The sequence below is a fragment of the Bos mutus genome, chromosome 1 (assembly GCF_027580195.1).
Source record: "Bos mutus isolate GX-2022 chromosome 1, NWIPB_WYAK_1.1, whole genome shotgun sequence".
In the NCBI taxonomy this organism is placed as follows: Eukaryota; Metazoa; Chordata; class Mammalia; order Artiodactyla; family Bovidae; genus Bos; species Bos mutus.
Genome location: NC_091617.1, coordinates 37,163,925 through 37,452,282, shown reverse-complemented (window position 1 = coordinate 37,452,282; position 288,358 = coordinate 37,163,925). Strand labels below are relative to the sequence as shown.

The 288,358-nt window shown below is 38.0% G+C and overlaps 4 protein-coding genes and 1 long non-coding RNA gene across 10 annotated transcripts; 3 read left to right on the top strand and 2 right to left on the bottom strand.

Moving 5' to 3' along the window:
• Positions 1-71,524: 71,524 nt before the first annotated feature.
• Positions 71,525-131,794, bottom strand: NSUN3 (NOP2/Sun RNA methyltransferase 3). Its single transcript, XM_005892968.3, has 6 exons — positions 131,570-131,794; positions 130,662-130,771; positions 121,711-122,054; positions 112,565-112,719; positions 111,663-111,784; positions 71,525-73,619 (listed from the first exon to the last, which is right to left on the bottom strand). The coding sequence occupies exons 1-6, from the start codon at positions 131,582-131,584 to the stop codon at positions 73,349-73,351; spliced, it is 1,017 nt and encodes a 338-aa protein (XP_005893030.1). The 5' UTR covers positions 131,585-131,794; the 3' UTR covers positions 71,525-73,348.
• LOC138987248 (uncharacterized) lies at positions 131,674-137,574 on the top strand. 2 transcript variants are annotated; one of them, XR_011463719.1, is made up of 3 exons: positions 131,674-131,801; positions 132,181-132,543; positions 136,286-137,574. It is a non-coding gene; the product is annotated as an uncharacterized lncRNA (long non-coding RNA). The 2 variants fall into 2 exon arrangements; XR_011463717.1 differs by having other exon boundaries at positions 132,181-136,544; positions 136,711-137,541.
• Positions 137,575-137,790: 216 nt separating this feature from the next.
• ARL13B (ARF like GTPase 13B) lies at positions 137,791-214,352 on the bottom strand. 5 transcript variants are annotated; one of them, XM_070367987.1, is made up of 11 exons: positions 213,996-214,352; positions 199,020-199,090; positions 197,425-197,664; positions 185,352-185,601; positions 158,168-158,273; positions 157,081-157,283; positions 154,248-154,362; positions 150,862-151,084; positions 148,064-148,180; positions 147,034-147,102; positions 137,791-139,741 (listed from the first exon to the last, which is right to left on the bottom strand). In XM_070367987.1, the coding sequence occupies exons 1-11, from the start codon at positions 214,052-214,054 to the stop codon at positions 139,665-139,667; spliced, it is 1,530 nt and encodes a 509-aa protein (XP_070224088.1). In that variant the 5' UTR covers positions 214,055-214,352; the 3' UTR covers positions 137,791-139,664. The 5 variants fall into 5 exon arrangements, with proteins under 5 accessions (XP_070224088.1, XP_070224094.1, XP_005893032.2 ...); XM_070367993.1 differs by lacking the exon at positions 197,425-197,664 and having other exon boundaries at positions 137,797-139,741; positions 154,248-154,392; XM_005892970.3 differs by lacking the exon at positions 197,425-197,664 and having other exon boundaries at positions 137,797-139,741; positions 213,996-214,351.
• On the top strand, positions 160,671-173,855 carry STX19 (syntaxin 19). Its single transcript, XM_005892969.3, has 3 exons — positions 160,671-160,838; positions 161,033-161,093; positions 171,843-173,855. The coding sequence occupies exon 3, from the start codon at positions 171,856-171,858 to the stop codon at positions 172,732-172,734; it is 879 nt and encodes a 292-aa protein (XP_005893031.1). The 5' UTR covers positions 160,671-160,838; positions 161,033-161,093; positions 171,843-171,855; the 3' UTR covers positions 172,735-173,855.
• An 8,238-nt stretch (positions 214,353-222,590) lies between the features above and the next one.
• PROS1 (protein S) lies at positions 222,591-286,992 on the top strand. Its single transcript, XM_005892971.2, has 15 exons — positions 222,591-222,812; positions 238,939-239,096; positions 242,207-242,231; positions 247,524-247,610; positions 250,462-250,584; positions 250,703-250,834; positions 258,961-259,086; positions 262,467-262,588; positions 265,465-265,580; positions 269,219-269,408; positions 274,551-274,718; positions 276,170-276,338; positions 278,402-278,550; positions 281,570-281,795; positions 286,511-286,992. The coding sequence occupies exons 1-15, from the start codon at positions 222,737-222,739 to the stop codon at positions 286,669-286,671; spliced, it is 2,028 nt and encodes a 675-aa protein (XP_005893033.1). The 5' UTR covers positions 222,591-222,736; the 3' UTR covers positions 286,672-286,992.
• The last annotated feature ends 1,366 nt before the right edge of the window (positions 286,993-288,358 follow it).

The window sequence follows — 288,358 nt, the reverse complement described above, 5'->3', positions numbered from 1 at the left end:
GAGCCTGGTGTGCAGCAATCCATGGGGTTACAAAGAGTCAGACATGACTTAGCAACTGAATAGCAACAAGATATATCTGAAATTAAAACCTAATTTATAATAAATCTACCTTCATCCCTATCTCCATGAGCTTCAGTTGACAATAGTTTAGTGTTATACATTTAACTGTGAAATGAACTGTTCCAATCTTAGTGGCATAAAGCAACAATATTTTTTATTATGTCTCAAGGTTCTGGAGATTTAATTTAGAATTAACTTTTACTTACAAAACATTGCAAAAATAGCTAAAAAGAGTTTTTATATACCATTCACTGAACATCTAATGTTAATCTCATGTAACCATAATACAAGTAATGACCTCAAAAAAATAAGCACGGATATGCTAATACTATTATTATTAGGTTTCATGTCTCTGGAGGTGATTGAACTGGACTAGATAGTTCTCACACTCAGTCTTTCATGTGGCTCAGATCACACAGTTACAGGAGCTGGAATCACTTGGAGGCTTCAGTTATCCCTCCTCCTACGTTTTAGAAAACTCCAATCTACCTGAACTTTCTTAAACACGTGGGTTCTTCATTACGTCTATTCTCTGCTATAATCACTGTTCTCTCTAACAGTTACACTCTTTTAATGGGTTTTTAAAACATTCATCAGATGGAATATTTGTTTTCTCCTTATTCAGTTCAGTTCAGTTCAGTCGTTCAGTCGTGTCTGACTCTTTGCAACCCCGTGAATCGCAGCACACCAGGCCTCCCTGTCCATCGCCAACTCCCAGAGTTCACTCAGACTCACGTCCATCGAGTCAGTGATGCCATTCAGCCATCTCATCCTCTGTCGTCCCCTTATCCTCCTGCCCCCAATCCCTCCCAGCACAGAGTCTTTTCCAATGAGAAATAATTAAATCAGAAAACTACACCAAAACATTAAATACATTGAATTGAACTAATATTTTTTAAAAGTTATTCACAATTTTAAAAAATTCTTAGATATTAAAAAAGGCAGATATTCATCTAACAACAACAACAAAACCCTGTAACAAACATATAAATTATAAAACTTTAAACATGTTAAAGCCAGGTACAGTGCAACTTGTTCATTGCCGAAAAAATCTTAATGTATGCAAAGAATGCTCAAACTACCACACAATTGCACTCATCTCACACACTAGTAAAGTAATGCTCAAAATTCTCCAAGCCAGGCTTCAGCAACACATGAACCGTGAACTTCCTGATGTTCAAGCTGGTTTTAGAAAAGGCAGAGGAACCAGAGATCAAATTGCCAACATCCGCTGGATCATGGAAAAAGCAAGAGAGTTCCAGAAAAATATCTATTTCTGCTTTATTGACTATGCCAAAGCCTTTGTGTGGATCACAATAAACTGTGGAAAATTCTGAAAGAGATGGGAATACCAGACCACCTGACCTGCCTCTTGAGAAATCTGTATGCAGGTCAGGAAGCAACAGTTAGAACTGGACATGGAACAACAGACTGGTTCCAAATAGGAAAAAGAGTACATCAAGGCTGTATATTGTCACCCTGCTTATTTAACTTATATACAGAGTGCATCATGAGAAACACTGGGCTGGAAGAAGCACAAGCTGGAATCAAGATTGCTGGGAGAAATATCAATAACCTCAGATATGCAGATGACAGAAAGTGGCAGAAAGTGAAGAGGAACTCAAAAGCCTCTTGATGAAAGTCAAAGTGGAGAGTGAAGAAGTTGGCTTAAAGCTCAACATTCAGAAAATGAAGATCATGGCATCCAGTCCCACCACTTCATGGGAAATAGATGAGGAAACAGTGGAAACAGTGTCAGACTTTATTTTTCTGGGCTCCAAAATCACTGCAGATGTGACTGCAGCCATGAAATTAAAAGACGCTTTCTCCTTGGAAGGAAAGTTATGACCAACCTAGATAGCATATTCAAAAGCAGAGACATTACTTTGCCAACAAAGGTCCGTCTAGTCAAGGCTATGGCTTTTCCTGTGGTCATGTATGGATGTGAGAGTTGGACTGAGAAGAAGGCTGAGCGCCAAAGAATTGATGCTTTTAAACTGTGGTGTTGGAGAAGACTCTTGAGAGTCCCTTGGACTGCAAGGAGATCCAACCAGTCCATTCTGAAGGAGATCAGCCCTGGGATTTCTTTGGAAGGAATGATGCTAAAGCTGAAACTCCAGTACTTTGGCCACCTCATGCGAAGAGTCGACTCATTGGAAAAGACTCTGATGCTGGGAGGGATTGGGGGCAGGAGGAGTAGGGGATGACAGAGGCTGAGATGGCTGGATGGCATCGCTGACTCGATGGACATGAGTCTGAGTGAACTCCGGGAGTTGGTGATGGACAGGGAGGCCTGGCATGCTGCGATTCATGGGGTCACAAAGAGTCATACATGACTGAGAGACTGAACTGAACTGAAATGAACTGATGTAACAAAGTAAGAAAAATAAATAAATAAAATAATAGCTAAAAGGAGAGACCTTTCTCCTTGGACACCACATAACAATCAACATACAAAAAGAAACAGCATAAACAGGTAAACTCTTAGAAATTTAAGAAAACTCAATTTTCTGGATATCAGCATAATATATAGAATCAATAGCATTTCATAATTCAAGAATAACAAAACACATTTTTTTAAAATGTTAAAAATCTCATGAAAATCTTAAGTCTCTAGGACTAAATGTAACAAAATAGAAAAGGTCACCATAAAAATAATACAATCTATGACTACAGGCTTTTTACATGACCTAAATAAATGGAAAAATACACCATATTGATGGATATAAACACTCATAATTATGTCAATTATTCTCTAATTTATATTTAAATTAAATACATCATTAAAAATCAACCAATATGTCAAGAGATATAATCTGCCAAAACTCAGAAATAGAAGAAGTAGACAATCAGAACAGACCTGTATCAATTAAAGAAATTGAATCCATACATAATAACCCTTAAATGAGAACACATCTGACTAGATGGGTTCACTGGTGAATTCTATAAAATACTTAAGGAAGGAATTGGTATAATTTATCTACAATCTCTGTCAGAAGATAATGAGGTCAGCATTATCCTAATACTAAAACTAGACAAAGATTTTACAGGAAAAAAAATTTTAGACCAATATCTCTCATGAACTTAGGTATAAAAGTCCTCAATAAAATATTAACAAATCAAATGTAACAATGTATTAAAAAGAATTATGCATTATAACCAAGTAGGATTTATCTGAGGAATGCAAGACTGATTCAACATTTGAAAGTCTAATGTATATCACATCATCAGACTAAAGAAGAAAAAAGTCACACAATTATGTCAATAGATGCAAGAAAAAAGCATTTAACAAAACTAAACATCCATTCATGAAAGAGAGGGGAACTTTCTTGACAAAAACATCTACTCAAAAACCTACAACTAACAATCAAACTTAACACTGAGAAACTCAGTTTTTCAGATAAGATCAGAAACAAGGTGAGGATGTCCTTTGTCAACACTGCTTTTACCATCATTCTGGAAACCATAGATAACGTGATGACAATAAAAGGAAGTAAAAGATACACATATTGAGAGTGAAGAAATGAAACTGTCCTTATTCACAGATGACATGATGGTCTATGTAGAAAATCTAAGAGAAATGAATAAAAATCTTCTGGAACTAACAAGCTATTATAGCAAGGTTTCAGGATACAAGGTTAATATACAAAAGTCAATCACTTTCCTATATACCAGCAATGAACAAGTAGAATTTGAAATTAAAAACACATTACCATTTATTAGCATCCTCTCCCCCAAAATAGAAAAACTTACACATGAATCTTTAAAAAATGTGTACAAAATATTTACAAGGAAAACTACAAAATGAAAGCTATCAGTGAAGAATTACATAGAGAGATGTGTGCATGTGTGCTAAGTCACTTCAGTCCTATCTGACTCTTTGCAAGCCTATGAACCATAGTCCAGCAGGCTCCTCTGTCCATGGGATTCTCCAGGCAAGAATCCTGGAGTGGGTTGCCATACCCTCCTCCAGGAGATCTTCCCGACCCAGGGATCGAACCCATGTCTCTTCTGTCTCCCGCATTGGCAGGCAGATTCTTTACCACCAGAGTCACCTGAGAAGCCCCCAAATGGAGAGAGAATCCATGTTGATTGACAGGAAGACTCAATATTATCAAGAAGTTATTTCTTCCCAGCTTGATCTATAGATTTAACAGAATCAGAATGCCAGTAAGTTATTTTACACATGTCAACAAAACATAAAGTTTATATGGAGTGGCAAAAGGCTCAGAATAGCCAACTCATTATTGAAAAAGAGAAACAAAGTTGGAGGATTTTTACTACTGGCCACCAAGACTTACTATAAAGCTACAGTAATCAACACCATGCAGTATACTTTAAAGCATAAACAAACAGATCAGCAGAAGAGAACAGAGAGCCCAGAAATAAATCAAAATAAATACCATGAACTGAACTTTGTAAAGGAGCAGAGGAAATACAATAGAACAAGCACAGTCTTTTCAACATACAGTGCTGTAGCAACTGGATGTTTATATACCAAAAGAAAATGACCTAGGAACAGACCTTACACCCTTCACAGATATTAGCTCAACCAGATATTATACACTTTAATCATGAAAAGCGTTATATATTAGGGAGGTCTTCTACATAAGTAAGTGAATTTATTTTTAAGTCCTATGTTTGATGTTCTTTCACATTAACCTATATAACAGATACATTTTTGCAATAACAAAATGGATAATATGGCAGAGATAAAGTTACCAACTACTTTTGAGATTTAGTTCAGTTAAGTCGCTCAGTCGTGTCCAACTGTTTGCGATCTCATGAATCGCAGCACACCAGGCCTCCCTGTCCATCACCAACTCCCGGAGTTCACTCAGACTCACGTCCATCGAGTCAGTGATGCCATCCAGCCATCTCAGCCTCTGTCATCCCCTTCTCCTCCTGCCCCCAATCCCTCCCAGCATCAGAGTCTTTTCCAATGAGTCCGCTCTTCGCATGAGGTGGCCAAAGTACTGGAGTTTCAGCTTTAGCATCATTCCTTCCAAAGAACACCCAGGGCTGATCTCCTTTAGAATGGACTGGTTGGATCTCCTTGAGATTATGGGCAGCTAATTTTCCCAACAACATATATTTTTTAGATTTCAGTTACAATCTCAAAACAGAGTGTATCACAAAATTTATGAGACGTTCTTAAGTTCTAAGCAATGAAGCACCAATAGCATGCTGTCTTATGTTGTCAGTTATTTAACAGCTTCTATGGAAAGAGGATAAAAAAGCACTGATGCTTTAAGAACTTGTGTTCTTCCCATTCCCGTCTTGAGTGATAGACTAAGGGGTTATGTTTACTGTCCCCATGCATTCTGCAAGACTATGGTTGTTGGATTCGATTTCTTTTCTTATGCTTAGTGTAGTGCCTGGTATACAGTGGGAACTTCATAAATATTATAGTAACAGTCTCCACATTTCACAGATGTGAAAGCTGAGGTTCAGAGAGGTGGAGGAGCAGCGGGTACCAGAATGGCTGAGTGGTTAAAGTGTTGGACTTAAGATCCCATGGATTTATATCCTTATGGGTTTGAATACTATTTCTAGTACAAGTTAGCCTGATTTTTTTTTTTTTTTTTTTTTAACAAAGTGCTGTGGAGGAGTGTGTGCAAGGTGGAAAAGCAAATCCTACCCCGGGTGACTTTAACAGTCCCCTTGCCATCTCCCATGTTAAGACATGGAGGGATCCTGAGATCACATTCTCCTGTTAGGCAGCTTTCTATGAAGACTACAGATTTCTTATGTTCCTCAAATGAAAGTGGCTCAAAGAGAGTGACACATAATTAATGGGATGATGTGGTAAAATACCATTTACTGACAGTGATAGCATCCTGATCAAAGAAACTAGTGATGAAATTTCTGTTGTCTTACTTCTCAAAACTGCTAAAAAAAAAAAAAAAAAGGTAATTTTCTATTCCTGTGTAATTAAAATCACTTGAGACCCATTTACACTTAATGTAATCTAATAGCAAAAATAAACATTGCTCCCTACTTGTGTGCTTTGAAGAATTTGCTCTTCAGGAGGATTATAAAACAGACATCTTTCAGATGGTTCTGGGTCAATTAACAGAAAGCAACCTTAACTGTAATTATGGATGTTGAAACGAGGTGTGATTTCCTGGCTGCCTCAGCCAAATCTGCTGCAGACCCTTTCTATATAGCACTCCTCGGTTCAGTCTGGTCTAGGTAGACTGGCATACATCGCAGCTTACTGTGGCACAGTGAGATTCCAACAGAATCTCGTTAGTGCAGTTTCATGCAGTGGGTGGGCATGTGTGTTCTGCATATTAGGAAAGGCTCTTCTTTGCCAGTGCAATAGGTTTTTTTATTCTGAATTCATTTAAAGCCTCAAATGAGGCTACAATGGTAAATATCACGGAGGAAAAAGTTAACAAGGACAGTCCCAGTTCTCAGAATATCTTGGCTTTATCCACCAAATCATTTAGGGAGGTAACTCGCTATACTGTGCTCTGTTTCTGCTGCTTGCTCTCATGACAGAAATTTAGATTAGTAAGGGCCTGGTTATTTTTATTAATGGTTAATTTTTAGTGTTTTACTACTGCTTCTGAATTAAATACAGTAGGAGAAGTGGGATTAATTCTCATTTCTTACTTTATGTATTTTATGGTTTTAATTTTCAAATAGCATGTGCTGCCTTAGTAATTTTATATATTTATGAAATATTTTTAAATGATGAATATTATTTCAAATAAGTAAACAAAAGCTATATCTGCTTACTGTTTTTTAAAAATTCAGACAATACCAAAAAACACAAAATAAAAATCTTACCATCTACAGATTGTAATTGAGAATATTAGTATGTACATATTTATTTAATCTAAATTGTAAAAATACTTTTAGCTAATATAGTTTTGTTGTATATTTCCTTCTCTTAATAATACATAATGATCACCTTTCCATATAAATTTATGAATGTCTGCAACATTTTTAATGGCCAGAAAATATTTCATTATGGAGATGCATTAAATATTTTTCACTAATTTCTTAATAATACACAATTTGCTTCCAATTTCTCAACATTATAAACAATGCTACATAATTATTTATATGCTTCTCTGATTAATTCCTTAGGATAAGGAGGTTGAAGAAGATGTAGATTTTAATTGTCTCACTACGTATTGCCAGAGTTTCATTTCAAAGTTTGAATCAGTATGTATTCCTATTCACAATATAGTCAAGTTACCAGTCATTTATATGGTTCTCCAGTTTTCCCATTAAAACAAAAGAAAAAAATTTTAATTAATAATAATAGAAGCTGGAAAAAGCAAGAGTTAGAGTTAGGGTTACTAACATCATAAGCCACCTTGTTCAAATTCTTTCCTTTGAGAGGAAAGAAGGGACTAACTACCATTTGCTGAGTACCTATAACAGATCAGTCACTAAAGTGCTTGACAGAAGGCGTTCCATTCAGTCTGCAATAAAAATCTTAGGAAATAGGCTAATATTATCATCTTCAAGTCATGGAAAAAGCTGAGTTTCATAAAAGTTGAGTATCTTGACCAAGGTTACCTACATAATGAATTTTGACCCTGGAAAGTACAGACAGCTCTCTCTGGCACCATGTCTCTTTTATCATTCAGCTTTGAGGTTCCCCACCAGATTTCCACATGTAAGTGACACATAACCTTGCTAGGGTCCTTATCACGCAAGGTACTATGGAAGAAATACCTGGTTCAAAACTTACTTCTTTTACAGGGAAACACATGGAGCAATTAGCAGGGAAATGAGGACATTGTTTCATGACAGTTTCACGTAATTTTCAGCTCAGAGGCCATTCATACTCCGTAAATCTTCTCAAAGTTTCAGACATAAGCTTTCAAATAAGTTTAAAGAAAAGATATTTTCAGCTACACATTTTGCCTTAAAATTTTAAAAAAAGAAACACAACTTTAACTTGCTAATGAGTATGTACCTGGAGAAATAAACAGTCGAGAAAAATAAAAGGCAAAATAAGAGCTTAAAAAGCAATGCAGTACATTGGGGAATATGCACTTAACAAAAGTGACAGTTTCTAATGCATCACTTGCACCCTACATGCCCATATGAACGACAAAATCTCAAGCAATAGACTTAGCTGTCAATGATAATATCTGTTCTCATACTTAGTGTTAATGAAACTGGAGCAGCAGGAGCAGAATGAACATATTTTTGTTAGAAATAAATGGATAGCTTCATTTGTTCCAACTTTTTAGATTCCTTTTGTTGATTACACTTACAAATTTTTTTCATGTTGGAACTTATTCATAAAGTCATCATTTTTAAAAGAGAATTATCCCCTTGTAACACTCAATGCAGTATCATGCTGAAGTGTACAGATTTAGTTAAGTTTCCTACAAAAATGATTACTCTTTAACCTGACATGTGAATGAAACAGGCAGAGCAACAGAAAAATTTTGCAAGTTTTTTCCAGCTTTTTTCCCCCTACAGTAAGGCAGCATTGACAAATTCCAAATCTTAAATCAACTGATTATGAATCCCCATCTTTCTTTATTTTAACAATATATTTCCCATTTTTCCTCCAACAAAACAATGTGCTCTTCAAATATATGCAGTACCCTAACTCTTAAAGGAAATTCCGGAAACTCGTAGAATGCTGATCAAGTTTTATATTTCATAACTTCAATTTACAAAATGGCACAATTAAAGTCAGAAAAGAAAGAAACTAGAAAAATCCTAGCTGATTTACATATGGGAGACAGAACTTTTTTTTTCTTTTTCTGTTTGCACATATAAGACTAAAGAGAAAAATTTAGGAGGAGAAGTGCTGCTGACATTCTCATCTCATCTGATAGATATTTGAAAAGCAAATCATCGTTCTTATTTATCCATGCTATGGGAAATCGGTTTTAACCAGGCTCTGACAAAAGACATCCTCCAGAATCCTGACACTGATGATGGTTATCTTCTGAGACCAAGTTTAAAGTGTTCCCCTCCCTGTTTCTCCCCACCACACACAGAGGGTCCTTCCCCACCACACAGAGGGTCCCTCTGTACCATTCTCACAGAAGATCTGTAGAATACCCCATGGCATTCATCCTGTGTTATCACAGCACTCATCTTAATTGAAGCACTTCGTGTATAACATCAATTATTTCAACTCTCTTGAAAGAAATCTCCCCAAATAAACAAACACTTGGGGACTTCCCTTGTAGGCCAGTAGTTAAGACTCCATGATTCCAATGCATGGGGCCTAGGTTCATTCCCTGGTCAGGGAACTAGATCCCACATGCCATAACTAACACCCAGTGCAACCAAATAAATAAATAAAATTAATATTTGAAAAAGATACCTGAATAAAATAATACTATTTTTACTGAGGAGCGGGAGTTTTGGATTTAGCAATCTGCAGTATGCTGGTTAAAATGAATGACTTCCCTACAGTTACAAAACATTGGCATTCTTTGTGCATTATTAAAAGAAAAAAAAAATGTATGATCATACTTATCTTATGAATCCCAATTTAAAAAACCACAGATAAGCTCTTTTTAATGTAATTTGTATTGGTCAAACAGCTCCCTTCAATTGTCTTCAACACATTGGGAACATAGTCTTAACCAGCTCGCATATCTGCAGAAGCAGTGTTTCAAAAAGTGAGAATTCTGTAATTCAAAGTACCTGTAAGAAGAAGGATACCTGCTCTCACTGGCAGACAGGGTTCATTAGAAATTTGAGAACCGAGGTCTCTCACTGACTCAATTTAAGCAACTTTTATTTGCGGAGCACTTAGAAAACCCATAAAGAAAGAACAGGTGGCCTTCAGGCTATTCCTAAATTACCCCAGGAGTAACAGGGCTCTTCATTTCTGCTGGGTAGGGAATCCACTTTTCCACTGAGGGGGTCTATTTTTCTCTCTCACTTTTATTCACAGCAGCATGGGTCTTCTCTGACTGAGATTCAGGCCTGAGGGCATTTTCAATTAGAGCAGACAGGAACTTTTTAACATTCTTCCAATTCTTGATCCAAATGCCCTAACCTGGGATAGGACAACACACAGATTGGAAGCTCGTGTTCATACACAATCTATATATTCACTTCACCCTTGCTACAGTTATGAAAATGTTAAGATTGGAACATTGAAAATCATGGAGAGTGTACATTTCAAATAATTTGGTTGCTTTCCAGACCATGAACATACAACCAGAGCTGACATTAACCTTCAGAGTCATTATGTGGTACACCTTAAACTAATATAATATTGTACATCAACTATACTCCAAGAAATGCATTTCTGATCTTGCATGGAGGGTTAGGAGCAGCGGAGGAGGCTCAGGGATTTCCTCATTCTGGAAAAAGGAGATCTAAGGTTGACTCTATTATGAATAGCTGTCACGTCTTGTAAGTAAGAAGTTCTTTGAAATATTTAAAGTTTACATTCAGTGTTTTATATACTTTAGAAAAGATCGTTTCAAAATATCTACACTATATGTGTGCATATATATATACATATACATGTGTATATATATATATATATATATACACACATATATATATATATATACACTCACCTAGAGCCTGACATCCTGGAATGTGAAGTCAAGTGGGCCTTAGGAAGCATCACTACAAACAAAGCTAGTGGAGATGATGGAATTCCAGTTGAGCTATTTCAAATCCTGAAAGATGATGCTGTGAAAGTGCTGCAATCAATATACCAGCAAATCTGGAAAACTCAGCAGTGGCCACAGGACTGGAAAAGGTCCGTTTTCCTTCCAATCCCAAAGAAAGGCAATGCCAAAGAATGCTCAAATTACCACACAATTGCACTCATCTCACATGCTAGTAAAGTAATGCTCAAAATTCTCCAAGCCAGGCTTCAGCAATATGTGAACCGTGAACTTCCAGATGTTCAAGCTGATTTTAGAAAAGGCAGAGGAACCAGAGACCAAATTGCCAACATCCGCTGGATCATCAAAAAAGCAAGAGATTTCCAGAAAAACATCTATTTCTGCTTTATTGACTATGCCAAAGCCTTTGACTGTGTGGGTCACAATAATCTGTGGAAAATTCTGAAAGAGATGGGAGTACCAGACCACCTGACCTGCCTCTTGAGAAACTTGTATGCAGGTCAGGAAGCAACAGTTAGAACTGGACATGGAACAACAGACTGGTTCCAAATAGGAAAAGGAGTACATCAAGGCTGTATATTGTCACCCTGCTTGTTTAACTTATATGCAGAGTACCTCATGAGAAACACTGGGCTGGAGGAAGCACAAGCTGGAATCAAGATTGCCAGGAGACATATCAATAACCTCATATGCAGATATGCAGATGACACCACCCTTATGGCAGAAAGTGAAGAGGAACTAAAGAGCCTTTTGATGAAAGTGAAAGAAGAGAGTGAAAAAATTGGCTTAAAGCTCAACATTCAGAAAACTAAGACCATGGCATCTGGTCCCATCAGTTCAGTTCAGTTCAGTCACTCAGTAGTGTCTGACTCTTTGCGACTCCATGAACCACAGCATGCCAGGCCTCCCTGTCCATCACCAACTCCCGGAGTCCACCCAAATCCAACTGAACTGAACTGAATGTAGATATTTTGAAATATCTGTGCATATATATATAATTTAACAAATATAAAGAGCAAACACATAGGGCTTACACAATCCTAGGCACTAAGTGCTTTACATATATTAAACTCCCTTAATCCTCACAACCCTATAAAGTGGGTACTGTTATCATACTATTGACAGATTGAACTGAGAGGTTAAGTAACTGACCCAAGGTCACACAGCTAGTAAATTAGTGGTAAAACTTGGTCCAGACCCAGGCATTCTTGCTCCAGAGTACATGCTCTTAACCACCATATTATACAACCTCTTTCAGTTTTCAGGAAACAAATTTTTTTTTAAACCTACATACACAGACATTAGCTTCCTTTACTCTCAGTTACACAATCTCTCCCTCCCTCCACCTCCAAGTTCCCTGACAAGGTTTATCCTTAAGGTACATAATTTAAATTTTTATTTTCTCAGAGATGATTTTGCATATAGCATTAAGTTCTTTGAAATTCCCTGATAAATGCACATAAAACTTTGAACCAATATTTGATACACCAGCAAGCTGAGCCAAAGCAGTTTCTATCACTACAAAAGGCAAAGTTTCAATGGCCCAATGATTCTTTGTTTATGTATTTGTTTCATTATTTATTTATAACATATGATCTTTTGAGTTAATCTTAAAGATGAAAAGTCTCATAGAGAGAGGAGAAGCAAACAGATGGCATAATTCCAGGAAAGGCTAGGAATCTTGGTATGCTCTCTGCATAGCAATTTAGAGTAAAATTCACATCAAAACTGAAGCAGGCTCTCTGTTGTCTGGGTTAGAGATTACAGAAAAAGCATAAGGATCACCAATAAGCATATCATCTCTGACTCCAGTGATGTTCCCACACCCTCTAATTGGTGCTATTCTGTACTAATCAATATATTACAAGCACCTAATAGGCACTCCTGCAAATTCTAGGGAAACAAACTCACCCTGCAGAAAGCCCTGAATATTCATACCCAAGTGCAAATGTTAATTCATGCAATGTTTGCGTTAAACCGGTCTAATTATCTACTGAAGGAATCTATTAAAGGCCTGCTGTCAATCCTGCAGATTGGGTTCAGCAAAGTGAAACTGAATTGCGTGTCTTTTCAGCTAATTACAAAACTCTGCCTGACATGCTTTAAGAATGGTCAAAAAAAAAAAAAAGTACACATGGACAGCACACAGCTAGCTCCTCAACATACACAAAGTGTCCCCTTGTCAATCAAGCAAAGATAGGACATGATGACACAGGAAGAGAGGCATAGCCTAAGAGGCCGTATACCTTTCTATTACATCTCTCATGGTCCTAGGAGGAAAGTGGCATGTTACAAATAGCCATTTTAAAAAATCTCAAGCTGCATATAATTGGTTTTTCATTGAATAGTTTGAGACAATAACCAGTAGCTTTTAGATTTTGGGCTTCCCTGGTGGCTCAGTGGTAAAGAACCTCCTGCCAATGCCAGAAATGCAGGAAACGCAGGTTCGATCCTGGATCGGGAAGACCCCCTGGAAGAGGAAATGATAACCCACTCCAGTATTCTTGTCTGGGAAATTCCGTGAACTGAAGAGCCTGGTGGGTTTCAGTCCATGGGGGTTGCAGAGTTGGACACAACTGAATGTGAGCACACACACACACACACTTTAACTTAAGATATTCCTCAACGGTTATGTTGAATATTATTACACATTTAAGCAAAAAATTCTGGTTTTGGAATTCTTTTTATCCTTTTGTCTCTTATATTAACCTAAAAGTCAAGAGGGGAGTAGGACTCTTCCCTTCTGCTCTCTCTACTTTCTCTTCAGCTTAACTCAATATTGTTTTTACTAAAATGGAAAAATTATTTATAGGGATTAGGAAATACATTAATATGTGAAGCACAAAGGTAGATTCATCTAGTTTTTGATGTTGTATGTTCTTTTTCATTTCTCTGAGATCATAATACATCCACAGATATCACATGATATGAGCTGTATGTTTAGCAAAGCTGCCCTGTAGCTCAAGTATTTAATGGTCTAATTTCTGGCAGGGGATGACATGCTGTGAAGTAGTCATAAATTATAGGCTGATTAAAAAATATACACACACATTAAAGTCTGTATGTTGTCTAACACTAAACTTATTAACTTTAGCCTGCATTCCTAAATGTTGATATGAATTGGTGCCAAGAGGGCTTTAAGGATGGAGAAAAAAAGAGCAGGAAGGTAAACAAAGAGGAGAAACAGAGTTAAGAAAATTAAAGCAAAAAGTAGCAACAAAATGACACTGAATCTGTATCAGGGAAGTATATTAGAATCTCTTTAAATTGTAATAAAAAATGCAGGAATGCAAAAGCAAAAGTTAAATAAGGTCATTCATAAGAAAGTATATGTGGCATATTTCCAACCTACTGTGGAAATAAAATTCATGAATAATATTAAAGGTATTTACATGATCCACTGTTCTCCTGAATAGTGTTTGCCTAATGTAATAGGAGATCCAACCAGCCCATTCTGAAGGAAATCAGCCCTGGGATTTCTTTGGAAGGAATGATGCTAAAGCTGAAACTCCAGTACTTTGGCCATCTCATGCAAAGAGTTGACTCGTTGGAAAAGACTCTGATGCTGGGAGGGATTGAGGGCAGGAGGAGAAGGGGACGACAGAGGATGAGATGGCTGGATGGCATCACTGACTCGATGGACGTGAGTCTGAGTGAACTCCAGGAGTTGGTGATGGACAGGGAGGCCTGGCGTGCTGTGATTCATGGGGTCGCAAAGAGTCGGACACGACTGAGCGACTGATCTGATCTGAATATAATAGGATCATCGAAAAAGCAAGAGAGTTCCAGAAAAACATCTATTTCTGTTTTATTGACTATGCCAAAGCATTTGACTGTGTGGATCACAAGAAACTGTGGAAAATTCTGAAAGAGATGGGAATACCAGACCACCTGACCTGCCTCTTGAGAAACCTGTATGCAGGTCAGGAAGCAACAGTTAGAACTGGACATGGAACAACAGACTGGTTCCAAATAGGAAAAGGAGTATGTCAAGGCTGTATATTGTCACCCTGCTTATTTAACGTATATGCAGAGTACATCATGAGAAACTCTGGGCTGGAAGAAGCACATGCTGGAATCAAGATTTCTGGGAGAAATATCAATAACCTCAGATATGCAGATAACACCACCCTTATGGCAGAAAGTGAAGAGGAACTCAAAAGCCTCTTGATGAAAGTGAAAGTAGAGAGTGAAAAAGTTGGCTTAAAGCTCAACATTCAGAAACTAAGATCATGGCATCCAGTCCCATCACTTCATGGCGAATAGATGGGGAAACAGTGGCTGACTTTATTTTTCTGGGCTCCAAAATCACTGCAGATGGTGACTGCACCCATGAAATTAAAAGAGTCTTGCTCCTTGGAAGGAAAGTTATGACCAACCTAGATGGCATATTGAAAAGCAGAGACATTACTTTGCCAACAAAGGTCTGTGTAGTCAAGGCTATGGTTTATCCAGTAGTCATGTATGGATGTGAGAGTTGAACTATAAAGAAAGCTGAGCACCGAAGAATTGATGCTTTTGAACTGTGGTGTTGGAGAAGACTCTTGAGAGTCCCTTGGACTGCAAGGAGATCCAACCAGTCCATTCTGAAGGAGATCAGTCCTGGGTGTTCATTGGAAGGATTGATGTTGAAGCTGAAACTCCAGTAGTTTGGCCACCTGATGCAAAGAGCTGACTCATTTGAAAAGACCCTGATGCTGGGAAAGATTGAGGGCAGGAGGAGAAGGGGACGACAGAGGATGAGATGGCTGGATGGCATCACCGACTCGATAGACATGGGTTTGGGTGGACTCCGGGAATTGGTGATGGACAGGGAGGCCTGGCGTGCTGTGGTTTATGGGGTTGCAAAGAGTCGGACACAACTGAGCAACTGAACTGAACTGAACTGAATGTAATAACATCTGGACTGCTTGAGCAAAACACAAAGTTGCAGTTGTAAGAGCTAAGGCTGACTGCACATGCTATTAAAAAAAGAAAGTGAACTTCTTTGAATACAATTGTATACATCAATATTATCACATTATTCCATTTATGCTATAGAGTATTATGATTAAATTAAAACTGTAGTAATTATACTACCCATGTTAGAGATTCTAACCTCTTTTTTTTTAATATTTCTTGGTGTTTGTTTCATTTAAAACAAAGTCTTAACATTCAAATTTAATTTAAACAATCCATATCTTTCCTTATAAAGCAAAGAGAATATGAGAAAATACACCCTATCCTTAAAAAAGAGAATTTCTTTAATAAACTAAAATCTAACTAAAATTCCTCATCTCTCCAATTTTTCTGAGGTTACTTTTTTAAAACATACATATCTATCTCATTTCCTTCCAACTCTTCAAAGTTGACAGAATTACATTTACAAATGCAAAAAGCAAATACAGCTGAAAAGCTTTCCTCTTTTTTTCTTTTCTGTTTTTCATCTTCTCAGTGAATATATTTAAATAAAATATCCCTGGAAAATATGAGTTTAAAAAAACTCCTTTATTAATATTGGAGTTTTCTAGCAGTAACATTCTCTCAAATTCTATGAGTGCAAATAGCTGGTCTTTATACTTTACCTCTACTTTACCTCTTAATCTGGAGCTTATGTCCAGATAGTTAAGGCCTCCTGAAACGATTTTACATGCTTTTCTGAAAGATTTGTTTCACCCTTTATTAACATGCTTAACTTGGTTCGCCTAAGGCAAGTGTTTGATAGTTTGTTTTTGTTTTTTTTTTTTACCACCCTTTCAATCTTTTCCCCAGCATAGGATTAAATGGGTTAACTGGGCTAGTTTAACTTGACTGGGCATAGGACAGCACCTCTGGCCTCTTCTACTTCCCTTCCTGGTAGATCCGGTTTCATTTGTTTTTCTAAAGCCAGCATTTTAACTATCTGAAAGAAATCAATTCTTATATCTTCTCAGAATCACCAGGTAGCGGTTAGTGAGTCAAGTTTAATGTATTTCAACTCTTTTCTCCATCAAACAGGGAAGTAAATCAGCTATCCAAATAATACAGGGAAAGCACTTTAAGTTACAGCGTATTCATGTTCCTTCTAAGCCAAATAGATGTGAAAGGACATCTCAACATGACACTGCTCTCTGCTCTTTATTGCAGATTCATGTAAACGAATCAGTGAGTAACACTTGACTCAGCAAATAGTTTCTGATAGTCTGTTCTGTACAGTGTGCTGTGCTATGTGCCATGGAGATGAGGCGATGAATTAAGTGTGTGCCTTGTCTTCAAGGAGCTCACAGAAACCTAGACGTTTATCTTTTCATCTTATGCATCACAGTAGTTATGAAATATATACAGAAATAAGATAACTGTGTAAAATAATTGACAAGCAAAAATCTCTGTATAAGCATTCATTCTATCAGATGCTGAATCTGCAGAGATAGAAACAGTGGTAGCTGCTGCTGCTGCTAAGTCACTTCAGTCGTGTCTGACTCTGTGCGACCCCATAGATGGCAGCCCACCAGGCTCCTCTGTCCCTAGGATTCTCCAGGCAAGAATAATGGAGTGGGTTGCTGCTGCTGAAGAAGGTGGACGTGCTGGTGTCTGAGCAGATGGGCACCTGCCTGCTGAAACTTCACTTGGAGGTGTTGGCAGACCAGCCGCGAACAACTAAGTACCATAGCGTTATCCTGCAGAATAAAGAATCCCTTTGACGAGATCACGCAGGAAGCTGGAGAATTTATGATCACGTTCCCATATGGCTACCATGCTGGTTTTAATCATGGTTTCAACTGTGAAGAATCTACAAATTTTGCTACTGTCAGATGGATTGACTATGGGAAAGTCACTAAATTGGTATGCAATACCCCCAGAACATGGAAAACGACTGGAAAGACTAGCTCAAGGTTTTTTCCCAAGCAGTTACAGAATGAACTCCAAGTCTTGGCAACCTTTGAAAAAATCCCATTTGAGAGAGCTTTCAGGAGGCCAAATGCTGACTTCACAACCAACAACATCACAACCCATTACTGGAATGCTGTCAGTCACCGGGCCCCTGCCATCATCTATGACTTCTATCTTCATCTCACAGGAAGGAAGCCCAGACCTAAGTCAACATTGGTCTACCACTGTACATCTGGCAACCTCAATCCCTGTAACTGGGGCAAATGGGTCTCGCTCACCAAAGCTTGGCCTCCCCGTGTCATTCATTCGCCAACGCCATCCCTCCCGAGGGTACCCCTGGATCCTGCTGGGGCTGGACCCTGGCAGGTTGCCACTTCCTTCTCCAGTGCATGAAAGTGAAAAGTGAAAGTGAAGCTATTCAGTTGTGTCCGACTCTTCAAGACCCCATGGACTGTAGCCTACCAGGCTCCTCCATCCATGGGATTCTCCAGGCAAGAACACCAGAGTGGGTCGCCACTGCCTTCTCTGAAATAGTGGTAGATTGATTGCCAAAATGTCCCCAACTCCTCAGCCCCTGTTCATTCCCTGTACAGCATGCCCAGCTCCTCCTTTACAAAGGTAGAACACTTTCTCTACCCCCTGAATCTAGACTGACCTTACAGCTTGTTTTGATCAACAGGAAGAGCCAAAAGAGTCCACACACCAGATGTGAGCTTAGGTTTCAAGACTTTGATCTCTTCTGCTCTCTCCCTTGGAACCTTGCCACCAGCATGTGAACAAGTTTGAATTAGATGGCTAGGTTGTGAGATATATCTGGCTTAGTCACCTCCATCACCTCAACTAGCAAACAGCACACAAACACACACGAATAAGGCCATTCGAGATGAGGAGGCCTCTAGCTGATCTGCCAGGTTTCCACAGATGTGTGAGCCAGTCCAGCTGAGATCAGTTGAGCTTAATACGATCAGCAGAACAATCTAGGTGACTTAGACGCATGAGCAATAAAGTAGTTTATTGTTTTGAGCCACTAAACTTGAGATGGTTTACCCACAGTTATAAGGCATTGCTGCTGCTGCTGCTGCTGCTGCTGCTGCTGCTGCTGCTAAGTCATTTCAGTCGTGTCCAACTCTGTGCGACCCCATAGATGGCAGCCCACCAGGCTCCCCCGTCCCTGGGATTCTCCAGGCAAGAATACTGGAGTGGGTTGCCATTTCCTTCTCCAATGCACGAAAGTGAAAAGTGAAAGTGAAGTTGCTCAGTCATGTCTGACTCTTAGTGACCCCATGGACTGCAGCCTACCAGGCTCCTCTGTCTATGGGATTTTCCAGGCAAGAGTACTGGAGTGGGGCGCCACTGCCTTCTCTGAAGGCATTGCTATGATGATATATAATTGATACCGGATTGTGGGCATAGCATTTGCAAATGCATGGGGAACCATGGCTTTCTCTACTAGGATCATGCTACTGTATCTGTATAACTTGAGCTGTATATATATTTCAGTGTTAAAAATAAATGAAATCTCATGAAAAGAAATGTAAGTTCTATAAGGGTATATACATATATATATATATATTTCTTTTTTTTCTATTTTGTTCACTGATGTAAGCCAAGCATCAGAAACAATGACTCGTACAGAGTAGATAGTTAATTGTTTTGTTGTTGTTGACAAAATAAATGCATTTAACCAAACATTTGTCTGATTATCTCTGGATCCAGAGTTAAAGCCTCAGAAAAGGCATCAAGCTGGATTCCAAGGAAGTGAGTAGAGTCCAGGAGGAAGGCAATGGCACCCCACTCCAGTACTCTTGCCTGGAAAATCCCATGGACGGAGGAGCCTGGTAGGCTGCAGTCCATGGGGTCACTAAGAGTCAGACATGACTGAGCAACTTCACTTTCACTTTTCACTTTCGTGCATTGGAGAAGGAAATGGCAACCCACTCCAGTATTCTTGCCTGGAGAATCCCAGGGACGGGGGACCCTAGTTGGCTGCCATCTATGGGGTCGCACAGAGTCGGACACAACTGAAGCGACTTAGCAGCAGCACCACCAGTGTTACTCCAGATATGCTATGATGAGATCTTAACTGGAATGGTGATAGCAAGAACAGAAGAGGAAGTACAGACCAATATGGTTCCATTAAATGGGCTGGGCTTGCCCCCAGAATGTATTTACTCATGCTCTAGAATCTTTTCATCTATCCATTTCAAAATATCAATAAAACCTGATAGTGTTTCTAACTTCAAGTACTTAAGAAAACATTTCAGCCATCTCCCTCTCGGTATTATGACCCAATTTGACAGTGCTCTGATAAATACAGACAGGGAATGAGAAGATAGCAAAGTGGTAACATGGTGAGGTTTAGAGTTTAGAAAGACTGTCCTAAATATACTGTGGTGGTTAATGGAGAGGAGCAGTAATGAAGTCAAGGAGAGCACTTGGGAGACTACTATACTGGTCTCAGTGAGAAACAAATGTGGGAGTACTGGAGATGTATGTAAATAGATTTGGTATTTTGGAAAGAAAATATGAGGGAGTAAGGAGTAGATAAGTAACATTCTGACTTTGGCAACTTGTGGGTGGAAGTGCCAAGCATAAAGCTAAAAGCTATTGGAAGGGCAGCAGGGTAAGATAGTAACTTCACTCTTTGACGTGCTATGTTTGAGATCATTTGAATCCTGAAATAAAGACGTACAAAGAGAAGCCATCAATTTATTTAGCATTTTGTTTGGTCTTGTGTAATGCCTGGACCACAATAAGTCACTTGTGAATGAATGAACAAAAGAAGCTCAGAACACAGATCTGGACGTAGATCTTGAAAAGTGAATTAATACTATATACCCAGGAGAATATGTGCTGGGAATAAATTAGATCAGTTCTGCTCAAAGTGTGCACTGCACACACAGCTGGTCCTCAAAATGTTATCTGTCCTCAACGGAATAAGTACAGATACTAAAAGTAAGTATTTGGAAAATTTTATAGCAATGTAGGAGTAATTTTGCATCTTTTTTTTAATCAAATATGAGGAAATTAGACTCATTTTATATGCTTTTATTTCTTCTTTTTTTTTTTTTTTTTAAGTTTTTTGGGTTTTGCTTTGATCTTTCACTTTTAGAAAAGTTTGTAGTGGATTGGAAATGTCAAAGCATGCAAACAACCAAACAAAAATCTTAAGCATCAAATTAGACCATTTAAAGACAATGTTTATCGCATTTCCTCTTTGACTCATTCTCATCTCTTACATTCCTTCTTACCTGTTTTGCTAAACCCAACTTTATTCCCTTCCTAGGAATCTCAATAGTAAATTAAATCTTCTTTTGTGTATTTTGTATGTTTATCCAACTTGACAGTAAAATTTTCCTGTAGCATGGATAAAAGCCATTTCTTTTCCTCCCATGAGTACTGTATAAACAGCAACATGGTGAGCAAAATTCTAAGTATCCCTCTGGTGTTATCTCTCTCCTTTGAGTGTGGGTAGGACCTATGATTTGCCTCTAGCCAAAAGAATATGGTAAGAGTGATTGGATGTCACTTTCTTGATTGAGATAGACAGATAATAGATCTCCTATAAAATTCACTTTTATACTGATGCTGAAGAACCCAGCCACCATAAATTCTAAAACTACCAAAAGAAACAGAATTATAGCAATCTGTGAGAACATACAAAGGTAGGTCATTTCTCAGATGAGGCCTCATTCTCAGCCAGGATCTTTACTGCAACCCTATGGGATTTCCAAGCAGAGGACTCAGCTGAGCCAGGCCTGGAGTCCTAACCAAGAGAAGATGTGAAATAACAAATGCATGTTGTTTTAAACTGCTAAATGTATGATCATTTATTTGCAGTATAGAAAACCAGTCCAATTAGACAGGTTATAGTTTCTTGGATACAAACGAAGAGAAACTTGGGTAAATGGAGCACTGGTGGTGCTATTTCTATCACGCAAGACATGAGGAGAAAACTTGTTGAAGAACAAAAATTATTTTTGGATAGAATGAAAAAGTCTTGGAAATGAGGAAAAACTCATTAAAAAAAAAAAAAAAAAAAAAAACAACGAAAAACCAGGCCAGATGCTTAAGACATGTCAAAAAGAAGAACTATGAAAAGTCAAACAATATGGAACTTCAAAATCAGTATTGTTAGGAATTGGAGAGGGGATAAATGGTGCAAAGCTGGGAGATAATGCATACAGATAAATAGAACAATTTTGGAAGTTAAAGACAGAAGAGATATTTTAACAGAAATTGAGTGATACAGAGTGCAGGGTTAAGAAATGTATATTTCCACATGGTAGAAGTAAGGATGAAGGGGAGAGAAAAAGACTAAATAAGGATGCTCTAAGGAAAAGTGGCTTAAAGCTCAACATTCAGAAAACGAAGATCATGGCATCCGGTCCCATCACTTCATGGCAAATGGATGGGGAAACAGTGGAAACAGTGTCAGACTTTATTTTGGGGGGCTCCAAAATCACTGCAGATGGTGACTGCAGCCATGAAATTAAAAGACGCTTACTCCTTGGAAGGAAAGTTATGACCAACCTAGACAGCATATTCAAAAGCAGAGACATTATTTTGCCAACAAAGGTTTGTCTAGTCAAGGCTATGGATTTTCCTGTGGTCATGTATGGATGTGAGAGTTGGACTGTGAAGAAGGCTGAGTGCCGAACAATTGATGCTTTTGAAGTGTGGTGTTGGAGAAGACTCTTGAGAGTCCCTTGGACTGCAAGGAGATCCAACCAGTCCATTCTAAAGGAGATCAGCCCTGGGATTTCTTTGGAAGGAACGATGCTGAAGCTGAAACTCCAGTACTTTGGCCACCTCATGCAAAGAGTTGACTCATTGGAAAAGACTCTGATGCTGGGAGGGATTGGGGGCAGGAGGAGAAGGGGATGACAGAGGCTGAGATGGCTGGATGGCATCACTGACTCGATGGACGTGAGTCTGAGTGAACTCCGGGAGTTGGTGATGGACAGGGAGGCCTGGCGTGCTGCGATTCATGGGGTCGCAAAGAGTCAGACATGACCGAGCGACTGAACTGAACTGAACTGAAGGAGAAGTGATTAAGGCATGACACCTGGGGTTCAAGTGGAAGCATCAGTCCTAAAGAAAAGCACTTTTACACCCAGACTGTTGTTTAAAAAGATAAAGGACATGTAAAGAGGACAAGAGATTTTAAGAAGTTCACAAAGAATTGTCTCTTAACTTCTTGATAAAGAAGGAAAGTTGTCCACTTCAAAACGAGGGGGAATGATTGGACCCTGAATTGGAGCGAGCGAAGGTTTGGAATGCTGTTGTGCAGACGGTGTTAGAGGATCAACAAGAGATTAATGAAAGGATTAAGAAGCAATTAAAGTCAGACAGCGTGAACTGGTGGTAGGCAAGTATGTAGAGTTTTGCTTGAAATCTGTCACTGATGCTGGGTAAGAGCTAGTAGAGGAGTTGGATTGATGGCAACTCAGTGGCTCATAGAAAGCACAGCATACATCACTAATGATGAGACCTGCATACACGACTCGATTCGAAAAGGACAGCCAGAAGATGGAGATTTTAACAACAGATGGCAAATGTACTTTCAGCCAGCTATGACACTGGTAATTTTTAAAAATTCAACCACTAGAAAACAGAAAATACCCTAGAGTGCTTTAACGAAGCTTATTTTAGCACTGTCCTTAGTAGTCCAGCTAACTTCCTTAGACTAGTCCTTCCTAGTCCTCAGTTCCTCATATATTTTATTTTTAAATATGTATAAGGAATTGTCATTTTCTTAAAATGTTTTAAACAGAAGCAGCATGGTCTACTAGGAATTTCTATGTAGAGCTTAGCATCCTGATTCTGTAACTTGACTAGTTGCACTGAGAAAGTGATTTCATCTTTTTGTGCCTTAAGTTACTTATCATAAATTGGGATAATAATCTCTAACTCTCAGTGTAGATGTGATAATTAAATGGGATAATTTATGTATTGATACAGTGGCATGTATAATGGATTTTCAAATAATGTTATTAAAATTTTTTCACAGAAGCAATGAAATTCCATGTATTACTTTTGCTTTCTAAAACAAGCCAATAAAAAATACTAAGAAACATTGGAAAACACAGAAAAGTAGAAAAGAAAAAGTGATCAAAAATCCATCATGCAAGCATTAAAACCTTTATTGTTTTAGTACCAAGTAGAAAATTGTATAACTAAAGAGACCATTGTAGGCCAAAAGGTTCAATCCTTGCATTTTACAGATGAAAAAACTGAGGCCCTGAGCATAGAGCTGGCTTTTCTAAGAGTACAGGGCTTCCCAGGTCATCCAGTGGTAAAGAATCTGCCTGCAATACAGGAGGCTCAAGAGAGGTTCAGTCCCTGGGTTAGGAAGATCCCCTGGAGTAGGAAATGGCAACCTGCTCCAGTATTCTTGCCTGGAAACTTCCATGGGCAGAGTAGCCTGGCAGGCTCCAGTCCATGGCATCGCACAGAGTTGGACATGATTCAGCAAGCATCTGTCTTTTTTTTTTTTTTTCTAAGGGTGCAAAGCTTATTGACTATTGAGCCAAGGCTAGAAATTAGGTCTCCTAACTCCAGTGTCTTTCCACTCACTGTGATGAGGGAGGTGAAAACATTGCATTGTCAACAGCCAGCATTTATTGGGTCCACAAATACTCAGGGCACTCACTACTCTGGGTGTATAATCATTATTTGTTGTAATTTCACACATTAGGAAACCAATCGAAAGTGTACATGTAGATCAGCAAAAAGACAATCTTTCTAAATAACATGGGGAAAAAACCACCTTATACCTATGCCTGCAGCATAATCTGTACAAAATTCATTTCCTCCAGTATCATAGTTTGCAAATAGTCTATTTCTGCAAGAGAAAAACATCAATTTTTCAACTGCCCTTGATATCAAGGAAAGTATGATGGCCATAAGTCATCCACTTTGTAAGCTCTTAAAACTCACTCCCGAGAGCTCTTGTGCCTTATCAACAGGCATAAATGATGTAAATTAGTCCACTGAAAATTCAGAAAAAAATATATTTTCCAGATTGTTAAAGACCTTGAGCCTAGCCTACAGACTTGACATTTAGCCTGCAATGTGGTATGACTCAAATTAGTTTTCTGAGGTGAACAAGGAAAAAGAAATAAAGAAATATGGAGCAACCTCCAAGTGATGTTCCCTGGAGGTCCATGGATGAGTTAATTTGCAGATGATAATTTAGCAAAGAAATAACTTCAGCATATTCTCTTATAATGATTTAGATGTTAGTCCCTCAAATTTTGTTTGCCTAATTTTTAAAAACTATTTATAAAAAGAACACTTCTGTTGGCTTCTTTTTAAACAATAAGAAGTTGAGGATTGCTATTTGGATGGTTTAACAAGTATTACATCTTCCCTGGTGGCTCAGACAGTAAAGAATCTGCCTGCAATGCAGGAGACCTTGGTTCAATCCCTGGATCAGTAAGATCCCCTGGAGAAGGCAATGGCTACCCACTCCAGTATTCTTGTCTATTACCCAAGCCTCTAGCCTAGGAGTATCCCTTCAGCTCAGAGTATGTTTATGGAGTGTGTGCATCATGTGTATGGTGAACTTTGGCCAGTATAAGAGTATTTTCATTTTTTTAAATTATCATCTGCCTACCATGTGCCAGGTCACTTTAGGTACCTGAAGAAACAAACCTAAGCAAATCTCAGGCCCTGCCATCTAATCTCTAATATTCTGAGAAAAGCAGACACATAAAAAGATCATTTCAACATGTTAAATTAGAGATACAATGAGGGTGGTATTTGGAGCACAGACATGAAGGAGGAGTAGGCATTACTTAGCCTCATCTTTGGTTCAGGATTCCTACAAAAGAAAATGACTAATGTACTGGAGAGGATGACTGAATTAGCAAGGCAGTAAATGATGAAAAAGCATCCAGGTATGGACACAGACCTAAGGCATTAGCCAATATAGTACATTCCGAGAACCACAACAGTCACATATAGCTACAATAGTACAGTTCAGAGCAGAGAGTGGGAAGAAATAAGGATTAAGAAGTACTTAAAAGTCAGATATTGGAGAGACTTATGTACTATGCTGAGTAGCTAAAGAGTTTAGTCCTGATTCTGTAGGTCACAAGTAGCTAATCAAAGCAGGAATGTGCAGTAGAAAGTTCACTATGGGTACAGTGGGGTGGTGGGGTGAACTTAAAAGGAACTGTATGAAAAGGATGGGACAAGCTAGAAGGATCCAGATGAAATATCGTAAGATCTGATGCCAGGCAAGGGCAGTGGCCATAAAAGAATTAAATAGGTGAGTCAATGATTAAAGAGAGAAGCTTGGAGGGACTTTTGATGTGTCAGACAAGAAGAGAGAAGAATCCAGAATGAAGCCATGGTTTTGGGCATTTCATGCCTTGATATGACTGCCTATGATTATGAAGACAAGAAAGAATAGGGCAAATAGGAAGAAAATGAGGTCAGTTGGGGACACGTTGAAAGTAAGATGCCTGTGAAACATCCAAAATTAAAAGTTTGGCAGATAGAGGTTATGTGAGACTGATGTTCTGGGGTTTCTCTTGATGGCATCTTCCTCCTGTTTTGATAGCTCATGGCAACTCTCCCACATTACCTGCCCCTGGAAGAACTAACCCAGAGAATCCAAAACAGAAATTTGTCCCCTTTGCAGTTGATACGTTTCCTTCTAGGAAGCATCCTCCACCTTTGATAGAAGCCTGGGCTGTAGACAGGGACCAAGAGAGGACAATAAGATTGTGTTGCAGATAAACTGTGGTGCCTCCCAGGACTACTGTCATACCCAGTTACTTCAGTCTCCCCGTTTCTACTGCATGTGCAAGAGCGTCAGGTATTGAGCCAATGGGGTTGCCGATCATACTCTCAGTCACAGCACATCTTTCGGCTCTCCTGTATTCCTGTCTCCCTAACTCATAACAGAATCCCTTCTGATGGAATCGAATTACTTGAGACCATTCAGGTCGAATTTGCATCTTCCAGAAGCCCAGCTTTCCCTCTCCCCTTGTTTCCCTCTTCTGCCTTGGCCTATCCCACTGCCTCAGATCAGTCAGCTTGTTTGGTCTTCGATTTCACTCACAACATGAAAGATTGTAGATATAGATTCTAATTAGTAACAGATTTAATTTTTCTCCTCCCATTTAAAGACTTTGCAGCCCATTTCATAAACTCAAAGGCAAACTGACACAGTAGACAGACCTGTATTTGACTGCCAGTCATATCACCCACTGGCAAGTCACATAAGCTGATAAATCTTCATTTCCTTATCTGTAAAATGAGGCTAAAACACTTTCTTTCCAAGATTGCTATGAAAAGTAAATGAGAAAGCATATTAAAGGGCCTAGCATGTGGTAGGTGGACAATAAACATTCTTTCCCATCCTGCCATATTTTTTAATTGAAGTAGAGTTGATTTATAATACTGTGTTAGTTTCAGATGTACAACAAAGTGATTCAGTTATATATATATACGTGCTGCTGCTGCTGCTAAGTCGCTTCAGTCGTGTCCGACTCTGTGCAACCCCATAGAAGGCAGCCCACCAGGCTCTGCCGTCCGTGGGATTCTCCAGGCAAGAACACTGGAGTGGGTTGCCATTGCCTTCTCCATTGTGTGAAAGTGAAAAGTGAAAGTGAAGTCGCTCAGTCGCGTCCGACTCGTAGCGACCCCATGGACTGCAGCCTACCACGCTCCTCCATCCATGGGATTTTCTAGGCCAGAATTTATTTTTCAGATTATTTTCCCTTATGGGTTACTATAATATATTGAATGTGCTATACAGTAAATCCTTGCTGCTTATCTATTTTATGTATAGTGGTCTATATCTGTTAATCTCATACTCCTAGTTTATTCCTCGCCCTCCCTTTCCCTTTTGGTAACTATAAATTTTTTTTCTATGTCTGTTAATCTGTTTCTGTTTTGTATATAGATTCATGAATTTTTTAGATTCCACAGATAAGTTACATCATATAATATTTGTCTTTCTCTGTCTGACTTCACTAAGTACAATAATCTCTAGGTCTATCCATGTTGCTACAAATGGCAATATTTCATTCTTTTTATGGCTGAGTAGGCTGTATATCGTCACCCTGCTTATTTAACTCATATGCAGAGTACATCATGAGAAACGCTGGACTGGAAGAAGCACAAGCTGGAATCAAGACTGCCGAGAGAAATATCAATAACCTCAGATATGCAGATGACACCACCCTTATGGCAGAAAGTGAAGAGGAACTAAAAAGCCTCTTGATGAAAGTGAAAGTGGAGAGTGAAAAAGTTGGCTTAAAGCTCAACATTCAGAAAACGAAGATCATGGCATCCAGTCCCACCACTTCATGGCAAATAGATGGGGAAACAGTGTCAGACTTTATTTTGGGGGGCTCCAAAATCACTGCAGATGGTGACTGCAGCCATGAAATTAAAAGACGCTTACTCCTTGGAAGGAAAGTTATGACCAATCTAGATAGCATATTCAAAAGCAGAGACACTACTTTGCCAACAAAGGTCCGTCTAGTCAAGGCTATGGTTTTTCCTGTGGTCATGTATGAATGTGAGAGTTGGACTGTGAAGAAGGCTGAGCGCCAAAGAATTGATGCTTTTGAACTGTGGTGTTGGATAAGACTCTTGTGAGTCCCTTGGATTGCAAGGAGATCCAACCAGTCCATTCTGAAGGAGATCAGCCCTGGGATTTCTTTGGAAGGAATGATGCTAAAGCTGAAACTCCAGTACTTTGGCCACCTCATGGGAAGAGTTGACTCATTGGAAAAGATTCTGATGCTGGGAGGGATGGGGGGCAGGAGGAGAAGGGGACGACAGAAGCTGAGATGGCTGGATGGCATCACTGACTCGATGGACGTTGAGTCTGAGTGAACTCCAGGAGTTTGTGATGGACAGGGAGGCCTGGCGTGCTGCGATTCAAGGGGTCGCAAAGAGTCAGACACTACTGAGCGACTGAACTGAACTGAACTGAATATACCATTGCATGTGTGTGTGTGTGTGTGTGTATGTGTGTGTGTGTGTGCACACGCGCGCGAGTGTGCTGGGTTGTTTCCATGTGTTTGCTATCGTAAATACTGCTGCTACAAATGTTGGGGTGCATGTAACTTTCAAAATTGGAATTTTTGCCTTTTCTGCATGTATACCCAGGAGTGAGTGGGATGGCTAGATTATAGGGTAGCCCTATTTTTAGCTTTTTAAGGAACCTCCATACTGTTCTCCATAGCAACTATACCAATTTATATTCCCACCAACAGTGTAGGAGAGTTCCCTTTTTCTCTCTACCCTCTCCAGCATTAATTTTAAACTTTTTGATGATATTCATTCTGACCAGAGTGAGGTAATATCTCATATCCCATAATATCTCATAATGAATTCTCCAGGCAAGAATACTGGAGCGGGTAGCCATTCCCTTCTCCAGAGGATTTTCCCAAACCAGGGATTGAAACCAGGTCTCCCACACTGCAAGCAGATTCTTTTCTATCTGAACCACCAAGGAAGCCCAAAATGTGAAGCTTGACTCTAACCCAAGACTACTGTGAGTGTGTGTGCTAAGTCGCTTCAGTAGTGTCCAACTCTTTACGACTCTATGGACTGTAGCCTGCCAGGCTTCTCTGTCCATGGGATTCTCCAGGCAAGAATAATGGAGTGGGGTGCCATTTCCTCCCCCAGAGGATCTTCCCAACCAAGGGATTGAACCTGCATCTCTTATTTCTCCTGCATTGGTAGGCAGGTTCTTTATATATTTAGGTGCTCATATATTATGTTAATGACTAACATCCTCTTCTTATATAGACCTCTTTATCATTATACAATGTTCTTATTTTTCTTTAGGACCTTTGTTTTCAATTTTATTTGTCTGATATGAGTAGTGCTAGTCCCACTTTCTTCTCACTTATTTTTGCATGAAGTATCATTTTCCATCCCCTCACTTTCAGTCTGTGTGTTTCTTTCCTCCTGAAGTTTCTTGTAGGCAGCATGTTATAGGTTCTTGTTTTTTTTAATCCAACCTGTCACTCCATCTTTTGGGGCAGTTAGTCCATTGACATTTAAAATGATTGTTCATAGGTATGTATTTATTGTGATTTTAAACCTTGTTTTCCAGTTGTTTTTGCAGTTTTTCTCTGTTCATTGCTTCTGTTTGTCCGTTTGCAGTTTAATGACTTTCTTCTATAATATGCTTGAGCTCCTTTCTCTTTTTTGATTTTTGTGAACCTATTGTATGTTTTTGATCTGTGATTACCGTGGAGTTCAAGTATGTTGTCCCATAACTATATCTACTTGCTATAAACTGATAGTAATACAAGTTCAAACATTCTAAAAGATATGTATTTTTATACTCCCCTTCCCCACATTTTATGATTTTGATGTCTTATTTAACACTTTCATGATGTTTCTTTTCCTGTTAATTGGAGCTATAGTCACTTTTACAAAAAAATTTTTGAGTGTTTTCTAATCTGTTTATTGGCTTATTTTAGTGATCTTCAATCCTTTTACACATCTGCCTTTCCTACTATGATTTTCCCTTATACAGTCTTGCTTCCTTTTCTATTTAGATAAGGCCTTTCAACATTTCTTATAGGGTAGGTTTAACAGTGCTGAATTTTAAATTTTTGTGTCTTAATTTCTTCTTTTATTTGAAATTATAATCTCGCTGGGTAGTCTTAGGTTGCAGGGTTTTCCTTTTCAATTTCTGCAGAGAAATCAGCTGATAGCCTTATTGGGGTGGGGGGCGGTTCCCTTGTTTCCTTTGTTTCTGACTCTTAAGGCTCATTCTCCATCATCTAGGGAGAAGACCCTGCCTCTGACAGCCACAAAGCAAAGAGAAGGCATGATTCCTTTCTTTGAAAAACTGTTTTTCTCTTGCTTCCTTTAGAATCCACTCTTTAACTTTTGCCATTTTAATTATGATATGTCTTGGTGTGCGTCTGTTTGTGTTCAGCGTTTTGGAGGACTCTCTATCCTTTATGTACCTAGATATCTGTTTCCTTCTTTAGGTTTGGGAAGTTTTCAACCATAATTTCTTCAAATATATTTTCAGTCCCCTTTTCTCCCTCTTCTTCTGGAGTCCCTTTTATGTGTAGGTTGGCACACTTTATATTATCCCATAGATCTCTTATGTTCCTTTCTTTTTGTCATTCGTCTTTCTGTTTGCTCCTCTGATTGGGTGATTTCCACTATTCCAGATCACTTATTTGCTCTTCTGTGTCATTTAGTATGCTACTCATTGGTTTTTATCTCAGTAATTGAGTTGTCTAATTTTGATTGGCTCACCTGCATAGTTTCTAGTTCCTTGTTACACTGATGTGCATTTCTATCAAAAATATTTCCTCAATTCTTTAGCATTTTTATAACCTACCTTTTGAACTTGGGGTCTAGCAGACAGGTAAGGTCTGTTTTATTATTTGTGCTTCCAGGGGATTTCTCTTGTTCTTTTAATTGGGAGAAGTTCCTCTGATTTTTCATTTTACTTTTCTCTCTTTCTATGAATTTATAAGTAACATCTACCGTGGTCTTGAAGGTGTGTTTTTATGTGGGAGCATCTCTGTGCAAAATGTGTGTGTCCAATATTTTTGTGGCAAGGACTGTCTTTTGTATGAATGCCATCCACATCTTTCCTCAGAGTCTTCTGGCCATTATCCCCTTGATAGGGGGTGTGATTGGTGTGGTGTCCAAAGCCTGTGTTGTATTAATATTTGAGGTTGGGCCTCCTCTGCTTTGTGGCTGTCAGAGGCAGGGTCTTCTCCTTAGTTGCTGGAGAATGAGCCTTAAGAGTCAGATTTGATCAGGTTCCATTGTCCTTGAGTGGGTGATCTGCCCCTAAAGGCAGTGATTGCTGAAGCAATCACTTAAACCCTTACAGACTGAAACTCTTACAGTCATAGTGAACCTATGGAGGACCTGTGTATATGTTCATGGCAATTCTCAAAAGCAGTCCAAATCACATCCCTCCCTCTTGTGTTCATCCCAGATAACAAGGCTGTGGTATGGAGGAGACTGGAGCTGGGGATCAGGGCACTGTGGCTGCAGGAAACAAGGTGGCTGTGCCTGGCTCTGTGGACCTGTGTGCCTGGCTCTCTCAGGACCTGTCTGCCCCAGATCTGGGGCTAAGCTGTAGTGTGGAATGGGCAGAGCTGAGGCATTCCTGCAGGGAAACAAATCACCATGTGCTCCCGCCCAGGACTTAACTGCCAAGACTCAGCATCTAACCGCTGCATGTTCCTAGGGTGCCCCCTGGTGCACACGCTACATCTGCCGAAGCTGAACTTGCAGCCACCTAACCCACACTGACAATGGGCTCCACAACTCCGCCTGGATCACATTCCAGGCTCTCAGCTGCCCTGTCTCTTTCATTTTCTCTCATCTCTTCTTCATAATGCATGTTATTTTTGTCCTTCTGCTTTCATATTTTCTAGGGTTTTATTTTCCTCATCTAGTTCTCTAGCCTCCCTTCTCTCCCTTTGGTAACACCTCCCTGATTTCATACTCCCAGTGCAGATAGTCCAGCAATGGAGAAAACCCCAGATTTTTAAACATGTACTAGTCATAATATCTTTGTTTCCTTCTCACATCTCTGATTTCTTTTAAAAATAAAGTCTCCATGAACATAAAGTCTCTCTTTTTATTTCTGTGGCAACGTGGCCATCACGTGTGTACTTAGCAGGCTTTTCTAAATCACTGCTGATGTGTATCTCAGTATATTAAATACAAGTGAGATTTCTTTTCTCCACCAATTTCCTATGTTGTTCCTATTGTGCTCATATTGTTAAACAAAGGTACTCTGCTTATTATTACCTGTGTTTCTCACCCCAGTGTCCTGAGATTCCATCTCTGTGACAAAAAGTTGCAGGTTTCTTGCTGTATTTATTAATACCAAGCCTATGGCTATTCAGCTTACCTCACAAATTAAATTACATTGATTCATAAGATCTCAGGTCTCCTACATTGTTATTGTTTCTTTAACCACGCTTGAAATGAAAGGAGATATTCTGTATGTTGTTTAATTAAAGCATTAAGGAAGTGGTAGTCTCCCCCACAGGCAAAACTCTCTGCAAATTCAGAGTATTTGGTTGCATCAAATATACTTTCAGCTTCAATTAACAGGAACTTGACTAAAAGTGGCTTAAAACATTATCTCATATATTTGAAGTCCAGAGGTATAGCTCTGCTGCTGCTGTTAACTCGCTTTAGTCGTGTCTGACTCTGTGCGACCCTATGGACAGCAGCCCACCAGGCTTCTCCATCCACGGGATTCTCCAGGCAAGAATACTGGAGTGGGTTGCCATTACCTTCTCTAAGGTATAGCTCATTTGTGGTTAATTCAACAGGTCAGCCTTGTCATTAAGGACCTAGGTGTTTGACATTACTTTCATCTGTTATCTCTAGCAAGTCCACAATCTATTCCTCATGGTTGCAAATGGTTGTAGCAAGGCTAGGCATCATTTATCAATATGTTTAGAAAAGAAAAGAGGCTTTCCTCCTGTATATTCCTTTTGATTAGGGAGAGTACCATTCCTGGAGCACCTCAGAAGAACTCTGCCAAGTTCCACTCTCCAGGACTGGGTCACATGCCCATGGGAACCAATCATTGGGAAGAGGTGTGGGCAGCATGCTTGCCTTAGATTTATCCTGCCTCACAAAGATAATGACTCACACCCAAGGAGTGGGGTGGACAAGGAAGGGGAGGACAGGGACCCTTTGTGAACACAGAAATCTGTGGAGGCAACTGAACAAAACTTGGTATGTTATGAGCGTGACCAAACGGAGAGAAATGGTTGTTGGGGTTGCAACCAACAGTGTCTTGCCACGCTCATAGCAAATGTCGGTAAGTACTATGGCCTGCATAATGCTGCAAACCAGGGCTGAAACAGGTTTGGGGCACAAAATTTAGAATGGCTTTCACTCTCGGTACCAACATGACCCTGAGAGTAGATGCCTTTTTAATTTTTGTGTCCTAGAAACTTTGCTGGTTTCACCCTAGCCCTGATGCTGTGGACATAGTTGTAAGGTATGTGAGGAAATCTGTTTTGCCTATAAATACCTCAATTGATTCCTGAAATTCCATTACTAACAGTTTATTTCTTTGAGTAAAGCCTTGTCTTCTCTCTGTGGTATATTTTTCTACATTCAAATGCAACTTAAGAGAGAGTTTATTATACTATCACATTCCTTCTATGAAACAGAAGAGATGAGATTTGGAATCAAACCAGTAAGTTATTTGCACTCAATATCTGCATTAGACATGGGATGCTTGAGGCAACTTCTCTACATCTCGGTGAAAAAATGTAATACTGAGAGATGCTAAGCAAAGGCTAGAAAGAAATGTAGTACCTCAGCAGAGTGTTTTCAGAGCACCACGGTAATCTCCACAGAGTTTTGAGGATAGTATCACTGGAAAGGGATGAAGTAGGAAAGTAAATGGTATTGTAAGCAGTTAGTTTTGACTGCAGTACAAACCATCATACAGGGCTTCCCAGGTACCTCAGTAGTAAAGAATCTGCCTGCAATGCAGGAGACCTGGGTTCAATCCCTGGGTTGGGAAGATCCCCTGGAGGAGGGCATGGCAACCCACTCCAGTATTCTTGCCTGGGAAATCCCATGGACAGAGGAGCCTAGTGGGCTACAGTCCACAGGGTCACAAAGAGTCGAACACAACTGAAGCGACAGCATGCACACAAACACACAAACCATCATACAACAAGGAGACTTAAAACAGTAAACATTTATCATACTCCAGAATCTATGCATCAGAGCAGGAGGTTCTGCTGATTTGGGACAGATTCAGCTGGGACAGATTCCTTGGTTCACTCATGTGTGGTTTAGACAGGAGCTGCATGGTCTGGGATGTGTCTTTCATCATCCAACAGCTGAGCCCCCACTTTCTCATTGGGTTTTTCCAGTTTTCTATAAAAACAAGAGAGCAAACTCCCAAGGGCAAGTGCTTTTCGAGGCCCTGCTTGTGTCATTTCGCTCATGTCCCATTGATCAAAGAAAATCACACCGTCAAGCTGAGAAGCAGTGTTGGGGGAGGTGTTGGGTGGTGGGACATAGCTAGAAGGGTATGTGGATGGATCTTTATGGCCATTTTTGCAGTACAACACAGGAGGGGTTCTTGTTTGGAAGCATCTGCAAGGTACTCACTGAAGGATCCCAGAAATTGTTTGGAGGCTTACTAAAGATGTAGATGGACCAGAGAAAATCCATTATATAGAAAGTGTGCCACTAAGAGTAGCTGCTTCTAAAGGAAACAGAAAAGCTTCCATTAGAGCAAATGCTGGCATTTAAGTACTGCCTAGGGGAGAGGTCAGCAAGAAAATGCTTGTCAAGAAAAACCGTCTTGTTGCCTATATCAACACCTGGGGAGATGGAAGTACCAAGCTATTTGAATCATAACTATCCTTGCTCAACTTTCCTGTTCAGAAAGCAAACTCCCTGTGCTTTAACTTCTTACATATTTGGCCCATAGAGAGAACAACACAGTAAAGACAATACGAAGACTTGGTCTGCTGAATACTTATGTAATTCTTTGAATATTACTACATTAGCATTCTGGCTTATATACTTCAGTATCCTGCGAGATTTTAACAGTATCTAAGACTTTATTTCCAAAACAAATCACAGATTTTCTCATATCACATTGTGATATAAAGTATTATTTATAAAATAGCATTTATGTTCATCACTACTTTACTAGATCCTATTATTTACTGAGCTAACAAAAAAAGTATATATTACCATAGCACAAATTATTTATAATTTTATAACTGTATTTTAACATATTTTTTCATTATCAACAATGACTGGATATTGTATTTTATTTTAAGCCTTTAAACAACTATTCTGAAAAAGTGATCCTTAGGTTTCATAAAATTGCAAAGGTGAAAAAGGGCTTTAAAAAAGTTAATATCCTGAGTTAACATGAGCCAGCTTCATCTGGTCTAATAAAATCAAAAGCACTGATAAATGTTATTAGACTTGCAGAACCTAGAAGCAGACCCTAAACCAAGTGAAATCACCAGAGATATGCCACTCTTTGTACTGCACTATGACATATATGTCCTAGCATACTTAATATAAACTAGAAATGCTAAGGATAATTATTAAAGTAAGAGTTCTGGACTAGATAATATCGAAAGACCATTTCAATCAAGCATCCCACAATTACATAACACTCTGTCCCACTCAAGCCCTACACACTCATTCTGTAACTAAATGGAGATGCATATACAGCCTTCTAGAGTGGGATCACAAACAACCATCCGTGGCTCCACTGACTATTTTTGTCCTGCCTGTGAATAAGAATGTTTTCTACATTTTTAGTGGTGGCAACAGTCAAAAACGAAAAGAAGAAGAAAATTTTGTTGCACTTCAGAAGTATAGGAAATTCAAAATTCAATGCCAATACATTATGCTCTAGTGTGGTACAACCACATCCATTCATTTACTTAATGCCTATGGCTACTTTGGGGACCACGCCGGCAAAGCTCAGTAGATGTAACAGAGACCATATGGCTTGCAAAGCCTCAAATATTTACTACTTGGCCCTTTATCAAAAATTATCACCAAATCCCTGTTTTGGAGGAAGAAAATTGAGTATCTGATTCTCTGTTTCTCCATTCCCATTAATGTCTCATACTTTTTCTAAATTTTCCCAGATTAACCATCCCTAAAATACCTTGTTCTCCTCCCCACCTCTACTGCTGTGTGGAGAGGTTTTAGTGTGTGTTCCACTTCACAAGTAGCATGTCAGGTAAATCATGCATATAATTCACATTTTAAATGAGTTAATTATTTAAGTGCTCAATCTTTTAGTCCATCTATCTGCCAGCATTACAAGGAGGAAATGAATAAACATGAGGGCATTTCATACTCCTCCCTCTATCATTCATTAAAAATATTTCAGAGACTCATTAGTCAGGAGCTTAAGCAGCCTCTATAGTAGGCTGATAAGATGCCAGACATTACTCTCCAAACTACATGAGGATCACCTAAATGGAGGGAGTAAAATTCCTATCAGCTCAATAGAAATTAACTGTGACTCAGCCTCTCACTGCCTTTCTCTAGCTCTTCAGGAAAATCTAATTCCATCTCTGTGATTTATTTAAATTGCTGGAAAAAATGGTTAAGCGAATAAAGCACTTGGATGCATAAAATGATGTGTCACTTGCATACCACAGAGTGCTTTCTGTTCTATCGTCAGGAAATGAAAAAGAGTAAGAAAAAACGGGCAGTCTTTAAAAGGATTTTAAATCAGAACACAGCATGCCCCAACTCTCTCATGACTCCTAAAAGCCTGTGGTGCACTCTCTCCCTTTTATGGTGTTAAGATGGCAAAAAGTATTCTTCTGCTTTAAATTCACTTTCCAAAACCTGTTGTCATTTTTAAACAGCCACACTGGCAGTGCCTCTTGAGTAACTTGGACTGAAAGGCACACCGTTATCTGCATCTTATTCTCGTCCGACTGTTGGTTCTCCCACTCATCACATAAGGCACATATTGCAGCAGTGGGCAGTGACTTAAGAAAAGTCCCTTGGGTCCAGAAGATTTTGGTGGCTTTTGATGATAATTAGTGTTCACGACCTCTTGCATTTTTACTGGTCACATTTGTTTGTTGTACTCCTTTGGGGGTTTATTAAAATGAGCACTGTTTTCAACAAAGGAGAAATCACTTGAGAAGGGTAATAAGGAAGGGGTTCATGCTTCCATTTTTTATTTTAACAAAATGCCACAGTCTGGTGAACTTAAATAAGTGCCTTTTGAATGCTTATAGTTTTCGCAGTTACTCTTAATGTTGCGAATCCCTTGAGTTCAGCCTCTGTGTGCCTAGCGCCAGTGTGCCATCTGTTAGCAAAGGCAGAACAGATTAATTTGTAGACTTCTGATAGCTGCTTCAAGTTCCAAGGGTTAAAAATGTATGCCTTGTGGGGAGAAATGTTTGTTTTGGCAGGGAGGGAAAATGATGGCGGATTGGGGCCAATATGAACAGAAAAGCATAACAGAGCCTTGTGCTGCCACTTAAATTGAAGTCTGCCTACCTTCTACAAAATGGTAGCAGTTGGCAGTGAAGTACTTCCAATGAAAAATAATGAGCTCTCTCATTAAAAAGTAATAGTTTGTAAAGCAAAATTTCAAAGCATAATTAATAAGCTTGTGAAAAGTGCCAGGAAAACAGTAGCCTAAATGTCAGTGTTGAGAGTTACACAAGTTTATATATGGCAAGAGATATTAGCTGGCAAGATTTGGAGGCTTACCCAAAACTTCAAGACATTTTTTCTTTTGTGAAAGTATTTTGTTATATACTTTACCACCTACGATTGATCGTGTTCTCCTTGACTTTATATTCTAGCACATTTTAATTAAAGCTTAAAAAAAAAAAAAAACCTAGATTGTCATGTAAGAGAGTTCAAAAAGGTTTCCTTTTGTGAAAGCCAAATCACTGTATGCCTGAGAGTAGAATGATATCTAATTCTCCAATCCAAAACTTTGAACATGGGGTTACTCAGTGGGATAGATTGTTTGAAATCAGGATTGTTCTAGAAAATCCAGGATGTTTGGTTACCATAATGAAAAGTTAAATATAATATTGAATGTTCCTTTATTCTTAGATAGTGTGGTAAACCATGGTAGCTACCATATTTGTCTGCTTAATCTGCAAGCATGCCTTCCTCATTTTCAGTTGATAAATATTGCCTGATTGCCCATCCTCTAACCAAAAGAATGACTCAGGATCAGTCGTGGTGCCCAATACGATTTGGCCTCATGATTCATTCACAGGTAGGTGAATAAGCAAATCCCAACAGAGTCCCTTCCTGGGTTTGCAGCGTGGAAACTGAGGGGAAAGGGTTGGTTCTCCTTTCTTTGAAGATGCTAAACTGGCACCTACAGGTATGAGGATGCCAGCAGAAGAAAACTGCAAAACAACAGGAGAGACTGAGGCTCACACACAGAGAGAGGAAAAGCTGAGAGAGAGACCTGAAAATAACATTTGTGTCCTGGATCTGGTCATACCTGGTTGCCCTTTCCTTTTTATTTCTCTAACTGGTAGTGAATCAATAATGTCCACTGTTTTGCCTGGGTTGGTTTGAGTTGGGTTCTGTCCCTTATAATCAATAGGTAAGATATTCTCTCATAAAGAGTGCAAGATCTAGCTATAATGAGAAAGTTATTGAAATTGTATTTAATCAATTCCACAGCAACTGTATACAGAGAATGGCATAATGTGCACTTTCCTAGTTAAAATAAAAAGGATATTGAGCAGGAAGAAAGGGAAGATTAATGATGGCTATCTTCAGAATAGAAACACCATAGAATAATATTAGATATACAGACAACCTTACAAGTTTACAGAATTCATAGAAGATGAGTTTGAAACTATAAAACAGATAATAACTGATATAATAATTTTTCTGAATTTTCAGAATTTGGGGCTTTTGTAATTCCCTAGTGTTTACCACTGCAGTACCCAATAGACATTTCTCCATATTGATTAAAAGGAAAATCTCTGAGAAGTTCCCTGTCAAAATAGGATATATAAAAACTGAAGATACGTAGTACATGAAAGCAAAGCAATATCTGGGGCTGAGTAGCCAAAACTTAGAGAAAAAAACTTTTAAAATAATGATTTTAAGGTTGTGAAATCTTAAAATTTGTTATATATACATGTTGACAGCACATGCACTTCCTCAGCAGCATAAAGCATAACTGAGCCTAGTTAGCAAGACAAATTAGTCAAAAAAGGGAAGCTGCCAGATGGCGCACATTGTTAATAACGCCCATCTGTGAATTACAAAGCTCATTTGCGGTTGCTTTGGGTGCTTCTTTTCTTGGGTAGCAAAGTTGCTAGTAACAACTTTGTAGAGGTGCCTGGTTTCACAGGTAACTTTAGTTTATTCTCAGCCTGGAATTTCTTTTTTTTTTTTTTAAGAAGCTTCTTCTAGCCCAAAAGAATCTCACACTGCACTGAGGGAGCAAACAGTGCCATCAATACTTGGGGGTTATTGTGAATTTATCCCCTTCTTGAGTAAGTGAGTGAGTGAAAGTCGCTCAGTTGTGTCTGACTCTTTGCGACCCCCATGGACTATACAGTCCATGGCATTCTCCAGGCCAGAAAACTGGAGTGGGTAGCCTTTTCCTTCTCCAGGAGATCTTCCCAACCCAGGAACTGAACCCAGGTCTCCCGCATTGCAGGTGGATTCTTTACCAGCTGAGCCACCAGGGAAGCCCAAGAATACTGGAGTGGGTAGCTTATCCCTTCTCCAGAGGATCTTTCCGACCCAGGAATTGAACCAGGGTCTCCTGCATTGCAGGCGGATTCTTTACCAACTGAACTATCAGGAAATTGGTAAAATAAAAAAAGTCCTTAGACTTTTCACTGTAAGCTGGATGAGGACATAGATATGCAAAGACACTCAAGTGAGCCAATGCTCTAGAGAAAGGGATTTGGATCCAGTCTGGGAGCAAAGATAAAGGAAAGGCACAGGGTTTTCAATTTTGGCCGAACCTAACTGCGCAAAGAGTCGGACACGACTGAGCAACTTCACTTTCACTTTTCACTTTCATGCATTGGAGGAGGAAATGGCAACCCACTCCAGTGTTCTGGCCTGGAGAATCCCAGGGATGGGGGAGCCTGGTGGGCTGCCGTCTATGGGGTTGCACAGAGTCAGACACGACTGAAGTGACTTAGCAGCAGCAGCAGCAACTGTGCAATATGCAAGAAAGGGAGCCTTCAACACATCAATAGATTTCAGGGAATCCTAGTCCAACTGGTAAGGTTGGGTGGAGGTGGTATATGGAGGTTATAAGCAACAGAGTTTCAGTCGCCAGGTAGGTACATAGATAATTCAGGCTACCTTATTCTGATATCATTAGACAGCTTAATTTTTCTGATACCTCACTTATTCTGATTTCATATTCAAAATATAAATTTCCAACTCCAAAGCTGGTCAGGCTATATGGTAGAATTTTCTAATTATTTGAACCTCAAGTATATCTGTGCAGGTGATAGTAATTTCAATACTAATGAGTAGAAAGGTTATTGATTATTATTGTCTTTCCATGTATTACATTAAACATTACAAATGTGCTAATATTTGACTTATTTTGATCTACAAAACAATACTCTCATAGCTTGGCTACATTAAGGAAATGAATTAATAACACATTGTAAGGTTATCTGTCCACATGTTACTTATTTTGCAGGCTAATAAACTGGTACTCTCATGTCTACCCTAGAATCATTTGCCTTTTCTTTAGGATAAGACAGTAAAACTGCATAGAATCATGGAAAGTCAGAAATAGAAGGGACTAGATAAAAAATAATCCAATTCTTTAATTTTACAAAGAAATAAACCAAAACTCCATTTGGAGGTGCAGATTGAACATCAGTTCAATTCAGTCACTCAGTCATGTCCGACTCTTTGCGACCCCATGAATCACAGCACACCAGGCCTCCCTGTCCATCACCAACTCCTGGAGTTCACCCAAACTCATGTCCATCAAGTTGGTGATGCCATCCAGCCATCTCATCCTCTGTTGTCCCCTTCTCCTCCTGCCCCCAATCCCTCCCAGCATCAGAGTCTTTTCCAATGAGTCAACTCTTCGCATGAGGTGGCCAAAGTATTGGAGTTTCAGCCTCAGCATCAGTCCTTCCAATGAATACCCAGGACTTGTCTCCTTTAGGATGGAGTTGGATCTCCTTGCAGTCCAAGGGACTCACAAGAGTCTTCTCCAGCACCACAGCTCAAAGGCATCAATTCTTTAGTGCTCAGCTTTCTTCACAGTCCAACTCTCACATCCATACATGACCACTGGAAAAACCATAGCCTTGACCACATGGACCTTTGTTGGCAAAGTAATGTCTCTGCTTTTGAATATGCTATCTAGGTTGGTCATGACTTTCCCTCCAAGGAGTGTCTTTTAATTTCATGGCTGCAGTCACCATCTGCAATGATTTTGGAGCCCCCCAAAATAAAGTCTGACACTGTTTCCCCATCTATTTCCCATGAAATGATGGGACTGGATGCCATGATCTTAGTTTTCTGAATGTTGAGCTTTAAGCCAACTTTTTCACTCTCCACTTTCACTTTCGTCAAGAGGCTTTTTAGTTCCTCTTCACTTTCTGCCATAAGGGTGGTGTCATCTGCATATCTGAGGTTATTGAGATTTCTCCCGGCAATCTTGATTCCAGCATGTGCTTCTTCCAGCCCAGAGTTTCTCATGATGTACTCTGCATATACGTTACATAAGCAGGGTGACAATATACAGCCTTGATGTACTCCTTTTCCTATTTGGAACCAGTCTGTTGTTCCATGTCCAGTTCTAACTGTTGCTTCCTGACCTGCATATAGGTTTCTCAAGAGGCAAGTCAGGTGGTCTGGTATTACCATCTCTTTTTAGAATTTTCCACAGTTTATTGTGATCCACACAGCCAAAGGCTTTGGCATAGTCAATAAAGCAGAAATACATGTTTTTCCATGCTGAATATACTCTGTATCAGAAAAACTGATCCTAAAATAAGGGAGACCAAAGTCTTGGTCTAGTTCTTTCTTCAAGCTTTAACTATTTATGCTTTTATTATTTTAAGTACAGTAATAGACACTATACTACTTACTAATATATAATATTAAAGTTATAATTTTAAATATGTCTTTACTATAGAATATTTGGAAAATGTATGTAAAATAATATGATCGATTTTTACCCACAGGAAGGTTCCCCTGGAAAGGGAAATGGCTACCCAGTCCAGTATATTCTTGCCTGGAGAATTCCATGGACACAGGAGCTTGGCAGGCTCCAGGCCATGGGATCACAAAGGGTCAGACACGACCAAAGCGACTTAGCACATAGCACATTTCTACCTACACAGAAAAATCAATATTAATATCTGGTATATGTCTTTCCTGACTTTTATTAGGCATCCATTTGTGTGTTTTTCTCCCTCTCCAATGACCAAACAGGGCCTAGGAAAGAAGAGGCAGAACACACATGACTAAGGCAAAATTAAGACCTCCCTGGTGGCACAGTGGATAAAAATGCACCCGCAAATGCAGAGGATACAGGTGGGACCCCAGGTCCAGGAAGATTCCGCACGCTACGGGGCAACTAAGTTCAGGTGCCACAACTGCTGGGCCGACGCTCCAGCGTCTGAGAGCCGCAGCTACTAGCCCCAGTGCTACTGCTGCTGAAACCCATGCTGCAACTACCGAAGCACACACACTACAGCCTGTGCTCTGCAACAAGAGAAGCCACCACAGCGAGAAGCCTGCATACCACAAGGAAGGCCCCGCTGGACGCAACTAGAGAAAGGTCATGCAAAGCAACCAAGATCCAGTGCAGCCAACAATAATTTTAAAAAAAGATACTGAATCAGAGTAAAACCATTCCATGCTTGTACTGACCAATGGCCTTAGATAATTAACTAACATCTTCCCCAATCATGAGGTCAGAACAGCTCCTACTTTACAACAAAATTATAAAGACTCATGATATTAATATAATATTTGGAAATGCTTAGAATAGTGCCTGGAATATTATAAGTGCTATATAAATCTGTGTGCATTCTCTCTCAAGCAGTTTTCTATGTTTGAGCATCTGCAAATACAAACCTCCTGAAGCAGCTAATTACCTTCTTATTCTTTTGATTCAGCCTATTTTCTTCCATACATAGGTACCAGGTCCATATTTTGAAAACTTAACTGAAAATATAAACCTTGAATCCACAGAGATCATTAAATATTTGAATACACTTCTCATATGACATAAATTTTAAACACTCCAACATCTTGAATTTTCTTATCTGAGTACTGACTTTATTTGCTTCTATTCCTTTAATAATTCGCTATTCAAAATACAATGTAATATCCTAACAACAGTCTGAGCAGAGCACACTATAGCCTCCCTCACTCCAGATAGAAATTTTCTGTTAATGCCCATTAGCTTTATTGGCTGCCACAACACCCTGCTGGTTCATTAAGTTTCCTGCTGAGCACTTCCTCCCACCCCATTTGGTTATTTGTGCAGATACCCAACCTCCTCTTCTCTATACTGACGTCCTTGTATTTTTGGAGTTAGGTTCAACGCCTTATACAGTGTTAGTGACCATAGAAAGCAGTCGATTATACATTCTATTACAGCCATTTGCTTATTTCTAGATGGTTTTCCCAATTCTATTTTAATCTCATGTTTGTAAGAGGCATTGTTCAAAAAGAAAATGAATATGGTATATTTTATGTAGGGTACATGTCATACACAATCAGCAAGGGATTTTTCAGCATTTTCTGTAGCAAAATTCTAAGCCAATTTTAAAGGATGCTGACTGTGGAAAACTGACAGAGGAAATAAGTCAGCAAAAGAATTTAAAACACAAAGGACAATGGGAGTATTGAGCACAAAAAAATGGCAGTAAGGGGTGGTTCATATATTTAGGGAAATTAGACTGTTATTTTTAAGTACTTATTGGTTAGATTTTAAGCTTGCACCTGTTTCACAGACATAGTTTTGTGTCTAAATCTCATGTAAGAATATTAAACAATTAGAATACACATCTAGATTCTCCACTGGGAGAATTACTTTAATTACATTTAATCCTATTTTGGACTGATAGGCATTGTAACAGGGAGACTGCATGTGGAGAAAGCCCAGGCCAGGGATCTTTTAATGTTCTTCACTCCACTTGCATACAGGATCTTAATTCCCCAACTTGGTTTTGAACCCAGACCCTCAGCAGTGAAAGCACAGAGTTCTAACCACTAGGTTGACAGGGAATTTCAAGATATAACCATTTTTAAGATTAAATATTAGAGAAGCAAATACAGGAAAACAATGGAAGCTATTGTAAGAGGCTACACTTACTTTTAAAGAGATGCACCTTTCTTTGAAGGCCAGACTTGGTGGAGAATTTGTGAAATGATAGAATATTTATCACGTTTTAAAATCATGACTTCAGTGTATCTCTTTCTTCTCTCAGGATCATTCATTATCCCTGATCTACTTCTATCATCTAAACTTGCCTACCTTGTGTTCCATTGCATTGGGAACCAGTTAGCTGACTAGCTAGTTAATTAAAAACTTAAGAGTTGTTACTACAGAGAATCTATGCATTTATCTTAGGGGATTCTGGGAAGCTTTGTATAATCCCTGAAACTCAGAGTACCTGGATGCTTTTGCCTTTTGCCTTAAAAGGAACATTACAGAAAGTGGTTTGTGGTTGCCAAGTTTCCAGGGCACCATGTTCAGACACTGCTAGCAACTGCTTTATACTCTAAAGATTATACTACTCAAAACAGCATTGTAGTTAAAAATAAAAGCCTTTGTTCAAATCCTAACTCTTTCATTCACTAGAGGTATGACATAACCTCTCTGGACTTCCATTTTCTCCTCTGTATGAGGCTATGGCTACCAACTCATTGATGTAAGAATGAAATCAGACTTTCTCATACATGGAAGGCATTCAAGAAGTGTAGTGATGATTATATAAGCTCTCCACTACTGTGTAACAAATTACTTCAAGACGTAATAGCAGAAAACAACAAAAATCTTCTTTGTCTCATAGTTCCTATGGATCAAGAGTTTGGGAGTAGCATAACCAGATGGTTCTGGCCCAGGGTCTCTCATGGAAGTGTAGACAAAATGCTGCAGTCATCAAAAGGCTTGACTTGGGAGGAAGCATGCACTTCCTGGATGGTTTACTCACAGGCATGTTGACAGAAGTTCTCCCTTCCTTGCCATGTGGGCTTGTCCTCATACACTGATACCTGGCTTTCCCCAAAATACATGATCCAAAGAGAAAGACTAAAGCTGCTGGGTCTTTTGTAACATAGCCTCAGAAATTGCACATATTTATTTTCACAGTGTCCTATGGGTTGTCTATGTCATCCCTATTTAACATGGAAGAGGACTATAGAAGAGTGTGAATCCCAGTAGAAAAGGACCAGTAAGAGCCATCTTGGAAACCAGCTACCATGATGATGACGGTGATGATGGTGGTGATGGTGATGGTAATGATGGCATAGATCCCAGGAGATCAAGAGCTCACAGAGAACCCAGAGAAAGTGAGCAACACTCTATTTGCCTCAGAGTACAGAAGAAAGAAGTTGAACATTCAGTGCGAAACTCTGATCATTTTAAGGAGGGCTAAGAAAGTCCTCAGTGAACTATTCATTGGAAGAACTATGTAACTTGCTAGTTCCCATGCTGAGTGCCAAAGAATTGATGCTTTTGGACTGTGGTGTTGGAGAAAACTCTTGAGAGTCCCTTGGACTGCAAGGAGATCCAATCAGTCCATTCTAAAGGAGATCAGTCCTGGGTGTTCTTTGGAAGTAATGATGCTAAAGTTGAAACTCCAGTACTTTGGCCACCTCATGCAAAGAGTTAACTGATTGGAAAAGACTCTGATTCTAGGAGGGATTGGGGGCAGGAGGAGAAGGGGACGACAGAGGATGAGATGGCTGGATAGCATCACTAACTCGATGGACATGAGTTTGAGTGAACTCCAGGAGATGGTGATGGACAGGGAGGCCTGCGTGCTGCAATTCATGGGGTCGCAAAGAGTCGGACATGACTGAGTGACTGCATTGAAATGATGTTCATAAAATATATTGTAAGCTCTTTCAACAAATATTGAAATATTTGAAATAAATAGTGTTAGGAACTGTTCTATTAGTTTGATATATGTCAGTAAACAAAACAAAGATCCTTGCCTTGGCAGAGTTTCTACTATGATGAAGAGAGATGCAGACCTAGAGAACAGACTTTTGAACATAGTGAGGGGAGGAGAGGGTGGGACAAATTGAAAGAATAGTATGGAAACATATACATTCAGTTCAGTTCAGGGCAGTAGCTCAGTCATGTCCAACTCTATGCAAAACTCCATGGACTACAGCATGCCAGGCCTCCCTGTCCATCACCAACTCCCAGAGTCCACCCAAACCCATGGCCATTGAGTCGGTGATGCCATCCAACCATCTCATCCTCTGTCGTCCCCTTCTCCTCCTGCCTTCAATCTTTCCCAGCATCAGGGTCTTTTCAAATGAGTCTGTTTTTCACATCAAATGGCCAAAGTATTGGAGTTTCAGCTTTAGCATCAGTCCTTCCAATGAATATTCAGGACTGATTTCCTTTAGGATGGACTGGTTGGATATCCTTGCAGTCCAAGGGACTCTCAAGAGTCTTCTCCAACACCACAGTTGAAAAGCATCAATACTTCAGCACTCAGCAAAGTCCAACTCTCACATCCATACATGACTACTGGAAAAATCATAGCCTTGACTACATGGACATACGTTGCCAAAGTAATATCTCTATTTTTTAATATGCTGTCGAGGTTGGTCATAACTTTTCTTCCAAGAAGTAAGCATCTTTTAATTTCTTGGCTGCAGTAACCATCTGCAGTGATTTTGGAGCCCAAAAAAAATAAAGTCTGTCACTGTGTCCATTGTTTCCCCATCTATTTCCCATGAAGTGATGAGACCAGATGCCATGATCTTCATTTTCTGAATGTTGAGCTTTAAGCCAACTTTTTCACTCTCCACTTTCACTTTCATCAAGAGGCTTTTTAGTTCCTCTTCACTTTCTGCCATATGGGTGGTGTCATCTGCATATCTGAGGTTATTGATATGTCTCCCGGCAATCTTGATTACAGCTTGTGCTTCCTCCAGCCCAGTTTCTCATGATGTACTCTGCATAGAAGTTAAATAAGCAGGGTGACAATATACAGCCTTGACACACTCCTTTTCCTATTTGGAACCAGTCTGTTGTTCCATGTCCAGTTCTAACTGTTGCTTCCTGATCTGCATACAAGTTTCTCAAGAGGCAGGTCAGGTGGTCTGGTATTCCCATCTCTTTCAGAATTTTCCACAGTTTATTGTGATCCACACAGTCAAAGGCTTTGGCATAGTCAATAAAGGAGAAATAGATATTTTTCGGGAACTCTCTTGCTTTTTCCATGATCCAGCGGATGTTGGCAATTTGATCTCTGGTTCCTCTACCTTTTCTAAAACCAGCTTGAACATCCAGAAGTTCATGGTTCACATATTGCTGAAGCCTGGCTTGGAGAATTTTGAGCATTACTTTACTAGCATGTGACATGAATGCAACTGTGCAGTAATTTGAGCATTCTTTGCATTGCCTTTCTTTGGGATTGGAATGAAAACTGACCTTTTCCAGTCCTGTGGCCACTGCTAAGTTTTCCAGATTCGCTGGCATATGGAGTGCAGCATCATCTTTTAGGACTTGAAATAGCTCACCTGGAATTCCATTGCCTCCACTAGCTTTGTTCATAGTGATGTTTCCTAAGGCCCACTTGATTTCGCATTCAAGGATGTCTGGCTCTAGATGAGTGATCACACCATCGTGGTTATCTGGGTCCTGAAGATCTTTTTTGTATAGTTCTTCTGTGTATTCTTGCCACCTCTTCTTAATATCTTCTGCTTCTATTAGGTCCATACCATTTCTGTCCTTTATTGAGCCCATCTTTGCATGAAATGTTCCCTTGGTATCTCTAACTTTCTTAAAGAGATCTCTAATCTTTCTCTTTCTATTGTTTTCCTTAAGTAGGAAGTCAAGAAACACCTGCAGTAACAGGTAAATTTGGCCGTGGAATACGGAATGAAGCAGGGCAAAAGCTAATAGAGTTTTGCCAAGAAAATGCACTGGTCATAACAAACACCCTCTTCCAACAACACAAGAGAAGACTCTACACTTGGACATCACCAGATGGTCAACACCAAAATCAGATTGATTATATTCTTTGCAGCCAAAGATGGAGAAGCTCTATACAGTTAACAAAAACAAGACCAGGAGCTGACTGTGGCTCAGATCATGAACTCCTTATTGCCAAATTAAGACTTAAATTGAAGACAGTAGGGAAACCCACTAGACCATTCAGGTATGACCTAAATCAAATCCCTTATGATTATACAGTGGAAGTGAGAAATAGATTTAAGGGACTAGATCTGATAGAGTGCCTGATGAACTATGGAATGAGGTTTGTGACATTGTACAGGAGACAGGGATCAAGACCATCCCCATGGAAAAGAAATGCAAAAAAGCAAAGTGGCTGTCTGAGGAGGCCTTACAAATAGCTCTGAAAAGAAGAGGAGCGAAAAGCAAAGGAGAAAAGGAAAGATATAAACATCTGAATGCAGAGTTCCAAAGAGCAAGAAAAGTTAAGAAAGCCTCCCTCAGCGACCAATGCAAAGAAATAGAGGAAAACAATAGAATGAGAAAGACTAGAGATCTCTTCAAGAAAATTAGAGATACCAAAGGAACATTTCATGCAAAGATGGGCTTGATAAAGGACAGAAATGGTATGGACCTAACAGAAGCAGAAGATATTAAGAAGAGGTGGCAAGAATACACAGAAGAACTATACAAAAAAGATCTTCAGGACCCAGATAACCACGATGGTGTGATCACTCACCGAGATCAAGACATCCTGGAATGCGAAGTCAAGTGGGCCTTAGGAAACATCACTATGAACAAAGCTAGTGGAGGCAATGGAATTCCAGGTGAGCTATTTCAAGTCCTAAAAGATGATGCTGCACTCCATATGCCAGCGAATCTGGAAAACTTAGCAGTGGCCACAGGACTGGAAAAGGTCAGTTTTCATTCCAATCCCAAAGAAAGGCAATGCAAAGAATGCTCAAATTACTGCACAGTTGCATTCATGTCACATGCTAGTAAAGTAATGCTCAAAATTCTCCAAGCCAGGCTTCAGCAATATGTGAACCATGAACTTCTGGATGTTCAAGCTGGTTTTAGAAAAGGTAGAGGAACCAGAGATCAAATTGCCAACATCCGCTGGATCATGGAAAAAGCAAGAGAGTTCCCGAAAAATATCTATTTCTCCTTTATTGACTATGCCAAAGCCTTTGACTGTGTGGATCACAATAAACTGTGGAAAATTCTGAAAGAGATGGGAATACCAGACCACCTGACCTGCCTCTTGAGAAACTTGTATGCAGATCAGGAAGCAACAGTTAGAACTGGACATGGAACAACAGACTGGTTCCAAATAGGAAAAGGAGTGTGTCAAGGCTGTATATTGTCACCCTGCTTATTTAACTTCTATGCAGAGTACATCATGAGAAACTGGGCTGGAGGAAGCACAAGCTGTAATCAAGATTGCCGGGAGACATATCAATAACCTCAGATATGCAGATGACACCACCCATATGGCAGAAAGTGAAGAGGAACTAAAAAGCCTCTTGATGAAAATGAAAGTGGAGAGTGAAAAAGTTGGCTTAAAGCTCAACATTCAGAAAATGAAGATCATGGCATCTGGTCTCATCACTTCATGGGAAATAGATGGGGAAATAGTGGAAACAGTGTCAGACTTTATTCTTTGGGGCTCCAAAATCACTGCAGATGGTGATTGCAGCCATGAAATTAAAAGACGCTTACTCCTTGGAAGGAAAGTTATGACTAACCTAGATAGCATATTCAAAAGCAGAGACATTACTTTGCCAACAAAGGTTTGTCTAGTCAAGGCTATGGTTTTTCCTGTGGTCATGTATGGATGTGAGAGTTGGACTGTGAAGAAGGGTGAGCGCCAAAGAATTGATGCTTTTGAACTGTGGTGTTGGATAAGACTCTTGATAGTCTCTTGGACTGCAAGGAGATCCAACCAGTCCATTCTGAAGATCAGCCCTGGGATTTCTTTGGAAGGAATGATGCTAAAGCTGAAACTCCAGTACTTTGGCCACCTCATGTGAAGAGTTGACTCATTCGAAAAGACTCTGATGCTGGGAGGGATTGGGGGCAGGAGGAGAAGGGGACGACAGAGGATGAGATGGCTGAATGGCATCACTGACTCAATGAAGGTGAGTCTGAGTGAACTCTGGGAGTTGGTGATGGACAGGGAGGCCTGGCGTGCTGTGATTCATGGGGTTGCAAAGAGTCAGACACGACTGAGCGACTAACTGAACTGAACTGATATCTTTGCATTGGTCACTGAGGAAGGCTTTCTTATCTCTCCTTGCTATTCTTTTTTTTTTTTTAATAAATTTTATTTTATTTTAAAACTTTACAATATTGTATTAGTTTTGCCAAATATCAAAATGAATCCGCCACAGGTATACCTGTGTTCCCCATCCTGAGCCCTCCTCCCTCCTCCCTCCCCACACCCTCCCTCTGGGTCGTCCCAGTGCACCAGCCCCAAGCATCCAGTATCGTGCATCGAACCTGGACTGGTGACTCATTTCATACACGATATTATACATGTTTCAATGCCATTCTCCCAAATCTCCCCACCCTCTCCCTCTCCCACAGAGTCCATAAGACTGATCTATACATCAGTGTCTCTTTTGCTGTCTCATACACAGGGTTATTGTTACCATCTTTCTAAATTCCATATATATGCATTAGTATACTGTATTGGTGTTTTTCTTTTTGGCTTACTTCACTCTGTAGAATAGGTTCCAGTTTCATCCATCTCATTAGAACTGATTCAAATGTATTCTTTTTAACGGCTGAGTAATACTCCATTGTGTATATGTACCATTGCTTTCTTATCCATTCATCTGCTGATGGGCATCTAGGTTGCTTCCATGTCCTGGCTATTATAAACAGTGCTGCGATGAACATTGGGGTCAACACGTGTCTCTTTCCCTTCTGGTTTCCTCAGTGTGTATGCCCAGCGGTGGGATTGCTGGATCATAAGGCAGTTCTATTTCCAGTTTTTTAAGGAATCTCCACACTGTTCTCCATAGTGGCTGTACTAGTTTGCATTCCCACCAACAGTGTAAGAGAGTTCCCTTTTCTCCACACCCTCTCCAGCATTTATTGCTTGTAGACTTTTGGATCGCAGCCATTCTGACTGGCGTGAAATGGTACCTCATAGTGGTTTTGATTTGCATTTCTCTGATAATGAGTGATGTTGAGCATCTTTTCATGTGTTTGTTAGCCATCTGTATGTCTTCTTTGGAGAAATGTCTATTTAGTTCTTTGGCCCATTTTTTGATTGGGTCATTTATTTTTCTGACTCCTTGCTATTCTTTGGAACTCTGCATTCAAATGAGGGTATCTTTCCTGTTCTCCTTTGCTTTTCACTTCTCTTCTCAACTATTTGTAAGGCCTCCTCAGACAGTCATTTTGCTTTTTTGTTTTTGCATTTCTGTTTCTTGGGGATGGTCTTGATCCCTGTCTCCTGTACATAACCTCTGTCCATAGTTCTTCAGGCAGTCTATCAGATCTAATCCCTTGAATCTATTTTTCACTTCCACTGTATAATCATAAGGGATTTGATTTAGGTCATACCTGAATGGTCTAGTGGGTTTCCACACCTTCTTCAATTTAAGTCTGAATTTGGCAATAAGGAGTTCATGATCTGAGCCACAGTCAGCTCCCTGTCTTGGTTTTGCTGACTGTATAGAGCTTCTCCATCTTTGGCTGCAAAAAATATAATCAATCTGATTTTGGTGTTGACCATCTGGTGATGTCCATATGTAGAGTCTTCTCTTGTGTTGTTGGAAGAGGGTGTTTCCTATGACCAGTGCGTTCTCTTGGCAAAACTCTATTAACCTTTGCTCTGCTACATTCTGTACTCCAAGGCCAAATTTGCCTGTTATTCCAGGTGTTTCTTGACTTCCTACTTTTGCATTCCAGTCCCCTATAATGGAAAGGACATCTTTTTTGGGTTTTCGTTCTAGAAGGTCTTGTAGGTCTTCATAGAACCATTCAACTTCAGCTTCTTCAGCATTACTAGTTGGTGCACAGACTTGGATTACTGTGGTATTGAATGGTTTGCCTTGGAAATGAACGGGGATCATTCTGTCATTTTTTGAGATTGCATCCAAGTCTGCATTTCAGACTCTTTTGTTGACTATGATGGCTACTCCATTTCTTCTAAGGGATTCTTGCCCACAGTAGTAGATATAATGGTCATCTGAGTTAAATTCACCCGTTCCAGTCCATTTTAGTTCACTGATTCCTAAAATGTCAACACTCAGTCTTGCCATCTCCTGTTTGACCATTTCCAATTTGCCTTGATTGATGGGCCTACCATTTCAGGTTCCTATGCAATATTGCTCTTTACAGCATCGGACCTGGCTTCCATCACCAGTCATATCCACAACTGGGTGTTGCTTTTGCTTTGGCTCCATCTCTTCAGTCTTTCTGGAGTTATTTCTCCACTGGTCTCCAATAGCATATTGGGCACTTACCAACCTGAGGAGTTCATCTTTCAATGTCATTATCTTTTTGCCTTTTCATACTGTTCACAGGTTCTCAAGGCAAGAATACTGAAGTGGTTTGCATTCCCTTCTCCAATGGACCACATTTTATCAGAACTCTCCACCACGACCCGTCCATCTTGGGTGGCCCTACACGGCATGACTCATAGTTTCACTGAGTTGGACAAAGCTGTGTTCCATGTGATCAGATTGGTTAGTTTTCTGTGACTGTTGTTTCCAGTCTGTCTGCCCTCTAAAGGAGAAGGATTACCATATGTAAAATAGATAGGAAGCGGGAATCTGACACAGGGAGAACTACCCAATGCTCTGTGACAACCTAGCAGGTGGGGTGGGTGGGAGATTTTAGGGGAGTTCAATAGGAAGAGGACATGTATATACCTCTGGCTGATTCATGCTGATGCATGGCAGAGGCCAATGTAATACTGTAAAGCAATTATCCTCCAATTAAAAAAGGCTGGATAAAATGAAAATAAAGTGATGAAGAGAGAAGCAATAAAAATTAATTATGCAGTATGCTGAGAATAAGTGAGAAAAAGAAAAAGTGCACAGTGTGGTGTAGGGTTGTAACGTTGGTAAGGAGTAGGGCGCAAACTGTCAGTCTAAATCTTTGTTAAATGAATGAATGAACAAGTTATAGGTCTACTTTTGGAGCCTCTGGTAAAGAGAACTTCAAGTTATATATACTGATGAAAAATAGCTTAAAACACTAATTGATAGCAGTAGCTTACAGGGTCTGGGGATGCTGGGTCTCAGAACACAAATGAGAGTAGCTGTTAAGCTGGACACATTAGGGACTGCACACAAAGGCCAATGTGCCAGACACTGTGTGTGCGTGGCCACCAGCAATTATCCAGGGGAGCCAGACCACTGTGAATGAAGTCCAGTCAAGAGAAAGGGTGAAGGACTGGGAAGAGTCTACCTGCTTAGAGGACTCCAACTTCTAGACCATGTAGTAACCTGTAAAGACAGGATTACCATCTCCATTTCACAGAAGATGAAACCAGCATTCAGAAGTCAAATGGCTTTACTAAACATCTGACTATTTTAAAGAGAGTGTTCTGTTTTATTAGGGTAGCTCTTCTCTAAGATCTTCTTGAACATGTGTGTACACGTGATGGGAAATGAACAGCATCAGTAAAGGACCTGGATGAACAAAGACTCAAGAAGGGACTCAACTTAAGGAACCACAAACTTAAATTTTATGAGTACAGTATGGCAGTGTCTGTGTTGATCTCCCTTTAACATCTTGAACAAGATTTCTTAAGCCTCATGAGGCACCATGCTAGACATGACTCAGAACTGCTGCCTTCTCCCAAAGGGTCTGGAAATATAATAGAAAGACAAGCAGAAAAACACAGAGATTACTCTGCACACATGGAACTTCAAGATTTCCCTTCATGTATAGAGGGAGGGCCACACTCCCAAGAACAACCTGAACTCAACATGGAAGCAGGAGCTGATATCAGGGAGAAAAACTTTTCCTCTACTCTCTTAGGATCCCTGGATGGGCTGAAAAGTAAAGTGACAAAGACAGATTAACATGAGAAAGCATATAAATTTATTTAATATGTTTTACATGACACGGAAGCCTTCATAAGTAAGACAAGACCTGAAGAAATTATTAACCTTGCCAATTTTTATCTTAAGTTTGATAAAGGGCAGAAAATGTGGAAATGTCATAGGACAAAAGGGCAGGGGTAAGAGTAGTAAACTGAGGGCAACAGAAGCCTTCACCAGGTTCTTCTTTAAGCTCCTCAACAGATAAGGAGGCTTTCCTTAGGGATTAGGCAGGGGACCTGTCACATGAGAGTGTGGCGGAGAAGATGGAGTCCTGAGACTCTTTCCTGCACCTTCTCTTTGTCAAGTTCCTTCACCTTAAAATATATGCCAAGGTGCCATATTTTGGGGTATCATGTTCTGAACCCCATCACCACGAATTTGGATCAAATTATTCTTACTTAGCTCTTTCGACAAGTAATCAGAATAAAACTAGTCCTTAATACTCCATTGAAAAATGTCATATGCTGTCATACTCATGATTATCAGTTAATAAAGATAGACCATGTGATTCAGAATTCCTATTTGTGACAAGTAGTTTGACTGCTAAAATAGCGTGCCATAATGGGGGAAAGAGATAAAGAGAGCTTGAATATATATTTCTAAGGAATTTCTAAAGATTAGTGACCCTTATATCAATTTTTTCACTTGTCAGAGGTAAAGGTTACTTTTTGTAGCATTGATAGACAGAGGGAGGACTTCCCTGGTAGTCCAATGGTTAAGAATCCACCCACCAATGAAGGGGACACAGGTTCGATCCCAGCTCCGGGAAGATTCCACATGCAGCAAGGCAACTAAGCCGGTGCGCCACAACTACTGAGTCAGCAGTCTAGAGCCCCTGTGCCGCAACTAGTGAAGCCCGTGCACCCTGGAGCCCGTGTTCCACGAGAAGCCACCCCAAGAAAAAGCCCATGCACTGCAACTAGAGAAATGAAGTCCCCTTGCATAGCAATTAAGACTCAGGAGAGTCAAAATAAAAAAATTAATCAATTAAAAAAAATTTTTTAAGTCAAGAGGGAGAGACACAGCTAAAGAAATCATGGCCCTAGGAACAAAATGAATGGCATTGAATATGCATAACAACATGGAGGGACAGCCCTTATCCCAGGGAATCCTTGGCGACTTCCTGCAGTAGATGGGCACCTGCCCTAACTTTGTACAGGAACACGCATGTCCTTGCTGTGTGGTATTAAATAAGGGTACATGACATACAAAATGCATGCCGATGGCTTGAAAGTAAAAGAAGTCAATATTAGTTTGCCAAATAAATACAAGTTCAACCTCATCTTGCTTTTTGTCAAAAAATTATATATTCCTGCACATAAATCATAAGCTCACTAAGCACAGCCTCATGATTTGACACCAATCTTTCCTCTTGAGAGTTGTTACTCGGGTTTTCATCTCTGAAAGAGAATGGTGACATTTTTGCTTTAAAAAGAACTCATTTTAATTTCTACCCACCGTGCATTTTAAATCAGGATACATAACTGATGACTGCTTGCCTCTGCCCCTGTCAGGCCCAAGGAAGCCAGTCCAGGAGATGGAAAGGGGAAGAAGGGAAACACCTGTCAAGACATGAGAGCCCAAAGGTGCACAGGAGAGGCAGAGAGGCCTCGCTGATCAACACAAATTTTTGACAGACATCGTCTCCCCATTGTCATCTTCCCTTTGCCAATTTTTGGCTCTTATCATATTCAAGAATTAAATTCTCAACTTTGAAGTTGGGGGGCAGACAGTGGAAGGGAAAAAAATGAAGACAATATTTATTCCCCATACTCTCAGCTCTGGTTTGCCAAGCTGATTCCTGAATATGTAAATACTTTGCCCACGGAGATGCAAAAGACTGTGTTCTTGGTCTTGTTAAAGACAGGAATTAAGTCAGAACATCCTCAGGGTAGACTGGCAGAGAAGTCAGGAAGCTATATTTTCACCAATGTAGTTGTTTAAGCTAATCTTGAAATAGCTAGGTATTTTGGGATTGCTGTTTTAGAAATACAGGTTTACTTAGGCGCTGGGGTAGTGAGCAAATAAAAGATTTTAAGGAGAAAAAAAAGTGTTTCACTGTTGCCAAGGCTTTTCTTCCAAGGTAACTCACTAGTGAAGTGGCCTGCCAGCATAATGCATGGTTCCCTAGCAAAGAATGGGCCTTTGCTTAGCAATATTGGGCTTTTGGTGAGACATGTGGGAGTCATTAGGCCTTTGAGGTATTTTAATCTCGCTGTGCTAGAAATATGTGACATTAGAATGCTATGGGTTGACAGCATATCATACTCAGGGAAAAAAGAAAAAATTCTTATAGCACAGGGTGGAAAATATGATTAGTATTTCACACATTTCTTGAAATAAGGCATGTTTGTGCCGTCTATCTGAAAAAGTGGTCAGTATTGATAAGCCATTTTCAACAGAGAATTTCGAAGTAAAACTGGACTTTCTGGTATATCCTTTTGCCCTCTAGATTTCATTTCAGAAGAAACAAAAAAAGTCCAAAGGAGACAAAAAAACATATAACAGGATAGAAAAATAAAATTAGAATATTAGAGGCCAGGATCAATGCATTCCACCACCACCCCCATGACCTCCTTCCCAAGTCCCAAATCTTTATTTGGGCTTACTACTGGCTACCAAGGAGTAAAATCTGCTAAGGATATTTCTCAGAGAGAATTCGAATTTATTCCTTTGGTTGCAGGCTACCACTTGATTTATAAATATGCTGAGGGCTATTTCTATTGGAGTTGAGTCAGAAAAACAAGCCCACATTAGGTCAGGAGGTTGAGCCAAATATAAATACCTTTTCTCAGCACTGTTCCTGGATGAGGTTTACTGAACATTCCTTTACTCATTTACATTTATTGAACACACACTGTCATGGGCAAAGCTCGCTGACAATTCCCGGGAAATAAAAATAGAATCTGGGTAATGAAATAAATCTAACCTTTTTCTCCTTGGTGTTTCCTCATTTCACTAGCTCCTCGAGTGCGGCAGCAGAGGCCTCACACCTAGCCCTTCACACCAGTGTTCCTTGCTCGAAAGGGCTATGTCAACCCCTCAGCTCTGGCATTGTGTTCAGAAATGCCATGCAGGATGCTCATCTCAAGATGGTGGCGGCAGGCGGTGTACAGAGACGCTGCCCCTAGCGCGGCCTGCCGTCTGGAGCGTGAGCCGCACAGCTGTGCTCACCCCAGAGCACTGCCCCACCTGTGGAGTTCCCTATAAAGCAGCCCCGCCCAAGGCACGTGGGAGAGCGTGTGCTGCGTGTGACTTAGAGCGGGTTTTCGCGTGTCTCCATTCCTTTATTTCTGAACCCAGTTGTCTCCTTCAATTATTGATGGGCTCAAGCAACATGGCGCAGGACTGACTTAGGGAGTGTTGGCAACAAAACTCTGCTCCAGACATTGTTCTAGTGTGTCAGAAATAAAAGATAAGATTAAAGTCCCTGCCTTGAAGGAGCTTACTCTCCGGTGGTATTCCTTCCTCTTAAACCTCTTAAACGTTTGGAATTCTGCAAGTTATAGACATAAGCCTAAGAAAAATGAAACTACTCAAAATTTAAGAACAGCATGACTAATCTTCTGTAACGGATACTGATGCAGAGGAAAGTTCATTGGGTTCACTTAAACTGATAATATATGAAAGTGTAAGATTTTCAGTTTGTCATAAAATACTAATTGTGTGAGAGACAGATTAGTGTAAAGAAAAATGCTTTATAACAAAAGTACATGAACATATATGTAAGAGATACTGCTTTTTATACTTGACCTGCTTGGCGGAGGAGCTGCTTAGTACTTTCTTCTGTACTAAGTGGGTTACAGGACTCTATGGGCTGAACGAAAAGGTGTCATTCAAACAGCACCCTTAGGTGCTGCTTGATCCTGCTTGGCTCCTAAGGCCCAGCAGACCCAGTACCAAACTGGGAGTCTCAGTACTCATGTTCTAGTCTTAACTCTGCAACCATTATCAGAACCTTTATCTGAAGTGATAAGCCTTATCACTTTAAGAATATCGGCATCCTTACCTGCAAAGCAAGAGGGACAGAAATTATGCTCAGATTTTGCTAGGACATTCTCTGATTCTTTGAATCTTGTGTTCCTAGATCAGCTGGGAATGAGCATAATCAAGAGGTAGTAAAATCCAGGTATGGCCACTGCCATTCCCCCTTAAATCCACAAGGTTTCTGTTTCCTCTCTTCTGGCAACTCAGTTTACACAGTCATCTTTGAACTCACCAGATTACCAAATCCAATGTTGTTCTGTTTTTTTCTCTGATCTTTTTTGTAGCCCGTGACTCTGGTGATCAAATGCACCTTCTTAAAATTAAGTCTTTCCTTGGCAACTCTTGAACTGTCCTGCTTCTTTTCCATCTCAAACTATTCCCTCTGACTTCAGCCCTGACTGACCATCTCCACTGTGATTGCTCCACCAGGGCTTTTCATTACATGTATTGTGTGCATATCCCAAGTATCAGTAATCCACTGCTTTTTCCCATCCTCCCCAAAACCTTTCTAGGAGATTTCATCCTTCCCATGGCTTAAAATTTCACTTATATATAACTCCCACTTGTTTGGCTGAAATTCCAATCAGGTATCTCCAATTGCCTGGAAAATAGTTTCACTTAGATGTGAAAACAAAACAAAACAGATTAGGCCCAACATATTTAAAGCAATTCTTTTTCTCCCTCCAAGTAGCTTTCTCTATTTTTCTGTTTCCATCAACAATAGTACACATTCACTCTTCCATACCCAAAATCCTTGAGCTGGATGTAATTTGAAATTAGATATTTTCAGTTATTAGGAGAGTAATGTGTTACATATGCTATATATTTTTTAAGACTTTCAGGAGTATCTCAGTCGGTAGCTCTTTGATTGAACTAGATAACAATATGAAGGCTACTGTCATATTTATACATCTGCTGAGGAGCTGAGTCAGGGAAACAGGAAAAGCTGGGTTTTAAGGTTGAACCAAATATCTTTTCTCACCATAAATATATGAATATTTATGGAGCAAAAATATGGTTATTTACATGGTAAATAAAGATACAAATAACTTCTCAGTTCAGGTAAAGTTTTGCTCCTAAAAGACTTCAGGTTACTGAAAAAATTATGAAAAATATTTTTTGGAGCATTTTTAGACTGGGGGTCATGAATTAAAGACTAACAATCATGAAAATAATATTTAAATACCAACTATTTATTGAAAACCAACCATCATCCAAGCATTGTGTTAGGCATTTATGTACCTTACAATAGAAATGAGAGTATTTGAAGTATATATTCTTATTTGCCTCATTTTATATATAGGAGCTTCCCTGATAGCTCAGTTGGTAAAGAATCCACCTCCAATGCAGGAGACCCTGGTTCAATTTCTGGGTTGGGAAGATCCGCTGGAGAAGGGATAGGTTACCCACTACAGTATTCTTGGGCTTTTCTTGTGACTCAGCTGGTAAAGAATCCGCTTGTAATGAGGGAGACCTGGGTTCAATCCCTGGGTTGGGAAGATCCCCTGGAGAAGGGAACAGTTACCTACTCCAGTATTCTGGCCTGGAGAATTCCATGGACACAGTCAATGGGGTCACAAAGAGTCGGACACGACTGAAGCAACTTAGCACGCACACACACACAAATACATTTCACTGAGTACGAATCTACATTTCTGTTCATGCCACTCCAGCCTCCTAGAATGTCCTCTTCAAATGTCTCCATCTGCTGACACCTTTCCCATCTGTATAAGTTTAGTTGTGGTCCTCTACTTCCCTTAGCCATTCTTGGCATCTCCAGCTTATAATTATGACATCACTTAACACTCACTATTCATTTTACTTATAGTTATGCATTGCCTTCTACTGTGACTTAACTTCATATTTGTGTCTTACATTTGCAACTAGATTGAAAATTTATCAACAATAATTTCATATTTCTCTGTACTCCATTCAACATTGAATATATCACATACAAGTGAAATTTATAACTAATTTTCTGTTTAAAGCACTTGGTGCAGGAGGATAAGAAAGAGAACCAATATCTTCCTAACTTGATACACCTTTAAGTTATATCAAAGTGTCCCAGATGATGATGATAATAATATAGCATATAATTGAACTTACCTTAGAAAAATCTCTTAGGAAAGGGCTATACAGTTGTCTCTCAGTATCTGTGGGAGATTGATTCCAGCACCTCTCCACCTTCCCACCATGAATACTAACATCCATGGATGCTCAAGTCCCTGATTAAAAAATGGTATAATATTTGCATATAACCTACATACATGCTTCCGAACATTCTAAATCATCTCTAGATTACTTATAATACCTAATACAAGGTAAATACTATATACATGGTTGCTAGTGTGGCAAATTCAAGTTTTGAGTTTTTGTCTGGACTTTTTTTTGAGTATTTTAAATCTGTGGTTTGTTGAATCCACAGATACAAAACCCATTAATATGGAGGGCTGATGGTATTGGAAATTTACCAACTGTGAATAAATTTAACACAGCCAGATTTTCCTCTCATCTCAAAAAAATTACTGTTTCTTCAATTTAGCACCTGATAAAAGAGTAAAGGACCACATTGTATAATTAATATGTGTATATAAGTAGTACAATCATACCCAGCATCAGACGATGCTCACAGCAACAGAGGCACACAGCGAGGGTACGTCTGCCACGAATCTCTCATCATATACTCACTGCCATGCACACACTCACTGAATATGAAATGAATTGTGACTCTCTTTCTCTTTAGTCACCAGTTTCCCAGAACTTAAATGCTTGTTCAGAGGGGATCTGAAATTACCTCTTGTTAGGCAGAATTCTAAGATGGCCCCCAAGAATCCCACCCTCTGTAACTCAAACCCTTGTAGAATTCCCTAGCTCTACAAATTATAGAGCCAGGCCTATGAATATAGTGGAATATCACCCCCATGTTTGGATTAGTATTGATTATTATTTATCAGTTAATTTTGAGTTCATCAAAAGAGAGGTTACCCTAGGTGGGCCTGACCTGATAAAGTGAACAGTTAAAGACAGTGGTGCTCAACTGTTTTGGCACCAGGGACCAGTTTTACTGAAGACCATTTTTCCACTGGGGGAGGGGAGGGGAATGGTTTGGGTTTCTCCCATCGCACACCTCCTGCTGTGTGGCCCAGTTCCTAACAGGCCATGGACCAGTTTGGGGACTTCCCTGGTTAAAGGCAGTAGGGCTTTTCCTGAAGGAAGAGATCAAAAGATTCACAAAGTGAGAGGGCCTACACAGGGAGCCATGGGACAGGACCTGCCAGTGCCTTCTAGTTGTTAGGAGCTAGTATGAAAATTAGCTGAGCAAGCTTGGAAACACATCTGCCCCTAGTCAGAGCTCTAGATGAGGGCACACCTGGCCCACATCTTGATTTTTAACCTTTTGCTGCAACTATAATCAGAGGGCCCCATTAAGATGATTCATGAAAGCTGTGAGAGAAGTTTGTACTCTTTTTAAGCTGTCAAATTTGTGGTAAATTGTGGAAAGAGAACCGCCATACAACCCAGGGATCCCACTGCTGGGCATACATACCAAAGAAACCAGAACTGAAAAAGACATGTGTACCCCAATGTTCATCGCGGCACTGTTTACAATAGCCAGGACATGGAAGCAACCTAGATGTCCATCGGCAGACAAATGGATAAGAAAACTGTGCTACATATACACAATGGAGTATTATTCAGCTATTAAAAAGAACACATTTGAATCAGTTCTAATGAGGTGGATGAAACTGAAGCCTATTATACAGAGTGAAGAAAGTCAGAAAGAAAAACACCAATACAGTATATTAACACATATATATGGAATTTAGAAAGATGGCAATGATGACCTTATACGCGAGATAGCAAAAGAGACATAGATGTAAAGAACAGACTTTTGGACTCTGTGGGAGAAGACGAGGGTGGGATGATTTGAGAGAAGAGCATTGAAATATGTATATTACCATATGTGGAACAGATCACCAGTTCAAGCTCGATGCATGAAATAGGGCACTCAAAGCCATTGCACTGGGACAACCCAGAAGGATGGGATGGGGAGGAAGGTGGGAGGGGGGTTCAGGACAGGGGACACATATACACCCTTGGCTAATTCATGTCAATGTATGGCAAAAACCACTACAATATTGTAAAGTAATTAGCCTTCAATTAAAATAAATACATAATTTTTTTAAATGTGTGGTGAATTGTGATACAGCAGAAGAAAACCTAATCCATCTGCTTTCCATATATCAGACACTGTGCTAAGTACTTTAAATTCACAATGTATCAATTATTCTGTTCTAGAGCTGAGGGATCTGAAGTTTAAAGAGGTTACATAATTTGCCCAAGTTTTGCAGGAAGTAACTGAGACAGGATTTTACATCCAGATTTACTAACAATGCCCATGTTCTGAACCACCACTGACAGCAAAGTTGGGCGTTCTACTTTGGCCTCACTGCCTCATCTAATGTCCTGAAAGTCAAACAGTGTTTTCATCAAACTCTGTGTGGATTTTCACTCCTTTCTACTGAGAACTTTCTTACTTCATTGATACTGAAAAGTCCTGTTTAATGTATTTCATTAAACATTTATGAAACACCTATGCTAGGAAAGCACTGAATGAAGAGATGGGGGAATTCAAAGATTGATAAGACAGCCCTTGATCCTCAAGTTTCTTACATACTAGTGGGAAAACAAACTCATACGTAATATCACAAAGGAGTAATCTTATGCAATAAGATGCAGAAACACATTTACATACTCACTTCAGATGACACTAGATTTATGCGAGTTTTCTGGTCCCTAAGATTGAGAAATAAAGGAATCCATAACTAATTTTATATTTGCTCCTAAAATTTTATTGTCCTCTTAATATACGCTAAGCATTGCTCTAAGTACTTAAAACTATCATTTTATTTACCTTTCACAAAAATCTATAACTGTGGATATTATTGTTATTATCATTTTACTGATAATATAAGGAAACTATGATACAAAGAGGTTAATAATTTGCTTAACATCACAAACTCTGCAGTTTGATTCTGATACATATACACTTAACCAGTACACCTTCTATAACCATCTTATTAAACAAACAAAAAAAAGAGGATAAAGGGTAAATCAAAGCCATGTGGAGAATGGGGTATGTGAAGGGAGATAAACAGATATTTGCTGCAGTTGAACATGGAATTTAAATATGTTTCTCTATACCCAAGGGAAAATGGGAAATAACTTGATTTACATCGACTTCCTAATCTGAAAATATTCACTAAAAACTAAGAGAAATTCATAATTAAGGCCTTACATGGGAATGACTTTGAATGATACCGTGTACAATGTCTTATATGAGATTTATTTAAATGTCCCCAAACTGACTGTTACTTGAGCCAAGAACAAGACAGTAAGTTCTGGGAAGGCATATGAAAATGAATTAACATAGTATAATATGTACCTTTTTACTTGATGAAGAAGGGAATGGCTGGTTAGCATTGTCTTCAAACTGTAGGTCACAAACCATTAGTGGGTCATGAAATCAACTAAGTCAGAATCAGTTTGTTTTTTTTTTTAATTGTATGTGTCAGGGGGCCACATCTCAAGTTTAGAGATAAATATTTTGTAATAAAAGTTTCTGTGTCTATGGGTTTATATGTGTGTGTCATCTTATATATGGGATTCATGTTTCTTTATAAAATTCGAAAGCCACTGCCTCAGCTTAGCTTCATCTTGACTACTAGTTATCTCAGGTGAGATCTTGTCAAAGCTCCATAAAAAACTGTACCATATTGAAGTCACTAGAGAGTGTTTGGAGTGTAGCTTGAGTTGTTGATTAAAAGGATATCCTCATGCTTTAGATTTTAGGCAAAAAAGTGGACATGAAGTCGTTTTGTTAGCAAAGAGGTTTTTATTTGTGCTTAGATGGAGGAGAATCTCATTTCTGCAGACAGTGGGGACTGCAGGAATGGGTAGCGAAGGGACAGAAGTATCTCTCATGAAGCAGGAGATCTATTTGCTCTATGCAAGTGCTTGAGTGCCTGCCCTGACCCTGCCCCATCCACAGGATGACCATGTGACTGGTGTGTTCATGACAGTCCTAGTTACATCAGTTGTCCTGGTGTAATTATTAATAGCTTACACTTCCACTCTCAAACATGTCCTGGTTGGATGATACATTACATGACCATCCTTTCAGCAAGCAAAAAAAAAAAGTCCCTGGTCAGCAAAGAAATATTTGTAGGGAAGGGCTATGGGCCAAAGACATGTTATCCTTTTATTTAAATTATGATTTCCACATGCTTCTCTCTCTCCTGGCAAACTCTCTGAGCCACATTTGTCAGAGGATACTCCACATTTTCCTACTCAAGAATATCAGTAAAGACTAGAGAAGTGTTACATCAAAGCTCATGATTCATAGTTAACTGAGCACCTATGAGAATTTGGTTAGTTGTATATTTCATTTGAGACTATTCTGAATTTCAATAAAAAACATACGTAGGCATACCGTGCATCATCTCGATAGTTACAGTCATGTGCATGTGTGTGTGTGCGCATGCTCAGTCATGTCCAACTCTTTGCAATCCCATGGACTGCAGCCCACCAGGCTCCTCTGTCCATGGTATCTTCGAGGCAAGAATACTAGAGTGGGTTGCCATTTCCTTCTCCAGGGAAATCTTCCTGACCCAGGGATCAATCTTGCATCTCTTGTATTTCCTACATTGGCAGGCAGATTCTTGACCACACCAGTGCTTATGGTGTTTCTCTGATCAGTAAGTGAAAACCAAGTAGTACTATTTTAAATATTTGTGGAAAAATAACCTAACAAACCTCAAAGTATTCTTAATAAGCAAATCTGGATTCATGGACAGTTGGAGATAAAATGGCATCCTAAGACACCACAAAAATAAAGATTTTTCTGAAGTCCAAATAGAGAAAACTGGTAGAAGAATGGAAAAATGATGGGATGCATGATAGCCAAGACACTGAACTCCAGAGCCCTATACCTTAATAATAGATATCACACCCAGATTTTAAGTGGCAATGTAGTTTTTCAACAGAACAGTATCCTCTAATTTTAAATGAATGCTACTTATTTCAACTTTTTCAACTTTTAAAAATTTTATAGGGTGTTATAGATTTTAAAATTGTATAAAACTATAAGTACACAGAATATTACACACAGTTCTGTTTGTAGCTAAATAAATACTTAATAAAAGCACTGGGGCTGCAAAGAATTTTTTATCTTTAAAGGGGTACTTATATTACCAAAGTTTGAGACCAGTAAGAGTGAAAAATATCATGCTTGGAAATAGACTGGTCTTCTGCAAAAAAGCAAGAGAAACCACCAGATTCTCTGGTACACTGATATGTGAGCAAAACAGAATATAACTCCAAAGAGTATGAGCTGACATGGGCAGCTGTACTTGTCAACTGGACTCTCCTGCCTGCTTCTCCCTGGGATGGTTCCATTGCCTACTCAGATCTTCCTCTTCTGTTTATCAACTTCTCTTAGATTTATGTTAGTTCTCTACTACCGTCTGTCTCTTTCTGCCCATGACTTTTGTACCCAATATTAGTCTTTAACTTCGATCTCAACTATAGGTTAGAGAAATTTTTTTAAAAAGAGATTGGATTAAATAAAACAATACTTAAATACTTAGAACAATGTCTGTGATGTAGTAATAACTCAAAACATTTCACTTCCCCTGTTGCTGCTAAGTCGCTTCAGTTGTGTCCGACTCTGTGTGACCCCATAGATGGCCTCCTACCAGGCTCCTCTGTCCCTGAGATTCTCCAGGCAAGAACACTGGAGTGGGTTGCCATTTCCTCCTCCAATGCGTGAAAGTGAAAGTGAAGTCGCTCAGTCGTGTCAGACTCTTAGCGACCTCATGGACTGCAGCCTACCAGGCTCCTCCGTCCATGGGATTTTCCAGGCAAGAGTACTGGAGTGGGGTGCCACTGCCTTCTCCTAGAGATAATTTATTTTACTTGAAAACTTAGGTAACCAAGGTTTAGAAAGTTTAAGACCTATTTACTGTCAAAGATCAATTTAAAGGCAGAAGTAGTTCCAAATAACAATAATTTTCACATTAAAAAAAAAACCCTGGAGTAACTGATAAGTTTATAGAGAATAAGATTTTTCTATCATTCTGCAAGTGTTACTTTAATAATGTTTTTTTACTGTCCTTGATGTGCTGAAGTACAATTTCCTTCTATTTTAAGACATTCTCATCTACTGTTCTGCCCTTGGATATTCCTTATAGGTTTGAAGTATCCTCCAGAAGACTATTATGGATTTATCCATTGGCATTCCAACTTTATTACTGAGCCTATTTCATTTTGAGATTTTCCCATACTGTATGCATGCCTAAGCATGCCCATAATATAGTGGATTCTCTATTTAATTTACATCTCTCAGTCGAATGCACAAGCTTTTGAAAATGGTTTGACTATTCTTTCCATTTGCTGTTAAAAAAAAAAAAACGAAGTATTGCAGCCCAAAATATATTTATACAGCTTTCAGATAGGAGTATAAGAGCAAAAAAAAAAAAAAACTATTTTAAAATGTCTAGATCACTTTGAAAAAAATTACATCATATCTTCTAGAAGAACTCCAGCTAATTATAGAGTGGGAAATACAAGTTATTTAAAGGGTATCCTTTAAGTATTCAATCAATAAGCTGGAACACTTTATACACTGTGATAACAGACTTGCTCAGTAGAATTATTCATATTTTTATGAGGTTAAAGAGGATGTAACTGTGTGTATGTATATCTGTATGTGAGAGATCTCAAAGCAAGAGAACCTAGTATTAAATGCTAAAAGGACTCAGATTTCATCCTGAAGGCAATGGGGAATCCCCGAAAAATTTTAAGCAGGGGTTTTGTTGTAGGGTTTTTTGTTGCTTCAGCTGCAATAGAGAGCATGGATGGTGTGGTGTGAGGCAGCAGGTGGAAAGGTGAATTGTGAAGAAAATTCAATAGTTCAGGTGACCTTAACTGAGGCAAAGCCAAAAATACCAAGAGAGAACAATAAAAAAGGTAAGATTTGGTTATTATCAAGAGGTGCGAGTGAGGAAGAGGATAGAGAAAAGATTAACTTGCAGGTTTCTAACTTGTGAGGACAGAAGGCTGGAGGTGCTTCTAAACAGAATGAGAAGGAGTATGCACTAGCAAAGCCTTAGGACATTCACTCTGATAGCCATAATTTTCTCAGGGAACTAAGAGGTGGGAGCACCTTCTGAGAGAAAAGAGCAGAGTGTTCATACAGATGAGTTGTGGAGAACAGTGGAAGCTGGGCAAAGTCACTGATGAGAATGGAAAAGGAAGCTGGCCAAAGAACAGTCAAAGTTATTAAGCAAGTTAAAGTCTTGGGAGAGGCAAGTGAGCATGCATTTGTAGTGAAATCAATCTGCACAGGTGTGTGAATTTACAAAAAACTTCAATCTGCACTACTATATGATTTTCTTTTTTTCCCAAATAATGATCATCCATCTCCATACATCAGTATAAGCATGGACCACTGGACTTATCTAGAGTTGCAAGTTTAAATACCAGACATAACAGAATGCAAAAGCATGAAGGAGGTGAAAGCACTGTGAAAAAATTTTAAGTTATCAACCATAGGGTCGAGGATGGATAAGGAAAGGAGACCAGGAGAGAAAAGACAGTAAGGATTTAAGAACAGGGGTGTCAAGAAAATTGGAGCGCAGTTTTATTGAGAATGAGAGAGTAAGAAAGCTGGAAGAACAGAAGGTACTGAGATTAAATTTCCCTAAATGGAAAAATTCTAGATTTGTTTTGTCCAATATGGTAGCCACTTGCCATGTGTGGCTATTTACATTTAAATTCAATAGAATTAAAAATTGTGTTCCTCAGTCACACTAGCCACATTTCAAGTGTTCAATAACCATGCAGGGCTACCATATTGTCTGTATTGGCCAGGGTGGATAAAACATCTCCATCATACAGAAAAGTCCACTGGACAGTGTGGCTCTAGTTAATGCCCAACTCTAGGAAATTTCTAGGAGTGTAGAAGACAAATGGAGACGAAAGCCATTGGGCAAGAGGCAGTAAAGGAATCAGGAAGGTGGAATATTTGATTGGCTTCCCACAGTGATAATGAATTCAGCCTGTGGTAGGAGTTCCAATGAGGAAGATATGAGCTAGATGCTAAAGTCCTCATCAAATGTTGGGAGTATGACCAGATAGATGAATGTGTAAACTTTGCTAAGAGTTGTAATGTTTTTCTTAATGGTGTATCCGAAACCCTTCAGGACTGTAATAGTGTCCTTTGCTTCTGAAACATGCTAGATGGATTCAATCTAGACCCAACCCCAGAGTGATGTTCCAAACCCCACTTAAACCTCTCCTGAACCATTCTCCTGGTTCAAAATTCACCTCTGTTGAAACTATATCAACAGTAGCTTCAGCCAACTGAATACTGTGGGGTGAAAAAAGAACCTGTTGAGTTAACTCTAGTTGTCAGGTTAACTAAGTAGCTGAAAATAATGCATCTATGGCATAGCTTCACGGGAAAGATTTAACAAAAACTACTTCTGCTAGGATATACGACAAAAAGTCATCACTTTGAAGAAGATAGGCAGTCTGGGTATGTCAGTTGTGTTTACTGGGCTTCCCAGGTGGCACTAGTGGTAAAAGATCTGCCTCCCAATGCAGAAGATGCAGGAGACGTGGGTTATATCCCTGGATGGGGAAGATGCTCTGGAGAAGAGCATGGAAACTCACTCCAGTATTCTTGCCTGAAGAGTCCCATGGACAGAGGAGCCTGGTGGGCTACAGTCCATAGGGTCATAAAGAGTTGGACACAACTGAAGCAACTTAGCATGCACACACATTGTGTTTGTTAAACACATTTGTTATAATCTAGGATTTGCACTTAAGACTTTTTATGATCAAGAGGGGTGGCTATCAACTAAACTAGTTACACTGGCTCTTCATGGCTAAAAATATCACACAAAACAATTTTCAGTGGCATATGAGCTAGGTGCCACCAGCCTTCCCTTTTCTTAAGCATTGACAGCTATGAGCTACAAGACCACAGCAATCCTGCCCTACTAACATTAAAAAACGAGTCAGCACAAGTACTCTGGTCCTCTCATTCCTCAGTCCCTCACCCCAGAAATCACTGTAGTACCAGAATGTGGGTAAAGTTTACCATTCTGCAAAGGTTAGTAACACTTTGGTTGAGTAAATGAACAATCACATCACTTAGTAATTATAAGCTAAAATAAGCCCAGTCCCTTTTTTCTTTTATCACCACTGCTAATCCTTCTTAATTTGCCCATTCTTGTTAATATCTGCAATTTTACTTTCACTTGTTTTTAAGAACTAGATGTTTTTAAGAAGCTGGATGTTTCTTATTTCTCAATAGCTATACAGTTTTAGTCTGTTGATTCTGCTAGGTTATATAGTTATTTGTGTGTAATGGGCTCTTCCACAGCAATATGCAGCAGAAAATTCCTTTTGACAAGCCATAGCAAGTTTAATTGAGTCATGACGTATGCCATCAAACAGCTTCCAATGAGGCAAAGGGTCTTTTTCCTAAGGTAGCATATGCTTTCACCCAGTTTCAACATGGCTATATGATCTCATATGACGAAGGAAATTATTTTCTTCATTTATGAAACGTTACAGAAAGGTATGGAGTTAATATTTGATTGAGCTAATTAAATTTTCAAGAGGAATATGCTCCATGAGGCTTTCCTCCCCCTTAGATTTAGTGAAACCTCTTTTTACAAAATCTTAGCATTGAATTAACAGGTCAATTTTTTAAGTTTGTCTTTCCACTCTATAGTTTAATCATTCCCTAGTGAGAATCCCAAATCAATTCTTTTAAAATTTCCACTCTATTTTAAATGTTGCATAAGTAATATTAATAGAAATGACTCTTGTCAATATAGCATCTACGATTCTTTCCCACTTTGCAGCCTGAAGGCATTCCAAATTCTGACATCACTTTTAATGTTTTCAGGACAGATGCTGTTAGGGCTTTCAGCACAAGTAGTAGATAATCAGCAGGCATTAGTTAACTTGTGAACCTTCATCTGAATATCCTTCAGATACTCAGGGGATCTGGGTGATATTAGAGCTGCAATGTCAGCCTGAAAAGTAACATCAGTAATGGGCATCATCCTTACTTCCCTCCCCAGTATAGCAATAAGGCAAGGAAAAGAAGATAGTAAACCATTGATTTGAACCATATAAATGAGATGAACATAAATTGTGCTATCTGTTATATTCGTCCCCGATGCAAAATTTACCTAACATATAACACAAGTACTCCCATTCAACTGCATCAAAGGACTTCTTGGCATCTAATAAAATTGTTGGTACTGGTTCCAATTTTCCTTTGTATTTCAGATGAGTTGCATTAGCCTATGCAGATTATCTCATGCTTATCCCCAGACATAAAGTCTTTCTTGGATAAGGGCCTATTAGATTTGTGATTACTTCATGTAGCAAGTGTTGCAGTATCTATTATTTTATGCCTGCTGACATTGTATAAAAGGATATTTTTCATAATACTGTTAAGGGAGTAACATGCAATCTTCAGTATAAGGCTATATAGATATGTAATAGTATAAAGAACCATAGGCTGCCTTGATTCCAAGCCACAGATAATATCTGAAGCTTTAAAAATTCAGTACAAACCATTTAAATGCATTACACTTATTCACAGTCTATTTCTGAAACTATGGGCTGTTCAGCGTGCTGATGGCAGAGAAGTTAATGTGTTGGTAAGCAACCTAGATTTTTATAAAGCTATTCTGAAAGTAACTCAATGCCACAGAAAGTAATATCAATTACTCCTTGCTTTTCAGTTGACATTGCAAGGCTGCTCCAAACTCCTACTCTTCAATTCAGCACCTGCAAAGAAAGGGAAGGCACAGAATGCCTCTATGGGAGATTTCTGGGCATTGCAATCACAAGAGGTACTTCCTTCAAAAATGGCCTGAAACACTTCAAAGTTGGGGTTCTTCCCCCAAGTACTACTTAACCCTCTCATGCCCTGAGAATAGGGAATTGCAAATACAGGGAAGGCTGAGTAATGAAGAATAAGGATGAAGCCAGTAGATAATCTTTAGGGTTCCTATGAACTATATCCCGTGAGACAGAGCAGAATAGTGAGAAGGAGCTAGACTTTGAAGCTAATTTTAATCTTGGTTCCATTCCTTACTTACCAGCATAGACTTGGCCAGCTAGGAACAGCACTAAACTTGGGTCTTCTCATTCAGAAAAGGTACTCAAGATACTCACTCTTGGAGTTGTTTTAAAGTTCAAAAAAGTAACATATAAAGAAAAATATTTAATGTTCAATAAATTGTCAGATGTTCCACTATAATAACTGCTAACAATAGTGAGCTATAGGTATATCTAAATTTGCATTTTTCAGGAATCACAGAAAGGCCTAATCCAATGGCATACCAAGTATTCAAATTAGGCACTGTGTTGGGAAAACAATGACATTCAACAAAGTGCACTGTGACAACTTACTTTGACATTAATCTACACAAAATGGACTTTTTAAACATCACAGTAAGTGAAGGCAGGATTCTAAATTGAAAAAACAAACCAATAAGGACAAACTAAACACACGTACACACACACACACGTAAAAAAAATCTTTTCCATTATTATTACTCTTCTGTATTTATCTGGTATATCTGATTGAGTCCAAGAGATCCAGCTTTTCTTCAAATATATTGGTTAGATACAGAGGAAACAAAATGGTTAATGCAATGAAGATACAAAAATAATTCTTTTTAGGACTCCCCAGTTATAGCAACCCAGTTATACAGGTTTGCAAATCAAACAACAACAACAAAACAGTAAATTAGTAAACAGTCTCTAGTGTAAATGCACAGACTGTAATAATTCAAAAAGATTCAGATTTAACAAAATTTTTTATCTATACAGTTTTTTTTAAGCTATTTTTAAATAGATGGAATCTTTCAAAACACACTACCTAAATTTTCTTAATAGTGGGGAAAATATATTTGGACTCTTGAGTGAAGCAATTTCTAGAGAAAATAGAAGATCCAAACCTGAGGCTAAAACTCTAAGTACATACACAGAAAAGTACACAATATTCCCAGGATATGTGTAAACAAGGAGAGCCACTTCGTAAATGGTACTCGGTTTTGGTAACAGTATAATCCACTTTCATTAGGCATTTCCCTCTTGTGCATTAATATGTGACATCATACTCTCAGATAACATTTCATAACAGAGTGAAATAAAAAGCCCCTCCAGATTGCAACTGTAAGATAATCAGATTCTGTAGTGCTCATTATGACTGCAATTATGTAGCAAAACTCTCCAAATATAGTTCAGTTATTGCGGTTATTAATCATTCTGGTTTTGTTTCAAGTACTTGCTTTATAGCCTGCTGGATAGACTCCATTATTCTACAAGCTGAATGTCGAAAGTCAAACATGTGCATGTGAATCTGATGTTCTAACGGCCTTTCAACATAATTTACCCTTTCAATTCGTATTTGTGAATACAGAAAAAAAAATGGGGGAGAAATAAAGCTGGTGTCAATAGAGTCACTGACCTTTGCAGTAAACAGAAGATAGTTCGTAATGAAAAACAACTTGGCAAATAAGAAACTTATTTTGCTAGAACTAGAAATACTTCTGCCTAAGAAGTTAGTGTCAGAATACCAATCAGTTCTTACAGAAAGGGGGAAAAAAACCTCAGAGAATCTGTATATTTGATAAGGAGAAAAATGATAAGAGGGCCAGGAAATGTGCTTTTTTAAAGGTTCAAAGCACCAACATTATGGATAGAATGTATTTCTAAACATTTTATGCCTAAAACCATGTATTACTATTAATTTAACTACAAAAAGCCAAGTAAAATACAGTAGATTACAAACACCATCTGCAGCATCTTAAATCATTACTAGAGAAACATTTCTAGGAAAAATATACACCTGAAAAGTTCTGAAATGCCACAGTATTAAATAAATAGGATTCCAATCATATCCAGAGAAAGTGACTTCATTATTATTTAAATGTTAACATGCAGAGAGACTAGAAAAAGAAATATAATAATATATGCATGTGTTATCAATGTAATGGTTCACAAAAGGCATATCTCCCATTTCAAGTTGTCCATGATTTTTTCAATTTCGCAACATACATTGGGCCCCAGGCTTTACCCTTATCTGGAATCACCAAGAGCCCACATTCTTGGCCAGTGGGAGCAAATGTGAAGTCGCGGGAGCAAGTCCTTGCCATTTCCTTAATGTCCACAGGCATGATGTTACTGTAGGAGTTTAAAACTTCACTGATCACATCTTGATTTTCTGCCTTGGAAAGTGTGCACGTAGAGTACACAAGCAACCCTCCAGGACGTAAGGCCTTAATTGCAGACCTATGTGTAATCAGGAAAATGCAGATTGATTAGATACATTAACACAGAACTACGGAGGCTGAAGGCAAGAACGCTTATGAACTTGAAATTAATCGTACTCTGACTCTGACTATAATAACTGAGTGTATAGCCTTACAAATAGCCTTACAACTATTCCTTTCTAATAAATCCCTGAGTGACTAGAAAAATGACAATAAGACCAATCCACATGGGGAAGACAGAGAGTGTGTTTGGGTACTTTCTTGTTTTGTTCTTCTAAGGACCAGAGGATGGAGGTGGAGTATGGAGTAACTCGTTTTCTTGGAATACACTGAGTGGTACTAATGGATAAATATCAATAACCTCAGATATGCAGATGACACCACCCTTATGGTAGAAAGCAAAGAAGAACTAAAGAGCCTCTTGATGAAAGTGAAAGAGGAGAGTGAAAAAGTTGGCTTAAAACTCAACATTCAGAAAACTAAGATCATGGCATCTAGTCCCATAACTTCATGGCAAATAGATGGGGAAACAGTTGACACAGTAGCTGACTTTATTTTTGGGGGCTCGAAAATCACTGCAGATGGTGATTGCAGCCATGAAATTAAAAGACGCTTACTCCTTGGAAGGAAAGTTATGACCAACTTAGACAGCATATTAAAAAACAGAGACATTACTTTTCCAACAAAGGTCCATCTAGTCAAAGCTATGGTTTTTCCAGTAGTCATGTATGGATGTGAGAGCTGGACTATAAAGAAAACTGAGCGTGGAAGAATTGATGCTTTTGAACTGTGCTATTGGAGAAGACTCCTGAGAGTCCCTTGGACTGCAAGGAGATCCAACCAGTCCATCCTAAAGGAGATCAGTCCTGAATATTCAATGGAAGGACTGATGCTGAAGCTGAAACTCCAATACCTTGGCCTTCTGATGTGAAGAGCTGACTCACTGGAAAAGACCCTGAGCTGGGAAAGATTGAAGGCAGGAGAAGGGGACGACAGAGGATGAGATGGCTGGATGGCACCACCAACTCGATGGACATGAGTTTGAAGAGGCTCCAGGAGTTGGTGATGGACAAAGAAGCCTGGCGTGCTGTGGTCTATGGGGCCGCAAAGAGCTGGACACAACTGAGTGACTGAACTGAGCTGAACGGAACTGAACTAATGTGTAGGTGGAATGGAGCACCTGAATGTCAGGAAAGTGGTTAGGGCTCAGTAATAGATGAAGTTATCGGAACAAACAGGATTTCCCAGGAAAAGGACAAGACAAAAAAGTGGACTGAAGACAGACATCAAGAGAATATCTATATGCAAAGAAATCAGAACTTAGAAAAAAATTTAGAAGGCTTTTCCAGCTGAACATGTAGCTTCAAGGAAAAGATGGGAAGGAAGGTTTTTTCCCCACACCAAGGGGAAGATTTGAACATATCTGCAGATGCAGATCCAGGAGAACAGTCCCAGGACTTCAGGCTGCAAATGGAGGAGATAGCTTCAGAAAAGATGGACTCCAGCTCTTCATCTGAAACAACAAGGGAGAATGAACTGGGAACTGGGATGTTCTAAGGTAAACGGAAGTTCATGATAGAGCGTCTTGGTAAAAGTGGAGTGGGAAGCAAGGTCATCTACTGAGAGAGAAAACTAGAAAAGTTTTAGCCCTGTTGTTGTGGTTATAACCCCAGAGAAGTTACTAATCAAGAACTTCTCTCTACTGGATTCAAGAGCACAGACAGACCCATCTCACACCTATATTTAAACAACTAGAGCACATCCCAATAATTGAGTCTTCTAATGAAGACCCACATTATGCCTGCAATGCAGGAGACCTGGGTTCAATCCCGGGGCTGGGAAGACACCCTGGAGAAGGGAATGGCTACCCACTCCGGTATTCTGGCCTGGAGAATTCCATGGACTGACTGTATAGTCCATGGGGTCGCAAAGAATTGGACACAACTGAGCAACTTTCACTTTCAAAGTGCTTTGCCACTCAGTCATGTCTGACTCTTTGCAACCCCAAGGACTGTAGCCCTCCAGGCTCCTCTGTCCATGGGGATTCTCCAGGCAAGAGTACTAGAGTGGATTGCCGTGTCCTTCTCCAGGGGATCTTTCCAACCCAGGGATTGAACCTAGGTCTCCTGTACTGCAGGTGAATTCTGTACCATCTGAGCCACCAGGGAAGCCCTTACTTTCACAGAGCACATCCCAAATACTGGGGTTTCTAATGAAGATCCACATTATGAAAGTGAGTTCAAATTCTGTTTTCTATATTCAATATTAAAGGATTGAAAAATTCTAACTCAAGACAAGCAAACTGATGACAAGATTTTTTCCCTCTCTCCTTTAGACATCCTTAAATATAATGTGTTGAAAAATGTACTAACGCAAAGCAATAAAGTAAAAAGAACTGAGAAACTAACATTAACTAACAGTGATTTTGAGCACTTTTCTGAAATATGATATGTAGCTAGAGGAGTAGGAGTGAATGAAGAGAGTAGAGAGAGAACTACAGCCACAGAGGGCATAATTTGATCTGTCGAACTACAGAGGAAAAGCACACAAAATGTTAACAGGAGTAAGAAGTGAAAACAAAGATATTAATTCAAAGCATATATAATAAACTACAGATTTCAGACTCCTTTTATGGCAAGTCAGAGAGCCAGGTAAAAAGTTGGAAGGTTTTTTTTTTTAATTGAAGTATAGTTGATTTACAACGCTGTGTTCATTTCTGCTGTATAGCAAAGTGATTCAGTTATACATTCTTTTCCTTTATGGTTTATCATAGGATATTGAATATAGTTCCCTTGGCTATACAGTAAGACCTTGTTGTCTATCCATTTTATGTATAATAGGTTGCACCTGCTAACCCCAAACTCCCAATCTACCCCTCCCCACCTCCCGGCCCCCTTGGCAATCACAAATTTTTTCTCTATGTCTGTGAGTCTGTTTCTGTTTTACAGATAAGTTAATTTGTGTCATATTTTAGACTCCATATATGTGACATCATGGTATTTGTCTTTCTCTTTCTAACTTACTTCACTTAGTATGATAATCTCTAGGTTCATACATGAAGGCATCATTCCATTCCTTAGCAGCAGCAGCAGCAGCAGCATTCCATTATATATATATACACCACATCTTCTTTATCCATTCATCTGTCAATGGACATTTACGCTGTTTCCATGTCTTGGCTATTGTGAAGAGCACTGCTATGAACATGGGAGTGCATGTATCCTTTAGAATTAGTTTTCTCAGGATATATGCCCAGGAGTAGGACTGCTGAATCATATGGCAACTCTGTTTTTAGTTTTTTGAGGAACCTCCATACTGTTTTCCACAGTGACTACACCAACTTTCATTCCCACCAACACTGTGGCAGAGTTCCCTTTCTTCCACATCCTCTCCAACATTTGATATTTGTAGACTTTTTATTGATGGGCATTCTGACTGGTGTGTGGTGCCATCTCATTGTAGTTTTGATTTGCATTTCTCTAATAACTAGTGATGTTGAACATGATCCTTTCATGTTCCTATTGGCCATTTGTAAGCCTTCTTTGGAGAAATGTCTATTTCTGCCCATTTTCTGACTGAGCTGTCCATTTTTCTGTTGTTTTTGAACTGCATGAGCAGTTGTATATTTGTATATTTTGGATATTAAACCCTGCCAGTTGCATTGTTTGCAAATATTTTCTCCCATTCTGTAGGTTGTCTTTTGTTTTGTTTATGGTTTTCTTTGCTGTGCAAAAACTTTTAAGGTGATTAGGTCCCATTTGTTTATTTTTGCTTTTATTTCTATTGCCTTGGGAGACTGGCCTAAGAAAATATCGGTCCAATTTATGTCAGAGAATGTTTTGCCTATGTTCCCTTCTAGGAGTTTTATGGTGTCTTAAGGCTAATAGAGTTTTGCCAAGAGAATGTACTGGTCATAGCAAACACCATCTTCCAACAACACAAGAGAAGATTCTACATATGGACATCACCAGATGGTCAATATTCAAATCAGATTGATTATATTCTTTGGACATGAGTCTGGGTAAACTCCGGGAGTTGGTGATGGACAGGCAGGCCTGGCGTGCTGTGGTCTATGGGGTCACAAAGAGTCAGACACAACTGAGTGACTGGACTGTGTCATGTCTCACATTTAAGTCTTTAAGAATTTTAAATTTATTTTTGTGTATGGTGTGAGGGAGTGTTCTAACATCATTGATTTACATGCAACTGTCCAACTTTCCCAACACCACCTGGTGAAGTGACTGTATTTTTTTCCATTATATATTCTTGCCTTCTTTGTTGAAGATTAATTGTCCATAGGTGTGTGGGTTTATTTCTGGCTCTCAATTCTGTTCCCTTGATCCATGTCTGTTTCTGTGCCACCACACCATTTTGATTACTGAAGCACTGCAGTATTGTCTGAGGTCTTAGAGGGTTATGCTTGCTTCATTTTTCTTCTTCAGGATTCCTTTCATAATTCTGGGTCTTTTATGGTTCCATATAAATTTTTGGATCATTTTTTCTATTTCTGTGAAAAATGTCACAGATAATTTGATAGGGATTGTATTAAAACTATAGATGGCTTTGGGTGGTATGGCCAAGGTAACAATATTAATTCTTCAAATTCAAGAGCATGGGATATCTTTCCATTTCTTTGAATCATCTCCCATTTCCTTAATTAATGTTCCATATAGTTCTTAGCACATAAGTGTTTCATTTATTTAGGTTTATTCCTAAGTATTTTGCGAGGAGTGTGATTTTACAAGGTATTTTTTTTTTTTTACATTTCCTTTTTGACATTTGTTACTATAAATAAATGCAACTAAATTATGTATGTTGATCTTGTCTCCTGCTATATTGCTGAAGTCATTTATCAGTGCTAGTAATTTTTGTGTGGAATCTTTAGGGTTTCTACATACAGTATCATGCTACCTGCATATGATGACAATTTTATCTCTTCCCTAAAAGCTGGAAAATGTTTAATCTAAGAAAGTTGAATAATTATTTAGGAAGACCTAAGGCACTCCCTCAGCAGTGGCCACAGGACTGGAAAAGGTCAGTTTTCATTCTAATCCCAAAGAAAGAAAATGCCAAAGAATGTTCAAATTACCACACAATTGCACTCATCTCACATGCTAGAGGAGAAGGCAATGGCACCCCACTCCAGTATTCTTGCCTGGAAAATCCCATAGACAGAGGAGCCTCGTAGGCTACAGTCCGTGGGGTCGCTAAGAGTCGGGCACAACTGAGCGCCTTCACTCTGACTTTTCATTTTCATGCATTGGAGAAGGAAATGGCAACCCACTCCAGTATTCTTGCCTGGAGAATCCCAGGGACGGGGGAGCCTGGTAGGCTGCCGTCTATGGGGTCGCACAGAGTTGGACACGACTGAAGCAACTTAGCAGCAGCAGCAGCAGCACATGCTAGAAAAAACATGCTCAAAATTCTCTAAGCTAGGCTTCAAGAATATGTGAACTAAGAACTTCCAGATGTTCAAGCTGGATTTAGAAAAGGCAGAGGAACCAGAGATCATATTGCCAAATTCTGCTGGATCATTGAAAAAGCAAGAAAGTTCCAGGAAAACATCTACTTCTGCTTTATTAACTCTGCCAAAGCCTTTGACTGTGTGGATCAAAACAAACTGGAAAATTCTGAAAGAGATGGCAATACCATACCACCTTATGTGCCTCCTGAGAAACCTGCATGCAGGTCAAGAAGCAACAGTTAACCAGTCATGGAAAAATGGACTGGTTCCAAATTGGGAAAGAAGTACATCAAGGCTGTATATTGTCACCTTGCTTATTTAACTTATATGCAGAGTACATTATGTGAAATGCCAGACTGGATGAAGCACAAGCTGGAATCAAGATTGCAGGGAGAAATAACAATAACTTCAGATATGCAGATACCACCCTCATGGCAGTAAGTGAAGAGGAACTAAAGAGCCTCTTGATGAAAGTGAAAGAGGACAGTGAAAAAGTTGGCTTGAAACTCAACATTCAAAAAACTTAGATCATGGCATCCGGTCCCATCACTTCATGGCAAATAGACGGGAAAACAATGGACACAGTGACAGACTTTATTTTCTTGGGCTCCAAAATCACTGCAGATGGTGACTGCAGCCATGAAATTAAAAGATTCTTGCTCCTTGGAAGAAAAGCTATGACCAACCTAGACAGTGTATTAAAAAGCAGAGACATTGCTTTGCCAACAAAGGTCCATCTAGTCAACGCTATGGTTTTTCTAGTAGTCACGTACAGATGTGAGAATTGGACCATAAAGAAAGCTGAGCACCAAAGAATTGATATTTTGAACTGTGATGTTGGAGAAAACTCCTGAGAGTCCGTTCAATAGCAAGGGGATCAAACCAGTCAAAGCTAGTGGAAATCAGTCCTGAATATTCATTGGAAGGACTGATGCTGAAGCTGAAGCTCCAATACTTTGGCCACCTGATGCAAAGAACTGATACACTAGAAAAGACCCTGATCCTGCGAAAGAATGAGCCAGGAAGAGAAGGGGATGACAGAGGATGAGATGGTTGGATGGCATCACCAACTCAATGGACATGAGTTTCAGCAAGTTCTGGGAGTTGATGATGGACAGGGAAGCCTGGCATGCTGCAGTCCACAGGGTCGCAAAGAATCAAACATGACTAAGAACTGAACTGAACTGAAGCCACCCCATAAACCAAAGACCTCTGCATTCAGCAAATCATAAAGTCACATCACCAGGCCAAAATATCACCCCTTAAAAAAACTTCCACATACTTTATTGTCCCACTATTTAAAAAAAATGTACAATGATGGATAACTAAGAGAAATGCTTATGTAATATGTGAGATGAAGAATAAAAGAAATAGTGGGGTGGGGTGGGATGTGGGAGGGAGTCTCAAGAAGGAGGGGACATATGTATACCTATGGCTTGATGTATGGCAGGTTGATGTATGGCAGAAATCAACACAATATTGTAATTATCCTTCAATTAAAAATAAAAGAATTAAGAAAAAAGGTTGATGTATGGTTGATGTATGGCAGAAATCAACACAATATTGTAATTATCCTTCAATTAAAAATAAAAGAATTAAGAAAAAAAAGAAAAGAATCAAACAAAAAATGACCTATAGAGAAACAGAAAATTGAGGGAACAAAAGAGACATATTAGTAACAAGACCTGATAAATGCAGAAAGGTCAACAAAAATAAAGCACCCACAAAACAATAAGAGAATGCCATGAAACTGATGAAGAAGAGAGCTCTTAGGAATGAAACACATGTTATCAAAGTAAAGGATGTTTTACAGGAGTATTTGGAAGTTATGGTTGAAAAATCTTCCAAAAAGGAGTAACAATGGATTGACTGCAAATGAGACAGGAAAGACAAATCAAGTAGGCCTGAATTTCAATTAATGGGAGTACTAGAAAGATAGCAGAGAATTGGGGGAGGGGGACTTGAATTAGTGCAGTCATAAGAAAAGAATTTTCTAGAGATGAAAATAAGTGTTCAGATTAAACTCACTCATCAAAAGGCTAGAATATTCATTATTATTTATTCAGCATCTATTACGGTGCTGGGCATTGTTCTAGATGTTGGATATACATTAAAACACAACAACAACAACAAAAACCCTAACTTTCATGAAGCTTACATTCTAACTGGAGGAGATAGACTATAAACAGTAAGTCTCTCATGGACTGCATTGAGTCCCCTTAAAATTCATGTGTTGAAACCCTAACCCCCAGTATCTTACAATGTGACTGTATTTGGAGCTAATATCTTTAAAGATGTAACTGAGTTAAAATGAGGTCATTAGGGTGGGCTCTAATCCAATATGACCAGTGTCCTTATAAGAAGAAGAAATTTGGACACAAAATTACAGAAGGAAGACCAAGTGAAGACACAGGGAGAAGACTGTTATCCAAGCAGAGAGACCTCAGAAGAAACCAACCCTAAGGACTCTTTGATCTCAGACTTCCAGCTTTCAGAACTGCGAGAAATTTCTGTTGTTTAAAGCCATGAAGTCTGTGGTACTGAACTCCAGGAGTTGGTGATGGACAGGAGGCCTGGCGTGCTGCGATTCATGGGGTAGCAAAGAGTCAGACTGAGTGCCCAAGAATTGATGGTTTTGAATTGTTGTGTTGAGAAGACTCTTGAGAGTCCTTTGGACTGAGCAGTCCACTGAACTGAACTGAACACTATACACCTGGTCCCATAAGACTGTCCTTCAAATGCGAACTGCAAGTTCAAGTCTCTGGCATTTCTGACCCACTGGCTATAAAATGGGGGATCCCACAATCCTCTCCTTACCTTAAATAATTTTCTAGAATCGCTCTCTTACTATGTTACTGATTTATTATTAAAAGATACAATTTAGGAACAGCCAGATGGAAGAGATGCACAGGGCAAAGTCTGGGAGAGGCAAGCAGAGCCTCCATGCCCTCTACGACCACACTACCCTCCCAGCACCTCCTCTCCATCCTGAAAGTCCTCCAAATCTCTTCAGTGATGGGCTTTTATAGAGGCTTCATTAAACACGCACAGTTGGTTAAATCATTGGCCACTTTGATTGAACTCAATCTCCAGCCCCTTCTCCCCTCTTTAAAAGGGATGAGGTGTGGCACTGAAAGTTCCAACCTCTAATGACATAGTTTCCCTGGCAACCGGTCCCCTATCATTCAGTTCAGTTCAGTCACTCAGTTGTGTCCGACTCTTTGTGACCCCATGAATCGCAGCACGCCAGGCCTCCCTGTCCATCACCAACTCCTGGAGTTCACTCAGACTCACGTCCATCGAGTCAGTGATGCCATCCAGCCATCTCATCCTCTGTCGTCCCCTTCTCCTCCTGCCCCCAATCCCTCCCAGCATCAGAGTCTTCTTCAATGAGTCAACTCTTCTCATGAGGTGGCCAAAGCACTGGAGTTTCAGCTTCAGCATCATTCCTTCCAAAGAAATCCCAGGGCTGATCTCCTTCAGAATGGACTGGTTGGATCTCCTTGCAGTCCAAGGGACTCTCAAGAGTCTTCTCCAACACCACAGTTCAAAACCATCAATTCTTCGGCACTCAGCCTTCTTCACAGTCCAACTCTCACATCCATACATGACCACAGGAAAAACCATAGCCTTGACTAGACGGACCTTTGTTGGCAAAGTATGTCTCTGCTTTTCAATATGCTATCTAGGTTGGTCGTAACTTTCCTTCCAAGGAGTAAGGGGCTGCACAAAAGCCACCTCATTAATATAAACTAAGGTATGGTTGAAATGGCCTTGTTATGAATAACAAACATTGCTCCTTTCACCCTTACCAAAGCCATGTATTATAATAAGACATTCCTATCACTCTCATCACTTAGGAAATTACAAGGGTTTTAGGAGGTCTGGCCTGAAACCAGGAACAAAGATGAAATATATATTCACAATATCACAGTTTGCATATATTTTTAACTTAGTGATAGGTTCTATGAAGAAAATTAAATCAAGATAAGATTTAATTTTCAAGGTTAAGAGGATTGACTTCCCTGGTGGCTCAGATGGTAAAGCGTCTGCCTACAATGTGGGAGACCAGGGTTCAATCCCTGGATTGGGAAGATCTCCTGGAGAAGGAAATGGAAACCCACTCTAGTATTCCTGCCTGGAAAATCCCATGGATGGAGGAACCTGGTAGGCTATATAGTCCATGGGTTCGCAAAGAGTCCAAAACGACTGAGAGACTTCACTTTCTTTTTTCAAGAGGATTAGGAGTAGTTAGATGGTATCAGAGATTGCAATTTTCAGTAGGATAATCAGAAAAGGGTGACACTTCAGGAAGTGACATCTGAACAAAGACCTGAGGAGATAAGGAAGTGGGCCATGTAGATATTTGAGGCAAGAGGATTCTGCACAATTGGAATGGCCAGTGCAGAGACACTCAGACATGTGTGGTGAAGGAGGAGCCAGCATGGCTGTAACACAGGGAGTAAAGAGGAGGAAGGATGAGATGAGAGAGAGCTAAGAGGGGAGGGTGCAGAGGGTTTTACATAACACTGTCAAAATGCCAAACTTATGAATGAAAAACATACACACTTAAATGCATTACTGTTAAGTTTTAGAACTTTGAGGACAAAGGAAAAATGCTAAATACCTACAGAGAGAAAAACTGGTTACCTCTAATGGCCCAGGAATCATACTGGCATCTGTGGAGTAGCGCACTCCAAATCCTAGGGAAAAAGCAGTTTAAAGTGGGTGCTGTTTTTTGCCATACTGTCAAATAAATATACAGCAGGGAGAAAGAAGCTTTCAGCTATCTGATGACTCAGAAATTTTACCTCTAGCAAAATGAGGAGGTAAATCAAGAAAGAGGAGAAAGGTGACACAGAAATCAGTGAACACCACAGGAGAACAGTGAAGAGAGTGAAGTTCCAGAATGATAACTGCATGGGAGCCCTTAGAGAGTAACTGCTCCAGATTAAAGGAGAGGCAGACTCCAGGGAGAAGTGAGAAGGGAGCGAGGAAATGAAATAACTGGGAAAACACTGAAGATTTGGTACATGTACCTGGGGATGGGGTGGGGAGAAAGAGAGGGAGGGAGAAGAGAAAGAGGAAAGTGGGGGAGAAGGAGATAAAGGGAAAGAGAGAGAGTCTATTCGCCTAATCTGACTATAAGAAAATTTCCTCTCAGTGTCACTCTGATTACAACATTAAACCAACAGAGAAGGAAATTTAATTCTAACATATTAGTCCATTCTGTGGTGAACAATATTTACAATATTAAGCAATTTATATCACTGGCCCTCAATGTTCAGAATCACTCCACAGATTGATCCTGGTAATGTTTCAAAATAGACTATAGAAGGTCAGAAAGAATACTGTCAGCCTTGACAACATAAACACAAAGGTGCAGGTGTAAGACACGGGGAAGTAGAAGGGAGAAAGGAAAGACACGGTGGGGTGTACATGCTCCTATATTACAAAAAGAGAGATCAAGAGTAGTGCCCTGATTATTTCAAAAAGAATTAAAGCTCAAAGTGTGTTTAAAGATACTTTCTACCACCTGTAGAACAAGAAATGTAGATCTAAGTGTGCAGTACTAAGTTTCTGAGCTCACGGAGGGACAAAGTCTAATAGGGTGAGAATACAGGTTGCAGAGTGGTGTGAAGAGGTGAGGGAGGTAGAAGTGAGAAAAGCCCCAGCAAGAAGTCAGTACAGGCACACCTTGGAGATACTACAGGTTTGGTTCCAGACCACAAGAAAGCAAATGTTGCAACAAAGCAAGTCACAGGTGTTTTGGTTTCCTGGTACAAATGAAAGCTATGAAAGCTAGACTGTAGTCAATTAATCTGGCCTGGCAGATGGCTCAAGAATCTGTCTGCCAGTGCAGGAGATGCAGGAGATTTGGATTGATGCCTGGGTCGGGACGATGCCCTAGAGGAGGGCATGGCAACCCACTCCAGTATTCTTGCCTGGAGAATCCCAATGGACAAAGGAGCCTGGTAGGCTACAGGCCAGGGGGTCTCAAAGAGTTGGACACGACTGAGTGACTGAGCATGCACATACATAGTCTATTAAGTGTGCAATAACATTATGTCTAAAAAACAATGTATATAACTTAGTTAAAAAATACTAAGAAATGCTAACCATCATCTGAGCCTTCAGCAAGTCATAATATTTTATAATAATAACACCAAAGATTACTGATCACAGATCACAGTAACAAATATAATAATAATGAAAAGATTGAAATATTATGAGAATTTCCAAAAAGTGACAGGGACACATAAAGTGAACAAAGGCTGTTGGAAAAATGGTGCCACAAACTTTGAATTTATAAAAACAGAGTATCTGAGAAGCAATAAAATAAAATACTGTGGGTCTCTAAAGCTGATAGATGAAATAATAAAGGATAAACATTATTTAGAGCTTTTGTAGTGACTTGAAAAATAAAGAACAAATTATTAGAAGTAGTTGCCTCTGAGGAGTAAGGCTAGAAGAGAGGGTAGTGTTATGGGTAAGTTACTTCTAAGTAAAAAGCTCATTTTTAATTTTTACCCATGCCATGTATTTCTACAACAATACAAATTAAAGGGAAACTGTGACAGTAGGATATATATCAGATTTTCCCATAGAGATCATTTATCTTTTTTTAAATTTTGACTGTTAAGGGATTAACTCTCTGGAAAACTCATTCGCTCAGGAACAGATAACTAAAATTGTATGGTATCTAGTATTTCTAATCCTCTCATGGACCCATTTATTGATTAAAAAAAAAATATTTGGGAGGTGACTACCACTATGGGCTTACTACATAATCTTCACTGTTTGTTGTTAGTTTCTAAAAAAAAGGTTTTTTTAATCTGTCTTCTTGTCACTGCCCCCTAAATATTCTCCCCAGAAACTTTTTTAAAAGGCTCAGATCTAGACATCAGAGATGTGAACTGTTAACGGGGTAACAGCCTCTGGGAGGAAGAATAATGGACTCCCAGGATGTCCACATCCTAATCCCCGAAACCTTTAAACATATCATATCACATGGCAAAAGGATACAAAAGCAGATGTGATGGAATTAAGGATTCAAATGGGAAGATTACACTGGATTATCTGATTGAACCCAATGTAATTATGAAGATCCTTAGAAAAGGGGAGTAGGTGAGTCAGAGAAAGAGAGGTGATAACTGAAGGTACGTTTGGAGTGACAGGAATGCTAGCCAAAGACCAAGGATATGGGCTGAATCTAGAAACTGAAAAGGTAAGGAAATCATTCTCCCTGTCTCAGTCTGTTTGGGTTGCTGTAACAAAAATACCAGAGACTAGGTGGTTTAAATAATAAACCATTATTTCTCACAGTTCTGGAAGCTGGGAAGTCCAAGATTAAGGGGTTCAGCAGGTATCAGTGAGGATACCTGCCTCCTGGTACATAGATGGCCCTTGTGTCCACATTTGGTGGAAGGGGGTAGGGAGCACTCTGGGTTTCCTGTTACAAGGGCACTGATCACTATTTTTGAGTGCTCCAACTTCATAACCTGCTCACCTCCCAAAGGCCTGATGCAATCATACATGGGATTAGGATTCCAACATATGAATTCTGCGGGACACAAACACTGTAGCACTCCCCTAGAACCTCAAAAAGAAACTTGATTTTGAACCTATGACCTTCAGAAGTATAAGATAAAAAATTTGTGCTATTTTAAGACACTAAATTTGTGGTAATCTTTTTTTTAATTTATTTTTATTTTATTTTATTTTTTAACTTTACAATATTGTATTGGTTTTGCCATATATCATCATGAATTTGCCACAGGTATACACGTGTTCCCCATCCTGAACTCTCCTCCCTCCTCCCTCCCCGTAATTTGTTAAAATAATTTGTTAATAGTAGCAATCGGAAACTAACACACCTATTGATGACTTCTTAATTTTTTTTTTATAGTGACATACTAAGGCATCAGTGATGGGAAGAAAAAAGTGTTAGTCGCTCAGTTATGTCAACTCTTTGTAATCCCATGGACTGTAGCCAGCCTCCTCTGTCCATGGAATTCTCAAGGCAAGAATACTGGAATGGGCTGCCATGCCCTCCTCCAGGGGATCTTCCTGACCCCAGGGATCGAACCTGGGTCTACCACATTACAGGCAGATTCTTTACTATCTGAGCCACCAGTGAAGTCCCACGGCATCAGTAGATTTTGCTACAACTGTGCAATGACTATACTCATTTTCATAGCATTAGGTATAAGACTGTTTCTTTAAAAAAAAACTAGATTACTGTACAAGGGATATATACAATTTTAATGAAGGTATCTTTAAACTCCCATTAAAAGGATTTATTTTGATCCTAGTTCCACAGTTAGCAAAGCCAATATCTAATCAAGTAAGCATGATTCTTTCTCATTGCTGTTGCTAAGTCACTTCAGTTGTGTCCGACTCTGTGTGACCCCACAGACGGCAGCCCACCAGGCTCCCCAGTCCCTGAGGTTCTCCAGGCAAGAACACTGGAGTGGGTTGCCATTTCCTTCTCCAAAGCATGAAAGTGAAAAGTGAAAGTGAAGTCGCTCAGTTGTGTCTGACTCCTCATCACTTACGAACAATATGTTCCTGGCTTGATGCAAATTTAAATTAATTTCTAGAATGTTGCCAACGTTGGCTGATTCTTCTGCTTTGTTTTCGTTCCAGTTTTCATAATTTATCTTTCTAAAATTAGGTTGGTATAACTTAACTGGCCACATTAATTTCTTAACAAGGAAACTGTGTGTGGTAGCACAAAGGTTTTTTTATGAATTGGGCTAATCTCAATGTCTCAGAGCAAAATGTTAGGAATTCCTTTCAAATGGCTGTTGCTGTTTTGCCACTGCTGAGTGCTGTTTAAATACAACTTTTGCCCTTTTGCTTACAGTAGTTACAGACCTCAAAAATACCATAATTCTCTATTCAAAGATCAAGGAAAACAGGTAATATGAAAAAAGTTCAAATAGAGTTCATATAGCCAAGACTTTTCTATACTGAGAATTATTTTCTTTCATAGTATCTAGGATAAACCATTTACTTCCATAATCAGTCACATGTATTTTGAAATAGCCTGTAAGAACCAAGTAATTATACTAATTAATTAATTTGGATAGGTTTCATCCAAATCAAAAAGAGAAACTTTTTTAAAAGGCTTTTTAAAGACTGTCCTTTTTTAAAGGCCGGTTAGCAGGTGTGAAACAGGTATTACTTCAAGAGAGAAAATATGACAATCAGAAGAGAAGATATGGCTTAGTAGGTCTTAAGCCCAGTTAGAAATTTTAAATTCTAAAAGGGAAAAAAGATTTAGAAGTTAGAGAAATTTGAATAATACTAAAATTAAACTGGCAAAGTCATGGTAATGACCATATAAAAGCGTAAGTCAGGACTAGAGAAGAAAAATAAGCAATGTTGGACCTGGGATCTGGTAGAAGGCAAAAGGCTGCTCTATGCTTGTGTAAATTTCTATGCCATGTAGTTTTTTTTTTTTTTTTTAATAAGAGGAAGTAAAACTAAACAACTAAGCGACATCCATTCTGGTATAATGGTATCCCTCTGCTAACCTTTTCCAAATGAGCTATGTACCTTGACCTCTCAAAGACTTATGTTTCATGGCTTAACAAGATCCTGAATAATGGGATGTTTTTCACTTGTGCTATAACACTAACTATATCACATGAAATAACAAGTTAAATTAACACGGGCTTTCTTTACTATTGACTTGTAACTGATGGCGGAGAAACGGTCAACAGTGCTTTCTACTCATACTTCTCAGTGGAAGGCAGGAAAAAAGTCATGACTAATTATAGAAGATGAAGCAAAGTATTATTTTGATCAGATGAGGTTAAAGGCTAACCTAATACTTTAAACTGAAATGGGAACTAGTAGACATTATCCTGGGTTTTACATATTATTCAGTACACAATGTCCAGCTCTAATGCAGAGCTGGAGGAAGTATTTCTAAAGGAAGCAGGATGGCCACATAATACAATCCCTCTATCGTTTCCCCGGAACACATACATTCCCCTCAGAAGTCTCCCATTTAAGTGCTGATCAGGCTTAATCCTACTTGAAATATGAAATAAGATTCTATCCCACAACTGTACTGCAGGAAATAAAGCTGATCTTGATTAACAGTATAGAATAAAATAGTGGGAAATGCTTTTACCAAAGTACTAAGAGAAAAAGAATGATGGCTTTCTTGCCGCAGAATGTACATTAGATACCCTGTTGCTTCATGGCAGATAATGGCTGTACAAATTTTTCCACATCTTTGGTTTTCTTTCAGTGTATTACGGTATTTGCTGAAATGCATTTTATACTTAAACCACTTTGTCAAAGTAAAATATATTCTTAAAAAAAGAAACCATTAATAGAACATAACATTAAATTAAATTTTTCCCATTTACAAACAGAAAACTTAATTGATTTTTGGCAGTTCAGAAAGTAGACCAAAATGGCACTTCAGATGTACTATATCTTACACTCCATAGTGAAATCCAAAAAGCTCCGTAAACTACAGCTTTTTTCTTAAGTTGGTAGCAGATTCATTTGGCCTCAAAATTTGACCTAAATTGAAGTAAGGCTATTTATGGTCAAGACTGAGCCCATGTGGTATAATGGGCTCCACGTTTTGCTGAAAACATACAAAATTTGATTACAGGGTGCTTCCCCAAACCCTATCGCGGAAGGTGGGTGATATGATGCAACAAATATGTACTATATCACTTTTTAAAAAAAATCAGAATTCTGAAATACATCTGGCCTCAAAGATTTTTAATAAGATTTTGGGGCTTGTAGTTTATATTCAAGTGAGTCACAAGGCAAAGCTAATTAGAATAGTTTCTATACTGTAGCTATATGATAGACTAGACACACAGTTATTTGTTGAAAGCTTAATTATTTTTTAAAGTACATCATTTAAATGCTAACTTTAAAAGGCATCAAATAGGCAAATCTGCACTCTATATGCAGAATCCAACAGTATTTTCTTATTCTAATAGAAATTAAGAAAAAAGGCTGGATTATTTTATGTTCTGTCAATACACCAAGGGTTCCTCCCCATTGCCGCCTCCCAAATGTCTTATGATTTACATGTTTGTCTTTTTGAAAGAACACTTTACACAATCAATAATAAAGCCACTTTTTTTAGGAGTTCATTTTGTATTTTTTTTTTCAGTGATTTTCACTGAATTTCTCTGTCCTTGAAAGATCTGCTTAGAGAAAAACAGAGCATCAAGCCCAGAGAGGCATTTATAATACCAGCTTAGAAACAAGGCGAGAACATGTCACTTTCCCAGCAAAAAAAAAACACAGAGACCACCTTTATATTTCCAGACTACCAACAAGTAAAGTATAATGACCAAAGAAATACAAGGAAAAAGGATTACCTAATTTTACATCTGAAGAAAAAAAGTATCGCCTTAATGAAAAAATAAGTTCGATGACCTTTAAAAACTAAAAACAAACAAAAAACCCCTGTAACACATGTTGGAACCCTGACAGCCATCCAAGTTTCAAGGGGAGGGTGTTTCAAGCCTACCAAACTTGAAACCGTGACACAGGGTGGTTTATTTCTCCTCTGGCAAATCTGAGTATTAGAGAATGTTATTTTTACAAAGAGCTATTAAAACGATCTAAAACATTTTAAAAATATAAATTCCACTTTTCTGATCTATTCTTCTGGTCCTTGATTAGAAATGTGGCATTCCACTGGAAGGGTCACTGTTAATTAGATCACTAAATCTGTTTTTTGCATAAAGAAAAAACTGAGCCCAAACTGTAGAAGAAAACAATAAGCACAGCAATACTGCCATCTTTTGACCAGAGCAGAAAAGTGATTTTTCTCCCCTTATACTAATTCCTTATGATTTACCATCAAGGGATAAACATATTTTTATATCTTCCTGTAATGGGTTTGAAGTTAAAGGCAAAGTGTCTCCTACCACAACTGCCGGTACAGAAGTAAAACAATCATAGATTCTATATTCTTGAAAATTCAGATTACAGCTAAACTCTACTGTAGTTAATATATTTAGTCCTCATATGTATATGTGCTCAGTCGTGTCTGACTCTTTGAGACCCTATGGACTATAGCCCGCCACGCTCCTCTGTCCATGGGATTTTCTGGGATTGAACCTGGTCTCTTATGTCTCTTGCATTGACAGGCAGATTCTTTACCACTATCGCCACCTGGGCAGCTCCATATTTACTCCTCATCCTTCTGTCCTTTCTATCACCATTAAAGAATCAGGCAATGGAGAAGCAATCACGTGAACTAGACCTAAAAAATCCCTGAACTGACACAATATTAGCAAGCCTGTTCCCTTCAACTTAGAAACTTCAGCATTAAACATTTTTTTAACCAAGTTAGAATACAATAATTTCAAAATCTTAAAAAAACCATCAATCTTACAATTGGTCCCTTGTAAGTATTTAATATTCAAGTAATGTTTCAGAAGTCCTATAAAAGTCTACTTTATGAGCCTACTTGCAACCTATGTGAAAAAGAAAAGCAGTTATCTAATTAGTAATGTGAAAATATGTAAAAACTACTGGCAGTCATTGTATTAGTATCTTACTGCCCAAATGACAAAAACTAAATCCAAAACTAAAAAAGGTGAAATGCTTCCAGGGTACATGTATTTCTCCATGAGGAAATTCTTACTCTTTCTTTAGGATAGAATATTCTTTCATTAATGGGAACATGGATTTGGTCCAAAAATCAAATGAGATGCTGATTCCTATGTTAACCAAATGAAGGATAAGTGACAAGCCAAATTAATAATGTTACCTTATGTTTATTGGATGCTTAACTTTAAAGAGCACTTCACACATTGAGTCTTAATAAAACCTTATGAAGTGTACAGGGTAAATCGTCTGACCCAATTTATCAAATGAAGGGTCACAAAGACTCAGGGACTTGCCTGAAGTTACACAGCTAATTAACATAGCACAAAGCTGCCAGCCTAATCTAATACACGAGAAGGACTGCAAGCTTTACCACTGAACCACTTTACCTTGAACCAAAGTATAATGATTGCTAAAAAAAATATGGAATCTGGGGCAGTAAGAAAGAGGATGCCACATGCATACATTTATCATCCCAATGTCCCAAATGCTCATTGAAGGTAAAGAATAAATATGGACTTTTAGACACTTTTAATAAAAAGGAACTAAGAATTAGTAGGTCTGAAGCTATGACCTGAGAATCCTGGTTACCTGTTTCTTTTATAGAGCATACAACCTTCACCTATTAAAGTGTTACTGAACTGCATTTATGATGAGATCAGTGAAAGCAAATACCTCCTTCTGGGACATAATTTGAATCTCTTCATCTCAGATTTACATCAAAATCCTCATCCTGAAGAATTTTAACAAATTAGATTTAATGGTTAGAAACTCAAAGGCAGTTATTCCTTCATTAAAATTCCCAATCAGTTCAGTTGCTCAGTCATGTCCGACTCTTTGCGACCCCATGGACTGCAGCACGCTAGGCTTCCCCGTCCATCACCAACTCCTGGAGCTTACTCAAACTCATGTCCATGGAGTTCGTAATGCCATCCAACCATCTCATCCTCTGTCGCCCCCTTCTCCTGCCTTCGATCTTTCCCAGCATCAGGGTCTTTTCCAATGAGTCAGTTCTTTGCATCAGGTGGCCAAAGTTTTGGAGTTTCAGCTTCAGCATCAGTCCTTCCAATGAATATTCAGAACTGATTTCCTTTAGGATTGACTGACTGGATCTTCTTGCAGTCCAAGAATAATTTGTTAATTATTCCAAATTCCAAAGAATCTGGTAATTCCTTTAACCAAATTTTGTTTCCATAACTCTAAATGGTAGATTAAAATATGTTTTCTCAGAAGTTTACTGATAAAATGAGTAAAAAGCCACCAATGGAAAAGCAAGAGAGTTCCAGAAAAACATCTATTTCTGCTTTATTGATTATGCCAATGCCTTTGACTATGTGAATCACCACAAACTGTGGAAAATTCTTAAAGAGATGGAAACACCAGACCACCTGACCTGCCTCTTGAGAAATCTGTATGCAGGTCAGGAAGCACCAGTTAGAACTGGACAACGGAACAACAGACTGGTTCCAAATAGGAAAAGGAGTACATCAAGGCTGTATATTGTCACCCTGCTTATTTAACTTATATGCAGAGTACATCATGAAAACACTGGGCTGGATGAAGCCCAAGCTGGAATCAAGATTGCCAGGGGAAATATCAATAACCTCAGATATGCAGGTGACACCACCCTTATGGCAGAAAGTAAAGAACTAGAGAGCCTCTTGATGAAAGTGAAAGAGGAGAGTGAAAAAGTTGGCTTAGCTCAACATTTCGAAAACTAAGATCATGGCATCCGGTCCCATCACTTCGTGGCAAATAGATGCGGAAACGGTGGAAACAATGGCAGACTATTTTTTTGGACTCCAAAAATCACTGCAGATGGTGACAGCAGCCATAAAATTAAAAGACGCTTACTCCGTAGAAGAAAAGTTATGACCAACCTAGATAGCATATTAAAAAGAGACATTACTTTGACAACAAAGGTACATCTAGTCAAAGCTATGGTTTTTCCAATAGTCATGTATGGATGTGAGAGTTGGACTATAAAGAAAGCTGAGTGCTGAAGAATTGATGCTTTTGAACTGTGGTGTTGGAGAAGACTCTTGAGAGTCCCTTGGACTGCAAGGAGATCCAACCAGTCCATCCTAAACGAGATCAGTCCTGGGTGTTCATTAGAAGGACTGATGTTGAAACTGAAACTCCAATACTCTGGCCTCCTGATGTGAAGAGCTGACTCACTGGAAAAGACCCTGATGCTGGGAAAGACTGAGGGCGGGAGGAGAGGATGACAGAGGATGAGATGGCTTGGATGGCATCACCGACTCAATGGGCATGAGTTTGGGTAAACTCCGGGAGTTGGTGTTGGACAGGGAGGCGTGGCATGCTGTAGTCCATGGCATCGCAGAGTCGGACACGACTGAGCGACTGAACTGAACTGAAGAAGTTTATTTTCGCAATCACCTCACCATAGTATTTGATTCTGTCATTCATCCTCAGCTTTGAGAAACCTGCTCTCACTTTGTCTTCCTGGATACCGTTCTTTTTTTGTTCATCTCCTACTTCTCTGAGGTTCCCTTTTAGCTTTCTTATCTACCTTTCCTTTTCTTCCTATGCCTTAAATATCAGTCTTCCCTATAACTTTATCCTTGGTTTATTTTCCCCTAAAGTTAGATGTTTTACATATATTATCTCATTCAATCTTTCAATTAAGTTACTATTCTCACTTTGCAGATGAGGTAACTAAGGCAAGAGGGTTAGTTAAGCAACTTGTATGAAACCAGTCTAAGTATCCAAACCAGGATTCAAATCTATGTAATAGTGCTATACAGCTCATACTCTTCAACAGTTACCCTCAATACCTTCCTTTTCTTCCCACTCCAGGGCCAATGAATCACGAAATCCTATTAATTCTCCATTGACAGTATCTTGCAAATCTGACCACATATCTATATTTCCTTCCCATTCACTTAGTTAAGGCCTTTGTCACCTACTTCTTATTGTAAAATCTTCAAACTGGTTTTCTTGCTGAAGGATTTTCCTTGTTAAATTTTTTTGCATATGCCACTGTTATCTGATCAAGTAATTTCCAGCCTGCAACAGACACTTCTAATTGTTCTTCAACATCTGTTCTCACTTCCTTCTGTAGTAATGAAATTTTAACTGGGCACAGTGAAGGCTAATTTCCTAAACTGTCTTTCACTAAAGGTAATTATATGTCTAAGTCTGACCCATAAGATGTGAATGGAAGGAAGTAAGGTGAGATGTGCTCTTTTTCTCCTTTCTACTAGTTGCAATGCAGATTAAACAGTAAGAGTTGGAACTGTCCCTCTGGACCATGAGATAGATAGATAGGGCCTGGATCCCTGATGGCTGTGGAGATCCCTGATGATTCTCTTCCTCATTTCTCTAGATGCTTAGTGAGTCCTAATGCTCAGATAAATTATTTTTCAGTTTGCTTTTGAGCAGTTGAACTTTAATTCAAATTTCCAGATCCACTTCAAAGCTCACTTACCCTGAAACCTTCAGTGATTCGTATTTCCAGACCTACTTCAAAGCTTACTTAATCTCTGAAACCAAGTAATTCCTCTCTCTTATGTTTTTCCTAAGCAATAAATTTTCAGCTCCTTGAAAACAGGATTTATGCTATATTCATTTTGTATGTTTTTATTTATAGCACAACTAGAAAGTATATTCTCAAAACATATTTTTTGAAATAAGTGAATGAATGAAGGTTACCTTAATTAAGAGGTGGGTCAACAAGAGAACTTTTCAGTGCAAAACAAAGGAATATACTGAATTACAACTAACTCAAAAATTTTGAGGAGGGAAGAGCTCAAGCAATCTATAACTCTCATATAATAGAACAGATGGAAACAATAGAGGCCAGAGGGTTTATTTAGGAAAAATAATAATAATAAAACCTTTGTTAACAAGTGATTTATAAGTTTACATCATTTTTTATAATTAGTAAAAAAGATTTTTCCTCTTGCCAACAATAAATTCCTACAGAAAGTAAAAGAGCCTGTTAACGAAGGTTGCTGCTGCTGCTAAGTCGCTTCAGTCGTGTCCGACTCTGTGCGACCCCATAGATGGCAGCCCACCAGGCTCCCCCATCCCTGGGAGTCTCCAGGCAAGAACACTGGAGTGGGTTGCCAAGGTTACTGCCTAGTAGTGGTGCTCTCCTTTCTCACTGAGTGGAACAGTTAGGTAATGTTTAGTAAGTGAACTTGTCTTTATAGAAAACTATGGTCATTATTTTAAAACTGAGATACTATCTCAGTGCAGTTAAGATCTATTTAAAAACAAATGTTGACCCTGACACTCCCCTTCTAATTAACATAAGGGAAATTAACAAAGGAGGTAGGGGCAGCAGGAAAGGACAGGCAGTTTGATTTACAAAGAAGAAAACAAATCTACTCTTTAAAAAATAAATTAACCTAATTTGATGTACTAATAGAAATAATTACTACAAAATTTAACAAATAGTCCTGGAGAAGGGAATGGCAACCCACTCCAGTATTCTTGCCTAAAGAATCCCAAGGACAGAGGAGCCTGGAAGTCCACAAGGTCGCAAAGAGTTGGACATGACTGAGCGACTAACACACTTAACGAATGATAAAATCACACTTTTAACCAACTGTTATGAACGCCATAAAGCTTGTAACTCTAAGTTGTTCCCTTTGTCTGCCCTCCACCATGATGTTTAATTCCACTACATTTCATATCTTTTCTTGTGGGGAGTTCCGTTTCATTTACTTTTCCTTATCATTTCATATATTTTTTCCCATATCACATTGCTGGCTTCTAGTATTCCCTTCCAATTTTTCTATTTTTGTTCCTTTTCAGCAATTCCCATTTCTTTCATTCTCCCACTGCCTATTTCTTATCACATCACTCTATATCAGTTTACTACTTCTGCTGGCAAACAGCAGCCACAGCAAGAAAGTAAATATAAAAATCCCTACCATTATTATGTTCTACAGCGAAAGAAAGCATTAAGGTGAAAAGTTGAAGCTCATGTACAATCTATCATATAAATGTAGATGCAAAATTAAGTTTCAGGTATTGTAACTACCTAAAACAAAGATATTTCTAGGTTGATAGCTACCCAGTGCTATCATCAGTTTCAAAAGTATTATTTTACAAGCCTTCAGGGTAATCTTCACTGTGCTCAGAGTAAATAATCAAATATCTAGATATCAAACTGTTTATTATCAAAGAAGTTCTGTAAATTCAAGATAAAGAAATGTGATGGAGCTTGCTATTTTCAGAGACACCATACCCAGAAGCTATTCCTTTGTCAGCTTAAGAAACAAAATTGATAATGCTGATAATTATCCCGTCTCTACTAGAAGTAAGTTTTTACCTTAAAGAAGAGTTATTTTTAATATAATGCTGGTAGAGCAGAGTAATGACACTAGACACTCCTGAAATAGATTATAAATGACAAGTTCTAACATATTTATTATCAATTTCTACTTGTACAAGATGTACAAGTTTAGCATATCTTCCCAACAGTTAATTACCTCATTATGGGTATGGGAGGGGGGTTAGGAATTAAAAGCTCTCTGCTAAGACTGAACATGGGGAATTTAGTTTTGTGTTGCTTAAATTAGAGAAGAGTGACAACAGAAGATATTAGGCCTGCCAAACTTTTAAGATAGGGTCTTTGATCTAATACCAGATATAGCCTGTTTACTCACACAAAGAAAAAGAACTAAAAAGCTTTCAAGAAAACCACCAGAATTGACTTGACTTTGGCCCATGAATAAACAGATTGCTTATCACTAAAAAAGAGTTTTTCAGACTTTTTCTTAATTTTTTTTAGTAACAAGAAACTTCTTCAAATAAAATCCCACCAGTTTAATCAGATGGAAATACCATCTGATTAAATACTTGGATTTGCTGTGGTGAACTAAGAGACTATCCTGGTCATTCCCCCTTCTTCCCTCAAGATGCTCCAAAAGCAATGCTACAGAACCCCTATATAGTTACAGAATAGAGTCTGAAAACCACTGTTCTGTAAATAATTCTTTGGAGGAAAACAACAGCTATCTCCTACTAAAGAACGAAATCATTTAACTCCTGCAGTGGTCGAGTTATAAAAGAATTAAAAGCCCATAAAGTTTACCAAAGGCATTTTAGTGACTCTATTTAGGTCAAAGGCATGGCAAGTTCAGATACCTGTAAGTAACTGTCAGAATGAGGCCAAGTGCCAGGAAAACCATTCTGATGGGAGGAAAAAGAGTCACAGGGACTCTTGATGGATAGGCTGGTCTAATCTTCCTTCTTCAGCCTTAGGTCAAATCCTTTGGATTATAAACATCATTGTTCCCAGCGGAAAGAAGATTCAAAAGATACAGCAGAGGCGAAAATAACACAAACCACCAAATGACAGGAATACTCAAATGACAAAGAAGCACTTCCTCCCAAGTCAAAAACAGCCAGGTCATCCTCAGCCATACTTTTCAATCACTATTTAGAAATCTTGAAAAAAAAGCTTACATTTTTTAAATAGAAAAATGTATGTACTCCCATTATGGCAACGCACTCCAGTACTCTTGCTTGGAGAATCCCATGGATGGGGGAGCCTGGTGGGCTGCCATCTATGGGTTCGCACAGAGTCACACACAACTGAAGTGACTTAGCAGCATTGTCAAATACTTATTATATACTATACTAAACTTATTTGTTCAGCTTCATTTTGTTTGATATCCATTAAAGGCTTTTCAAGTTATCAATAAAAAATACATTCTTGTTAACAGTGATATTTTACAAATTGAATCAACTATGATGAGTTATAACCTCAGATATGCAGATGACACCACCCTTATGGCAGAAAGTGAAGAGGAACTCAAAAGCCTCTTGATGAAAGTGAAAGTGGAGAGTGAAAAAGTTGGCTTAAAGCTCAACATTCAGAAAATGAAGATCATGGCATCCGGTCCCACCACTTCATGGCAAATAGATGGGGAAACAGTGGAAACAGTGTCAGACTTTATTTTTCTGGGCTCCAAAATCACTACAGATGGTGACTGCAGCCATGAAATTAAAACACGCTTACTCCTTGGAAGGAAAGTTATGACCAACCTAGATAGCATATTCACAAGCAGAGACATTACAACAAAGGTTCATCTAGTCAAGGCTATGGTTTTTCCTGTGGTCATGTATGGATGTGAGAGTTGGACTGTGAAGAAGGCTGAGCGCCGAAGAATTGATGCTTTTGAAGTGTGGTGTTGGAGAAGACTCTTGAGAGTCCCTTGGACTGCAAGGAGATCCAACCAGTCCACTCTGAAGGAGATCAGCCCTGGGATTTCTTTGGAAGGAATGATGCTAAAGCTGAAACTCCAGTACTTTGGCCACCTCATGTGAAGAGTTGACTCATTCGAAAAGACTCTGATGCTGGGAGGGATTGGGGGCAGGAGGAGAAGGGGACGACAGAGGATGAGATGGCTGGATGGCATCACTGACTCGATGGACGTGAGTCTCAGTGAACTCCAGGAGTTGGTGAGGGACAGGGAGGCCTGGCGTGCTGCTATTCATGGGGTCGCAAAGAGTCGGACACGACTGAGTGACTGATCTGATGATGAGTTAACGAAATGCTTAAGTATCACTTTATTTTGAATACCTTTGTGTCCTAACATTAACCCACTGATAATCATTAGTCACCTTGAAAATTTCAACAACTTCCTAATTAGCTTTCCTTTGTGTTTGCACCCTTATGTCCATCTACTATATGGAATTACAAATTCTAATATAAATGTAATCATGTCACTCCATTATTAAAAATACTTCAGGAGGTCTCCACTATATACTTAACAGTTAAGTCATAGAATAAGCTATTCAAATTGAATATTATTCAGAAGCACAAACCATTAAAATAAATAGAAGCAGTACTGTCTAACTCACTTGGAGGAGGGCATGGCAACCCACTCCCTGCCTTTGACTGGAAAATTCCATGGACAGAGGAGCCTGGCAGGCAACAGTCCATGGGGTCACAAAGAGTTGGACACAACTAAGCATGCACTATCCAACTAAAGACCAAGTAGGGAGAATAGAACCCCACTTTTTAGTAGCCAAAATAGGGTGACCCTAAGGGTTCTAAAGTTAGTAGGAAAACCACTAACAAAACAAAACTTGTATGCCACAGTAACATGGCCTTCAAATATATAAAGTGCAACTTGACTGAGCTACAAGGAAAAATGTACAAACTCAAACTATACATATCTCATTCAATAACTGACTGAAGAATCAGGGTTTGTTTTTTTTTTTAAGTAACACCATAAAAGATTTTAATAACAAAATTAACAAATTTCACTGAATGAACATTCATTTTATTGAAATGAACATGTTAATGAATGAACAGTATAGAACACTGTACTAATAAAGAAATATAAAATTCACATTCTTCTCAAAGCAACATAAAATATTCATAAAAACTGACCTAAAGCAAGTCAAAATAAATTTCAGAGAGCTGATATATAATTCCTTATCATAATAAAAATAAGAAAATAATAAGAAAGGCAGCCAGAAAATCTTCATATGTTTGGAAATAGAAAACAGACTTACAATAAAAAAGATGAACAATGTTTTGACTAGTGGATCCTGATAAAAATTTGACAAACCTCAGGAAAGACTGATTAACAAAAATAAAAAGAAGATATCATTATAAATCCTACAAATATTAAAAAGATAACAAGGAGATATTGTGCACAGTTCTCTGTCAGTAAGTTTGTAGACCTGGATGAAATGGGAAAATTACTAAAAACACAAACAAAAACAATACCCCCAAACTCATGGAACTGATTCAGGAAGAAAGAAAAAAGTTAAGAGTCTTATCACCATTAAAGAAACTCTATCAACATTCAAAATTCATCCCACAAAGGAAACTCCAGGCCCATATGGCTTCAATTGAAGATTCTGCCAAACACACATGGAAAAAAAATAATAATTGCAATGTTACATAAACTATTCCAGACTATATAAATGAGCCCATTATTTAATTCATTTTATGAGGCTAGAATACCCTTGATTCCAAACTCTAATACTATTTTAAGAATAAAAAATTATAGGTAGTCTCACTTATGAAATAAATAGAAAAATCTTAAGCAAAATATTATCATATAGATTCTAGAAAAATTACATATATATATATATATATTTCTACATAATACATAATGGTGAAAGTTTTGTTGAAAATCCAAAAGAATCTAAAGACAAATTTTTAGACTTAACAAATTTACCAATATTGTGAAATAATAGAAAATATATAAACTCTACAAATTGGTAGACTTAATGTAATACCCAAATTAAAGTCAATGATGGTAAAATAAGGTCTACAAATATAAAAAATATGTATGTTTCTAAGGAACATACAGAGTATGAAATTCCAGAGAAATGAAACAGACCATGAAAATATGAAAACACACACTGTGGAATTTCATAGATGATGGCTCAGACAGCAAAGAACCTGCCTGTGATGCAGGAGACCCAGGTTCTATCCCTGGGTCAGGAAGATCCCCTGGAGAAGGAAATGGCCACCCATTCCAGTATTCTCACCTGGAGAATTCTATAAATAGAGAAGTCTAGCAGGCTACAGAGTCTAGCAGGCTCCTCGGGAGTCGCAAAGAGTCGGACATGACTGAGCAACTAACACACAACACAACGTAATCTAAATCAAAATCTCAACAAGTTTTTCAAGAAACTTGACAAGCTGATTCTAAAATACATATGAAAGGTGTATGAGAACACAAAAGACCCCAAATAGCCAAAGCAATCTTTATAGAAACTTGAGGCAAGGATGGTGACAGTTCTTCCCTATGATTAATGCTGTCTTTGTGTCCTGGTTAGTAAGTCTGTCCTTTTTCTAGTATTCTGACTTTGACCTCTGTCATAAATCAAATGTCCACATTAACATGGATCAAACTTTATTCTACTTAATTGCTTTACTGATCCTCATGCTAGTGATACATTAACTTAATTACCATAGTATTAGAATCATAGTATGTAGGTACAAATCATACCGCATCATAAAGAAAATAGATACCATTCCTTGACTGCATTAGCTGCTTCTCTCCTTGTCTGAAGAGGCTCAAGTAAATAGGTAGAGACAATCTTGAATTGTTCACCCAGAAAATGGCCTACCTGCTACCTTGTGGGTAGGTTAGGGGGGGTTCTCCTCTGTTATAGAAACTTGAGACACAGATATAATACATTACATAAAAAGTAATAACATCTTTCTGTAAAAGAGAAAAACAAACTCCAAAAGAGTAAAAGGGCAAGCCACAACATGGGAGAAGATATTTGTACTACAACAACAAAAACTATGAAGAGGCTGATATTTCACCCTGCGTGCAAGCTAAAAAGTAAGCCATCTAGTTTCATGGCTCTTGGCAGAAGACATGAGACTCCTGAATTAGAAATGATGGACAGTTAACTACTCACAACAATAACTGTAGCCAAGTCAAACAAGGTTTGAATTTGCCCTGTTTACCACTGGTACCTTGTGGTACTCAGTGAATATTTAAAGAAAGAATAAATGGTTAGGGAAGAACTATCACCATCCTCACCTCAAGTTTATATAAAGGAGGAGATGCCCCCCAACCTAACCCCCAGTTTGCTGGAGTGAACAATTCAAGATTCTCTCCATCTATGTGCTTCTTCAAACAAGGAAAGGAGAAACAGCTAATACAGTCAATGAATGGTATCTATTATTATTATTTTTCATTTCAGTTCAGTCACTCAGTTGTGTCCGACTCTTTGCAATCCCACGGACTACAGCACGCCAGATGTCCATCATCATTTCCCTGTCCATCATCAACTCCCAGAGCTTGCTGAAACTCATGTCCATCGAGTTGGTGATTCCATCCAACCATCTCATCCTCTGTCATCCCCTTCTCCTGCCTTCAATCTTTTCCAGCATCAGGGTCTTTTCCAATGAGTCAGTTCTTCACATCAGGTGGTCAGAATACTGGAGTTTCAGCTTCAGCATTAATCCTTTCAACGAATATGCAGGACTGATTTCCTTTTGGATGGACTGGTTGGATTCGCTTGCAGTCCAAGGGACTCTCAGGAGTCTTCTCCAACACCACAGTTCAAAACCATCAATTATTCAGCACTCAGCTTTCTTTATAGTCCAACTCTCATGTTCATACATGACTACTGGAAAAACCATAGCTTTGAGTAGATGGACCTTTTTTGGAAAAGTAATGTCTCTGCTTTTTAATATTCTGTCTAGGTTGGTCATAGCTTCTCTTCCAAGGAGCAAGCGTCTTTTAATTTTATGGCTGCAGTCACCATCTGCAGTGATTTTTGAGCCCAAGAAAATAAAGTCTGTCGCTGTTTCCATTGTTTCCCCATCTATTTGCCATGAAGTCATGGGACCATGGCAACCCACTCCAGTGTTCTTGCCTGGAGAATCCCAGGGACGGGGGAGCCTGGTGGGCTGCCGTCTATGGGGTTGGACAGGGTCGGACACGACTGAAGCGACTTAGCAGCAGCAGCAGAAGCAGCAGCAGCATGGGACCAGATGCTTAGTTTTCTGAAAATCTCCTGAGTTTTAAGCCAACTTTTTCAATCTCCTCTTTCACTTTCATCAAGAGGCTCTTTAGTTCTTCTTCGCTTTCTGCCATAAAGGTGGTGTCATCTGCATATCTGAGGTTATTGATATTTCTCCCAGCAATCTTGATTCCAGCTTGTGCTGCATCCAGCCCAGCGTTTTGCATGATGTACTCTGCATATAAGTTAAATAAGCAGGGTGACAATATACAGCCTTGATGTACTCCTTTCCCAATTTGGAACCAGTCTGTTGTTCCATGTCCAGTTGTAATTCTTGCTTCATGACCTGCATAAAGATTTCTCAGGAGGCAGATGGTATTCCCATCTCTTGAAGAATTTTCCACAGTTTGTTGTGATCCACATAGTCAAAGGCTTTGGTGTAGATAATAAAGCAGAAGTAGATGTTTTTCTACTTATTATTTTTACTAGTAGATAAAGGCAAAATGGAAAAAAGTCACAATTCCTGAACATCACAACCTCTCTTGTTCTTTTGGACCTAGTTGAGCTCTGGCATGTTGGATCCTATCCCTTCATCCTCTTTTTAAGATTATAGCCAAGAACTTTTATTCTACTTATAAAGTATTTTTCCACATTAAGAAATCTCTTAATTAATTCCCTTCATCCTCTTAATCATATTTCCCTGCAGAAGACATAAGGGGGAGGGCTATTACTTTCTAACAGTTGGCTGGATGAGTTGACTGAGTTCCAAGACTTAGATGTAGGACTGGAATAAGAGCCTTGCACTTGGGACTCAGGTTTAAATCATGTTCCTTAATTTAGTTTCATCAGAGATGACTGGCTGGGGTTTGGGGATGAGCCTACACAAAGGACTTTCTTGTCTAATCAGATTCTCATGAATCAGAGATCTTACCTTCAAGCTTTACTAAAATAATTTCAAGTATATAAGCAATCAAGTGGCACAAGAGAAGTAGAGACATCCAATGTGGCTTAAGTCTTGCTTCTATCTCAGAATATTTTCTAGCTGAGAATAACAGATGATTTCTATAAGCAAAGTTGAGGGGTCACTTCACACATGGGGAACATTTAGGTTACATCACACGTCTCCAGTATACCTTGGGGAGTTGAATAGCTTACACAACATCCTCCAGGAAAACATGCCTCATAAATCTATAGACTCTAGGTTGTGTTTACCACAGGCAATCCTAACTAGGGACATTCTGTTCAAAGTGTGCCATAAGTAAGAGTTCTCCTCTTAGCAAAATTCATTAGTCCATTTACCAAGGAGGTCAGTTATCAACATGTTTAACTGGGTCACCTCTCCCTTCTTTCTGTGGAAGTATCTCCCTGGATCAAAAGAGAAATGGATCACAGGCCAGCTGCTAACTCCTGCCTCAAAGAATTATCAAACTCTTGCCTGGATCATTAAAAAAAAAAACTGATGTTTTCATCTCCACTAGGATATGTTTTTGTAACTATTTCTTGCATTAATGAGATTCTATCATTAGAAAGAGCTATCTTTGATACTCTTAACTACCTGAAGAGATTTTATATGATGTAGTCATTTGAAGAGTATGTTTTCAAAGACTACTTAATAATAAAATGTTACTAAATATAAATAAAATATTCCTAATGAAATAAGTGAAAAAGATATCACGTTATATATCACTATGATTTCCATTATTGTAAGTACTATATGCAGTCAAAGGAAGTAAATCCAAATAATAATAGCTTCTTTCAATGGATGGCTTATTTTCTTCTTTATATTTCTTTATATATTCTAAATGCTTTATGTGGCCTGATTACTTTCATGATTAGGAAAACTTATTAGAAAAATATCTTGAGTTTAAATACTGATATTTATCTGTTGCTTATTTTGTAAAATGTATCTTACAAAATGCCCACAGCCCATCTTTAACCTGAGCAAAGTTAGGTGTCCCTCCTTTGGTACCCTCTGCGCCCTAACCAGTCCCTCTATCACTAAATTTATACCATATTTGATGATAACTTTCCTGAGGATCTTGAAGACAAGAATCATTTCATATGTATTTTAGTTATCTTCGTGTCTAGCAAAGTTCCTGACACAAAGTAGGTATTTAATAAATGCTGACAAAAACCTTATTTTCAAGATCGTCTTTTACACTGTCAATCTGCCCTTGAAACATATTTTTATGATTGAAAGTACAATGGCTAGAAAGTATAGCTATGGATATTTTCTCAACCCTTTACAATTTCAGTAAATGCTAAATATTTTGATCTATAAACTCTTATTAAAAAGAAACACGTACTTTGCCCAAGTTACAGATTTTTAATCTCAGAATTTCTGACTCCCGCCACCTCACTTAAAGAAAAAAAAAAGAAAGAGGAGGAAAACGAGGAGGAGGAGGGGAAAGGAAAAGGAGAATTAGCAGCAGCAGCAATAGTAGCAATAACATTAATAATAGCTTTTGTTTTCTGGATTCCAAACATATGACCAAGCATATAAGGGATAGTATGCAAAGTTAACTAAGTTAAACTTTAAAAAGAAAATATACACACTGCTGAAGCAGCATTGGAAATCTTCCATCCTGTTAGAACAACATGCCCAAAGATTATGCTTCTAATATATACATAGCAATTTTTGGTCACTGTGTTGATGAATGATGAAGACCACGCTCCACAGTCCACGGTATCCCTCATCTCAGCTCAAGAGCATGACAGAAGGGATGTTATTGATTTTTTAATGTTTCTTTTAAAACACAACTCTTACTGTAAGAGTAACACTTTTTAAGGACTATTATCTGAATGATTTATACAAATTTGCAAAACATTATCAAATAATCTAAGCTTCCTTTTTCAATGACTTCACAAATCCGATTTTACTTGTCAAGTAGCGAGAAAAGAAAACCAGAAGGGGTCACTATTTTAAACATGATCAATTTCCTCTGAGGAAACGGGTGACATGATACATTACTGCAATAAGACACTCATATTTTTGTTATAAATCAAACTCTTCAGTTCATGCTTTTGCATCTAAAAATTATGTAAACTTCTCTTGCACAAATGTGGCACTTTCTAAAAAGACTATGTCTATATCACTTTCAGCATCTTTTCCCATTTTGTTTTCTTAACGTAGTTAAATAAAAATGAGGCAAGAGAATCTTATTATGTGGTGTGCACATACATAGTATGTTACTGAAATGACTAGTCTCAGAAATTATTTTGAGAAATGATAATAAAAGTATACTTTCAAATGGCACTTCACTACTAGAACTGGCTTACACTCAATTAATTATTCCTTATATCTTCGTCCCATATTCTCATGATCTGAAACGTGTGCAAGAGTTGTATATATCTTATATATTTATGTTGTATAAATTTAATAGAAGATTCTAAATTTTCTACCTCTGTATGGATAAACTGAAGAGTCCTCAATAAGTGTACAATGAATTCATATGGTTTGGGATTTCCTGTCATCACGATGCCTTCCAATAAGCTTTTCATGCCAAAAAAAAGTCAGATGACTATTTTCTTGATTATGTATAATTATTCACATGCATTAATTTTTAAAAAGAATTTCTAAAAAACTGATAATATTACATATCTACTGATGTTACTCTTTTTAAAAATTTTAACATCAAGAAACTTCTTTTAACTAAGGTATTGATTTTCACTGAAGTATCACATTCATAAACAATAGGTGCAAGATTAATGTTTGGCTGTAGAATAATCAGTAATACAGTATTGGGTTTTCAAAAGCTAAAATTCTGAATATTATACATGTTGCCTATTTAATGTAAATATGAATGATTTCTGGTAAGTGAATAATAACCATGGAAGGCATAAAATATCTTTGAGCACCGTATCTGTCAGCAGACAAATGCAGAAACGTACAAATCCAATCTTTGACAAAATAGTACAAACAAAAAGCTTTCCTTATTTGCCGCTTAACTGTCCTTCTCACTTCTTTTGTCTCTTGAGTGCCATCTTCTGTCTCCAGTATCAGGCTAGGCAGTGTTTGCTTGCTTGCTTTCTAATTGTTCTTTGCAAATGCAAATAAGGATCTGTATCAATCCTTTATACCTCTGATGAAAACTCATACACATCAATGTATTCACTCTCTTGCATGGGCTTGCATTTAAACCTTCTATTCCTTACTGGAATAAAAGGACTGCCTTTTATTAAAAGATGGTAAAGCAATAACTAGATGAGGAAGACTTGGGAGAAAAGAAATTTCTCTGTACATGACATAGTAGTAAAAGAGCTATCTTTGATGAGAAAATTACTAGAGTTTTTTTTTTTTTTTTCATTTTTTGGAGGCAAGGGCAGGAAATAGAGAGATTGTGGCTGGCAGTATCATTTTTTTTCCTTTATCTTTTTAACCTGCAAATTTGTAGATGTCAGGGAACAAGAACCATTATCTGTGACTATAGCATTGGTATCACGCTCTTTCCCCTTTAGCATCATAATCACACAGCAAGGGGCTCAGAGTTTCAACTGCTTCAAGCGGCTCTGAAACCTCTCAGGCAGACCAGCATCAGAGGCATTGAATGCAGAGTAGCTGCTCAAGGAAAAGAATGGGAGGGGGCTGGTGTGATGGTCTTTCCCAATCACGTATAATTACATGAAAACCAACATTTACTGCGATTGCTATGTCAATTCTGCAGCCTATTAATATGCTACTAAAGTGACGTGGTGCTGAAGCCATTTCTTTTAGGGAGTAAGATGATGGGAGAGAGGGGCAGACAATAAAGAGGAGCCTCAGCTGTTGGGGAACAGGGCTGTGTGGATGTGAGGTTTACAAAGATGCATGATCTTTGTGATGATGATCAAAACGTTATATGATGTCAAGGGAAATGTATTAAACATTTCTAAACAAACTAAAACCACGCTTTTATTATGTAAAACTAATACTAATCAAAATAAATTATGTGAATTGCTTTACATTTATGCCTAATTACCATGTAGTAAAATAATGATTATGTGATTATTTTTGTCAGATTAATTTTGCTATAAATTTAATTACATGTTTAAATTCTAAATATTCAGCCCTCATAATTTAGTGTTTTTAAACAATTATTTACTGACCCTACTCCCTCTTCTACAAGCCAGATATCAGACTGCATACTGGGAATAAAAACAGTAAGACAATCCTTCCTCCCATGGGGCTTAGTCTTGTTGGAAAAAAACAAGTACAAAGCAAATGTCAAACAGAAGAACTGACAATCAATGTATTTTTAAATGAAGGTAAGGACATGAAGGGAATACCAATCCCAGTCCTAGGGTATCAGGTAAGGCTTCAGTCCCTCAGAGCTGATCCCTGAAGACCCAGTAAAGTTAGCCAAAAGAGAGGGGAGAATGAGTTAGTAATCCAACAAAAGAAACAGGAAACTCACAGGCCTCAGAAATGAGACCATGCAAGGTGAGTTTGAGAAACTGCTCAGCTGGAACACAGTGCAAGAAGAGTCCTGAGATAGTAAGGTTAGTGAAACAAGAAGAGGACTTGAATATCATACTGCTGCTGCTGCTGCTAAGTCACTTCAATCATGTCCGACTCTGTGTGACCCCACAGACGGCATCCCACCAGGCTCCCCCGTCCCTGGGATTCTCCAGGCAAGAACACTGGAATGGGTTGCCATTTCCTTCTCCAGTGCATGGAAGTGAAAAGTGAAAGTGAAGATGCTCAGTCGTGTCCAACTCTTGCAGGACTGCAGCCTACCAGGCTCCTCCGTCCATGGGATTTTCCAGGCAAGAGTACTGGAGTGGGTTGCCATTGCCTTCTCTAGAATATCATACTAAGGAATTTGAAATCTTAACAGTAATAAGGACCACTGCAGACTTCAAAAAGGAGAATGACATAATCAGATTTACATTTCACATCAGATGTGGCTTTACTGTAGGGAGTAAAGTAGTAGAGCTCATACCTGGAGGTGAGCAGGGCAGTCAGAAGCCAACTGCAGTGATTTAGGTGACAGTTGCCAGGGGTTCAGGTTAGGCTATTAAGAAGAGAAAGAAGTGAATGGGCCTGAGAAATATGTAACAGGTAGAATTGAAATGTCTTAGTGATTGATTAGGTATAAGAGAAAGAGGATTTGGGGATGGATTTCTGACTCAGGCAAACGCATGATGCTATGGTATCTCAGCAAAGCGATCTATTACTGAGATAGAGAGGGGAGGAAAAGAGGCAGGTTGATGGGATTTCTATTTGATTTTTGGTGATTTTGACAGAGGAGGGGCACAGGAGAGCATTCAAAATGATGAGTTCCTCTAGAAAAATTCAGTTCTATGTGTCTGAGGAGCGTGGAGAACTCTGATAGATGACTGGATATAGAGGTGTGAGGCTAAGAAGAAAGATCTAAGCTTAGACACATATTTGGGAGACAGCATCTTATATCAGCTGAAGCCATCAGATAAACAGAGAAGAGGGCCAACATCAGCAGCTCAAGGAAACCCAAAATTTATGGGATGACCTGATTAAGAGCCAATTAGGAAAATAAGTAGGAAGAAAGCCAGTAAAGCACATGATCACAAAAATCAGGGAAAGGAATATTTTAAGAAGGAACAAGTAGTCAACAAAGTCAAGTACAAAAGAAAATGTAGACTGGTATAGCCATTTACAATTCAATAATCTGTACCTATTCAAATGTCTGATTCTTAATTCCATTTCTTGATGTCATCCTGCGTGTCCAATGAGACAAAGAATAGTTTATAGAAGTAAAAAATAAAGAATGTAAATATCCCAAAACAGAGAATTAACTCAAATATTATAGACTAACCTTGTTGAATATGTCACAGAACTTGAAGAGAACAAAATAGATTTATGAGAATAAGACTTTAATGAATGTTGAATACAAGAAGAAGCCAGTTTCAGAACAATGCATACATGATAACAGCTGTTATTTTTTAACATATTTCCCTATGTATATGTAAGAAAAGCTACAGAAAGAGTTGGAAGAGTATACACCAAAGTCCAACAGTCAACTTTGTGAAGAAAGCTGGTATTTTGTTGGGTCTCTGGTCAAGGAGACCTTTTGCTTCATTTGTATTTTTTTTTTAATTTTTACAGTGAAAATGTTTCCATGTAACAGTTGTATAATAAAACACATTTTAAATGCTATCAAGAGATCAAACAAAACTAAAATTGAGAAATAACAATGAATTTAATGGTTGTTTAGTAACTTTAATAAGCATAGATTTGGAAGAATAAAAGGAATAGAGGTTAGATTATAATGAATTGAGACAAAACAGAAGGAAAAGCAGTACACAGAATACAAAACAGAAAGTGTGGTATGGTACAGAAAGAAAAAGAAGTGAAAGAAAGATTTTTTATGAGAAGGAAGAAAAATGATATTCTCAGGCAGCCTCGCTGCTGATAGGTTAAAAAAAATTAGAGATAACAAAGCTAATAAGGCACCAAAAGACCTGGTGCCTGTTGCAGTGTCAGGCATAACAATGGCAGAGTCTGGAATAACAGGAGTAACTTACTAAAGAGCCAGATCAAGGAAGTTTAGGTGAGAAAAAAAGATTTATTATGGTTGGATCTATGCAAAAACCCAAAACTAATAACCAAAGAGAAGAGAAAGGTGGAAAAGAATTCTCAAAATATCTTAGGGTTATAGCAAATGAAGGGCTGACATTGGAAGAATACAAATAAATAGTCTAATTGCAAGATGAGAAATGTTTTAAGGACCGGCTGGTTGGTGCTACCTGGAATGACCAGAATGAGCTGAGACATAATCTGGTACAAGAACAAGACTATGTATTAGTGTCGGTTGTTAACACTTAGGAAATGGTGTATGTTCATTGCTATGAATCAATCGGAAGTTGGAAGTAAAGCATGTTGTCAGCAGGGCGTATCAACTATTACTCATTCTCCTTCAACATGTAAGAAGTGATGAGTGATAAAGCATCATTTAAGTATATTTAACATAGTCCAAGAATTTTGGTTCAGCATTAAACAGTAGGAATTGCTTAGGATTAGGGTATAAATATAAATCTCTTTTGAAACCAAAGCAGGATGTCCCCAAATGGCTTTGTTCTGAAGAAACCAAGTCTCTCTTGGTGGTCATGCCTTTCTGGAAGTCTTAGAGGAGAGATAAGTGCTAACAACAATCTAAAACTTCTTACTCACCCAGAACAATGTGTCCTTACTGAAAAAAAGAAAAAAGAAAAAAAAAAACATCCTGGTCCAAAGCTACTCTTACAGAGGGGCTATTCACATCCTGGTGAAAGAATAGTGTGATGAACCCTATGCTTTGGATGGTCCTGATAAGCAAACAACTTTAAATCACAATAAAATCATTTGTGTCCTTTAAAAGACAATGCATACCAACACTGGATTTCATCGAGGGGGTGGTGAGTGGGAGGGCAGAGGTGACATTACAACATGAGACTCAAAAGGAAGAGACTGAGAATTTTCTGGGTGCAGACGTCAGAGAATTAATTATTGACACCTACACAGGAAACTCTCCATTTGGGCACTGCCCTGCGTCATGTTTTGTCATGCCTACTGAAATTATATTAGAAACCAAAATAAATTTTTGTATTAATAGCTCTCACCTTAAGAGTTCCATCTGTAGAAGAGGCAAATTTCTCCTTTGGCTTATCCTACAGGCAGCCTTCTGAGAATCAGAAGAGAACAACCAACTTCGATCATTTGAACATGGAGCATCAACTAACACCTATAGAAAAAAATGACACGTAAGCCAAGCATGCACAGAAAACATATCCTCAGACACAAAGTATATAGGGGAGCTACATAAATTGTGGCAAAAATTAGCAAATAAATAAGTAAATTTATTTTAAAACTGAAAATACACCATGGTAAGTTGTTTACAACATTTCTTCACTAATACCTTACAAAAGAATCTCCTGTGACTTTCAGCATTTAGGTCTTTTTCAGTGGAGAAGGGGAATGAGAGGACTAAAAGTCTACTAATGTCTACTAATATTTCATATTCTTGTTGACTACAGCAAAAACTTTTACAAAAGTTACTCATTTTATTTATTTTTTTAAAGTTACTCATTTTAAACAGACGTTACTATATTCCTGAATTCTCAGCATTTCTATTTAAGAACTAACAATTCAATTTCAGTTTACTGAAATGCTGTCTTTTTCTTCCACTGCCGTACTCTGATACGAAATGCTACCGAATTAAAGCAATACAGTGCACATGTTTGTGTACTGACTCAAGATAATATCTGATCTCTTCCTGAGTATCTTTGAGGTACCTGGAAATAAAAAGCATTCTATAATCCCCAATCCCAATGTTACTGCTTCCTTTGAACATGCTGACCATCAAATAAAAACTGCTTCCATGTTCACTTTATCAGCATTTCCCAGGGTATGGAGAAACTGTATCCAGCTATGTCTGGAAGCAGATGGGAAATAACCACAACAAAGCAACATAACAGTAGTATCACCGGGAGTCTATCGGTCTGTCACAATGTAACAAAAGTACCTTGTCAAAGGTTTCAGGCTGGGCATCTCCCATTTCTCTGCCATCCAATTCAGACACTTTAATTACATTTACCAAAGGCTGTGGGATGAAAGATTCTAAGGTCTGCCTCAGCCACCTCAATCTCAGGCTATCGTATTCATTACAATGAAGATAACCTAAATATAAAGGATTAAAAAGTTTTTTAAAAAAATGAACACAATCGAATTGTTAAATTTCCACTTTTGATCAAATCAATTTCAGAAATACATTGGTTCATCATAATTATACAGGAACAGGGCTGAGAGGTAAACATTATGATTGTCTTATTTTTAAAGACTTAAGTACACTCACAAACACTTCATAAAACATTTACCATAGTCATACCTACAGAGCCTCTCAGAAGCTCTCACCATTTATTCATTCAAATTTAATTCTGAAGGTAAAAACCTTTAGAGAAGTATAGATTCCTAAAGATATACTATACAACCAATACCTTAGACACAGTTCTCTCCTAAAGCTCTTAAGAGTAAATGATATATAAAGTTCCTTCCAGGTCAGAACACCTCGATTTTAAATAAAGGAAGGTATGTGGCATGTGGAAAAAAGCATGTAAAGTGTAACTGGCTTTATGATAAGAAAGGCATAGGCTCAAATTAAGAATTGTGAGACTCTGGAAAACTGATTCAGCTCTCCTAAAGAGTCTCACTTTCCTTATCTGTAAAATGGGGGCTATAAAAGTGAAGGAGTTTAGAACACTCCACTCCAAAATATGCTGCTTTGGCATACTGATTATTTTGAGTAAAAAGCACTTTAATAACAGCAGATGTGGGAAGGGCATTGTGACCTATCTTTTTCTTACTGAAAGCAGGAGATAAACTCCCATGTGAAAGATACCCTCCCTATAGCAAGAGGAAAGAATATTCTTATCACCAGAGATAGGGAGTCAAGGCCAAGAGAAAAAATACGTGTATGCTTTACTCCTGTCACCCTGTCTTATGTCAGCCACTGCCAGAAGCCCTAATAGGATACAGGAGAAATTTTACTACCCCTACCTTACAAAGTGGTTGTTAAGATGAAATGCTACACCTTAAACTTATACAGTACTGTATGTCGATTGTATCTCAATGAAACTAGAAGGAAAAAAAAAAAGATTAACTGTGATAATTTAGTAACATATCTAGCATGTGTGATGTGCTTAGTCACTCAGTCATGTCTGACTCTGCAACCCCATGGACTGTAGCCTGCCAGCCTCCTCTGTCCATGGAATTCTCCAGGCAAGAATACTGGAGTAGGTAGTTGTTCCCTTCTTCAGGGGATCTTCCCAACCCAGGGATCGAACTCAGGTCTCCCGCATGAAGTCAGATTCTTTACCATCTGAGCCACGAGGAAGCCCATATCTATCTAGCATAGAACTACAAAAGGAGTAACAAGAAATGTTCATAATGTTAGTGTAAGTTGCTCATTCATATCCGACTCTTTGAGAACCAACAGACTGTAGGGCGCCAGGCTCCTCTGTCCATGGAATTCTCCAGGCAAGAATACTGGAGTGGGTTGCCATTCCCTTTTCCAGGGGATCTTCCCAACCCAGGGACTGAACCCAGGTCTCCTGCATTGCAGGCAGATTCTTTACCATCTGAGCCATCAGGGAAGCCCATTCTTTCATCAACAGTTCTTTTAGCATTTAACTGCAAAAGTAGTAACAAGAAATGTTCATAATGATTGCTAACAACACATGTAGTAGCAGTGGCTTCCCTGGTGGCTCAGTTGGTAAAGTCTGCCTGTAGTGTGGGAGACCTGGGTTTGATCCCTGGGTGGGGAAGATCCCCTGGAGAAGGAAATGGCAACCCACTCCAGTAGTATTCTCGTCTGGAGAATTTCATGGACAGAGGAGCCTGGTGGGCTCTAGTCCATGGAGTCACAAAGAGTTGGACATGACTGAGTGACTAATTTTCACTTTTCTTATAGTGGTAATTATTATCTTGAGTCCCTATTAAGGGCTAGGCACTGTTCTAAGACTTTATATGTAGTAACGTATTTAATCCTCACAAACCTCAAGTAGATAATTTTATTATCATTTCTCTTTTTTCTGATAAGGAAACCGAGGCAAAGAGAAGTTAAGCAATTTGCTCAGGTTTACACAGCAGGAAACCAAGATCCCTTGGTTCCAGAGCCCACCTACTTTTCAGCACCATGCTATGCTGCTTCTCAGAAATAGAAGGTATTTAGCAAATTGTTCTCTCCCTAAAAAAAAGTGTTTTGTTTTTCCTATAGTTAAATATATATTTATCAATGTTTATATATATTTATTATAGTAACATAAAATTCATATAATATTAAAGACAAGTATTTTTCAAATGCACAAAAGTATAAAGAACACCAAAAATTACCTAAAATTCAGTCTTCAAATAAGCATCATTTAACATTTTCATTAAATAATCCTACCATATCTCTTTATGTCTACACTTACATATAAAACCAATATAAATGGAATTGTATTTTTGTAGTGTCTTTTTTCCATCTTACTCTTTATCTCCCCACTCTGTCAACTGCCCAACCACCCATCAAAAGGAACCTATATTATTAATCTGATATACATATGCTTATATAATTATCTGCATATACAGAATTTTATTTACACACTTTTTTGTCTCCTGACTTTCCACATGTCAATACTTCAAAGGTAATACCACCAATCAATCAGCAGAGATGCAAATCATTTTTAAAGGTTGATGAATAGTATATAGAAAAAAAATGTGTCCTCTTTTATTCAACCATTGCCAATTTCTGGGCATTCACACAACTGTCATTTATAATAATATACTTTTGAACTGTGGTGTTGGAGAAGATTCTTGAGAGTCCCTTGGACTGCAAGGAGATCCAACCAGTCCACCCTAAAAGAATTCAGCCCTGAATGTTCATTGGAAAGACTGATGCTGAAACTGAAACTCCAATACTTTGACCACCTGATGCGAAGAACTGACTCATTTCATGGCTGCAGCCACTGTTCACAATGATTTTGGAGCCTAAGAAAATAAAATCTGTCACTGCTCCCATTTTCCCCCTTCTATTTGCCATGAAGTGGTGGAATTGGATGCCATGATCTAAGTTTTTTGAATGTTGAGTTTCAAGCTAGCTTTTTCAGTCTCCTCTTTCACCTCCATCAAGAGGCTTTTTAGTTCCTTTTCATTTTCTGCAATTAGAGTGGTATCATCTGTATATCTGAGGTTGTTGCTATTTCTCCCAGCTATGTTGATTCCAGCTTGCAATTCCTCCAGCCTGGCACTTCGTATCATGTATTCTGCATATAAGTTAAATAAGAAGGGTGACGTTATACAGTGCTGACATACTCCTTTCCCAATTTTGAACCAGTCCATTGTTCCATGTCCAGCTCTAATTGTTGTTTCTTGACTTGCATACAGGTTTCTCAGAAGACAAGTAATGTGGTCTGATACTCCCATCTCTTCAAGAATTGTCTACAGTTTGTAGTGATCCACACAGTCAAAGGCTTTGGCATAGTCAATGAAGCAAAAGTAGATTTATTTCTGACTACTTTGCTTTCTCCATGATCCAACAAATGTTGGCAATTTGATCTCTGATTTCTCTGCCTCTTCGAAACCCATCTTGTACATCTTTAGTTCTCTGTTCCCATAGTGCTGAAGCCTAGCTTGAAGGATTTTGAACTCAGAGGATGGTATCAATTTAGGGAGCGGTTTCAGAAAGGAGTAGAAAATCACCTTAAAGCTTCATTTGTACAGGTAGAACATTCTTTTTTTAGTCTACATTGTTTATTTTGGGTGGTTTTTGGAGGATTCACTAATGCAACCTACGGATAGGTGTCTGAAAGCTTTTGTCTTAGCCTAAAATTACTAGAAAACAGCCTAAGACAAAAGTTTACATCACAGAAGGGTACGATCCCAGGGAAGCAAGACTGAGAAATAAAAGGAAGTAAATCATGCAAGGAGGGAGCAAAAATGTAAGAGGGTTTGTAATCAAGCTGGCTATGGCTTTGTTCAGTTAAATTTCATTCCACTTTTCTTTTTTCTGGTTTAAATATCTTATATTCTATTTCTGTTCTTTTAGTGGTAACCCTAAAGCATTTAACATGCATATGTAAAAGAAAAACCTAAAATAAATCAATCTACACCATTTTTCCTAAAAGATGCAAGAATCTCATAACATTTCCTCCTAAATAAGATGCTATTGCATTGTATATTGGGATTTGCGCTTATATTTTTTAACTGTATAAAATGTTATTATCATTGTCTTCTATATCCAATGACTGTTAGATTTTCCCCATGTATTTCTCACTTTCTTCTTTCTTCAATTATTTTTGTATCTTCCATTTTCCACCTAGGATGGCTTTCCCTTTTCCTTCAGAATTGCTCGTGACAAACTCTACTCTTGCTCTCTGCCTAAAAGAAAAGTCTAATTCACTTTTTCTCTTCAAGGATATTTTGATGAATGTATTTCTGGATTGACACTCATCTTTTCTTAGCACATTGAAAACATCATTCCTCTGAATGCCAGCTTCCATTATTACACTTAGAGGTCATTCTTCAGGCCAACTGTTGTCCTTTGAAGGTAGACTGTCTTCTCTGGCTGCTATTAAGATGGTTTTTTATTTTCATAATTCTGCAACTTCACTATAATGGTCTATACTGGCTTAGCTCTGGTTACAAAGTTTCAGAGGTTATGTCCACTCTTCCCCTACCACTAAAACTGAAAACAATCTTCCTTTCAGTTCTTTGGAGAGGACAATTTCTTCCTAGTTTACCTTATTGCAGGGAAAAGTATTTTGGAGTCTCAGGTTTATACAAGTTAATCTCCTAATAGATGCTCTAATTGAGCACACTCTGGCTTCTTTTATCCACACATGTTCATGAAGCAGTAAGTTTTCCAGGTGAAGCAAAAAAAAAAAAAAGCTCTCAAGTGAAAACCCAGCTTCAATGCTCAATTTACCTCCCAGGTTCTCAAACTGTTAACTTTCGGCCACTGAGTATTTGGAGAACATTGACAGACTTTAAAAGATTTTGCTTTTCTTTAATATTATATCCCACACTTTTAAGTTATTTTCAACAGGAGAGTTGGCTAAAACACACCGTTTGTCATATCACAGGAAACAGACGTCTTAGTTACCTCTCTATCCTTCAGAGCTCTACACCTACCATGCAATGCCTCACACAGAGTATGTGCTCACCAAATGTGGCTCATATGATGTAAAATATGGCATTATGATAAAGATATTTAAATTGCTAAAACTGAAAATCAGGGCAGCTTTTCATTAAATTGTAGCTTTAGTCAAGATCCTCAATTCAGCATTTTAAAGTAACTCTCAGTTGAAATACAGCTTTATGCTATATTACAGTTTGGTCTAGACAGATTTTATCTGAAATAGGATTAGACTGGTTAAACTTTAAAAAATATATAATATAAGGCATTACAATCCAAGTTTCATATACACACATACACACAGACTCACTACATTGAGAAAAAATTAATTTTCAAGCTTAAATTGCCAAAAATAAACCAAATCTTTTTTTTTTTTTCCTCATCTAAGTAGAAAAAGGGATAAATTTAACAAATTCTTGAAAAAGCCATTGAGGTTTTTCATGAATAGCATTTGGAGTCTCAGCTTTACTTTTTCTTTTTTCTACTACATGCTCAAAATTATCACTGTTGTTATTATTTCCAAAAAGAAGATCCATCTAATGCAGGGAGTTCTTGGAAGGCTTTCTAGGAAAGCTGATTTCTGAGTGAAAACCTGAAGAATGGAAAAGAATTAGCAAAGGGGAAGAAGGGGAAAATGGTACCTGTAGGGTGTGCAAAAGGCTCAGAGGGAGAAGGGCAAAAGCAATTCAGTAAAGACTCTGACTAACGTTCTCTATCACCAAAAGCTAACGAGATGTAAAAAGGGTATTATTGACAGCAAAGAGAATTTCATGTCAACCCTCAGCAAGAAAGTTGATCAAGCCACTCTATCAAACTGGGTCATTCTTAACTTCTTAATGCTTTCCTATTCAGAATCAAAGGTAGTTTTTTTTTTTTTTTTTTTCCTCTTTTTTTATGAACACCAGGACATTACAAAGCCTCCACTGACAAAAACAGAACAATAAAAAACAATGGACAGTCCCTCACCATGCTAACAGGTAGGAGCAGCTAGACCAGAAGAGTAGACTAATTTTTTTTAATCATCCTAAAATATGAGCTTTTCAATTATTCAAAGCTGTGAGCCTCCTGACCCAGAATAAAGGCCAGTACTGATCTGAAGAAATTCAGAGGATAAATGCACATTTAGTGCAGCCATCATTTTAAGTTTTGCTTATAAAAGCTTTTTTTTTAGCATGGCATCTGCATTCCAGATTCAAGCACTGTAGCTAACCTAATTTGGGATTTGAGCATCAGCATGAAGACATCTGTACTTCTTAGTAAACCATTATCATTAGCCCTTCTTAGATGAAAAGCTACTTTACTTGGACTACTGCCTGTAACTCATTGCCCTTGATGTAAGAACAGGAAGATTCTTCTATACTTCAAACTTCTAGAATATATCCATTTGCCTTTGGATTCTTAATCTGAATTTCTTTACCATAAATATGTTAAATATTTATAGCCTACTAATGAGGATAATCTAGGATAAAAATGCCCTCTTTTCAAAATGCTACCCAAATTTGGCATTTCTCTTCCATTTTTCACAATACTAAAAATTCTATATTTAAGACTGACGTAACAAACAAAATAAGCATGCTATCAAAGAATAGAGGGTAAAAGTAGTAGCAAATACTCCTTATAACACAATTCCATAAAATTTCATTTTCAGCTCAAATTATAAAAATAACAGAATAAACTTACAAAATAATCTCTTATGTTGTGATTTCTTACCAAAAAAAAACAAAAACAAAACACAGCAAGTTTCAATAAGTTTTAACCACAATTTGAAAACACACAGTATTTTTACACCTAAAATATACATTTAACTGGTATACTTATACCAACGCCTAGTATAGGATTCAGAGTTCTCATAAAAATGTTTATAAACTATTTCAATAGGAATGCTGTCAAAGGAAGATATATATTAGCAGTTCTCAAACTAGGATACATACATACATACATACATGTCCTGGGGATACATAACAACTTTTAAGGGATAAGCATCTTAATAGCCTAACCTGAACCCCTGGCAACTGTCACCTAAATCACTGCAACTGGCTTCTTCTGACTGCCCTGCTCACCTCCAGGTATGAGCTCTACTACTTCACTCCCTACACCAAAGCCACATCTGATGTGAAATGTAAATCTGATCGTGTCATTCTCCTTTTTAAAGTCTGCAGTGGTTCCTCATTACTGTTAAGATTTCAAATTCCTTAGTATGATATTCTGGAGAAGGCAATGGCAACCCCCTCCAGTATTCTTCCTGGAAAATCCCATGGATGGAGGAGCCTGGTAGGCTGCAGGCCATGGAGTTGCTAAGAGTCGGACACAACTGAGCGACTTCGTTTTCACTTTTCACTTTCATGCATTGGAGAAGGAAATGGCAACCCACTCCAGTGTTCTTGCCTGGAGAATCCCAGGGATGGTGGAGCCTGGTGTGCTGCCGTCTATGGGGTCGCACAGAGTCGGACATGACTGAAGCAACTTAGCAGCAGTAGCAGCAGCAGGCTTAGATAGTTTCAAAGGAATCAATTTTCAGATCTTAAAAAAGGAGAACACCTCTGGTCAAGGCTTCTTAAAAAAGGAGAACACCTCTGGTCAAGGCTTCTCCTAGCTCTTCACCAACTTTATAAATAAGGAGCACACTCCCCACCCATCCAGAATCTTATTACAGCAAGTTGGGCCAGGGCACAGAAACCCCCCAGAGCACTCCAAACAAACGCAGTTCAGCACACTAGTGCTTTGGCTGAGAAAGTGAATAAGTCTTCTAATTAGGCAACACAGTCTTTTAAAATTGGTTTCCAATCGTTTGCCTTCTTCAAAATCAAAAACAGACCTAGTGCTTACATAGGTTTACATAGTTCTTACATTGGTTTACATAGAGTGTTTATATAGTAGATGATTAAAATAATGCTTAGTGAACGAGATCTATGTGATTAGGGTTATAATTCAGGAGTTTAAAGAACTAGTGAGATTACTATAACACAATTCTCACCATTTCATCTTTTCATCTCTGTGAACAGCATTTGCACTTATAAAAACAAAACTATCAAACAAAAACCAGATAGAATTGAGGCTGAAACCCGTCTCATCTTGCCATAAGTAATTTTCACCCAGGGAAATCTGAAGTAATAGTTTAAAAGTCACATTGTCCCATTAAGAAAAGAATTTGAAATGAATGCATTACTTTTAACAAATATATATAAAAATGTGTATTACATATATTTCATCCTTTTTGTACTACTAATAGCAATGATAAGTCATTTCAAAAGAACTTTTAAAATCTTTAGAGTTGCACCATCCAATACTATACCCACTTGCTACGTGAAGCTGTGAGCACTTGAAATGTGACTAATCCAAATTAAAATGTACCCTATGTGTAAAATGCACACCATTTCAAAGACTGTAAGAAAGAGAATGTAAATATCTCATTGATAATTTCTATTCTGATTACATGTTCAAATAATATTTTGAATGTGTTAGGTTACAATGTATTATCAAAATTAATTTTACTTGCTTCTTATATTAATAAGATTGCTCAAAAACATTAAATTATATATATACTCCATGTTATATTCCTATTGGACAGAACTCTCTTAGAACCTTATGGTCCAATAATACAAAAAATGAGTTTAAATGTGTATGTTTTTGTTGCATAAACGTATACCAGGACATCAATACAAGACTCTGAAGTGTAAAAGCAACAATAAAACTTTAAAAATCTTTGCTATTAGCTCATCAGGTTTCATATTATCTGATAGATTTGTGTTCACAAAATGCTGTAGTTTTGTTGTAGTTTCCCAATTACCTGTAAGGACAAAGTAGCTGGGGGAAAAAAAGTTATTTACACTGTTTCCTCAGTAAAACTTCCACTCTTCTCCACACTGTCTTGGTGTCTTGGTTTTTAGGCTTTCAAAGTCTGAAAAGTCAATCTTACATTTCTCCCCACATATTCTAAAAGTATTCTGTAACATGTGGATATTTAAAAGCTGTCAGTTATGGAGAGAAAAGTACATTACCTGGATAAGCACACTGCAGCAGAGCTAGAGATTTGCCTCCAGGGGCAGCACACAGATCCAGAACCTTCTCCCCATCCCTCAATTCCAGAGCCAGTACTGGGAGAAGGGAGGCAGCATTCAGGAGATAGTATTTTTTTAGGTTTCCAGTTTGGTGTCTTTCTGAAGGCATTCTGTGAGGAGTTCTGCTAAGGTAACATTTCATTGATTTAGGATAGTAGGGTAAAGATCCTTGAAAGAGTGAGTGATAGCCCTTCAAATGTAAATCCTTTTCCAGTTCAAAAGGGTAATTGAATCTGTTAAGAAGAACAGCATATTGCCAACAAGATGGAGATGTTAGTATGTCCCTAGGGAGAAAAAGAAAAACAAAGGGGTATTAAGATAATAGATGGTAATACAATTTTATAGTAAGTCAGGGAACTAGGTCCTAGTCTTACGCTTTATTTACCTATGGTTTTCAGAACCAGGAGAATTACTTTTTCCTTTGCCTCAGGCACCCAAATGGTTCAACACAGCACTGTTTTTATCCTATTCTTAAAACTTTGATATTTTGTTCATCGTGGGATTTTTCTTTGGTATCAGTTTTGGTCATTAAAACAGTATTTATCTTGGTTCCTGAGTTTTAGGGGCCCCTTAAAATCTGCACCAAAGAGGAATGCCTCACTTGCCTCTCAATCTCGTCCCTCCCTGCACATTATCTTGCGAAAAAAACATGACGTGTCTTTCAGTTCAGTTCAGTTCAGTCGCTCAGTCATGTCCGACGCTGCGACCCCATGAATCGCAGCATGCCAGGCCTCCCTGTCCATCACCAACTCCTGGAGTCTACTCAACCTCATGTCCATCGAGTCGGTGATGCCATCCAGCCATCTCATCCTCTGTCATCCCCTTCTCCTCCTGCCCCCAATCCCTCCCAGCATCAGAATCTTTTCCAATGAATCAACTCTTCACATGAGGTGGCCAAAGTACTGGAGCTTCAGCTTTAGCATCAGTCCTTCCAATGAACACCCAGGACTGATCTCCTTTAGGATGGACTGGTTGGACCTCCTTGCAGTCCAAGGGACTCTCAAGTCTTCTCCAACACCGCAGTTCAAAAGCATCAATTCTTCAGCACTCGGCTTTCTTAGCTTTCTTCACAGTCCAACTCTCACATCCATACATGACCACTGGAAAAACCATAGCCTTGACCAGACAGACCTTTGTTGGCAAAGTAATGTCTCTGCTTTTGAATATGCTATCTACGTTGGTCATAACTTTCCCTACAAGGAGTAAGTGTCTTTTAATTTCATGGCTGCAATCACCATCTGCAGTGATTTTGGAGCCCCAAAAAATAAAGTCTGTTTCCCCAGCTATTTCCCATGAAGTGATGGGACCAGATGCCATGATCTTAGTTTTCTGAATGTTGAGCTTTAAGCCAACTTTTTCACTCTCCTCTTTTACTTTCATCAAGAAGCTTTTTAGTTCCTCTTCACTTTCTGCCATAAGGGTGGTGTCATTGGCATACCTCTCTTTAGCATACTTCAAAATCCATCAAAATAAGATTTTAGTCTATCACTCTTTGCATAAAGAAGTGTTTTTCTTAAGAAAAAATTTAAAACTCAAGTCTTAATTTTAAAGGGAAAAGTACTATCATTAAAGGCTGTTCAAAAGAGTAAGTATTCAAGTTTTCCTCTGATGAAGATAAAAGTATGGAAAGCTAACTACAGTGAACACTACAGTAAAAGAGTTAATGAGGCGATCAGTGGCTCAGAGGATACAAAACCAAGGATGGTTTAAAAATCACTTATGGACCGATGGTGCAGGTTTTCCATGCCCCCACCTCCCCAGCAGATGTACCATCCTAATTTTTTATTCGGTCCAACAGTTAGATCTCTTGACAATCACAAGCTCACATCAACTGACAAATGATACAGCAGGAAATATTTATTTACGAGCTGACCTTTCTAGCTGAGTTATTTGGGAGCCTCATTAACCATGGTCAATTAAATAAATTCCAGCTGCTACTCACCCTGGTGTTGCCTATGTGAGGAATGGCTGGATTGAAATGTAACACCTGCGACTCTTAGAGGGCCATGTGAATTTCAATTGAGGCTAATATGTGAAATTGCTTTCTCTTATCACTTCCTCTTACTATGACAGTGCATCACAGAAGCCCAGCATTTCAGCTTTACCGGAGGATGACAATCTCTTTCTTTAAAAACATGCTTCATAAACTTTAACGTGCATCAAGTGGCTGTAAGAGATTGCTGGGCCCCACCTGGGGTTTTCTGTTGTAGTTCTAGTAAGTCCTTAGGTGATACTAATGATGCTGATCCACAGACCACACTTTGGGAACCACTGAATTAAAATGGACCCTAAAAGGAAATCTATTGTTGTAACCTTATGTCAGTTCATCCTAATTATACTCTCCAAACTGGCTGAATATTGATCCAGAGTTTTGAGTCATGTAATAACAGGGAAATAATGCTCAGAAGCATTATTTAATAATACAGACTGGAGAGGCTTGGTTTACATCATGTGTCCATCCCTTAGCCAACAAATGGCTTTACACACATCCAATTGGTTAACATCTTGGCAGGGCACTTTTAATTGGCTTTACACACTTACAACTGGCTTTAAATACTTCCAATTGGTTAACATCTGGCAGGGAAAAATCTAATTTTTTCTTCATAATTTCCAAAGCTCTTTTAGAAAGTTTATTATTTCAGATTAACATGAAAAGCAGTTGGTTAAAAAAATTTCATAAAATATTTGTAAAGATATATTTAGCAGATTTCCTTTAGGATGGACTGGTTAGATCTCTGGCAGCAAGGCGATCAAACCAGTCCATCCTAAAGGAAATCAGTCCTGAATATTCATTGGAAGGACTGATGCTGAAGCTGAAACTCCAATACTTTGGACACCTGATGCAAAGAACTGACTCATTTGAAAAGACCCTGATGCTGGGAAAGATTCAAGGCAGGAGGAGAAGGGGATGACACACAGGATGAGATGGTTGATGGCATCACCAACTCGATGACCATGAGTTTGAATAAACTCCGGGAGTTGGTGATGGACAGGGAGGCTTGGCATGCGGCAGTCAGTCCATGGGGTCACAAAGAGTTGGACACGACTGAGGGACTGAACTGAACTGATTTAGACAGATATAAGCTTTGACTAGGATTATATTAAATGTACTAAATTTGGGGAGAATTAACATCTTTATTGTATTCACTCTTTCTAACTTTCATCACAATATGTTTCTCCATTTATTCACATTTTCTTTCAGATCCCTTAGCAAAGGTTATTAATCTTGCATATTTTATTTAACCTTATTGTATGCAAGGACTTCAGTTCAGGAACACTATAGATTCTTGTACACTATCCAATATGCTAAATCTTGAAGGACGAGCAATTAGCCGCAGGATGAAAAGAGAACACAAGTTCCAAGGCAAACACCACAGCGTATGTACAGGTACCAAGGTATGATGGAGAACAGTTCATCTGGGGAATTAAAAGTAGTCCAGTATAGCAGAAGATTACATGGGACAAGTCTAAGATTATCAAGTTTTAAAATTTTATCTTATAAATTTTAAATTCCTATAGATGAGAAATCATTGAAAGACTCTAAGAGGGGACAGCCTCATTAGATTTAAAAACATATACTTACAGCAGGATGTGGCAGGAATCTTCAGAAATTAATCCTATCTCATTCTCTAACAACCAGATAAAATAAGCCCTTGTTCAGAAAAAACCAATTTTCTGATCCCTCCTAATCTGTACCCAGCCAACTGAACTACCTGAATTTCCTGGAGCAAGTTTTCTTTAGCCTTTAACAATCTTAGCATTAACTGGCCCCTCTGCACTAAAATGACCTTTCCTCTCTCACCAACCTGCAGCCTGGCTAACTCTCCTATTTGCTATTAGGCCTTCTCTCTCCAGAGAAGCCTTTCTACCTACCATCCAATCCACTAGCTCCACCTCACCCTGACAATATTAATAATAATAAAGATCACTGACCAGATGCTTACTATGTGCTTTTTTGTGAGGGGCAACTATTATGCTTATTTTAGAGGGCAGGCTAACCGAGGTTTTCAGAGATTTGGCAACTTCCAAGGTCACATCACTACTGAAGCAGAAGTCTTTGATTCAAAAAGCCACTGGCTTTAAAGTCCAGTAGGAGTGTGAGACCGTAGTACAGTAGCACAAGTGCTACCGGACAGGAAGAGGAAGAGAAGTTCTTCTCCAAACCTCGCCTAATGCCAGAGGCCCTGCTTTTCGGAAGCAGCCTATTGTCTCTTAACAATGGAACAGCCAGACTTAAGTGGCCCTTGAGGAGCAGCTACAATAGGATCAATTCAATGATGGGACTGCTAAGGTTGCTCAGGGTGGCACTGAGCAGCCCTGAGAAAGCAAAGCTGTGTATTAATGTAAATCTCAGCTCTCCCTGGCACTCCAGTGCCTGCACTGGTGGGATGATGCCCCGGAGCCTACTAATTTTGAAAGCTCTGACAGATGGGCAAGTAGCTCAGCAGACAGTGGAGGGAGCATATACTAGAAGACTTAAGAAAACACTGGCCAGATGCTGTATTTCGGGCCTCCTCTCAAGATTCTGAAGCTGCTTCACTTACTGGTCTCCAAGCCAGAAGTTCAAGTACACCAGCAATCAGCAGAACTGGGACCTAGAAGATCAGTGACCTGCAAATGTTTTGCTAGCATATTCACTGACATCATTTTGGAAAAAAAACTCTGTACCCTCTGCAACATTTTAAGTTGATATCAAAATCTTCACCGTATGTTTAAGAATATAACTTCCAGTATACTGTAAAAATTGACATTTTAAAATATAAATTACACTACTTTTTAAAATCTATCCTGTGGAAACTAAATACCAGAGTGATTTTAAAACCCATCACTGTCTATTTAAAAATTCATGGACTGACTCTTCTTGAACAGGTGGAAATTGTACACTTCCTTTCCCTTTTCTTTATATTTCCCCATATAACTTTTATAACTTTAAGTCCTAATATAATTTTGTGCTTTTAATCTTTATCACCCTATATTTCTCTCTCACACATACACACTCACAGACACATGTGCATGCATATACTAAATTTGTTTTCATTGTAGCCTTAAAGTTCTAAGTGTTAAAATAGCTTCCAGAGTAGTTATCAATAAAATTATTAGTACAAAATTGACCAAAATAACTTATACATTTGATAATTATCTATACATAAAAATGGGGTTCCCTGTGTCAACTGGTAAAGAATATGCCTGCAATGAAGGAAACCTGGATTTAGTTCCTGGGTTGGGAAGATTCCCTAGAGAAGGGAAAAGCTACCCACTCCAGTATTTTGGCCTGGAGAATTCCATAGACTATGTAGCCCATGGGGTTGCAAAGAGTTGGCCACAACTGAGCAACTTTCACTTTCCTTCTAAACATAAAAAGAAAAAATTCATAGGAAATGGCTTCCTTAATGAAATTAGATGCATCCAGGAATGAATATTACCTAGTGCTATAATGATCAGGGTTCAACATCAATTTCTGTGGTGGCTCAGTGGTAAAGAATCTGCCTGCAATACAGGAGATGTGGGTTCAATCCCTGGTTCAGGAGGATCCCCTTGAAAAGGAAATGGCAATCCACTCCAATACTCTGGACTGGAAAAATCCCACGGACAGAGAAGCCTGGTGGCTGCAGTTTAGGGATCTCAAAAGAGTCGGGACACAACTGAGTGACTAAATAACAACAACAAATAATGACCAGGGTTCAACATCAATTCCGATTTTATGTTTTTAGAAGGGGTAAGAAAAACCTTCACTTAAATAAGTAGATGAGAATTAAAATACATTTTGTTAAAGCAATGTCACCCTTTTGTTAAAATACTTTGTTATGGTCTCCAATCACTAAATTATATATCTTCAGAAATATTTTAAATGATTTGTTAGCTAACAGCTCAATTGCAAGTCCTTTACTTTTGCTGAAAGCAAAACTTGAAGACCATCTGACCTGTCAAAGAATCTGGTAGTAGTCATTTACACTAGCAGTCCCATAGTTTCTTGTAGAGGGATTTTTGACACCCTGGAGGGAATGCAATGTGGAAGAGTCAGGAGAGTGAAAGTGAGACCTTTTTTGTAAAGCGGGACAAAGACAACTGTAGAAGGGCAGGTTGGGAAAGAGGAATAAGCACCCCCTTAATCAAGGGAAGCAGAGTAATCTTCTGAGAGAGCATATATGAAAGCTGAGCATCTGGAAGTCGATTATGATAACTTGCCTGTCTGTGCTCACATATCCCTTGAAAATTGCATATTATTTGGACAAAGTCTGTTACATAACATGATTTTCAACTTTTCTGATTTCTCTACTATTCTATTCTCGATTCTTTCTATCTAATGATGAGGATAAAAAATTATCTTATCTAGACATTGCTAAGTACCATTGCTTAGTTCTGTGTAACTGCACAGATTATAGAACCCACAAAAAGAGTTTATGGTTAAAATAAAGAAATCTCTTTTGTTTTATTGCTATTATTGCCCACTAGAGAGCGCTCATACAATCATTTTAAAAGTCTGGTTTAGAAATCCAGAAATAATCAGTTCACAGAAGTGCGTCAAGATACGTTCTTGAGCCATTTTCCTTTCAGTCGTCAGAGATTTTAATAACAAGCTGATTGTCTCCTACTCTTTCCTGACATTGTTTCCTGCTTTCCTCTCATGGAAGGGCTGCAGCACAGGAGATGACCGCACACTGCTGCTGCTGCTGCTGCTGCTAAGGCGCTTCAGTCGTGTCCGACTCTGTGCGACCCCATAGACGGCAGCCCACCAGGCTCCGCCATCCCTGGGATTCTCCAGGCAAGAAAACTGGAGTGGGTTGCCATTTCCTTCTCCAATGCATGAAAGTGAAAAGTGAAAGTGAAGTCGCTCAGTCGTGTCTGACTCTTCCCGACCCCATGGACTGTAGCCTACCAGGCTCCTCCGTCCATGGGATTATCCAGGCAAGAGTACTGGAGTGGGGTGCCATTGCCTTCTCTGGACAGCATACTGACATGACATGTCATGACATGAATGGGCTCACCTGAAAAGCACGTAGGTAACAAGGCAAAAATTGAATCAGGGTAAATTCAACTTCAAAGGGCTGTTCAAAGGATGACGGCAAGAAAGATCTTTGCAGAGCAATAAAATTAAACACTAAATCTTCCCCACTACTATAACTAAAAATACTGAGCAAATTATTAGCTTTCTAGATAGCACAAGAACCCACTCTCCTTCCCCTGGAAGTACATAGACTCTGCAAGCACAATATTATGTCTTGGAAATAAATAGCTAAAAAACAAAAACACTTGTTCTTATTTCTCCATGCCATGCTCCATGCTCAGGCTACTTTCTAAGCAGAGAAAGCCTTTATTTTGCTTACGGCAAATTTAGCACATGTTTATGCAAAACTTAAATTACCATGAAAACCCAACAAAAAGGTAGATGAAGCAGAAGGCATGGCTAATCAAATGGATTTGAGGTTCACTGCTCATTTTGGTTAGGGTCAAATAATAATTTATAAATCTGTCTGTGCACATTAAATATAAAAATTACTCATTACAGGGTCTGAGTAGCCAGATTACTGTTAAGTCTGAAGACAATACACCTCTTGAAATTTTTTTTATATCATCCATTTATGCCTAATTACATCCGAGGTATGAGAGGCATATAGAATAGGAGTGAGGAGTTTGTGAACCAGAGAGGCACACAAACTCTAGTTCTGTCACTTAGTAGCTGAGTGAACCTGGGCAAATTTTAATACTTAAACTGTGTGCAGTTCCCTTACGTGAAAAGTAGGAAACCTGAGAGCTTTCTTCCAAGCATCAAATAAAGGCACTATTGCCTGGCACATAATAAGCATACTGTAGATGTCTGGCTATCTGGTTATTCTTCTATCTGATTTAACTCTGCATACTGAAAACCTCATGAATTAATTAGACACTTCACTATTCATCCCTCTTTTCTTCTCTGTGACAGAGGACACTCATGTAAAAACTCTAGTTTTGAAATAAATCTCCAACTATAAACTACATTTTCAAGCTACAGTATTTACAAGTTTCTAAAACAGTTTGTCTAAAATTACTTCAGAACCATCTCATACTTTGTCAAATTACTAAGACCTGGCTTCTCCTTAGGTCTTTGCTGTCACCATCAGGCCTTGTTACATGGGACTAGGTACTCCTGCCTACTTCTATTGGGATACTTATGGAATTAGCAGCTTATATAGTTTTAATCATGCTCCTTCTCTCCTATGAATATCAGACTGTCAGAAAACTGGACACGGGGACTGTCTTACTGTGTTTCACAGGGTATGGTATAGTGCATCAGACACTCAATGTAAAGAACCCGTAAGAGTAACATACTGACCAAATGCAAAACTCACTGAACATACAAATCAAACTTCTCTCGTGTCTATGCATTAAATTATTTCTCATTTCTGTTTTCTATAAAACATTTAAATAATTTGTGTGTGTGCGTGCATAGGCATGTATGTTCAAAACACATAAAGCTAAAGACAAACAGAAGAAACATGATCACCAGACAGTGACTTTAGCCAAGATAAAGCAGTGATGGCTTTAAAGATTTGTCGCGCTATCTCCTGAATTTTCAGAAACTAGTCAAATATCCTCAGAAGTTTAAAAACTTTTCTGTTACAGTATAATTAATTTTGTCAAGACTGGTGGGCAGTTCTGTTTCAAAGATTAAAGCAATTAATCAGGGCAAGGTATAACAGTTTTTGCTTATAACAAAATTATGACTACAAAGTTTTCTTTCTCCCCTTTCCATCTTCCTATGATTCAAGCTATTTCCTCCTCCTCCTTCTCTTCTGAAGCTACAGCAAGAAATGGTAGCCAGGTTTAAACTCTTTTATCTTCACAGTACCCCTATCCCAGAAGGGTTTGTTTCTTGTTCTTTCATAAAGCATCAAAAGATGAATTATACTAACCTTACTGTATTCCATGCATCTCCAAGTTCTTTGGAATACTGCTTTTCAAAATGATCCAATACAACTTTGCAAATCTGTTTTGCAAGCTTCCTTTCTGGTTTTGCTTTCAGCTATGATGATAAGAAAAGTTTGCTGACACACTCTATTACAAATTTATTGAATTTCAACATTACTAGCACAGTCTTTTTTCTTAAGATAACACCTTTTTTCCCCCAGATACTTACCAGTTCTTAAGATAGGAGCTATACCTCACACGTAATAAAACTATATTATCATACTCTATCTACTTATGAAAAACGTTTCTCCAAATGATTATTGCTCAAATGTAAGGCAAAAGGTGAAGTGGAATTGTGGTGCTAACATAGGAATGTGTGTCAAAGGAACAAAATTAATCTAAATAAGCCACTCTAGATGTTAACATCAGGGGAACTCAGGAAAAAGCATGTATCATCTTATAATATTTTTGTAAATGTAAAATTATTCCAAAATAAAGTGCATTTAGAAGAAAAGTGAGTTTCCTGTGGAAACTTCGCTGTTTTATTTAATTTACTAATTCAGAGTTTATCGAAGGTCAATTATGTAACAGAAATTCTTCTAATCTCCCACGATAACACGGGGACAAGGACAGTTTCAGCCTTCCAAGAGCCTGCATTCCCCTCAAAGTTGAAAGGATATTAAAGCCTGCAGGCTACAGTGCAGACTGGTTATCTGCGGCGGAGGTGAGTCGGGAGAAAACAGAAAACGCTCAAGAGCGAGGGTCAAAACACTCAGCATTATTCTAGGGCTTTGGACTGAAGCTGAAGAAAGCCTGAGATCACCAAGTTCCCCGCATCCCAGCCCCCTCCCTCGCAACGTCATCGGTCGGTAATGCTTCTGGCTCAGGCCCGCGGCTGGGTCCCAGCCCTCACCAAGGTCAACACCATCCCGTCAGGAGAGATCAAACAAGAAAATCAATTCCACCGGGTATCTAAAGCTTGCCGGGAACAAATGAACAGCCCATCTTACGATTTTCGCCGGAATTCTCTCGCATCCCTCACGTTTCCGGTTCAACTTCTCGCGAGATTCTGCTTTGCCCGAGTTACGGAATCTCGCCTTTTAAAGGATCCAGGTCCCGCGAGTCTTTACCTGGTGGCTCAGAAGGTAGGTAGACTCTGCGTGCAGTGCGGAATGTGTGATTCAATCCCTGGGTCGGGAGGATCCCCTGGAAAAGGGAATGGCAACCCACTCCAGTAATCTTGCTTGGTGAATTCTATGGACAGAGAAGCCTGGCAGGCTATAGTCCATGGGGTCACAAAGAGTTGGACAAGACTGAGCAACTAACACTGTCCCGCGAGAGGCAAGAGCAAGTGAAAGTGAAGTCACTCAGTCGTGTCTGACTCTTTGTGACCCCATGGACTGGAGCCTACCAGGCTCCTCCGTCCATGGAATTTCCAGGCAAGAGTACTGGAGTGGGTTGCCATTTCCTTCTCCAGGGAATCATCCTGACCCAAGGATCGAACCCCGGTCTCCCTCATTGCAGGCAGACACTTTACCATCTGAGCCACCTGACAAGAGGAGGCAGTGCCTACCTACTCCGGGGGCGTGGCCGGAGCCCCTGGGCGGAGCCTTGGGCAGAGGGTCTTCAGAAACCATGCCTCACTCTGAAAAATTTCTTTCTGCCCTGTATTTGAAGTTCAGAAAAAGAATGGAAGTGTTTGTCACTGTTGTTGTTCAACCACACAGTCGTGTCTGACTCTGCGACCCCACGGACTGCAGCTCGCCAGGCTTCCCTGTCCCATCACCAACTCCAGAAAGTGAAAGTGAAGTCGCTCAGCCGTGTCCGACTCTTTGCTACCCCGTGAACTGTAGCCCACCAGGCTCCTCCGTCCATGGGATTTTCCAGGCAAGAATACTGGAGTGGGTTGCCATTTCCTTCTCCAGGGGATCTTCCCAACCCAGGGATTGAACCAGGTCTCCCGCATTGCGGGCAGATGGTTTAACCTTTGAGCCATCAGGAGTTCACTCAAACTCATGTCCGTTGAATCGGTGATGCCATCTAACCTAACCATCTCGTCCTCTGTTGTCCCCTTCTTCTGCTACCTTTAATCTTTCCCAGAATCAGGTGTCTTTTCTAATGAGTCAGCTTGTATGATCGTTGTTTTAAGATGTTCTCAGAGGCGAAGATAGTTACTGCTAATATATCAAATCTGAAGATTCCCATTAGCCCAGATATTCAGGACTCAAGATAAAAGGACAGATATGATGAAAAAAATTGTCACGTGTTTCCTAGAGATAGCTCAGTGGAATAATCTCTCTCGGGGAGAGATAAAGGATTAAATTGATTTAAATACACAGTTAAAACGTTTAGCATAGAGATTAAGAAACAGTTCACATCCAAATGTTAGCTGCTACTGTGTATTATATTCACTATCTTGATCTTAGTGATCATCAAGTTTTGATACCAAATGCTAACAAAATGACCTTACATTCTAACACCCTAAAAAATGAACCTCCTCACTCACTTTTACTAGGGAAACTGTTACTGGTTGTCTGGAAAGGTTCACACCCATTCTGAAAGGAATAGCAATTTATTTGCTCTTTTAGTGTTACTCTTCCGTTGTTTCCTTGTAATTTCAATTAGCAGTTTATCAGAGAAAGTCAGTGCTAAGGTAGTGCCTAATATTTAATGAGCATCATCATTTTGAGACCCTTGATGCTCAAAATATCAGTGTAAGTATATACTCTAAGTGCAAATCTTAAGACCATATAAAAAGATAAATTTCATTACCTCTATTGTGATCTGATGCTTAATATATTTATTTAAACAAGTTATGCAATAATCTAAAAATGAATTTAGATTCGGTGTAAAAAAAGTACAGTATTAAGATGATTAAATGCATCATTTTGTTGAAAGTTTAAGTCATTAGTTTGCCTTTAAGCCTCTAAGAGATTTCATATAGTTTATTTTTTTCTGTACTTCTTACAGATGGTTGCATTTAATGAATCAATGTGGTAGTAATATAACTGCAATGTAGACATATAAAAAAACTTAAGGTAAAAATCATATATACTATTTTTCTTTAAGGGAAAGGGAATATGTTATGCTTGGAAAGAGGTCATATTAGTTATTATATTGTTTTGTAACTTCTTCTTTAGCATAATTGTTTTCTGATTTTAATTGAAGAAAAAAAAACTTTTAAGCCTGTGAGTGAAAATCATGGAATAATGCCACTAGAGATAATCACTATTAACATTTTGGTGTGTTTCTCTAATTTTATGCATTTTCAAGTTTGCTAAAACTATGTAAAATTGTATCCTGTTTTTACAAGCATTTTATTAAAAATTCTTCACATACAGTACATAATTTCTAGAAGTTCCATAGTATTTGAAAGTATGTAGGTTAACATACTTACTATCTTATTGATAGACTTTTTTTTTCATGATCTTTGCATGTCTGATAATCTTGTATTTTTCAATTATGTCCTTAGTCTGGTAGATCTTCAAATCTTAGTACTATATTTCTGTTGTAAATTACCCACTCATATCCATTTATCTGGAGCTGTCTTAGTGCTATTTATGTTTACCTTTATATTAGAGCTATTAACCATATCACATTTTCAAGTACTTTTCCAATTTTTCTTAAAATCATGATTTTAAACATGAAAATATTTTAAATTTGTATGCAATTGTTTGTAACTGATACCACTGCTTGGAAATTTCTTCTCACAGAGGGGAGCTGCTTCAGTTTCTTTCTCCTTTTTCTTTAGTTTGACCTTTCTCATTTAACCTGCTAATCTATTAGAATCAATATCAGTATCATAAGAATATTAATGGATTTCCCTTACCTGACACCAAATAGCTACTGGAGAATAAACAAAGTTCTGCACTTAGTTTTAAGAACAGAAACTATTAGAAGCAGACTTGTTTTTGCAAACATAAGAAATTAAGCTGACACAAACACCAGAAATTGTACTTGGGTTTTTAAATTGTTATGATAAAGACTGAGGCAGCTTAAGAATATAAAGACTTACTGCTATACAGGAAAATAATTTCTACATACTTATGCAATTTTATTGTGAGGTCATTTAAGAAGTGTTTCAGAATAAACTATGAATTTTCATAATTATATAAAATATCTCTGAAAGTACTTCATGTTTAGGTTTATGCATCAAAAAGGTAAAGACGGGGTTTGTAAGTAAAACAATCTGATATCAAGAGAGTGTTAGCTTCTTAAATTGAATGGCAGAAAAACACAACAAAGAAATTTACCATCAAAGCAGAGAACAAAGTATAGTTACAGGTGAGGAAATCTTGGACATCACTTTAGTAGTCAGCTGAGGCTCTCACTTTTTTAATAACAGCCCTCCAAAGTGGTGTCTACAAACTACAGCTGACAATAATCCTCTGGAGCTGGGAAGTGAATGTAGTAACTGGTATTTAACTTTTTTTCTAATCTTTAAAAAAAAAGTTAGGAAGGCATATATACAAAATACAGGAGAATATGTATATTAATGAAGGGCTGAAACTTTTCCCCTGAAAATTCATTATGTTGAAGCCCTAACTCTCCCCTCCCTTGCCTTCTCCCATCCATTACCTCAGAATGTGACTATTTGGAAATCGGGCCTTTTCAGAAGTCATTAAGTTAAAGGGAGTCCTTTAGGATGGGTCCTAATCTAATTGATTGGGGTCCTTATAAAAGAGGAAATTTGGGTACACTGAGACACTAACAGCAAATGCACACAGAGAAAAGACCATGTGACGACAACAGGGAGGAGGAGGCCACCCGTAAGCCAACGAGAAAGGTTTCAGACACAGTTGCCAGCATCTTGATCTTGGACTTCCAGTCTTCAGAGCTATGAGAAAATAAATGTCTATTGTTTAAGTCACCCAGTCTGTGGTACTCTTTGTTTTGGCAGTCCTAGCAAACTAACACAGTAACTTTATATTTAATGTATACCAAAAGTGTTTACTGAAAAACGATGTATAAAATTTGGAGATCACGGTTTCATTTACCCAGGACATACTGTTTTCTCATCAACAGGCAAAAGGAATTCACAACTCCTGCTGTAACCTGACAAGTGATTTTCTTCGTATTTTCCCTTTAACATAAACTCCCATTCAATACAAAAAATTCATTTCTGATTTACTGTTTAAAAAAAAAGACTTCTATTGTGTTTCCACAAAGACAACGGATTATTACTATTTTGATAATTTAAAGCATTTTTAACGTAAGCTTTGAAATATATGGATTTATTTTTTGGATACACTGGAATGTATTTCTTGATAAACTAGAGGGTATTAGCAGAATCTCAACTGCAAAGTATACTTCAATTAGAGAAAAATTTAAGTGGCAGAGCCAAGGATAACAAAATATATAACCTACAGCTTTATTTACATAGGCAGTGTCATTTTTTATAAGCTTTTGCCATCTGCAGGAGTAGTACTTCTTTAATGGGAGAAACTGAGTAATACAAAAAGCATAGCAAATAGAACCAAGTAGCAAATAAAATACTGCCATAGTAAAAGAATACTAAGTAAGAGATCAGCCTCAAACATAGTGGCATATTCTAATGCTGAATGAGTCTCAACTATTCACAGGAAGTTTTACAAATTCAGTTCAGTTGCTCTGTTTTGCGACCCCATAGACTACAGCATGCCAGGCTTCCCTGCTGCTGCTGCTGCATCACTTCAGTCATGTCCGACTCTGTGCGACCCCATAGATGGCAGCCCACCAGGCTCCCCCATCCCTGGGATTCTCCAGGCAAGAACACTGGAGTGGGTTGCCATTTCCTTCTCCAATGCATGAGAGTGAAAAGTCAAAGTGAAGTTGCTCAGTCATGTCCGACTCTTCGCGTCCCCATGGACTGCAGCCTACCAGGCTCCTCCATCCATGGGATTTTCCAGGTAAGAGTACTGGAGTGGGGTGCCATCGCCTTCTCCGGCCAGGTTTCCCTACCCATCACCAATTCCTGGAACTTGTCAAACTCATGTCCATTGAGCGAGTAATGCCATCCAACCATCTCATCCTGGGTTGTTGTTCCCTTCTCTTCCTGCCTTCAATCATTCCCAGCATCAGGGTCTTTTCTAATGAGTCAGCTCTTCGCATCAGGTGGCCAAAATATTGGAGCTTCAGCTTCATCATCAGTCCTTCCAATGAATATTCAGGACTGATTTCCTTTAGGATGGACTGGCTGGATCTCCTTGCAGTCCACGGGACTCTCAAGAGTCTTCGCCAACACCTCAGTTCAAAAGCATAAATCCTTCGGCGCTCAGCTTTCTTGATAGTTCAACTTTCACATCCATACATGACTACTGGAAAAACTATAGCTTTGACTGGATGGACCTTTGTTGGCAAAGTAATGTCTCTACTTTTTAATGTGCTGTCTAGGTTTGTCATAGCTTTTCTCCCAAGGAGCATCTTTTAATTAAAAGCATCTTTTAATTTCATGGCTGTGTGCAATGTTTACAAATTAGGTGAATTCTATTCCATAATTTGGCACTTAAAAAGCATTTAATCTTAAACCTGCAGAAAACATGGCATTTAATTTTTACAAAATTATGAATTTGCTTCCTCCATTATAAAAGACAAGTTAAAAAAACCTAGTTTGAAAAACTGAGGAAAACACAAACAATAGCTAAAATAGTTTAGAATTTTTCAACATTTCTTTCTACTGTTGTTTCTAGAAATAGTATAAAAAACTATTTTATACTCATAGTGATGACATACAAAATTGTATATATGTTACATATTTTACACATAAAGGTATACAGAATTATCCTCCAAATAAGTGAAGCTGTATCTTTTGGATAATAGTTTTATCTCAAGAGACAGATCTTGAAATATGAGTCATCTAGAATCATAAGGCAATACGATCTTGTTTTTCAGTCTTTAAAATAATGTTTGTTTCACATATATAAAAATGTATGCAGAGGAAAAAGTTTTTAACGAAAAACAACAAAAATGTATTATTTTAATTTCTCAACTTAAAATATCAACAATCATATTTTAAAAAATCCTTTATTACCAAAAAGTAATCATTTAAGTTTCTCGAATGAAAAACATAACAATGTACTGATACAAGCTATTTTTATTGTGTGAAAATGTCATAATTCATAGTGATTAAGAATGAAAAGGCAGCATATAACAAAATAGGCATTTTACTTGTTAAAAGCCACGTGGATTTACAAAACTAAAAATATTTTTAGAATGTGTTAAGAATACATATTAATTTTTGAGATATATAAAACATTCTATTTTACCATATATTTAATTTCAAAATCTTAAAAATGATTTTATTAAATGAACTCAGTAATTATTGTACACTAATCACTGGTAGGAGCGGTACAAAAATTTTAAAGATATATGTATTCCCAAACAAGATGAATAGTAAAAATGCAAAAGTATGAGTTCAGGTTTTAAAAAATGAACTAATATAAATTTTACAACAAGGAACCAAGAAGATATACAAGCCAGTTTTTTCTCTAATGCCAATACAAAATGTACATTCTGTCTTCTTGTGTTACTTTTCCTTACACTTCAGTCACCTATCAAATTTGTTATGAATTTTGTATCTGAAATAGAATGCTTTCTACTCAGTGTGCTAGGTAAGTTCCATGTACAAAACTCCAAAAAATTGTATATGATGCTCAAAATGAAAATTTTTAATTAATTAAATTGCCTTAGACATACTTAATCGTGTTATTGTCAGATATCAGTATATATATATATATGTTATCAGTACAAGTTGCCAAACTGACTTACCAATTTTAACAAGGTGATTTCTGTATTTTCACCTTGATGTATATGGATGTTTTTAATTAAACATTTTAATCTATTATTCAAAATATGTATCTAAGAGTTTCTCTAAATGCCAGGTGGAAGACAGAATATATAGATGCCATTCTTCAGTGCAAGGGAAGTACTATTATTTTAAATTAATTATTTTGGAATTGTTTCTTTATAAATGTAATTTAAACTAACATTTTATTCTTATTTTGGTAGTACCCAAGCATTTCCCACTTATAAAATAAAGTTTTGGACTACAGTAGCTTTCTCAGTCTTTTTGCCTTTAATTTCAAGGCACAAAAGAGGTAGAATAACCTACAAGAGTTACTGAAACTTCTGACAGACAAGAGAGTGAGAAGGAGTACTTTGATTTCTGAAAAGATCTAACCTTTGAAAGAGGGGTTTACTGGGACTTTTAATAGTATCTCATAAAACATTTCTACTAACTTAAAAAACATTTAAGTCAAAAGGAATTGCAAGTGTCTTTCATTTATTGGGAATGTCATCAAAGAAAACAAACAGCAACAAACATTCAATTAATTAGTGCTTTCAAATAATATAATTTGGTAAAATGTGAGAATCTATTTTAAAAATATCTTAAGGTCAAATTAAGATGTATAACTAAAGAACAATACTATTATAAAACATACTTCAAACCATATAAATATATCTCCTTTGTATAGTTCATGTCTGTCAAGTAAATCTATTCCATTTTCCAGACACAGTTGAAACAAAGTATCTATAGAAAAGTGCACAGTCAATATCATAGTAATTAAAATCCTTAAACAAAATTTTAGAAAAATATAAAAAGTTAAAAATTGAGGTTATAAATTCCCAAGAATCCCCTTTCCATGCACATATATCTTACAAACATTTAAAATAAAGAAATAAAGACTATTAAATAGTAAAGGAAGTATACAGAGTCCATTGGCTCTTTTTGAACAGGTTTTCCTTCAGGAATACACCCATGAGTGAGGATGTATAAACCAGAGTCAACACTAACTCTTGCTAACTTGTTCCAAATGCTCATCCCATTTGCTGGTCTTTTTTTTTTTTTTTTTAAAACCATGAAAGCCATGGATAAGCAATTAATTATCAGAACAGTCAGGTCTTTGGCTCACTGATATTGCTATGGTTATCTTGCCCCAGTCATCGACATTCAAGGTTTTCCTCTATTGAGAAAGAAGGTCCTCCAGTTCATCTTGCTGATGTAAAGAGAGCACATCCATATGACTTGGTTATAAGATGACATCGTGAGCATCACTGTTAGGTCTCTGTCGCACAGCCACGGGAGGTAGTGGCTTTCCATAGAAATCTATGTAAACAAGGTATACCAACAATATGTAATTGTTATGGTAAATCAAGATTTCTGACACAATTCGTTTATTTCCAACCAACACCTTTAAAAGAGTAAGAAACTCTGACCTTGTAAGTGAAGCATTGCATACAGCATATTGGGGAAAAAAGTCTGAATTGGAAAAAAGTTGAATAAATTCAAAAAACAATCACTAGGGTAAATTTTTAACTCAAGGTTATAAATTAATCTCTACTGATTTAATATAAAGCTGCACCTAATATATATATTATTATTATTTCCAAGTAAGTGTTCACATCAGAAACAAAACAAATAACAAACATCCAAAACTAATGGAACCTGTTGCCAAAGCCCTAATAAAATCAGTATTTGTACAATCCATGTTCTTATCCAATGTCTATTACTTCTAAGAATTTGGTAAGAAAAATTAATTATCTTAGTGTTCTGGTATTAGGAATATTTTACAATGATACTTCAGTATAGTTCATTGATATAGGGCATATCTGATACAAAAACAGTCTTAATTTTTACTTCATAATAAGTTCCCAGCCCTTAATTATCATAAATTGGTTTATAAACATTAGCATATGGAAACTTCAGTTTTTCTGGCCTATTATTCAAAAATTATTCTAGAAGCAAAGGTGTTCAAGGTCACTTGAAATAAATATATTAAAAATGTATTTAGGGGCCCATTTCCAGTTTCGCACATGCCAGAGTTCAGCTAAGCGGCTCCATGATACTGCTGCCTCAGCATCCATTTTGTCTGGCCAAGTGGCCTAAGGGGGTCTTAAATAGATACTAGCACCTCATGCGAGAACATGCCCTAGAAAACAGCTTGCAAAATTAGATTAGTTGTAAATGTATATTGCAAACTCTAAGGCTGCCACTAACAAAAGTCTATGACAAAGGAGGAAAGAATATACAGTGGAGAAAAGACAGCTTCTTCAATAAATGGTACTGGGAAAACTGGAGAGTCACATGCAAAATAATCAGACTGGATCACTTTCTCACACCATATATGAAAATAAACTTTAAATGACTAAACATAAAATCCAAAACCACAAAACTCCTATAAGAAAACATAGACAGTACACACTTGGACATTGGTCTTAATATTTGTTAGGTATGTCTCCTCAATCAAGAGAAACAAAGGAAAAATAAAAAATGGGGCTATATCAAACTAAAATGCTTCCACACAGCAAGGAAACTATCAACAAAAGAGCCTACTGAATGGGAGGAGATACTTGCAAATAATACATCCAATAAGGAGTTAATATCCAAACCACACAAAGAACTCATAGAATGCAATATCCAAAAACAAAAAAAAATTTTTTTTAAGTGGGCTAGAAGATCTGAAAATACTTTATTGCAAAGAAAACAGATAGATGGCCAATAGACACATGAAAAGATGTTCAACATTACTAAGCATCAAGGAAATGCAAATCAAAACCACAATGAGATATCACCTCACACCTGTTAGAATACCTATCATCAAAAACAACACAAATAACAAAAGAAAAGGAAACCTCATGCACTGTTGGTAGGAATGCAAACAGCACAGCAGCCACTATGCAAAACTGTACGGCAATTCCTCCAAAAATTAAAAATAGAACTACCATACAATCCAGCAATTCCACTTCTGGGTATTTTTCCAAAGAAAACAAAAATACTAATTCAAAAAGATATATGCACTCCTATATTCATTACAGCATTATTCACAGTAGCCAAGACACGGAAGCAAACTAAGTGCCCTTCAACGGATGAATGGATAAAGATGTGATACACACACACACACAATAATAAGCCAATAAAAAAAAGGAAATCTTACTATTTTTGACAACATGAATGGACTTAGAGAGTATTACGCTAAGTGAAATAAGTCAAAGAAAGACAAATAGCGTATAATTTCACTTATGTGTGGAATCTAAAAAACATACAAAAAAACAAAGGAACAAACAAAACAGAAACAGAGTCATAGATACAGAGAACAAACGGATGGTTGCTGGACAAAGGAGAGGGACGGCAAGGCAGCAGGTGGGGTGCAGGAATGAGGGAAACAGGTGAGGGAAATTAAGAGGCACAAACTTCCAGTTACAAAATAAATAAGCCACAGGGATGAAATGTACAGAGTGGGGAATACAGTCAGTAATAACATAGTATCTTTGTATGGTGATTAAGGTGGTCAAAAGATACAAACTTCCAGTTAGAAAATAAGTACTAGGAATGTAATGTAAAACATTATTAATATAATTATATAATTAACACTGCTGTATGTTACATATGAAAGTTGTTAAAAGAATAAATCCTAAGAGTTTTCATCACAAGGAAAAAATTTTTTTTCTTTTTTTTTTTCCTTTTTAATCTGTATGAGATGATGCATATTCACTAAATTTACTGTGGCAACCATTTCATGATGTATGTAAGTCAAAACATTATGCTATACACTTTAAACTTACACAGTGCTTTAGATTAATTATATTTGAATAAAACTGGAAGGAAAAAATAAAAATAAAATAATGAAATTGAATAAATTTCAATGTAAGAAAGAGTAACAGAAAATTACAATTAGGCAAATATCACAGTAAAAATTATTGCACACACAATCCAATAACAGATGCTAAAACAGAAGCTAAAGTTTGTGGAGAACAGAATATTTGCATATCCCAAAGTATCACGTCTATGATATTTACTAATTACAAAGAAAATAGTAACATTTTACAATGTGGCAAATATCACTTTATTCAAATGATGAAGGTTAGCACCACCAATAATGAGACTTATCAACATCATGTACACCCCTATTTCAAACATTTTGAGCATCAATTCAGTTCAACAATGAGAGGTGCTCGTGTCATCAGTTTGCAGCCTCTACCAGAGTGTACCATAGACAATACTATATTTGCCACAATTATGTCATTACTTAAAAAAAAATTTTTAAATAAACTGTATATTCTCTCCTTAAAAAAAATTAGAGGAGAAAATGATTGTTCAAGCAACTACAAATTTAAAGCGAATACTAAGCTGCCATGATGCTCTAAGAAATCTTAATAGAACAATGTTAATAAAATGAATTAAAAATATGGATTTCAAAGCTGGACAGACCTAACTTCAAATTCTGTGTCATTTATAGCTGTGTGAGCTTGGGTGTAGGTTTCTCACACACAAACTGCCCATCTTACAAGGCTATTAGAGGAATTAAAATGAGATAATGTACTTAAAAGTGCTTAGCAATATGCCAGGGACATAGTATACAGTTATTATACTGCTATTAATAAAATTATAAGATACAATTATTTTGATAAATTTAAAGTATGCCTTTTCTAATTTCTTGCTTTCAAAATTAACAAGAATTTTAACATATCACAGAACTCATGATTAAACCAGAATGAATAGTTTCTATTATGTTTTACTTCTAGAATTGAAAAGAACCCAAATCACATACACATGACAAGAAGTATCAACTGCAGTTGATTCTGTATTATCTCATTGCCAGAAAATTATAACATTCTATACAAAACAGGTTTCTTATTCCCTTAACTGTAGGGGATATAAGTTGACCATACTGACCAACTGATATGACCAAATTAATTGATACCCATTTTAATAAAGGGCTTCAAACTTAACATACAAAATATAATATTCATTCATATTTTAAGATTTGAAAATATTCTTTAGTTTTATACTTGGCACTTTTGGCCAACAATGTTTATTTCTCATAATGCATAACGTTTATGAAGTATGGATTAAGAGTGTCTACAAAGTGAATATAGATTCAGTTTTTAAGTCTATTCTCTGACTGTATGTCTTACGTATTACCCAGAGTGAGGTTTAGAGAAAATAAAGCAATTAGAAAAGTAAAATTGAACTGCCATCAAGGAATCAATGTCTGTAATCAAAGAATAAATAAGAATCTGCCTTAATTCCTAATTTGACTATAAAAAATTAGTTTTCATCTCAATAATTTTAAGTGCCAAACCCAAATGCAGTTAACTTAATTATTTCCCTTTCCCTTAATTATTTCCCATTATATGTCTGTTGTCTACTTCCCATCAACCACATTCAAATAAATATATATTAATAGTTAGGAAAGAGAAGAGGATGCGATGATAAAATTGGCAACTATCAGCATCTTAAACAAAAATCTCCCAATAAATATTAAAAATTAATTTAAACTTAATTAAAATTTTAAATTTGTTATACCTACTTTCTTCTCCATAATGAAAACAGAGTTGATTATACTTTTTTTTAGCTATACAAGGTATACTTTGACTTAAAATTTATGGGAAAAAAATAATGAAGATATTTTAAAACTTGTGAAGTTAGAATGTTTAATTTTCTGCTTTGAGAAGTTAATTTATTGATCTACTTAAAATTAACTGATATATAAGAATAACAGTGGTCTTAAATTTAACTAATTCATTATAATTATTTTCTAGGAGTTCTAATTTAAAAATATAGGACAACAAAGAAAAACAAAACCAATGAAAAACAACCTTCTTATTAGCCCATTTTCAATCTCTTTTTTAGTTGCTTTTATCTAATGTTCCCCCAGATACTACCATTCTCTTCTCCTTATTCTACATACTTTCCCTCAGAAACAGGAAACTATCATTCCTTCAACTGCATTCATTCAATAAGCAAATATACAACATCTATTAGGGACAAGGCATTTCTATTACGTGATGACAACTGAAAAACAAAACAAGAACTACCTACATGCCCTTCCACCCACCTGAGTCCCCTTTCTCCAGAGTTCCAGAATCTTATTTGCACTGATTTATAGACATTTCCAAATAGATAAGCCTATAGACACCTCCAAAGCAAGTTTCCTTTCTCCTCATGTATTGTCAGTATTAGAGATAGCACCAAACTTCTAGCCCCTTCAGCCAAATAATATTCTGTTGCTCTTTTCTTTCATCCCATACATTCATTCTTCATATAGAATTTATGACTGTTCAAATATTCTCTCAACACACTTTTTATTCTCCATTGCCATTCCCATTCTTCACTTCTCACTCTGACTACTGCAACAGCTTCTAACTCGGATCCTAACCTTAGTGTGGGCACAATCTAGTCTATGCTGCTGCTGCTGCTAAGTCACTTCAGTTGTGTCTGACTCTGTGCAACCCCAAAGACGGCAGCCCACCAGGCTCCCCCGTCCCTGGGATTCTCCAGGCAAGAACACTGGAGTGGGTTGCCATTTCCTTCTCCAATGCATGAAAGTGAAAAGTGAAAGTGAAGTCGCTCAGTTGTGTCCAACTCTTTGCGACCCCATAGACTGCAGCCTACCAGGCTCCTCCATGCATAGGACTTTTCAGGTAAGAGTACCGGAGTCGGGTGCCACTGCCTTCTCCAATCTAGTCTATACATACATAGTGACAAAAATTACTGTCCTAAACAATAACTCTTGTAATACTATTTCCCTGTTAAAAATGTATATTGTCTCTTGTAAAATCATAGTGAGTCTAGACATCTTAAATATATTTGTGAGGCCCTAAACAATCTGGCTATAAGCTGTAATTCTAGTTTAAATATCTCTCTGTAACTTTAAACTTCCTATTTCTTACCTATTCCACCTACATGAACCTAAGCTCTAGTCACAAGTAACTTTATACTATTTTCCAAATTAAGCAATGTGTTTTCCCACCTCTCCATCTTTGAACAGTTTATTTCTTCTGCTTATTAACTCTTCTCACACATGTATGCATGTATATATATTTATATACATATACATTAGCACTACCTAATTGTTTCTAACAACATATTGAATATTTAAGCTGATAATATATTTTAACACAATTTCAAAATATAAATAAACAGGAACTAATCTATTATAGTCAACAAAAACATCATGATGTAAAGTTAGCACCAAAAGACATGTGACTTCACTGTTATTCTGAAGTTGAAGGACAAACCTTCTGTCTTTAGAAATTAACAAAATCTTTTAATTTTCACTGCAAAGCGATCAAACCAGTCAATCATAAAAGAAATCAGTTCTGAATATTCATTGGAAGAATTGATGCTAAAGTTGAAGATCCAATTCTTTGGCCACCTGATGCGAAGAACTGACTTATTGGAAAAGACCCTGATGCTGGGAAAGATTGAAGGCAGGAGAAGGGGATGACAGAGGACGAGACGGTTGGATAGCATCACCAACCTGACGGACATGAGCTTGAGCAAGCTCTGGGAGTTAGCGATGGACGGAGAAGCCTGGCCGTGCTGCAGGCCATGAGATAGCAAAGAGTCAGACATGACTGAGCGACTGAACTGAACGATTATGAAGAAATAGTTCATTATTGATACAGTATTCAGAAAAAGAAAGCAAGCAGCACATTTAAATACTTTTTGAATAAAATATTTTATATAGTCTGATGTAATTTCAAATTATATATGTTTTTCAAGATTAAACTTCTGAATTTTTCTTTTCTAGTAAATGGATCTTCTTAGGAAACCAAGTTCAAGATTAGGTAAACAGAATTATCAAAAAGGAAATGAGATGTCCTTGATGAATTTTATTGAGCTACAATTCTATATGTATAAATCATCCTTTTGCATGTTAGAAATCAGAACTTCTGCCTGTTGTAAAGGGAAGTTCTGTATTCCCCACTGTCCTTTTTCAAGTTTCCAGGTGGAGCTCTTATACCCTATACTGGCTGTACTATACCTTATGTTAATTTCATCCAAAAAAGTGTTTTCTTGATTCAGTGAAGACTTTAGTAATTTTCTTTCTAGTAAGCTGAATTTCCCTAGTGGCTCAGATGGTAAAGCGTCTGCCTACAACGTGGGAGACGTGGGTTCAATCCCTGGGTGAGGAAGATCTCCTGGAGAAGGAAATAGCAACCCACTCCAGTATTCCTGCCTGGAAACTCCCACGGACGGAGGAGCCTGGTAGGCTACAGTCCATGGGGTCACAGAGCTGGACACGACCATGCATGCATCATTGAGTATACTGAGCATATACAGGACAATGAAGTTTTTAACACCATAATTGTACTGTCTCATATTTAAGCTGCCTTAAAATCTTTCTCTTTTACAACTATTTACATTAATATATAATGGATAAACACAAGCTATGATGGTCTTTACCTCTGTTTTCTAAGATAAATGTTAGATTACATTGAGGCAAAGGACACTTAAGAATAAAAAATTAAATAAATGAAAGTGAAGTATAATGAAAAAGGATGGTTGTGGATTTGAAAGGCTCCCCAAAGTAAAAGTTTATTGAAGTAATGAGGTAAAGAAAAATGAATGTGACATGCATAGATATTTGAAAACTGATCCTTTTGCATTACCATTATGACGTGTTTCACCAAGAGGCTCAAGTTTTGGAAGTCTAGTGACTTTGGGGGTTCCCCAGCCAACTGAAGAAAAAGAAAGACATTTAAAAACACTGTTATACAATATCTCTTTAGGTCTGTTAAGAGGATCCCTCTCTTGACAGCAGTGTATACAACTTCAATGTCAATTCATACATATTCAATGATATAGTACCAAATAACCATAAACCCTTTTTAAATGGTTTCTGTTTTAAAATGTAATTTTAGGTTGGTAATACTTGCTTTACGTTTTTGTTTCCCTTTAGATAAAAACATAAGCATCCTCACCACCATCATAAATAACCTTAGGCTACTAATCTAAGTCCCAACAGAAGCTAAAAGAAATATACACTTATTAAGTGGAATATCAGAAATAAGTCCTAAAATGGGGCTCAAAGGAAAATGTTACCATCTTATGCCTTCTAGCAAGACTAAAAGGAAACTACAAACATATACATTGTAAGGTATTTACTGAATATGTGAGGTACAATGCTTAGTGATGAAAAATTTCTCAAAATTACTATGTCCCAGTGCTTTATATACAGTATTTCACTTAATATCCATAACATAGTTAGAAGGTCAGGATGTATGTTGGAAATACAATGGAAACATTCAAACATCTTGGCTTCAAACATTAATTTTCAGGAGGAAAGATCCAATTTTTTAAAAGGTCATACTAACCATCCATTCATTACAATTACATTCCCTTTAGCAATCTGGGTACTGATATTCCAAACAGGACCTGAATCCATTATAGGAGGTACTTAAGTAAAGATGTCTTATTAATTTTTACTATTTTTTTTACTTTCATAAAGCATTTTTTATGAATAAAAAAAATCAATATTTATGTTGATAAATTCTGAACTAAGTAGACGGAACAAAGAATTCTACGTTTCTCACAAATTCACAAGATTATGAATATGCTGAATAACTGCATAATTTTTGTATTTTTCTTTACTGTTTAAGGCAGTATTTCTAAATTCAGTATCAATTTCAATTTACTCACCAGGAGGAGGAGGTGGGGGTGGTGTTGGACTCTTAGGAACAGAATCATCTGTATTAACAGGTTCTACACGGTGGCTCCTTTTCATCCTTAGTTTCTTAGCTTTCTTTTTACTGTTATCTATAAGAATATAAACATGAAACTTTATGCCTTTTGGAAAAAGTTACTTCTATAATAAAAAAAAAGAACAGAATTAGAATATTGATATAATTATTACCATAGAAATATAACTTCAACTTAAAAATTGTTACCAATAATGAACTGTGAACTTTCCTTTTCTAAGAATATATTTGTAAGTGTTTATTGAATGAATGATTAAAAAATATGAGCGAGTGGCAAAAAGTCGTATTTTAAGTTCTATGAGAAGTGATTCAGAATACAAAAAAAAAATCCATATTTCCAAAAGTAACATTTTTTTTCAAGTGTCATAATAAATAATTGGAATCATCTAATTACAGAGACTTCTACAAAGCTACGGATGACCTGGGGGAAAAAGAGAGGTATCGGTTTATCTCAGTAGGATATACAGAATGATTCCAGATCTAAGCCCAAAAATAATCCTTTGAAATGTGGAAAAAAGACCCTAATCAAACCAAAGCACATTATCTATGAAAATAATGCCCAAGATGCTCAACATAAATGTATGTAACCAAAACTCATATTAGATCTTACAGAATTGAATCTTAATTTTTCTAAAAATATTTACAAATTCTCACTTAAGCACATATAGACATTTTAAGTGAATCTATGTTGTTAACATGTAAACTTTAACAACATAAACCAGGATGTCATAGTAGCTAAATAATCAAACAGCAGAGCCACTGAAATATTTTAATTGATAATCCCAAATCACTAAATTTATACATATAATACATTTTCTAAAATGGAAATTATGTTACACAAGAAACAGCCAACATCTATGAAACCTATAAAGCAGTAAGAAATACAAATATATCTAGAAACTCATTATTTTTCTAAATAAATCAGTGTCACTTGAGAATATTTTATTCTAGATATAAACAGAGACATCCTTTTACAATTAAAGCTATAAGCTTTGCAGCTGGGAGAAAGGAAAGAGAGTTTCCAGAATCATACGGTACTTTAGCATGGGCAATAAGTCAGGGTCATGGAAGAGCACAGGCTATGCAACAGAGGACTGAAAGTTGAGGGAAGTGAATCTTAGCACAGCCACAGATGAGATATGTGATCTCAAATTACTCAACCTTTCTAAGTCCCTGGTGTCCTACTCTACATAATGGGAAAAATATACCCCAGGACTGATATGTGAAATAACAATTTTGTGTTAAATAATATTTTCAAATCATCTACCAAACCATTTTGTTATTTAACAATGTATTAGCGTTATTAGAAAGAGTTGTTCCAATATATTTAGAGGCCACTTTACAGTCTACATTTTGTTTTACTCTGTTAAGAGAGTGATATGGGTACAAATGTGGATACCCTAACTTCCCAAATTACAAAAAGTATAATTTTCAAATCTTTGTATTTTTATATAGCAAAACATACATGTTTGGTACTCTGCATCTCAGGGACTGAGATCTTGTTTTCATAAACTCTTTGAAAGTGAAAGTGAAAGTGAAGTCGTGTCCGACTCTTTGCGACCCCGTGGACTGTAGCCCACCAGGCTCCTCCGTCCGTGGGATTCTCCAGGCAAGAATACTGGAGTGGGTTGCCATTTCCTTCTCCAGGGGATCTTCCCGACCCAGGGATCGAACCTGGGTCTCCTGCATTCCAGGCAGACGCTTTAACCTGTGAGCCACCAGGGCAGACCCCATATTAAATTCTTTAATACTATACAAAAATTATTATATACCATCCCTATAAATACATCATATACCTAGTTATTGTATCACCAACTAAGAACGGCAAGGAAGCAATGGTTACTGGGTATCTCTCATGTATCGGCCCTGTGCTAGGAACACTGTAGAGTTACTTTTATTATAAGGAAATCTAAAAGCCTGATGGAAAAAAATAAAAGATGAAAACTCCATTTTTGAGATGAGAAAAACAAGGACTGAAGAACACTACATAACATAACATACATCTAGTAGATGAGAAAGTCTGGATGCTACCTCAGATTGTGTGAGTCCAAAGGGTCTCTCTCTATGACACCAAAAGACATAAATTTCCTGTTAAATCACATAACTAGTTTATAAAAAGAAAGGTAACCATAAAGATTTCATATAATATTAAAATAAGAGGAAAATGGATATTTGATAATAAAACAGCTTTTAAATTATATTTTTAATTTATTTTAATTGAAGGATAATTGCTTTATAATATTGTGTTGGTTTCTGCCACAAAGCTTTCAAAATGTTCAATTATGTCTGCATCTCCTAAAACTCACAAGTAAATAAAGAAAATGACACTGACTATAACTTTATGAAGATTAAAAACAAAACAAACCCTCCAAGAATTTTAAACGTTTTAAATACACTCTAAGGATTTCTGGGGCTATGCAATATTCCTAATTACTGAAAATGGAATTTTCAGCTGAAATTCTTTTCAGTTACAAAGGGCTAGGTTTTAAGACCTCATGAATAAAAACATAAATTAGCAAACTAATGAACTAAAATTCATGAAAAAAACATAATAAACATTGCATTTGGAGATGAAAAAATCTTATATTTCTTTGTGAAAATAACCATGACAAATGAAAGAGTATTTTTAAGTTTTATATAATGTTATTTATATGTCACATATAATACATAAAACTTAAAAATAAACACAATGAGCATAAAAATAAATACTTTATATATTTTTATAACTAGATTTATCACCTGATTCTGATGATCTCCAGTCTGTCTCATCTTCATTTTCCAACTGCTGTGTTAATGCCTCCTTATAATTTTCTACTACTCCAAACTCACTGTTTTTTTGGCTACTGTCACTGATCTGGCTCTGTGTCTCTATTTGCTCATGCTCCATTTTATGTTTCAGGGGGCAGCCATCACTGTCTTCTGTATTTTGCCTCTTTTTCTCTCTTTCAAGTTTTTTTTCATTCTGACAAAAATGAAATGTATCATTCTTAATATAATGGTCATATCTAAGATAGCTTAAAGGAGAAATCAAATAATTCATGAGCATTATATAACTTCAGGGCACTTTGATATTTCCATTAAAAATTATTTGAGTGTATCATTAAAACATGCTAATTGCCAAACATTTAGAAAACAGAGATAGTATAAAGAAAGAACACTTATATTACTAGTAATTCCACAGTCTAGAGATGATCACTATTTGATATACAAATCACACAGAGGTGCTTTTCTTTGCCTATCCCACACATACAGACATACATATCCTCAAACACACACAAATGTGACTGCCTCTCTATATATACATATTTATGTATATTTTTGGAGAAGGAAATGGCAACCCACTCCAGTATTCTTGCCAGGAAAATCCCAGGGATCGAGGAGCCTGGAAGGCTGTAGTTCATGGGGTCACAAAGAGTCGGACAGGACTGAGCAGCTAAGCACAAGCACATGTATATTTTTAAACAGAAAAGAATCAAAGATTTAAGAATACATATTTCTTTCTATGTCAATCAATTTATGAAGTGCTTACAATATTGCATGATACATACATAGTAGTGTTAGCTATGAAAGCATTATATTATGCTATGGTTTAGTCGTATGCTATAGTTTAGTCATATCTGATTCTTGCGACCCCATGAACTGTAGCCCACCAGGCTCCTCTGTCCATGGGATTTCCCAGGCAAGAATACTGGAGTGGGTTGCCATATCCTTCTCCAGGGAATCTTCCTGACCCAGTGATGGAACCAACATGTCCTGCATTGCAGGCGATCTACTGCATTGCAGGTGGATTCTTCACCACTGAGCCACCAGGGATTCCCTATATTATAATGTATGTGTAAGCTATTACTACTTTCATCAATTACACTATTATTTTGAATAATTCTATCATAACTTATTTTACCAACTCCCACTCAATGGACAAAGACGTGATTTTCAATTTTTCGTTATTACAAGAAATACAATGATTGAATTAGTTCTCCAGAATAAATTCCTAACAGTCATGCTTCTGGATCAAAGGGTAAAGCACATTTTAAAATGTGACATACTACAAACTTTACTTCATAAAAACTAATGTCAAATTACACCACTGGAAAAGGATTGAAAGAGTGATATTTTCCCATATCTTTCCTTTTTTTGATTGCACAGCACAGCATGTAGGATCTTACTTCCCCACCAGGAATCGAACCTGCACCCCCTGTATTGGAAGTGTGCAGTCTTAACCACTGGACTGCCAGGGAAGTCCCCCACCCCACATCTTTTTTAGTGCTTTTTTAATCATCATGCTCAGTTATTCAGCTGTGTCCGACTCTTGGTGACCCTTTGGACTACAGCCTGCCAGCCTCCTCTGTCCGTGGGATTTTTCAGGCAGGAATACCGGAGTGGATTGCCATTGTCCCCTCCAGGTTTTAATCATTATCAATCTTTTATATCTCCACCAACTAATAAATACTTTTTTACTTCAGTGTTGATTTATTATTTTTATTACTACTGAAGGTAAGTTATAAAATATCCTTATTGCCATTTAAATTTTTTCTATAAGGAACTACCCATCATAACCCAATGCCCTTTTTTCTATTAGAGTCTCATTATTTACACAGTAATTTTTTAAGGATTCTTCTTTTCTTTTGGTCCCATGTTTCTCAAATATTTTTCATTACGATTAGATTTTTTTTTGTCCTTAACTTTGTAGAACATCTCTTTAAAAACTGAATATATAATAAGATCTACTTTATTTTTCCCATTTTGTGATTTTTCACTCTGTGATTTGTGGCCTCATTGTCCTGCTTTGAAAGTTTCTCCTCCTCCAAGTTTACAAATGTCTAACTGTATTATATCCAAGTGTTTCTAAGGTGTCTTTTTTTAATATTTAAATCTTTTAAAATTTAATTTGGTATACAGTGTTCAATAATTTTACTTTTTTTCTAAATGACTCTTCAGTTGTTTCAATATATTTTTTCTCCCAGATTTGAAATGCCACTTTTCTCTTATACTAAATGCTTATATATAACTCTGTTTGTTACTATTGTTTCATTGTGTATTCTGGAACCAACATCTCACCATTTTCATTATCTGTGATAAAAATCAAAGGAAAAAAATGTCAGGTAATATTTTAAAGGAGAAGTTTTGGGGGGAAGAAAACTTGCTTGATAAAAAGGATCATTTATTTCCATTTATTTCATTTCTTAAGTAACTTAAAACCAAATATCTCATAGTACCAACTATTTTGCAAAAATAAAACAACCAAAAACTATACAATCAATTTCTTACCTGTGGAGCTGCCTCCCTCCTCAGCAGCAGCCCCAAGAAGAAATAATCATCCACCTTTCCAGATGAATACCTGTGTGGAAGGAGGCAGTGATAGGGGAAGAGGGATGGAGCATACAGGTGGGTCATTCGAGCCACCTGCCACATTAAGCTCTGAGTGAATGAAGAGGTGGTTTAGGAAGCTCTGCCACTGAGGAAGCATAGCTGCTGGGAGTGATTTAAGCAGGACCAATGCAAACTCTGAACATCAGTAGAAAATGAAAACAAAGACACAGATACACAGACGGACAGATATAGAAACACACACACATACACATACACTCTCTCTCACCCTTAATTTATGATTAAAATCTACAAATTAATTTTAGTTAAACTTCTGACATTTAAAATTAAATGATATTCAAATATAAAAGAACATATCATAGTTTCAAACATTAAGTATCCTGGGAAAATAGAAAGTCATTTACATACTCTAATACTTCATAAACATGTAAATATTACTGTAAAAGGACAGTAATAGCAATATACAGGGATAAAGACAATGTAAATAAGAGTAAACACTATTATAGGATATGTGACAAAATGTATTTATCAGAACGATAAGATAGTTGTATATCCTATCTTCATTTTCATTCTCAGTGAATTCTGCAGCCATCCTTTTTATAAGAGATCAGAAGGGAAGATTGAAGAGGAAGAAAAAGCAGCAAACCTTTAGCCTGTCTGCCCCTTTTAATTTCTTTTACAAATAATTAATCCCTGGAGAAATACTTCTATCTCCCTGCCTCCTTTCCCTACTCCTCACCTCCTTTCTGAACTTCCAACTTTATAAAATATAAAAATTAATTCGCCACTATCCATACCTCAATGATTACAGATGCTATTGGCTGGAAAGGATTAACAATAACTGGTTCTGGGTCCAACTCAGCCATACCACTGGTTCCATGGAGTTCAGCCTGTTCTTGCTCTCTTTGTTCTCTATATTTTGAAGGAAAAAATTTGGAATTCCTTATGAGAAAATGATAAACCATGTTTAAGAACACTTGCAATAGGTTTATGGCTATTAAATTCAGTATTTAAACATATGGATATGGCTTTGAATTTATCCTAATGCAGGTAACAGGCCGCTATCTCCAGGTAAAGATTAATCGTTTGAATTTTAAAAGAAAGAAATGATGACAAAAATGACATTCTCTATGACTGACTTCTTAATGTCTGCAGTACAGATTATTTTTCTATGTAATAAAGATTTATATTTATCAATTTATTAATTACCCTCCCAAACCAATGCTATCCTCTTCTCTAATAGTAACTAGATAAGTTCTACTGTTAAACCTCTTAAGAGCTGTGTACAGTTCTATATCATAAATGAACTAGATAACAATTATTGCTTTGCATAAGTAGAAAAGGCTATAAAAATAAATTGCCCTTTGCCACTCAAATCAAATAAATATTTCTATATTAGTTACTACTGAGACTTTTATTACCTCTGTGACTTAAAATTAATGTTGCCCCAGAGATAAAGGTAATAAATTATTAAAAGCAGCAGCTATAGACAGAAACATGACTATTTTAGATCTGCAAGTAGACTAAGTATAGTAGAACAACGTCAGTGTTCATTACTATGGCGTTTATTAAGTTCTATGATGGAAAGATATATTCTCTCATCCTAAACCTAGAAAGCCAAGATTTAGTGATCTGCAATTTACTAATTTTGTGACCTTGGTCATTTATCTGCATACTTGAGCCTCAGCTTTCCCATAAATGTGGACAAAATACCTATTTCATAGAGCTATTTCAGGTAAATTAATGTATGTGAAAGCTTTCTGTATATAAACATACTTACAGGACACTTATTCATTATTAATGTTATTTATTAGTAAGTAATTTCAGGTATCTGGTTTTAACATACTATTTTCATATACCAATAATAGCTGTTTTACTGTTTTTTTCAAAATTATCTAAACCTATAAAAATCTAAAAACCTATTAAATTGTATTTAACAATAAAAAGTTTTTTTTTTAACACTCTCATCTAAATTTAATTATGGATTCTGTTAAACAGGAGAGGATTCAGACCACAAGTGGCATGGCTAAGAGAAAGGAGGAAAGGGGAGAGGGGTACCAGAAAAGCCAGCCATAACATGATCTGGAATATCTTTATGGAAAAAGCTAAAACTGAAAAAAAAAAAAAGACTAAATTTCTTTTATTCAATCTTTTTTTTTCCTTTTTGCTTGTTTTCTAAGTAGAGGAAAACCAAAGAAGCCTTTAGAAAACTATGGCCATATATTTTGTTTTCATAATTACATAGAAGGTATATTTACATGAATGGTTGGGTGTACTTAGCTTTATATCATGAAAATATATACTAGAATAGAAAATCAAAGATTCTCACAGGAACTAAAACCTCTTATTGGTTCAAGAGAGACCTATGTCACTGATCTGCTCATGTTATTGAGCACTTGAGGATAGAAAAGTTATCTCTCCAAGAGGTAAGTCCTGACTCTGAATTAAATGAAAGATAACAGTAATCAGAGGATTTCCTTGACAGTGCGAAGGAGCACCTCACAAAGGCATCACCAAGGACAGTTAGTGGGTTCTTGTCTACCAGGCTGCAACTGTTAAAGCACACAGAAGGCCAATATTACTTAGGTAGCTGGAAGACAACTTTGGATGCCACAAGGGCTCACTTGGAAATCTTTTAGTTTCTTCCCTCCCCTGACATGTAACAATCAAATGAAGAAAGAAAGAGAAATCCTGGGATTAAGAACTAAATCCAACATCTAATCAAATCTGAGAAGCCAATTAGATCTCTCTGTCAGGAAGATCCCCTGGAAAAGGGCATGGCAACCCACTCCAGTATTCTTACCTGGAGAATCCCATAGACAGAGCAGCCTGGCAGGCTATGGACCATGGGATCGCACATAGTTGGACACAACTGAAGTGACTTAGCATGCATGCGTGTAATCAAATCTGAGTATTATTTTATTCCAGCATGAATATTATTATAACTGATTCTGTGGTAGAATTTATGTAAACATTTTTTTTTTAATTTAGAGTTTGCTAAACATTTTAAAAATTTCCATTTAGGCAACACTTTTTTAAAATAGTTTTAAAAACATGTTTTTAAAACCTGAGATAGTGCAATTCATTTTTCCAGACAAAAACTAGTGCTGAAGATCGCATTTTGCTTCAGCTGGTTGATCCACACTAACAGCTTACCTTCTATCTTCACTGACACTAATGAGGAGTATCTCAGTCTACGACATGTTCTTTCCTATGGGAGACTGTCCTGTGCATCACAGAACATTTAGCAGCATCCCTGGCCTCCACCCTCTAGATGCCAATTGCATTCCACCTCCCAGCCATGACAAGCAAAAATGTTCCTAGACATTGCCAAATGTCTTCTGAGGAGCAAAATCACCCTGTGGATTGAGAACCACTGCACTAAAGGTTGTCATAAGAAATAAAGAAAGAAAAATTGTAAAACTGTGACGGATAAATACCTCAGCAATAAATATAACTACTATACCACCATTAGGAAAATTAGAACTCTATCAACCAAACCTGTTAAGTCCACAGAAATAAAAAAAATTTACCAAGAAAAACCTGAATAGGCAAACTAAAAAACTATTCATAAAAGTAAGGTGTTTCTGGCTTTTCATATGCACTGTGCTATATAATTAATCATCTTACCTTTCTTCTCGTAATTTTCGCACGCGTTCAGCCCTTTCTCGCTTCTCTTGCTCCTCAAGAGCACGTTGTTCTGCTGTGTCTTTTTGGATGCGTTCATTTAAGGCATCAAAGTCCCTTGCAATGATATGTAGTAGCCAATAAAGGCCCTTTTTAATGGACTTGTCAATTTTCTTTCCATATCCCAAGACTGCTGAACAAGGTTCCTTAAAAACAGAAGTTTATTTGACTTAAAGATTAAAACTAAAAGTTCTCTACAAATATTTATTCATAAACCATTAGTATAATTACTGGAGAATCAAAATCAATTAACTCGTTAAATTAATGACATAAAGCACCTGCTTCTTTCACTTATAAAATACATCTTTGCAATGATTACTACATTAGTATGTACATGAGTTGAAATGTTTTATGGATTATACCTGTAAGCTTTGAGAGTGATTATGACACTAGTAGTTGGCAGTGCTAGATAATTTTAAACAAAATCACTGACTGACAAAACTGAACTTACAGAAGAAAACTACCTATTAAAAATACTATTAATACTACTACTATTTAACACTACATAATAAAAATAGCAGAAACTTTTAATTTCCTACACCAAGGAATTTATGGCACTAAGCATCTTTTAACAATCATTTTCTGAAACCAAGAATAAATAATTAAATTCCTCAGTTCATCTTTAAGACTGTAGGATAACTCTAATATAATCTTTCAAAATTCATTGTAAACTTTTCCTAAGTATAAGTTGTGTATTTATACTTCCACCATTTTATAATATTTATAGAATAACATGTTTGTATAGCTTACATATTTTGTCAGCAATGTTGAAACAAAATCAAATCTAAAGTCTTTGAAATAATGGAAGATATTTTAAAGAAGTCCGTAACAACTAAACAGAAAACAAATATCACTGTATTAAGTAATTTCAAATGAACAGTGAGATTATGTATTTCCTGGTAAAATATTTTAAAAAGAAACACTAATAAATTATTTTGTTAGCTGCCTACCCTCTTATTGCTTACCACCTTTACAAAAACTAAGTTATACCAAATATAATTTATAGGGCAAAAGAAGCCTCAACACTTACTATCTGACACAAGCACTTGTGCTCATTGACGAGCTTTTCCAGAGAAAGACACTCAATCACATCAGCTTCTCCTAGAGCCCCTTCCTTATCCTGTTTATTTGCCAACCTAGAAAGACATAAGTGAAGTGGATTTACAGCAAATATACAATCAGACAGCTGCTTAAAAACATTCTCACCAAGTTCCTACTCCAAAGTTTTAACCCTGCTGATTACAGAACATGCTGGCTTTACAGAACAATGTACTATCTTTTATTCTATCATTTTTCCTTTAAGTTTGTAAACATTTTTTAAGATTTGGCCTATAAAAGGGAAATCAAGTAAAGAGAAATGTCAAGAAAACAAGCAATAGGTCAACAGGCCAACAACAAAGTACAAACAGAAAAAGAAGTGGACTAGTTTCCACAGCACTCAGCCATCAGTTACCCCTTTCACCTTAGAGCCTTATCTTTGCTGCATTGTGATGCAAAGGCCCTTATCCCAAGTCTTTTCTCTTCTTTAAAATACAAACTGCATCGTGTTTCACATACCTAAATATTCATTCAAAGCTTGTATTATTTGAGCTAACCTGTATTTCCAGGGTGTGGATGTGTTCACATAAAAGTGCAATTTACTGGAGAAATGAGGTCACTTTTATCTAATGTATTTAGCACAGCACTGGACATAGAAAACCTTATACTCAATTAGGAACAAACTGGGGAACAAGTGAAAAAACCAAAACAAGTTCTAAAAAGAGTTAGGAATTACCACAAAATACTGTTTTCCTGGAAGCCTGGCGTGCTGCAGTCCATGGGGTCGCAAAGAGTTGGGCGCAACTGAGCGACTGAAAAACAACTATTTTCCAATCAGATGGCAGAGGTCAAAAGGTAATAAAACACTGTCTTGGAAACGGTCTGGTAGTATTTCAGGAAAATATATATTATATCATAAGTATGTAGAATAATCAATCTAATGAACCCTGTCACCTATCTTTAAAAATTGATACCGTGTTTGCTCATCTATTTATCTTCCATGTTCCCATCAGTCATATCACTTCACCCCAAAATTTTAAAATATTCTAATACCACTGTCACACTTAAGCTCTGAAAAAAATTAATATTCTTCAATATCTTTTTTAAGTGTAATGTCCAAATTCAGATCCAAACCAGATACACATTACAATTTATTCTTTTAAGTGTTTCTGAATCAGTATCACCCCCAGTGACAACACTGCTTACTCCTAAAACATCACTACCAATATCTCTGAAAAGACTGCATAAAAATGGCAGTATCATCAATTTTACTTATAACCTCTAACTATAAAAACAAGTCAGGGAGGGTACAGTGGAAGGATGAATGAACTTTCAACATGGAAAAAATGGTATTTTAAAGACCACAATTTGGGCACCTTGACTATTCACTGGTAGTGATTGGTTAACGGGTGTTTATATGTGTTTCTATACCTTCCCTTTCTTCCTCCAAAGTTAGCATACTATATACACTTCTGTGAATCACTATGCTTTTTTTTCAAACAGTAAATCCTAAAATTACTCTGAAGCAGTATAAAGAAATCATCTTTATTACTATATTCTTTACTAATAAACAAAATGTTCATTATATGCATGTTTCATCATTTACTCAGCCACTAAAGAACTACATGCAGTGTTTATGGGTAGTTCTCAATGTTTCGCTTTTACAAAAAGGGCCGTGAGTATTTAAGTGTGTGAAGGTATTATTCCTTATTGTGGGAACAGACTTCAGGAAATGGGATTACTAAACCAAAGAATAAATACAAATGATATTTTGATAGATATTATAGCAATGTCCCGCCTCTCATCCTCAAATCATAACACATTAGGCAAAGAAAAGTGTAAGATAAGTTAGTCATGCAAGAGAAATTTCATGTATGATTTTTCCTACAAATATTTCACTCTGGTAAAACTTAATTTTGAATTTTTGATATAATAAACAGCATAACAGCACTGTGCAATTTCAGTCTTTGCATGTGGAAAATTATGAAAGAAACTTAAAAATAGCAGGCATACCAAAAAGAAAAGTAAAATTGCACGTTTAAAGATACTATCTCTTTTCTGGCTGTTGTAGTTCTGCAATTTGGTAATTTTCTGAGTTAAGAAAATAAGATGGAATTCAACTATTTAATTCCCTAAGTGAAAGTTGCTCAGTCATGTCTGACTTTGCGGCCCCATGGATTACACAGACCATGGAATTTTCCAGGGCAGAATACTAGAGTGGGTAGCTGTTCCCTTCTCCAGGGATTCTTCCCAACCCAGGGATTGAACCCAGGTCACCTGCGTCGCGGGAGGCTTCTTTACCAGCTGAGCCACCAGCGAAGCAAATTCCCTAAAATAAGATAGAATTCAATTATTTTAAAGTAAACTGAACAAAAAGCCTTCATCCAAGGTTCTTTTCATTCCTATTTATTCCAAATTCCATCAATTTAGCAAGGTTTCACACCTTTAGAAAACAAAGTAATCTTTAATTACAAACGCCCTTTTCTCTGAGTAATGTATTTTATATATACTATAGGACAGGAATTTCAGAGTCTGTGCCAAGTTTTCTATAGCAGACAGTTTAACAAGGACTTCCTGTTACCAACTAGCTCCAGTGAAAACAGTCTTCCTTTAATCTAAAGAATAGGCAGCTAACAGGCAGAACCGGATTCTCCAGGTGTGAGGTAAGCAATTTGTTCTCACTTGATACGAACTGCAAAACAACTTTATATCTAACTTATTTGACTTCAGTATGTGGCTTTCAATTAAGTTAACTAAATGAAACCCATACAGAGATTAGCCTATGAACTATAAGACAGAGATTTAAATAAAATATGAATAAAATGTTACAGATGGTACTCAAGATTTTCTCTCACAGGCAAGACTCCAACTACGCAGGTGGAAAAGCAACAAAAACAAGCCAAAGGAACAAGACAAAGGTAAACAGACCACTCTTTTCTGTACTTTTAATGTGAGACATCCAGAGATTGAAACCTGTGACATTTAAAAATAACTCAACAGATAATTGAAGATACCTGTTTTGTTCAGATTTGGACCAGGCTACAGGCAGCTGATCCGTTCACATATACTATCGATAGGCTGAATGAGATTGGAGTTTAGAGTCCCTAGAAATAGACTGGAGAAGGCAATGGCAACCCACTCCAGTGTTCTTGCCTGGAGAATTCCAGGGACGGGGGAGCTTGGTGGGCTGCCGTTTATGGGGGTCGCACAGAGTCGGACACGACTGAAGCGACTTAGCAGCAGCAGCAGCAGAAATAGACCACTGCAAACAAAATCAACTTTTCCTTTTAAGTCCTTTAAAAAATATCTTTCCATTTTGGAAACACTAGAAGGTCAGAACCTATAAAAACAAACCTCAAACTCTTTCCTCTATAAACAGACTATATAAATTATACCATGCTTGCTTTAGAGAACATTTTTCCACTTAATTCCTAAAAGAAGTTTATACCCAACCTGCCACATATGTATAATGTTTAAAAATTCAAGAAAATTTTCTATAAGGCCTTAATTTCTTCATTGTTGTTTCCCAGAATCTTTAAAATTAATTTGAGGAAATTAAAAAATAATCGTGTTGTAAAAGGACTACTGTAAAATACTGACATACTCGATTTTTTTTAAGTACTCAATTTTTAGATGTTTCAGTTAGTACTTAAATTATAAAATTTAATATCAATATTATATTTGACTTGATAATTTTAAAAACTTAAGTCATCATCACTTAAATGCAAACAAACTACACAGGTAGTTTCATATTTAAGTTTAGAGGCTTAATCAAAACATGTTTTATTTTTTGATATTTCTTCAAAGTTATTTTACAATTGTTATGTGAGATTTTAATAGATAATATTTCAAATCAAAATAATATTTCCATTAGTAAATGCTTTAAGGGTAAATGTGAAAGCTGACTATGTAACACCCAGAACATATTACCTCTGTGACAATGCAATTTTAAATTTAATATAAAAATGTTATATGTGTACAGCTTACTTTAGTCAGATATGAGAGAGTTTAAAATTACATGAGTCTTAATATTTAAACAAAATAGTCTATTGTTAAAGAGTTAATTTTACAGTTATTTACACTAAACAAAAAGTAGAATTTAAAAAGCACTCAAAGGTTGCACTACTAAAAAATGTATAATAATTTAAACTGATATAATCAACATAATTCCCAATATTTTTTTTAGTTTCTTTTCTTCCTGTAAGCAGCCAAACAGGTGAACATTCCAATAATAGCTGCTTTCACCTTGAACTAGGGAAATGCTGCAAGCTGTCTTCATACACAAAAGCAAAAAAAATTCCATTTTATGTTAAATAAACATTTAAATAAACATTTATGTTAAATAAACATTTAAATAAACATTTCTTGAAATGTTTATTCAATGTGAAAAGTTAAAATGTAGTCACTCAGTTGTGTCCGACTCTTTGAGACCCCGTGGACTGTAGCTAACGAGGCTGCTCCATCCGTGGAATTCTTTAGGCAAGAATACGGAGTGGATTGCCATTTCCTTCTCCAAGGGATATTCCCAATCCAGGGATCAAACCTGGGTCTTCCACATTGCAGGCAGATAATAGTAACTATAAAAAGAAATGTCTTACTTTTAAAAACTCTATAAATTATATAAAGTATCGACCCAGGGCATATTTCCTAAAGCGTTAGAAAAATTTTATTCATATTTCTGTTCCTAGAAATGTTCCCTATCTGCAATAGGGTGGAGAAACTTTTTAGTCATACAAGTTTGCTTTTGTATTTCAGAGAACAAATTGTCAATTTAATTACTGTATTTATAAATCAGTGTTCTAACTTTCTTTTTGCAAATATTACATTTAAGCTCAAAGATACAATCAGTTATTAACAGTAAAATTCAAAATTGTATAGCAAAGCAGTGCATTAAACATGCTGAAAGATGACATATTTGGATAGAGCTCTTCTGATATTAAAAAAATAAATTTAAGGTACAGAAAAGATTGCATAAAACGGTAGTATCGTCAATTTCACTAACCTAAACAATTAAATGATGTCACAACTATGTGCTTAATATTTTATGCCTTCATGAACTCTGTCTCTCCCAACTTTAAATTCTAATATACTTAGATATCTCATTTTGCTTATATTATAATTTATGAAGATAGAAGAAGATCGTAAGATAAATTGGAAATAGTTATACATATAGTTATGAGTATGCAACTACTGGAAAACGCAATTTATCTATACAATGAAAGTATACCCGATTACCTACATTAAGTTAGTATCTACAGAGATGAATATAAGGATTTAAGGAACATCTGAATTATGTAAACTCTTTAAAGTAATCACCTATGACTTTCAGTGAAGATGCACAGATAAAGAAATTCCTCCTCTTGCTAGAAACCTAGAGAAGTGCTTGATATAATCTTATGGGGAAAAAGAAAAGAGAGACAAATTTCTAAATTACATCATTATATCTGAAATAAGAAAGGGAAATTTCCAAGTGCCTGAAATGAAGAGCAAAAACACTCAGAGCCAAAGTGGAGAGCAGGAATTAAAGCTAACTCCACTGGTTACTGGGTCAATGGTAAAGAATTCACCTGTCAGTGCAGGGGACTCTGGCTCGATCCCTGGGTCAGGAAGATCCCCTGGAGAAGAGAATGGCAACCCACTCCAGCATTCTTGCCTGGGACATCCTATGGACAGGGGAGCCTGGTGGGCTACAGTCCATGGGATCACAAGAGTCAGACATGACTTAGTGACTAAACAACAACAACCAACCACTGGCTACTACGGGAAAACACTTTTATCTTAGAGGTTGGGGTTTAGAGTGTGCATAATTGGGAACTAAAGTCAAGTTTCCTGTATAAAGTATTGAACCAGAAAAAAAATAGAACACAGTCTGCATACAGAAAAAGGAAAATCTCTGTTGGTTTGTCCAGGACTACAGCAAGGAGTGATGTATTCGCTCAGGCTACAAAATCACTACAGAAAAATCAGGCCTATAGTTATACTACCTGAGCTATAGAAATCCCTAGAGAAAGGTCAGGCCCACACACTCAGTATCTGCAGGTCCTATGTCCATGGATTCAACCAACATCAGATGGACAATATTTAGGAAAAAATCCAGAAGGTTCCCAAAAGCAAATTTGAAATTTCCATGCACCAGCAACTATTTACATAGCATTAAAAGACTCTGATGCTGGGAGGGATTGGGGGCAGGAGGAGAAGGGGATGACAGCGAATGAGATGGCTGAATGGCATCACTGACTCGATGGACGTGAGTCTGAGTGAACTCCGGGAGCTGGTGATGGACAGGGAGGCCTGGCGTGCTGCGATTCATGGGGTCGCAAAGAGTCAGACACGACTGAGCGACTGAACTGAAATGAACATTTATTTATAAACATTTATATACCAGTTACATTGTATTAGGTATTATAAGTAATCTATAAATGACTTGAAGTATATTTTTAAAGTAAAAATATACAAGAGGATATATATAAGTTGTATGCAAATATTACATCATTTTATATAAGAGACCTAAGTAACCACGGAGTTTGGCATCTGTGGGCATCATGGAACCAATCCCCCACAATATGCAGGGACAACTGTATACTAACTGGGCTATGATAGTTTGAGTATGTCAAATTCATAGTTGTGACAATCATAAAAATGAGGTAAGAACATATCCATAATGCAAGGCACTCGGGGCATTCCTATATAATTCCCTACTGAAGATCAACTGCTGATGAAGTTTACTAAATACATTTGTCCAACACCAAGAAAAAAAGTCGGTGACCACAATAAACAAAGGAACTATTTATAAGTAATGGCAACCCACTCCAGTATTCTTTCCTGGAGAATCCTGAGGACAGAGGAGTCTGGAGGGATGCTATCCATAGGGTCGCACAGAGTAGGACACGACTGAAGCGACTTAGCATGCATGCATGCATTGGAGAAGGAAATGGCAACCCACTCCAGTATTCTTGCCTGGAGAATCCCAGGGACAGAGGAGCCTGGTGGGCTGCATCTATAGGGTCGCACAGAGTTGGACACGACTGAAGCAACTTAGCAGCAACAGCAACAGCCGAAATAGCCTAACAATGTAAAAGGATCCTGAACATAAATATATTTTAAATGTTCAAAAGAAATAAATGAAGACATACACAAGATGAACACAGTAAAACTTTAGTTGATTTTATATAAATATCATTTACTATAACACACATGCACTGAAAGGAAATGTTTTTCCTTTAATATCAGTAACATATATAGATTTATAGAAAAAGAGATTAAAATATTTCTTTTGCTAGTAAATTTACTATGATTAATGAATATGAAATACATATTGATATATTTTAAAGAGTTCTTTAAAGTATCTTTTATTCAAATATGAAGCTGTGGTATTCCTTCAGGAAACTATTCTTCCAAAAACACAGAAACCCAGGATAAGATCACCTTTGCAAGGGTTAGAGTCAAATATCTTCATTTCCAAAATCAGTGACAGTAAAATTTTCCTCCTTAAAAGCACTTTGCAAAAGTATACTGTGCTACTATATTTGAAATACCCTATTTCTCTTTTTTTTAAAAATAAGTTAAACTATGATGCTTCAAAAAGAGGCTTTTGATGGCACAATGGCACTGTTCACTCATCGATTCATCGATAACTAAAACAAAAAATAAAAGAACCTAACTTGCCATTAGTATATTAGAGTTTATTTCGGGATTTTTTTCAAGCCATGCAATCAAAGAGAAAATTATACACACTGCAGGTCTTCACAACTGTGAAATTAAAAAAAATTTTTAACTACTTAGCACATGAATAAAAAAATTAAAATCCGTTTTGGTTTGATACCCACTGCCCTTATTTCTCATCTAAGCCTCAAATACTCTTTTCTTTTCCCCATATTATGAGGAATAGAAGTCAATTTAAAAAATAGTGCAACAAACATCATACCTGCTATGTACAATGTAGTTATAAAAATCATAGTAAGCTACATGTATGTATATGTACATACATGTATGTATGAATAGGATACATAAGTCTGTGTACATAAATAGGAATGCAATACACCTCACTTCCTGTCTTATCTCATACTATGACTATGAGGTACAGCAGAAGAAAATATAAGAATGCCAATTTCTTCATGGTGCCAAGACTAGAATTCAAAAATTTTTAGTAGATTTCCCATGACACAGGTATACGAGATCAGAACAAATTATTTTTCTTTTTCTAAATTATAAAGTACTTAATTTGAAAAATTCTAATATGCAAAATCCTAACTAATACAAATGCTAACATAATTATTTTAGATCTAATATGCTACACTGCTGCTGAGTCACTTCAGTCGTGTCCAACTCTGTGTGACCCCATTGACAGTAGCCCACCAGGCTCCCCCATCCCTGGGATTCTCCAGGCAAGAACACTGGAGTGGGTTGCCATTTCCTTCTCCAATGCATGAAAGTGAAGAGTGAAAGTAAAGTCCATTTCCTTTTCCAGGGGATCTTCCTGACCCAGGGATCAAACCTGGATATCCTACATTGCAGGCAGACTCTTTACAGACTGAGGGAAAGAGACCTAAGGGAAGCCTTACAGGACCTTGTAGGTTCTGGCTTTTCCTGTGAGAGATCATGTTAATAGGAGGACTTTAGACATAGGAATGATGTGATCTGACTTACATTTTAACTCTGATGTCTATATTAAGAAAAGACCAAAGGGGCAAAGGAGAAGGGGATACAAAGGAAGAAACAAAGAGACAATTGCAATAATCCAGGTGAGAAAGGATGGTGGTGACTTGAGCCAGGGAGGTAGTTCACCAAAGAGACTGGCAAGATTCACTATTGGTTTAAATATAAGGTGTGGGGGGATGCCGGGGCAGTGGGGAGGACACAAAACAGAATATTCAGAATTATTCCAAATTTTTTGGTCAAGTAACTTGGATGAAGACTGCAAGAAGAGACCAGAAGAGATGCCACTTACTGAATTGGAGCAGCAGTTTGGGAATTGGGAGGAAGATCAGACATTGTCTTTAGACACAGACATTCAAATGGAGCTGTTGAGTAGACAGACGTTATGAGAGCAGTCTATACATGAGATATAATTTTGAGTCATCAGCGAACAGACAGTATTTAATGCTGTGAGGCTTGAAAACAATGGTGGATAAAAAGAGAACTGCATGTGGAAGCATTCCAGTATTCAGAGGTGGGAAGACAAGGAGAAGTCAGAGAGGAGAAAAAGATGAAGGAAGAGCCAAAGAGGCAAGAGGAAAGTCAGGAGAAACACTTGAAACCATTTCAAGAAGTAATGGTGGTTACATGCTGCTGAAACGTTAAAATCACCAATAAATCCTATTGCTTCCACCTCCAAAATATATGTCAAATGGTTCCCATTTATTCCATCTAATTTCATCATCCAGATCTCTCCTGGAGGTCATCAGAAAACTATTTTCTATACAGTGATGTAATTCCAGTTGAGCAATTCAAATCCTAAAAGATGATGCTGTGAAAGTGCTGCACTCAATATGCCAGCAAATTTGGAAAACTCAGCAGTGGCCACAGGACTAGAAAAGGTCAGTTTTCATTCCAATCTCAAAGAAAGGCAATGCCAAAGAATGCTCAAACTACCGCACAACTGCATTCATCTCACATGCTAGCAAACTAATGCTCAAAATCTCCAAGCCAGGCTTTAGCAATACGTGAACTGTGAACTTCCAGATGTTCAAGCTGGTTTTAGAAAAGGCAGAGGAACCAGAGATTAAATTGCTAATAACTACTGGATCAGAAAAAAAGCGAGAGAGTTCCAGAAAAACATTTATTTCTGCTTTATTGACTATGCCAAAGCCTTTGACTGAGTGGATCACAATAAGCTGTGGAAAATTCTGAAAGAGATGGGAATACCAGACCACCTGACCTGCCTCTGTCAGAAATGGACAGGGAACAACAGACTGGTTCCAAATATGAAAAGGAGTACGTCAAGGCTGTATATTGTCACCCTGCTTATTTAACTTATATGCAGAGTACATCATGAGAAACCCTGGGCTGGATGAAGCACAAGCTGGAATCAAGATTGCCGGGAGACATATCATTAACTTCAGATATGCAGATGACACCACCCTTATGGCAGAAAGTGAAGAGGAACTAAAGGGCCTCTTGATAAAAGTAAAAGAGGAAGAGTGAAAAAGTTGGCTTAGAACTCAACATTCAGAAAACTAAGATCATGGAATTGGGTCCCATCACTTCATGGCAAATAGATGGGAAAACAGTGGAAACGGTGCCTGACTTTATTTTTCTGGGCTCCAAAATCCCTGCAGATGGTGACTGTGGCCATGAAATTAAAAGACACTTACTCCTTGGAAGGAAAGTTCTGACCAACCTAGACAGCATATTAAAAAGCAGAAACATTACTTTGCCAACAAAGGTCCGTCTAGTCAAGGCTATGGTCTTTCCAGTAGTCACGTATACATGTGAGAGTTGGACTGTGAAGCTGAGCACTGAAGAATTGATGCTTTTGAACTGTGGTGTTGAAGAAGACACTTGACAGTCCCTTAGACATCAAGGAGATCCGACCAGTACGTCCTAAAGGAGATCATTCCTGGTGTTCATTGGAAGGACTGATGTTGAAGCTGAAACTCCAGTACTTTGGCCACCTGAAGCAAAGAACTGATTCATCTGAAAAGACCCTGAGGCTGGGAAAGATTGAAGGCGAGAGGAGAAGGGGATGACAGAGGATGAAATGGTTGAATGGCATCACCAACTCAATGAACATGAGTTTGGGTAAACTCTGGGAGTTGGTGATGGACAGGGAGGCCTGGCATGCTGCAGTCCATGGGGTCCCAAGGAGTCGGACACGACTGAGCAACTGAACTGAACTGAATATAGTGATCTATTAAAAACATAAACCTCAGGTCAATATCCTATTTCTCTTTTAATTGTCATCCCCTGTATCTAAAATAAAATCTAAACTCCTTACTTTGACCCACAAGGCCATTTGTGATCTGATCCCTGCCTACAGTCCTGATTTCACTCCTTTGGTGTTACTGCTCATATTAATTTCTACTTCTCTCTAAAGCTCTAAAGTAGCTACATCGTGTCCAACTGTTTGCAACCCCATGGACTGTAACCCATAAGGTTCTTTTGTCCACAGGACTTTCCAGGCAAGAATACTGGAGTGGGTTGCCATGCCCTCCTCCAGGGGATCTACCCAGGCATCGAACCCAAGTCTCTTAAGTCTCCTGCATTGGTAGGCAGGTTCTTTACCACTAGTGCCACCTGTGAAGCCTGATTTCTATTTACACAGGCATTAATTTTGTCCTTAAAACACAGCAGTCCAATTCACTGCTCCGGCACCACGTGTCTAATTTTCAGGATACACTTCCTTGGCTCTTCATCTTCTTGATATTTAGGTCTTACAGTTCAAATAGCTCTTTAGAGAGGCCTTGCCTAATTGATCTATCAAGATCTAAAGTTATCTCATTTATCTGTTTAACTGTATATTGTCCACCCTCTTTCAGAGAGTAATTACTCAAGGATAGGTATTATTGAACATACAATACAGCATTTAAAACTCTGCATAAAGTAAGCTTCAAAAATTATCTGACAGAATGTCAATTTCTTAAAAGCAAAGGAATATTAGTTTAACTTTTTATGTAATAAAGGTATCATTTCTACAATATCCTTGATTGAATCATCATTCAATAATATCTTGAACATCTCTAGAGATGGCAAGGTTTTTATGTCATGAAGCAGTTCATTCCATGTTCAGAGAGCTCTACTTATGTGAAAAGCCTTCTTTATACTAAATCAAACCTCACTCCATGTAATTTCCACCTGCTGCTTTTTGGAGTTATGCCAAGTAAAGCCTAATAAAGTCTAATCCCTCTTATATATACAGACCTACACATTTTAGAAAACAGTTGCAGATATTCCCTACACCTTCTTTTTTTCAGAATAAATATCTCTTTTTCTTTCAACAACTCTCCATATACTACAGCCTTCCAATATCATCCTTTCCATGACAGTTTGAAAATACCCCATTTATGAATTTTCATCTCATACTTAACATAGTCCCTTTCCTATCTGCTTTAACTAGCACAGAATCAGTGAAACAAATATCTTTCTTAGTCGGTCTAAACATAACACTATCACTCATGAAAGCACAATAATTATTCTGATACTTTTGATTAAAAGCTCAAAATTAACTAAATCTCTAGTGATTTTCATAGGCCCTGCTATGAACTCAAGGGTATTCCATTTTATAGATGTAAAGGTGTTTTCTAAACAACTAGGTGAAACATTTTACACCTATTCAGTTAAATATATTTATTTCAGTATAGTGTTCTATGATATTTTAATTTTCAAATCCCAATTCTGTACTTCAACATACTAAAGAGCTCTCTAAATCTTGCACCATCAACAATTTTGAAAAGAATGCCTTCTATGACATCCAAATAACTGATAAAAACTATTTGCATAAATGTATCAAACACTGAGTGTGATAGTATAACAGCATAATATTAGAGACCTTTTCTCCTCGTTGATACTGATATCACATGTGGTTCAATGAGCTACTTGTAACTCCCTAAGACTTCTTATCCACAAAAATATCATGAAAGGTATTCTGAATGCCTTTCTAAAGTCAAGATTAACTATGGAAATAAAGTATTTTATTTACATGGGATTTCCTTTTATTCACTTCATTCACATATGCATATTATTATACATGTATATGCATATCGCCATATATAACTATGTACACCAACTGATTCCCTGAATAACTACCAACACAGGATATAGTAAATGTCAATATCATCAGTGTCTCTCAAATAAGATTTTTGTATATCCTATAAAAAACACCACTTATTATGAATTTATGTAAACAAAGCTATGTCAAATAATGTGTTAGTCAATTCCAGAAGACTGAGAAATTTTAAGATAAATTCATCATTATCTATATTGCTTAAGGCTTTCATATGGAATCTCCCGTCACTATACTGGTTTTAGTTGAATTACACATATGGGCTTCCCTGGTGGCTCAGCCAGTAAGAATCCACCTGCAATAAGGGAGACCTGGGTTCAATCCCTGGGTCAGGAAGATCCCCTGGAGGAGGAAATGGCACTCCAGTATTCCTGCTTGGAGAATCCCTATGGACAGAGGAGCCTGATGGGCTACAGTCCATGGGGTCGCAAAGAGTTGGACATGACTGAGTGACTAAGCACAGCACAGCAAAATGAGAATGTTTTTAACATTACATAGACCAAATTAACTGGGAATCGTATCTTCAATAATAAGGACACATTCAGAGTGACCTTTAAGTCCTAAAAAGACCTGGTCAAATCATCCATTCTAAGATAAATCTTCCTAAATCAAGAAAAAACTATTCTGTGGCAGTATCATGATACTGAAGAACTTACTTTGGGGCAATTATTTCTCTATCACTGCTTATTCAGCTACTTTACACAACTGAATAGGACTCACAGAAGCCCTGAATTACGCAAAGTAGTTTATAAGACATTTTACATTACTTTTCCTAGTTGAGTAATCTTTATGAGAAAATTCTTATCAATTTTTCTTATTTTTAACCATCTTCTCAGAAAACCATGAGGATTTTTCCCGTGAGATAGATGTAGCTATGTGAAACCAACTCCTACTGGGGGAAAACACCAATTTTTCCTTTGTTCAACACAATCATTTTTGCTTTTAGGAGAAAAAAGAAGATGAAAGACCGACTTCCAGAACTGAAGCAACGAACAAAGGAAACTGAGCTCTCTAAAGACAAGGACGTGCCGACTACAGAAGCAGAGGAACAAGGGGTGTTTCTGCAGCAAGCTGTTATTTATGAAAGAGAGCCTGTAGCCGAGAGACACCTACATGAGATACAGAAACTACAGGAGAGTATTAACAATTTGACAGATAATGTTCAAAAATTTGGGCAGCAACAGAAAAGTCTGGTGGCTTCAATGAGAAGGTTTAGTCTACTTAAGAAAGAGTCTAGCATTGCAAAAGAGATAAAAATCCAAGCAGAACACATTAACAGAGGTTTGGATGATTTAGTAAAAGAAGTTAAAAAGTCAGAGGATGAAAGTGGTCCATCATCAGTGGTCACAAGGATACTTAAATTTCAGCATGCTGCAATGTTCCGCCATTTTCAGCAAACTATGTTTACATACAATGACACAATAGCAGCAAAACAAGAGAAGTGCAGGACATTTATTTTCCGTCAGCTTGAAGTTGCAGGAAAAGAACTACCTGAAGAAGAAGTAAATGATATGCTTCATCAAGGAAAATGGGAAGTTTTTAATGAAAGCTTACTCACAGAAATCAGTATCACTAAAGCACAACTCTCAGAGATAGAGCAGAGACACAAAGAACTGGTTAATCTGGAAAACCAAATAAAGGATTTAAGGGATCTTTTCATTCAGATATCTCTTTTGGTAGAGGAACAGGGAGAAAGTGTCAACAGTATTGAAATGATAGTGAATGGCACAAAAGAGTATGTTAACACTACTAAAGAAAAATTTGGACTAGCTGTAAAATATAAAAAAAGAAATCCCTGCAAGATATTGTGTTGTTGGTGTTGTCCATGCTGTGGCTGAAAATAAAGAAGCTATTTTAGAAATTTTTCCAGTTTAGAATGAAGGATGTCCTATAATTTACTCTCTCATATCACTCTTCCTCATTTCATAGAGCTACTCATAAACTTTCATCACTATTAAGTTATAATTTTCCCCTTTCATTCTTACCTACTAGAATGACAGAAATTTCTCAAGCTAGAAACATAAAACAAGTCTTTGATTATTAAACTAAATATATTAGCTTCAAACTCATGGGTTAACTATTAAAAACGAGATGAATCATCTTAAGTTTCTAGACAGATAACAAGCTCTATCACGTATTTTTTATACCTTTCAATGCCTAAACAAAATAAATGTCAATAAATGAAAACTACTTAATCTTTCAGGTTCATTTAAGAGCATTTTGGTAGTTAAGAATTGTATAAAACAAGACTTCAAGGAGTGTTATACTGAAGCAAAATCAAACTGGAAGCTGTATAAAACTTTTTATGTTCAGATAGGTCAGTTAACTCAGTGGTCAACAAATCCTAGGAAAACCCAACTATTAATATGTACTCAATGAAGAGCCTAGTTGGTAACTAGGAGCTGATTCTAGCTTAAGGCCTAAAAAGCTAAGTGAAGGCTTTGTTTTCCTGCACTTGGATCCATTCAGGACACTGTATTACAGATTAAGAAAATTGGCAAATAAAGTAAAAAATAAAGGTAACTGTATTATTCTTGGAAGTTTCTCAATCACTTTATTGTGAAGCCAGGCAGTAGACTAGGGACTAGGGATACACTCTGAACTAATGTGGGGATAGAGTTTTGGAACTAACATTCTAGTGGAGAAGGGATATGACAAATACAAATATTAGACAATGTTAAACTCTTGGCAGAGATTTAAAATAAGGATGATAAAATAAAGACTGTCAGAGTGGCTTCTTTTGCCTGGGTGGTCAATATAGGCCTCGCCAAAAGGTAATGTAAGTGAAGATCTACGTGGTGAAGACAAGGGAAACATTTACTCTAGGCATATGAAACAAACAGTACAAAGACCCTGAGGAGACTATAACTCACTCCATTCAAAGAAGAATGAGCAATACAGCTGTATCAGTGGGGAAAGAGCAGTGAGGTAACAGATGAGGTTAAGAAAGGTCAGCAGGGGCTAGATATAAAGCTCTGGAAGTCGGAAGTTTTCAGCAAGTGTAATGAGTGCAAAGCCCTGAGGATGTTTCTGGCCTGGGAATAATGTTATGTAATTTATGTTCGAGAAAAATCATCCCATCTACTGTAGGAGAATGGGTTAGAATGGAATTTAGGGCAGGTGAATAGAGGACTAGCACATACATATAGAAAACAATTAAAAGGCTAATGCAATAGTCCCAGTTAAGAGATGATGGAGGTTTGGGCTAGAATGGGAGGGCAGGTGGTGATGGTGGAATCAGCAATACTAATACTCAAGACTGATAAACAACACACTTGCTATGTCCCAGCATTGTTCTAATAATTTTACAATTTTACCAATAAGAACCCTGAAGCACAGCAAGGTTAAGTAACCTAACTTGGGCCACAGAAACTGTACAGAGAACTGGGATTTGAACCTAAGCAATATGATTCCAGGAAACAGTTCTTAATTACTATATACCATGTTGCAGTGATGGGGAAAAAATTAGACTAAAATGTGATAGATTTAAAAGCTATAATCCAATCTGATTGGATTATAATACCATTTATAATCAGAAAAGACAGAGATGAAAGTTTCAAAACTATGGGTGAGGAAGAAATCAAGAAATTCTATCTTGACCAAGAAAGTCTGAAATGACCATAAAATGTTTTAAGTGAAGGTTTCTAAGATACCAGTTACATCAGGAGGAACTTTTGGGAGATGTCAAAGCTATAGATTTGGGTCATCTGAGTAAGTAAAATAAGGTCTCCAAAGTATCTAGATGCAAAAAACTGGAAGCCCAGAAAAGAGCCTCAAGTATTCTAAAATTTATATGTAAAGGAGAAAGGGAGTTTATGAAGGAGACTGAGAAGAGACCATCAAAGAAGTAGGAGGAAAACCAAGAAAAGGATGCTATAATGCAAAAGTATTTAAAGAAAAACAGTTATAGTACATGTACTTCTGCTCAATGTTATGTGGCAGCCTGGATGGAGGTGAGTTTGAGAGAGAATAGTTGTAGTGTTAATTGCTCGTTTGTGTCCGACTCTTTGAGACCCTATAGACTATAGCCAACCAGGCTCCCCTGTCCATGGATATTTTCCTGGCAAAAATACTGGAGTGGGTAGCCATGCCCTCCTCCGGGGGATCTTCCTGACCCAGGATCAAACCCTGGTCTCCTGCATTGCAGGCAGATTCTTTACCATCTGAGCCACCAGGCAAACCCTGGGGGAGAATGGATACATGTGTATGTATGGCTGAGTCCCTTGCTGTTCACCTGAACCTATCACAACATTGTTAATCACCTATACCCCAATACAAAATAAAGACTTTTAATTAAAAAAACAAAAGGAAAAACAAAGTTGAGGAAATAAAAAGCTTAAAAAAAACCCCTAAGTTGAGGAAATAGTCAATTTTAAGTAAAATAAGAACAGCAAAGTAACAATGGATTTGGCAACTTAATTTGTTGACTCCAACAAGAGCAGTTTCAAGGAACTGTAGGGAAGGAAGCACACATGGAGTATGCTGAGGAAAGAATCTGATATAAAAATGTACAGATTCACTACAGCCAATTCTTTCCAGAATTTTGAATAGAATCCTATAAAAATGAGAAAACAGGCAGACAGAGATGTAGAGTCAAAAAATTCCATAATACACCACAAAACACCAGAGCACATTCTGCTGATGGAAATGGTCCAGGGAGAGAAACTCAGTATAAGAAAGGGAAGGGATAACATACAATAGTAGAAAGGGGTGGGATCTAGAGTAAGAATGGAGAAGCTAACCTTAGATGGGAGCAACAACACATCTTCCATATTATAGGAGGGAAGGTAAGGTTAGGAATAAAAGCAGATAACTGAGCAAATTTTGTTGTGGGAAAAATGAGACAATTCTTATATGATAGTTTTTATTTCCTTAGAAAACCATGGGGCAAAATTATAAACTAAAAGCCTGATGGGATTAAGGAAGAAGAGAAATATCAATATGTATGTGTGTGTATATGTATCTCCTAACACTATAAAATAATTTTAATTTATAAAATATAAAGAAATTGAAGAGTTTTATACATTGCTAGTTACCATAATTACCAGTGGAGAAGACAATGGCAACCTACTCCAGTACTCTGGCCTGGAAAATCCCATGGACGGAGGAGCCTGATAGGCTTTAGTCCATGGGGTTGCGAAGAGTCAGACACGACTGAGCGACTTCACTTTCACTTTTCACTTTCATGCACTGGAGAAGGAAATGGCAATCCATTCCAGTGTTCTTGCCTGGAGAATCCCAGGGACAGCGGAGCCTGGTGGGCTGCTGTCTATGGGGCTGCACAGAGTCAGACACGACTGAAGTGACTTAGCAGGAGCAGCATAAGCAGAAACAAAAATGTTTCCTATAGATCAGCTTCAAATGTTTCAGTTCAGTTCAGTCGTGTCTGACTCACTGTGACACCATGGATTGCAGCACGACAGGCTTCCATGTCCATCACCAACTCCTGGAGCCTACTCAAACTCGTGTCCATTGAGTCGATGATGCCATCCAACCATCTCACCCTCTGTCATCCCCTTCTCCTCCTGCCTCCAATCTTTCCCAGCATCAGGGTCTTTTCAAATGAGTCAGTTCTTCCCATCAGGTGGCCAAAGTATTGAAGTTTTCAGCTTCAATATCAGTCCTTCCAATGAACACCCAGGACTGGTCTCCTTTAGGATGGACTGGTTGGATCTCCTTGCAGTCCAAGGGACTCTCAAGAGTCTTCTCCAACACCACAGTTCAAAAGCATCAATTCTTTAGCACTCAGCTTTCTTTATGGTCCAACTCTGACATCCATACATGACTACTGGAAAAACCATAGCCTTGACTAGAAGGAACTTTGTTGACAAAATAATGTCTCTGCTTTTTAATATGCTAAGTTGGTCATAACTTTTCTTCTACGGAGTAAGCATCTTTTAATTTCAAATGTTTAAGGAACATATATAAAAGATAAATTTAGGGCTTCCCTGGTGGCTCAGATGGTAAACAAAAAAAAGATAAATTTAATGATAAACTCCCCAGCTAATCAGGTGGTGAGACGTATTTCTTCTGTCCCTTCTAAAGCTGTGTTATATCCTTTTATGTAGTGCCTTACTGATACTTGTTTATAATTGGTCCTAAATTGTTTATCATGAAAACTAAGAAAATCAAGTACTATTTATTATTCACTAGCATAATTATATACAGATGGTTTCAGAAAATAGCAATTTTCTATAGTAATATTTATATCTGAACATACTCCTTTTAATACAAGACAACCACAGAAAGATTCATAGGACAGCGATATAGTACATACATCACAGGCTTCAGCAATATGTGAACTGTGAACTTCCAGATGTTCAAGTTGGATTTAGAAAAGCCAGAGGAACCAGGAATCAAATTGCCAACATCTGCTGGATCATTGAAAAAGCAAGAATGTTCCAGAAAAACATCTATTTCTGTTTTAATGATTATGCCAAAGCCTTTGACTGCGTGAGTCACAATAAACTGTGGGAAATTCTGAAAGAGATGGGCATACCAGACCACCTGACCTGCCTCTTGAGAAACCTGTATGCAGGTCAGGAAGAAACAGTTAGAACTGGACATGGAACAACATACTGGTTCCAAATAGGAAAAGGAGTACGTCAAGGCTGTATATTGTCACCCGGCTTATTTAACTTATATGCAGAGTACGTCATGAGAAATGCTGGGCTGGAGGAAGCACAAGCTGGAATCAAGACTGCCAGGAGAAATCTCAATAACCTCAGATATGCAGATGACACCACCCTTATGGCAGAAAGTGAAGAACTAAAAAGCCTCTGGATGAAAGTGAAAGAGGAGAGTGAAAAAGTTGGCTTAAAGCTCAACATTCAGAAAACGAAGATCATGGCATCCAGTCCCATCACTTCATGGCAAATAGATGGGTAAACAGTGGAAACAGTGGCTGACTTTATTTTTTGGGGCTCCAAATCACTGCAAATGGTGACTGCAGCCATGAAATTAAAAGATGCTTGCTCCTTGGAAGGAAAGTTATGACCAACCTAGACAGCATATTTTAAAGCAGAGACATTACTCTGCCAACAAAGGTCCATCTAGTCAAGACTATGGCTTTTCCAGTAGTCATGTATGGATGTGAGAGTTGGACCGTAAAGAAAGATGAGCACCGAAGAATTGATGCTTTTGAACTGTGGTGTTGGAGAAGACTCTTGAGAGTCCCTTGGACTGTAAGGAGATCCAACCAGTCCATTCTAAAAGAGATTAGTCCTGGGTGTTCATTGGAAGGACTGATGTTGAAGCTGAAACTCCAGTATATTGTTTATATACCACACACCTGATGCAAAGAGCTGACTCATTTGAAAAGACCCTGATGCTGGGAAAGATTGAAGGCAGGAGGAGAAGGGGATGACAGCGGATGAGATGGTTGGATGGCATCACCGACTCGATGGACATGAGTTTGTGTATACTCCGGGAGGTGGTGATGGACAGGGATGTCTGGCGTGCTGCAGTCCATGGGACTGCAAAGAGTCAGACACGACTGAGCAACTGAACTGAACTGATATACCACATACAATTTCATTGTTATACTTCAAAAGCATCCTATTAAGCAACAAAAACAACATATTTAACTAATTAGCTGCTGAATATATTGTTTATTCACATACAACACATATTAAAAGTAGCCATTTTTTCCTTAAAATTACCTTAATAGAAAAAATTCTTAAGCATTAGAAGCATAATATTCGGAAGCTACTGGCTCAGAAAGTATGCAATAACAAAAATAGTGAAAACTACTTTGAGCACTTGGACTCATTCTTACTAAGCCATGTCAGTTTCTGTAAATCAAAAGCTTCATGTAGCCTGAAATCACACAAGATACTTTAAAACTAGCTCTTCTAATTCAATCTACCTGGGCACCACATATCAGCAATCAACAGCAACTATTCATTTCCACAATCACATGCACAGAACACTAGTAAAGAACTGCCCTAGATGCTTTAAATACATTATTTCAGAATTCATGTAATACAAATATTAAAATGCTTATTTACAAGTGGAAACATAGCAGCTCAGGCTGATTAAGTAACCTACTCAAGACCTGGCTGACTCCAGAGCCCGTGCTCTCCCCTATACCAGTAGATCCCAATTTCTGTTGTGCGTCAGAGAGACCTGGAGAACTTGTGGAAAAAATAGAAGCATCCTTGGCCCCACTCTAAAAAAATATAGCCCGGTCTGATGCTGACACAGGTGATTCCTAGATAACATCTTGCTGCTTAACAACAAGCAACAGGTTTTTCTTCATCGTTTTGTTTTATAATAGAGTGTGTTGGGACAGGGAAAGGAAAGGATAGGAAACTCTACGGGTTCTTGGAGCATAAATTACTTGGGAAGTCAACCAGCTAAGAAGCTTTACTGTAAACTACAGCTGCTACTAGTGAAGCTGGATGCCCTAAGAGATGAAAGGTGGCCCTCAGCAAGGTAATGCAGAGGTAAGTCTACAGTGTAACTAAATAAGGTAGGTGAAGATGACAGCTTGGTAAGTTTCCACTGAAAGAAAAGAAATCTTAAGCCAATGGGCCCTATAAGGTGAGTAGAGGTTTCAGACAGTAAATTAAGAGACTCACCACTACAACTAAAGATCAAGTGATTAAATGATATAGGTTGTCCCCACTCCCATACTTAAGGGTTTCCAGAATTTGACAAAGGAGCCAGGTTCTCCTATTTCTCATTGAAAAGTATAACTCTGTAAAAGTACATTTGACTTAAATTCTAAGGACAGTATTAGAATAACCCACAACCTAATTAACTTCTCTTAGGCACTTACAAGAAAAAAAATACCACTCAAACTAACAGTCTTCCGTAATACTGTCTAGAAGAAAGCTGAGTCAAGTAGGTATATAGAAGCTGGTATATAGAAGCTGAAAAATCCCCTTATCAAAAAATGATAAAATCCTGGTTATTGTTTCTCCTAATATAAAAACTCACTGCCATTTTTTTTTAACCTCTTTGGTCATGAAATCCTTCAGGAATTTGAAGAGAGCTAGAATCTGCTCTCAAGAAAAATGCACAAGCACTCAGAACTGTGTACATGATTACAGAGGATCTGGGAAGCCATCCATGGTGCAAAGACCTCTAGGTCAAAATATTCTTTTTCCCTGAAATGTTCATAACATCTAATCAAGATTATAAAAGAGATATTATGTTTTCTTCCCTGAGTGAAACTCCTATACATTTAACACTTTTGTTGTGAAGTATCTAATTTATGAGGTTTGACTAAAAGTTAAGTTAGGTGATATAACTCCACAGAAAAGCAGACAGTACCTAAGGAGAAGGTGGCACCATTCCAAGAGTTCAAGTGTGCTGACACAAGTAAGAGTTGTTATTACTCTGGGAGGAAATTTTAGGCAGTGGATCTCCAGAGTTATTTCAGTTGGCAGTATTAGGAGATTCAACCACAAAAAGTGAAGGGTAATTTACATTCGCTCTAGGGGCAACATTTAAGACTATATTAGAAACAAGAGATACAGAAAGAACATGCATCTTATAACATTAGTGTAACCTCGGATTGCTGAAAATTTCAACTTCAGATGTTTAAAATACCTCCCAGCTCAGTCGCAAGGAATCAACAAACAGTGCCTTGTTTTATTGACAGAAAACTTCTATGGTGGATGTTGAGCCTAAATTTTGAAATTACTGCTGATTTCAGTGCTATTTATACAAATGCATAAGTTGTTTACTTGTTCTCTTTGGAAATGTCTTCTTATCTGACTAGTAGTAGGGCTTTTAATAAAATAAGTTATAAATGGTTAAAGCAAGCATGTGTATGTGGAGGGGAATGTGAGGGTAGATAATATATTTCAAACCTTAGTTAATCTGAGTACACTGTTTTTGTTTAGTCCCTATGTTGTGTCTGACTCTTTGCGACCCCATGGACTGACTGTAGCTCCCCAGGCTTCTCTATGGGCTTTCCTAGTCAAGAATACTGTCGTGGGTTGCCATTGCCTTCTCTGAGGGATGTTCCCAACCCAGGGATTGAACTCACGTCTCCTGCATTGGCAGGCAGATTCTTTACTGATGAGCCACAAAGGAAACCCAATCAGAGTGTAGGTTCAAATTAATCTCTATAATAGTAGATATGAGAGAAAAAAAGCTTTCTATTCTAGGTAAATACACAGCTTAACATGATAACATGGTAACATTTAATATCTTAGAGCAGATATTTACATCAAATCTGTTTTTAATTTCTTTAGAAGAAATACAAATCACTTCCACCTTTTTACCGAAATGGATTCTTCGCATACTATGGTTCACATTATAATATACAGCTGAATACAATATTTTACAGATACTTTTATTAAAGGAGAGGTATTTAACCACTAGGGCTTCCCTGGTAGCTCAGCTGGTAAAGAATTCACCTGCAATGCAAGAGACCTGGGTTCGATCCCTGGGTTACGATTCCGTGGAGGAGGGCGTGAGAACCTACTACAGTATTCTTGCCTGGAGAATCTTCATGGAGAGAGGAGCCTGGTGGGCTACAGTCTATGAGGTCACAAAGAGTCGGACACAACAGAGTGAGTAAGCACAGCACAGCATTTAACCACTTAAGCCCAAAGAAGTAAAGTGACTTGCCAGGGTCATAAACAAATTTACAATAGCTCTTAGAATCCAGGTTCTAGACTCTCCATCTTCTCTCTAAACCCATGTTTTTTCACTTTTTACCACTTATTTCAGAGATCTGACTAGAATATTATGCTGATTAAGAAGTAAATACTATATAACTGCCAAACAGAACTTCCAAGCTAATAAAGCACAGAAGCCTAGTGATCTATGATTCTGACCTTTCCCAAGAACCCTCAAGTCCGTGACATAAAATGAAATGTGACTGAGACTTTATGTGCAACAACACACGCTGTCAGACCAGTATGCAGAATCAAGTCAGGCAGAGCTGGAGAAGTGTCCAGGACCTGCTGTCACTGTCATCTACTCTGCCTCTCATAGCATGAATGAATCCTGCTCTACCAATCTGTAATTTTGTTTTTACTGGTAATTCTTCCAGTTTATTTCCTTCTGTTGAAGGACTGAATCTTCTTAGAGGTCTGTTGTTCTCTGCTCATTATTAGAGGATGGGAAGAAAAAATTATCAAGGGGTTGAACTGAGTTCTGAGAGGCTTTGCAGATCCTAAATCCACTAGTTGAGGCTCAGAAAAACAGCAAGCAAAAGACATTAGATGCCATAACTGCCTTTTTCACCTAAGAAGTCCAGACCTCCATGGGCAGGAAGGAAGCAGCTGTGGGCAGGAAAAAAGCAGCTGTGTGCAACAAGGAGCACTGTAGCCAGCCTCTTAATTTAGGTAGCCTTTCCTCCATCTCCATACACACTAGCCCAGAGCATGGACTTTAGTAGGGCTCTACTGGAGGCCCTTTCCACTTACTTTGCAACGCCATATCTATTATATGCTAGAGTTATTATCAGTTAAAACAGACTTTCCCATTTGCAAGGAGTTATGAAGGCAACCTGGACTCTGCTACTGCTAAATCACTTCAGTCGTGTCCAACTCTGTGTGACCCCATAGATGGCAGCCCACCAGGCTCCGCCATCCCTGGGATTCTCCAGGCAAGAATATTGGAGTGGGTTGCCATTTCCTTCTCCAATGCATGAAGTGAAAAGTGAAGTCGCTCAGTCGTGTCCGACTCTTCGCGACCCCATGGACTGCAGCCTACCAAGCTCCTCCGTCCATGGGATTTTCCAGGCAAGAGTACTGGAGTGGGGTGCCATCGCCTTCTCCGGACCTGGACTCTAAGGAAAAGTAAAATGACCAAATCTGCATTTAAAAAGGAGCTCTTAAGTACTTTATTCGTGCATTGTTTCACTTATGAAAGCATGTACCAGTTCTATGATTTGAAAAATATCAAATAAAAGGGCTCCTGCCTTCAGTGTAGAGGAGAGCTTAGACAACAGGCAAGATGCTAGCAGGGAGACTGGTCTGGAGAGTAATCAGTAACACAAGGGAGAAGTGAGCAAAGGTTGAAAGGAGTTAACATCAAACAGAATAGAGAGCAGTAGAGAGACTCAAATATTAAAACAGTAACATCAATAAGACAAACATTGTAGGTCAGAGACAGAAAGGTAAACAGAAGGACCTTCAAATATGGGACTTAGGTGGAAATTAAAGTGGGATTTATAAACAGAAAAAAGAATGGGATAGAAAATTGTATATATTATATGAACACTGCATACATTACATGTATTACAAAAATATGCACAGGAAACTCATCAAAATGATAGCAGTAGTTGGCTTTACATGATAGGCCAATCATTTCTTATCCTCATTCTTTCTTACATCTTCTAAATTTACTAAGAATATGTACTTTCTGGTAAACTGTGTACATTTTTGAAGCACACACATCTCAAAACTTTAGCCTAATTAACAAAAATTCTACAACTGTAAAACTCCCTTAAGAAAAACCGTTCAGATGGTGAACCATTCTGTTTCATAAACATATTATATGATCTATAACTAATTCTCATGTCTTTGTGAGATCTCACTGACAGTGAAATTGTAATTGGGAGCAATCATTCTAGTTGTGAATTGTTTCCTTTTTTCCAATTCTGCAAATTCACTAGCTAAGAGAGGTGACCGAGCTGAAAGCAGGCATCTTGCTGACAGTTATCAAACCATACAGTAAACACTGCAGACATTTACCAATTGCATGCCTCTGCCTCAGGGCTTTGCCACATACATCTGCAGGACTGACTCACTTCCAGTGTCATCTTCTCAATAAGACCTACTATGATTATTTTAAGAGTAACATGTCCGTCACCACCACCACTACAGGATTGCTGATCTTCTTTTACTTGTTTTGTTTTCAATATATTTATCACCTAATATACAATTTATTTATTACATTTATTGTGTGTCTCACCTCCAAGAATGTAAGCTCCTGAGATTACACATGGAGTTTTATTGTTGCTGTTCTCAAATGTATCCCTATACCTAAATGGATCCCTGTACCAGAACAATGCCTAGCATATAGTGGATGCTTAACAAATATTTGTTGAATTAGTACTTGTATGAGTGAATAAAGGCATGAAAGAATACATGAAAAAAAGAATAAATAAATGACTACTGGGTTAAAAAGCACACTCAATTATTTTACAAATGAACACCAGTTGTTAGTACTCTTTATAAGTCACTGGTTCTCTGCTTCAACATTTGTAGAGACTAATTTAGCCTATGGGGTTCAACAAAGTTTACTCTTTGTATACAAGTCTATTAAAGTTTCTTTCAGATTCAATAAAAGAATTGTATATATCAAATAACTTCTCTAATTGGTTAAAAGTATAAAAATTAAATAGTATAAGCTTAACAATAAATGGCACAATAACATTTTATTTTTTGTAATCAGAGTTTTCAGACTGCCTCATTTAAAAATGTTCACTTATTACTGAGGACCACAGAGACAGTTTGCTTACACTTTCCCATTTAACCATGTTCATAGGTTGCTTGGTTTTTTGTGTTTTTTTTTTCTTTTTCAATCATTAGTTATGAATGCAAGAGAACGAGAAAAAGGACAAGAAGGCAAGAGCACACATACCACTTACCCCAATTTTAAGAGCAATTTCAACTACTTTTCACTCGACTGTGTCTCTAAGTCATAGCACCACCTTGTGTTTACTCTCCGGAAACGCTATGAGGGCAGACGGTGCAAAAAGGCTCTGTCGTTTAATTTTGTTTTAATATTTAAGCAGCTGAAGAAAATGATGCTAAGCCTATGACTAAGTTGATAACAACACAGATCACACGCTGATAACGACACAGATCGCATGCTCAGTTTGGAAATACAAAAGTGAAAACTGAGAAATCAATGTGGCATTAGAAAAATAAACCACCTAAGTAAGTTTCAAACAAGAATACGCAAGGGAAAAAGAGGCAAAACCTAAATGTTACCAAAAGAGGAAAATAAATTGAAAAACATTTTACAACCTCATTATTAGACCATCTGCAAAATTTGACAAGAGTAAATTATCAAAGAAAACAAAGAGTTCACGTTTGAAAATCCAGGAGATCTAATTATAAGATTTTTTCATTACATAGCCTCTGCCCTTAATCCCTACAGACAGCATTATAACAAAGCCTTGGTATATTAACAACTCCCAGTAAATTACATACATCTGATTATGTGAGAGTGTGACAACACTTTTTCAGTGTTTTATAACTTAGGGAGATTTCTTTAGTGACTAATGCTGCTGCTTCTATGTTTACAATAACACCGGGCGCAAGCTCAGTCGCTCAGTCGTGTCGACTCTTTGCAACCACATGGACCCACCAGGCTCCCCTGTCCGTGGGGATTCTCCAGGCAAGAATACTGGAGTAGCCTGCCACACCCCCCTCCAGGGGATCTTCCCAATCCAGGAATCAAATCCAGGTTTCCCCCAACTGCAGGTGGATTCATTACTGTCTGAGCCACCATGAAGTTCAACACCAACATTACTTACACCAATATAGGCTTTCCGGATATCCTAGGGTGTCTCAGCACTTCTGACATTGTCTCTTTTGTTTCCTCCATTCTTTCTTCATCACTTGAATCCACAACAAATATTACCCCATAGGACTCAGCATAGTAATTCTTCCAGATTCCTCGAATTCTTTTTCCACCTCCCAAGTCAAAGATGGTGACTTCAAACTTTCCTTGTCTAAGGTCAATTTTGGAAAATCCAACAGTAGGAGCTACATCTTCAGGATATTCTGTTTCAAATGATATAAAGAAAAAGAATCTTGAGACTTCAAATTAATAACATTAATTTAACTTCACAACTTAAAATGGCATAAGTGTATTATTATTCATCATATATTAGTACTAAATAGAATGTTTATTATTTGTTTACATAATAAGCATTACATCTAAGCAAACTGGTCTGGAGGAAAGGTAGATACTATAAAATATCCAACTAGAATTTATACTCCTTGCAGACAGGGCTTTTTGTTTGCTTGTTTGTTGTTATTGCTATAACCCCAGGTCCTATTAATGCCTACAATATAACAGGTACTTAGTAAGTATTTGTAGAATGAATAAACAAATGAACCTCTGCCTAAGGTTACAGATTCTCCAAGTTACAAAAAATAAAAATTTCAACTTTCAACACCACGGCCATCCCCAGGGACCATTACAACCCATGTAGAGTTATAAAGAAAAACTAAACATTTAAAGAATAGTTTAAAACAACCAAACAATGGGAGAAGCTATGAAGAGCATGGCAGAAAGCAAAGAAGAACCAAAGAGCCTCTGGATGAAAGTGCGAGGAGTGTGAAAAAGCTGGCTTGAAATTCAACATTCAAAAAACTAAAATCATGGCATCCGGTCCCATCACTTCATGGCAAATAGATGGGAAAACAACGGAAACAGTGACAAACTATTTTCTTGGGCTCCAAAATCACTGCAGACGGTGACTGCAGCCACGAAATTAAGACGCTTGCTCCTTGGAAGGAAAAACTATGACAAACCTAGCGTTTGTGTGTTAAGTCACTTCAGTCATGTCTGACTCTTTGCAATCCCATGGACTGTAACTCGCCAGGCTCCTCTATCCATGACAAACTTAAGACATCTTATTAAAAAGGAGATATCACTTTGACCACAAAGGTCCATATAGTCAAAGCTATGATTTTTACAGTAGTCATGTATGGAGGTGAGAGTTGGACCATAAAGAAAGGTGAGCACTAAAGAACTGATGCTTTGGAACTGAGGTGTTGGAGAAGACTCTTGAGAGTCCCTTGGTCTGCAAGGAGACCAGACCAGTCCATCCTAAAGGAAATAAACCCTGATCATTCATTGGGAGGACTGATGCTGAAGCAGAAGCTCCAATACTTTAGCTACCTGATGCAAACAGACAACTCAGGGGAGAGCACCCTGATGCTGGAAAAGACTGAGGGCAGGAGGAGAAGGGGGCAACAGAGGATGAGATAGTTGGATGGCATCACTGACTCAATGGACATGAGTTTGAGCAAACTGTGGGAGATAGTGAAGGACAGGAAAGCCTGGCATGCTGCAGTTGATGGGGTCACAAAGAGTTAGACACAACTTTAGCAACTGACAACAATGAACAGTATGGGACCATTCTTTTTTAATTAACTGAATAAAAGCTATAATTGGAATAAAGAAACTTTCAAGGACAGCTTGTAAATGTAAAGAGTAGATTTTATTTTTTTATATAAGAAAAGAATACAGGATATTTTCATAAATTATAATTAAATTGCTTTGCACGTCTGCATATGACAGCACAAAGAAGTACAGGATATATACAATTATAACTGCCAAGGAATGGTAATGACAGTAAGAGATTAAAAAGATCACTAGGTTCAAGCCTTGACCTAGGAGGTGAAACCTAGACCTTAAAGCTAGGTTGAATTTAAACAGTCAGATCGGTGATCTAAGTAACGGAAATGGAAAAGGCAAGATGTATAAACAAGTTAAACATTGTAGTTGGAGCAGATCTTTAATACTGAATGTACACTGAAGAGGGTTCTGAAGACAGAGAACTGGGAGCCACGGAAGGCATTTCAGCAGACCAATAACATAATTGAGATGACTAAAAAGGAAAAAGGAAAGAGAAGTCACTCAGTCGTGTCCAACTCTTTGCGACCCCATGGACTATAGCCTACGAGGCTCCTCCATCCATGGGATTTTCCAGGCAAGAGTACTGGAGTGGGGTGCCATTTCCTTCTCCAGGGGATCTTCCCAACCCAGGATCGACCCTGGGTTTCCCGCACTGCAGCAGACTCTTTACCCTCTAAGCCATGAGATGACTAAAGTAGTCCTTTACTGAGATTCATCTTTGCAAAAGTCTCTAGAACTGACTGAAAATGAGACTGACAGTCACTTTTTAGAGAGGTAGGAAAACAAAACAAAACAAAAATAGAAGCATGGCAAGAGAGAATGCATGAGCAATTGACAGATGCAAGTGACTCAGTGGTTACAGAGAAGAGTTCAGACTTCATGTCTGTCTCCTCCATTGGCTCACCACTGTGGTTGTTATTCTTTAGTTGCTAAGTTGTATCCAACTCTTTGTGACCCCAAGGCCTACAGCCTGCCAGGGCTCCACTGTCCATGAGATGTCTCAGGCAAGAATACTGGAGTGGGTTACCATTTCCTTCTCCACATCATCATGGAATTCACAACAAATATTACTCCCCTGAACTTTGTTTATAAAGTCAATACAGTGACCACAAACTACATGAGGATTTCAAAGTTAAATAAAACTTAAATAAAAAGTTCAGTTCCTCAGTTGTACTAGCTGCACTTAAAGTACTCAAGAGTCACATGAGACTGGTGGCCCACCCTACTGAACAGAGCCAATGTAGAACATGTCCATCATTGCAAACAGCTCTACTGAACAACACTGGTTTAGAGGGTATTATTATTCCCACATTCAGCAAAACATTTGCTACTACAAAAATAAATTTGAAAGGCATTTGCTTTTAGGCTTAGACATGACTGAGAAACAGACTTGCAATGTACCACTGCCTCTCAGCAAGCATCTTACTACAGTTTAGACAGCTCCCTAGAAAGTTAATTAAGACAATCACAAGTCACATTTTTAAAAGACCTGCCTTATCTAGAGGGAGAAAAAAAGCAAGTTTAGAAACAATATAAGCAGACATATATGCCAAAAACAGAATTATACTAGACATTTAAAAATGTGGATCTAGTCCAGACCAGAACTGGTTTCACAGTTAAAACAGACAGCTATCTTTAAGTACAAATTGAAAGGTACTCCCCCAGCCCCACCCCGAAATTATCAGTGAAAATAAGTCAACTGTCCTGAGGAAGAAATAAGAGAAATAACATATTCAGAATACCTACACAGTACCAGAACCTTGTTAGGTATTAAAATGTAAAGATGAATAAAATAGGGTTGCTACCCTCAAAGAATATCCAGTACACTTCAGAGAGACATAATATTAATGGAAATAACACAAGAACCTATATGTTCTGTAAATAAGTCTGGAGGGAACAGTGTGAAGGTGTAATAAACTACCTGGTTATGTCCTAGCCAAATTCACCTGCTGAAACCCTAATCCCCAATGGTGATGGTATAAGGACTGGTGGGGTCTTTGGGAATTAATCAGGTTTCAGTTCAGTTGCTCAGTTGTGTCCAACTCTTTGTGACCCCATGTACTGCAGCATGCCAGGCTTCCCTGTCCATCACCAACTCATGGGACCTACTCAAACTTATGTCCATTGAGTCGGTGATGCCATCCAGCCATCTCATCCTCTGTCGTCCCCTCTCATTCTGCCTTCAACCTTTCCCAGCATCAGGGTCTTTTCCAATGAGTTAGTTCTTCACATCAGGTGCCCATGTTTCAGCTTCAGCACCAGTCCTTCCAATGAATATTCAGGACTGACTTCCTTTAGGATTGACTGGCTGGATCTCCTTAAACTCCAAGGGACTCTCAAGAGTCTACTCCAACACCACAGTTCAAAAGCATCAATTCTTTGGTGCTCAGCTTTCTTTATGGTCCAGCTCTCACATCCATACATGACTACTGGAAAAATCATAGCCTTGACTAGACAGACCTTTGTTAACAAAGTAATGTCTCTACTTTTAATATGCTGTCTAGGTTGGTCATTGGAGAAGGCAATGGCAACCCACTCCAGTACTCTGGCCTGGCAAATCCCATGGACGGAGGAGCCTGGTAGGCTGCAGTCCATGAGGTCGCTAGGAGTTGGACACCACTAAGTGACTTCCCTTTCACTTTTCACTTTTATGCACTGGAGAAGGAAATGGCAACCCACTCCAGTGTTCTTGCCTGGAGAATCCCAGGGACGGGGGAGCCTGGTGGAGTGCTGTCTCTGGGGTCGCACAGAGTCGGACAAGACTGAAGCAACTTGGCAGCAGCAGCAGCAGGTTGGTCATAACTTTCCTTCCAAGGAGTAAGCGTCTTTTAATTTCATGGCTGTAATCACCATCTGCAGCGATTTTGGAGCCCCCAAAAAATAAAGTCTGCCACTGTTTCCACTGTTTCCCCATCTATTTGCCATGAAATTCTGGGACTGGGTGCCATGATCTTAGTTTTCTGAATGCTGACCTTTAAGCCAACTTTTTCACTCTCCTCTTTCACTTTCATCAAGAGGTGCTTTAGTTCTTCTTCACTTTCTGCCATAAGGATGGTGTCATCTGCATATCTGAGGTTATTGATATTTCTCCCAGCAATCTTGATTCCAACTTGTGCTTCATCCAGCCTGGCATTTCACATGATGTACTCTGCATATAAGTTAAATAAGCAGGGTGACAATATACAGCCTTGACGTTCTGCTTTCCCAATTTGGAACCAGTCTGTTGTTCCATGTCCAGTTCTAACTGTTGCTTCTTGACCTGCAAACAGATTTTCTCAGGTCAGGTGGTCTGGTATTCCCATCTCTTGAAGAAGTTTCCACAGTTTGTTATGATCCACACAGTCAAAGGCTTTGGCATAGTCAATAAAACAGAAGTAGATGTTTTTCTGGAACTCTCTTGCTTTTTCAATGATCCAGCAGATGTTGGCAATTTGATCTCTGGTTTAGGTTTAGATGAGATCAAAAGGATGGAGCCCCCATGATGGAATTAGTGCCCTTATAAGAAGAGACACAAGAGAGCTTGTTTCCTCTCTCTCTTTGCACCACATGAAGATACAAGTGAGAAGATGGTTGTATACCAAGAAGAGGGCCTTCACTAAGTATCTGACCACATAAGCACCCTGACCTCAGACTCCAGAACTGTGAGAAATACCTGTTGTTTAAGCCATCATGCCTATGGTATTCTGTTATAACACCCCAAATAAGTGCATTCAAGAGCAAAAAGATAAGGAGGGGCCGAAGGCAATGGCACCCCACTCCAGTACTCTTGCCTGGAAAATCCCATGGATGGAGGAGCCTGGTGGGCTGCAGTCCATGGGGTCGCTAACAGTCGAATACAACTGAGCGACTTCACTTTCACCTTTCACTTTCATGCGTTGGAGAAGGAAATGGCAACCCACTCCAGTGTTCTTGCCTGGAGAATCCCAGGGACAGGGGAGCCTGGTAGGCTGCCGTCTATGGGGTCGCACAGAGTCAGACACGACTAAAGTGACTTAGCAGCAGCAGCAATAAGCTGTGGCCTAGAAAGGCTTCAGAGAGAAAGTGAAATAGTACTGAAGTCTTAGAAGATAAATAAATTATAATAAAGAAGGGAGGAGAACATTCCAGACAGGAGAGCAATGTAAGCACAGATAAAATAATGGCAATATTCCCAGGAGGCCAATTCATATTAAGTAATTTTTTCAAGGTTCTATGGTAGACAAAGTCAAGACTCAAATTCAGGTATACAGAACTTTAAAAGCCTGTTTGTTCTGATACATGGAACACCCTCCCCAACTTCTCTCTTCTTTTCTGTAGTTCTTACTCATGACTCCATGTTTTAAGACTCAAGACTAAATGTTCAGGTTACAATCTTTTCTGTAAATCCTTGTCTGATGATTCCTTCCTACTTTCAGTATTACCTACACCATCTATCATAACATTCTGTCTTCTTGCTGGCTTTCACAATAGCCCTAACCTTCCCAATACCTGGGAACAACCTTTGTATCCTTAGCACTTGGCACAAAGCATACAGTTGCTCAATACTACACACCAGACTGCTAAGACAGTTGAAGCCGCTGTACTTATGTCCGTCCTTCCCTATATTTAACCATCCATCCATGCTTGTAACTGTTTATTGAAGGCCTATTACAAATCAGGCACCATATAAGAACCAGGTGTACAAAGACATATGGTCCCCAATCCTGAGGATTTCAGTAAAGTATATGTGTTAAGACAATGCCTAAAGAGTTCAAGATAAAATGAAAATACATAATCAATAAATGTTTATGGAGCTTATGTTATATGGTAAGTACAATGCAAAGTCCTAGATATACAAAGATTAATAAGATCTATTTTTTGTTCTAATAGACTCCTTACATAAAGGGAAAAAGAAGAAATATATACATAAATAACTAAAATATAATAAAGATATGGTAATATCAACAATGCTAGGCATCAATTTACACAAAGAATTTTCCCACCCAAAATATTCCTTTAAACTATTTGGAAATAATACTGGAAAATCAGAAAATCCTGGATTTTTAGCTAAGCCCATAGCTGTTTAGGATAAAAAAGGCAATCCCCAGTCTTCATGGCACCTAGGGGTGGCCGTGAGAGCAGGTTCTATATAGTGTGCTTGTGGTAAATATTGCTGAGAGAGTCAACTCCCAGTCCGGGCTCCTCAAAGAGGAGAAGGGGTCTGCTGCTCTTGAAGTGGAGAGAGGGGTTTGAGGTTCTCAAGGAGGAGGAAAGGACAAACTTTTTTTTTCTCTACATTCTTTAGTCTTAGTCACATAAAATGTTTTTTTTTTCTTTAAGCCAGGAACTGATGATTACACAACAAACAACTCAGTTTAAACTCTGTACTAGGAATTACATAACAACAATGTAACCTGCTTGAGGACAGTTTCTCCTTCTGGAAAACCTTCTGACTAATCCTGATATCTTAGAATGTATATTATGGGAGTGGGTCTGGTAGGTTCTTTCCATTATTAAATTCTAACCCTGTTATCCTAAAATGTAACTTGTGGGAGTGGGTCTGGTAAAATTTTACAACCTTGAGACATTCTTTTGATTTGTTGTAATAATTAATTAAAAAGTATATAATTCCCTTGCTAAAGACTTGATCAGTCCTGGGTGTTCATTGGAAGGACTGATGCTAAAGCTGAAACTCCAATACTTTGGCCACCTCATGGGAAGAGTTGACTCGTTGGAAAAGCCCCTGATGCTGGGAGGGATTGGGGGCAGGAGGAAAAGGGGACGACGGAGGATGAGATGGCTGGATGGCATCACCGACTCGATGGACATGAGTCTAAGTAGGCTCTGGGAGTTGGTGATGGACAGGGAGGCCTGGCCTGCTGCAATTCATGGGGTCGCAAAGAGTCGGACACGACTGAGCGACTGAACTGAACTGAACTGAAAGACTAGTGAGGGGGACACGCTCCAACCCCTTCTGATGACTGTGTCAGAAGCTTTCTCTGTCCCTTTTTCACACTTTAATAAAACTCTGCCACACAAAAGCTCTTGAATGATCAAGCCCAAAGCTAAATCTTCTTCGGAGACCAAGAATCTGACACCATTCACCATAAGCTATCACTGTTAAATGTTTAATTGGCTTTGGAGTCTGTGGAACTCTGATATATAGTCTGATACATAGTATTTCTCAGTTTTCATGCTGTAAATACTACCACTATGGCCAATTTGAAATTATCAATATGAGGCACCTGACCATAAAGTTGGGGGAAGAGGTACCTAATTGGCTTTCACTGACTATATGAGCCAATATGAGCAAGTAGGAGCCAGCTCTGGAATACCACAGGTTCCAGCCTGTGAACTGTAGTGATATGGTGGCTTCTGGTTCACACACTTTAAAAAAAAAAAAAAGGAGAACAGTCTCCTTTCATCCTTTTTACTTCTTCCTTCTCGCTGAAGTACACACATAGTATTGAGTCACCCTGGACCAGGCTGGCAAGGGAAAATACTAGGAATGGCAAAGCAAATAGGAAAAGGAACTTGAGTCCCTAATACCATACAGCTGCTATGCCAGCCCTAAACTACTTCTGCCTGTGCTCTTACATGAGAGAGAAATAAATTTCTATTTTGTTAAGCCACTGTTATTTTAGGCTTTTTAGTACAATCGAACCTATATCCTATTAATGCGATCACTTTGACAGCCATGAAGAAGAGAAGATGAATGAATGAAATGAAGATAGGGAAAATACTTTTAGATTAGGAAACTATAATAAAATCATAGATGAAACACTAGGGTTTGGACTTAGCTGATCACAATACAGTAAGAGAGGAAAATTATCTCAAAAGAAAGGAGGAAATATATAATAAAATTTGCTTTTAATTAAAAAAAAATGAGAAGAGCCATAAGTAAGCTAAAGAGTAGAAGCCATGGGAGAAATGTTTTAGGAAAACAGCTTACTATACCCTAAGGCACGACTGACCTGGGACACCAAAACCAGTAAAACTGCCCTAGGGAATTTATAGTCTGGAAGGTAGAGAAATACATAAATAGAGGAGCAATTAAGCACTGATACAGGTATTATATACAAACAGGAGCAGACAAAAATAGTAGTAGTCAACTGTATTCATGGTGGTGATAAGGGGTGAGGGCAGTAGGAGACCAGAAGGGACTCCGTAAAGGAGACTACATGACAAACGATGGTCTTTAGAGACAAGCAGACATTCTGTCTTTAAGGAGAAGTTTATTTCTCTTTAATAAGGCAAACGGGAACAGTATAAGCAAAAAACAAAGGCATCAAAAGGCTTAATCAAACCTATATCCTAGGAAAACTCCCAAGTAAGTCTATATAACTGGATTCTTTTTTTTTTTTTTAATAACTGGATTCTTTAGAAAAGAAAAATAAGGTAAGAAATCAGTCACTGGAGTAGGCTGAAGAGTATATAAAAATGAAGAACAAAAACAGTTAGAAGGCAGCTCGAAGCTGAAGGCAGCTTTGACTTTTTTGTTCATGACATGACACCTTGAACATTTTCTAAACTCAGAAAATGCACTGATGGATATACAGAGGTGGGATTTAGGAAAAAAAAACAAAAAAAAGACCTGATGGAAAGAGGATATGCTAAGTACATCCAAATAATCAGATGGATTTATTAGCAAGTTCCTAGACCCTGTTCCCTTGAACCTAAGGTTTTGAAGGACTAAGAGAGAGGATGTTTGGACAAGGCTTCATGGACTGCAGGCCAAATCTGGATAGCCACCTGTTTTTACATGGTCCTCAAGCTAAGAACATGTTTTACATTTTAAAATAATTCCAAAACAATTCCCAAGGATATTTCATAACACATCAAATTTTAGTGTCTATAAGGAGAGTTTCATTGTAATATGGCCATGCTCATTTTTTACATACTGCCTATGGCTCCTATCAAACCACTGTGTCAGAACTATGTAGCTGGGAATGGGACCCTAAGACTCTCAGAGTCTAAAATATTAGTATCTACTATCTGGGATTCCCCTGGAGGTCCAGTGGTTAAGACTCCATGGATTCAATCCCTGATTAGGAAACTGAGATCCAACATGCCATGCGGTTTGGCCAAAAAAATAAATAAATTTAAAAAAATAAAATATTTATTATCTGGATCTTTACAGAAGAAACTTGCAAACCCCTGATTTCAATTCAGTTCAGTTCAGCCACTCAGTCATGTCCAACTCTTGTGACCTTATGAACCACAGCATGACAGGCCTCCCTGTCCATCACCAACTCCCAGAGTTTACCCAACTCATGTCCATTGAGTCGGGGATGTCATCTAACCATCTCATCCTCTGTCGTCCCCTTCTCCTCCTGCCCTCAATCTTTCCCAGCATCAGGGTCTTCTCAATGAGTCAGTACGTCGCATCAGGTGGCCAAAGTATTGGAGTTTCAGCTTCAACATCAGTCCTTCCAATGAACACCCAGGACTGATCTCCTTTAGGATGGACTGGTTGGATCTCCTTGCGCTCCAAGGGACTCTCAAGAGTCTTCTCCTCTAGGAGTTTTATAGTTTCTGGTCTTACGTTGAGATCTTTAATCCATTTTGAGTTTATTTTTGTATATGGTGTTAGAAAGTGTTCTAGTTTCATTCTTTTACAAGTGGTTGACCAGATTTCCCAGCACCACTTGTTAAAGAGATTGTTAAAGGAGAACATAGGCAAAACACTCTCTGACATACATCACAGCAGGATCCTCTATGACCCACCTCCCAGAATATTAGAAATAAAAGCAAAAATAAACAAATGGGACCTAATTAAACTTAAAAGCTTCTGCACATCAAAGGAAACTATTAGCAAGGTGAAAAGACAGCCTTCAGAATGGGAGAAAATAATAGCAAATGAAGCAACCGACAAACAACTAATCTCAAAAATATACAAGCAACTCCTCCAGCTCAACTCCAGAAAAATAAATGACCCAATCAAAAAATGGGCCAAAGATCTAAATAGACATTTCTCCAAAGAAGACATACAGATGGCTAACAAACACATGAAAAGATGCTCAACATCACTCATTATCAGAGAAATGCAAATCAAAACCACTATGAGATACCATTTCACACCAGTCAGAATGGCTGCGATCCAAAAGTCTACAAATAATAAATGCTGGAGAGGGTGTGGAGAAAAGGGAACCCTCTTACACTGCTGGTGGGAATGCAAACTAGTACAGCCACTATGGAGAACAGTGTGGAGATTCCTTAAAAAACTGGAAATAGAACTGCCTTATGATCCAGCAATCCCACTGCTGGGCATACACACTGAGGAAACCAGAAGGGAAAGAGACACGTGTACCCCAATGTTCATCGCAGCACTGTTTATAATAGCCAGGACATGGAAGCAACCTAGATGTCCATCAGCAGATGAATGGATAAGAAAGCTGTGGTACATATACACAATGGAGTATTACTCAGCCATTAAAAAGAATACATTTGAATCAGTTCTAATGAGGTGGATGAAACTGGAGCCTATTATACAGAGTGAAGTAAGCCAGAAGGACAAACACCAATACAGTATACTAATGCATATATATGGAATTTAGAAAGATGGTAACGATAACCCTGTATACGAGACAGCAAAAGAGACACTGATGTATAGAACAGGCTTATGGACTCTGTGGGAGAGGGAGAGGGTGGCAAGATTTGGGAGAATGGCACTGAAACATGTGAAATGTCATGTATGAAACATGTATGAAACATGTGAAATGTCATGTATGCCAGTCCAGGTTCAATGCACGATGCTGGATGCTTGGGACTGGTGCACTGGGACGACCCAGAGGGATGGTATGGGGAGGGAGGAGGGAGGAGGGTTCAGGATGGATTTTCTTTTAAAAATTTAGAAAAAAAAAAAAAGAGTCTTCTCCAACACCACAGTTCAAAAGCATCAATTCTTCAGTGCTCAGCTTTCTTTACAGTCCAACTCTCACATCCATACATGACCACTGGAAAAATCATAGCCTTGACTAGACAGACCTTTGTTGACAAAGTAATGTCTCTGCTTTTTAATATGCTGTCTAGGTTGGTCATAACTTTCCTTCCAAGGAGTAAGCGTCTTTTAATTCCATGCCTGTAATCACCATCTGCAGTGATTTTGGAGCCCCCAAAAATAAAATCTGACACTGTTTCCACTGTTTTCCCATCTATTTTCCATGAAGTAATGGGCCCAGATGCCATGATCTTAGTTTTCTGAAAGTTGAGTTTTAAGCCAACTTTTTCACTCTCCTCTTTGACTTTCATCAAGAGGCTCTTTAGTTCTTCTTCACTTTCTGCCATACGGGTGGTGTCATCTGCATATCTGAGGTTATTGATATTTCTCCCAGCAATCCTGATTCTAGCTTGTGCTTCCTCCAGTCCAGCATTTCTCATGATATACTCTACATATAAGTTAAATAAGCAGGGTGGCAATATACAGCCTTGACGAACTCCTTTTCCTATTTGGAACCAGTCTGTTGTTCCCTTTCAAGTTCTAACTGTTGCTTCCTGACCTGCATACGGGTTTCTCAAGAGGCAGGTCGGGTGGTCTGGTATTCCCATCTCTTTCAGAATTTTCCACAGTTTATTGTGATCCACACAGTCAAAGGCTTTGGCATAAGCAGAAATAGATGTTTTTCTGGAACTCTCGTTTTTTCGATGATCCAGCAGATGTTGATCTCTGGTTCCTCTGCCTTTTCTAAAACCAGCTTGAACAGCTGGAAGTTCACAGTTCACGTATTGCTGAAGCCTGGCTTGGGAGAATTTTGAGCATTACTTTACTAGTGTGTGAGATGAGTGCAACTGTGCAGTAATTTAAGCATTCTTTGGCATTGCCTTTCTTTGGGATTGGAAGGAAAACTGACCTTTTCCAGTCCTGTGGCCACTGCTGAGTTTTCCCAAATTTGCTTACATATATTGAGTGCCCCTGATTTAGACGGTGACAGTTCTTCGAGGATATAACCTAAGTGACCACATGAGGGGTACAAAAAGCCTTTAGAAGACTGCTTCAAACAATAATATATAGTTTGTTGGACTTCCCTGGTGGTCCAAAGTTTAGGATCCCATACTTTCAATGTAGGGGGCACAGGTTCAATCCCTGGTTGGGGGACTAAAAATCCCACACAGCACAAAGTGCAGCCAAAAAAAAAGAAATTAATATATAGTTTGTATCTAACATTATAAAACAGAATTGGGGGTGACAGAACATTTTTTTCCAACAATAAGTTTTGCAAGGTGTCAATTTTCTTTCATAAACTTCCCCAAGTAAAAATTCCCTATTTGTCATGCAACTTTTGTTGCAACATTTATTTTCAGGAACAAATATATGTTAGGTGTTTTCCCAATTCATACCCTTAAGATGCATGGTTCATGCTACATCTTCTGGGTACACAACAAACTCACTAGTACAGCAACTTCTATATTATAGTTACAAAGCATTAAATTAACACTAAATAAATACATTCAATGAGATGTAACATAAATGACATAAAACCCTTCAATGTATCTTTAACATAATTGTAAAAATTACACATCACATTGGAAAAAAAAAATCAAGAGATACAAAGAGAGCTGTCCTGGCTATCTGTATTTCTACCTCTCTTTTAATGAGTTGTAGCTCTTTAACTTAATTCTGGCCAAAAGAATGTAGACAATATGCATCCTTAATAGCAGGGGCATGTCCTTTTTACACTTTTTCATTCCTACTAGCTAGAAGACTGGAGAAGGCAATGGCACCCCACTCCAGTACTCTCGCCTGGAAAATCCCATGGATGGAGGAGCCTGGTAGGCTGCATGCAGTCTATGGGGTCGCGAAGAGTCGGACACGACTGAAGCGACTTAGCAGCAGCAGCAGCAGCAGCTAGAAGACAACTATGACTCCTCCTAGCTGATCAAAGACCTCAAGGAGCCTCCATATCTTTGCATTCATTCAAATCTGAAACAGAACAGGCTGGTACTATTAAGCCAGAGTCTATTCACCATATTAGACACAAGTACACTAAGAATATAAAGTAATAGAGTACACAATATCTCTACCCAACGAATATGTAATAAAGCAATTTAAATAAATAAATCAGAATAATTTAATAATAATTTTTTTTCAGCTTACCTCCTTGGATTCCCTTCGCTGTCGCCGTTTTACCAGCATTATCAAGTCCCACCATCACAAGAGTCACCTTTCTTAAAATAATAAAAATTAAAAAAAATCACCTTCTGAGTGAATTAAATATTGGCGGTGGGGGGTGGGGGGGAGAATAAAGGCAAATACATTCATCCAAGCAATACTTAAGAAGCAACTACTATGTACAAGTCAATATGCTGAATGCTAAGGGGTACAATGATGAACAAAATATATATTCAAAAAGCAAAATTCTTGAAAAATACCTGGAAAGTGCCATCCTTTTGCTAAGCACAAAAAAACAGAAACTGTACAGCAGATAACCTGAAGGGTAGAGAAGAAATAAAGGGAAGAAGAGAGAAAGGGAGAGAGAGAGATGGATTCTAGAACATGAGTTATTTATCACATCTAAAGACTCAATTTTCTAGTTAACTGCATTCTAACCATTAGCAAAAGTTTGTTTTTTTCCAGTGAAATTATGTAAGAAAAGAATTAGATTAGGTTCTATACACTACTAGTACACTCAATTGTTTTTATATATACAACACCTTACCAAATACAAATCTTACAGTACAGTAACATGATTATTAACCTAAGAGCCAATGTATTTTAAAAGAGGGTTCCTAAATTAGAAAACTTAAAATGTTTCTGATGACATAGCTAAACTTCACAGAGTAAGGGGAAAAAACACAATCCATTTCAATTTTACAACTGAAGAAACATAAGCCTAGAGTCATAAGCTAAGACAATGAATTGGTTACAGTCAGAACCAGAACCTAACTGACCTACCTTCTAGGAACTTCTTAAACCTGGGACAGGTTACAAAGGAACAAACCTACCACACAGTTCCTAGTATCCTGGGAATTCAGTCCAGCTCTAAAGCCCATTTCTGTTCCAGGCTTAACTACTGCTTAGTATAGCAAGTGGTGAGACCACTTATTAATACCACACACTTGGGAATAGAGAGAGAAAATTCACAGTATAACTGGGCCACATTCCCATGGAGTGGAGTCAGGGTTTCTGCCAAGTACAGTACACTGGCAATCATTCCAGAAAGTCAAAGTCAAAGTGAAAGTGAAGTCACTCAGTCGTGTCCGACTCTTTGCAACCCCATGTACTGTAGCCTACCAGGCTCCTCTGTCCATGGGATTTTCCAGGCAATAGTACTGGAGTGGGGTGCCATTTCCTTCTCCAGGGGATCTTCCCGACCCAGGGATCGAACCCAGGTCTCCTGCATTGTAGACAGATGCTTTACCATCTGAGCCATTCCAAGAAAGGTTAAAAAAATAGAACTTAGATGCCAAGAAGGGTGTTTTCCATCTGGCTAAGCCTGGCTTTCTTGGAGCTGGACTTTATTGAACAAATAGTTACTTAACATTTTCTGTATACCATACACCCATGTTCTAGGTACTGAGACACCTGCTTATTAAAATAACAACAACAATGAAAAACAAAAAAATGATAAACTCTTCCCTTATTAAACTTATACTTTAGTTGCAGGAGACAAATAATAAATATAAGAAACTAGTAAATTACAGGTTATATCCTATATTAGAGGTGATTAAGTATTACAGAAAAAAGAATAGAGAGGAATAAAGGGGAGCAGGAGTGGAGGTGGAAGTGGACAGAAGCTTTATACAGGGTGATCAGGGCAGGACGCACTGAGAAAGGAGGGGAAGTGTGAGCAAGGTCTTGAAGGAAGGAAAGAGAGCACAATTGGGGCCAAGGCACTAAGGCGGTGGGCATGGCACGTGTGTTGGGAGGTGTTGACGTAGGAATGTTCCAGAATCAGCAAGGAAGCCAGTGTGGTTAAACCCAGACAGGGCAGCGCAGGGAAGAAAGACAAGAGGTTAGAAACACATCAGAAGCCAGATCAGGTGGGCTTTGCAGGCCATGGTGAGGACTGTGGATTTTGTGAGTGAAATTAACTAACTCTTCTTCCCTGGTGGTTCAGAGGTTAAAGGGTCTGCCTGGAATTGGAAGACCCGGGTTCAATCCCTAGGTCGGGAAGAACCCCTGGAGAAGGAAATGGCAACCCACTCCAGTACTCTTGTCTGGAGAATCCCATGGAGGGAAGAGCCTGGTAGGCTACACTCCATGGTGTCGCAAAGAGTCGGACACGACTGAGCGACTTCACTTCTTCATTACAATTAATTCTGAAAGAGATGGGCATACCAGACCACCTGACCTGCCTCTTGAGAAACCTGTGTGCAGGTCAGGAGGCAACAATTAGAACTGGACATGGAACAAGGTTGGTTCCAAATAGGAAAAGGAGTATGTCAAGGCTGTATATTGTCACCCGGCTTATTCAACTTATATGCAGAGTACATCATGAGAAACACTGGGCTGGAAGAAGCACAAGCTGGAATCAAGATTGCCAGGAGACATATAAATAACCTCAGACATGCACATGGTACCACCCTTATGGCAGAAAGTGAAGAACTAAACAGCCTCTTGATGAAAGTCAAAGAGGAGAGTGAAAAAGTTGGCTTAAAGCTCAACATTCAGAAAACTAATACCATGGCATCCAGTCTCATCACTTCATGGCAGATAGATGGGGAAACAGTGGCTGACTTTATTTTTCTGAGCTCCAAAATCACTGTAGATGCTGACTGCAGCCATAAAATTAAAAGACGCTTACTCCTTGGAAGGAAAGTTATGACCAACCTAGACAGCATATTAAAAGCAGAGACATTATTTTGCCAACAAATGTCCGTCTAGTCAAGGCTATGGTTTTTCCAGTGGTCATGTATGGATGTGAGAGTTGGACTATAAAGAAAGCTGAGCGCTGAAGCATTGATGCTTTTGAACTATGGTGTTGGAGAAGACTCTTGAGAGTCCCTTGGACTGCAAGGAGATCCAACCAGTCCATCCTAAAGTAGATCAGTCCTGGGTGTTCATTGGAAGGACTGATGTTGAACCTGAAACTCCAATACTTTGGCCACCTGATGTGAAGAGCTGACTCATTAGAAAAGACCCTGATGCTGGGAAGGATTGAGGGCAGGAGGAGAAGGGGACGACAGAGGATGAGGTGGTTGGATGGCATCATCGACTTGATGGACATGAGTTTGAGTGAACTACAGGAGTTGGTGATGGACAGGGAGGCCTGGCATGCTGTTGCTCATGGGGTCCCAAAGAGTCAGACACGACTAAGCAACTGAACTGAACATATCAATTTCCTTTGTTATCCAGGAGCCTCAGTCTTTTCTAAATGCTTCAACCATCCCTATATCCACCATGAGGAATAAACAAAAGTATGTCTACACTTGAGTCAGTGGTAAGTCAGTTAGCAGCCTTCTCATACCCCATTCCCAGTCAGCCAGAGATGGGGTTGGTGGAAATGTCAGAGGCACACAGCAAACTATGAATTTATGGAGCTGAGGGAGTATGTGAAGTCTAGGTACTTCTATCCATGTGAAAGTTTTACCTGCATCACTAACTGAAAACTATGTTTACTTCTTAAGGAAGCTTTGAGATACATAGAGTATAATTTTACTACTTTGTTTGAAGAATTTATAATTTATGAATATCAAAGTATAAGATTAAATTACAAAATAATTTCCTAAACAAAATACAATAAATGACTATCCAAAAATAGGGATGATATAGCACAAACAATATTTTGGATAATTCAAGTTACTAAATACATAATGAATTAGACCATAATATTAAAGTTAATTCAATTGCTCTTGAATAATTTATTCTAAGATCTACAGTGCTTCAAACATCACCATAACCAAAACAATTACTTTGGGGGACAAATCCCCATTTTCTGTTGGTTTTCTTTATTCTGTAAATCTTTAATCCAGTTTTCTGCTGACAGGTGGGGCCTTGTTTCCTCCTGGTGGTCTGGCCTCAGGCCAAACTGTGGTAGGGGTAATGGCTACTTCCTTCAAAAGGACTTATGCCAGCACAGCACAGCTCCCAAGACTGCTGTAGTCAGTGCCCCTGACCTTGCAGCAGGCCACTGTCAACCCACGCCTCTGCCAGAGACTCCTGGACACTCACAGGCAAGTCTGGCTCAGTCTCTGGTGCGGTCACTGCTCCTTTCTCCTGGGTCCTGGTGTGTACAAGGTTTTGTTTGTGCCCTCCAAGAGTCTGTTTCCCCAGTCCTGTGCAATTTCTGTAATCAAATCACATTGGTCTTCAAAGTCAAATTCCCTGGGGTTCTCAGTCTTTTTGCCAGATCCCCACGTTGGGAAATCTGTTGTGGGCCCTAGAACTTTTACAACAGTGTGAGAATTTCCTTGGTATAATTGTTCTCCAGTTTATGGGTTGTCTGCTCAGCGACTAATGGCAACCTCCTCCAACAGGACTTATGCCACACCAGGCTTCAACAGTATGTGAACTGAGAACTTCCAGATGTTCAAGCTGGATTTAGAAAAGGCAGAGGAACCAGAGGCTAAATGGCCAACATCTGTTGGATCACGGAAAAAGCAAGAGAATTCCAAAAAAACATCTACTTCTGCTTCACTGACTACACTAAAACCTTTGTGGATCACAACAAACTGTGGAAAATTCTGAAAGAGATGGGAACACCAGACCACCTGACTTGCCTTTTGAGAAATCTGTATGCAGGTCAGGAAGCAATGCTAGAACTGGACATGGAAAAACAGACTCGTTCCAAATTGGGAAAGCAGTACATCAAGGCTATATATTGTCATCCTGCTTATTTAACTTATATGCAGAGTACATCATGAGAAATGCCAGGCTGGATGAAGCTCAAACTGGAGTCAAGATTGTTGGGAGAAATATCAACAACCTCAGATATGCACATGATACCACCCTTATAGCAGGAAGTGAAGAAGAACTAAAGAGCCTCTTGATGAAAGTAAAAGAGAAGAGTGAAAAAGTCGGCTTAAAAATCAACATTCAGAAAGCTAAGATCATGACATCTGGTCTCATCACTTCAAGGCAAACAGATGGGGAAACAGTGGAAACAGTGACAGACTTTATTTTCTTGGGCTCCAAAATCACTGCACATGGTGACTCTAGCCATGAAATTAAAAGACGCTTGGTCCTTGGAAGAAAAGTTATGACCAACCTAGACAGCATATTAAAAAGCAGAGACATTACTTTGACAACAAAGGTCTGTGTGGTCAAAGTTATGTTTTTTCCAGTAGTCGTGTACGAATGTGAGAGTTGGACTATAAAGAAAGCTGAGCGCTGAAGAACTGATGTTTTTGAACTGTGGTGTTGGAGAAGACTCTTGAAAGTCCCTTGGACTGCAAGGAGACCCAGCCAGTCAATCCTAAAGGAAATCAGTCCTGAATATTCAATGGAAGGACTGATGTTGAAGCTGAAGATCCAATACTTGGGGCACCTGATGGGAAGAAATGACTCATCTGAAAAGACCCTGATGCTGGTAAAGATTGAAGGCAGGAGAAGGGGATGACAGAGGATAAGATGGTTAGATGGCATCACCAACTTGACGGACATGAGTTTGAGCAAGCTTCAGGAGTTGGTGATGGAGAGGGAAGCCTAGCGTGCTGGAATCTGTGGGGTTGCAAACAGTGGACACCACTGAGCTAGTAAACTGAAATGAACTAATACGTTTTAAAACATTGTTCTTAAAGCAGTTACCAAGGAAAGTTGTTAGATTTTATCTTAAATGCTTCCTTTTTTAAAACAGAATATTAGATTCAAACAAAAAACATTCTTCAAACATGAAAATCATGTTGAGAAATTATAATCATGCTGAAACTGCACGAAATAAGTCTTTCTGGATTTATATTTTTATGTTGACTATCCCTCCAAGTACATAGTCAGTATTTAAGATCATTATGCCATATACTTGAAAACATGGCTTTAATTAAATATCTGAGGTAACTAAAGCCTTAATGAAAAAATATAACACTAGCAGGACAAATGAAAATCACAGCATGAATTACTGCCATGCCTGATAACAATGCATTAAACATATATTTTCAGAATAGAATGGGTTTAAAAGGCTAACAATCAACTATCACTCAAAATTCTATGGAACTCTTAAACACTGAATATGTTCAATCTAACATGAAACAAAATGTACATGTCATTATAGCTTTTTAAAATATGAGAAATTATCATTGATTGGGAACAATTTGGCTGTGATGCTATGTAACAACAGAGAAATAAAAGACTATGTCTTCTGATTATTGATCAAATACATTAGCTCTTCAATTGAAAAAATAATATACAGTGTTCTTAGGTTTATAACATCTTGAAAGTTGACAGCAGCAATAAAAGCAAACATTTTGTCACTGGGCTAGACAGTCGTAATTAATAAAAGTAGACTAGGCATCTGAGTACTACAGACACAAAAAGGCCTGAGCAAATGCCTGAGACATGGTTTCTATCCCAGAGTGCTTCTCTTCTAATGACAGTGACTAAAATGTGAACAAATATTTGTACATTGTGACACTATGAAAGTTTAAAATCCTTAGACAAGATGCTCAGGGAATACAGAGCAGAAAACTTCATTCAGCCTAGAGAAACAGGAGAAGGCCTGGGAAACTTCTTACACAAGGTGATGATGCCTCAGCTAAGTTCCTAAAATACTGAAGTTTGCCAAGGAACAGGAAGGTGAGAACAGGAGCAAGTATGAAGAGGTTCTAGACGAAGAACACTGCCTGAGACACCACACTGCGAAGCTAAGAACTGGGTGCTGAGTTGCTAAATCCAGGCAATTAAGAACACACCTCTGGAAAGCAGCCTTAAACAAAAGGAGAACATGCATACACACCACAACTCAATACAACCATGTACTGAATCTAAAGGGAACCTGACATACTTCTAGTTAAGAAACAAGTACCATTAAATAATTAGTAACGTGAACCTTCCCAGAAGCTGGAACTGATCACTTTGCTCTTATTACAGTTATCATTGAGTCTTGAATTATATACCAAACCAGAAAGGCTGATAAGGAAAGGACTCTATTTTAAGAAGTGCAGTATGTTTGTACTAGTAATAAGTATCACAATAGGGATAATGGGTATTTTGATATATAGTCATAAACTTGTTGCTAGAGCAACCTCTGTTCAAGCCCCAGAAGTATCATTTCCAAGCTATATGACCTGGACACATTATTTAACCTATCAGAATTTTATCAGTAAAATGGGGTAATAAAAATATCCATCCCATAGGATATGGTGAAATTACGTAGGACATGCAAGTAAAGTGCACAATGCCTGGGGCACACAGTAAGTGCTCAACCTATAGCTCAACCTATTACTACAGTATAAAATTCAAGACACGGAGTCTACAAAATGAGACCAGACAGATGGAAAGGGATTAAGTAACGGAGGAGGGTTAATGGGTTCAGTTTTGCACATGTTGACAGAAGTGCATGTTTCACATTGAAGTCTGAAGCTGGAGGACAGATACGGACCAAGATTATGAGATTATTACACATGCTAATTAAAACTACAGGAATAGACGGAAGAGCACAGAAGGAAGAGCTAGGGGACAGGGGACACGGAACCCTAAGAACCTTTGAAGGAACTCTTAAAATTGCAGCCAGAAAGAATTGAGACCAGTAATGATGTTGGGATGGAAACAGTTTCCTAAAGGGTTAAGAGAACAATATCAAACACTACAGAGTTTTGCAAAATAAAGGAATCTTTTTGGTAACTGCCATCAATTAAGTACCTCAGAAATAAATGCTTTCAGCTTTTTACAAACCCTACAATACCAATGCTTTGAATTTATTTCATAATGTGTCTTGATAGTTCAAAGCTATTTTACCCTATCATCTATTTTCACACCATCCCTGAAAGTAGGGAAGATCAAAGTTACCCAAAGTTACAGTGCTAGTTAGTTAACAGCAGTTTCTATGGGAAGTTTAAATACAGTGATTCATAAAAACAATTATTATTAATTTAAAGGGCAACTGGAATCATCTTGTTTATCCTAAAATTTACCCACATTTATATGTATACACACACACACACACACACACACAGATATACACCAGATAGCCAGGTTGTCTGGCTCATTTTCATCAAATATTTTTTCCCCACATTTCAGTGAATCACAACCATAACCTACTTGTCAGAGCTAAGACAAGGTAGATTACCTAGTAACAGGTAGATTAACTAAGGTAATGAGCTACATGCTGTTAATAAAACCTAACTATGATGTTTATGAAAAAGCTAAGAATGACATTTTTCTGTTTAAAATCCTTAAACAGAATCAAGTCCAAACTCTTGCAGCCTCGTCTTCTGTCACTCCCCAGCAGACCTTTAAGGCTGGGAACTTCCTAGGTCTTCTTGACCAGGCATGTTATCACAGCAAACAAACCTTAACTTTTTCATGTAACTTTTAATTCAGTCTTCTCAACTAGAACTTGTCTTAACTGTGCAGCCCCAGGATCAAATGTGCTAAGCATACACCTTGTACTTTTACTGAATGAAACAATATAAATGTATTTTCTGATCCCTGGGCTTCTGATCCCTCTCTTCCCTGGGTTCAGTTGGTAAAGAATCCGCCTGTAACACAGGAGACCCCAGTTTGATTCCTGGGTCGGGAAGATCCACTAGAGAAGGGATAGGCTGCCCACTCTAGTATTCTTGGGCTTCCCTTGTGGCTCAGCTGATACAGAATCCACCTGCAATGCAAGCGACGTGGGTTCAATCCCTGGGTTGGGAAGATCCCTGGAGAAGGGAAAGGCTACCCACTCCAGTATTCTGGTCTGGAGAATTCCATGGACTAGTCCATGGGATCACAAAGAGTCAGACAGGACTGATCGACTTTCACTGTATTTGCTAAGTAAACATAAGTAAAATTAAAATATACGACTTTCAGTTGAGACTGTACTGTAATGGATTCAATTTATATAAATCTTCAAATCAAACAGCTCAATATTAGAGAATGTAATTAAAATTACCTATTTTCTTACATTAAATCCAAGTTTTCTGAGTAGATCTACATGCTGTGGTTTCACACAATAATTAACAGTGAGAAATATTTTTAAAACTAAAATAATTCTGAGTAAAAAAAAAAAAGTAGGGATTAAGAGAGCCAAAAACTTTAGTATACATAGTATCTCAGGGTCCTTTTTTATATAAAAGATAAACAAATTAATATGCCAGAAATATAAGTCATATTATATTAGCATTTTGAACTTAGACTCAGAAAACATGTGAATTCTGAATCTTTTCTGAATGGTATTATTACAATTTTTTGAACATTTTTTTGAACATGTACAATTCTAAACTTCCTCATGGGTCAACTAAGGAAGACAATACTTCAAATGAGATAATTATATAAAAGATATTTCTAACTTCAAAAATGTTATGCAAGTTAAAATAGAACACTGAGAAAACTAAAGCAAAATTTAACACAACAAAACTGGTATTTATTACTTAAAATATTTAAAACTACATGGAACAATTAGCAAATAACAAATACATATGAAAAGGGACTTGGAAATACTGCCTTATGATGTATGTGTGAGAAAACAAAAAACCTACCACAAAAAGAATTAATGAAATGAAAAAACTTACCAAACCATTTATGCTGTGATTTTATTTTTCTATTATTTTATAATTGCTATTTTCTGGTACTTTAATTCAGATTGTACAGGTCAAGATAATACCAAAATCACTATCTAAATTTATGAAGTACTAAAAAGGGGACCAATCTTAGGGTCATATGCTACCTTTGAAGCTTGATCAAATGAAATTCTTATTGTCTGCTTATTCATTTCTAAAATATCAATATAAAAAAATAAAACAAAACCTCAACATAAAGGAATAGTGTAAACTGTGGACTTTAGTTAATGATATGTCACTATCTATTCATCAGTTGTAACAAATATACCCCACTAATGCAAGATGTTAGTAACAGCAGAAACTAGGAGGAGGGAGGGTATATGGGAACTCACTGCACTTTCTGCTCGGTTTTTCTATAAACCAAAATTGATCTAAAAATAAAGACTATTTTTTAAAATGAAAAATAAAAACTAAAAATAAAATAAAATACAAATAGGTAGAATCAGAATATCTCTAGATCCCTTTCTCTCCTAAAATTCTGAGATTCCTACTATGAATAAACAAGAAGCTCTAAGGGGATAAAAAAGAAATGTAAGAAGTTCCAGTTCTGCCATGACACATCAGATAATCCTTGCTAATCTGCATGTACAGCTTACTTAAGAAATAAGAATCAGCAATTTCCATAAATAGTCTAGGATTTACAGTTATATTAACTTAAGACCAAGAAAGATGGTTTATAGGGTACTGCTTCCCCTAGCAATGGCACCCCACTCCAGTACTCTTGCCTGGAAAATCCCATGGATGGAGGAGCCTGGTAGGCTGCAGTCCATGGGGTTGCTAAGAGTCGGACACGACTGAGCAACTTCACTTTCACTTTTCACTTCCATGCACTGGAGAAGGAAATGGCAACCCACTCCAGTGTTCTTGCCTGGAGAATCCCAGGGACAGTGGAGCCTGGTGGGCTGCCATCTATGGGGTCGCACGGAGTCCGACATGACTGAAGCGACTTAGCAGCAGCAGCAGCAGCAGCAAAGGGAAGGAGAAAGGATAATGGCTGCAGGCACAAGATTGTTTAGAAAGGCAGACACAGAAGAACAAGCTCCTAAAGATGTCCACATCCTAATTCCCCAAGCCTGTGACTGTGCTAACTTACCTGGTAAAAGGAACTTTGTAGATGTGATTAAGCTAAGGATCTCAGATGAGGAGCCTATCTTGGAATATCCAGGTAGGCCCAATGTAATTACAAGGCTCCTTACTTATAAAAAGGAAGAGAAGATCACAGAAGACAGAAGATGTTATGATGTTGGCTTTGAAGATGGCGGAACGGCGTCACAGGCCAAGAATGTAGGCAGCCTATTTCTTGGCTGGAAAAGGCAAAGAAAAATATTCTCCCCCTAGAGCCTCCAGAAGGTAAACAAGCAACCCTGCTGATCCATTTTAGAGCTTTGATCTCAGAACTGCAGGCTAATAAGCTTAAGTCACTAAGTTAGTGGCAATTTTTATAGCAACATTAGGAAACATTTCATTTGGTTTATTTTTTAGGTAAGAGAGGCTTACGTATGTTTACATACTAAGCAAAGAACAGAAGCGGAGCTCTGAAGACAAAAGAAAGATTTTGTATTTTTGATGATCAAACTGGACAATAAATCTTGGGATAAAAATTTAGGTTTAATCTTACACCCAAGTTCTTTCTGTGATCTCTGGCTGAATGCTGAATGACTGAGGTTCACCAGGAAATGGGAAGAAATGGAATAAACAGATTCATTCCTAGAACTAGCCTTGGAAAAAGAACCCTTCTACTAACAGAAAGAGCTGCCCTTTTGTAAGACGCACTTTTCCCAAATAAAACAATTTTTAAAACCCCCCCCCAAAAAAAAAAAGAGAGGAAGGGAAGGGCATTTATGCTGACAAGTGCAAAATGAATTGAGAAAGTGGTAGTTTAGTCGCTAAGTCATGTCCAGCTCTTGCAACCTCATGGACTGTAGCCCACAGACTCCTCTGTCCATGGGATTTCCCAGGCAAGAGTACTAGAGTGGGTTGCCATTTCCTCCTCCAGAATTAAGGAAAGTAACCTAGTAATCAGCACTTGTCTCCTAAGATCAGAGTTACTATTTACTGAGTAACTACTATGTGCAAAGCATCAAGTAGTTGCATCAATTTTCTTTCTCAAAATGTTGCAAGACAAAAATTATGCACACTTGACTAGGGGGAAAGTGCCAAAACTCCTAGGACTCAGATGAAAACCTGTATGACTCAAAACACTACATTGAGAAATCTGGGAGACCCTACCATAACTCAGTGATTAAGGTTAACAGTACCAGTAATAAGACATATCAAAATCAGGTACCCCTTGATATGATGTACTGAAAAGGACATTTCACCTCCATGGTATTCCTTTACCCAATTATGCAGCAACATTTTATGAAATCACAAGAAAATAATGTCAATGTGAGGGATATTTTACAAAACAATTGACAAGTACTCTTCAGAGTCTCAAGGCAATGAAAGACAAGAAAAAACAGAGGAACTATTACAGACTGCGAGAGAACAGAGGTACAACAAAACAACGTGGAATCCTTGATTAGATCCTGGACAGGAAAAAAAAAGAAAGCACTAGGTGTTAAAACAAGTGAACTCAGAATAAAACCTATAATTTAGTTAATAGCACTGTACCAATGTTAATCTCTTAGCTCTGATCACTATATCATGAACTCAAAAAGTTAAAAAAAAAAAAAAATACCCAATGATTCTACAGGAGAAAGTCACTTATCTATGAGTCTAGCTTTCAGTCTATTCAAGGTTAACTTTATGGAGCAGCAGAGCCTATGTTTAGGTTCTCTCTGGTTCTCTCAACAGCACATATGGTATTCCTGAATTCCCTGGCATTCTGGTCTGACTCCTATCCTAGACTGGTGTTTGAACACTTGACCTCTGACTCCTGCCTTGGTCCTATCCACACATTCTGACTATGCAATCTAATCCCTGATTCCAATCTCCAGAATAATATGCTTGTTGGGAGAGTATCTAAGTAAGGACAAATAGGTAAATACAAAGGATGCAGTGTAAAGTCAGCAAAGAAACCTCAGAATAGAGTGTATTAATGATCATCTTCTCTCTTACACACACTCACTCCTCACATTTGCAAACATATCTTCATAAAATATAAACAGAAAGGGGAATCTCAATAAGGACCAGTATAGCCTAAAATGTAAAAACTACAGAGCAATATATCATAAAGCCACAAAATTGGATATATTTTTACAATCAGCTTGCTCATTTTCCATTTGTTCTGGCAAATGGACTACCTGCTAGTATTGTTTCCTTACGGATTTGCAAAGGAGTAATCAAACTACATACAATACTTTGCAAATATTTACTCAGCCATTATTATGAACCAGGCATCAACAAACAGGGTACTTAAAACATAGGTATAACTCATTTATTTTTAAGTTATATGACAGTTAGCTCTATGCAACATTGAGAGATTTTATCCATGTCCTTCATATTAGGCCATGATCTAGATTAATGAAGTCCAATAAAAAAATATAGTGCAAGCCATATATATAAGGCTAAATTTTCTAGTAACTGCATTTTAAAAAATGAAAATAAAATGTGAAAGGTCATGTAATCACACTGAAAAAGGACTGATATTTACCTTTTTCCTTCCTGTATAATAAATCTTCAAAATCTACTTTGTATTATACACTTTGCATGCATATGTGCTCCGTGGTGTCTCTTTTGCAACCCCATTGGCTACAGCCCCCAGGCTCCTCTGTCCATGGGATTTCCCAGGCAAGAGTACTGGAGCGGGTGGTCATTTCCTTCTCAAGGGATCTTCCCCACCCAGGGACTGAACCGGTGTCTCCTGCTTGGGCAGGCAGATTCTTTACCACTGAGCCACCTGGGAAGCCCTACAGCATCTCAATTCCGACTAGCCACATTTCAAATGCTCAACAGTCATATGCAGCTATCACTACCCTATTGGACAGATCTTGACACTACTATGTATTAAACAAAATAAACTGAGTTATAGGGTTAAATTTCAATTTGCTTTATTAATCAAATCCAATCCAATTATCTTTTCTACTCAGAAATCAATACATTCTCTGTTCTCGGAACTCTGTATTTTCTTTAATCATCCCAAAGATTATTACATTACAGCTACTGAGAGAAGCAAAAACAAAGAATAAGGAATAAACTGAAAACTTATTTGCAGTGAAAGGTTTTTGAATGTTTTTAGTTAAAAGGACACACACTACTGTGCTTTCTTAGAAAAATAAAATATATTTTTAAAAAACCAGACACATCCTCCAGGCTTAGTAGAGACTGCAATCAGACCAGAATATGTTGAAAACAAATTAAATCAGTCTACACACCCAACACATCTTTGATTCTTGAAAGTTGATCATATCACTTATAAGATTCACATTCATTTAAGAGTTAATAATGGGAGAATTCAAAAGTTCCATTTAAGGCAAATTTCCAAATACACACATTTATTTTTCCTTATACCTATAGCTTTTCATTCTTTACAGAATAGTTCATCCTTTTTAATTAATTAATGTTTCAACATTAACATTAATGTTAATGTTTTTTAAAAACCCCAAACTTTTGCTATAAATTACCCTTGGCTTAATTCTAAAGTAGAATTATTTAAAAAACATTATTTATAAAGACAAACAAACTCAAGGTTTCTTTATAGATTGAGTAGCTCAATTTTAAAAACATCATTTTCACTGACTCCTTCCTTCCTAGCACAGTGCCTGGCACGTGGTATATTCTCAATAAATGAATGAATACCAAGTAGCGGGCTCTAATTATTAATATACTTAGCATTTAAAACGAAATGTTAAAAAGCGGACTTTTTCAACTAAAGGGCTTAACTAGATTTCATGTAAAAACTGAAGCTACACTACAGTTAAGAACACCTTCCATCAGTTATTCTCATTTAATTCAACACTCCTACAGCACAGATATTATCACCCTCTTTTAACACGAGGAGGGTGGAGCCAAAAGTGGGAAAGTCATATAATTATTAAGTAGTGGAGAAAGATTTCAAGTCCAAGTCCTCAAACAAAACAGTGTGTGTAGTGGGAAGGTGTTTGTGGACTTTATGAAAAACATCTCATAATGCCCTATTTTTTAAAAAAATCCCATTACAAAAGTTTCAGAGGAAAAATGCACAACGGATAGCCTCCAATTCCAAACACACACACACACACACACAAAACCCACAACTTTTTAAGAAATTAGGACCCATTTAAATTATAACAACAATAACTATTACGCATTAGAACTTAACTGCAACTAAATAGAAAGGCTACGTCCTCCTATCGCTCCCTGAGGAGATAAATCAAACTGGGGGCGATAGCATCCCTAGCGGCCTGTAAGAGTCACTCGAGCTGGAGGCCGAGAGGAGAGGCGGCGCCCCTTCCTTGGGGCGCAGCTGGCCCCCTCCCCTAGGAAGGCACCTGGCCAACTGGCTCCAGCCTACCTGACGGGCTCCCGCCACCGCTTGAACCAGCTGCAGCAATTGGCCATCAGACTGAACATCCCAGGCCGCTCCTCCCGCCGCCTCCCATCCGAGCCCGGAGCGGAGATGGGCCGCTAGTCCTCCTGGGCCGAGTCCTCAGGGACGCCGCCGCCGCTCCGAGGCGGCCCAGAGGAGAATGCGCCTGGAGGAGAAGCCGGGAGGAGGGTGAGGGCGGTCACTCTCAAAACCAACCCCAACAAACCGCGCCTGCAGGCGAGCTGAAAACCTCGCTCCTCGCCCACGTAGTGCGGACCAAAGCCACAGTTACGCAAATCGCGATAGGGTTCTCAAGCCGCCAGAGAAAACCCCCGCGTCTACGTGCTGACGTTACCCCCAGGCGCGGAAAGCCCGCCCCAAGCACCACCCTTACACTTCTCCAATCACCGTTGGATGGCCCGTCGCGAGGCGCTCTCAGTGACTGAAGAGTCCCGGCTCCCCGCCCCCACTGGGGGGAGGGAGAAAGGGGCGTGGCTTGAAGTGAGAGGAGGAGGGGGAGGGGGCAGGCGGTTCTCGTAGCTAGGCAACGGAAGAGTCCAGAGATGAGTTGAGGGATTTCCGACAGTTCTTAGGCTAAGAGGGATCTGTATACTTATCCAAACTGTATGATCGTGCTGCTCCTTGTCTGTCTCCAATCCCAACTGAGATCCGGAGATCTCAGATCTTGTGCGTGTTTTGTTTTGTTTCTTAAAGCAAGGAGTGGATCCTGCGGGATGCCAGTGGACACTGGCTGCACTACAGAAACAATACACTGAGACAATCAAGTTAGAATGAGGGGAAAACTCGTTCGCTAACTATCCAATAGTTTAGATGAGAGTGACGTTTTAGTTTGTTGTTGTTCAGTCGTTCAGTCGTGTCCGACTCTTTGCGACCCAATGGATTGCAGCAAGCCAGGCTTCCCTGTTCTTCATCTCCCGAAGTTCGCTCAAATTCATCTGCATTTGCTTAGCTCAATTGCCATTGAGTTGGTCTTTTCCAATGAGTCAGCTCTTCGCATCAGGTGGCAAAAGTATTGGAACTTCAGCTTTAGTATCAGTCCTTCCAGTGAATATTCAGGGTTGATTTCCTTTAGGAATTGTTTATTGTTACATAGAATGTGAAATGGAATTGTATCATATATATTGTGTGGAGGTTATGCTTACAAAAGAATATGTTCATTTTGGAAAGTATGAAAAAGGAAAAAGATGAAAATAAGATCTCATAAAGGAAAGTGAAGTTAGTGGTGTCCGACTCCTTGCGACCCCATGGACTGTAGCCTACCATGCTCCTCTGTCCATGGGATTTCCCAGGCAAGAGTACTGGACTGGGCTGCTTTTCCTTCTCCAGAGGATCTTCCCGACCCAGGGATTGAACCTGGGTCTCCCGCATTGTAGGCAGACGCTTTACGATCTGAGCCATCAGGGAAGTCCCCGCTTAAAGGTAACCAGTCTTAAATTTTGATGTATGCACTTTCAGGATTCTTAGAGATGTAGATTGTAGCTATTTAGTTTCTCGAAGATGTAGATCATGTCATTGTTGTTCAGTGGCTTAGTCATATCGAACTCTTTTCCACCCATGGACTACAGGACCCCTGACTTTCCTGTCCTTCACTATCTTCCCGAGTTTGTTCAAACTCCTGTCCATTGATTTGGTGATGCCATCCAAACATCTCATCCTCTGTCGTCCCCTTCTCTTCCTGACTTCAATCTCTCCCAGCATCAAGGTCTTTTCCAACAAGTCAGCTGTTCACATCAGGTGCCAAAGTATCGGAGCTTCAGCTTCAGCATCAGTCATGCCAGTGAATATTCAGGGTCCATTCCCTTTAAGATTGATTGGTTTAATCTCCTGGCAGTTTAAGGGATTCTCAAGAGTCTTCTACAGCACCACAGTTCAAAAGCATCAATTCTTTGCATCTCAACTTTCTTTATGGTCCAAATCTCACATCTGTTCATCACTATTTGAAAAACCATAGCTTTGACTAGACAGACCTTTCTCAGCCAAGTGACATCTCTGCTTTTTAATACGCTGTCTAGGTTTTTGCTGCACTCAATATGCCAGCAAATTTGGAAAACTCAGCAGTGGCCACAGGACTGGAAAAGGTCAGTTTTCATTCCAATCCCAAAGAAAGGTAATGCTAAAGAATGCTTAAACTACTGCACAATTGCACTCATCTCAAACACTAGTAAAGTAATGCTCAAAATTCTCCAAGCCAGGCTTCAGCAATATGTGAATCGTGAACTTCCAGATGTTCAAGCTGGTTTTACAAAAGGCAGAGGAACCAGAGATCAAATTGCCAACATCTGCTGGATCATTGAAAAAGCAAGAGAGTTCCAGAAAAACATCTATTTCTGCTTTATTGATTATGCCAAAGCCTTTGACTGTGTGGATCACAATAAACTGTGGAAAATTCTGAAAGAGATGGGAATACCAGACCACCTGACCTGCCTCTTGAGAAACCTGTATGCAGGTCAGGAAGGAACAGTTAGAACTGGACAAGGAGCAACAGACTGGTTCCAAATAGGAAAAGTAGTATGTCAAAGCTGTATATTGTCACCCTGCTTATTTAACTTATATGCAGAGTACATCATGAGAAATGCTGGGCTGGAAGAAGCACAAGCTGGAATCAAAATTGCCAGGAGAAATATCAATAACCTCAGATATGCAGATGACACCACCCTTATGGCAGAAAGTGAAGAAGAACTAAAGAGCCTCTTGATGAACGTGAAAGAGGAGAATGAAAAAATTGGCTTAAAGCTCAACATTCAGAAAACTAAGATCATGGCAACCAGTCCATTACTTCTTGGCAAATAGATTGGGAAGCAGTGGCTGACTTTATTTTGGGGGGCTCCAAAATCACTGGAGATGGTGATTGCAGCCATGAAATTAAAAGACACTTACTCCTTGGAAGGAAAGTTATGACCAACCTAGATAGCATATTGAAAAGCAGAGACATTACTTTGCCAACAAAGGTCCATCTAGTCAAGGCTATGGTTTTTCCAGTGGTCATGTATGGATTTGAGAGTTGGACTATAAAGAAAGCTGAGTGCTGAAGAATTGATGCTTTTGAACTGTGGTGTAGGAGAAGACTCTTGAGAGTCCCTTGGACTTCAAGGAGATCCAACCAGTCCATCCTAAAGCAGATCAGTCCTGAGTGTCCATTGGAAGGACTGATGTTGAAGCTGAAACTCCAATACTTTGGCCACCTGATGCGAAGAGCTGACTAATTAGAAAAGACCCTGATGCTGTGAAGGATTGAGGGCAAGAGGAGAAGGGGACAACAGAGGATGAGTTGGTTGGATGGCGTCACCGACTCAATGGACTCCGAGAGTTGGTGATGGACAGAAAGTCCTGGCGTGCTGCAGTTCATGGGGTCGCAGAGTCAGACATGACTGAGAGACTGAACTGAACTGAACTAGGTTTGTCATAGCTTTTCTTCCAAGGAGCAAGCATCTTTTAATTTCATGGCTGCAGTCACTGTCTGCAGTGATTTAGGAGTCCCCTAAAATAAAGTCTGTCAATGTTTCCATTGTTTCCCCATCTATTTGCCATGAAGTGATGGGACTAGGTGCCATGATCTTAGTTTTTTGAGTGTTGAGTTTTAAACCAGCTCTTTCACTCTCCTCTTTCACCTTCATCAACAGGCTACTGCTATTTTGTGACATTGTATTTTATTTAAAGAAATATGTAATATCTACTTTTCTGTTATATTCTTTGGAAATAAGTAAATGGCAGGTACATTTCTATAGAAAGAAATGAATGCATTATATGTAGGGATCCATGTGTCCATTCAGTCTCCAGTTACATATACTTATTTTCAAATTCTAGTAAAAGAAAGAGAGGGCCCTAGGAAGCTCAGTGTATCCAAGAGAAAATAATGATTTGGGATTAAGGTACCTCTAGTTTTAAAATTAACTTCTGTCTTTTACTCATTGATGAAACCCTAATCCCAAATCATATAGCTTACCGGCTTTGAACTCAAATAACCTCATCTGTGAAATGGGAATCACAATACCCACTTTGCAGGGCTGCTAAGATGATGAAATGAGAAAAATAAAGCTCAGGTGCAATTTCTAGCAAATAACAGCAGATGTCTGAAGTTGGTGATACCTGTCCCATAAATATTTACGATATATCTCCTCCTTGGAGAAGGCAATGGCACCCCACTCCAGTACTCTTGCCTGGAAAATCCCATGGACAGAGGAGCCTGGTAGGCTGCAGTCCATGGGGTCGCGAAGAGTCGGACACGACTGAGCAACTTCACTTTCACTTTTCACTTTCCTGCATTGGAGAAGGAAATGGCAACCCACTCCAGTGTTCTTGCCTGGAGAATCCCAGGGACCGGGGAGCCTGGTGGGCTTCCATCTATGGGGTCGCACAGAGTCGGACACGACTGAAGTGACTTAGCAGCAGCAGCATATCTCCTCCTAGCTCTGTCTCCAAACTGTTAGGTATCTTGTTCTCTGTTCACATTGTCCTATTTTAATAACTTCAGTTTTCTTTCCAGTTTGTCCAGAGTGTATGACCTCTACTGGCTTTCCTAACTGAACCAGCCATTCCTCCTCAGTGCTAGACTGCCTCTGCCCAGAGTGCCCTTTCAGATACTATAACGCCTCTGTAACTACAATTAATATGATTAGCACTTCTAAAATTCTTACCTTCCTTGGTTTCCACAATTATATACTATTTTGGTTATCTTCTGATTTCACTGATTATTCCTGTATCAGCTTCCTATTTATATTCCTTAAAATCTGACTTTGTTCCTTTACTTTTTCTTAAAAAATATGTTCTCTTGGAGAATCTAATAACTATTAGACTTCTGTACCTGGAGAGCTGTACTATACTTACTGTCCTTGAGCATTTCTGGAACTATGCTTAACCCCTGCTCTACTTCATGTCAGGCTAATTCTGGTAGTGGTACATTACCAAACATTTCTGATACCAATATACAGTTGGTCAGTTAGTTAACTAGCTGACTGATAGTTTTTCATTATATTAAATGGTTTGATGGACATGTGCTGCTCACTATTTTTAGTTCTGTTTTACTTTTACAAGCACATGAGATAGATACTCCCACTGTCTTGAAGACATAAGACCTCCTTTGTTTGGTGAAATATGAGTGTGGAGGCTGTATTACTTTTTGGTGAAGGCATTTAAGAGCTGGTCCACAATTCTTCATTTCTATCTTCTTATGCAATGCTAACTATGGAAGCCTACTTTACCTCTGAAGTACTACAACATAAAAATAGCATGAAATGATGAGGCAACACACGGAAGACAGCTGCCTACAAAGTCCTGTAGTAGACTGCCTGTAACCAAGAAATAAACACTTATTTTAAGCCACTGTAATTTTGTGGCTGTTTTGCCACAGTACAAACCTATTTGTTCTGAGTGAAAAAACAGTCTTGCTGTCATCATTCTAATTAAGACTCTTGCTTCATTTTCCAGACATTGTTGAATTTGCATCCTAAATGTTACCTGGTTTCTTTTCTCTCCAGTTTTATTGAGATAAAATTAACAAATAAAACTGTAATATATGTGATGTGTACAATCTGATGATTTGATGTATGTATACATTGTGAAGTGATTTCCACAATCAAGTTAATGAACACATCCACAGCCTCACATTCCTTCTTTTTTTTTCTTTCTTCTTTCTTTTGGGGGAGGGGTAAGACTTTGCTACGGTCTTAGCAAATTTCAAATATACAATACAGTACAATTACCTTTAGTCACCATGCTGTAAGTTAGATCCTCAAAATGTATTCATCCTATAACTGAAAGTTTATACCCTTTATCAGCCTCTCTTCATTTCCCCACCTCTCAGCCCCTGAAACCACCATTTGACTCTCTATTTCAATGAATTTAACTTTTTAAAAATTGTACACGTAAGTGATTACATCCAGCATTTGTCTTTCTCTGTCTGGTTAATTTAACTTCACATAATACCCAGGTATAAATGTGAAATATACATAGATAGATACATAGATAGATATATTTGGGCATAAATGTTACCAGACTTATACTGTTAAATTGAATTTAGGTGAATATTTATGTACCAGTCACTGTTCTAGGCACTAGGAAAATAGTTGTAAACAAAACATTTAAAAATTCCTGCCCTTGTGGTTGTATTTTACATTCTAGTGGTTGTGGACTAAAAAAAATGCACAACATGAGAGCTGCAAGTTAGATTTTTATTGGGGGGAAAATGAGGACTACAGTTGGGGAGAGAACATCTCAAATAATGCTAATAAAGTCTTCTAAAGAGGTAGCAGAAAGGTCAGTATTGTACGATTTTTGTCAAGGGAGGGTATATGCAAGCAAGCGCAAATTTTGGCAGAGGCTTACTGCTAGTGACACGGAGCATCTATCACTGTTAACAGTTTTAGTGGTTTTCTAGATATGAGAAGATGCAAGAATTTGGCATCATAAAATCTGAAAATATGTAACTTTCTGAAGGCCCATTCTGTCCATTTTTCCCAGAGCACAGAGTGCCTCATTCCTGATCTCCACCTTGAACTCTGTTCAGGGTGTGTTGAAGGTCAGCAGCTTCAGTGGCTAATGACTTAATCTTTGTAGAGGCAGATGACCAGTACCAACTTTTAGTAGACATGGTAGAGAGTAAGGAGGATGTAGATAATAGATATAATAAGTGGGAAAATACATTAGTAGAAGATTATATGGAGAAATGTAAAACTGGGTGAGGGAATGGGATTAGAACCAGGAAAAGGGATTAGTTTGCCAGTCAAATTTTGGATAAGATTTAATTACAAATTTAGAAGTGTACTGAAAACAAATTTTGAGTAAGTGAAATTGACCAAATGCTAATCAATATTGAGCTAAAGGTGAAATCATCCTCACAGAGTGAATTCATGCAATAAATTAAAAACCTGAAAAATGTCTCCAAAGATGTATTATTAAATTTTAAAGCATTTCAGGGTATAATTTTTCAAAATTCAACATTACAGTGTAGGTAGGACACACAATTTTTCACCATTGACAACCAATCCTAGGACTGTGATGTACATTTGTGGTCTTAAAATGACTTAAAAGTTTCATATTCGGTTGAACTTTTTCAAAGATCAAGATTTTTTTTAGGTCCCTTGCATTTCGCTAACATTTCTTTCTTCATACTCTATATTTTTTAATGTCTATATGGGTGATGTTTTGTTATGATCGCTGTTGATTCATGATATTTGAAGTCTTCCCTTCTGAAATATTGATATCTCAAAGCTGATATTCTACTCTTAATTCTTCCTCACGAATGAGGCAATGCTGTGGCTTAAATGCATTTAAATATTCAGTAATTAAATATAATACTTAGAGGTCATTTTGTTTTATGTTCTGATTGCTTAGCACACCAAACAATTCTACAGAGATTAGACATATTTTTAATTAAATCGCCTGGGTTTGGAATAAATCTGAATAGACTGACATGGTAGATTCAGACACAGCAAGAAGGAAGTTAAAAGAGGGAAGAATATGGATATGGTCAACAACTCCTTTGCACATTTTCAGAAATAGTGACGCATTTAAACTTCCATCCAGCTGGATCACAGAACCACAGAAAGCTAGAGCTGGGAAACACCCTTGAGAGAGCATCAGCCTATTGACTTTGACACACATAGAAAATCAGCTGATATATTCACTAGGCTGAAATACTGGAAGTGATACTAGGAAGTGTGCCTTAAGTACGTCCTACCTTTTAACACACTAATTGCCTCACGTGTTCTCTCTCTAAATTCTTTCCTCAAAACTGTAAAAACTTACTATTATCTCCATTTTACAGATAATACAACTAGTAAACCACAGAGCATGGCCACTCTAATCTAGGCGGTTCAGCTCTAAACGCAGTCTTAAATATTAATAACATGTTTCAAATGTGCATACCTAAACACAAAAAGCAGAGGTAATATGCAAAAACCGATAGAATGATATATGATAGAATATACGATATGATAGATATGATAGAATATGATAAAATAGGATAGAATCCGATACATTCTTTTCTCCCCAGAACATTTTTTTTTGGCTATACTTTCTTTACACTATAAATGCAAGAACAAAATTAAAACGTAGATGATCAAAACTATCACTTTAGCTTCCATTAGCTCTGTTCTCCGTAGCCAACTTAGAGTTCTCATTCGCTTCCAGATTTTGGTTAACATCTTCATCGCCAACATCAGATTTTTTCCTTTTAAGTTTTAAGCCTGTATACTCCGATCTTTAAGAGTCAGACACGATGGGCGACTGAACTGAACTGACTGAACCCTCATCTCTGAGTCCTCAGTTTTCTGGGCCACTCAGTCTTCCACTCCAGCTCGCTGGAGGTGCTGGAGATGGTCGTTTTAAACGCTTTTGCTTCCCCTTCTTGGCAAACTTCATTTTCCGGAGACTGGAACAAAGCGCTGGAGTCTGGAAAGGGCCATGAAGAATGTCTCGACAGTGTTTACCAGGCCTCCAGTTCTCTCCCTGAGCCCTGCCCCCAGCTCTGAAACGAAAAGCTTCCAGGAAATGTCCCTGTTATCACTTCCCCGCCTGCCGGGGGGCTGGGAGCGGGCGGTCCCCTCCGCCCCCGGCTCCGCTGCGCCGCTGGCGCGCTGGCTCGCAGGCGCCCCCGCGCCGCAGTCCTTAACTAGCGGCGCCCGGGTGGTAGCTCCGCCGCGCGCCGGGCGCAGGGGTCCCCGCCGCGACGCGCCGCCGCTTCTGCCCGAGCCTCCGCGCGTTTCGCCATGAGGGTCCTAGGTGGGCGCACGGGGACGCTGCTGGCATGCCTCGCCCTAGTGCTTCCCGTCTTGGAGGCTAACTGTGAGTAATCAATAGCGTCTTGTCTTCTTTGCTTAGCGGTGCCAACTGAACTACGAGCCCTGTTGGACGGGTTTTCTTTTCTGGGGCTGCAGCCTCCCAGAAAGTTTCCAGTAAATGCTTCCATCAGCAGTGTATCTAGCGGGCGTTGTAATGGTGGGGCAGGGTCAACTGGGAGTCGTGTTGCCTACGGGACAGATTCTAAAACAAGAGTGATACTAAACATCAATGAAGGAGTTAGGACACATACCTACCAATTGCCCCTAACAGTTGAAGTTCTCAGTCAGATGACAAGGATGAGCACACTGCAGTATAAAAGTAGGGAGGAAAGGCAACCCACTCTGCCTTCCATTTGTACAAGCGCCTGACCCCACCCGGCACCCCCTGCTGCAGCCTACCTCCCTTCTGCAATTTCTGGACTTTAATCTTGCTTTGCTTATCTCAACATTGACAAACGAATTGTTAGGAGATGACTGCGCGTTTGCATAGCAGATGTCATTTTTTTTAACCTTGAAGTCAAAAGGACTATTAAATATTGTAGTTCTCAGATCGTTTTTTACTGACAGTTTTTGGCACTGAGTGCCACTCTTCTAAGATCATTGCAGGGATTCTTTTTAATTTATCTTCGTGTGTCCTGTTCTTTATGTTTTCGTGCCTCGATTCAAGGCAGGATGTTGAGTTTTCTCTAAAAGAATATAGTCATATCAAGGTATTTAGTACGTTTTAGTTGCCACTTAGTTTGTTCTCTAAAGTTTAAGCACATTCACTGGTCAAAAATGCTTTCTTGTCATATGTTTTATTCTCAGGAAATGGCATGGGAGAGATAAACTGAATTACACCATAAATGGTTAAAGCTCCATTGTAAGCTTCACAAAGATATAATTTCAGGAGAATTAAGTAGGAATTTACTAACATTCCTCGGTGTTTCAGCGGTAAAGAATCTGCCTGCCAACGCAGGAAACATGGGTTCCATCTCTGGGTTAAGAAGATCCCTTGGAGGAGAGAAGGACAACCTTCTTCATTTAAAAGTGCCCTAACTAGTCAGCCAGTCACCAAGTAACTGATTGGATTTTGTAATCTGTCCCATTTCCAACAGCTGAATGAATAGCAATTCTGCTAACAGATTTGGTGGGCCTTTTTTAGGAGCAAGAGTCTGGTCTGGTGGCCCTCTGTGAAGGAAAATCTATGTAATTGAGTCTATATGTAGTCTTCACCCTTGCCACCATGGCTGCTTTTTTTATAAGTATTGAACAGACACTAACCTGAGAGAGCAAAGCAACAGCCTTCCAGCCCATATGTACCCACAGATTCTCCAGGCTGGAGGGACAAGTGTACTAAGGGTGATTTACCCACATAGATTCTGAACCTTTAACCTTCCTACAATGGAGTGAAGCAATAGGGACAGGCTCTTACTGGTTCTAGTCTATTAGCATAATTCTTGTTAGTCCTCTGGTCCATTTTTTTGGAATGGACTTTAAAAGGACACATTCAAGAACATTGGCTTTTAAATCTCCATAGAAGTGGTAAAACTGTAACTTCCTGCAATTATATGATATTTCCCATCTTTCAAAATAGCCTACTTGGCATTTTCTCATGAGTTTCACAGCGATTCCGTGATGCACTTTCCCAACTTGAGGAAAACATTACACTTCCTCTCCGCCTCTATTAAAGTTATTAGCCACTCTTTCACTTCCTATTCTCACTTGATCTTCTTGAAGGAACAGTTCGTTCCGGAGGTCTCCTCTCTTCTCACCATCCCATGGGTACTGGGGACAGAGAATGTTAATGGTGATCCTATTGTTAAGCCAACTGTATACATTTTGACACCGTTGAAACTTATGAAATTGACCTCCTTTTATGTCTAGAAGCATTATCTTCAAATTTTCTTTCTCCGTCTACGTAAGTGTTACTAGTTCTGCTTCTGTTGTTTTGATGATTTCTGCTTTTCTTTACATGTTAGAGTTTGCTGGGGTTCCATTTTGACCTCCTGCCCCTATTGGCCATCTTTCCCCAACTTAAACCACTGGCTATATCCTACTATCTCTTTATATTTTTAAACCATGCTTAATATAATGTGCTTAAAAAAATACACCTATAGCTTCACTAGCAAGAGACCAAAGTAACATTTTGCTTTATATTTTTCTAATCCCTTTTTTCTATATGTACATTCTTAGAAATTAAAATATGTAAGTGAAAGAATGGAATTTTGCCCTTAATAGTATTTGTAACATGTTATTTCACCTAAGAATGATGATTGTTTTTATATCAATAAATTAAAATCTATGTCACACTTTAAAACAGATTTACAATTTTCCTTTATAAATGTTCATCATAATATATTTAAATAAAATCATATTTTTGGACATTTATATTATTTCCAGTGTTTTGCTTATATCAACAGTATTATGATGAACATATTCATATATATTTCTTTACATATGTCCATGTTCATTTCCTCAGTTTAATATCCTGGAAATGGAATTGTTAGTTGAATATCTAAAGAGTACACCATTTTTTTTTTACTGGTGGAAAATCTTACTCTCTAATGTAATGAAAAATTCTAAAAATATCTACCCAGGGGAAAAGCAGAATAATGATAACAAAGTACAGAAAACAACCAAAGGGAAAAGTTAGTTTGGCCTGTGGTAGACAGCCTCCAAGGTGGCCCCCAATTACTCTTTTTTTTGTAAATTGTATTGGAGTATAGTTAATTTACAGTGGTGTGTTGGTTTCTGGTGTACAGCAAAGTGGTTGGGCTATATGTACATTTACAATATTCTTTTTCATTTTGGTTTATTACAGGATATTGAGTATAGTTCCCTGTGCTACATAGTAGGACCTTGTTTATCCATCCTATATATATTAGTTTAAGAGTGTGACTATTAAATGGTTTTAGACACATATTGTTATTATTTTGGTTGGTGCAAAAGTAATTGCATTTCAGACTCTGAATTTTAAATCATTGTAACTAGAAGGCAATGGCACCCCACTCCAGTACTCTTGCCTGGAAAATCCCACAGACAGAAAAGCCTGGTGGGCTGCAGTCCATGGGGTCTCCAAGAGTCGGACACAACTGAGCGACTTCACTTTCACTTTTCACTTTTCACTTTCACGAATTGGAGAAAGAAATGGCAACCCGCTCCAGTGTTCTTGCCTGGAGAATCCCAGGGACAGGGCAGCCTAGTGGGCTGCCGTCTATGGGGTTGCATAGAGTCAGACACGACTGAAGCGACTTAGCACCTTAGGCTCAAGCATATCTTTATTAATCAAAATAGGAGCAATTACAATCAATACAATATTGCCAATGAGAAATAAGTTTGTTTATTCCTGTAGCATAAAAATCCCGGCTTCAGGATTCAACAAACTCTTGGAAAGCAATTTCTGTGTCCTTCTCGTTGTGGAAGCATTTTTCCTGCCAAACGTTGTTGAGATGCTTGAAGAAGTGGTAGTCGGTTGGCGAGAGGCCAGGCGAAATGGCAGATGAGGTAAAGCTTCGTAGCCCAATTCGTTCAACTTCTGAAGCATTGGTTGTGAGATGTGTGGTGGGTGTTGTCACTGAGAAGAATTGGCACTTTCTGTTGACCGTGCTGGCTTCAGGCATTTCAGTTTTTGGTGCATCTCATCAATTTGCTGAGCATACTTCTTTGATATAATGGTTTCACAGGGATTCAGAAAACTGTAGCGGGTTGGACCGGCAGCAGACCACCAAAGAGTGATCGTGACCTTTTGGGGGGGTGAAAGTTTGGCTTTGGAAAGTGTTTTGGAGCGTTTTCTTGGTCCAACCACTGAGCTGGTTGTCCCTGGTTGTATAAGATCCACTTTACGTCACAGGCCACAATCTCATTGAGAAATGCTTTGTTGATAAGACACTTCAAAATGATTATTCTTTTTATTTGATTTCAGCTCATGAGGCAGTCACTTATCAAGTTTTTTCACCTTTCCAGTTTGCTTCAAATGCCAAATGACCGTAGAATGGTTGACATTGAGTTCTTTGGAAGCTTCTCATTTAGTTGTAAGAGGAACAGCTTCAGTGATGGCTTGCAACTGGTTATTGTCAACATCCAATGGCCATCCATTGTGTTCCTCATCTTCAAGGCTCTGGTCTCCTTTGCAAAACTTCACTGCACTGCATGTGCATTAGCAGTTCCAGGGCCAATTGCATTATTGATGTTGAGAATGGCTCTGCTGCTTTATGGACCATTTTGAACTCAAATAAGAAAATGGCTCAATTTTGCTTTTTGTCTAACATCATTTCCATAATGTAAAATATATATAAAATAAACAAGTAATAATTCATTAGCAAAAAGTATAAAGCAAAAAATGCACATTAAAATGATGTATAACATAACTACATTGATTTCAGAATTTATTCCAATATCAAATGGCAAAGTTCAATAATGCAAAACTGCAATTACTTAATAATAGATATCCTTTGGAAATCTGATTTCAAAAGTAGATTTTAAGAGTACCTAATTCCTTTCATCTTTGCCAACAATGGATTTTAACTTCTTTTAAAATCTTTGTCAAAGCAATACGTATAAAAAAGGGCTGACTTTTTGAGGTGTGAGAAGTAGTCCATACTATTTTTTAATTCATCCTTTAACTTTTTTGGTTGGGAAGATCCCCTGGAGAAGGGAAAGGCTACCCATTCCAGTATTCTGGCCTGGAGAATTCCATGGACTAAATAGGCCATGGGGTTGCAAAAAGTCAGATGTGACTGAGCGAATTTCACTTTCACTTTTTTATTTCTATATCATATTTTAGTTCTCTACTTCTTTATCATGACATACTTTCATTTTATAGATGCCAGATTTTCTCAATTTATTTAGGATATTATTTATAGATTTTTGGAAGTTATCTACTATGTTTTCAGTTACCTCTATTTCCTTTTGTGTCTATTATATTCCTCTTGCCCTTCTCTTTCGTGCTACTAATTTTATGCAATTATCTAGTGATTTTTAGCTGTTATTTCATAATTTTTGAAGACAGTCCTAAGTTGATTACATTGACTAGGTAGCTGGTTTAGAGTTCTTCTATGGTTGTTCAGTTCAGTTCAGTCATTCAGTTGTGTCCTACTCTGCGACCCTATGCATACCAGGCTTCCCTGTTCATCACCAACTCCGAAAGCTTGCTCAAATTCATGTCCATGGAGTCGGTGATGCCATCCAACCATCTCATCCTCTGTCGTCCCATTCTCCTCCTGCCCTCAATCTTTCCCAGCATCAGGGTCTTTTCAAAAGAGTCAGCTCTTTGCATCAGGTGGCCGAAGTATTGGAGTTTCAGCTTCAACATCAGTCCTTCCAATGAATATTCAGGACTGATTTCCTTTAGGATGGACTGGTTGGATCTCCTTGCAGTCCAAGGGACTCTTAACAGTCTCCTCCAACACTACAGTTCAAAAGCGTCAATTCTTCGGCCCTCAGATTTCTTTATAGTCCAACTCTCACATCCGTACATGACTACTGGAAAAACCATAGCTTTGACTAGACAGACCTTTGTCAGCAAAGTAATGTCTCTGCTTTTTAATATGCTGTTTAGGTTGGTCATAACTTTTCTTCCAAGGAGCAAGCATCTTTTAATTTCAAGGCTGCAGTCACCATCTGCAGTGATTTTGGAGCCCCCCCAAATAAAGTCTGTCACTGTTTCCATTGTTTCCCCATCTATTTGCCATGAAGTGATGGAACTGGATGCCATGATCTTAGTTTTCTGAATGTTGACCTTTAAGCCAACTTTTTCATTCTCTTCTTTCACTTTCATCAAGAGGCTCTTTAGTTCTTTGCTTTCTGCCATAAGGGTGGTGTCATCTGCATATCTGAGGTTATTGATATTTCTCCCAGCAATCTTGATTCCAGCTTGTGCTTCATCCAGACTAGCATTTCTCATGATGTACGCTGCATATAAGTTAAATAAGCAGGGTTACAATATACAGCCTCTGTGGTTGTTGGAGAAGGAAATGGCAACCCACTCCAGTGTTCTTGCCTGGAGAATCCCAGGGACGGGGAAGCCTGGTGGACTGCCATCTATGGGGTCGCACAGAGTAGAACACAACTGAAGCGACTTAGCAGCAGCAGCAGCAGCAGTGGTTGTTAAGGTCTATGTTTCTAAAGGGACAAAGCTTTTGGGAAACTTATGATTCCTAGGTACTTGGGCAGGCTTCTATTTAAGCCTTTGTGGGTATTGGTCGAGGGTAATTGTCAAGGTAAAGAGCACATTACTCTTTGAAATAACTCTTTCTAGTTGCACTACTTGATCCCACACAATATACGTTAAATGTATCTTTCCGTATTACTTGTTTTATTTTCCTTCTTTTCCTCGATTTCTTATCCCAATCATTTTTTCTCCTTTCCAAAGTTATCATTTTACTCCACTATTATTAGACTGTGTCTTACAGCCTTTTAGAAAGTCCACAGGGAGTTCTGAAAGGTTGGCAGAAATTATGTTGAATTATAAACATCTAGTCAATGCTTTACCAACATTCCAAATAATCTTTTTCTACATCAGCACTTAAAAAATAGTAATTCCTAAGAGTCTCCCTGGTGGGACTCCCTGGTGGCTCAGATGGTAAAGAACTCGCCTGCAATGTGGGAGATCTGGGTTCGATCCCTGAGTTGGGTAGACCCCTGGAGGAGGGCATGGCAACCCACTCCAGTATCCTTGCCTGGAGAATCCCATGGACAGAGGAGCCTGGTGGGCAACAGTCCGTGTGGTTGCAAAATGTCGACATGACTGAGCGACTAAGCACAGCACAGGAGTCAAAATGGAAGCCTTTGAGATCTAGTCTTCCTAAGCCTCTAAGCATGCTTCATACTTATTGCTTATTGGGGGGGTCTGGGAGATGGTGCAGGAAGAGGGGTATTGCAGAATTAGGCCAGCTCTCTTATTGTTGCCTTTTGCTTTTCCAAACATAAATACAGATACAGGCCACTGAACTAATAATATTAATTGATGCCACCCTAACAAAATAGGTCAAATAGAACAAAAACAAAACATTTACTGGGCTGTAACCTCTTGTTACATGACATCAAATCAGATGGTGTTTTGGTGCCCTAATGTGTAGGAGGTAAAAAAGACAAAGCAAGCTGACTACATAAATATCTTGCTGCATATCCTAAAAAGAGACCTCTTGTTGTAGCCTCAGAAAGTATAACCAATTTACAGTATAGTTGTTTAGAGGAGAAAAGAGAGGGAAAAAGAAAGAGAGAGAAAAGAGATTTCCTCTTTAGACCTTGCCAAACTCTGAATTCTGAGTTCCTTCAAAAATACCTTAATTTATCACTTACTGAGAGCATATACATAGTTTATTTAGACAATATAGTTTATTTCAAGGTAATAAGCTACCTGTTCTGTCTTTTGGGTAGTTTTGGAAGAAGTAACTAATATGTACCCCTGTCTTTGTCTAGGGCTAAAGCAAAGGTTTAATCTTGGGGATAATTGGCAGAGTGTTCGACTTACTCTTTTTTCCTAGACTAGGGGCTGTAAATTAGTTACAATTAAATCTTCATGTAAGGAGAGGTTCATTTCACTTCTGTTGTGACTAAACAGTTCAAGCATTGTTTCCCTACTCATTTGATCTGTTCAAGAAAAGAGGGGTCAATGATCACATTTTTTAAAATGCCACTGCTTTCCTACTTCTAAATGCCAACCCTCATTTCTCCTAATCCAAATGTTATAAAATTCACCTTTATATGTATACTATATAATTCACAGGTTGTCTCCTCTTCTTTCCTAGATTTAAACCTTATCTAGACCCACCTCTTATGGTTTCCCTTATAGCTCAGTTGGTAAAGAATCCACCTGCAATGCAGGAGACCCCGGTTCGATTCCGGGTCGGGAAGATCCATTGGAGAAGGGATAGGCTACCCTCTCCAGTCATTCTTGGGCTTCCCTTGTGACTCAGATGGTAAAGAATCCACCCGCAATGCGGGAGACCTAGGTTCGATCCCTCGGTTGGGAATATCCCCTGGAGATGGGAAAGGATACCCACTCCAGTATTCTGGCCTGGAGAATCCATGGACTATAGTCCATGGGGTCGCAAAGAGCCGGACATGCCTAAGTGACTTTCACTTACTCACAGACCTACCTCTTACAGTATTTGATTCTCTTAAATTGTTTCTTGTCAGCCTTTTCATTGCTTAGTTCTCTTGAAAGACAGAGGCATGGTTCACCTTCACAGAATACTTTTTAAAATGTTTTCCCAATCCTTAATATAATAATATGAGCAGAATCAGTTGCTCAGCAGTATAGTCAAGGCTATGGTTTTTCTGGTAGTGGTGTACAGATACGGGAGTTGGACCTCAATAAGGAACAAATGTGAAATGTAGAGAAGTGTATTAGCTAGTATTTTAGCTCTCTTAAAAAAAAAAAAAAAACTTTAAAAGAATGGACGTATGACATATGTACAGACATAACATTTGTTTCTTAAGGCTAACACAAGCTTTTCTGAAGTTGTAATAATTATGTAGCCTGATGAATGCCTAATTAAAAATCTATCTTTGGTTTTTTTCTTAGTCCTTGCAACCTTCATATTTTTTAATACCTCTCCTCAATTGTAAATATTCTATTGTATAAATCTTTATAATAAAAATCAAAGATTTTTACACTTAATATGTGATGATTAATTTTTTCAGTCTTTAAACTTTTTATTTTGTATTGGAGTATTGGCCACCTCATGCGAAGAGTTGACTCACTAGAAAAGACTCTGATGCTGGGAGGGATTGGGGGCAGGAGGAGAAGGGGACGACAGAGGATGAGATGGCTGGATGGCATCACTGACTCGATGGATGTGAGTTTGAGTGAACTCCGGGAGTTGGTGATGACAGGGAGGCCTGGCATGCTGCGATTCATGGGGTCGAAAAGAGTCGGACATGACTGAGCGACTGATCTGATCTGATAGCTGATTAACAATGTTGCAGTAGTTTCAGATGAACAGCAAATACATATACATATACGTATTCAGCCATACATATTCATGTATCCTTTCTCCCTCAAATATGTGATTATTTAAAATAAAATTTGTAAAATAAAATTTCCAATTATTATTAACTAATGGTTTTTCTATATCTTTTGGAAAATAACAATAGTAACTTCCTATATCAATCAAAAATGGCAATTCTATTTTTACCAGTCTTTGTGTAAGCAAAACATGCCATTTCAGCAGTTGAGAGATAGGAGAAGGCAATGGCACCCCACTCCAGTACTCTTGGCTGGAAAATCCCATGGATGGAGGAGCCTGGTAGGCTACAGTCCATGGGGTCGCTGAGGGTCGGACACGACTGAGCGACTTCACTTTCACTTTTCACTTTCATGCATTGGAGAAGGAAATGGCAACCCACTCCAGTGTTCTTGCCTGGAGAATCCCAGGGACGGGGGAGCCTGGTGGGCTGCCGTCTATGGGGTTGCACAGAGTCGGACACGACTGAAGTGACTTAGCAGCAGCAGCAGCAGAGAGATAGGAGGCACAATTATATCTCAAAGTGTTATCTAATTGTTCTGTTTGTGCACTGGATGCCATTTCCCTGACCCTGTCCCACACTGAAGAAGAAACAAAGATTCAAACACTCTGCCAAACCAAAGGCTAGCCTAAAATTCCCTTCTCAGATACATTCTTTTAGGGACAGTTTTTCATTCTTGGGATGCCAAGAGGGGCTAAAAGAAGAGACAGAAAACAGAATTTTAAAAGATGAGTTTTAGGAGAGAGGAATGTGAGAACTATCTCAGCAAAGGTAAGAGATTCAGAGGATGAACTAGCCTAAAGTTTGGGTCTCCTCCATCTGCTACCTCACTTGCATCTGACTGATTGGCTTTGGACAACCTGCAGTTCTGATCCCTCTGAACAGAACATAGCAGGCTTGGACACCTAAGTGGGAAAGGGGCTTTTAACGTTTTTCTTTAACTCTTGATAGAGGTCAAACTGAATTGAACAGTGAGGGAATTTTCCTGTGAGAAGAGGCAATGCTGAGCTTCCCTGATGGCTCAGCTGTGAAAGAATTTGCCTGCACTGTAGAAGATGCAGTTCTGTGGGTGTGATCCCTGCGTGGGGAAGATCCCATGGAGAAGCAAATGGCAACCCACTCCAATATTCTTATTCCATGGACAGAAGAGCCTGGTGGGCTATGATCCATGGGGTCACAAAGAATTGGACATGGCTTAGAAACTAAATCACCACCACCACAGAGGCAATGCTAACTCCACTATCCTTATGACAGGTGTTAAATGAATTATGTAGCAACAACAGTAAATTAATTTTTGTTGTTTAATCAAATTTATGCTGAAGAAAATTTTTGCTCCCACAAAAAACATTGAGGGAGTCAGTGGTTATGTTATTGACATAATTGTTCAGCTTCTGTGGTCGTTATTTTGCAGAAGGGATGACTCAGATAAAGTAAAAAAAATCAAGCAGATTCAGTCATGTTTCTAATCTCGGACTAATAACTAAATATAACCTAAAATTTTTATTCTGAATGTAACACTTTTCAAGCCTGTTAGTTGGCTTTTCACAAGGATTTTCTTGAAAAACTTTTTAATCTAAAAAAAGTGAGACAAATGATTAGAGACAATGTGATGATACCAAAAGAGAATGGGTTTTGGAGCCAGGCTTGATGAACTTTGTTCTCAGTTATGTGAATTTGGTAGGATTAAACTCCACTTCTCTGAGTTTTAGTTTGTTATGTGTTTAAAACATCGAGATAGGGTTAATCAGATCAGATCAGATCAGTCGCTCTGTCGTGTCCGACTCTTTGCGACCCCATGAATCGCAGCACGCCAGGCCTCCCTGTCCATCACCAACTCCAGGAGTTCACTGAGACTCACGTCCATCGAGTCAGTGATGCCATCCAGCCATCTCATCCTCTGTCATCCCCTTCTCCTCCTGCCCCCAATCCCTCCCAGCATCAGTCTTTTCCAATGAGTCAACACTTCACATGAGGTGGCCAAAGTACTGGAGTTTCAGCTTTAGCATCATTCCTTCCAAAGAAATCCCAGGGCTGATCTCCTTCAGAGTGGACTGGTTGGATCTCCTTGCAGTCCAAGGGACTCTCAAGAATCTTCTCCAACACCACAGTTCAAAAGCATCAATTCTTCGGTGCTCAGCTTTTTTCACAGTCCAACTCTCACATCCATACATGACCACAGGAAAAACCATAGCCTTGACTAGACGAACCTTTCTTGGCAAAGTAATGTCTCTGCTTTTGAATATGCTGTCTAGGTTGGTCATAACTTTCCTTCCAAAGAGTAAGAGTCCTTTAATTTCATGGCTGCAGTCACCATCTGTAGTGATTTTGGAGCCCAGAAAAATAAAGTCTGACATTGTTTCCACTGTTTCCCCATCTATTTCCCATGAAGTGGTGGGACCGGATGCCATGATCTTCATTTTCTGAACGTTGAGCTTTAAGCCAACTTTTTCACTCTCCACTTTCACTTTCATCAAGAGGCTTTTGAGTTCCTCTTCACTTTCTGCCAATAAGGGTGGTGTCATCTGCATATCTGAGGTGATATTTCTCCCGGCAATCTTGATTCCAGCTTGTGTTTCTTCCAGTCCAGCGTTTCTCATGATGTACTCTGCGTATAAGTTAAATAAATAGGATGACAATATACAGCCTTGACGAACTCCTTTTCCTATTTGGAACCAGTCTGTTGTTCCATGTCCAGTTCTAACTGCTGCTTCCTGACCTGCATACAAGTTTCTCAAAGGCAGATCAGGTGTTCTGGTATTCCCATCTCTTTCAGAATTTCCCACAGTTTCTTGTGATCCACACAGTCAAAGGCTTTGGCATAGTCATTAAAGCAGAAATAGATGTTTTTCTGCAACATTCTTGCTTTTTCAATGATCCAGCGGATGTTGGCAATTTGATCTCTGGTTCCTCTGCCTTTTCTGAAACCAGCTTGAACATCAGGAAGTTCATGGTTCACATACTGCTGAAGCCTGGCTTGGAGAATTTTGAGCATTACTTTACTAGCGTGTGAGATGAGTGCAATTGTGCGGTAGATTGAGCACTCTTTGGGATTGGAATGAAAACTGACCTCTTCGAGTCCTGTGGCCACTGCTGAGTTTTCCAAATTTGCTGGCATATTGAGTGCAGCACTTTCACAGCATCATCTTTCAGGATTTGAAATAGCTCAACTGGAATTCCATCACCTCCACTAGCTTTGTTTGTAGTGATGCTTTCTAAGGCCCACTTGACTTCACATTCCAGGATGTCTGGCTCTAGGTCAGTGATCACACCATCGTGATTATCTGGGTCGTGAAGATCTTTTTTGTACAGTTCTTCTGTGTATTCTTGCCATCTCTTCTTAATATCTCTGCTTCTGTTAGGTCCATACCATTTCTGTCCTTTATCGAGCTCATCTTTGCATGAAATGTTCCTTTGGTATCTCTGATTTTCTTGAAGAGATCCCTAGTCTTTCCTATTCTGTTGTTTTCCTCTATTTCTTTGCGTTGATCGCTGAAGAAGGCTTTCTTATCTCTTCTTGCTATTCTTTGGAACTCTGAATTCAGATGTTTATATCTTTCCTTTTCTCCTTTGCTTTTCGCTTCTCTTCTTTCCACAGCTATTTGTAAGGCCTCCCCCAGACAGCCATTTTGCTTTTTTGCATTTCTTTTCTATGGGAATGGTCTTGATCCCTGTCTCCTGTACAATGTCACGAACCTCATCCATAGTTCATCAGGCACTCTATCTATCAGATCTAGGCCCTTAAATCTATTTCTCACTTCCACTATATAATCATAAGGGATTGATTTAGGTCATACCTGAATGGTCTAGTGGTTTTCCCTACTTTTAATAGGAGATAATAAAAAGGACCATGTATGTGCTTATGGTGCCATATTTAATATTATGATAAATAATGAAACTTTTTAGACACTCCTGCATGCCAGCAGGATAGATATTTGGGGGCAGATAGACTCTGAGCCAGTGATAAGAACACTTCAGAACATATATTTGTCTCATCCTACACTTCTGTAGTTTTAGTTTAGATCCGTGATGTCACATTTATATCTTTTTGACAAGGAATGGTAGATTCCTTTGAAAACACATTCTGTTAGATGAGTGGGTTTATTTTATAACAAATAATACATGTCTTATTTAAGATACCAAGTACGTCCACTACACAACCACATAATTTATATTTTTTAATCAAGTACATTGTGGCATTTAAGTGGTAGAATACATAGAAGAAAGAGCACTGGAGGATAGGTATATTTAAATTCTTGTCCCCATGTCCATCAACAGATGAGTGGATAAATAATCTGTGGTATATATATACAATGGAATGTTACTCAGCCATAAAAAGGAACACATTTGAGTCCATTATGATGAGGTGGATAAACCTAAAGCCTACTATGCAGAATGAAGTAAGTCAGAGAGAGAAAAGCAAATATCATATATTAATGCATATGTATGGAATCTAGAGAGATGATATTGATGAACCTATTTGCAAAGCAGCAGTGGAGATGCAGACAGAACAGACTTATGGACACAGTGGGGGAAGGAGAGGGTATGACACACGGAAAGAGTAGCATGGAAACATATGTACCACCATATGTAAAATAGTCAGTGGGAATTTGCTGTATGATTCAGGGAACTCAAACTGGGACTCTGTGCAACCTAGAGGGGTGGCTTGGCGTGGGAGGGTGATTCAAGACGGAGGTTCAAGAGGGAAGGGATGTATGTGTACTTAAGGCTGATGCACGTTGATGTATGGTATTAACAAACACAATATTGTAAAGTAATTATCTTCCAATTAAAAATAAATAAATTTTAAAAATTCCTGTCTCCTTAGCCCCACTTTGTAGTTCTATGATCTTGAAAAATACGTGTAACTTCTTTCAGCTCCAATTTCTTCAATAAGAAAATGGAAATGATAATTCTATCCTGTAGCATATTTCGTTATTTATGTAAGATCAAATGAAATCACTAATATGCACTTTGAAAGTTGTTACACACCATTCCAGTTGAAAGTATTATTGGGTAAACGAAAACAAACTTTCAAATTCACACAAAATGTATTTAGACAGAATCATTTTTTAAATTATTAGCTTTGTTATCCTTTAGGTCAGAGGTGTAACAATTTTCATTTTTAATATTCCTCTCATTATCAGAAATAATGACACTTTTCCCTCTTTTCTGAGAAGCAGTAGCAAATAGTAGTGGATGGTTGCAGGTCTGAGCATTGGGGTGCCTGTGATCTAAGCTGTACTTTTGTTGTTTATAAGCTTAATAACTTAGAGCAAATATCTTGTATGCTCTGGATTTTCATCATCTCTGTAGTAATGGAGTTTACTGTGTTTTCTTCTGATTTTATAAATTTATATGAGCATTTTTTAAAACTATCACTTTAGTTCTCCAAATTGAGAATTTCCCAATTGAGAACTTCCCCAAAGATAAGTATAATATGTGTTACTACACAAGGTCTGTGTCATGCAATGGGGCTCTTATACGGAAAGAGATATACTTAAATATCATTATTAACCTCTGAATTCTAAAGTTTGACATTCTGTAAGGAAGAAATGCTGAGAAGTGATGTTTATGGTTTGTTTTCCAATTGCATATGACCTTGATTATTCTGTTATTACATCAGTATATTCATCTTTAATACAAAGTGTTACTGTTTTCCTCAGAAAGGCTAACGTATTTTCTTCGACATTCAGAAAGGCTTCCCTGGTGGCTCAGACGGCAAAGAATCTGTCTGCAATGCAGGAGACCTGGGTTTGATCTCTGGGTTGGGAAGATCCCCTGGAGAAGGAAATGGCAACCCGCTCTAGTATTCTTGCCTGGAGAATCCCCATGGACAGAGGAACCTGGTGGGCTATAGTCCATGGGGCCACAAAGAGTCGGATATGACTGAATGACTAAAGCTTTCTTCTTTTCAGAAGGGCCAAGTTTTTGCTATATTAAATCAGGTAGCATGCCTAAAACTATTTCAAATAAGAGATAATTTTAATCTCAGACCCTTTCATTGTTGGTTGGGCTGCCATTTTTCAGTTAGCAATACACTTGGTGGCTGGCATGCTCACAGAATAGCATCTTTTAGATGCACACAGCCTTAATTTATCTTGAGCTCGAGCAGCAATAAAAATGGTGAGCGATATATGGGAAATAGATGGGGAAACAGTGTCAGACTTTATTTTTTGGGGCTCCAAAATCACTGCAGATGGTGATTGCAGCCCTGAAGTTAAAAGACGCTTACTCCTTGGCAGGAAAGTTATGACCAACCTAGATAGCATATTCAAAAGCAGAGGCATTACTTTGCCAACAAAGGTCTGTCTAGTCAGGCTGTGGTTTTTCCAGTGGTCATGTATGGATGTGAGAGTTGGACTATAAAGAAAGCTGAGCACTGACGAATTGATGCTTTTGAACTGTGGTGTTGGAGAAGACTCTTGTCTTCTTGTAATACTCATGTAAGGTATTACATGTACACTGTACACATACCTGTATTGGTTGCCGTATTGTATTATTTTTTATTTAATTTGCAAAAGTTGTTTATAAATTCTAGATGTTAATCTATTGCTTGATTTTGAACTTTGTTATTTTTATCATTATTTGTCAACTGCTTAAAATTTTTTATATACTCAGAGTTACCATTTTTTTTTCTCTTTGTCTTCTGTATTTTGTGCTTTGCATATGGTCTTCCTTTTGCCATGGGTTTTTATTTTCTCGTTTGTATAGATAACCAGGTGTTTTTGTATAGATAACCAGCTATCTTTCAAATAGCTGATTGAACTGTACTCCTACATTTCTCAGAGATCACACAAGTTTTCCATTAAAACTGAGAAAGTTTGTTACTCTAAAGATGCTGTGGCTATGACTTTTGACAATCATTTCAGCATGATGTTTTTCCCAACATTGTCATAATGAGGTAATCGTTGAATTTTCGTTAGTTATGTTTGACCTCAAGCACAAACTTGAATAATTTGTGCAAATCATTAGACAAGTGCTGTAGCTACACACCAAACTGCTCTTTGGGTTGTTAACCGAGGGGCATATGTATCAGCATTCCCCGCCGCCTCAGTTTAACACTACTTTGAATGTCATGCAATTTACAGACAAAAAATGATTTAAATTCTCACGTTTAAAAAATATTTTAGGTGGGGAAATGAAAGATTTGTTCATGTAAACATGTTTTTTTCCTTCAGTTTTGTCGAGGCAACATGCTTCACAAGTCCTGATTAGGAGACGCCGTGCAAATACATTGCTTGAAGAAACGAAAAAGGGCAATCTTGAAAGAGAATGCATTGAAGAACTGTGCAATAAAGAAGAAGCCAGGGAAATCTTTGAAAATAACCCGGAAACGGTAAGAACTCATGAAAAGTGGTCAGTTAGTATACCTAGACATATAGTTACAGACGGAACATTTCTAGCTTTAGTCTCTGTTCCCTCGTGTTCCTTTTTAAAATTAATGATTGTGTATATCACCTTCTGTGGGCTCAATCCACCCACCAGTGCAGGAGACACAGGAGATGCGGGTTTGATCCCTGGGTCGGGAAGATCCCCTGGAGAAGAAAATGGCAACCACTTCAGTAATCTTGCTTGGAAAATCACATGGACAGAGGAGCCTGGTGGGCTGCAGTTCATGGGCTCCCAAAGAGTTGAACACAGCTTAGTAACTGAACAATGACAACAGCATCACCTTCTGCATTTTCCCACTGAAGCATTTCAGGAGGAAGTGCCTTCAAGGGTGGGCGTGTTAGGGAAATACTATTTGCTGAAAGCGATGTGCTCTGACCAAACTATAATTCAGTTATACCTAATTATCACAAATAGTATGAATTTCATGGTTTGTAACTACTTTCTCTCAACCAGTATTTTGTACTGTTGGGTGAGGGGAAGGCATCTCTAGTGTGTGCGTGTGTGTGTGTGTGTGTGTGTGTGTGTGTATGACTATATCGTTATCACTATGCTTCATTAATTCTCTCCATTGGCTTTTTTAACTAAGCTTTAGAAAACAGGACCTCTAATTCAGAGCTTGGTACATAATAGGTATTCAGTGAATGCTTACTGAAGAATTCATTTCAATACTGTGTTTCCTAAGAACACTTCTAATTTATTCCATAAACTCTTGGGAAGTTTCCTGAGCCCACTTTAAATCATTGATAATCCCAGGGATAGAATTTATATCTTTAGTGCATACATTTTTCCAAGTTAGTCTAGAAAACTATAAAGATCCCTAAATGTCTTACAGAAATAAGAGACCCTTAGAGCTGATCTTTAGTCCCCCATTTCTCCTAGAGAAGCCTTTCTCTAACTTGTTCTGTGGGTAGCAAGAATATAAATAGTGCCTCTAAGAATCAGGATGAGGGTGACCTTGAGAATTGAAATTTGATGACCTTTGGGGTTACCCTAGTTTTTTTCCTGGATGAACTGTATACCCAAAAGGAAATGAGGGAGGCTTATGTATCTTCAAAATACCTCCTTTACTTCTGACTTAGCTCCTGGGACCATGAGACTAGATAAGCAGTAACAAGCAGGAACCATTTGTCTATAGTGAGAGAACCTGTCCAAGACAGTGATAACTTGTGTTTACTGGGATTACCCTTAGTCCTCTTACCTCCACATACTCTAATAGGTTCAAAGGGAGTTTTTCCCAAGTTACCCATTTTTAACACTCTCCAAGATTAAAACCAAATGTTTCTCTTAGTTTTGCTGTCTTTTGTGGAAAAACAGTTGACAAGGCAAAAATATTTTATTTCACACAAGGTAACAGTGTACTCTTATTGTGTAAGAAGCAAATACACACACTACACACATATACATAAATGTTTCTTTTTATTATGGAAATTGAAACTATATCCCAAAGTAGGGACTCCTTCCCTTTTCAGTGATTATCAGCCATCTGCTATTCTTGTTCTGCCTATTCTGTACCCCATTCACTCTAATTTTTGTTTTATTTTGCCGGAATATTTTAAGACAAGCCTGCATGCCCAAGATTTCATTTTATTATATCACCCATCAGTACTTGAGCATGTATTTCTAACACTAAATATGTTCTAATAGTTTAGCCTCTGAGTAGCAAATGGGGAATGAGACAGAAGACGTATGGAGGGGAGGGGAAGAGTGGAGAAAAGAAACTCATTTATGTGCTTCCTCTCCTCCACTCATTCTGATAATGGTGTTACGGATAGAAGAAAAAGAGATGATGGTGAGAGTGAGGAAGAGGTGGGAGATGAAAGAAAAAGCATTTGTTATTGTTTCTCACTTTCTTTCCTTTCCCAAACACTCCTTGTCTACATCCCTCACACCCTAGTCCACACTCCCAGTCACCACCTTATTGCTTATCTCCCCATTGTCCCTAATATAGTCCTTTCCCCATTACATTATCTCATGTTGAACCCATTCATCATTACCTATGTCCTGGCTTTTGTTCTGTAGAACAGGGGTTCCCCAGCCTCTGGGATCTAATGCCTGATGATCTGAGGTAGAACTGAAGTAATAATAATGGAAATAAAATGCACAATAAACGTAATACATTTGAATCATCCTGAAACTATCCCCATTCCCTTGGTCTGGAAGAAAAATTGTCTTCCATGAAACCAGTCCCTGGTGCCAAAAAGATTGGGGACCGCTGCTATAGAGGACAATATCAATGTCTGAATTGCCTAGTGGTTGGATCTCATTCTTAGAAATTAGTAGATAAGTGTTGTGTAGGTTTATATGTGAGAGGAGGAAGGAATAAGGACTTTAATTGTATCCTGGATGAAAATTATGCTCTGTACTTAAGGTTGTTTTTGTGTAGAAATATTGGTTTCTCATGAGGAGTTCTTATGCTATTAGTGCTGCACATTAGATATTTTATGGCTTAAGAAGGCTTTTGTGAACCAGCCTGGGGACCTTTCCATCAGAAAATCATTGTTAACATTTTTCTCCTTTTGGTAAAGTGTATTCCTTAGTCCAAATTACTGATTTACAGAAAAATTTCTTGGTGCATCACCAGTTTATAAGTAAGGTATTACATGTACATAAGATGCTAAAAGATAAATGTCCACTTCAATTCAAATTATGTTATTCAACAATTAATCTAGTGTGTGTGTAATCAACATGATGTCAAATATATCAAATGGGTATCTAATCATCATGGAAAAATTAAAGGATTTACTAAAAGGAGGCATATGTAGTCACATTTAACATTTTCAATGGAACCTGTTTTCAGTTTAGAAGTCTTTGAAGCATGATTTAATTGATCAGTATTGCTTTAAGCCTAAAAGCATTTTATTGGCTTAATGCTATTAGCCATATACTTCTGGTGTACCTTTTACTATAGAAAAAATGTTATATTGTAATGTGAAAATGACAGTTATATGTAATTTATTGCATCTTCAATATAAAAACATGTTTTAAAGTTAAATGTTAACTTTATAGTGAAATTTACCTTTGTTAAGATATATTTTTTCTTTTCTTTTTTTCTAGGAATATTTTTATCCAAAATATTTAGGTAAGTTTAAAGGATCTCAATCATATAATCTTAGAAATGATAGAAACGTAAATATGATGAAGTCCAATCCTCTGTTTATATGTATTCCACCCCATACAATTTCATTAGCCTTAGGAGTAAGATCTCATTCTGTATGCAGATTTGCTATCCTTGCTGTCCTTTTATTTAAAGACATGTACCCAACTTTCACTTTTCTTTGCCTATCTTATTTGGCAGTGTAATAGAAAAGCCGAAGTCCTAAGAAAAATAATAATAATATGATGTGGGCTCTAGTCTCAGACCTAAAAGTTTCTGCTGTGTCAGATTAGGCAACTTATTTAAGTTTTTAATTTCTGTATTATATTATGTTATAACTTTATTTTCTAACTTCAGAGCTATTGGGAATACCAAATAAACACATGAATTAGATAGATTTTTTAAAATTATGTTGAACTTTCTTCAAACGTAAAGTATAATTCAACTGATTTATATAGTTGAAAGAAAAAGTATGACCTTTCTTACTATGACTTATTTTTGATTCACATTTTATATTTTGGTCTTTATTTAGTTATGTGTGATGAATTCCACTGTTGAGAACAGAAATGCTCTACCTTAATTAAAACCTTTTTGTCATTTGATGTGTATATTTTGTAGGCCAGTGTTCCTAATTGGGAAAAAGAAATGTATATAATCCTGTCTCTGGTAAATCTAATAGTAATTTCACTAATTACCACAGCTCATGCTGGGAGCTCCTTACAGTGAGATAATGTCACCCAAGAAATTAGATCACTATTACATATATTTTGGACAGTGTTTGGATTTAGGGTTGTGAGAGTTCAGGAAACATGTTAGTCTATCCACATCCTCCATGCAGTGCACTGAAAACATGGAATTTGGGCAGAAATACTCAGCCCTGAGTATTTATAAAGGTAAGTTTTAAAATTGTGTTCTTTTCCTTAGAAAATAGAGTAAACAACTGCCATCTGTGTAGGCCTGTAAAATATCACCGGATAAAATGGATGATTAAATTTATGAGAGAAAAACTCCTCGGGAAGAATGCTGCATTCTGAGCCAAGATGTAAACATTAGAAATAGCTTTTAGTTTTTAGTTCTTGCCCAACTGGTGGATTAGTTTAGACTGCTGACTTCTCTTAAAATCATCTCAAAAGAAGCAATAGCTATTCCAGGCACTAATAATAACAAAATATAATGAAAAAAAAGTCAAGAAATGTGAGCATTCCATGGATAGACTGAAGGCGCCTGACCCACTGTGTGTGTGGGGACCTGGGGTGTTGACTTCTGAGGCAGCGGTAAGAAGACACACTGGGTATTTTTAAAAGAACCTGAGCATTCAAATCGAGCAAATTTTTGAAAGTACTATAGAGAAAACCCTGAACAACAAGTAACAAAAACAGGGATAGAAGTAAATGGAAAACAAAGACAGGATTAACAGTAGAAAATCTCACTTTGAAAATGCAAAGTAAGGAACGTAAGTTAGATGAACCTCTGGCAAGAATAAACAAGGAAAAAGAAAAAAAGGGAAAGAAGGAATACCAAAACACAAAATGTAGGTTAAAGGGGGGAACTACTATAAACCCAACATAGATTGGATTTATAATCATAAAATAAAAATTATAAAATAAAATATAATCATAAAATGTTACAAAAGATAATCATATGACAATATGGGTATAGGAGCTGTCATAGTCTAGAACCAAGATTTCTTTCTAGTGTGTTCTGTCCTGACCACTGGAACCTCTCCTGAAAGTGCCTCTCTCTCAGGCTTTCCTCCATGATGGCCCAAGTTTCTGTTCCTAATTCCAATTCTTGAGAGAGCGTCTGCTTCAGGCTACAAAAGCTACGAAGATCTCTCTCCAGTTCTCACCTTTCTACTCATTCATTCTCTCCCACTTCTTGCATTCCTTTTGGACAACAAGAAAGAGAAATGGGAAAGTATGGGATAGGATTACACTGCTTTGAGTAACCATGCAGCTTACTCTTAACACTGTACTTCTAAAAAAATCAGAAAAAAAATTCCAAAAAAATGTTATCAGTGTATTAGTATGGACTCGTATATAAGGTGGTTTATGGGTTAAATGTACTTTGTAGTCTGGCCTGGGGTCCTAATCACCATATGAAGCATTTCACCTGAACCTCTAGCTTAAGGGTTTTGAATTTTGGCTGTCAGATTTGTCCAGAACTGCAAAACAAGGCTTTCTTAAAAGTGAGAATCCTAATGAAATGTTCACACTAGAATAAGATAATTCTGGGAGTGGGAGATTCAAGAGGAGGAACAAATGAATTCAGGGAAAGAATACTCAAGACCTAAGATTGCCTAGGTCTCATTGGGTCTCCAGGAAGACTACACTGTAAGTATAAACTAATGTTTTTGTGGGAAAATATTATAACCTACCTTGGTAGGCTAAATAGTGACCACCCCCCTCCAAAGATGTTCATGTCCTATCCTTAGAACCTCTGAATGTTACCTTAATTGTTGTCTTTGAAGATTTAAGTTAAGGATTTTGAGATGAGAACATTATTCAGTGTAGTTATAAATGTTCTTATATAAGGGAGGCAGGAGATCAGAGTTTGTAGTAAGATATATGACAATAAAGCAAGACTTGAGAATGATATGAGGTTGGAGCCATGAGCCAAGGAATGCTGGTAGCTTGTGGAAGCTGAAGAAACAGAGGAAGTAGATTCTCCGTTAGAGTCTTTCGAAGGAATGCAGCCCTACTAACACCTTAATTTTAGGCTTCTGATCCCTGTAACTGTAAGAGAATAAATTTGGGTTATTTTGAGCTGGTGAGATTGTGATGATTTGTCACAAAAGCAGTAGAGAAGGAATATACACACAGACTTCAAATGAGCCTTTGCACCCATCTGTAATAAACTGTGTTCTCCAAAGATGACTGCAAAAATATTTCCCATCTCACATATTCTTCTGCAATGTCATCTTGCCACTTTCCCGTCACTATGTGGAATCTATCCTTTTCCCCCTCCCCCAAATCTGGGTGGACCCTGAGACTGCTTTGATCAATAGACTATGATGGAAGTGACACAGTGCCTCTTAATTGGCCTGGCAGTTTCTTTCTTCTTCCTCTTGGAAGCTAAGTACCACGAAAGCAGTGCCACTTTAGGACTCTGTACTCAGGGAAACACAACCATGTGGAGAAGCCCTGAAGCATGGCATATACCATGTGGAGACAGAGATGCCAAGAAGCCTGCACTGTTAAACATGTGAGTGAAAAGTCATCCAGAAAGTGGATCTTCCAGCCCCAGCCACCCTGACTGGTCCTGTGTGCAGCAGAGACAAACAGTTTAAATAAACCCTTTCTAAATATTTGATACATAGATCATAGGTAAGATAAAGTGATTATTTTATAAGCCACTAATTTGGGGTGTCTTACTCAGAAAAAGATAACCAAAACACCACCTTTTTAGTGGGTTCAGATCAGATCAGATCAGATCAGTTGCTCAGTCGTGTCTGACTCTGTGACCCCATGAATCGCAGCACGCCAAGCCTCCCTGTCCATCACCAACTCCCAGAGTTCACTGAGACTCACATCCATCGAGTCGGTGATACCATTCAGCCATCTCATCCTCTGTCGTCCCCTTCTCCTCCTGCCCCCAATCCCTCCCAGCATCAGAGTCTTTTCCAATGAGTCAACTCTTCGCATGAGGTGGCCAAAGTACTGGAGTTTCAGCTTTAGCATCATTCCTTCCAAAGAAATCCCAGGGCTGATCTCCTTCAGAATGGACTGGTTGGATCTCCTTGCAGTCCAAGGGACTCTCAAGAGTCTTCTCCAACACCACAGTTCAAAAGCATCAATTCTTCAGTGCTCAGCCTTCTTCACAGTCCAACTCTCACATCCATACATGACCACAGGAAAAACCATAGCCTTGACTAGACGAACCTTTCTTGGCAAAGTAATGTCTCTGCTTTTGAATATGCTATCTAGGTTGGTCATAACTTTCCTTCCAAGGAGTAAGCGTCTTTTAATTTCATGGCTGCAGTCACCATCTGTAGTGATTTTGGAGCCCAGAAAAATAAAGTCTGCCACTGTTTCCACTGTTTCCCCATCTATTTCCCATGAAGTGATGGGACCGGATGCCATGATCTTTGTTTTCTGAATGTTGAGCTTTAAGCCAACTTTTTCACTCTCCACTTTCACTTTCATCAAGAGGCTTTTTAGTTCCTCTTCACTTTCTGCCAATAAGGGTGGTGTCATCTGCATATCTGAGGTTATTGATATGTCTCCCGGCAATCTTGATTCCAGCTTGTGTTTCTTCCAGTCCAGCGTTTCTCATGATGTACTCTGCATAGAAGTTAAATAAGCAGGGTGACAATATACAGCCTTGACGAACTCCTTTTCCTATTTGGAACCAGTCTGTTGTTCCATGTCCAGTTCTAACTGTTGCTTCCTGACCTGCATACAGGTTTCTCAAAGGCAGATCAGGTGGTCTGGTATTCCCATCTCTTTCAGAATTTTCCACAGTTTATTGTGATCCACACAGTGACTGTCTATACCTGTCCCTGGAAATTCTATGGACAGGAGGCTGGTGGGCTACAGTCCATGTGGTTGCAAAGAGTTAGACGAAACTTAGCAACTGAGCACTTAGAACTGTCTGTACAATGAACTGATATATACAATGTTGTCTTCAGTGGCTGTTATAACACCTTATGTTGTTGGTCTTAAATGACCTCTGGTTAAAGTCCATACATATTTTATTTCTGTTTTTCATCTTGTTTCTGCCAGATTGCTGAATCTAATTTCACAAAGTTGTGTTGAGAAATAAAATGAATAAAGTAAACCTGCTTTGTAATATTGAGGCATTATACAAACATTATTTTATTAATCTGTATGCAATATTGGAAGAATTGGAAGTTGCCTACAACAACCAGAAACACTAACTCGTTATATTCACTTAATAATAGACAATTTCTAAATTAGGCTCTGATCTACAGATTTGAGGGTAACTAGGTCTCTGCTACAGAATTAAGAACATAGATTTATGTGGCAATAAATTTCTTTGCTAATCCAAGATATTTTCCCCTTCTGTCTTTAAGGCTCTTAAGAGAAGCTTCTATAAATATGTTTTTTATGATTGTGCATATATTGCAATCTTGCTTGTAGATTTTTGATTTTTCAAAAAGGTGGATGGAGACATTTAGGGTTGACATTTTGATTGCTGAATCAAACAATCAAACACAGAAGCATAAATACCCTACTGCTCTGGATAATTTCTGCCATGATTTCAGATCAAGTTTAGTGTATCAGCTCTAAGATGACACTTGTTTGTGTTTTACAGGTTGTCTTGGCTCTTTCAGAGCTGGATTATTCACTGCTGCTCGTCTGTCAACTAATGCTTACCCTGACCTGAGGAGCTGTGTCAATGGTAAACACCTCTACCATCAGTTTAAAAAACAAAACGACAAAAGCCTGCAAGTAAAGTACACCCATATAAATATAACTACTGTTTAAAAATAAACAAATGAGCCCTTGAAGGGCTGGCTGTAGGCCAAGTAAGGAGGTTTTCTCAAAATACATTTGAGGAATAGTGTTTTTTGGGGGTAGGGGATATGCCATAGGGCTCTAGCACTGGATCAAATTGGCCAAATAATTATTTCTTTCAGTGTTTATTATTTATTTAGTTTAAACTTTTAAGTATCATATAACATTTGTATGTATCAGAAATGTACAAGATGAGTTCTTTTCTTCTTTTTGGCCATGTTGCACAGCTTGTGGGATCTGAGTTCCCCAACCAGGGATTGAACCCAGGCCACAGCAAGGAAGATCCCTAACCACTGCACTGTCAGGAAACTCCCTGAAGGAATGTGTTTTAGATGTAAAGGCTGCTTAAAATGAACTTTCTAGCTAACTTTTAAATTGAAGTTGTCCTTATTTGCCAAACTTTACATCATTGGCTCCAGAATTTTATTCCCAAGAGCTTTTTGACTGTTGTTACATAATCATGTGCTTATGAGCAAATGTTACAGTTGACTAATAGATCACAGGGGAGCCACATTTATTTTTCTGACTTTTGGTATAAATGTGGAAATGTGGAATTATTGGTATATTATTGGTATACCATTGGTATACCACATTTGGTATAAATGTGGATATAAATGTGTAAAATATTGTGATATCAAATTAGCCTTTTCCCTCTGAAGTTCACATAAGGCCTAGTGATAAATCTGGTAGATTATTTGTCTCTAGTTTATCAATTTCCTGACATGCAGAGACAAAGGTGAAATTGAAACATGTAAATTGGAATGTTTGTCCAGCGAATATTTTACATGCAGCATTGGTACTATTGAGATATTCACTTATCTGCACTTTCTATAATTCAAAATTAGCTGTAACTTCACAAGTAAAACAGTTTGCTTGAACATGTATATTTAATTCATACTTTATTTTTTTAATTTACCCAAGGACAGAAAAATAATTTTATAATTTCTTGATTAAGCTGTTTTCTATTCTTTTAACTAGTATCTGGACTTCCTAGATATCCCAGTGGTACAGAATCCGCCTGCCTATGCAGGAGATGCAAGAGATGCGGGTTTGATCCTTGGGTTGGGAAGATCCCCTGGAGTTGGAAATGGCAATGCACTCCAGTATTCTTGCCTGGAGAATTCCCATGGACAGAGAAGCCTGGTAGGCTATAATCCATGGGGTCACAAAGAATCAGACTCGACTGAGCAACTGAGCACACACACATAACTGCTGCTGCTGCTGCTGCTGCTAAGTCGCTTCAGTCGTGTTCGACTCTGTGCGACCCCATAGATGGCAGCCCACCAGGCTCCCCCATCCCTGGGATTCTCCAGGCAAGAACACTGGAGTGGGTACACACGTAACCAATACCTAATAAATTGCTAATTTTCAGAAAACTTGCTTTTATGAGGACATTTTTTGAAAAGTTCAGTGATTAGATTTTAGTTAAATTTTAAAAAAGTGTTTTTTTGCAGTTAACAGTTTGCTTTGCTAACTTAAGGAAAATGTCAAGGAAAGATGAAAGGAATTTTCAGAGTTGGCTAGGAAGGCTGGAAAAACAGGTGCAGGAATATGCAGGAGCCGGGAACCATTGCAGTGTCTAGTGAGGCGAGAGAGACTATAAATAAATCAAGAAATAAATGGGTGTATCATTTAAGATAGTGATAAAGTGCTGTGACATTTTATGAAAGAAATATCCTTGCCTTAAAAATCACAATATTCTGCTGCCTGTTGCCCAATGTCTGAAAACCATTTGTTTTATTTAACTAGAGTTCTGTTTATTTAAAGCAGGAGAATAAATCTGGTCCCTGTTATTCCGTGCTTTGCTTAGTCGCTCAGTTGTGTCTGACTCTTTGAGACCCCATGGTCTGTAGCCCACCAGGCTCCTCTTTCCATGGGGATTCTCCAGACAAGAATACTGGCGTGGGTTACCATTCCCTACTCCAGGGGATCTTCCCAAGCCAAGGATCAAACCCAGGTCTCCTGCATTGCGGGTGGATTCTTTACAGTCTGAGCCATCAGGGAAGGCACTCTGTTATTCTATGTTATCCCAAATTGGAAGTCTCACATTTTTCTATTGGTACTGAATAACTTCATTGTTCTGCCTACCTCATGAAATTGTTTTAAGGCTCAAATAAGGTAATATATAAAAAGAATATTAAATTGCAATTATTGACTTTTGTGTATATTTGCAAACATAAAAGTAGTTGTGGGGCTTCCCTGGTGGTTCGGTGGTAAAGAATCCACCTGCCAATGCTAGAGATAAAGGTTCGATCCCTGATCCAGAAGGATCCCACATGCAAGAAGCAGCTAAGCCTGTGCACCAGAACTGTTGAGTTAGTGCTCTAGAGCCTGGGAACTGCAACTACTGAAGCCCACAGTAGAGTCTGTGCCCTGCAACTAGAGAAGCCACTGCAATGAGAAGCCCGGCGACACTCGAGAGTAGCCGCTGCTCCCGGCAACTAGAAAAAGGTCCGAGCTCAGCAACGAAGATCCAGCAGAGCCAAAAATAAATAAATAAATAAATAAAATTATTTAAAAAAAGAGTGGATTTAAACAAAAAGTAGCTTTCTTTTGCAGAAATAATTTAAAAAGTTTAATAGATCCACTTTTCTTCTTGAAAAAGTATTTGAAGGACTCAGTAGTATTTTTTCCCATATACCATAGACTTTGTTCATGAGGTTTCTATTAAAGGACATAATTTCTATTGTACTGTGGTGTGTTATAAAAATTAAATAGATATGTATTTCCTTTAGCCATTTCGGACCAGTGTAATCCTCTGCCATGCAATGAAGATGGATTTATGACCTGCAAAGATGGCCAAGCGACATTCACTTGCATTTGTAAATCAGGTTGGCAAGGAGAAAAGTGTGAATCTGGTACGTATAACATACCCAGCTGGTGTGGGTATGTATAACATACCCAACCTGAATTGACTTCCTGAAAAGTTCTCAGAAGGCTTTATTACTTTGAAAGTACTCTGTTTTCTCCTTTTAGATATAAATGAATGCAAAGATCCTGTAAATATAAATGGAGGTTGCAGCCAGATTTGTGAAAACACACCTGGAAGTTACCACTGTTCCTGTAAAAATGGTTTTGTTATGCTTTCAAATAAAAAGGACTGCAAAGGTAAGAGTAAAAAAAGGCATTTACTGTGTAAGAGCAAAAATTCAGTTAGAGGAATTTCCCCAGGAAATTCACGGAAAACTCGAGTTTTAAGTGTTTATAATAAGTATGCGTTATTATCCACCTTGAAGCCTGTGATTCTGTGGGACTGCCTTTAGTTTATTGTTGATTGGGTATTTTTTTATTTCAGAGTATTTTGTTCTTTTCTTATTGTGTATGTATGTGTGTATTGATACATGCACATGCACTTGTTCTAATGAAGAATTTCATTGTATGGTGATAAAGTGAAGTTTTAATTCAAGTCTTCGCATACTACGGTATTTGCAAAATCATTGTTGATCCTACTTCTTCCAGACTCTATAGTATTGTTATTATATTCTTTATTTCAATAAGATCTACAGTTTACAAATAAATCACCACAATCCTTAGTAACTTCTTTCATTATATTTTATATTTCCTTGTCAGAAATAGCTTTCTAATTTCCAATATAAACCCTCCATCCTGCACCTCATTTCCAGTTGTGTTTTTGAAAAAGATGAAATTCTGGTTTTTCTTTTTCTTTATACATTTAAGATCACATCACTGGTCATAACTTTTTTTTTTTAATTTAAAACTTAAATAATTCCTGTCAATTTAGCTTTTTAAGTCATTTTGCTAGTGTGTTTCTTTTTAAATTTATTTATAGGGCAACAGTGGAGAAACAGACATAGAGAATAGACTTATGGACACGGGGAGAGGGGAGGAGAGGGTAAGATGCATGGAAAGAATTACATGGAAACTTACATTACGATATGTAAAATAGATAGCCAATGGAAATTTGCTGTTTGGCTCAAGAAACTCAAACAAGGGCTCTGTATCAACCTAGAGGGGTGGGATGGGGAGGGAGACGGGAGGGAGTTTCAAAAGGGAGGGGATATATGTATACCTATGTCTGATTCATGTTGAGGTTTGACAAAAAACAGCAAAATTCTATAAAGTAATTATCCTTCCATAAAAAATAGATAAATTAAAAAAAAAAAAAAACAAGAAATATTTTTCCCCCAAATTTTGCCTTTCTTTTTTCTACATGATATCTTTTCCATTAGATTGCTTAACTGTCTTTTACTAAATCTTCAGATATAAGTGCTAGGTATGTGGGTAACTAAACATGACATTTTCCAGCCTGGAGTTGCTTTTAGAAATTGGGAGCAAGCTTTTCTTTCTTCTTTCTTCCTTCCCTTTTTTTCTTCTTTCCTTTCTTTTCTTTCTTCTTCCCTCTCTTCCTCCCTACCCCTTCCCCATCGTCTCCTCTTTTTGTGATGAGGTAAAAAAATTTAGTAAATTAAAATGTAAAGTTGTCTTGTTCAACTCTATTCATAGTCTGCTTTCATAAATCCTTAAATTGAATTTATATCCAATGAGTGATGTGTCCTTCACTGCACTGTAGTGTTTGGCATAGTTCACTGTTGTTCCAGTCGCTCAGTCATGTCTGACATTTTGCGACCCCAGGGACTGCAGCACACTTGCAGTCCTAGACAGGCTTCCCTGTCTATTATCTCCCAGAGCTTGCTCAAATTCATGTCCATTGAGTCGATGATGCCATCCAACCACCTTATCCTCTGTCACCCTCTTCTCCTCCTGCCCTCAGTCTTTCCCAGCATCAGGGTCTTTTCCAATGAACTGGATTTTCACAGCAGGTAGCCAAAGTATTGGAGCTTCAGCTTCACCATCAGTTCTTCCAGCGAGTATTCAGGATTGATTTCCTTTAGGATTTACTGGTGTGATCACCTTGCAGTCTAAGGGACTCTCAAGAGTCTTCTCCAACACCAGAGTTCAAAAACATCAATTCTTCAATGCTCAGCCTTCATGGTCCAACTCTCACATCCATTCATGACTACTGGGAAAACCATAACTTTGACTAGACAACCTTTGTCAGCAAAGTGATGTCTCTGCTTTTTAATACACTGTCTAGGTTTGTCATAGCTTTCCTTCCAAGGAGCAAGTGTCTTTTTAAACTTCATGGCTACAGTCACCATCCGAAGTGATTTTGGAGTGCAAGAAAATAAAGTCTGTCACTGTTTCCATCGTTTCCCCATCTGTTGGTCATGAGTGTTGGGAATACATGCCATAATCTTTATTTTTTGAATGTTGAGTTTTAAGCCGGTTTTTTCACTCTCCTCTTTCATCAAGTAGTAGTAGTAGTTTAGTCACTAAGTCGTGTCCAACTCTTTGGACCCCACAGACTCTAGCCTGCCAGGCTCCTCTGTCCATGGGATTCTCTAGGCAGGAATCCTGGAGTGGGTTGCCATTTCCTTCTCCAGGGGATCTTCCCAACCCAGGAATCAGACCCAGGTCTCCTGCATTGCAGGCAGATTCTTTACTGACAAAGCTATGAGGGAAGCCCAGTGAAAATCACTCAGGCGTGTCTGACTCTTTGCGACCCCATGGACTGACTATACAGTACATGGAATTCTCCAGGCCAGAATACTGGAGTGGGTAGCCTTTCCCTTCTCCAGGGGATCTTCCCAACCCAGCGATTGAATCCAGGTCTCTTGCATCGCAGGCAGATTCTTTACCACCAGAGCCACAAGGGAAGCCCCACCTTCATCAGGAGGCTCTTTAATTCCTCTTGGCTTTCTGCCATTAGGGTGGTGTCATTTGCATATCTGAGGTTGATATTTCTCCCTGTAATCTTGATCCAGCTTGAGCTTCATCCAGCCCAGCATTTCCTATGATGTACTCTGCATATAAATTAAGTAAGCAGGGTGACAATATACAGCCTTAATGTACTCCTTTCCCAATTTGGAACCAGTCTGTTGTTCTATGTCTGATTCTGATTGTTGCTTCTTGACCAGCATACAGGTTTCTCAAGAGGTAACTAAGATGATCTGGTATTCCCATCTCTTTAAGAATTTTCCACAGTTGTGATCCACACAGTCAAAGGCTTTAGCATAGTCAATGAAGCAGAAGTAGATGTTTTTCTGGAATTCCTTTGCTTTTTCTATGATTCAGTGGGTGTTGGCAACTTGATCTCTGGTTCCTCCAAATGGTGGTTTAGTCACTGAGTTGTGTCTGACTCTCTGTGACCCCGTGGATGTCAGGGAATGTTTAACAGGAGGATTCCTACGTGCTGTTTCTCATAAATCTTCTGTTTCTTATTAGTTTCTGTTATCAGAAGCCAGTGGAGGGGCACGCTGCTCCCAAGACTGAGGTCATAGGATGAAACAGGCTTGAATCTCCTTCAGTAAACATTCTCCTTAGCACAAAACTGCTTAGTCTCGATCCTCTTTCTTGAGATATGGATTGTCTCCTGACCTTGTGACCATTATTAATCCCTTGTTCCCTTGGTAATAGTTGCTGTAGGTTTGGTTTTGAAAGGTTGTTGCTGAATCACGCAAAGATGCCGGGATACTTGCCCCCCAGAGGAGAAGAATTCAATCCGGGGCCAGAGACGAGGCTTGATCGCTCAGAGCTTTGTGTAATAAAGTTTTATTAAAGTATAAAGGAGATAGAGAAAGCTTCTGACATAGGCATCAGAAGGGGGCAGAAAGAGTACCCCCCCCCGACCCGTTAGTCTTCAGCTGGATGTTATATAGTCACTAGCAGTCTGTTAATGAAAGAAAGGAATGTCTTAAAACTCAGAATGGCACCAGGCCCCTCACCCATAAGATGCATTTTGGGATAATCTTGGCACCAAATGGTTCATCCTGGGCCATAAAATGATTAACTTGAATCTTGTAGAAGGACAGATTACCATACAAATAGTTTCGTTTACATAGATTAGGGCAACAGTATCTGAGTATAACATACTGGTTTGTCAAGTAGGTTCTGAGCCATTAGGCAGGACCCACTTGAAGACAGAGTTTGGGGTAAATGCATAGCACATTAGCATAGCTTAAGACAAACATTTCCTTAAAAAATGCATTGGTTATCTCAAGGTTTGAGAACTGTTAACTTCAGGTGAAACCAGGTGTCATGGCAACACAGTATTTTAAGAGAAACCTCCTTTTAAATTTGTATAGAGAAGGAAAAAAATCGCTAATTTGTTTCCTCCTGCTGCTTAAGAGAGATAAAAATGTCTGACACTTGCAGGCTATTTCCTCTGTTTGGAGACTCCTGGCCTTCCTGCCTGATACCCTCTCAGTTTTCTGATCTTTATCATTGTCAAAAGAAATTTCTTGTACAACAGCCTATATCACAGAAAGATCATTAAAGCACCTTTGCTCCATCAGAGCTTGGATCCCCCTGTCTTTCTTTCTTTCTCTCTCTCTCTCCCTCCGGCTCTCTCTTTCACTTTCTTATCGTCGACTCCGGACCGCCAGGTCCCGGTCCATTAAAGGACCCCAACACGTGGACTTTAACCCACCAGGCTCTTCTGTCTATAGGATTCTCCAGGCAAGAATTCTGGAGTGAGTTGCCATTTCCTCCTCCATGGGATCGTCCGACCCAGGGATTGAACCCGGGTCTCCTGCATTGTAGGAAGATTCTTTACCAATTGAGCTACAAGGGAAGCCCTCTGGTTCCTCTGCCTTTTCTAAATCCAGCTTGTACATCTGAAAGTTCTCAGTTCATATACTGTTGGAGCCTAGCTTGAAGGATTTTGAGCATTACCTCACTAGCAAGTACAATGAGTGCAATTGTGTACAGTTTGAACATTCTTTGGCATTTCCCTTTTTTGGGATGAAATGAAAACTGACCTTTTCCAATCCTATGGCCATTGCCAAGTTTCCCAAATTTGCTGGCATATTGAGTGCAGCACTTTCACAGCATCATCTTTTAGGATTTGAAATAGCTCAGCCGGAGTTCCATCACCTCCACTAGGTTTGTTCACAGTAATGCTTCCCAAGGCCCACTTGACTTCACTGTCCCAGATGCCTGGCTCTAGGTGAGTTGATCACCCTATCATGGTTATCCTAGTAATTAAGACCTTTCTTGTACAGTTCTTCTGTGTATTCTTGCCACCTCTTCTTAATATATTTTGCTTTTGTTAGGTCCATACTGTTTCTGTCCTTTATTGTGCCCATCTTTGCATGAAATATTCCCAAGGTATCTCTAATTTTCTTGAAGAGATCTCTTGTCTTTCCCATTCTATTGTTTTCCTCTATTTCTTTAAATTGTTCACTTAAGAAGGCTTTTTTTAAAAACCTCTCCTTGCTATTCTTTGGAGCTCTGCAATCAGATAGGTATATTTTTCCTTTTTTCCTTTTCCTTTCACTTCTCTTCTTTGCTCAGCTACTTGTAAGGCCTCCTCAGACAACCATTTTGCCTTTTTGCCTTTCTTTTTCTTGAGGATGGTTTTGATCACTACGTCCTGTACAGTGTTACAAACCTCAATCCATAGTACTTCAGGCACTCTGTCTATCAAATCTAATCCCTTGAATCTATTTGTCACTTCCACTGTATAATCAAATGGGATTTGATTTAGGCCATACCTGAATGGCCATGGGGTTTTCCCTACTTTTTTCAATTTAAGTCTGAATTTTGCAATAAGGAGTTCATGGTCATTTCCTGGTCTTGTTTTTGCTGACCGTATAGAGCTTCTTCATCTTCAGCTGCAAAGAATATGACCAGTCTGATTTTTGTATTGGCCTTCTGGTTATGTCCACCTGTAGAGTCGTCTCTTGGGTTGTTGGCAAAGGGTGTTTGCTATTACCAGTGAGTTCTCTTGGTAAACCTCTGTTAACTTTTGCCCTGATTCATTTTGTGTTCAAGGCCATACTTGCCTGTTACTCAGGATATCGCTTGACTTCCTACTTTTGCATTCTTGTCCACTATGATGAAAAGGACATTTTTTTTTTTTTTTTTGCTGTTAGTTCTAAAAGGTCTTGTAGGTCTTCATAGAACTGTTCAACTTCATCTACTTTAGTATTAGTGGTTGGAGCATAGACCTGGATTACCGTGATTTGAATGGTTTGCCTTGGAGTGAACCAAGATCATTCTGTCATTTACTATGATATCAGTTAAAGTGTAGTTAAGTGACTTTAAGGTGAACTGCATAAACTAACAATTTCTTATCAGCAATTATACAGTTTTAGATTGTATATCTTTCTTGTTTGCCTATTTGAAGGTGTTTGAGGGTAGATAATTAGAATACCAGTATCATTCGAACACTAGTTACAGAAAATCATCATAATGAAAGGATACCATATGCATTCCATAAGCAAATAATACCCATTTGTACTTGAACATCTAAATACTTGAAAGAATTTGTGCTGCTAAAGAATTTATGATTTACATTTAATTAAGAGCAATTTAATCCTTAGCCATTGAGTTAATACACATTAACCAAAAGTTCTCTTAGAAATGAGTGTCTCTGTTGATCAGTACATATGTTTTTGTATGGTTCATTTACATAGTGTTTTGTTCACAATGCATAAGCAATAAAGTACAAAATTAGTAGAAGAATATATATACAATTGTTACAACAGGGCCTTTATTTAAAATGTGAATTTGGTTGGGATTAAGTTGCCAGTAAATTCCCAAAAATGCAAGAATAAAACTTTTCATCAGACATTAGATGTCAGTGTAGAGCCATAAAATGTATATACTATAACCCACACTCATATAATTTAAAGGAGTTCTTGTAATATGCCTCAAATCAAATAAATTTAGTCATGTTTTTACATCCTGTTGAAAATATGGATTTTATAGCTCTTTTTTAAAAATTAAGTATTTTTTGAAGTAATTATAGATTCACATGCAGTTGTAAGGAGTAATAAAAGACATCCCTGTACCCTTTACCCAATTTCCCCAGACAGGAATACTTGCAAAACTATAGTACCTCATAACATACAGAATATTGACATTGATACAAGCAAGATACAGGAAAATTTACTTGCCACAGTAAATTGATTCATTTATTTTTTGTGCAGGTTATTTATTTTTGTGTGTGTGTGCAGGTTATTTTAAATAGAGAAATGTCTGAAAATTTGGCCAATTTTTGGAAAAATTAAACTATCAGCTTTTTAGAGTAGAAAATCTAGATTTTATTCTGAGCTTGTCTTTCCTCAGAGAGTACAGATGAGAAAGTTCAGTTCAGTCATTCAGTCCTGTCCGACTCTTTGTGACCCCATGGACTGTAGCACGCCAGGCCTCCCTGTCAATCACCAGCTCCCAGAGTTTACTCAAACTCATGTCCATTGAGTCGGTGATGCCATCCAACCATCTCATCCACTGTCGTCCCCTTCTCCTCTCACCTTCAATCTTTCCCAGCTTCAGGGTCTTTTCATATGAGTCAGTTTTTCAAATCAGGGTGGCCAAAGTATTGGAGTTTCAGCTTCAGCATCAGTCCTTCCAATGAATATTCAGGACTGATATCCTTTAGGATGGACTGGTTGGATCTCCTTGCTGTCCAAGAGACTCTCAAGTCTTCTCCAACAATGCAGTTCAAAAGCATCAATTCTTCAGTGCTCAGCTTTCTTTACAGATGAGAAAATTTCACTATAATAATTATATCACTATTGAACTATTTCTATCACTTGTTTTTTTCACAGGCACTTATTCAGTAACTAGTTGCAATTTGAAATTTCTGAAATATTAATTTAATGTTAAAATTTATCCTGGATTAGCTGTGGCTTCATAAATATTTTAAGACCTTACCCAATCCCATTTTAAATTTGAATCACTCGAATAATTTACGCCTTAATAGTAGTATGCAGATTTAGCTATTGTCCATTTCCAAAGGAAAGGTGTAAGAGTGATGAGCTATCTCATTTTTATCCCATTTTTTATATTTGTGATAATACAGAGTAAGTAAGCTTTTTTTTTTTTCTTTTTCAGTGTAGATAAGCTTTTAAGACTGTATTTCAGAAACATGTGTTTAGGAATACATGTTAAGAATATGATGAGTCTCTTCTTCAATTTATTTTCATACTGTAACCTGGTAGATAAGAAAATAACTAAAGCCTTTTTCTTCTTTTACATGATTACAAGGAAATAGCAGACACCAATCAAACTCCCTATGCATTTGTAGAAAGAAACTGTATTAACTGAACTAAAATGTGATGATGGATTTAATATTTTGCTATTTCCAGTCCACTTTGTTGTCTTAGATATATGAAACTAGACCCAGGAAACACAAATCAAGTGTTCTTTGCTAGTGTCTAATGGTATGGGAAAAAATTTTTTTAATATACTTGTTTCATTTGTAGATGTGGATGAATGCGTTTTAAAGCCAAGCATTTGTGGCACAGCTGTGTGCAAGAACATCCCAGGAGACTTTGAATGTGAATGTGCTGAAGGCTACAAATACAATCCCGTATCAAAGTCTTGTGACGGTAAAGTTCTGTTGGTATTATTGGTGGTGGAGGGGGTGAGTTGGCACCCTGATTTGAAATGAGAAGCATTGGTTCTCCTTGATATCAGTAATCAGATGTTCTCAGGTGGTAAAATCCATGCTATAATTTGATCAGTGGGGTAGTGATGGCTTCCTTCCAGATTAAAAGTATGGACCCAAGCATGATCTTCAGTGCTGTGTAATCTGATGGCCCTCTAAAGCTGTATTTGAATTGCACACCTCCCATATATGATAGAAGCAAAAGAAACACATAATATTCAAAAATAAAAAGAAGCTGAAAGGAAACACACACACACACACAGAAAGGAAGACAAGTTTAAAACAAGGTGGTTAGAAATGTTTGGTTTTATGCCAGGCTTTTCAGTAATTTTCTCTGTGTGTTTAAGTGTGTCATTTTATTGTAAAATAGTAAATGATCTAATTCCATTATAATTAAATATATGTAAAAAGAAAATCTCATCATAACCAGATGAGAGCCAAGCTCTAAAACTGTGAGAAGCAGTGATTAGTGATGTCTGTGTCTGGTTTTGGGAGAGCTCCTTGAAGCTTGTGAGTATTTCATTTGACTCCAGTGGTGCTGCCCAGGTAGCTTAGATGTGTCATAGGGTTATTTTTTTTTTTTTAAATCATGGATATGTACAAATTATCTCACATCCTCCTCTGATTTTTTAAAAAATTTTAAAGTGAGTTTAATATCATGACTGAAAGTGAAAATTTCTCAGTCATGTCAGACTCTTTGCAACTCCATGGACTATATGGCCCATGGAATTCTCCAGGCCAGAATACTGAAGTGGGTATCCTTTCCCTTCTCCAGGGAACATTCCCAACCCAGGGATCGAACCCAGGTCTCCCCCACTGCAGGTGGATTCTTTACCAGCTGAGCCACCAGGGAAGCCCAATGTCATGACTAAAACTAATTAAATTAATAGTAATTTTAAGTGTACAATTCAGTGATATTAATTACAGTCACACAGTTATGCAGCCATTACCATTATCTGTTCCAAAATTTTTCCGAACAGAACTCTGTAGCTGTCAAGCGATAAATTCCCCCTCCTCCCTTTCCCAATCACTGACAACCTCCAAACCCTACTTATCTCTCTGTGAATTTGCTTAAATTGATAATAGTCTTAGAATAGATTTTTTTCGACTATTTATACTCCTTTTGAGATTTTGATGTCTTATATCCTCACGTACTCAATAAACAATATCTCTTCCCACACACCATTTCTACTCTCCCAGCCCTCCAGATAGAAATTACCATGGTCAGCCGTAAGCATTTGCAGATTTATTATTAGCCAACTTCATCACATTGTATTGTATTGTATTGTAGTTATATTCATTGTATATGTTGAATAACTACAAATTGTCATGAGGTGGCCAAAGTATCGGAGTTTCAGCTTCAACATCAGTCCTTCCAAAGAACACCCAGGACTGATCTCCTTTAGAATGGACTGGTTGGATCTCCTTGCAGTCCAAGGAACTCTCAAGAGTCTTCTCCAACACCACAGTTCAAAAGCATCAATTCTTTGGCACTCAGCTTTCTTCACAGTCCAACTCTCACATCCATACATGACCACTGGAAAAGCCATAAACTTGACTAGACAGACCTTTGTTGACAAAGTAATGTCTCTTCTTTTTAATATGCTATCTAGGTTGGTCATACCTTTCCTGCCAAGGAGTAAGCGTCTTTTAATTTCATGGCTGCAGTCACCATCTGCAGTGATTTTTTGGAGCCCCCCAAAATAAAGTTTGCCACTGTTTCCACGTTTCCCCATCTAGTTGCCATGAAGTGATGGGACCAGATGCCATGATCTTCGTTTTCTGAATGTTGAGCTTTAAGCCAACTTTTTCACTCTCCTCTTTCACTTTGATCAAGAGGCTCTTTAGTTCTTCACTTTCTGCCATAAGGGTGGTGTCATCTGCATATCTGAGGTTATTGATATTTCTCTTGGCAATCTTGAGTCCAGCTTGTATTTCATCCAGCCCAGCATTTCTCATAATGTACTCTGCATATAAGTTAAATAAGCAGGGTGACAATAAACATTCTTGACTTAATCCTTTTCCTATTTGGAACCAGTCTGTTGTTCCATGTCCAGTTCTAACTGTTGCTTCCTGACCTGCATACAGATTTCTCAAGAGGCAGGTCAGGTGGTCTGGTATTCCCATCTCTTTCAGAATTTTCCACAGTTTATTGTGATCCACACAGTCAAAGGCTTTGGCATAGTCAATAAAGCAGAAATAGATGTGACATACATATATATACAATATTTTATTACTTTAGTCATGCTATTCAATTTCAATAGTATTGAGGGCTCACTAATTTTGGGGTTCTATTTTAAGACATTCAAAGGGGTTCTCATTTTAAGGGGAAACTATGCTATAGCAGTGTTTGAGTTTGGGAATTTTCAAAGATCACAGGGTATATTCATCTAAAAGGTCAAGGATCTTACATATTTCTAAAGTGTATCTAAGCTGAAGCATCTTATTACAACTTTCCAAGAATGATTTTCTTAAAGTATGGATTGGGACAGGGACCATAGAGAAAATTTCACGAAATGGGAGGTAGTAGCACATTAATATTTTTTGTTTTTTTATATCTTTGATAAGTTAAGAAATAAATGTATGTCCTTAAATTTATTGCCACCATAAATCATTGCATTATGGAAAGTGATATTTTCTTGATATAGTCATTTAATCTCCAACTACATTGTTGTTTAGTTGCTAAGTTGCATCCAGCTCTTTTGTGACTCCATGGACTATAGCCAACCAGGATCCTCTGTCCATGGGATTTCCCAGACAAGAATACTGGAGTAAGTTGCCATTCCCTTCTCCAGGGGATCCTCTAGACTCAGGAACTGAACCCACATCTCTGGCTTGGCAGGTGGATTCTGTCTCTGTGAATCACATTAACCTTCATTTAAAAGGGATCTTTTCTTCCCTTCCCTTCCTTGTCTCCCTGTCCTCGCCTCCACTCCTTCTTTTCCCCTTTCTTTTCTTTTCTTCAAAGCAAAGAGTTAAGAAGAAAATGTCAGTGGAATTTATATGATCAAATTCGACAGTTACACTGAGACTCTTGTTTTTTTCTTCAAAATCAGAAAATTAGCGTAGTTGTTATATCTTTATTAATTACTGAAAGTTAATCATTAAATTTGTTGATTCAGGTATATAAACAAATTGAAACTACATTTATGACTCATTTAAATTTCTGTGGCAAGTGCATACAGGTGATTTGATGTCAAAGAATTTCTTTCCCTAAGGATTTATTATCACTGATTATCTTATACTAAAATCAGAATAGTCCTTCTTCTGTTGGGTTGAACATTTAGGAGATACTAAAATTTATTTTCTCTTTTCCCCCAGATGTGGATGAATGCGCTGAGAACTTGTGTGCTCAACTTTGTGTCAATTACCCTGGAGGTTACTCTTGTTACTGTGACGGAAAGAAAGGATTCAAACTTGCCCAAGATCAGAAGAGTTGTGAGGTAACACTTTGCAATACTAACCTTCCCATCTCTTTTTAAAACTGAGATCCAGTTACTTATTTCCACATAGTTGAGGTAAATAAGAATACAGATTTCTACTATAGTTGCTATAGTTCAAAGCAAGCTATGAGTCACAATCTATATACTAATTTTGACCACGTAATTTGGTAGACATTGTGAGGGACTTCCCAGGTGGTGCTAGTGGTAAAGAACCTGCCTGCAAATAGAGGAGACATAAGAGACGCAGGCTCATTCCCTTGGTCAGGAAGATCCCCTGGAGGAGGGCATGGCAATCCACTCCAGTATTCTTGCCTGGAGAATCCCAGGGACAGCGGAGACTGATGGCCTGCAGTCCACAGTGCGTGACAAAGAGTTGGGCGCAACTGAAGCGACATAGCATGCATGTGGATAATTAGTGACTGGATTAAGAAAAAGCTGCAGGGCCACAGTTCAGAGAGTGCTCATCTGTATAGCCTGTACTTTTATAAAATGCAATGTGTATATTTACTTAAAAAACTATAAAAAGCTAAGGGTTACATTTCTCTCTGTGAGAAAAAATCTTCCATAGAAATTTCAGTGGAAACATTTTTCAGTGTCCACTTTTATCACACTCTGACAAGTTTGATCATGGCTTAGGCATGTTAGTACTTGCAAGAATGTGCATAAAATCTCAGGTGCAAACAATTTTGTCAGAGTAGGATTTAGTTGAGGTTTAAGTATATCGAAATTCAGAGGGGTCAGTTTTGTTATTCTCTCTCCAACTTGCTTCTAGGTTACTCAAATTCAATTCATAATTGATCCAGAAATTGAATGTTGCGGGGTAGGTTCTAATATTTCTTCCACTGAAGAAATTTGAAGCTCTTTTTTTTTCCCCCTAAGTAAGGATCACATTAGTGATCTTTAGTCCAATTCATGAATCTCTTTTAATTTTTAAAAGTGAAAGTGAAATGTCATGCTTATGAAGTAGACATTAAAAAAAAGAAATACCCTTAACTGATTATTTAATAGTCGTTGATTTACACATACTCTCTATCTGCTACCAAGAGAAGCTGTATATGTTTTAAAAATGTCAACATTTCATATTATGCTACCTATTTGGTAAAGGAAGGTAAGGAAAGCTAGTTGGTATATGTAGTAACTTTGGCAGTACTTCATTGAAATATATTATGTGCATGTCTATTTTGTAATTTGATATCCTATTATTTCAGTATTTTTTGTAGTTACACATTGCCATCTTCCTTGGAATAGATTTATTCTAAGAGGAAATGAGATATTATTTTAGGACCTAGATTTAATACAGTGCTGTTTCCACAGTTCTCCCCAGAATATCTCTAGATATATGCCCAAGAACTTCTCCTTAAAAAACTTTCCATTTAAATGTTTGTTTTTACTCTTAAAAGAAAAAAAAAAAAACCCTGATAATAGTTCATTCATGTGTGCTAAGTCACTTCAGTAATGCCTGGCTCTTTGTGACCCTGTGGGCTGTAGCCTGCCAGGCACCTCTATCCATGGGATTCTCCAGGCAAGAATGCTGGAGTGGGTTGCCACGCCCTTCTCCAGGGGATCTTCCTGACCCAAGGATCGAACCTTTGTCCTTTATGTCTCCTGCACTGACAGATGGGTTCTTTACCACCAGAGCCACCTGGGAAGCCCTGATAGTAAATCATCTGACTCTAAATTTTTTTTTTTTTGGTAAATTCCTTGGAGATTATGATGATCTCTTACTTTATATTTATCCTGTTCAGGTTTTTCAGCATTTCCTTTGATATCTAGAGAGCACACTTTTGCTCAGAAAAAATTTGGCTTAATAAGACTTTAAAACAAATGGAGGGTGAGTGGGGGGGAGGCTCAAGAGGGAGGAGATTTATGTATAGAGATAGCTTATTCTGCTGTAAAGAATCTGCCTGCAATGCAGGAGACTTGAGTTCACTCCCTGGGTGGGGAAGATCCCCTGGAGAAGGGCATGGCAACCCACTCCAGGATTCTTGCCTGGAGAATCCCATGGGCAGAGGAGGCTGGTGAGCTACAGTCCATGGGGTCACAAAGAGTCAAACACAACTGAGCGACTAACAACATCATAGCTTATTCACTCTATTTTACAGCAGAAACTAACACAACATTGTAAAGCAATGGTACTCCAAAGAAAAACAAATAAGCTAGGTACAAATAAATAAAACTGGCTCAGTGGTAGGGAATCCACCTGCCATGCAGGAGCCCACAGGAGACACAGGTTTGATCCCTGGGTCAGGAAAATCTCCTGGAGGAGGGCATGGCAACCCACTCCAGTATTCTTGCCTGGAGAATCCCATGGACAGAGAAGCCTGGCGGGCTACAGTCCATAGGGTCAGAAAGAGTCAGACATGACTGAAGTGACTTAGCATGCATTATTGGAGATTACACTGATGGACTATACAAGGAAGTAAAAGATACTGCTTTGTTATTACCGTGGGTATTCTGCATGTATTTTATTGTATCAGAGAGGATATGTTTGACAAGAACACTGCTGCTGCTGCTGCTAAGTCGCTTCAGTCGTGTCTGACTCTGTGCAACCGACCGCATAGATGGCAGCCCACCAGGCTCCCCTGTCCCTGGGATTCTCCAGGCAAGAACACTGGAGTGGACTGCCATTTCCTTCTCCAATTCATGAAAGTGAAAAGTGAAAGTGAAGTCGCTCAGTCGTGTCCAACTCCTAGCGACCCCATGGACTGCAGCCTACCAGGTTCCCCCTTCCATGGGATTTTCCAGGCAAGAGTACTGGAGTGGGGTGCCATTGCCTTCTCCGGACAAGAACATTAGGAACCAGAGAAAGCATGATATCCTGACACATACACCAAGCAGTAACCAATGCTTTTTCTTATTTTTTGCCTTTTCTCCAGGCTGTTCCAGTGTGCCTTCCTTTGGACCTTGACAAAAATTATGAATTGCTTTACTTGGCAGAGCAGTTTGTAGGGGTCGTTTTGTATTTAAAATTTCGTTTGCCAGAAACCACCAGGTGAGGTACCAATGTCAGTGATAATTACAGAAATAAGCAGGTCAGGACAGAAAGGAGTCACTGAAAGGTTTTAAATCCATGAAATTTTATTAACAATCATATAATTTAGGTGCATTATCAATCAGATGATATTGGGTACCCTAAATTTCTTTTTTTCCTTCACATATATTTTTCACGCTTGAATCATTTGGGGTTGTTCTAGGCTGATCTTCCCTAGTGATCATTTTACGTTAAGCCAGAGTTCTTCCTATTCTAATGAATACATATTTTTAAAAAGCTAGAAAAGAGGATTTAATGTATTTGTGAAATTTTCATTCTTTTTTATGCTTTCTAAGTAATGGGAATAATTCAAGAAACTGCTTTTAGAATATAGTTATATTCATAATTATTAAGGAAACTATGATAAGATTGCTGAAGTAGTATATTAAAGAAATGTGTCACATGATTTTAGTTGACTTAGTACTTTATCTCCTCTTCCTGTAGTTGGGTTGACTTTGGAGAGGGAGTAATTGTTTCTGTTTTTGAGTCATGATGCTACTTTATCAAATTTTCTCAGAGCCATACATTGTTGGAACTAGGGGAAGAAAATTGGAATTTTGTTGGAATAATGGAAAGTAAACATTTGAGACTGATTATACAATCCAAATTTTAAAATATTTTAATTAGATAAGCATGTATATTTAGAATTTAATCCGTTAGATATATGAGTGAATACTCATTAAATAATTCAACTCAATTCATAGAAATTTTATTATTAAGGAACACTGAAATTTATTCACTGATATAATTGTGCCCTTTCAGCACTCTGATTTTCCCAAAAATGTGGTTTTCCCCTTTAACATCTCAGAGCAAAGAATATCTTCTAGTGATATAGATTGGAGACAGCCTTTCCTTGCTATGAGAATAATTATGAGAGAGAAGAATTAATTATCTCAGACACTTTCAGAGGTATTCATTTCTTACCGTTCACAAAAGCTTGGGCTGTAACATCAGATAAAATTGGTCAAACAATTGTTTTCTTTCAGTATTTATTATTTAGTTTAAACTTTTTATTGAGGTATTATATGTATTTGTATATACACACACATAAACACACAGAGAAATATATACATGTAATATACATATGTCTTACATATACAGCTTGATGAATTTTTATAAGCTGCCACCTGTGTAAAAGACACAAAGAACAGCTAATGCTTTTTGTTTCTTTTTTCGCAAATTTCTTCAACTCTGTTTCCCAGGGTCAAAAACTTATGCTGCCCCAAAGTTAACAAGTTCTCTTTTTTCACTCTGCAATACTTCTGAAAGAGAATGAATTATTCCCCAATGTACTGAATCAGTATGCTGATGTACTCCAGACAGAAAATATGCAGAACACAACTCTTTGAATTACTGGTTTAGCATGTTTTTACAAAGAGAAGGAAATTATCTCCATGATAGGATCAACTTCTAGAAGATCCTGACCATACACAGATTCAGGTTTTGGCAAGATAATATATGCTTCACATCAGCAAAATGTGATGAATATGAAAGAGAATAGAAGGCCTTACTCAGAGCAAAATGGTTCTTTTTAAATATAATCGGAGTTCCTTGAATTCCTAGTATATTGTGATCTACCCAACAAGCTTTACTCCACGTTTACCTCTTTATAATATTTCCTTGGAATTCTCAAGGCTAGAAAGTTCGTTCTATCACTTTTTCTTTGTTCTATTTGAGGTAGGCTTGTGCCCATTACAAATGATGCCTCTGTTACTATTACTATTGTATACAGAAAAGGAAAGAGTCTGGGATTCTTTCTTGCCATATTTAATAATTATCTGAAATCTTAATTTTTTAATTTAAATTACCTTTATGTTAACTTAACTCAGATGACTAGTAGTTATACAACTATTTTTCCTGTTTCCTGTTTACCTTTTTTCAGTCACTTTGCTTTACTGGTCCCTTGGAAACTTTAATGCTGATTTTCATTAAAGTATTGTAAGGCCATGAATTGATATATGTTATTTTTCAGTCCAGCATTCTTAAGATTTTTATCCTTCCCTGTAATAGCTACATATATGTTCAATGTCTTAATAGCAGCAGGCATTGTTAGAGCTCAGTTCAGTTCAGTTCAGTCTCTCAGTCGTGTCCTATTCTTTGCAACCCCATGAATCGCAGCACGCCAGGCCTCCCTGTCCATCACCAGCTCCCGGAGTTCACACAGACTCACGTCCATTGAGTCAGTGATGCCATCCAGCCCTCTCATCCTCTGTCGTCCCCTTCTCCTCCTGCCCCCAATCCCTCCCAGCATCAGAGTCTTTTCCAATGAGTCAACTCTTTGCATGAGGCGGCCAAAGTACTGAAGTTTCAGCTTTAGCATCATTCCTTCCAAAGAAATCCCAGGGCTGATCTCCTTCAGAATGGACTGGTTGGATCTCCTTACAGTCCAAGGGACTCTCAAGAGTCTTCTCCAACACCACAGTTCAAAAGCATCAATTCTTCGGCACTCAGCCTTCTTCACAGTCCAACTCTCACATCCATACATGACCACAGGAAAAACCATAGCCTTGACTAGACGGACCTTTGTTGGCAAAGTAATGTCTCTGCTTTTGAATATGCTATCTAGGTTCGTCATAACTTTCCTTCCAAGGAGTAAGCGTCTTTTAATTTCATGGCTGCAGTCACCATCTGCAGTGATTTTGGAGCCCAAAAAAATAAAGTATGACACTGTTTCCACTGTTTCCCCATCTATTTGTCATGAAGTGGTGGGACCGGATGCCATGATCTTCGTTTTCTGAATGTTGAGCTTTAAGCCAACTTTTTCACTCTCCACTTTCACTTTCATCAAGAGGCTTTTGAGTTCCTCTTCACTTTCTGCCATAAGGGTGATGTCATCTGCATATCTGAGGTTATTGATATTTCTCCCAGCAATCTTGATTCCATCTTGTGTTTCTTCCAGTCCAGCGTTTCTCAGATTGCCTCAAATACATGGCTATATCTTTTAAACTTTCCTTCTGTGTACTCCAGTATAGTGATTTGTGCAATTAGAGTTTTGGAGAGCTTTTAAAATTAAACTAACAGATACATTTAAAAGTTTTTGATTTTACCTTCCTTTACCACACATGAAGACTTAATTATGTTAGAAATCATTCAGATACTATCTTGTACATTTCTGTGAGTGATTCCTTCCTGACATATATGAAATCATAGGGATAATTTGCTCTTTGATGGATGAACCAATCATAGATTAAACATCTTTTATTAATCATATATGGATACGGAAGAAAGAAAAAGAATCTTCATGTTAGATTATATAGTATATAAAAGGCTCTGAGACAATATGCCTAATATTTGTACATGTGTATTCCAGCATTTAAAAGAGCTTTCAAAACAAATGCCAAAAGATGAAAAATTTATCAAAGCATATGCTCATTTGGAAAAAAGTTTCCACGAATAAGCAAGAAAGTAAAACATCTTGATTTTAAGTACACATGGAGCCAGAGATAACACAAGAAGAGCTTAATCCTGCCCTTTTTTATTTTTTCTAGTGAAAGAGTTGTCTCTTTCAACATACTGCTATTTGCCAGTTCAAGAGTAAAAGAAAAACATGATCTTCAATATTTCTCACTATTCAGGCTCTCTCTTTGTCCATTGTTCAGATTTTCAGCTGAATTTGATTTCCGGACATATGATTCAGAAGGTGTTATCCTGTATGCAGAATCTTCTGATCACTCAGCTTGGTTCCTGATTGCGCTTCGTGAGGGAAAGATTGAAATTCAGTTCAAGAATGAAAAGACAACCAAAATGACAACTGGAGGCAAAGTTATTAATGATGGTTTATGGCATATGGTACGTTTTGCAGAACTCATAAAGAATCATTCCATTCTGATGCAGTTTGTATAAAATCATTAATCATTACTTTAATAGTGATACCAAACCAAAATAAGTTTGGGTTTATCTGATGTTGTGTGAAGTGTATTCTACACACTGTAAATACCTGAAATGGTCTGAGAAGTTTTTCTCTCTCAACAGTATGGATTTCCCATAACTGAAGTTGTTTTCAGTTATTAGCTTTGTTAGAAAGAACTATTTTGTCTTTAACTTTTTACCTTTTTTAGTGGCTGTCACTGGTGAACTGTGATATTGCACCTATAAGGTCAAGGGTTGATCTGGGACAACTACACTGGATAGACATCAATATTTTTAATGTAAAAGAGAAATACATGTAGTAACAAAATTAAAAATTTAATTTAATTTTAAATATTATCATATAGACTAATGGATTAGTACAAATAGGATGCACTAGCTGAAACCAATTAGAATGCTTAGAAACTAGCATTTTTAGATAATCCCTAAAAGTGAGTCTTTATTTGAATAATCAAGAATAGAACTTTAATCTACTGTATGCAAATGGAACTTATCTTGGAGAAGGGATTACTGTTAGTCTACAGAGAGGAGAATGTTAATTAAATCAATGCTACTTTCAGTAGAGAAGATCCGAGAAGATCAGCTTCACCTTAGAATGTGGTGCCCCAAAGAGACACTTTCTAAGTCTATGGGAACTGACAAGAAAGGTCCATGTTAAGCAGCCATGTAAAGTCATCACTAAATTATTTCATTATATCTATCCACTCTTGCAATCATATATTCAATAAATATTTAGTAAGCATGTTTAAAATGCTATATTCCTGAGTCCAAGGGGCTGAAATCATAGTAGAAGATTGTCCATGTTCTTTGAGGTTAGACTCTCACAGTTTAATAGTGGATGTGGCATCGTGAACCAATATGGTGTAATGTGAAATATGTTACAGGAAAGTGTAATAAGGAATAGTTGGGTGCAGATGTGGTTCACCAAAAAGGGGGCTATCTGTTGATTGGCAGCCATGGATTTTGGGCTCCTAACTTTGAAAGAATTGTGGCTTCACAGGATCAAATGCAACTGTCAGAGAAGTTGTTAAAATTCTTTGACTTATTTTGCTTATTACTATAGCTTTTTTATCACCTTGCCTACTACATCTGTATCTGTAATATTTCATGCATACCACTATTCCTCCAGTATACACTTTAATGCCAGATGTCCCTAAATCACCTATCTAAAACCACTAAAATCACTTTTACAGTAAAAGAGAGTAAACAGAATTCTTTTTCCAATGAGTTTATACAAATTGAAAAGATCAGCTGTTTGAAGGTGAATTTAAATACATTTCTATGTAGGATATAATGTATATAAAGAAGGTAAATATTTATCTGTGAAGTGATCATGAGTTGCAAGTAGTATTTATTGAAGAATTGTTCATGAGCTATATCCTGTTAAAGACAGAATACGGGTTGAATGGAAGGCAGATGTTCAGTTTCATTCATCTCCTATATTTATTATTCTTATTAAAAAGAAACTATTATTTAATGATATGCCCATGTTTTAGCTAAGCATTTAAATTAAAATCTCCCTCTATAAACTGAATACAAGTTTATAGAAAAAATAAAATTTAAGAACATTAGCAAGTCAGAGACAAACTTTGGTAATAAATTTGGTGCTGTTGTTTTTTCTTTCAATTGTAATTCAATATTTTAACAATTTTTGCATTTTCCACCCCACTGATAAATAGGATTTCTTTTTTCACTCCATACCTTTTATATTTAAAGATAGTATGGTAGCATGGTAGTCCTACTAACTTATAATCCTGATGAATTGTTAATGAATTATATTGTTTCAAACAAATTTATGCAGCACAGGAATTATTTAAAATAAATAAATATTTTAAATAAGTATTTTAATTTTAATTAATGACAAAGTGATTAAGTTAAACTAACCTATAAACTAGACTGTTCACTTTATAGCAGTTGTTTCACTAATTTTAAATTATTTTAAAATTTTAAATAAAATGTTAAAAATAAGAAATTAAAATGTATAACTTAGAATTGTTTTGTAATTCAGGTAAATAAAATTGAATGTGTAATGATTGTCGTTAGAATGGCTATAACCTGTAGGAATATTTATTCTTATAAGTGATTATTGATAACTTATAAGTGATTATTATATTTCGTAGCTGGGTATAATCCTAATATTGGTGGAAAATGTATAATTTGTATAATTTCATTTATCCAACAAAATATTTTATGAGCACTTTCTGTGCTATTCCTTCTTCTAGGTGATGGGGATGCAATAGTGAATAAAACAAAAGTCCTTGCTCTTATGGAGCTTGCATTTTGGTGATGAGATGAAAACCACACATGTGTCAACAAATAGCTATGTCAGATAGTGATTAATGCTATGAGGAAAAAGAAAAGCAAGGCCAGGCAGTAGAGAAGGATGATGGTGAGTGTGCACATGGAATCAGAAAAGCCATCTCTGATGGGATTACATTAAATCAGAGACTTGAGGGCACATGACAGCAGACATTTTGGAAAGAAGATAATTCTGTGTCACATGAACAGCAAACACAGTCTTAGGCTAGAGGATGTGTTTGTTTTTATTTGCGCAGCAACATGAAAGTGAGTGTAGACGCAGTGGAGTGAAAGAGGGAGAGAGTAGTAAAAACTGAGGTCAGAAATGTGGTCTGGAATAAGACCTTGAATTTTATGTTAAGTAGAAACACCTTAGATGATTTTGAGAAGTGATATGATCTAATTTGCATGTTAAGAGATGATCCTGGTTAGGACCTAATGACTTTGTGGAAACTGTAGAGAGTAAAGATAGTGGCTCAGTGGTAAACAATCTGCCTGCCAACGCAGAAGACATGGGTTCAATCCCTCAGTTCAGTTCAGTCACTCATCATGTCCAACTCTTTGCGACCCCATGGACTGCAGCGCACCATGCTTCCCTGTCCATCAGTAACTCCTGGAGTTTGCTCAAACTCATGTGCATTGAGCTGGTGATGCCATCCAACCCCCTTCTCCTCCTGCCTTCAATCTTTCCCAGCATCAGGGTCTTTTCCAAGGAGTCAGTTCTTTGCATCAGGTGGCCAAAGTATTGGAGCTTCAGCTTCAGCATCAGTCCTTTCAATGAATATTTAGGACTGATTTCCTTTAGGATGCACTGGTTGGATCTCCTTGCTGTCCATGGGACTCTCAAGAGTCTTCTCCAACACCACAATTCAAAAGCATCAATTCTTCAACACTCCACTTTCTTTATAGTCCAACTCTCACATCCATACTTAACTACAGGAAAAACCATAGCTTTGACTAGAGGGACCTTTGTTGGCAAAGTAAGGTCTCTGCTTTATAATATGCTGTTGGGGTTGATCATAGCTTTTCTTCCAAAGAGCAAGTGTCTTTTAATTTCATGGCTGCAGTCACCGTCTGCAGTGATTTTGGAGCCCCAAAAAGTAAAGTCTGGCACTGTTTCTATTGTTTCCCTGTCTGAAGTGATGGGACCGGATGCCATGATCTTAGTTTTCTGAATGTTAAGTTTTAAGCCCACTTTTCCACTCTCCTCTTTAATTTTCATTAAGAGGCTCTTTAGTTCTTCTTTGCTTTCTGCCATAAGGGTGCTGTCAACTGCATATTTGAGGTTATTGATACCTGAGGTCCAGTCCCTGGTCTGGGAAGATCCCACTTGCCTCGGAACAGCTATGCCCGTGGGCCACAACTGTGGGCTTCCCTGGTGGCTCAGATGGTAAAGAACCTGCCTGCAGCGTGGGAGACCCGGCTTCAATACCTGGGTCGGGAAGATCCCCTGGAGAAGCGAATGACTACCCAGTCAAGTATTCTTGCCTGGAGAATTCCATAGACAGAGGAGGCTGGCAGGCTACAGTCCGTGGGGTTGCAAAGAGTCAGACGTGACTGGGTGACTAACACGTTCACTTTCACAAGGATAAAACAGGATACGGGATTAGGAGACTATTGCAATAACACAGTGAAAAGATGACAGCTTTGACTGCAGTGTTGATAGTAGGAGTGCTGAGAAGTGGTCAGATTCGGGGTATATTTTTAAGATCCAGCCTCTAATTTAAGATAGACTGAAAGCTTTTGGAAATTCAGCATAAAGGGGGCCATAAAGACACCAAGATGAGTTATTGTCAATCTGTGGTTTTAAACTCTATCACATCCAATATACTTCTCTAAATATTATATTAAAAGAATATAATTTCTTAAAAAATATGTTTCAATATGTAAATACTTAAATTCAAGTATAATATTTGTCAAAACTTGCTCCTATACATAGAATAACATAAAAGCTACAAATGAAGGCTTATGCTGGGGTGTTATTTTACTTTAGAGGATAATTTTTCCTTTCCTGTAGTAGTGCTTTGATATGCCTATTGTCTGGTCACCCCGATTGATAAGTAAATGCAGAGTTTGCATTTTGAGTCCTACAGTTTTACATGAGGAAATTGCAGCAATGGTTCTTCAAATTGCCTTTATAAGAAAAAAAATTTTATTGTTTACCACTACTTCCAATTTTTTTAGAAACCCAAACTACTTTCAAAATTGGAAAACCCAATTTAATTTAATGTATTATGCTTTCTTATGACCTCAACTACATTTGAATTTTGAAACAAAATATAATTTGGGTTTAATAAACATAATACTGAATGTACTAGCTTCTCTTAATTTATATTAAAATTTATTTACATTATTGATTTCATATTTATACTATCAGACAAATGCAAAATAAGAGCACTTAAAAGTTTCCCAAGATTCTGTAGAGTGACTCTCTTTTTTCTAAACTGTTAATTTTATGGCACACTGGGATTGAAAGATATATATTATAAATGAATGTTTAAATGTGATAGAAAAATACTGATTTTTAAACTTTAAAATATGGTGTTGATTTAGTTTTGATCAAGAATTATCACACTAAAATGCATTTTTATCACCTTTATACTAATTTGACATGTGAAATGTATTGGAACAAATTAACAAGTGCATTAAAATGATTACTTTGGAAATTTATGTCCTGGAATAATAACAGGATTTTTCAATCTTAGTGTTTCATATGAAATGCAGTAATGTTTGGTTGTTTGATAATTTTTGTCTTTTTAATTGTAGGTCTCTGTGGAAGAATTAGAACAGAGTATTAGTGTAAAAATAGCTAAAGAAGCTGTAATGAATATAAATAAGCCTGGAAGCCTTTTTAAGCCCACCAATGGGTTTCTAGAAACCAAAGTATACTTTGCAGGAGTACCTCGGAAAATGGAAAATGCACTCATTAGACCGGTAATGATCCAAGCTTGTATCATTCATCATGGATGAAATCTTTCATCTGTAATAGATTTGAAAATGTATTTTTCTGAGAGTCAAATGAAGTTATTTTGTTGAACACACCAACTGTGAAAACTTGAATTGAACATGGAAAAATAACATTATCAACCTTTGAAATTATAGTAAGGAAATAAGAAAATGAATGTAGTGTTTTTGAGCCTGTTTAAATTCCCAGTATTACTCATGGAGAAGTAGATTTTTAAAAATTCTTCAAGCATCAGTTAAATATTACCATCATAATAGTCCATACTCAGCCATTAGACATATAAATGTATATATTTGAGTCCAAAAGTACATTATTTTCTAGAAGCCAGTCAAAGTAAGACTTTCTTAGGTCTGTTTTAGGACTAAAATTTGGGAGACAAGTATAGCATGTAAGGTGGAATTTTTAAAAGAAAATCTTTGATGGGAAATAAAACTGCCGCCTGTCATAAATTGAAGCTAGATATAATAGACGATTTTTCTATATGTGTTGGAGAAGGAAATGGCAACCCACTCCAGTGTTCTTGCCTGGAGAATCCCAGGGACGGGGAGGCCTGGTGGGCTGCCGTCTCAGGGGTCGCAGAGTCAGATACGACTGAAGCGATTTAGCAGCAGCAGCAGCAACCTCTGTGGAAAAGGTTTCATGAAGGAGACTGATCACTGACCTTGAGGAGTTTAAAATTTTTCATTTGAAGTCATGGATCTGCCAATTTTACACTTACTGATTTAATTTAAATATTTACTACTTTTTATATATTTCAGTTGCCTTAGCTTTTAAAAGATTTGTGATATGATATAAAATCTGAGTTAGTTAACTCATGTTAGAGTGAATATATCTGTCCTTTGAAATTGATAAAATCAAGACATTTTAAAAGAAATAAATTATTCAAAAAGAATCAACTATTTATGAAATGGCTACATGTCTGAGTGTGGCAGGATGCTTTGGTGAGACTAAAGAATGCAAAACACTTTTGTTCCTGAAGAGGCTTCGTGTTTGACGGCAAAACAAACCTATGTTGTAAATACAGTTAATGAAAAACAAAAGCAGCTGAGAACCCAGGGCCACAGGTAAAAGCGTACATGGAACTAGAAAGCAGAAAAGTTAGTGCTGGATGATACAGGAGAGGCAGGTGGGGCTTAAAGGTGTTAAAAATCATTAGGATCCCAGTGAAGGTCTCTGATGTTATAAATGCACTTTTACTGGAAAAGACTGTCATCTGCAGGAGACCTTGAAAAAAATTTAGATAAAATTCTAAATATTTTAAAATGTCATCAAAGAAAGAATTTTGCCCTTAAATGAAAACCTGTATCCAGTAATATAATCAATAAATATAGTAATATCAATAGATATAGTAATATGATCAATAAAGCCCCCCCTTTTTAAGTTTAAAATGCATTCATTGGTCTATATTTTATATTGTTAGATTAACCCTCGTCTAGATGGATGTATTCGAGGCTGGAATTTGATGAATCAAGGAACTTCAGGAGTAAAGGAAATCATTCAAGAAAAACAAAATAAGCATTGTCTTGTCAATGTGGAGAAGGGTTCCTACTATCCTGGTACTGGAGTTGCTCAGTTTAGCATAAATTATAGTAAGTGATCTCCTATTGTATCTTTCTCTTCTCACTAATGTTTAAATTTATTCATTAACAAATAGCAAAAATTCCTTGCTGTTTTGAATTGAAACTAAATCTGCGTCATATCTAAAACTGGTAGTATTAATTGCTTTTTCTCTTGACTATGGGTTATTTTTCTTCTGTATTTAATAATGTTTGGCTTAAATGTGGGTGTCAGATAAAACAGTAGAGACTGAGATAAATCATATTAACATTTGGAGATAAGCATATCTGTCCATTTGCTAGACTCTTAATGAGAGGGCTTGAATCAATCTAGTCAAGAGTTAAACTGCTTAGGTTTTCTTGTTTTCATGACTACCCTTCAAATTCCTTTAATATACATTGTGCTTAGGGTAATGGCTGGTTTGCCAGAGGACCTCTCTTTATCAATTTATACTTTTACCAACAGAAGAAAGTTTATGCTCAAGTTTTGTTTCTAATTAGAGAGTTGAAAAAGTAAATCTTGTAGTTTTAATTATCCCAGTTTCTAATGAAATTTAATATCTCACCATATTTTTACTAGGTATTTGTATATCTTAATTATTTTGTTGGCTTCTGTGTCATTTTCTGTTTTATGAGCTCATTATTTGAGCTACTAACAGTATTTAGTATGAATTTAGGGTTAATTTGAATATCTCTCATTTAAGAAAGAGTCATATTTTAACTTTATTTGCAGCCTTAAAAGTATTGCTGCAGTTTTAAGGAAGCATCTTACTATTGCTCTCTGTTTTCTTAACGTAAATTAATACAATGTCATTAACTTTAGCTCTGTTCTGAATATGAACATTTTTTTTAAAAAATATGTTAATTGAGTTGATGATTGAATATAGAAAACAACTAGGCCCATGATAATTTGTTCCAATGGAAAAAAAGTTCTGAAAAGAAAATGAAGATAGTTTTATTGTACCTGAATTTACTTTCATAAGTAACTAACTAGTTGTTTCACAGATAACATAAATGTGGCCTACTTTATAATTAATATTTAATGCTACATTATAATTTCTTCATATCTGCATGTTCATTTTGAGTTTGTTAATGTCCTACAGTAAATTTACTTACTTCAAAATGATTATACAGGGGGTTTTTTTCCTCTTGGGTGGACTTTAAAGGATTATAGTGGAAAATGTAATAGTATTAGATGTGGCTAAATGGAAGAATATCTTGCCAAAGGAGAATTATTTTCTCCATTCACATTCACCCTTTTAAAGCCTCAAAGTGGTATTTGGACAATTGCTATACATTTATTTGTATTAAATGGGGAAGACTTCATTCAGATCTTAAGCTAATATTTTCAGATTATTAGTTTACAAATTATTTCAAATTATTAGAAATCAAAACTGTTTTGAAATCATATTAGTTCAGCAAATATTTGTTAAGTGACTACTGAGGAAAGCAGTAATGACAGAGACTTGCAGAGCTTGCCCTCTAGTTGTGTAGACTGTTGACCTAGTAATTAAGAAAAAGAATGTTAAGCATTATGATAAGAGAATTACAGAAGAGTTCCTAGGAGAATTTCAAAGTTAACTGTTGACTTCAGAATATTTCTCTATTATCAAACCATCCCACAGCCCTATGTATAGAGATCAGATTTTTCTTTCCCACTGCCCTAACCTGACTCCTATAAGGAAGAGAATACTGGGCTGGGGTTGGCAGCTGCACTCAGATTTTCCCTCAGAAATACTACAATAAATTTGTTGAACTTTCTCGTATTTTATTATACAACCACTATGAGATTTGAGCATTGGAGAGTGTGTAAGACAGAAGGGAGAGCTGTTAAAGAGCAACTGGAAAATACATAATAATTCTAAACACCACAATTCAGTTAAGGAAGAACTAAAGGATGAGGTTCCATCTGTGTGTTTCTTGCCTGCATTAAAAACTGTTTTCTTTTGCTCTGTTTTGCCTAGGTTATATAGATCATTGGGAAAGAACTAAATTCTTTAATATCACTCAAAGATGGCTTTGAATATTAATAAGATTAATTCCTCTGGTGCACTTAGGAGTACATTGATCCTGCTTCTGTTTCATTGTTTAAACAGAGAATGAATCCAATCCTGAGGCTTGGCAAATCAATGTGTCCTTGAATATTCGCCCATCAGCGGGCACCGGTGTTATGTTGGCCTTGGTTTCCGATAACACAGTGCCCTTTGCCTTGTCCTTGGTGGATTCCGCCACTGAAAAGCTTCAGGTAACTTTACTCTGAACCTTTATGATCCTTATTTTTTAATTTTTAAAAAATCAGTAACATGGATAGAATAACTGTGTTTACCTCAAAGTGATGTTTTGAAAATGAAATAACTTACATAAATTATTTGGCATGTCATTAAAGATTGAATAAATATTCATTATTGTTAGTTTTTTGCTGGCTTATTTCCATGGTTTGAACCCAGCAGTTAAGGGGATAGGGGAGAATGGAAAAACCTATGTATTGTATCTGTAGTTTAGATTAGGCAGACTCCCACAAAGGCTGCTTGGAACCTTCTCTGAGTTCGTAGAGATCCACCCTTATTCAGAATCTTTGAAGTATCATGGGACTTTATCTGTACTAACAGAATAGAAGTCAGTCTGATTGCAATCCACTCTGAAATATTCAGTGTCTAATTATAATTTTTTGTGCTTTCTGGTACTCTCTTTTCTCCCATAAGTAAATTAGGAAAGACTAGGGAAAACTAAAACCAGTCTATTTGGCTTCCCACTGGCAACTCTGCCTTGAAATTAGAAGGAAGAGCAGGAAACACTCTCGGATAAAAGAAAACATGAGAGTTATCAGAAGGTCTGTATTATTCAGCCTTCTGTTAGAGGCTCATAATTCTGTGCTTGTGTCATCCACAGTGGATTCCAGCAAGTTACAGCAAGTAGCTTTCGTGTGTGCCATGGTTGACTTGATGTTCTCTGGGACTTTTAGAAAGAGACATATAATTGAATAATGCCTGTAGTGATAAAAAGAGATGCTGTTTGCAACTTAAGGGATGGTTATGGAGAGTTTCTGATGGTTAACTGTAAGCAACCTGAAAAAAAAATCCTGTTAAGTTTTGTCTCCAGTTGACTACAGGAGCTTGCTACATGTGGGTTTCAGCTAATTTGTTTTTTTTTTTTAAGCAAAACAGAAATCCTGCCTTCAACACTACATTCAGATAGTAGAGGAGGTTAACACGTGCCGTGTCCTTGATATTTATTTTATCTTGTCTATGTTTTCTGTGTTTCTGTAAATACTTCAGACTGTCTTTCTGCTATCTGGAAAGCATCATAACACCCACCTCCTTAGTTTTGATTTTATTTTCTCTCCCTTTTTATATTTCCTCTGTATGCTAGTAAGCTATCTGCATAGATGACTCTTGGCAAGGTGAGTAATATAGTGTATCAGCAGTTTGAAACATTCAGAAAATAAATAAATAAACAAACACACATATATATGTATGTATATAATGCTCAAAATTCTCCAAGCCAGGCTTCAGCAATATGTGAACCGTGAACTTCCTGATGTTCAAGCTGGTTTTAGAAAAGGCAGAGGAACCAGAGATCAAATTGCCAACATCCGCTGGATCATCGAAAAAGCAAGAGAGTTCCAGAAAAACATCTATTTCTGCTTTATTGACTATGCCAAAGCCTTTGACTGTGTGGATCACAAGAAACTGTGGAAAATTCTGAAAGAGATGGGAATACCAGACCACCTGATCTACCTCTTGAGAAATTTGTATGCATGTCAGGAAGCAACCATTAGAACTGGACATGGAACAACAGACTGGTTCCAAATAGGAAAAGGAGTTCGTCAAGGCTGTATATTGTCACCCTATTTATTTAACTTATATGCAGAGTACATCATGAGAAACGCTGGACTGGAAGAAACACAAACTGGAATCAAGATTGCCAGGAGAAATATCAATAACCTCAGATATGCAGATGACACCACCTTTATTGGCAGAAAGTGAAGAGGAACTCAAAAGCCTCTTGATGAAAGTGAAAGTCGAGAGTGAAAAAGTTGGCTTAAAGCTCAACATTCAGAAAACGAAGATCATGGCATCCAGTCCCACCACTTCATGGGAAATAGATGGGGAAACAGTGGAAACAGTGTCAGACTTTATTTTTCTGGGCTCCAAAATCACTACAGATGGTGACTGCAGCCATGAAATTAAAAGACGCTTACTCCTTGGAAGGAAACTTATGACGAACCTAGATAGCATATTCAAAAGCAGAGACATTACTTTGCCAACAAAGGTCCATCTAGACAAGGCTATGGTTTTTCCTGTGGTCATGTATGGATGTGAGAGTTGGACTGTGAAGAAGGCTGAGTGCCGAAGAATTGATGCTTTTGAACTGTGGTGTTGGAGAAGACTCTTGAGAGTCCCTTGGACTGCAAGGAGATCCAACCAGTCCATTCTGAAGGAGATCAGCCCTGGGATTTCTTTGGAAGGACTGATGCTAAAGCTGAAACTCCAGTACTTTGGCCACCTCATGCGAAGAGTTGACTCATTGGAAAAGACTGTGATGCTGGGAGGGATTGGGGGCAGGAGGAGAAGGGGACAACAGAGGATGAGATGGCTAGATGGCATCGCTGACTCGATGGACGTGAGTCTGAGTGAACTCCGGGAGTTGGTGATGGACAGGGAGGCCTGGCGTGCTGCGATTCGTGGGGGTCGCAAAGAGTCGGACACGACTGAGTGACTGATCTGATCTGATCTGATATATATTTGACAGCCTCTGATAAATACTCTGTAACTTACAGTCCTGGTTTTTCTTTCTCAGAGACTTCACTCAGTTTGTCCCAAGTCTGCAGGATTTCTTGTGTGGCACAAATAAACCTTTCAGTCTTGCTGGATGTGCTTACTAAAGCAGTTTAAGTTTTCTAAGTCTTTTTCCCAACAAAGAATGATTCAACTCCTTCCTTTTCCATATGTAAGTTTTAAAATTGGGAAGGCTCATAAAAAGAAATTTTTTGCTTAAGATACTACTTAAGTTCCCATTGGTTTCTTGAATTTTCAGAACCTGCTGTACATTCATTCACATCTTAGCTAAACCTGGAGTTTGTAAAACTAATGCATATTCAAAAATAATGATTATGATAATAGAAGTTTTTTCATTTAAACTTGAAGGCTCTACCATATTTTCCCCACCTCATTGAAATTCAGGTTTTTGAATTTTAAAAACCAAAATCTCTTTTATTTGGCATTACTCTTAGTATTTGTTTATAACGAGTCTTTGTTCTTCAGGATATCCTGGTATCTGTTGAAAGTATGGTAATAGCTCGGATAGAGGCCATAAGTCTGTGTTCCGATCAGCAAACCTTTCTGGAAATCAGAGTCAACAGAAACAATTTGGAACTATCGACTCAACTTAGAAAGGATAGCTTCCACTCTGAAGACTTTCAAAGACAATTTGCCATCTTGGATGAAGCAATGAAAGGAACAGTGGTCACTTACCTGGGTGGCCTTCCAGGTACCTTCTCACTTTGTCTTTAGTTTTAAAAAGTGTATTTTCAATGAAATTGATAGTATTTTAAATATGCAATTTTAGTAAAACAGCATCTGTATATATAGAGCATATGTAATTGTAGTAATGGGGCATCAGAAGGGAAGAGAAAATTCCAGTAACCATTATTCTTTTCCTGGGGGCTTGCATGAACACTTCATTGGTCATTTTTATTTAATTTTTTTAATGGTAAACTGAAACTAACCAAGTTTTGATGCATTTGACTGTCCTAGCCAGAAATGATTTGCCATTTTTATTTTATACTCACAGTTGTCACTGAGTTTAATATTTATTCTTCAGTTCAACCATCACTCACCCAATATTTATTAAGACCCTATGTCTCAGGCCATAGAGACACATCAGGAAACAAATGGATACAATCTCTGCTGTTAAGACCTTTACCATATAGTGACAGAGACAGATATTAAACAACTGATTATGAAAATATTTAAAAAATTAAAATTTTCATAACTTCTATGAAGGAAAAGTTGGGGTTGCTTTTAGAGCCTGAAAAATGAGGCCTTGATCTGGTTGTGGGGGCCAGGAACAAGCTCTCTGAGGAAGAGAATAAGATACAACTCTGATATTTGAAAGATTAAATGAAGTTTACCAGGTAATGAGGGTGGAGATTGGAGCTAGTATGCAAACTGTCCATGGCAGAATGGAAAGGGGTTGACATGCTTGAGGAATGTATAGATCAGGACCATGAGAGCACACTGAGCAAGGGAGATGGTCATGCAAGAGGAGGCTGTGAAATGGGTGGTGGGTGGGATTATTACAGACCTGGTTCAGAGTTCTGTGTCTTATTGAAGTCGTAAGAATCATTAAAAAATTTTAGACAAGGAAGTGGTATATCAACGATGCAGTTTAAAAAAATTCCCATGCATGATGGATGCAGATGGACAGGGGGGAGATATAAGTGGATGAGATGAGTTGGGGGCTAATGAAGCAGTGCAGATGAAGAAGCAGTTAACAATAACAGTGGTGACAACTATATTGATTCAAATGGTGAATAACAAACAGTCTGGGCACTGTTCAGAGTGTTTCAAGTGTATCATTTAGTATTTAAAGTAGTCCTATGAGGAAAGTACTTTTGTTGTCTCCATTTTACACTTGAGGAAGCTGAGGAGGCTGCTGGACTAGGGTGATGTTAATGGAGATAGTATACAGTGAATAGATTGGAGATATATGTGAGAAGCAAAGCTAATAGAAATTAATGATTGAAAGAATCTCTTAGGTATTTGGCATGAGCAGTTGCATAGGTGAAGATTCCATTTACCAAGACAGGGAAAACTGGAGGAAAAGTGGTTAATGTGGGAAAATATGACATTGGCATCAACAATGTACTTTAAATGACAAAAACATTGAGGCAGAAAATTTTTTAGAAACATTTTTGAATAGTTTGGTGTCTGAATTTCTACTAATCTTTAAAATACTTGAACTGCTCAGTGTGTTCATTTCCCATATATGGAAATTTTCTCTAGGTTTTGGGGGAATATAAGTAAATAGAGTGGAGCAGAATCCCCTGGTGGTCCAGCGGTTAGGATTTGGTGCTTTCATTGTTGCATGTGCGTGCATGCTAAGGGGCTTCAGTCTTGTCTGACTCTTTGGAACCCCATGGACTGTAACCCACCAGGCTCCTCTGTCCATGGAATTCTCCAGACAAGACTACTGGAGTGGCTTACCGTTTCGTTCCCCAGGGGATCTTAGTTAGCCTTACCAGGGATCGAACCCACATCTCCTGCATTGGCAGGCACGTTCTTTACCACTGATCCACCAGGAAAGCCCTTTCGTTGCAGTGGCCCAGATTAATCCCTGGCAGGGGAACTGAAATTGCCAAGCCAAGTGGCATGGTCAAGATATATATATACAAAAGATATAGTAAATAGGTTATAAAAGTTATAAATAGATCTGTTAGATAGATATATCCATTGATAGGCATACATGCATAGTTACATTAATGTGGTTAATTATTAGGAAGTATAATTATGGTTCAAATTAATAAATTCTAAATACATTGAAATCCACCTACTACCTTATTCACAAATTAGTTGAATGTAATTTTAGGAAATCAAACAAACAATGAAAGAGTTCAGAAAAACTAAAAATGTCAGAATTTCTGTGGTTCCAGGACTTTGTCAACAGCACTGAGGACTAATTTTAAGCAAGATGTGTTTAGAAAGCATGAGGAAAAATTGAGGAGAAGTTGAAATTGAGACATTAAGAGTGTGAACGAAAAAGTAAGAGAGCTCCAGAAAAACATCTATTTCTGCTTTATTGCCTATGCCAAAGCCTTTGACTGTGTGGATCACAATAAACTGTGGAAAATTCTGAAAGAGATGGAAATACCAGACCACCTGACCTGCCTCTTGAGAAACCTGTATCCAGGTCAGGAAGCAACAGTTAGAACTGGACATGGAACAACAGATTGGTCCCAAATAGGAAAAGGAGTACGTCAAGGCTGTATATTGTCACCCTGCTTATTTAACTTATATGCAGAGTACGTCATGAGAAACGCTAGGCTGGAAGAAGCACAAGCTGGAATCAAGATTGCCAGGAGAAATCTCAATAACCTCAGATATGCAGATGACACCACCCTTATGGCTAAAAGTGAAGAAGAGCTAAAGAGCCTCTTGATCAAAGTGCAAGAGGAGACTGAAAAAGTTGGCTTAAAGCTCAACATTCAGAAAACTAAGATCATGGCATCTGGTCCCATCACTTCATGGCAAATAGATGGGGAAACAGTGTCAGGCTTTATTTTTTGGTGCTCCAAAATCACTGCAGATGGTGACTGCAGCCATGAAATTAAAAGATGCTTACTCCTTGGAAGGAAAGTTATGACCAACCTAGACAGCATATTCGGAGAAGGCAATGGCACCCCACTCCAGTACTTTTGCCTAGAAAATCCCATGGACGGAGGAGCCTGGTAGGCTGCAGTCTATGGGGTCGCGAAGAGTCGGACACAACTGAGCAACTTCACTTTCACTTTTCACTTTCATGCATTGGAGAAGGAAATGGCAACCCACTCCAATGTTCTTGCCTGGAGAATCCCAGGGACTGGGAAGCCTGGTGGGCTGCCGTCTATGGGGTCGCACAGAGTCGGACACAACTGAAGCGACTTAGCAACAGCAGCAGTAGCAGACAGCATATTAAAAAGCAGAGACATTACTTTGTTAACAAAGGTCCGTCTAGTCAAGGCTATGGTTTTTCCAGTAGTCGTGTATGAATGCGAGAGTTGGACTATAAAGAAAGCTGAGTGCTGAAGAATTGATGCTTTTGAACTGTGGTGTTGGAGAAGACTCTTGAGAGTCCCTTGGACTGCAAGGAGATCCAACGAGTCCATCCTAAAGGAGATCAATCAGTCCTGGGTGTTCATTGGAAGGACTGATGTTGAAGCTGAAACTTCAATACTTTGGCCACCTCATGCGAAGAGCTGACCCATTGGAAAAGACCCTGATGCTGGGAAAGATTGAGGGCAGGAGGAGAAGGGGACGACAGAGGATGAGATGGTTTGATGGCATCACCTACTCAATGGACATGGGTTTGGGTGAACTCTGGGAGTTGGTGATGGACAGGGAGGCCTGGCATGCTGCAGTTCATGGGGTTGCAAAGAGTTGGATACGACTGAGCAACTGAACTGAACTGAAGAGTGTGAACTAGGGAATGGATAATTTCTTAATTGATATGCAAAAGAGACATGTTAAATCACATATTATGAATTAAAAATCAGGTGAAATAGATGATTCCAGGCATATTTATAACAATGATGTAGTCTATGATAGTCAGCCAGACGAAACCATTTCTTAACAAATGATGAGCCCATTGAAAAATATGGATTTATTCACTACATTGGCAAGTTAGAAGTGGGAAATTTGAAGTATATATATATAAGCATATAGTATATATTTGAATAAGGTACTGAGGAGGAAGAATAAGAGCTGAATAATATCCTTTAGGAGTTAAAGTTTGTGGAGATGAGATGCCAAGAAAAGAGGAAGCAAGTAGAGAGATGGCTGTTTTGAAGATGAACCATAGTTCTCAGGAATCCAAGGATGTTGCCTAAATATTGAGTTTGATAAGGAGAGTAAAAGTATAGGAAAGCCTTGAGGCCCTGTTCACTGAAGTATTATTAAAACTGTTATTTTTCAGAACACCAAACATTACACAACAGTGAATTCCCTATTATGACCTGCTACTGTATGCTCAGCAAGACACTATTTCTTTGGAAAATACAGAAATCTACTTATATTCCAGCAATTATAAAATTGACATATTTATCATGGCATTTAAAAAAGATTTCCAAATAGCTATAATTTTGAGTTGAAAAAAAGTCTTAATAATGCTTAACCTATTGCTCGGATTTAAGGAGAAAATAAAATAGAACACCACAAGTAAGAATATGTTATTTTCTACTCTTTCTAAAGCGTGTTTATTTATTTGAGGTTTGGCTGGAACTTTTACAAAATCAGAGGAACACAAGCTCTGCTGAATTCAGTACCAAACACAACACCTTGTAACACAGAAGTCACCTAATACGAACTTATTGAACAGAATTACATTATTGACTCTTCCTTTAGGATTAGAATTTAATTGAAAATGAGCAGTCTGAATAATTCCTCTAACTATAAGCAAGTAAGATGCTAAAAGTCTTGGGCTAATATTTTAATATTCTGTTTTAACAGATGTTCCATTCAGTGCCACACCAGTGAATGCCTTTTATCAAGGCTGTATGGAAGTGAACATTAATGGTGTACAGGTGGATTTGGATGAAGCCATTTCTAAACATAATGATATTAGAGCTCACTCGTGTCCATCAGTTTGGCAGAAGACAAAGCATACTTAAGGCATTTTTTCTCTGCTGATAATACCTTTTTCCTGTGTGTAATTATACTTATGTTTCAATAATAGCTGAAGAGTTTTACCTACAATGTGCATATCTTGATTATTTTGTGGGACTTTAACTTTCCTGGAATTTTAAAAAGGTCCTTTTTCAAGAAAACAAGATTCTCTTGTGATATGAATCATATTAAAAATATTCTTACCTCTGTTGCTGTCTAGAAATTAATGAAACCTATAAAAATTTTTAATTTGAAATTTTTGTGACAAATGACATTTCTTCTTTTTTTATGTTTGTAAAAGTAAAGTTTAATTTTATCATCATGAACTATGGTTTAAATATCTGTTTTGTTTGTGTGTGGTGGGGGGTGGGGCATGGGGAGGAGTCAAGGAAGTTAAACCTTTGTTAGAATCCAAACAAAAGTACCTGTGACTAAATTCCATTGTTACCAGTCCTCCCAAGTCAGTCTTCAAATAAGGGACCTTCTGCCTGGTGTAACTCGAACCAATAGGAGACCGAGTTTGGTTCTTCAGAAGCAAAGGAAAGTTATCCTTGGATCAGAGAATGAGAGGTGGGAGTTCCAGCCCTAGAGTACAAGCTCTTCTGACAGGCTGTGGGCCAGGCGGCTTTACAGGTATCTCCTAGGTAAAGTGGGAGGAGGGTGGGATGCGGTGGGAGGGGGTGGAGTTCTGGCAGAGCAGACAGCTTTGCTGCTCATGCTCCAGAACACAGTGTGGAGCGAAGCGTCTCTGCACAGGGCCCACCACCTCTGCCATCTTGAACTGAGGGTCCTGCCTGGTGTTTCTGCACACAGGCCCCTTACCTGAGGTGCTGGCACAGCCAGCTCACAGGAGGAACTCTGATCTGAAGGGCCATGCATGAGGCTGCTGTATGTGCCCCCTCTAAGCAGTCCCTTGTGAACAAGTGAAACGGGAACAAGTGAAACTTAAGCACAAAGGAAAAGAAAAAGGTTAGACTTTATTTTATTACCCAGATTCTGTTTTTATATCCCAGGAACTGTTAATGGGTTTTGCTGCTGACACTGTTGATCAGAGGAGGTACTTTGTTTTCATTTTTTCGTAATGAAAGCAGAAGAGTTAAGTGTGAATTGTTAAGTGTGAATTGAGTGGAAGGCCTTAAAGCTTTATTCCAAAAACAGTCCGTCAACAGCTTTGACTTCATCTTTCTTTCACCTGTTTTCACATTTGAATTAGACAATGAGTGGGCTATTACTGAATTACATAATGAGTGGGACAGATTTTCATAAGAGCAGCACATGAATTTTGCTGGTTAGTGACTGGATTTTATGAGGCTAATATATTGTGTTGGAATGGGTGTAGAAACCTGGCGTGGGTACATTCCTTAAATCTGGCTGTGTGAGTCACACAAGTGTAGATGAGGAAAGGCAGAACCTAATGATGGAAAGAACAAATGAGAGAATGAATAATATGAAACATGTTTCTGGTTTTCCCTGAATCAAACCTTAATTACCAGAGTACAATCCCAGAATGTGATTGTTGAAGAATAAAAGGAGCTATGAAAACTACAACAAATTTTAATGAAAGGATAAACCACAGAGGGACACAGTTTATACTGTGTCTGTCTAATATCCTAGCTTTAAAGTAAGGAGGTAAGATTTATATATTTACTGTTAATGCATTTCAAGTAGCAGTTTTATTCTTCTCAAACCTAC

Coding starts and splice junctions, on each gene's coding strand:
- NSUN3 (XM_005892968.3), bottom strand. Junction 111,785..112,564: donor AGCCTGAAACCTTTGACAAG/GTACTTTTGTTA, acceptor TTTTTTCTATAG/GTGTTAGTTGATGCTCCATG. Junction 73,620..111,662: donor CTACAGATGGAACTCTTAAG/GTGAGAGCTATT, acceptor GATTACACATAG/GTCTGCAATTAAGGCCTTAC.
- STX19 (XM_005892969.3), top strand. CDS start 171,856: ATGAAAGACCGACTTCCAGAACTGAAGCAACGAACAAAGGAAACTGAG.
- ARL13B (XM_070367987.1), bottom strand. CDS start 214,054: ATGTTCAGTCTGATGGCCAATTGCTGCAGCTGGTTCAAGCGGTGGCGG. Junction 199,091..213,995: donor CGGTGGCGGGAGCCCGTCAG/GTAGGCTGGAGC, acceptor TATTATTTTAAG/AAAGGTGACTCTTGTGATGG. Junction 185,602..197,424: donor CTTGAGAAACCCGTATGCAG/GTCAGGAAGCAA, acceptor CATTTGAAACAG/AATATCCTGAAGATGTAGCT.
- PROS1 (XM_005892971.2), top strand. CDS start 222,737: ATGAGGGTCCTAGGTGGGCGCACGGGGACGCTGCTGGCATGCCTCGCC. Junction 239,097..242,206: donor TTGAAAATAACCCGGAAACG/GTAAGAACTCAT, acceptor CTTTTTTTCTAG/GAATATTTTTATCCAAAATA. Junction 250,585..250,702: donor AGGAGAAAAGTGTGAATCTG/GTACGTATAACA, acceptor TTCTCCTTTTAG/ATATAAATGAATGCAAAGAT.